Consider the following 257,882-nt stretch of genomic DNA (forward strand, 5'->3'; position numbering starts at 1 on the left):
GGGAATATCACTAAGGGACAGGGGGCAAGGGAGAGCACTAAGGGACAGGAGGGGAGGAGAGAGCACTAAGAGACAGGAGGAGTGGTGTATCCTGGTTTTGTGCTGCCATAGGCATGACAAAACTCAGGCACACCCAGGGCCGGTGCAAGGATTTTTGCCGCCCTCGGCAAAAGTAAAGTTTGCCGCCCCTCCCCCCCCCCCATGTGACATCACAATGCCCCATTCATATGATCTGCCATGTTAACTAACGCCAGTGCTGCAGTGCCGCCGTGTTTACATTAAAAGGCCTGCAGGGACAGGCTATAGACACCAGAACCACTACATTAAGCTGAAGTGGTTCTGGGGACTATAGTGTTTCTTTAATGTGAGGTAAATTAGGGATTAGTGCCACGAATAATATGCTAGATTGCCTACTTACAACCAGATGAGGATGATGATGGGCTCTAGCTGCAGTCTGGCTCCACTGGTCTGGTGTAGAACAGGCTCTCTGGAGGCTGTTTGTAACTGTGGTCACAAAAATCAATGTTCTGGGAGAACGGGAAGCAGCTTCATTTTTTGGGGGCCCTTTACACAGCTCAAGGTCTGGGTCCCAGGGTCCACCTTCATGTTCACAGGGGGTGGAATGTGTAGGGGATGTCCTGATGTGTGTGTAAGGAATGCATTGTGTGAATCTGTGTTTGTATGTGTAAGGGCTGCAAGGTATGTTTCTTTGTATGTACGGGATGCAGTGTGTGCGTCTGTAAGGGGTGCATTGAGTGTGTGTAAGGAATGCATTGTGTGTTTCTGTGAGTGCAAGGGATGCATTGTGTGTAAGGGTTGCATTGCTTGTGTGTGTGTGTCTGTTTGTGTAATGCATTGTGTTTTTTTCTGTGTGTAACGGGTGCATTGTGTGTGTGTGTGTGTGTGATGGGTGTCAATCTCTCCCCCCTCCCTTGTCACTCTCTTCTCCCCCCCTCTTTTGTCACTCTCTTCTCCCCCCTTGTCCCTCTCTCCCCCCCTCCCTTGTCACTCTCTTCTCCCCTGCTTGTCCCTCTCTTCTCCCCCTTCCCTTGTCACTCTCTTCTCCCCCGTTGTCACTCTCTTCTCCCCTGTTTTCACTCTCTTCTCCCGTCCCCACTCTCATTCCCCCTCCCTGTCAATTTCTTCCTCCCCTCCCTGTCAATTTATTCCCCCCCTTTCAATGTATCCCCCTACCCTCCATGTCAATTTATCCCCTCACCCTCCCTGTCAATTTATTCCCCCCATCCCTTTTAATGTACCCCCCTCCCCTTTCAATTTATCCCCCCCTTTCAATTTCCCTCCCTTCCCTTTCAATTTATCCCCCTTTCAATTTATCCCCCCTTCAATTTATCCCCCCTTTCAATTTATCTCTCCCCTCCCTTTCAATTTATCTCCCCCCTTTCAATTTATCTTCCCGCCTTTCAATTTATCTTCCCTCCCTCCCTTTCAATTTATCTCCCCCCCTCCCTTTCAATTTATCTCCCCCCTTTCAATTTATCTCCCCCCTCCCTTTCAATTTATCTCCCCCCTCCCTTTCAATGTATCTCCCCCCCTTTCAATTTATCTCCCCCCTTTCTATTTATCTCCCCCCTCCCTTTCAATTTATCTCCCCCTCTCAATTTATCTCCCCCTCTTTCAATTTATCTCCCCCCCTTTCTATTTATCTCCCCTCCCTCCCTTTCAATTTATCTCCCCCCTTTCAACTTATCTCCCCCCCTCCCTTTCAATTTATCTCCCCCCCTTTCAATTTATCTCCCCCCTTTCAATTGATCTCCCCTCCCTCCCTTTCAATTTATCTCCCCCCTCCCTTTCAATTTATCTCCCCCCCTCCCTTTCAATTTATCTTCCCCTTTCTATTTAGCTCCCCCCCTTTCTATTTATCTCCCCTCCTTTCTATTCATCCCCCCCCTTTCTATTTATCTCTCCCCCTTTCTATTCATCTCTCCCCCCTTTCTATTTATCTCTCCCCCCTTCTATTTATCTCTCCCCCCCCTTTCTATGTATCTCTCCCCCCCTTTCTATTTACCTCTCCCCCCCCTTTCTATTTATCTCCCCCCCCCCCTTTCTATATATCTCCCCACCTGTGTTGTAGCGTGGCCGAGCTCTGTATGATCCGCGGGTACAGGGAACTTTTGTTTCCTGTACCCGGCCGGACTAAAAGGAAGTGCACACTCAGTGTGCACTTCCTGTTAGTCCGGCCGGGTACAGGAGACAGATGCTCCCTGTACCGGCGGACCACACAGCGCTCGGCCACGCTACAGTGAGGGAGTGACAGGAGGGAGCGCTGAGCGCTTCCCTCCTGTTAGTCCCTCTCCTCATGCTGCGCCCGGGTGGTGCGCCCTCATGGACGCACCAGCCCGGGCAAAGCTGCAGCCGCCTGAGGCTCTCTACAGAGCGCTTGGGCGGCTGCAGCATGAGGGGGGCCGGCGCTCCTGGGCACCTAGGCTGCCTAGTCCGCCTTACAGGTAGCGCCGGCCCTGGGCACATCCCCCCCCCCCCACCTTCTAAATACACATACACCCTCACTGACAGACACATATACACTCGGTGTCAGACACACACATTCACTGACAGACACATATGCACTAGCTAACAGACATACACACTCATTTTGATAAAGCCCCAGCAGTGAAACGCGTTAATGGTTATTTATATTGTGTTATTTATAAAATAAATGATTTTTGGTTAGATATTTGTACCACTATCATTTTTGCACACTATTATAATTATTACTATTTTAATTTTTTCCTGGTATTTTATACTACATATCCTGAAGTGGGGATTATACCACTAACGCTATTTCTAAAGTGCAGTGTGACCTGCACTTTACTTGTGAGTATATTTTATCTTATTTTATTCACTACCTCATACATATCATCAGAGAGCACTATCTGCTGTTTTTATCTCCTTCTTCTCCTGAGAGTTGGACAAACCCCCTGGAGGACAAGCACCAATACATCCTGTAAGCGGGGATTATTCCGCTATATGCCTACAAACCCTGAGCTGGCTATAGCTCATCCAAATGTGAGTGCAACATATATATTTGTAATACTGTTACATTAAGTGTATACGCTCCGCACGATTGGTCCTTTCTTCTTGTGTTTTCTATGTCTGTTAGTGAGTGTGTGTCTGTTAGTGACTGTGTGTGTCTGATAGTGAGAGTGTGTGTGTCTTTTAGTGTGTGTCTGTGTCTGTTAGTGAGTGTGTTAATATGTGTGTGTCTGTTAGTGTGTGTGTCTGTTAGTGAGTGTGTTAGTGTGTGTCTGTTAGTAAGTGTTTTAGTATGTGTGTCTGTTAGTGAGAGTGTATGCGTGTCTGTTAGTATTTTGTGAGTGTGTATGTTGTCTGTTAGGGAGTGTGTATGTGTGTCTGTCAGTGAGTGTGTATGTCTGTTAGCTAGTGAGGGTGTATGTGTATTTAGAAGGTGGGGGGGGGGGGGTGCCTGAGTTTTGTCATGCCGAGGGCAGCACAAAACCAGGATACACCACTCCTCCTGTCTCCTAGTGCTCTCTCCTCCCCTCCTGTCCCTTAGTGCTCTCCCTTGCCCCCTGTCCCTTAGTGATATTCCCTCCCCTCCAGTCCCTTAGTGATCTCCCCTATTCCTTAGTGATCTCCCCTACCCCTCTGTCCCTTAGTGCTCTCTCCTCCCCTCCCTTAGAGCTGTCCCCTCCGTGCGCTTCACTCCTACCGGTCACCCAAATCTGGTGCCCCCCCCCAGGCCGGTGCGCCCTGGGCGACTGCCTAAGTCCCCTATAGGATGCGCCAGCCCTGGTCCTTAGACGAATTTGGCAATTAGAACACCTACTTAACTTACGATTTTTTATCTTCCTGCAACACTTTGCTCCATAAAAGGTCTATTATGTTTTGATTTACTTATTTGTTACTTGTGGTTTTTTGTAGATATCATTATAAAAAAAAAAAACTGAAAATTTAAATCCAATGAATAATAATTTCTGCCTTATCTTGGGCTTTCCCCTTAAACAATCGCTCAAAATTCTCACCAGACATCTATGAAACCTCTCTTCTGACTAGCCTTCTGACTAGCCTAGCCTTTTCTGACTAGGACCATGTGGTCTGTTCCATAGATCTGCTTAGCAAAGGCGACATGACTTCTGGCATGCAAGGAGATAAAAGATTGATGGTGGCACCTGTGTTTTTCCTACCAGGTTTCATCCACCAGTGGACATATTGCTTGGTCTTGTCTTCACAATATATACACTATGTACAGAGACAGATTATAGTGCTGGTTTATTTAAATTTTAATTCAGCTTTCATATTTGATTTCTGTTGGTTGAAGGAACTTTTGGTTTTTTTTGCTCACCTTGCTTAGAAAAAACTCCTAGAAACACTGATATGAAAAAAAAATATTTAAGAATATTTGTATGTTTTCCATTTAAAGAAGCACTATACAAACATGTATTCCGGACCCCCCTCATGCCCTCCTAAATATAGTAAAATCGTATCTGTATTCAAGTCTGCAGCTGCTTGCTTTGTCACTGTTTCCTTTTGACCTGCCCACTACCTGCTGACGTTATCAGAAGTGGTAGCCTGATCCAATTACAATGCTTCCCCATAGGATTGGCTGAGACTGACAAAGAGGCAGATCAGAGGCAGAGCCAGCATGATTCAAACACAGCCCTGGCCAATCAGCATCTCCTCATAGAGATGAATTTAATCAATGAATCTCTATGATGATAGTTCAGTGTCTGCATTTTTTTTTGGATACATTTTAGGCAGCCATGATCCAGGAAGGATCTCTAACAGCCATCTGAGGAGTGGCCAGTGAAGTTATCACTAGGCTGTAATGTAAACACAGCATTTTCTCTGAAAAGACAGTGTTTACAGCAAAAAGCCTGAAGGCAATGATTCTACTCACCGTAACACATTAAATAAGCTGTAGTTGTTCTGGTGACTATGTGCCCCTTTAACTATTTAGACTGATTATAATTGTATCTTGTAATAGGTGACACACTGTTACATCTCATAACGGTGTTTTATTAACTTAGACTTTGACTGCAGATAAGCTTACCCTGTCTTACACTTATCAGATGTAAAATGAAATGCCCTATTTATGTTACGTTCAGTTTTGTTGCCACCTTTCATCTGAATCCACATTTATAATTGGTATATGCAACTTTAACATATGTACTTATCACTTTATAGATTACATAGCAGCAGATTGCAGATACAGCATGAGTTATGTAAATGTTATAACAGAGGTACAGGAGGTTCCTGACCTATCGGGTTTTTCGTCCCTGTGATAATACGAGATATACATAAACACTTAGGAGTAGCAGTTCTGAAAGTGATAGAAACACCATAAATCAATTTACTTTATTAACGTAGTGATGATGTTGTGTAAGACTGAGGCCTGGCGCACGTTGAGCAGCTATGGACAATCCAAAGATGGTGCACAAACGTAGAATGTGATCAATGCAGATACGGCCGTGGAAGCTACAGGTCTAACAAGACGCTTGATCTGGAGAGAAAGATGGGGTGTGCAGTCAGGTATGTCATTTAAAATGCCTTGGGATGGGTGATATGTTTCTATAGGAAAGACATCAGAAAATGGAATAGAACCGCTCGCTGTAGTGATTATGGTGCCCGGAGTGTCCTGTTACCCTTCATTGTAAGGTGTCAAACCAATTTAGAAACATTTGCCTTCTTAGCTAGGACCTGCCAGGAACAGCTCCCTGCCTCCACTACTCACAACAGAGAGCTTGAAGTTTTTTCCCTGAGTCTGGATAAGACAAGGTCAAGAGTGCAGAGTTAGTATATGAAAATGACGAAAATCTATGCATGCAGTAAATAGAGAAATTAAGGAACAAGTCAAAAGACACTTCTGTAGATAGTCTCTAATTTGAGGAACATGCAAGCATTTCAGTACATGTGCTTGCATGATGTGTGTTATTAAGCCTTAACCATTGCTCTAGATCTTTAGATAATACGTCCTCTCTTATCTAAGAAGACTGATAAGAAAATTGGTCTGTTTAATCCTATAGCACCCAACCCATTGGTTCCAAAATTAAAAAAGGGCTATTCTGACAAAATATTTGTAAAAAGGCAATCAACAGGAATGAACAGCAAAGTATTTAAGGGTGAAGGTGACTCACATATCACATACCTGAATGCTATAAAGAGGAGAAGTGTTAACTTTAGCAGATGTACTTATTATCTAGTATGTCATGTATTGAGTGCGCTTAACATTTATACTGTAAGTAATTAATAGGCATCCTGCCACGGCCATTATTCTAGTGTGTTTGAAAATGTCACTGAAGATAAAGTCCAAACACTGACAGTGCAGGGTAACAAATTACAGTGTAAACAAATAATAGTACGTAATAGTATAATAGTATTAATATCATAGTAACAAAACCACAGAATTTAAAGGCCGTTAAAAAATTGAATGTTAACGGAGACAGACGCAGTAGCTGGACACACTCGCAGTGCAAATGGCAAACTGGGGGCATTGTAGTGAAAAACAAGGGACTAAAACGTCTTTTAAAATCACTAAACATAACTATACAAAACCTTTCAAGCAGGGCCGGATTAAGAGCCTAATTGGCCTGGGGCTGACAGTTACAATGGGCTTAACTATTGAATCCTATAGATAGAAAACACTAAGACAGCCATAACTCCCGAAAGTCTTGTATCTTGTGGATTTGGTGCAAGAGGGACACTAGCAGGATGCTTTTTACTGCACATACATTATGTCAATGTCTCGTATCCATCTCTTAGCCAAGTTTGTCTGTCTGTCTATCTTTCTATCTATTTATCTTACAAACTCCACCGCTCTTTACTCCTCTCTCTCACTAATCACAAACTTCGAATCTTCTCTCCTCAGTTGTCCAACACTCTGCTTATCTTCTTACTAGCAGACACAATCTTGCTCCTGATATATAGCCAGAGATAGAGAAATAGGTACGTGACGTCCAACATTTCAAATGGACAAAGAAGCACACTCTAATTTTAGGGGAGTAAGTGGGAGTGTGGCAGTGGCGGATCCAGAGCCTGATCTCGGGAGGGGCACTTGTAGATTATTTAAAGAAATAATCCAGACACAATAACCACTACAGCTCAGTGTAGTGGTTATGGTGTCTATAGTGCCGGGACCCCCTCCCAGAGTAAGTAGTCAAACCGTTTAAGAACAGTCTGACAACTTACCTGAAGTCTGCTGGGAAATGGGGCTGTAGTAGTGCATAGGAGCAGTAGTGTGTGTGAGTGGTGCAATGTGTAAGGGGTGCAGTGTGTGTGTGAGGGGGACAGTGTGTGAGCGTGTGTGAGAGCGGCAGTGTATGTCAGGGATGCAGTGTATGTGTGGGACAGTATGTGTGTGTAACAGTTGCAGTGTGTGTGTGTGAGTATTGCAGTGTATGTGTGAGTGTGGGCAATGTGTGTATATGGGGCGGCAGTGTGTGTGTATGAGGGGGCAGTATGGGGGGCAGTACAGGTCTATGGGGGTCAGTGTGTGTGTATGAGGGGGCAGTATGGGGGCAGTACAGGTCTATGGGGGTCAGTGTGTGTGTATGGGGGCCAGTGTGTGTGTATGGGGGCAGTATGGGGGGCAGTGTGTGTGTATGGGGGGCAGTATGGGTGTATGGGGGGCAGTATGGGTGTATGGGGGGGCAGTATGGGTGTATGGGGGCAGTGTGGGTGTATGGGGGCAGTGTGGGTGTATGGGGGGCAGTGTGGGTGTATGGGGGCAGTGTGGGTGTATGGGGGCAGTATGGGGGGCAGTGTGTATGGGGGGCAGTATGGGTGTATGGGGGGCAGTATGGGTGTATGGGGGCAGTGTGGGTGTATGGGGGCAGTGTGGGTGTATGGGGGCAGTGTGGGTGTATGGGGGGCAGTGTGGGTGTATGGGGGGCAGTGTGGGTGTATGGGGGGCAGTGTGGGTGTATGGGGGCAGTGTGGGTGTATGGGGGCAGTATGGGGGGCAGTGTGTGTGTATGGGGGTCAGTGTGTGTGTATGGGGGGCAGTGTGTGTGTATGGGGGGCAGTGTGTGTGTATGGGGGCAGTATGGGGGCAGTGTGTGTGTATGGGGGTCAGTGTGTGTGTATGGGGGTCAGTGTGTGTGTATGTGGGTCAGTGTGTGTGTATGGGGGGCAGTGTGTGTGTATGGGGGGCAGTGTGGGTGTATGGGGGGCAGTATGTGTGTAATGGGGGCAGTGTGTGTGTAATGGGGGGCAGTGTGTGTGATATGAGGGTATGGGGTCTTTTTTTTTAATATATATATTTATTTTTTATTTAAATAAATATTCTATGTCCCCCCTCCCTTCTTACCTTTACTGGGGGAGGGGGGACATTTCCCTGGTGGTCCGGTGGGCGATTCATTGGTGGTCCCAGTGGGGAGAGTGAACTCTAGCCCACGCTCCCGGGCTAGAGTTCACTCTCGCGAGATTTGGAGCGTTGCCGTGGTAACCGCGGCAACGCTCCAAATCTCGCGAGAGGAGGACCCGGAGGAGCTGCAGCCTGACCTCCGGGTCCTCCCTCTAACTCCCTCTCTCCCCCGCCGGCCGCCAGCACAGTGCCTGCGGACCGGGGAGGGAGATCTGTGATCTCCCCTCCGGTCTGCACGCACATTTAAGGGCTGGCAGGGGAGGGGTAGGGGGAGGGAGAGGGAGACCGTCGGTATTCTCGGGGGGGGCAATTGTCCCGTTGCCCCCCCCTGGATCCGCCACTGGAGTGTGGCCAGGGGCAGGGTTGTTCTGAGAAATTTTAGGTGACTTACTAATAACAATTTATGCAACGAAATTTTTTTTACTAGAATAATAATAATAACAAAGTATTTAACCAGGAAAGGTACATTCAGATTATTCTGGATTCCAAGTATGTCCTGGGGAATAATGTATTTTATATTTATACACTCTGAATACATATTTTGAAGTTTAAATACACATTACTGTGAGTATTATAATTTTTTACATTTATATAATTTTTTTATTTTAGATCAATAGATCTATTTCATTGGGAGGGGCCTAGAGCTCCAGACTGGTTTTCTTGAAATCTTAATGACCATCGATAATAGATTTTTCTAATCAAATGCTGCAAAGGCTTTATGCAACTATGGAATGTCCTTCTGGTTTACCATTGGCAGCTCTCTAAGAACAGACCATTATAACATGAGAGACTGCCCTTGGCCCTAAAAGAGTTAAATTACTGCATTGTTCAAAGCTTGATAAAATAAATAATGGCTCTATAAATTGTTCTTGCCTAACGATATTGTGAAAATAATGTATGTGATTCCATCACTGGGGAATCACGCTCTGCTCTCTCCTGTGTCTTTTTTTTTATCTTTCATGAAAAGAGAGCATTCCAGGACAGATCAAAGAGAATACTGGGTGCAGCCAAGAACAAGGCAGAGCTTAAATTATTTGCAATTAAATATGCAGAAAACATGGGAGGGCTAACAAGGGTGTCTGGGGGCAAATGCCCCATGGGCCAACTGCATACAGAGGTTGTGGGCTGCAGCTTCACATCATTCTTCTGTGGATTAAATTAGCAGAAGGTCCATAGGGATGTCTGTTGGCACAGCGCTGCTGGTGTGCGAAGTTGGCAGGATTTGTGCCGCGTCTTTGCTAGCTTTCCACTTTGTGAGTTTATGCATGTTACTGCGGTTCAAAGATCTCCATACGTAGATTGGCTCAGTGGGATCCACCAGATACCAAGAAAGCTGACTTTACATCTACCTTCTCTACATAAGACAGTTTAGATGCTGCGGTAGTTCTGATTGTGCCTGAAGTTGACTACAGGTGTAAAATACTCATTGTAGTATTCTCCATACTTCTCCATATTTCTGTAAAAGACTCATTGTAGTCTTCTCCATACTTCTCCATACTTCTGCGTAAATCCTTTTGCTACTAAACTAGCTTTCTAATGAATTACATTTCTATCTGCATCCAGTTTTTTCTTGACTACACACTTGCAACCTATGACCTTCTTCCGTTTAGGTAAATTTGGAAGACATTTTTTGTGTAAAGATTTCGTTTTTTGGTGCTTTATTCTTCCACTTAGAGGCTTCTGTAGTAGGACGTTGATCAATATCACTCCAAGATGAGGGTTCATATGTTGACGCTGATGTTGTAAGGTAGGACAGGAACTGTTCTTTCTGGATGAGTGTCTATGTCAGGGGTCTAGTTAGGAAGGGGTGTTGACCAGTGAAGCAACCTCTATAGGATGTAACCCAACATGCAAATAAACCAATATACACACAAATCAAGGCAAAAAATAAGTATATTGATATTTACAAGAAAGACAGTTAAATAAAACATAAACACAGATAACTAAATGTAGCAGAAAGGCCTCTGGATACAGGGAACTCAGGGAAGGGCCTCTGTACACAGGGAACACAAGACAGGCCTATGGATACAGGGAACTCAGAGAAGGGCCTCTGGATACAGGTAACTCAGGGAAGGGCCTCTGGATACAGGGAAAGCAGGTAAGGCCTCTGGATACAGGGAACGCAGGTAAGGCCTCTGGATACAGGGAACGCAGGTAAGGCCTCTGGATACAGGTAACATCCCTTCCACTACAGCCTTTCTTACCCCATGTGCAGCCCATAACCACCTTTCCCCTATTCCCTTACTACAGTCCTTATCCCCCACTACAGTCCCATATCCTCCCCACTACAGCCCCTCTCTCCTGAATGCTGCCCATATCCCCCACACTACAGCCCCTTTCCCCAATTGCAGTCAACCTATTTTCAGCCCCTGCCCCCGACTGCATTTCATAACCCTCCAATTACAGCTCTTAACCCTCAACTACAGTCAGGGCCAGTGCAAGGATTTCTGCCGTTCTAGGCAAAGATCAATTTTGCCGCACTCTCATGTCACTCACTCACTGACAGACACACACTGGCAGACACACATTCACTTACAGACATACGCTCACTGACAGACATACACGCACTCACTGACAGACATGCCCTCACTCACTGACAGACATACACAGACAGACAGACAGACACTCACTGACATACATACACTCACTCACTGACAGACACTCACTGACATACATACACTCACTCACTGACAGACGCTCACATACATACACTCAATCACTGACAGACACACACACACAGGCAGACACTCACTGACAGACACACACACACTGACAGGTAAACACTCACACACTCACTGACAGACACACACAGGCAGACACTCACTGACATACATACATTCACTTACTGACAGACAGACACAAACACTCTCACTGACAATCAAACACTCACTGACACACAGACTCAGACATCCAGACTCCCTACCTCCCTGGGGTCCAGTGTGGGGCAGCTCCTCACTCCTCCAGCGTGCTATTTAGTATGCCAGGGCCGGAACTACATCATATTCCGGCTACCGGCATCACAGAGGACGCGCGAGGGAGGAGTGGGGAGCTGCAAGAAGAGCCTCCCTCGCCACCCACACTGCCGGCTGCCTCCTCTCCTCCACCGGCATTCATTGGTAGAGCAGGCACCTGCCACCAGGGTAAGCAGGTGCCTGCTCTGCTATACTGAAGTACAGCTTCGGGGGCGCCCTGAGGTGGCCAAATGGCCACCTCCTGGGCCCCCTGTGACAGGGCTTCTCTCTGCACCCCCATTTTCGGGCGCCTGGAGGATTGGCCCTGCGCTGAGCGAAGGGGGTGGCTCTAGAGCCGCTCGCTCAATGCTTTGGCCTAGGACAGGGCGAGCCCACCAGGAAATATCCCGGTGGGCGCCTCCAGCAGGCTTGCCCCCTAGGCGAATGCCTTGTTCGCCTAACAGTTGGCCCTGACTACAGCCCCTGTCCCCCCACTACATTCCCTGCCCCCCCGCCCCACTACAGCCCCTAGCCCCCTACTACAGCCCCTAACTCCTCAATCACAGCCCCTATCAGCCCACTACAACCCACTACCAGTCCCCCTCCTGAGATTAGGTTCTGGTTCTGTCCCTGCTCTGTATGTCTGTATAATGCAATTAAAGTGCTTTTATGACCTTTATGGTCTATGGTAGACTTTTTAAAAGCAGTTTCTAGCGAGATGAGATTTATCTTTACAAATAAAAAATTCTTTATTTTTGCCCTTTTGTGTGCAAACATATTGCCTTTGCTGCTGCGATAAATTGATTTGTTTCCTATGGTATGCTTCTTAGCCTTTTTGTATTGGAAATGATTGTGTTTCACCAGAGCATTTACAGCTCGCCAAACTGTAACAAATTTTACAGAGAGCGTTCTAGATTTCCGAAAAACTTGATAAAATTAGATTCACTTTGTCTTCATTAGATTTCATTTCAATAGAATCTACATGATCAATTAACTTTGACATTTGATTTGGATGTTTCTCTTGGTCTCCTCCCTCAGATAGCTTCACATTGAATCATTTTCTTTAAAAAGTCTCATATTGGGGTCAGAGCTAGCCACTGAATGAAGCCTCGACTAAGAATGCGCCTACCTACCAGTGAAGGCTCAAACCGATGGGCACTGGGACAAAAGCTGACAGTGCTACATGATGATAAGCGATTACAACGTACTCACATCTCAGAGGCAGAACAGCTCTTCGGGGCAATGGACTTACCCAACCCAGAGTACATTCTGCGGCCTGTGTCAGCTGCATTACAAGCATCCTCTACCCCATTATGGGACGTTAATGCTATCCAGCTTTACCCCAAACCACGGTGAGGAGCTGCAGCACAGCCAGCTACTAACACTTGAGGCACTCTGGAAGTAGCAGCGATCAATCGCCTGTTAGTACCACTTCACACAATGCCATATGTTCCTGGTTATGTTTGTTTTCTTTCCATATATACTTATTATTTCATGTTTTGTTTATTGTCTATTGACAATGTGAGTTAGATGACTTTATCTTACAGTTTAGGCTGATTCCAGTTTGTAATTTAGTCCTGATATAGTCTCTTGAGTCTTGATTAAGAGAGTCTACCGTGCTTCCTTTAATACAGTGCACATAATATTAGCCACAGTTGAGTTAGACAAGCCCAATGTACCTTTGTTGACTGACATATCCTTGTTGTAAATGTCTATGATTTCCTTTGCATGCACTCAAAATGTAACTTACTATGTGCTTACAACTGTGTTCGATAATGGAATGCTACAATAAAAAATATAATTTGTAGGCTACACTTAAATGGATCTCAAAGGAAAAAATGGCCGCATAGCAAGAGAGAGAGGTAGTGAGGCTAGACAAGATCATAACACCACCACTCTATCACCACAGAGACTATAGAGAGACTATAGAGCACCGACAGTCAAATGACCATCTCCACACAGATGTGGTCAACAGGCCTATTTATTTGTACCCACCCAATGCACAGACTTACCAGCATTCCCCTGGTGCAAATAAATATATAAATATAATGATGCAGTAATTGTGGCGGATACCACTAGCCCACTAAGGAACTATATATTATCAGGCACAAAAGCAAGATGATAGACTCTTATTCATATTTTTAGAGTGGGCATAATTATTCTTCCACTTTAAATGACTGTTCTCCTTCAACAAGAGAAGATAGTTCCTTCAATATGTGTCAATAGCTGCAATTACCTTTCTACTGAATCATGAAGTACACAGCCTGATATGGAACAATGAGATAATCAGAGCCACCATTGTGAAACTGAACAGCCATCCAACTCACAATATGGACTCACTGGAATTCTCATTAACTGACCCATACGTTCCTTCCCACAACCCAGGCTCACTGGGAATAGAAGTAGGAGTATGGCTTGATGAGTAATAATGACATTCTCGTTGGCTAGCATTAAGAGAAAGTCAAAGGATGCTTTTTACTGTCTGTGGCCAGTTGTTGGTGAGGAAAGGACAATGAGGGCCTATTCAAGACTATTTGGCACCCTAGGCAAGATCAGCTACTTGAAACCTCCCCTAAACAAAAATTGTCAATTTTGTGTGTCTCTTCCTCCCTTAGCCCCTTTTGTGTCTATTTTCCTCCTTCTCCTGCCACTCCGTGTGTCTCTTCCCTCCTCAGCACCTTTGGAGGTATCTTTCTTCCCCCTGCCAATTTTTGTGTCCCTCCCCCAGTCCCTTTCTCTTTCTCCCCCCCAAAACCTTTTTGTGTCTCTTCCCCAGCCCTTTTGCATGCCTCTCATTCCCAGCTCTTTGCATGTCTCTTTTTTCCCTTCTCCAGCCACTGTGTGTATTATTGTACCCTTCCCCAGCCCCTCTGTGTGCGTCACTGTCCCCTTCCCCAGCCCTTGTAATTGTCTTATTGTCCCCTTCCCCAGCCCACTTGTGTGTGTCATTGCCTATTTACCCAGCCCCTCTATTTGTGCCACTGTTCCCTTCTCCACCCCCTTTGAATGTCTCTTTGTACCCTTCCCCAGCCCCTCTGTGTGTAATCGTCCCTTTCCCCACCCCCTCTGTGTTGGTCATCTGCCATTGCCAACCGCCATTGCTGTATGCCAGCGATTCTGGACCAATCTTGACCATTGCTCTGGCCTACTGTAGCCAATCCATGTTCCCAAGGACGAACATGGGCCGCATGGAGCTGAGAGGCATGGGAGGCCTAACCTGAGTGTTGCTGCTGCTAAGCCTGACCTTCCCATCATACTGCGGTCACCAAGGCAAAAACTCAGTTGAAATTCCATGCCATCACGAAACCTTTGCAGATGAAGGGCCCCTCCACATGTGAGACACTATCCTACCAGACAGACCTCGAGATCCAAACATGAGGGCACCAACAGGCGGTTCTGTGGCGCTTTGTGGCCCTGGGCTCAAGAAATTGCCTTATCTGCTCCTGAGCACACATGGGCCAAGAGGAGAATCTTGAAGGTACAGCAACAAGTCATTACTGAGTCATTTATTAATATTAAAACTTTTCCAGTTTATCTGAATGCCATGCTAACAGTTCACGCTGTCTGTTATTACTAGGCTTGTACCTGCTGTTGTGGCAACACAAGCTTATTTGTTCTCATTTGGACAGCAAAAATAAAGAATTTAATATAACAAAATATTTAATTTTAAAAAAAGAAGTGCTAGAAATACTTTTTAGTCCAACATTTCTCATAGCGCCTAGCATCCATCAAAAAAGGGACCTTACAGGTTGGAATTGAGCACCTTCTCTATGTGTTATACAAATAATGTGTGCAAAATATAAGTTACATTTAAAAAAAAATATTTAGTAAAAATAGACCCTCACCATTGCAATGTCTGAATTTGCAGCAAATCTCCAGCATCATAGCAATAACATAATTAAAGTTCAGTAATTTGAACTCATCATGTGCAGTGATTTAAGGTAGCCACTAGGAGCAGAGAGTACAGGTATTGTATGAGCATATGCTAGCCCAGTGTTAAAGGGATTCTATAGTGCCAAGCCCTCCCGTGGTGTGAGGAAAGGGGGCACTGCAGGATCCTGAATCCAGCACCGATGACCCTTCACTGGGTCCGGCTCTACCCACACTGGTCCCCCACTGGCGTCAGCCGACGGGGGAGAACTAATGCGCATGCGCGGCAATGGCTGTGATTAAATTAGGATTTCCCCATAGTCAAGCATTAATCAATGCCTTTCCATGGGGATTCCGGTGACACTGGAAGTCCTCATGCATAGCGTGAGGACGTCCAGCATTGTTTAGATGACCAAAAGCCAGAGTTAACCCTGAGAGGTAGTTATTGCAGTTTCTCAGAAACTGCTATAATTACCACTGAAGGGTTCTGGGACATGGCACCAAGACCACTTCCATGAGCTGTCACTTTAAAGCTGCAGCTGTTTTTGCAAATCACTGTGAGAAAGGGGCAGGATTAAAGGGACACTTCAGATCCCTAAAGCACTCTAGCTTGCTTAAGTGCTTTAAGTGTAAAGGGTGTGTCCTTTTTTTTTTCATTTTATAAATAGTGCACATTTCAACGGATATTAATTTTTTTTATAAATGTACCTTGTTACATGCCCCCCCTGCCCCCCTCCCACCCCCTCGGTTCTAAATCAGATAACAGGTCCTGTTACTTCCTAGTTGTTTCGCTCAGTGGAAGTAAACTCAACAGCAATTGCGCAGAGCACCTGACTTCTCATTGAGCTGCATAGGCAAGTCTCTGTTTGGACAGACACAAAAATTCTGGGCGGGGTTAGAGAGGAGGGCTTCCAATGGCTTCAGATAAGGGATCTGCAGCTTTTACAAATTCACCCAATGACAGAAACTGCATAAGTAAATTAATGTATGTTTCACTTGGGGTATATCTAATAAAAATGTATTTTTTATATTTTTTTATGTTTTTGTAGCCCCATGTAGCTAGAGCGCAGCTAAGCGGAAAAAGGCCTTGACAGGGGTTAGGAGGCGGGCTTAGGAGGAAGTAAGCAAGGGTTGGAATTATGGGTAAGTAGGATTGGCTATTTAAATGAGCAGCCATTTTAGGTGAGTCATTCTAACTTTCTACCTGGTTGAGTTTGTGTTCACCTTGGTGTGCGCGGACTTTGCTTGGTCGGATTTCTTTTGTCTCCTCTGCAGGGCCAATGGACGACGTGGAGCGTTTGCTGGAGGGGATCAGGTCGGCAGCACGGCATCAGGGTGTGGACTGGCTACGGGCACAGCTAGGCCCTGCCCTGGCGGAGGCGGCGGATCGAGACGGCGATGGCGGGAGACCGGTCCGGGCCCGGAGGCCCCCGAGGAGGCTAAGCCCGGGCGCGGGGCCCGGTGAAGTTGTCCCCGGAAGCAGTGGAGTTTCGGTTGCGACCGGCAGCAGGCCCAGGAGCCGCGTGGTCGAGGCCTTGCCTCCCCGCGTGCGGCCGGAGCCTCGGATGAGCACTCGGCGGCAGAAGGATGTCGTGGACGGGGGCGCTGCTGCTTTCGGGTCGGAGGTGGCCGGGCGGCCCCCTGGTGGTGCGGGACCCACGGAGGGGAGGTCTAGGAGGGCTTCCCCCCCATCGGAGAGTGACGATGATGATGAGGCTGGATCCGGGAGACCGCATGGCCGGCCTGGGAGGCAACAGGCAAGTGCAGAAGGCTCCGGCCGGGGCCCTCTTGGCGGGAAGGTCGCTAGGGGGAGCTCTGCCACAGAGGGGGGCAGGAGTAGGCCGGTGGAGGGCGCCCGGGCCATAGTCGTAAGGGGGGAGGGTCCTGGGGCCCCTAAGCGTAAATGTGGTTCGAAAGGAGTGAGTTCCAAGGGCGGTGGGGGTTCTCGGGATGCGGCCAGGTCAGAGAGCGGGTCCCCCGAAGGGGTGGTGGGTAGGTCTGGGCCGACGGGGTCTGGTAAGCATGGGGGAAAAGGTAAGGGGGCAGTAGCGGTGGGTGCGGGAAAGGGGGTTCCGGAGGTAGTTAGGCAGAGGAGTAGGGGAGGCCGGGGGCTAGGATCCTCCGTAGTGGTTGGGCGGCGGGGGGGCCCGGGTTCTGGGAGTAGTAGCGGCAGTCCCTCGCCCGTTAGATCTCTGGGGTCCCAGGATGCGCGGGGGAGGTCGGGTCGGCACTGCTCCCCCTCGGACAGCTCGGCAGGGGAAGGTGCGGCAGCCCCTAGGTATGGTCGGCAGGGGCGGCCTGCTGGTAGAGACGGGAGGAGTCGTAGCCCCAGGGGTTCCCAGGTGCCACGTGGTGGTAGAGGTCAGCGGGAGGCTTCGGTGCAGAGCAGGCGCTCCCGGGGTCGTGACGGGAGGGGTATTGATGTCCGTTACACCCTACCCAGGACTTCTTCTCCTTGTCCTAGATCTCGGAGCCGTTCTGCCTCCTCGCAGGCTGGTCACCGGGTGGGCTCCCCGGTCGGCGAGACAGCGGCGGAAGTTCCTCTTCCTGGACGTCGGGCGATCTGCACTGCAGCCCCCACCGTTCCAGTGTCGGTGGGCTTGGCCGGTGAGTCCAGTGGGTCACTTCACTCTAGCGCTTTAGTTACCACACTTCAGGCACTACTCCACTCATTGGGGGCGGGCGGTGACACTAGCGGCATTAGTCAGGTGTGGGCTCCGGGTGCTGTGGCTACAGGCTCTCGGGTCGGGAATTCCACAGGGCCTAGTTCGGGCGGGGACATGGTGGTGCCGCAGGAAGTAGGGGAGGCTGGGAGTGAGCGGGCTGAGTTGACTGGGGGTATCCCTGACGCGGCTAGACAGCACGCGTATGTATCTTTTGCGGGCCCGCTGGGGGTTCATTTGAAACAGGACGTAAAGGATAAGATATGGAAGGGTGAGTTCTGTGAGATCTTCTCCCTCCTCCCATTAGAGGACTTTATAGACCTCAAAGAGGAGGATAAGAAGGACGAGAAAAAGGAGGAGGAGGAGAAGAGGAAGCGGTATCGCAAGATTCCGAAATCCTTTGGTAATTGGTTGAGGGCCTTTTGCGTGCTGGCTAGCGTGCTCGGCGAGAAATCGCCGGGGTTATGCTCGTCGCTGTTTTGCTATTTGGATGGCATTTGGGAAGCGTACCGGACTTACGGGGGGTTGGCGTGGTGGCGGTATGACGAGCAGTTTAGGCAGCGGCTGGCGGCTAACCCGGGTATGCGGTGGGACCAAATGGACCTGCCGCTCTGGATGAAGCTGATGATGGCGCAAAAGGCGCCGCCCTTTCAGACCTCGGCCGTCGCAAGGGGGCAGTCCGCCTCGTCGGCCACCTTACCAAAGGGCTTATGTTGGCTCTATAATGAGGGCCAATGCAAATGGGGGGCCACCTGTCGTTTCAAGCACGAGTGCTCCGGCTGCGGAGGCGCTCATGGGCTCAACCGCTGCTTCAAGAAGGGTAAGTCCGGTGGCGCCGGTGTGGCTGTCGCGGCCGGGGGAGGGGGTGCATCCGCTTCCCCTGGGCTTAACCCCAGTGAGGCTAAGCGCGATGGAGCCGTGGCTAAGCCGCTACGATAACAGGGCGGATGCTGCTGTGCTCCTGGCGGGTTTTGCGACGGGGTTTTTTATTCCGTTTCAGGAGCGGGAGGGGGGATCGGGGAGGCTGCGCAACCTGAAGTCTGTGGCTGACTTCCCGGACGTGGTGAGGGAGAAGCTGGGCAAAGAAGTCGGGCTGGGCCGCATGGCGGGCCCGTTCGCAGTGCCTCCGCTGGAAGGCCTGCGGATTTCCCCACTTGGGGTGGTTCCCAAGAAGGAGCCGGGTAAATTTAGACTCATTCACCATCTCTCGTACCCGAAAGGGGAGTCAGTGAATGACGGTATTCATAAGGACTTGTGCTCGGTGTCATATGCATCTTTCGACCGGGCGGTTGATCTGGTCAGGCGGGCCGGGCGTGGGGCTCTGATGGCGAAAGTGGACATTGAGGCTGCGTTTCGGCTGCTGCCGGTCCACCGGGACTGTCATCACCTACTGGGGTGTTTCTTCGAAGGGGCCTACTTCGTGGACTTGTGCCTGCCCATGGGTTGTTCCATTTCGTGCTCCTATTTTGAGAAATTTAGCACTTTTCTCGAATGGGTGGTACGGGTGGAAGCGGGGAATCGTTTTATTGTGCATTATCTGGATGATTTTCTGTGTGTGGGGCCGGCTGATTCCTTGGATTGCCTGCGCCTGCTGCGGACGGTTGAGTGGGTGGCGGGCCACTTCGGGGTTCCGCTGGCGGCGGATAAAACTGAAGGCCCGACCACGTGTCTGAGTTTCCTGGGTCTGGAGATTGACTCTGGGTTGGGCGAATGTCGGCTGCCCCGGGATAAGCTGGACAGGCTTCGAGGGGCGGTGGCTGCTGTGGCCGGGGCGCGCAAGGTTACTCTGCGGCAGCTCCAGTCGTTGATTGGGCTGCTCAATTTTGCGTGTCGGGTCATTCCAATGGGAAGGGTCTTCAGTCGCAGTTTGTCGCCCGCTACCGCGGGGGTTCGGTCCCCGCACCATTTCATCCGGGTGTCGGCGGCCATGAGAGCGGACTTGGGCATCTGGGATTCCTTCTTGCGGGACTTTAATTGGACGGTGTTGTTCCGGCAGGAGGGCCAGTCATCGGCCGAGCTTGAGCTTTTCACGGACGCATCGGGCAGTGTGGGCTTTGGGGCATATTTTGGTGGCTGCTGGTGTGCGGAGAAGTGGCCGGACTCTTGGGGTTCGAGCCCTCTTATGCGCAACTTGGCTTTCCTTGAGTTGTTCCCGTTGGTCGTTGCGATGGCACTGTGGGGCGACGGGCTGCGCGATCGGAAAGTGGTCTTTTTCTCGGATAACATGGCAGTGGTTCACGCGGTGAATCGTCAGTCTGCGGCCTCGAGGCCGGTGGTTAAGCTGCTTAGGCGACTGGTATTGCTGTGTATGTCTCGGAATGTTGTTTTTCAGGCGCCCCATGTTACCGGCTATTTGAATGAGGTGGCTGATGCTCTGTCTCGTTTTCAGTGGTCCCGATTCTGGCTGGTGGCGCCGGGGGCATCGAAGGAAGGGCAGGCTTGCCCGGACGAGATTTGGCAGCTGGGAGCATCCTGCTTGGAGGACTTGTAAAGGCTTCTCTGGCACCGGCCACTTGGGCCTCGTACAGTAAGGTTTGGGGCTTGTGGGAGCGGTCGCTGGACGGGTTGGCCATGGACGGCGGGGATGCCCTGCGGGATGCTTTCCTGTGGTACACCTGTCAGTTGCTGGCAAAAGGGGCGTCGCCTGCCATGGTGGACAGGTCCATGGCGGCGATGGCATTTTGGTTTAGGTGGCATGGGAAGGAGGACTTTACCAAGACCTTCGTCATCAGGCAAGCCCTGAAGGGTTATCGCAAGGGACGCAGGTCGCCAGATACCAGGCGCCTGGTGTCGGTTCAGCTACTGGGGGATTTGGTGGGTCTATTGCCTGAGATCTGTTTCGATGGGTTCGAGGCTTCGCTGTTCAAGGTGGCGTTTATTTTGGTGTTTTTTGGGGCATTCCGAATTGGGGAATTGGTGAGCGCTAATAAGATGGTGCAGGGGGGCCTGCAATTTTCGGGGGTTCGTGTCTTGGATGGGAAGGTGGTGGTGCACCTTGGCAGATCCAAAACGGACGTCCGCGGCGTGGGCCGGGACGTGACACTGGGGGCCTTGCCGGGCTCGGCTTTGTGCCTGCTGGCTGCTACGGCGGAGTACCTGGCGCGGAGGCCGGCGATGGGGGGTTCCTTGTTGGTGCATGCCGACGGATCGTCCCTTTCTCGGTTCCAGTTCACGAAAGTTTTTCGGTTGGGCTTGGGCAAGTTAGGGCTTCGTGCTGAACGATTTGGAACGCACTCGTTCCGTATTGGGGCGGCCACGGAGGCGGCTCGGTTGGGATTGGGGGACGAGGTGGTGAAGCGGATCGGGAGGTGGGAATCAGTAAGAGGAGGGCCGCAGCTCGAGCGCGAGGCCAGCAGCTGGGTTTTCCGAGAGGCCAGTTGGCAGTTCGTTGGTTTGGGTATCGGGGATTTTGCTAGGGGGGAGGTTTTTGGTACACTGTTTGGGATGCTGGCAGCAGGATACGCGCCAGACTTGCTGGTCCTACATATTGGGGGTAATGACCTGGGCCTTACGCCGCAACGCCGGCTGGTGAAGTGGATGAAGCAGGACATCAATAAGTTGAGGGGCCTGCTTCCGGGGGTCATGTTGGTCTGGTCGGAGATTGTCCCGCGGCGCCGGTGGCGGCACGCTCGGGATCCGGTGGCTATGGATAGGTGCAGAAAGAAAGTGAATAGCTTGATGGCAAGCTTTGTCCGGAAGGTAGGGGGTGTGGTGGTAAGGCACCTTGAGCTGGAGGAAGGGTTGCCAGGATACTACCGCTCGGATGGTGTTCACCTCTCGGATGTGGGTTTGGACCTGCTCAACTTGAGTTGGCAGGATGGTATGCGGATGGCTCTGTTTCTTCGGGGTGGCGGAGCTCAGACAGCTTAAGGGGTCAAGGTCTGAGCTTGTGGCGGGACGGGGAGCTGAAGGAGAGGAAATAGGCTCCCCTGGATGAACGTGAGGTGGAATAAACAGATTGTGGTCATCGGTGGTTGAGAGGTTTCGAGTCCTGGAGGTGGCTCAGAACCTGGTGGGGCAGGGGTATCCGGTATACCCCTCCCGTGGTTAATGGATGGTTGGCACTTTGGAATAATGTTGGTGTATGTTATAAATATGTATATGTGTTATTATATGGGGGTCATTGCCTTTTGTATGGTAGCCGAAGGAACAGGATGCGAGGGGGCGGAGTATGGGGGGCAATGACCCATGTTTTATCTGTTAATTTATTATTATTATTATTATTATTATTAATACTATTATTAATTATTGGTTAATAAAGCTGTGGACAAATTTCCCCATATTACTTAGTGTCTGTGTGTTATTGGGTTAGGATATGGGGGTGGTTTGTCCTGGATTCCGACTGCCCAAATGGCGACTATACACCTGTCATGTATTTGGGCAAAGGAGAGTCCCTTTAAGCATATGGTGACCTCAGGCAGTCACCTAGGGCCAAGGATATCTTATTCTTTCTCTGAGACAGGGCACAGGGTTCTCTCTGTCCATAAGCATTAAAGTGAAGCAAAGTTGTTATGGTGCTTAGAATAAGATACAGCCAGATACATCCGAATGCATGGCCATAGGTTTTACAATTCAAAATCTCTGCTACCCAGGTTCCACTTGTTGCTTCCTCCTCGTTTATTATGAGAACAGCCTTCAGCCTTCGACATTCACATCCTCTATTTACTCAATAAGCTATTGTATCCTTACCTATCCATAATATTTCCAAGTCACCCTTAATGCATTGACATTGGGTATTTCCATCCCCTGAACACCTCCTATTTCATGTCCATGTCCCCTCCTTTTCCCCAACTATGTTTCAGTCATCAAACCTTCTTTAGTATTTTTTCCAATCCCAAACCAAACCACGTTCCCATAGCTGTTCATGTGCCCAATGCCATGTCTCTATGATCCTTAGGCAAGCTCCTCCCTAGATGGGTCTTCTTTTAGATACATTTTTAACCCTCCCCAGTTGTATCGCTATCACTCCCACTCCAGGTATCTTTCTTTTAATATCCCCTTCCCCTGCCCCCTCCCCACAACTATATCAGAATTATCTTCTTTCAAAACTATGTCTATATAATTCTCTTCCAAATCATGTAAATTACTCCATTCATAGCCAAAGCCCTACTTCCCTTACCAGCTATATCCATATGTTCCTCATAGACACTCCTCAACCCTATCCGTATTACTCTCCCATTCCCTCCCGATATTGCCTTTTCAGAGCATCCCCAACCCTATCCATACTTTCCTATCATCCTTATCCTCCCAGACTTTCACCAACTCCTCCAAACTACCTTCCCAGGACAGCCACAGCCTTGTCAGTCCCAACACTACTCCAGCTATAATCATACATTCAAGAGAGATGTTTTGTGTCTAAAGATATGTTTACTATAATATTTTTAAGTTCAAATAACAGGGAATGATAAAACACAACAACCCCTTGAAGTAGGGCAGTCCTTATTCATTATAGCGTGTCGTTGCTTATTGTAGTAGACACAATCAGAGAGTGGCCGCAGAGCCACATATGATAGATTAGGAAAGTCACCTGCAGAGCCACCTACCCTGTAATTATAGAATGTTGTTCAAAGGGGTTTAAAGTGACAATAAAATGCTTAGTATAAAATTTTATAAATGGAAGTAAAAACATTAATTTTGCCAGAAGCATCTATTTGCTCTAATTCATGATATAATATCCAGACATATAAAATTATATTAATCAGAATCTTACCTAAAACCAAGATGGGCACAAATAAAACATGATCGAGCAGTTTTGGTATGTATCCCGTGGTTAGTAAGTTTGTGTACTTTCGTTAGATTTAAGCGTTGAATAATGGCTATGTATGTGGTTCTTATGTAACTGTATCTAGTGTGGCTAAGTCTCCTCTATGGCACAAGTACAAAACTAAATCTGTCTTGCCAAGTCTTGGGCCAGCAGCGTGCTGAGAGGTACTAAGGAGATAGAATGACGCACAGGGAGCTGACTGCCTGACTGCAAACCATCAAAGTAAACTATTTCAGTGCCTGCAAGTTTGGGCTTCCTTCGGGCAACTGCATATAAACCATTCCAATTTACCTTACCATCAGAATGTTTCTCTACTCAAACCTAACTTGTTTAACTCCTTCATCACAGGTGGACTGCCAAGACAGCTGTGATATAATGAGATTTTGTTAAACACTTGTCACGAAGGGGTTAATTGACCGTTCTCCATCCAACTTTGCAGTTATCCACGTTATAATCTTCTAATTCTGTCCATATTTATTTATAAAACGTTTAACCAGGAACGATGCATTGATATTTCTTAAAGAGACAAGGTAGTCACCAGAACAACTACAGCTTAAAGGGACACTCTGGACACCAAAACACGTTTATCTAAATTAAGTTATTATGGTGTTAAGAGGCCACTTGAGGCACCTGTGAGGGAGTGAAACTTAGTGGTTAATATGTTTGAGAACGGTTTAACCAGAGGCGTAACTAGAAACCACAGGGCCCCGGTGCGAAAACTACCCTGCCCCCTCCCCACCATGCGTCTACCATCCACCACCACTCCATACGTCTACCCTCTCCCTCCCATACTTTGTCTGCATGTGTGGGGGGGCAAACAGATTTACATGCAGACACACACATAGACACACACACATATACAGAGACACACACATACACACAGACAGACATACAGACACATACATACAAACACGCATACACACATATACAGACACACACACACATACACAGACACACAGACAGACATACACACACACACATACAGACACACACAAACATAGACATACAAACACACATACATACAGACACAGAGACACATACATACAGACACACAGAAAGACACACACACATACAAACACACACATATATACACACACATACATACAAACACACAGACAGACATACACACACAGACACACACATACAAACGCACATACATACAGACACACATACACAAACACATACACATACATGCATAAACACACACATACAGACACACAGACAGACATACACACAGACATACACACACACATACATACATACAAACACACATATATACAGACACACATACAGAAAAAAACATTCATGCAGACACATACACAAACACACACACATACACATCCAAAATGTTTTAGTCACCCTCCTGTTTCCTACCTATTAGGTGCAGGAGGGTGACTTTCCTTGGGGTCCAGTGGTGGCTCAGCCTGATGGGAGTCAGAGGTCCCACTCTGATTCCAATCCCTCCTCTTCCGCTTGCGCGGCTCCCGGTGTAAGCTGGGAGGAGTGACTGGGGCAGTCACTTCCTCCCACCTGTGATATCATCTTAATTTCTATCGGTTGGCCCTAAGAGCATGGGCCACCCAATGGACCCCTTAACGTGCGGCCCCGGCGGTTATACCGCGCGGGTCAGGGCCGCAACACATAGTGGTGGGCACCGCGGTCGCAAATTGAGTTGTTTTGGTGTCTGGAGTGTCCCTTTAATGTATTAGCCATAGTGTCTATATTGTGTCCCTGAAGGCATTTTAATGTAAACACTGCCTTTTCAGATAAAAGGCAGTGTTTACATTACTGCCTAGGAACACCTCTAGTGGCAGTTACTCAGACGGCCACTAGATGTGATTCCTGTGTCACTAGTGTTCATCTCCTCTACTAGAAGATGCTGATTGGCACAGTACAGTGTTTTCCTATGGCAAAGCATTGGATTGGCTGAAATAATCAAATTTGCTGATCTCAACCAAGGAGGCTGGGTGGGCCAACCATAACGAAACCAGTGCAGTGCTGGAAACAAGGTAAGTAAAATGCCTTTTCGAGACAGCTTTAAATAACCTTCTTACCTTGCTTCAGCTAATTAATGATGCATCAGTTATATGAATTTCTTTATCCGTCCAATGATGGACCATTTTTATTAGATGAGCAAATATTAATTCCATTGACTCTTTCCTTAACAGAAAGGTCTGCAGTGTTTTTTTTGGGTACTCACTAGGCCAGAACTGACCAGGGATTTGGGCATTTTAGGCCAATTTAGCCTCTGTGTGATTCCCACTTAAGTAAATAATCCTGTAGATATCACAAAGTTGAAAAGTTCCCCGCAGTTCCTCATCTTGCCTTTATGTGCCCATGTGACTGTCACCAAAATAGGGTACTGGTTATACACTACAGTCATCATTCTTAAACACATAATGCATTTGAGAACTAAAGGGACACTATAATGCCTGTAACACATTGTAGCAGTTATGGTGCTGTGTGTCAGGGTACCTGTGGTCTCTACCTCCAAAAGAGGTAGAGACTTAGCTGTTCCACCATCCAGACGGTCTGATGACTCCCTTCCCCGCGGTCTATCCGGTCATGCAAGGCCGGCCGCGAGGGAGTGACTGCCTTTTACACCATCTAGGCAGGAAGTCATCATCAGGACACTCCCCCGGATCGACCTGTCAGTCAATTGCTGCAGGACCAATCAGGACGTCTCGGAGGTGTGGTTACTGCTCTGAACAGGGTATTTAACAGAGCTTCTTTCATTAGCTCATTGCCCTGTCGTGGTTCTAGCTTGTTCTAGTCACTCAGTGCTTGTGTATTCTATTATCCCTTTTGGTTTTGACCCGGCTTGTTTACCCTACTCTGCTTATCTCTGTTACCCTTGATTCGGCTTGTCTCTCGCTTACCTGTCTTCTGTTACCCTCGACCTCGGCTTGTCTTTGACCATTCTATACTGTACTACTTACGTTAGTCCGGCCATTCTAAGGGCCGGTATACGTATCTGGCTACTGTTTGTACTCTGCGTGTTGGATCCCTGTCCCGATCCTGACATTACGACAGGGCCAATGGATCCTGCAAGTACAAACAGTCAGCTGGCTTCTCCTGATCCTAGGTTTGAAGCTATGGATCACAGAATGGATCAGATGGCGCTTGCGCTACAGGCTCTATTATCTCATGCCAATAACCCACCAGAGGAGATACGTAATACCCCTGTTTCTCCTGTCGGTTTAGGTCTAGAGGTAGCCACAGTGGGTGCTTCTTCTCGCATTACCCCCCCAGTACGCTATGGTGGGGCTCCTGAGAAGTGTCGTGGTTTTTTAAACCAAATTAGTATCCACTTTGAATTGCAACCCCGCTCTTATCCTACAGATAGGGCAAAGGTAGGATTTATTATCACCCTACTTATTGAGAAAGCTCTGAGATGGGCCAACCCACTATGGGAGAACGATAACCCATTAGTGTATAACTATAACGCATTTGTAGCTGCTTTTAGAAGAACATTTGATCCTCCAGGTAGAAAGGTTAATGCAGCCAGATTACTGTTGCGCCTAAGACAGGAGAACCGAACACTGGTGGATTATGCACTAGAGTTCAGGTCTCTGGCGTCAGAAGTCAAGTGGAATGAGCAGGCGTATATGGATGTATTTTTGAATGGCCTATCTGAAGTAATCCTTGATGAGGTTGCTACCAGAGAACTCCCTGAGAATTTAGAAGATTTAATTTCGTTCATCTCTCGTATAGATGAACGTTTAAGAGAGAGACAGAACACTCGAGAGAGGAACCGGAGACCTTCTTTTAGGTTAGCCCCCACTTTTCCAAGTCCTGACTCCATGGTATCTTTGCTTCCTGAACCTATGCAGATAGGTTATACCCGCCTCTCTGAGGAGGAAAGACAGTACAGGAGAAGAGAGGGTTTGTGTATGTATTGTGGAGCCAAGGGTCATTTACTCTCGAACTGTCCTAACCGTCCGGGAAACGCTCGCACCTAAGTCTCTCTAGAGGACAAGCCTTGGGTGTTTCTATTTTGTCCTCTACTCCTAATTATAAAGATCACATGCTTCTGCTACCAGTTTCCTTAACTTGGGAGAAGGAAGTAGTAAGGGCTATGGCATTGATAGATTCCGGTGCTGCTGAGAATTTTATCGACCAAGCCTTTGCTATTAAAAACAATTTCCCATCCCAGCTAAGGGAGACACCCTTGGCCGTTGAGGCCATAGATGGTAGACCACTACTAGACCCTGTTATCTTTCGTGAAACCATACCCATTAGTTTAAATGTTGGTATCCTACACGTGGAGAATTTATCTCTTTTGCTCATTTCATCCCCTTCCGTTCCCATAGTTCTGGGGTACCCATGGTTGAAGAAACATAACCCTATTATCGATTGGGAGTTAGGGGAGATACTCTCGTGGGGCCAGGGTTGCCAGGATAGGTGTTTATGCAAGGTTTCTCCTTTAGCTAATGTTAACATACCTGAGACTCCTATTCAGTCCACAGAAAGACAGATACCAGACCTTTACCTAGACTTAAAGGCAGTATTTGACAAGAAGAATGCCGATTCTTTGCCGCCACACAGGCCATTTGATTGTAAAATTAAGCTTCTACCTGGGACTATGCCTCCGAGGGGCCATGTATATCCTTTGTCTGTTCAGGAAAACTTGGTTCTAGAGGAGTATATTCGGGAGAATTTAGAAAAGGGATTCATTAGGAGGTCTTCTTCCCCGGCCGGGGCTGGGTTCTTTTTCGTTAAGAAAAAGGATGGCACGCTGAGACCTTGTATCGATTACCGAGGCTTGAATAAAATAACTGTCAGAAATGCCTATCCTATTCCACTTATTACCGAGTTATTTGATCGTCTTATGGGCTCCAAAATCTTCACCAAGTTAGATCTCAGAGGGGCATATAATTTGGTGAGAGTCCAGCAGGGACACGAGTGGATGACGGCGTTCAATACTCGGTACGGTCACTATGAATACACAGTTATGCCGTTTGGACTTTGCAATGCTCCTGCAGTATTTCAGGATCTGATTAATGAGGTACTTAGGGAGTTTCAACATGATTGTGTCATTGTCTACCTAGACGACATACTGATACACTCTAGGGAGATTGAAACTCACCATAGACAGGTCAGAGCGGTATTACAGAAACTTCTGCAACATGGTCTATACTGTAAATTGGAGAAATGCAGCTTTGATCAGTCTCAGATAGATTTTCTTGGTTACGTGATTTCTGGGGAAGGTTTTAAGATGGACCCTGACAAACTCCAGTCTATTTTAGATTGGCCATTACCTAAGGGACTCAAGGCTATTCCGAGGTTTATTGGTTTCTCCAATTATTATAGGCGCTTCATTAAGGGTTACTCGTCTATTATTGCGCCCATTACCAATATGACCAAACAGGGGGCAGAAACTAAGACGTGGTCTCCTGAAGCTCTCGCTGCTTTCAAGAGGCTCAAAGAACTTTTTGCTTCTGCTCCAATATAAGTCCATCCTGATACGACTTTGCCGTTTCTACTCGAGGTCGATGCCTCTGAGACAGGAGTAGGTGCGGTTCTGTCACAAAGATTAGGGGTAGATAAACCATTACACCCGTGTGGTTTTTTTTCCAGGAAACTTTCTGGGGCTGAGAGCAGATATGACATCGGAGACAGGGAACTGTTAGCAGTCATTAAAGCCTTAAAGGAGTGGAGACATTTGTTGGAGGGGACCCTACACCCTATTACGATTTTGACGGACCACAAAAACTTGTCATATATTGGGGAGGCTAAGCGCTTATCCTCTAGACAAGCTCGTTGGTCCTTATTCCTGACTCACTTCAATTATGTACTGACTTACAGACCTGGTTCTAAAAACTCTAAAGCCGATGCATTATCTCGCCAATATGAACCTTCTACTGTACCTGAACCAGTTCTTTCTTCTATAGTTCCGAAGTGCAATATCATTGCTAATACGAATCTCAGGATTCATTCTCCATTACTGGCCGAGATCATTAAGTTGCAACATCTCGCACCTAAACAGACCCCTGCGGGTCGTAATTTCGTTCCTCCTGCTTTTCAACTGGAACTTTTACAGTGTTTACATAATAGCAAGATGGCGGGACATCCTGGTATTCGCAAAACTTACGCCTTGATCTCTAAGGACTTCTGGTGGCCTACTTTACGGAGGGATGTTGAGGAGTTCATCGCTGCATGTGAAGTTTGTACTAAAACCAAACAACCCCATACGCTTCCATGTGGATTCCTGCAACCCTTGGAGGTTCCAGAGAAACCATGGTCCTGTTTGGCCATGGACTTTATTGTCGATCTACCTATCTCTAAAAGACAGACTGTTATCCTCACCGTGGTTGACAGGTTTACTAGGATGGCACACTTCATTCCCCTGCCTAAACTCCCGTCTTCTCCCGAATTGGCAGAGATATTCGCTAAGGAGATTTTTCGCCTACATGGGATACCCTCTCAAATTGTATCGGACAGAGGCTCCCAATTTGTTTCCCGCTTTTGGAGGTCCTTCTGCTCTCAACTTGGTATTAAATTAAACTTTTCTTCTGCCTATCATCCTCAGTCTAACGGAGCTGCTGAACGTACCAACCAGAAAATTGAACAATATTTACGATGCTTTGTTTCTGAACACCAGGATGATTGGGTCGGTTTGATTCCTTGGGCGGAGTTTGCACACAACAATCTCGTTTGCGATTCTACTCATTCAAGCCCCTTCTTCATGAATTATGGTTTTCATCCGTCTATTCTTCCTTCGGATTCTCCTTCCCAGGGGGTGCCGTCGGTTGATGTTCATGTTGCCAATTTGAGGAAGTTGTGGGATCAAACTCGACAAATTCTTGTGCACAACTCTATGTTGGTCAAGAAACACGCTGATAAACGTAGAAGGGCGGCTCAGGTCTTTGTTCCAGGTGATAGGGTATGGCTGAGCACGAGGAACATCCGTTTAAAAGTGCCCTCCATGAAGTTCGCTCCTCGTTATATTGGACCCTACAGGGTGCTGACCCGTATCAATCCGGTTGCGTATCGTTTAGCTCTTCCTAATACCTTACGCATTCCGAACTCGTTTCACGTTTCATTGCTGAAACCACTCATATGTAACAGATTTTCCTCCACAATAGCCCCTCCTCGCTCCGTTCAGGTGGAGGGTCAGGAGGAGTATGAGGTCAACTCTATTATTGATTCTCGAATCTCCCGGGGGAGAGTACAATATCTGGTTGATTGGAAGGGATATGGTCCTGAGGAGAGGAGTTGGGTACCTCAGGAGGATGTTCATGCTCCCCGTCTCCGCAGGGCGTATCACTCTCGCTTCCCATCTCGTCCCGGTTCATTCCGCCCGGTGGGCGTATCTGAGAGGGGGGGTACTGTCAGGGTACCTGTGGTCTCTACCTCCAAAAGAGGTAGAGACTTAGCTGTTCCACCATCCAGACGGTCTGATGACTCCCTTCCCCGCGGTCTATCCGGTCATGCAAGGCCGGCCGCGAGGGAGTGACTGCCTTTTACACCATCTAGGCAGGAAGTCATCATCAGGACACTCCCCCGGATCGACCTGTCAGTCAATTGCTGCAGGACCAATCAGGACGTCTCGGAGGTGTGGTTACTGCTCGGAACAGGGTATTTAACAGAGCTTCTTTCATTAGCTCATTGCCCTGTCGTGGTTCTAGCTTGTTCTAGTCACTCAGTGCTTGTGTATTCTATTATCCCTTTTGGTTTTGACCCGGCTTGTTTACCCTACTCATCTCTGTTACCCTTGATTCGGCTTGTCTCTCGCTTACCTGTCTTCTGTTACCCTCGACCTCGGCTTGTCTTTGACCATTCTATACTGTACTACTTACGTTAGTCCGGCCATTCTAAGGTCCGGTATACGTATCTGGCTACTGTTTGTACTCTGCGTGTTGGATCCCTGTCCCGATCCTGACACTGTGGGCGCTGTCCTATGCTTTTTTCCCCCAAATCATTTGATAGCAGTTTGTCAAAACTGGGGCTTTCACTGGCATGTAGAGACTCCCCCTCCCTGTTGCCACATTTGTAATGTGAAAACTACTCTTCCCTTTAATAAATATCTATTATGTCCAACCTGAAAGACAGCTGAAGGCTGTAAGTGCGAGGCTACCATCACTGTCCTTACAATGAATGGATTTTAATGTGGGTGCATGTAAGAGGTAAATGCATCCTGAAAAAGTCAAGTTGGCAGTATGTGGAGTACATTTTTGGAAACTATTAAAAGAACACAACGCCAATCCTCACACCATAACCACTATAGCGTACTGTAGTGGTTATGGTGCTTTGAGCTTTCCTTTAAGTGTTACTCTTGGCACCATCCCAGTCTGTGGAAGAGGAGTCACTAAACAGTCTGTGCAGGGTGTTGTTACAGAGAAAACACTTGCTTCAGTGATACTTTCTTTAGAATAGGATATTTTGGGTGGAATATGATTATGCGCGTACTTGAACCATTTTGCACTAATATTCACAATATATAAAATAGTGCATTGCACGTTATTTTCAGCACTCGGATTTTTGTATGTTTTTAGAGGCTTATTATATGAATAGATATTTATTTTACCCATTGCACTATTTGTTTCCGTTCTTTGCATATTCTTTTAGCATGTTATGCTGGTTCAACGATCCTCTCTGAAATGAGAAAAAGATTTCTTAACCCACGGGTACATCATTTATTTATGCTGCGCCATGAGAAGCACGGTTCAATATTAAATAAAATAACAGAAGTTTTTTGCCAGAGCTCATGTAAGTCAGCTGGGAAATGCATAAGATTTTGAATATAGCAGTTCCCTTAGGGACTAGTTTGGCAGCTACTGGGTTAATACATGCGGTCAATCATACCATAAAATAATGAATTAATAATAAAATAAAATGATATTTAAAATATTTAACATGTACAGCTTTTACTGCCTTTCAAATACATTCTAGATCTAGAGCATTGATATTTATTGAGTCTTATTCTCGCAAATTAAGGTTAATGTTATCAAGGTTTATACATTCATGTGCGTACAATACAACAATTTACTAACAAGTTTCCATACGAAAGTTTCACAAAATAAAAAACGTGCACATAATTACCGGTAAGAGAATATACAAATACAATACAAATTACTGTGGTATGGCTATACACTATATGTTAAGCAACACTGACGTGCCCTGCAGGTATCTTACTAAACACACACTCAGCTGTCAATGCACCATCAGATTTTCAATATGTAAATAGGAGATTGTTCAGATCGCACTCTAAGCCTGGTTACCTGGTTTGTCCCAAACAAACAGCAGCCAGGTAAATGTGTCCCTCCCCCCCCCAACTCTACCACTCCTTTCAGGTGTGCAAACTGCTTTAAAACTTGCATACAAGGGACGAGAGGACAGAAAAGAAGTGAAGGGAGCAGGAAGGTGGACACAGCTACAAATAAGGCTAAGAGAATGAGTGAGGTGTAGATGGGAAAGGGATTGGCATAAAATAAGAGCAATAAAAGCACAGAGAAAAAAGGAGGTATTCATGAAGCTGTAACCACCTATGACTACAAATGCCGGCTCCAGCTGTACAAACTGCGGCTCCACCAGGCCCTCCACGCCTGAGGTTGGATGAGAAGGTCCTTTCATTTGAATTCCTACTTCTGGACGTCCAGTTTAATGAGCTTGGTCAGTACCAGTTCATCCTGCGAGTGGAGAACCCATTACTCGACGGCTCAGTGGAGAATGTCCAACTTAGTGTCAACCATGGTGACCTAGTCCAGAGTAATCAGGCTGAGTCTGACATTGTAGAACAAACGGACCTGACAGAGACGCTCATCTTCCAAAAGAACACCTACCTCTTCATTCTCCCACAAGGTCAGTGAGAAATGTTGGATAGGCATTCATACCAAGCTTTGTAAACTACCCCATGGTTTGATATGGTGACAAATATTCTCATTTCTTCATATAATTGCTTTATTCTGCACTACTGGGGGTAAATAGATACCTCATTTCAGTTTAGTAAATTTCTAGTTGGTCTTTTGGGAATGAAGAAATACAACGGTGAATACGTGTTAATTTACAGTCCCTAAAATTATATCTTACACTTTCTTATTACCATTCATTATCTGCCACCATTTCTATGTTTTACCATTTCATTTTTGCTGTTTATTCTGTAACCGCTTTCGTCTTTCCTTACCCCAGGCCTCTGCAAGAATGATAAACACCATGATGTCCGGCTGAGTATTGATGTCTTAAAGGTTGGAGGTGGCAAGGGAAAAAAAGTAGGACAGGCCCTATTTGCCATCTATCCTCGAACCAACCAACCGCGTATTAATTTACGTGCTGCCCCCTTTGAACCTCTTTACAACTACCAGGGGATCTTGGCACTACTTCGCGTTGGAGGGAACTGGATGGCCATGCACTGTGGCCGATTGGCGTACAATGTCTGCTTTAGAGAATATAAGCCCCCCAAACCAAAAGATAATCTTAAATCCATTTCTCCCCGACCAGCCATCATGAGGACTGGAACTTCACATCCTGCGACCCCTAGAAATGACCCCAACCAACCAAGCACCTCTAAAAAATATTCTCCTAGGCCGGACTCTTTCACAACCCCCATTGCTCAGTCAAGCACCCCCAGACCAAACCCTAGTATGGCTGATACTTCAAAATCTGACACTCTACCTGCCAACAACACGTCTGAAGACCTCGATCTCAACACTGAACAAGAACACGGGCAGTCTCCTGATTCTGTTTCAAGAGAAGAACAGGTAACATTTGATTTATATAGATCAATGAGTTCAGTTAAAACAGCTTTCGCCTATAATTCCTAATAATTATTGTATATTTTCCATATACCTGGAAAACTCTGATGCATATTTAACATCCTATTAAAATAACTTGCCTGGCTTAATATGCATCCTCAAAAGTTGTCCATGCTATATTGGGGGCAGAAGAGAAAAAAGATGTGGGCTAGCTCCACCCCGCTGGTCTCCGGAACCTAATCCGTTTCCTATACTAGAACAAATAATTGGGAAAACTTTTTGAAAGGTAATATCGATTGCTCTAAACCATTATCTAGAATAGTAATTTTGAAACCAAGCCATCAAGTCACTCCAACCATCCTGGCTTTCAGCATTTTCTAATTATGTTTCTAAAGATATGAAGTAGTTTTCAGTCTTAAGGACCAAGAAGAGGTGATCTAGAAAATAAAGGAAGGAACATCTCTATGAAGTTCCCCTTTAACCTCTTTCTAGTGTTATCCAATGGCATAAATCTTTTGAAGGTAGAGTTCATCCAGATGAAAGTGAGTTTGACAGATCCAACACTGTTTCCTGGGACACACTCTTTCATACTGATGAACAACACATGCAAAGTGCTACCTACCTTGCAGAAACCATATGCTGCAGGAAGCAAATCCATAATTTAGTCAACGAACAGCCCTAAAAAAAACATTACTGTATGAAGTAACGGTTCTTTCTACTGCAGTTTATGTATAATAATAAATTCTACGTAGCAGCACTCTCCATCAGCACCATGAAGAATTGATGTATGTCCAGAAAAATATGACGATTATGGTAAACCTAGTGAATGGTAAAACTGACATTTCAAAACTGTATGTGAACCTTTTATGATAGTCAACAGTGGATTAAAAGAAACAGAAATACCTTGCCTATTAATCTATATTTGGAGCATCTCTTTTTAATTATAAATGTTTTGTTGATTGCGTTTATTCTAACAAACTGAACGTGAAACAGACTGGCCTGTGTTACACTAATTTGCGTTTGTGATTCAATTTGTTTCACGTCTGGACTTTGAGTCACCAGATTTCCCATATTTTCCTGGACATTTTGTCGTGCTGATGGCTAACATAAAAAGTGCTTCCCTGCATGTAGCAATTATTTGCTGCTGCATCCCTCCTCGATTAACTTGTTTTTTATTCACTAAACTTTAAATTGTTGTGAACTAAAATACGAATAAAAAAAATCAAGGCAAAAGTAGCTGGTTAGGCAATATTCTCCAATTTGGCTATAGTGACAGCTTGGCTATTGTAGCCTTAATATTTTCCATTTGGAAGTCAAGGAATCGCAGTATCATTCAGAACTCGACGGTAATAAAACACGTGTCATAAAAGAATATAGAAAGAACCCCTTTGTTGCCATGTGTCACATTTTGTCAACATATTTCTTTCTCAAATGATAACTACAGAAAAGCCTACATCCTAACATTGACTTTAAATGGCCGCACAGTAAAGTTAAACTCACATTAAAACTGTTCTGTTTATAAAGGGCATATGCAGCTATCGACTGCAACTCTCATTACCTTGGGTCAGGGTGATACAAATGGTTGCAATCTGTGGCATTTGGTGTACTCTTAATACATTTTGCTCTTACAGTTCACAACACGCAGTGCGCATTTCCCATTTTTCTGATGCAGCTAGCTGAGAATGATGGTAGTTATAGTCCATTGCAACTGGAGTGCACTGGCATGATTAATTATTGCACTTTGCATGATATGGGCTGCAACTTCCACGATTCTCAGCCAGGCTGGGATTTGTCTTTTTTTTTTTTTTTTTTTTTTTGAATTCTTTATTTTCTTGTGCATAAGAAAGTAACAGTTGTCTGTGAGGTACCCCAATGGTAGTCCTCCAGCCCAATACAAACATCTGAACAGTGGGGTACAGGGTAAATCCAGCACATTTTATACTACAATGGGGATAGTCTAGCTTGACATCGTTTAGTGTGACGTAACATATTTTACTCATATAGTTTGCATTTAACGCTTGCATAAAATGGTCGCACGGAACAGGTGCTTACATCAGTTGCATTAGGACGGTTGCATAGTTTAGTAACATAAAGAATAAAATAAAAGCAAATAACAATGACTATGAAAAAGGTATAAAAATCGAGTAGACCAAGCATACATAACATTTGTGTAGAGCAAGTGCATGGGAAGTGTTTAGTGAACTATGGAGCAGGTCAGTTGCTTGGGATGTTGCATAGAATATTTGCCTATAGTAGGTGTATGGCCCGTTAGCCTTTATCGTTGACCTGTAGTGGTGGCTCAGGCCGTTTGCTTGTGACAGTTGCCCTCTACTGAGTGCCGTGGTTTGGGTACAATCAGTTAGGGTTAGGCTGCCAGTAGTTAACCGAGCGGGAGCGAGAGTGTTTCGGGGGAGAACAACTGCAATTATAAAACGTGTGGCTTATATCAAAAGTGACCTACATGCCTAATGGTGAGCACGGCATGGTGTTGAGTCATTCTCAGCAGCTTCCTGTGTTATACAGTATAGTAGACGTTAGGTTAGAGGCTTTTGCGGCATATTAAAACAACGAAAGAGACATGAAACAAAACGAAACAAAACAACAAATTAAAGTCATAATCACAATGTTCGGTAGATTACTTGGCTGGGGAGCTCAGCATGCTTGTAGAGTCATGCGGAGGTAATCACGCTATTCTCATAGCTTGGCGAGAACTGTAGAATGTTACATTATACATCGAATAGCGCTGTTACATAGGGACCGTCTCCCAAGCCTGGGGGCGGTATACCGGTCTCAGTCCAGTGGTCACAGTAGGGTACTCAGTGTACTAGCCTCTCCTCCGTTAGGGTAGTCCATCACTTAGGTGGTTGCTAGGACATAAGATTCCGGTGTGGACGTTTGTGGTACAAATTCGGGGACACCCGCCGGATTCCATATGTGTCTCCGTCTGGGGGTATCCGTTGGGTGTTGGTGTGTCAGTGCGTCGGCTGGGAGGCCCAACTTCATTAGGAGTGCCCCGCTCTCATGAGGCTCCTGGATTACATGTGTTGAGTCCTTGTGAAAGACCGCCATGGCCCGGGATGAGCGCCACTGGTAACGGATATCATGATGTCGCAACAGAGTGGTAAGTGGTTTAAGTGTGCGCCTCCATGCTAGCGTGCTCCCGGACAGATCTGAATAGAAGGTCAAGTCCATCTCCTCGAAGCGGTAAGATGACTGATCCCTCATGGCGGACAAAACTGCGTGTTTGTCCATGGCGTTCTGAAATTGGATAATCAGATCTCTTGGGGCTGTGTCGGGTGCTTTGGCTGGCCTCGGCACTCGGAACATGCCAGCGAGAGTCGGTGTTTTGGCTCTCCTCTGCGTCAGCACGGCCGTGAGAAGGCGCCGGAGAAAGTGCGGCAGCTCGGCGTCCACAACAGACTCCAAGACCCCTCTTACTTTTAAGTTGTTACGCCGCTTGGCATCTTCTTGGGCTGCTAGACGGTGTTCGAAAGAGCGATTCTGCTGCTGTAGTTCTGTTACAGCTTGTTGCAGTGCGGTGATCTGCTGGGCGCCCGTGAGGGTGGTGTGTTCCAGCTTGGTGAGCCGGCCTGTCAGGCCCTGCAAGTCTCCCCGCAGCGCTGTCACATCGGCAGATATTTTTTTGTGATGGTCTGCGAGGAGATCCCGTAATACTGCCGTAGTCACCGGAGCGGTGTCAGGGTTCATCGGCTGGGTTGCCGGTTGGCTAGGTGAGGGTGGAATCAAGGCCGGTACTGTTCCCGTTTCTGCATCGTATGAGTAGTCATCCGAGAAATCGGAGCAATCTTCTGCAAGGGACGCCATTTTAGGTCCCTGAACGTGCTGGGCCCGCCGCCATAGGTCTCCAATTGTGAGCCCTTCCCTGGGTTGGACAGGCTTCGGCTTCTTCGTTTTGCGCCCCATGGGGTTTGTATAAGCCAGGGGTCCCCTCCGGGTACCGTCTATGCAGCGTTAGCGAGAGATTTCGGTCGGTAAAGGGCTGTATGGCTCGGAGCTCGGCAGACATGCGACCGGCTGCTTCTGTGGCTAGGCTCCGCCCCCGGGATTTGTCATTTTGGGTTAGGTTAGGCTTAAGGTTATGCTGTGTAAGACGAACAGTTGGGTTTTTTTTTCACTCCAAATGCTGTGATTGATAGTAGTGGCTTGGCTAGTGTACCCCACCCAGCTGAGCGTGATGGCTGTTGTAATGTTCAGCATCCCTAGTCACTCCTGTGTGCACACCTTTCACATGTAGTTAAATCAGTGAGTTCCTCAGAACACACTGGACTTAATCTCCCATTCAACTACAGTGGAACCTCGGAACTCGAATTTAATCCGTTCCCGAAGGCTGTTGGAGTCCTCCTGAAGTGTTCGAGAACCGAATCAGCATTTCCCATAAGAATTAATGTAAAATTGATTAATCCGTTCGAGATCACCAACATTACAGCATTTTACATTTTGTATGTATGCATTAAAAATGCAGAGATCACTCTAATAATAAGCACCTTAAATTTATTTGAGTGGTTCCTGCCTTACAAATTGCAAAAAATGTACTGTTGGCCATTATTACAATTATTTATAATAATTGTCTGACTTGAAAATGAGACATGGCTCTTTGTTATATATTCAGGTACCGAAGATCCTTTTCGTTTCGAGACATTTGGCTCTTTGTTGTTTGTTTGGGTACCGAAGATCGTTTGCATACCGAGCCATTTTATACTCATGGCTCTTTGTTGTTTGTTCGGGTACCAAAGATCGTTTGCGTACTGAGGCATTTTTTACTCATGGATCTTTGTTGTATGTTCGGGTACCGAAGATCGTTTGCGTACCGAGACATTTTTTACTCAAAATTTTTGTTTGACTTCCAAATTGTTCGAGAATAGAAACGTTTGAGTTCCGAGGTTCCACTCTATAGTCAGTTTGTCTTTTTCAGCCTGCATTTGGAAATTTGGTTTTCAATTCACTACAGTTTGGTGTTTAGTGAATATTCCCCAACAAATTATTCCCTGAACTGGAATATGTTGATTATCTACCAGTGAAATAAAGTTTTTAGCGCACCACCCCAGCAGCAGGGAGCAACAGAGCCCAGAAGAGACCCAGGCAAGAAGGCAAATTATTACTAAATGGTTTAGAGACTCATTACCAGGGAACCGTGCAAGAGTACTCCTGGCACCATAACCACTACAGCGGGCTGGAGTGACCCTTTAAGTAAAAAGGGTCTCTTGCAATAATAATTCCTGAAATGTAAGAAATATTTATGTTATCTCTAATCCATGAAACGGTCTGTGATTAATCAAAATGTCAGGAGCAAAACCATAGACTACCTACAATTAATTTATATCCAGTATAAGTGCATTTTATGAGATTTGTGAGTGCACTAATGAGGGCTAAAATCAATTTTCAATGCATGAAACTGCATATCTTTATTGAACAATGAAAACGACCACTGGGAGAGCATATGTTTTAATGTTGCTTGGCCACATGCATGCCTTTACCAAGGTGTGAGAACAATCATCAATTTAAAACCTGTCTCTCCAGCTGCCCCACTCTCCACCCCATATATCGAGTTCAGCGTGAGCCAATGAAGAACAAATTCACAGAACAGATACCTAGCCTGTACCTTTCTATTTATATTAACTTTAATTGGAATATAAATCATAAAAAAATCTATGTTGCTGGCACTCAGCTGTTCAAACGATTAGGGTGCAGGTATCATGGGCAACCCCTCAAGAGATATCCTTACATTATTAATAATATTTCAGTTCAAATGATACCGTACGCTTAATCTTGCATAAGTTGTCAAATGAGGATATGCAAAAAAGATGAGCATGGTAATTGCAGCAAAATAATCTAACATTTGCCTAAACATAGGGTGATATCAAAACAAGTCCTTATATGTAATCAATTATGTGATATAGCGAGGATATTACAGAATTTACAAAATGAAACATTTACATAGCTCTTTAACCCCTTAAGGACACAGCTTCAGAAGCTTGACTTACGCTTAATGACACAAGCATTTTTTGCATTTTCTTGCTGTTTGCGTTCAACTGCAATTTGCATCTCTCTCATTTATTGCACCGGCACATATTATATACTGTTTTTTAAAGGACAGAAAGGGCTTTAATTTGATATGACATATATATATATATATATAAATGCTTACTTATTATAAAAAAAATACAGAAAAATGCAAAAAAAATGAAAAATATTGGGTTTTTTTTACAGTTTTTGCAATCATAATGTGTGCATAATTAGTGCAGGTTAAGGAAAGTAATTAAAAATAAATTCATTTATTTGTTCTGATTTACAGAATACATAATGTGTCTGGGATTTTAAGTTTTTTTTGGTAGTTAACTTACAGGTCACAAAGCACAAGGAGTAAAATAAAATTTTAATGTGGAGCGATTTTAGAATTTGGTATGTTTGTCTTGTAAGCCTAATAGCCATAAAAGAAAACAAAATTGCCACACAAAAGTATATATTTATATAAAGTAGACACCACAGGCTATTTACCTAAGGTTGTTTTGACACTTTCTACGTAGCCATTTTACCGACAACCTCTGCTAAATATTGGAGTAAAATTGTGTTTTTTGGGGGTTTTCGCACACAAACTTATAACAAAGAACTTCTCATGTGTATTTTGTAAAGTTGGTGTGTGCTATTCCTGTACAAAATTTTATTATGTGTTCAGTTACTTCTGCTGAGTACAATGGTACCCCCATTGTATGTCTTTGGCACTATTTCGTGAAGTTACAGTGCCATATAGGAGACCTATCCATTTCAGTATTCACAGTAGAATTTTGAGAGACGGATTTAATGAGCCTATGTGTCCATTTGGGGTATTATAACAGTTTGACTGTTCAAAAAAAACCCACAAAGGCCTACCAATTGTAAAAGTAGACACTCCAGGGTATCTCATAAGGTGCATATTGTGCCTTAACATGCCCCCATTATTTCACCAATATATGCCAAAGTATGTGGTAAAAAATAATTTTGTGCGTTTTTTACATATGGATTGCATTTTTGCTAGGCATTGTGTATATTTCACATGTGCCACTAAGTTCAAATCCCCCAAATTATGCTCAGCTAAGTCTTCTGAGTAAAATGACACCCCCATTGTATGTCTTTGGCACTATTTCGTGAAGCTACAGTGCCATATAGGAGACCTATCCATTTCAGTATTTACAGTAGAATTTTGAGAGATGGATTTAATTGGCCTATGCTTCAATTTCGGATATTATAACAGTTTGACTGTTCAAAAAAAACCACAAAGGCCTACCATTTGTAAAAGTAGACACTCCAGGGTATATCATAAAGTGCATATTGTGCCTTAACATGCCCCCATTTTTTCACCAATATATGCCAAAGTATGTGGTAAAAAATAATTTTGTGCGTTTTTTACATATGGATTGCATTTTTGCTAGGCATTTTGTATATTTCACATGTGCCACTAAGTTTAAACCCCCCAAATTACGCTCAGCTAAGTCTTCTGAGTAAAATGACACCCCCATTGGATGTCTTTGGCACTATTTCGTGAAGTTACAGTGCCATTTAGGTGACCTGTCCTTTTCAGTATTCAAAGTAGAATTTTGAGAGACGGATTTAATGAGCCTATGTGTCCATTTGGGGTATTATAACAGTTTGACTGTTCAAAAAAACACCACAAAGGCCTACCATTTGTAAAAGTAGACACTCCAGGGTATCTCATAAAGTGCATATTGTGCCTTAACATGCCCCCATTTTTTCACCAATATATGCCAAAGTATGTGGTAAAAAATAATTTTGTGCGTTTTTTACATATGGATTGCATTTTTGCTAGGCATTTTGTATATTTCACATTTGCCACTAAGTTCAAACCCACCAAATTATGCTCAGCTAAGTCTTCTGAGTAAAATGACACCCCCATTGTATGTCTTTGGCACTATTTCGTGGAGTTACAGTGCCATTTAGGTGACCTGTCCTTTTCAGTATTCAAAGTAGAATTTTGAGAGACGGATTTAATGAGCCTATGTGTCCATTTGGGGTATTATAACAGTTTGACTGTTCAAAAAACCCCCACAAAGGCCTACCATTTGTAAAAGTAGACACTCCAGGGTATCTCATAAAGTGCATATTGTGCCTTAACATGCCCCCATTTTTTCACCAATATTTGCCAAAGTATGTGGTAAAAAATAATTTTGTGCGTTTTTTACATATGGATTGCATTTTTGCTAGGCATTTTGTATATTTCACATTTGCCACTAAGTTCAAACCCCCCAAATTATGCTCAGCTAAGTCTTCTGAGTAAAATGACACCCCCATTGTATGTCTTTGGCACTATTTCGTGGAGTTACAGTGCCATTTAGGTGACCTGTCCTTTTCAGTATTCAAAGTAGAATTTTGAGAGACGGATTTAATGAGCCTATGTGTCCATTTGGGGTATTATAACAGTTTGACTGTTCAAAACCCCCCCACAAAGGCCTACCATTTGTAAAAGTAGACACCCCAGGGTATTTCAAAAGGCATATTTTAAACCTTAGCGTAGGATCATTTTTTTGTTAGTTTGTACCAAGTCTAGTTACAATTAGCATTTTTTCTGCCTTTTTGACACACACTTGGAGATGTTACTGTATATTTTGTAATCCTTATGTGTGCTATGGCAGTAGAACACCTAATATGTTGCTCAGCTATGTCCTCTTAGTGCAGCAATACCCCCATGTGTACCCTTTTTGGGGATATGTGGATGTTGAAGGGGCACATTGGAGACCAAGCCATATCAGTTTTTACCGAACTTTGAATTTTGACGCTCGGCCCATGTGCAATTTCCAAGCATCTTAGCAGGTTTTAAGTTCAAACTACCCCACAAAGGCCTACCATTTCTTAAAGTAGACACCCCAGGGCATTTCAAAAGGCATATTTTAAACCTTAGCGTAGGATCATTTTTTTGTTAGTTTGTACCAAGTCTAGTTGCAATTAGCATTTTTTTCTGCCTTTTTGACACACACTTGGAGATGTTACTGTATATTTTGCAATCCTTATGTGTGCTATGGCAGTATAACACCTAATATGTTGCTCAGCTATGTCCTCTTAGTGCAACAATGTGTCACGGGCAACGCTGTCACGGATTCCAAAACACAGACAGACCACAAAGAGAGAGAACACAGAGAGAGAAACTTGTAATACCGGTCCTTAGAATGGCCGGGCTATACAAGCAGAGAATAGTCAAGGTACAAGCCGAAGTCAAAGGGGTAAAGAGAAACGGAACAACGATAGGACAAGCCGAGGTCAAGGATCAGAGAAGACAGGATAAACGGGAGACAAAGCCAAGATTTGGTAACCAGACAGTTGACTATTCGGCCTGGGTGTGCTTATTCGGCCTGGGTGTGGAAAACTTTAAAACAATGGCCAATACATAGGCCGGGCTGAGAGGGGCAATCAGGGCAGTAATAGCTGGTCTCAACTCTTACGCCCCTCTTGTAACACACCCTGCACCTTTTCTGGGGGTTTTGTTTTTTAGGGGTTGGTGGAATCTTAAAGCAGAAGTGACCTGCCTCCATTTTTCTGCTAGGCTCCACTGATGGTCCCCCTCTGTGGCACTCAAGTAACCCAGAAATGAGCTGAAATTGAAATGAAAGGAATGTGCATTTCAGCTCAGCATTTGCCTTTTTAAAAATAATAAAGGCATTGTGGACTGCCGTCTGCATTATATATATGCCCACTTTTTTGTACCATGCCCTGGTTTTGCGCATGATTAGATACGGCTGCATTAGTTGATCGGATAGATCAACTCCCCCCATGTGCCGATTATATTGCTGAATGCAGACTGGCACCCGTTTATGTTCCTCTCTGCCACAAACTGCGACCCTGCGAGTGTTTTCCCCATGGATCGTAGTTAGGATGAACACCTCCTTTTATCACGGTACTTGAGTGCCAGCAGTTCATTCTGGCAGAGAGCTGCTGTTTCCCCCTTTTTTAATTTTTTTTCTGCTAGAGCCTTTGGGAATCCTGTGCGACTCTTCCTGATAGTGCCACAGGCCACGGTCTCAAAACAGTACAGCATTTGTAAGAGTGGGATGCTGTTATAAAAGTTATCGATGTATAGATGATAACCTTTATTAAGTAGTGGCATTATTAAGTCCCAGACAATTTTCCCACTTGTCCCTACTGTATCTGGGCAACCTGGAGGATCAAGGTGGCTATCCCTTCCTTCGTATACACGGAAGGTGTATACATAGCCACTGCCACTTTCACATAATTTAGAAAATTTTATCCCATACCGGGATCTTTTGGATGGGATGTATTGTCTAAATCCCAGTCTTCCCTTATATTTCATGAGGGACTCATCAATTGAAATTAGTTTTTTGGGGGTGTAAATAGTGGCAAATTTTTCATTTAAGTGGGTAATTAGAGGGCGTATTTTATAAAGAATGTCATACTGCGGATGACCTTTTGGGGGGCACTTCATATTGTCATTAAAATGCATAAAACGCAGTATGTCCTCATATCTCTCCCTATGCATAGTCTGGGAAAAAATGGGGGTATTAAAAATAGGATTTTTAGTCCAGTACATTCTAATTGTGGGCTTTTTAACTACCCCCATTAACATGGTCAGTGCCCAGAATTGTTTGATTTCTGGCACACTGGTTGGGTACCATCTCTCTGTCCTGGCGATTCGGGAGTCTTGGTTGCGTGCAAGATATTGCTCCGCATACAGATTCGTCTGGGTAACTACCTCCCCAAAAAAATCATCCCCCAAAATCAGCTCCATACAATCCAGCGCATTATAGCCAGACAGGTCAGCCTGTATGCCAGGATTGGCAGTGAACACTGGGATGTCTGGCGAAAAATGATTAGGGGGTACCCAGTCACCTGCGCCATATTGAACATTAGGGGAATCAGCGATTTCCTCTGATGTTACTGCACTATCTGGCACATAGTCCCTGTCCCCTGCGTCACTCCCTGCGTCACTCTCTGAGGCAGTGTCGGTCGCCTCTGAGTCGGCGGCTAACAGGGCATAAGCCTCCTCTGCGCTATACTTTCGCAACATTTTTAATACAGTTAAGAAAACTTTACTAAATAACTAAACTTTTTTTTTTTTTTTTTTTAACCCCTAACTAAATTCCCCAAATTACCACTAAATTCCACCCACCAACTAACTAAATCACAAATTAATAAAATAAAAGAATACAATTTAACCCCTTAGGGTTACAAAAAAAATAAAATTTAACCCTTAAGTGTAAAAAAAAAATAGATCACAGTAAAGTACTGTGACCTGTATATAGATCACTGCTAGCAGTGATCAAGCAGCAGGGAAAGGGTTAATATTTTTTTTTAAAGGAAGGGGAAAGGGATTAGGAACCTTTTAAAGATATTCACTATTCTTCTGGGACACAATGTTGCAACGATCCGTCTCTCTCCACTTCACAAACCCACACGAGGTGGAGGGAGGCGGATCAGATATCCCAGCAGTATTGTGACCGCTGTGACTGGCTGTTACAGCGATCACATGTGCTGGGACATCGCGATTTGCTGTTGCTGGTCTGCCCCTGACTCAGAGGGACCCAGCAACAGCGTTAACCCCGCGATCGCCGGCACTGCGCGTTAATTTTACCGCGTGACGGACGAGGTCCGTCACCCGTCGTTAAGGGCATCCCCAGGATGACGGACCTTGTCCGTCACCCGTCGTGAAGGGGTTAATACAGTCGTACATTGCCCTGAGCAAATTTAGAAAGGAACAACAAGGTATCCTAATTAAACTAATTATTGCCCACATAAAGAAATTTGTCCTAATAACATGTAGCTTTCTCTAACAGAGCATATAATTATTGGGACTATCTTTTTTGTGCTCTAAGTGTAGCATTCTATTTAATTATTATGTTTTTGCTCAAATATTGCAAGTTTCACTCTGCATAAGTGAAATACTGTCTTGATACGTTCATAGCGACATTTAGGTGAGCTGCCCTTAAGAAGTTGGTACATTTAAAAGTTTGGATTGCAGGCGATTTAAAAAAAATAAAAAAAATTGTGTATACACAGAATTTATGATTTTTCCTTTTATGTTCTTTTTTATTAGGTTTTCATCCAGGTTAATTGTTCATATGGAGTAAAAAACGCGATTTCATTTTTTTCCGATCAGCCTTCTATTTAAAAAAATATTTTGTAAGCAACAAAAAAAAAAATTTGATTTTTTTACAACAAAGGATTACAGATATAGATTTATCTTGCTAGGGAAAATCTCTATTCATGTGCAATAAGTACTTTAATGATAACTTGTTATCCTTTTTTAATTGTGCTCAAGGGAATGTACTACTATATAGCGGGTGCCTGAATGACTGAATTTTTTGTTTTATTCTGTATTTTCTTTACGTAAGGCACTTGTTTTTATATCATCATATGTTCAGGCAAACGTTCAAAAAACTTTTTTGCAAATCCTCATTTGATAAACAACTTATGCAAGATTGGCTCTCTATATTTTTTGGGGGGATTTTGCATGTAAAAGTGCAGTATTATATGAATGTAAATATGAACATATAATATAGTTCATGACTGAGTGTAACATACAGAATAGTCCATGTTGCAATGCAGAGATGGCTTATCCATAGCTGGAAAGGAGATCATTAGATTTCCCTGCTTGGCTCTGCACCCCCTCGCCTAATCTCCATCGGGTGCAGATTACTCCTTCGTGACCCAGAGTGCCACAACCAATGCTCTGTGTTAATGACTGAGTGCTGGAACCACAAGGGAGCTTTAAAATGATCTGAAACGGATAGAGGTGCAGACCATAAGGCTTCCCCACTGAACCACCATGATCTGGGAACATTTCCCACAGCACCCACACACACAGATAACCTCTTTCACACACAACAGTCGGTCACACTCAGACCCCCCTCCACACACACATAACACTGGGACTGCTCCACACACAGAACACTCAACCACTACACACACTCTCACAGAAAAAAAAAACCCTGGGCTATAGGAGGGGGCCTTACCTAGAACCCTGGGTAATTTTAATCCGACTCTGTTGCATGCACTGTGTGGGTTATGTGTAAATAACAGTGTAATCCCTAAAACTATGCCTGATCCATTTGGTTAGAATATACTTTCATGCCAATAAGAGATGTTTAAGGTTTTAGGTATGAAGAAAAGAATATCATATTTGCATATCTTCAAGTGTTTATTATCGCACTGACAATACCACATAGGAACATGGCGTGTACCAAATACACTCTATGTTACTCTGTGTAACTCACCGTAATAGGCATGTTCAACAACATACATACACGGAACAATCTATTTTTATAGTTTTTGAAGGATCAGCAAACCTGAAACAAAAAACACATTTCTATTTAAATAACCAGCTAACTAGCCAGTTATGGCCCTTACTCGTAGTCTTTCAGTGAATTCATGTTGGAGGGATATACCTGCTAGATTGTCTTGTACTTGGTTTTAACCACACGTTCATCTTTTTATTTATCAAAACAAAATGTATCATCATAATTATTAATTCATTATTTATTATTTTTCACTTCTCTCCCAATTCCCTTCTAAGGATGAAGTCACAGACGGTTCGGATGGTACTCCATCTCCCACCCCAAGGCTTCAGGTGTCCACCAGATATCCTGATGATGCTCCTCTTCTTCTACCATCCCCGCCAAGGACATCAAGCCCTAGAAAAAGGATGCACGTGAGTACCCATTGCTCTCTAAGGGCTGGAGAACCATAAGTCTGATAATTGAATAGCATTTTCTCATTGGCATCTATGGAAAAATTGCTGCTCAATAACTAGATATATTTCTGTTTCTTATAATACGATCTAGATCTCAGTGAATGTGAAGTACCCTGCAATTGGTTTGCAGGATCTAATTCATATTCATTGTGCCCCTAGGCCGTCAATAATCAGGCCCTTGGTCCCCAATGGCTTCTCTCCGACCGTCAAACAGAAAGTCATGGTGCTCCTCAGTACATGTCCGTGAGGATGAGAATACGGAATTAACAAGTGCAGATTTTAATGGGGTGGTTTAATGGCAAGCAATAAAATGAAAATGGAAATGAAAAACGAGTAATATTTATATGCCAGCTTATTATCAGGCGAATAATGTATATGTTCTAATGGACATAAGAGCCTGTGTGAATGTTAGGATCAATTAAAGAATGGTAGAGTTGGCACCACTTCTTATCCCATTAAACTCTCCACGTGTTCCACCTCATATCGCTATGGATCATTTAATGCCGGCTCTTTCAGCATTCGAGTTTTGAAATACTGAAAATTCCATGAAGCAGTATGAGTGTTCTGGAGTGTGAACAGGTATAGCGAGAGTTCCATTTCACTAATATAGAAAATGTAGAGATTTAGAATCTTACAGGATTATTAACTAAAGTGAGAATTCAGGGTTAATTCAAAGTGAACTTCATGTTTAATGTCAAAATAGCCAAACAGGAAAATTTCTTTAAATCAGCTATGCTTTACATTCAGGTAACCTGTCCTTAACTTTGAATTCACCTTAAATTCTCAAAATAGTGAATACCCCTGTATATGTCACTTATGTGACATAAAGGTTCCGTTTATGCCTTTAACATTAACGTGGAGATCCAAATGGGAGATGGGCTTTTTTGGTCATATTTTAACCTAAGCTTAATTCAGAGGTAGGCAAATAGTTAACTAGCTGTGATAAAACTACAACTCCCATGATCCCTCAATGCTGGTTGGGATAGAACAAGTGGGAATAGAAGTTTTGGCCACTAGTCTTGATCTTCGATACTAAATAACAGCACTTATGTCATCCCCGTGTTGGTGTTGATGCAATATACTATAAAGTCTTGAGTTATATAAATGCGTGTAAGTGCAAGGATTATGTTAAAGGGACATTTCACTGCCAAAATACAAAATAAATCAAAAGCACTATTTAGTAGATATACCAAAAATGAAAACATGCATGCATTTCATTATGCATTATTCAATTGGTGGTACATCTGAAAACAGTTTGCAAAACCTGCAGTTCTCTTGTCTGCTGTCTTCGCAAGCCCTCCCCTTTTAACCCTGCCCACCCTTTCTATATCTGTCCAATCACAGACTTCCCAATGCAGCTCAATGAGAAGTCTTTGCAAGGCAGGTGCTCTGAGCATTTGCTGCCTCTTGAGTTTAGCTCCATTGAGCTAGCCAAACCAGGAAGTAACAGGATAGGTTGTCTGATTGAAAGCCAGGTGGATGTAACTAGGTCAATTTATAAAAGTGCCAGTTTCTATTGAAATCTGCACTTTTTTTCTAAATAAAACAAATAGGAAACACCCTTCTGATATAAAGTTTTTTATAAAACTAAAGTGTTATAGGGTCTGGCACAGGGCCGCCATCAGGGGGTGACAACCATGACAGTTGTCACAGGCCCGGCGGCTCTGGGGGGCCCGGCCGTGCGGGCCAAACGTGAAGCGGCGAAACTGCTGCAGGTGCATCTGCACCGGGGCCCATCAGGTGGCCCAAGCATTTAGGCCCTATATCTTAGCCCTATATCTTCAGGGGCCCGGTCAGCGCTGCGGCCGTGTAATTGCGGCACCGGGCCCCTTAAAAAAAAATAATGCGGTGTCTGTATGTATGTGTGTATGTATGTATGTATGTATGCCAGTATGCATGTATGTCTGTGTGTGTATGTCAGTATGTCTGTATGTATCTGTGTATGTATATATCTATCTGTGTGTCTGCGTATGTATGTACATCAGTATGTATGTGTATGTCTGCCATTATGTATGAATGTCAGTATGTATTTATGTGTATGTATGTCAGTTTGTATGTATGTCTGTTTGTCAGTATGTATGTATGTCTTTATGTATCTGTATGTGTCAGTATGTGAGTATGTATGTACGTCAGTGTGTGTGTCTGTATGTCAGTATGTGTGTGTGTATCTGTATCTGTGTATGTGTCTATATGTGTGTATGTCTGTTTCAGTATTTGTGTCTGTTAGTATGTGTGTATCTTTCTGTGTGTATGTGTCTGTGTCCTTTTTTGTCTGTGTGTGTGTATTCCTGTGGATTTGGAGGCGGGGCTTGGAGGCAGGCACCCGGGGGCCCAGACCTTGAGCTGTGTTAGGGGCCCCACAATTTCTGATGGCGGCCCTGGTCTGGCGTGTCCCTTTAATTACAGATTTGTAGGGGGCATAGGTTGAATTAATTAAATTGTGGCACCTGCAGACCTATTCCACTTAGAGTGCTTAGAGATAGCTACTGTTTAGAGCTGCGTGGATGTGTGTGTGTTCAGGAATAACATGCACTATTTGTATAGTTTGCAATAACCGTTTATAATCAAAGTTTCATTAGTAGATGTGTATGAAGTTAACATAAAAATAATTGAGACAGCAGGCGAGGAATTTCATGACAGCCGTTTGAGTAGGATCACAGCAGAAATAGCATTGTTGGCAACAGGATTTAGTGTAAAAGACACATGCAGCACAAGAATAGCATAGCACTGTCAGTAGAACAATGACAGAACGAGGAGAGAAAGTCAGTGGGATCTGATATGATTGTTCTGCTGTTGGTTTGATGGTGCTATGGGTGTAACTTGTTACTTCAAAGGATTTCATTGTCTTTAATCTGAAATCGGAATTATTTAGAATTACGTCTCAGTTTACTGGGATACTCTGTATCCGGTTCTTTATTGCCATGCTTATTCTAAGGGAATATCATAACAACTTATCTCCTATTGTCCTGTGTGTCTGTTAGGCTGTTTATCAAACCTGTTCCTCGGAAGACAAACTCACAGATACTGACAGCCTGTCTTTCTACTTCTGTACCTCCCAAACTACTTACTTGTAATTCTAAAGAATCCCTTTTACGGTCCATACTAAACCGACATACAGATATATACCTTCTATACATATTCCTTTCTTACTGCTACATGTTGTTTGTTATATAAGTTCACTTGTTATAAAATGCATATTGTATTTGATTGTGATGGTTCTGCAATTTAGGCTTTTGTAATTTTCTATCATTAAACCACCATGGTTTGTTTCTGAAATGGTTATTGCAAAGCTTCCTGCATATCGAGTCATACTTGACTGTCCAGAACAAGATATGATGTTGCATGAATCCTATTGGGAACCTCTTGATAGAGCTTGCTTATGGAAGATGGAAGACTAAACATGGGATACAGAGTCGAGCTCCCAGTCCCAGAAATACAAAACTCAAGTAACGTGTCAGAGATCTGGATTATTGCAATTAACGGGACATTATAGGCACCAAACCAACTTTAGCTTAATGAAGCAGTTTTGGTGTATAGATTATGCCCCTGCAGTCTCACTGCTCAATTCTCTGCCATTTAGGACTTAAATCACTTTGTTTATGCAACGCTAGTCACACCTCCCTGCATGCGACTTACACAGCCTTTTTAAACACTTCCTGTAAAGTGAGATCTAATGTTTAAACTTAATTTATTGCAAATTCTGTTTAACTTAGATGTATCATCTCTGCAGTCAATAGCCTTCTTAAACCTGCAGAAGCCTTCTGTGAGTGACTAAAGTTAAATTTATAGAGCAGGCGAGAGTAAGTTAAAAAGTATGAAAATTAAAAAGAAATTTAATGCAGGCTATGTGACCTTTCTCATGTCATTAACATAACGTGCAGTTTAGAAATACACTATTATTGTGCTTTGGGGTGCACCAATACAGCCATGTTGTTCGAGTCTTGCGTATCTTCTGGATATTGGGAGGTCACCTACTCTGTGCTGCTAAGCTAATGGCTTACAGTGTTTGCAGTACAAACCTTGTATCACTCAGCATATGATGTCATTTGTGTGAAGACATCAAACCATGCGTGTGACATTACGTTACACATATGAATGGGCACATGGTTGAAAATAAAGTTGCCTTTTGTGGTTTTGGTTCAAAAATCTATAATATTCAAAGTAAACACTAGACTGTTGTATTATACTTTAATGAAATATTAGCTTTTGTGAATGTTCTATGAACCCATCCGTGTGTTTATGTTTCAGGGAAATTGGTAGGTAGTTCTTTTTATTCAAACTGCAGACCAGATAAACTCTAACTAGTGTGTTGTTGGTAAGGATTGTCTCCAGGATGTTTAATTTGAGCCCTATAAAACTAAAGCTACCCCGTCACAATTCAGACAACATTTACAACATTTACTATTTCAGGGCATTGACGTAATCTTAGAACTTTATATACTCCTGCTTTAAATGTGGATGGTTCCAAAAAAATACGTCCCATGGGACGCGTCTTCTGTCTATATCTATTTTTCCCAAAAGCATGTGTTGTGTGTTCCTTATGATTATATGGCATCTTGTAGATATCTACATCAATTCATCCTATTCTAAAAATACAAAATTAAGTACTGCGTTGAAATATTCAGCTCTCTGCTAGAGAACAGAGAATGACAATGCCCCCCATACAGAAGTCTATTCACACAACGGTGAGATTTAAGGTCCAAGCTAGAAGGCTAGCTGCAGAGCCACATTGAATATACCGTCCGGCTGTAACTGAGTTAATTCTTTCTTCAATTCGTTGTTCAATGCCCTTTTTTGTAGACTTGAAGCTGAACTTAACGTGAACTTAATTACTTGTGTCACCAGTGCAGGGATATAGTTTGTAATATGCAGGGCTAGTAACAAGCAGTATCAGATCAATGCTTGCTTGATACGCACTGAATCTATGGTTTAATGGGCTGATCCGTCTAATTTAATTACTTATATCTTTGCCTTTTTCTATATCAAATTTACGATCAGACTCAGATTGTGTGAAAAAGAAATTGCAGATTTGTAGGTTTGTTCAGTTTGATATGTGTGTATTGGATAGTATCGGTCTATCTATCTATCTATCTATCTATCTATCTATCTATCTATCTATCTATCTATAAGACAACATTAAAACCACTGACATGTGACATGAATAACATTGATTATATCGTTACAATGGCATCTGTCAAGGGATGGGATATATTAGGAAGCACATTAACATTAAAGGACCCCTATAGACACCCAGACTACTTCAGCTCAATGAAGTGGTCTGGGTGCCAGGTCCCTCTAGTCTTAACCCTGCAGCTGAAAACATAGTGAAGTCCACAGCCAAAACACCTTCAATGTGGACATGAGCGTCAGAACTGAACGAAGGAGCAATGGAAGAGGATTGCCTGGTCTGGTGAATCCCATTTTCTGTTAGATCGTTTGGATTGTGCATGTGCTTTATTTCTATAAAAAGATGGCAGCAGGATGCTCTATGGGAAGATGGCAGGCCAGCAGAGTCAGTGTTCAGCTCTGAGCAATGCTCTGCTGAGAAACCTTGGGTCCTGGCATTCATGTGGATGTTCCTTTGATATGCACCACCTACCTAAAGATTGTTGCAGACAACATACAGCCTTTCATGGCAATGGTGTTTCCTGACAGTGAACATTTCAGGTACTTCTTGAAGTGGGATAATACACTCTGCAAAAATTGATTTGATGAATGATTTGAGGAACATTATTATTATTATTATAATTAGGATATTTATAGAGCGCCGTCAAATTCCGCAGCGCTGAGGGCGTTGAGGGCCCTGCTCAATGAGCTTACATGCTAGAGGGAGTGGGGTAAAATGACACAAAAGGTAAGGATAGTATTAGACTAGTGACAGTTGCAGAAGAGGAATCAGTTGGGAGCTATTAACAGTTTAATTGATACGCTTTTATGAAGAAGTGGGTTTTTTAACGATTTTTTGAAGGAGTGGAGACTGGGTGAGTATCTAACGGAGGAGTGAAAAGCGAGTTCCACAGGAACAGTGCAGCCCTCGAGAAATCTTGAAGACATGACAAAGAGTTCAAGGTATTGCTCTGGTCTCCAAATTCCCCAGATCTCAATCCGATTGAGAAATCATAGGATGTGCTGGAACAACAAATCCAATCAATGGAGGCTCCACCTCGCAACTTGCAGGACATAAAGGATCTGCTGCTAATGTCTTGGTGCCAGACCACAGGATACTTTCAGATATCTTGTGGAGTCCACGCCTCGATGCATCAGAACTCTTTTGGCAGCACAAGGAGGACCTACACAATAGTTGGTTTTAATGTTGTGGTTGATCAGTGTGTTTGTGTGTGTATGTTGGTATATCTATACATGTATATATATGCAGGTCTTCCATCTAGGAAGATGTAAATAGGGCTGGATTTGCCAGTATACACAGTAGGCAGCTGCTCACAGACACAATAAAACAAGGGAAGTGAATGGCGCTTACACAGTGAAAAACCAAAACACAGTACTGGAGTGAGAAAGGTGTTCCCCAACACCCTAAAGTCAAAATGTACAGAAGGTATTAGAAGCAACAAGTGCCAAAATACACACAACACTCCCTGTGTATAAACATATAAAACAATACTTATGCATGTACAGGTATATGTGAGGGATGTCCCATGTAGTCAGTACCTACAATAATAAAAAAGGTACATAGTATAGACCAGTGATGGCGAACCTATGGCACGCGTGCCACAGGTGGCACGCCGGGCCCTCTCTGTGGGCACGCGGCCATAGCTTTGCCATCACTGCAGAGTAGGCGCCTGCCTGCCCGAAACGGTAGGCGCCTACTCTGCTTCCGTGTCGGGAGGATCGGAAGCAGGGGGGAGGGATCGAGGAAGCAGCTCTCCTGTCCTCCCGTGAGCTGTGTGGAGCGTTGCCGCGCGTTACCATGGCAACGCTCCACACAGCATCGCGCGGGAGGACAGGAGAGCTGCAGGACCTGTCCTCCTGTCCTGCATACCACCACCGGACCACCAGGGATGGCTGTGTTCTCCCCCTCCCCTTCACCAAAGGTAACAAGAAGGGAAGGGGGGGGATACTGATGTAATAACCTACCCCCCTTACCCCCAGCACCCCTACCCCTACTCCCAGCACCCCTACTCCTTCTACTCCCCCTACCCCAGCACCCCTACTTCCCCTACCCCCAGCACCCCTACTCCCCCTACCCCCAGCACCCCTACTCCCACTATCCACAGCACCCCTACTCCCACTACCCACAGCACCCCTACTGCCAGCACCCCTACTCCCACTACCCACAGCACCACTACTCCCAGCACCCCTACTCCCAGCACCCCTACTCCCACTACCCACAGCACCCCTACTCCCACTACCCACAGCACCCCTACTCCCAGCACCCCTACTCCCACTACCCCCAGCACCCCTACTCCCAGCACCCCTACTCCCACTACCCCAGCACCCCTACTCCCACTACCCCCAGCACCCCTACTCCCAGCACCCCTACTCCCACTACCCCAGCACCCCTACTCCCACTACCCACAGCACCCCTACTCCCAGCACCCCTACTCCCACTACCCACAGCACCCCTACTCCCACTACCCACAGCACCCCTACTCCCAGCACCCCTACTCCCACTACCCCAGCACCCCTACTCCCACTACCCACAGCACCCCTACTCCCAGCACCCCTACTCCCAGCACCCCTACTCCCACTACCCCAGCACCCCTACTCCCACTACCCACAGCACCCCTACTCCCACTACCCACAGCACCCCTACCCCCAGCACCCCTACTCCCACTACCCCCAGCACCCCTACTCCCACTACCCCCAGCACCCCTACTCCCACTACCCCCAGCACCCCTACTCCCACTACCCCCAGCACCCCAACTCCCAGCACCCCTACTCCCACTACCCCCAGCACCCCTACTCCCACTACCCCCAGCACCCCTACTCTCCCTACCCCCAGCACCCCTACTCTCCCTACCCCCAGCACCCCTACTCCCACTACCCCCATCACCCCTACTCCCACTACCCCCAGCACCCCTACTCCCAGCACCCCTACTCTCCCTACCCCCAGCACCCCTACTCCCCCTACTCCCAGCACCCCTACCCCCAGCACCCCTACTCCCAGCACCCCTACCACCCTTACCCACAGCACCCCTACTCCCAGCACCCCTACCACCCCTACCCCCAGCACCCCTACCCCCAGCACCCCTACCCCCAGCACCCCTACTCCCCCTACCCCCAGCACCACTACCCCCAGCACCCCTACCCCCAGCACCCTTACCCACAGCACCCCTACCCCCAGCACCCCTACTCCCCCTACCCCCAGCACCCCTACTCCCACTACCCACAGCACCCCTACCCCCAGCACCCCTACCCCTGCACCCACAGCACCCCTACCCCCCTACACACAGGACCCCTACACACAGGACCCCTACCCACAGCAGCCCTACACACAGCACCCCTACCCACCTACACACAGCACCCCTACCCCCCCTACACACAGCACCCCTACCCCCCCTACACACAGCACCCCTACCCCCCTACACACAGCACCCCTACCCCCCTACACACAGCACCCCTACCCCCCTACACACAGCACCCCTACCCCCCTACACACAGCACCCCTACCCCCCCTACACACAGCACCCCTACCCCCCCTACACAGCACCCCTACCCCCCCTACACAGCACCCCTACCCCCCCACACACAGCACCCCTACCCCCCACACACAGCACCCCTACCCCCCCACACACAGCACCCCTACTCCCCCACACACAGCACCCCTACCCCCCCACACTCACAGCACCCTTTCACCCAAACACACACAGCACCCTACCCCCCACACACAGCACCCTACCCCCCACACACAGCACCCTACCCCCCCCCCACACAGCACCCTACCCCCCCCCCCCCACACACACAGCACCCTACCCCCCCACACACACAGCACCCTACCCCCCCACACACACAGCACCCTACCCCCCCACACAGCACCCTATCCCCCCACACACAGCACCCCAACCCCCCACACACAGCACCCCACCCCCCACACACAGCACCCCACCCCCCCACACACAACATTACACACAGACACATACACTGCACCCCTCAATGCAGTATATGTGTGTGTGTTCAGCAGTCTTTATGTATTCAGCAGTGTGTGTGTGTGTGTGTGTATTCAGCAGACTGCGTGCGTGTATTCAGCAGACTGCGTGCGTGTATTCAGCAGACTGCGTACTCAGCAGTGTGCGTGTATTTAGCGGACTGTGTGTGTATTTAGCAGTCTGTCTGTGTCTCGGTGTGTGTATGTATTAAGCAGTTGGTGTGTGAATGTGTTCAGCAGTCTGTGTGTATGTATTGCATTTGTTGGAGATACTAATATAAGCTTAATTTATATCATTATTTAAATTTTTTATAATTTAACTCTGTGTTGTGTTCTTCTTTTAAAACAAAAGTTGTTAACTGTACTAGTAGTTTTTTCTAAACGTAAACCTCAGTATTCAGGTTTAATTGCCATGTTGGCACTTTGAGGGAAAAAAAGTTGGCATGTATTGCGGTTTGGGCACTCGGGCTCAAAAAGGTTCGCCATCACTGGTATAGACTGTACATACAACGAGAGAAACAAATGCATGACTGTGATTTCGTGAGTCACCATATGGGACCTGCACAGTTATTATTTTAATTTATATTTACAATAAATCTACACTTTTTTATCATCACTCTGCTGCTGTTCCTTCTACTTCTGGGGGATACCATCCAGGATTCTCCAGCAAAGCCTTTTTGAGGCACCTTTGGGCACTAAATACAGAGCCTGGTACGGCTCTGGAATCCGTGAGTGTTTCCAATTACCTCCATATTTCTCTCGTTGTATGTACAGTCTATACTATGTACCTTTTTTATTATTGTAGGTACTGACTACATGGGACATCCCTCACATATACCTGTACATGCATAAGTATTGTTTTATATGTTTATACACGGGGAGTGTTGTGTGTATTTTGGCACTTGTTGCTTCTAATACCTTCTGTACAGCTGCTCACAGACCCCAGTCCACAAAGGTCACCTATCCTGAATACAACTGCTTTATATACTTTTAAATTTGGTATTAATTTGGAATTTGTGGTTTTTATACTTCCTGACTTCTTTGAGTTGCATTCTCTTGCAACTGTCATTAGTCTAATACTATCCTTACCTTTTGTGTCCCTTTACCCCACTCCCTCTAGCATGTAAGCTCATTGAGCAGGGCCCTCAACCCCTCTGTTTTTTCTGTGTGTCCAACTTGTCTGATTACAACTACATGTTTGTTCGTCCACCCACTGTAAAGCGCTGCGGAATTTGTTGGCGCTATATAAATAATAACATAATAATAAATCATTTAGCAGATAACAGGGAATTATCTAAGATGTAACTCTAACCCTGGGTGTATTATTAGTAGAGGTATTCGCATAATTCCTTGTGTAAAATAATGATGGAGAACAAATCTTCATGCATTCCTCAATTTCAACTTCCCATCATCCCTTTCTATTCCTTTGCCCTCTTATCTGGCTATTAGAATTCTCTCATATGAAGTCTTATCTTCCCTCAGGTTACAGAGAAACCTCTGACGCATAGTGAGCCCATGCATGGATCACATGGACAATCTAGCTTCCTGTCCCCACACGGGACAGAAACCATTGTTGTTACCCTGCACTCAGCCACTCATCTCCCGTCAACTACAGCTGGCTCCGCTCCTTGTCCTTTTGTCACTATGTGAGTATGAACTCAAAACTTAAAGGAACACTATAGCATTAGCAATACAAATATATAGGGAGAAAAAAAAGTAGATGTACTTACCCTTTATCCCTCGCAGCCATCTTTTTCGTGGCTCAAGTCGGCCTGCAGGTGTCAAGCAAAATAATAATTATTAACCCTTACACGACCGCTCATGGAATACAACAGAGTTGTCCATTCTAGTGCCCCTATCTGGCCAAAGAAGGATCTGTTTTTTATAAGCCTCTAGATTGCTTTTAGGGAATAACAAAATTTGTTTAGTTTTTCTTTTAAAAGCACAAATAATAGCTTAACGTGTCTTTTGGATCGTACACACTACATGTAACAGCTCCCTTTTAAGTGATTTCACACTGGGATCGTGTGTATTACACATACTGCTGATAAGCCCTGTGAGAGAATACAGGAATTATCAGCGTTCCAAACACCATGACAATCTGGCAACAACAGTCAGGACGAGGAAGATGGCCTTGGATTCTCGAGCTTATAAATCTGCTACAATGTAATAATCGTTCGCAGTCCTGCAGTCGTGTACTTCAACCCTTTTAACCTTCCACTAAACCACCTGGGCCAGTTTGTCACCCACCACCTTTCTCTGCCCTTTTGCCCCACTATTCTGCCTTCTATTTCTCTTATGTTATCTATCCTCTCATCTCCAATAGTCATTCTTCATATTCACGCCATCTTTCTGTCTTTTATATTATTTTAATTACTTCATTTTTTTTTATATTCCTTCCCCCTCCTCCTCTCCCCCACTCACAAGCTATCTTACTCAATGTGTCGTCTGCAGTTTAGAGAAGACCTTAGACCCTTGAGCATTAAACACTTGTGATGCAAGGAACATGAAAAAATCAACAATATGGAAATCAAGTGTGCAGGGGCACTAATGGGATTTTACTACTCCTAACCCATGTCCCATGGGGGTTGTTTGGCATTAATATTTCATTGACCCAAGTTCACCATTGACAGGTCACGTGCCATGGACCACCATGGCTGCCCCACCCCCTCTCTTGGCTCTCTTGTCCATCACAGCCTGTCATTGATTGATGGTGGGTCAGAAATAATGAGTTTAAGGAATCTGTTGCCGTACAAGCACGTTTCTGCTTCAAATCACCATGGTGTTATTCTCTTAACTCATTACATTCCAGAAAATGTAAGCACATTGTACCCCAGTTTAGCACAGGCCTATAGTCTAAATTGTAGCCAAGAAGTGACCCTCAACTCTGCAAGCCATAGGAACCATTCACTCTGTATAGCACGTCCGTATCATGCAATTTGTCTTTTTGTTTTATTGTTTTATTGGAGATGTTTAAACCAATATGTGTTACAGGATGAGCAGCTCAAATGACAGGGATGGAGTAAAGGCCCAGAGCATCTCGCATACAACCCAGGTCCCAACTCATGACCCAACCTGGGGGGAGACACTAACCATGACTGTGAGTGAGGAAGAGGCAGAGCAAGAAGGTAAATAAGGAGTTTAGCTCAGCTAGAATCTTACTTATATACCTGTCCATTCTATGCCTGGCCTTCCTGTTCTGTACAGATTCACATCTACACAAATCAGTAATGTTTTCATAATTTTAAATCAATATTGTAACAGATCCCCTATGCTCCGACTGAGTACCGGTATATCTGCTGTAGTTCTCCCAGATCCCAAGTGAAGCAGTGATTAAAGCTCTGAGCTATCCAAACATTAGACTAGACTTGATGAACGATACAACAGGAATAATTTATTCTGGTCAGATGGCCTGCTTTTATACACATCAGGGATACAGTCAAACACACCCATAACACTCCCACAACACGCCCAGAACACTCCCACAACACGCCCATGGATTTCTTAGTCAGTCAACTTTAGGGAGCTTCTGTGGCCGCAAAACGGGGTGCTCCGTCTGGCTCTTAGGTAGCGTTTGTTCTCCTTATCCTCAGGCACCTTCCCTCCAAAAAGCGCTCTCCTGGCGTATTTTAAAGTGGTTCAAAACTGCGAACCAAGTTGCCCGGGAACCGCACGGTCACCTCATCACAACCATGCATTTTTATTGTGATAAAAAATAATAATGTGTAACTTTACAGGTAAAATGTATAGTTTTTCTACATATATACATACTGGCAGCTAGTATACAAAGGTTGCCAATAATAGTTCATTTTTGAATATATATTTTATGTGTTTAATATATCTCCGTGTAGCATAGACATGCACAAATGTTGCTGGGTCAACATGTAAAAAACAACACAAAAGAAAAACTTATTTGTGTATAACCTTTGTGCCACAATTTATAGAATACACAGTGATTACATACTGTATCTGTGATCAGTCCTTAGTTACACTTCCGATGTTGGTCCCATAGTTCCATATTAAATCATCATCCAAATTCCCAAATAGACCGCCCTGTCAGAAAACCAAACAATTCCATTGAGGTGGATTCTCCAAAGTACTCCGTTTATTTGTGCAGTGTGCAACATGGTACAAAAGACAAAATAAACAGACCTCATACATGACATGGGATCCAGATAGACTCTGCATCAGATATACTACAAAAAAAAAGTTATACAATTCAAAATCCCTGAGCCTGTAAGAATGGATAAGGTGATGAAGACTAGGTATACAACTTAGAGCATTATGGCATAATTTGCAAACGAAATGAATTTGCAATAAACATTTAATTAGCAATTATGCCAATTGTTTATACACGACTGAGGGTTATGATTATATAGCCTTGCAGTCTTGTGTACATAAGTGCCGGTGTGTGTATTTCTGAGTGTACCTGGCATTGTCTACCTGTGTGTGACAGGGTATAGGGTGAGTGTTGCACAGTTGGCGGACAGGATTGTAAGGGTTTATGTGGTAGGGTGAGTGAGGCAGGGTGAAGGGGGTGAGTGGGACAGACTGATAGAGGATGAGTGTGACAGGGTTGGCGGGTGCAGGGCCATCTTTAATATTGATTGGGCCCTGGGCAAGCATTTGATGGGGCCCCTTGGCTCCCACTTTCTGACATGCAATCACGCTCTCTACTTCCCAACACAGAACCATTTTCCCATGCTTGCAGTGTTGTATTTAGCACTGAGCTGTGTTTGTGTATTTGAATGGTAGCATGTTTTTGTATGGAAGCATGTTTGTGTAAATGTAGGGGTGTGTTTGTATGGGGTGTTGGTGTTTGAATGCAAGCATGCATCTATGTGAAGTTTTTTTTTTTAATGCTGGGGTGGGCTTATATATATTTTTGTTTTTTAACACAAAGGTGTGTTTGTATGTATTGTTAACGTTTCAATGCAGGGGTGTACTTGTGTGTAGTGTTGATGATTTGAATGATGAAATGTATGCACATGTACACATACACTGCCACACACACACACACAGTGATACACATACACGCAGATACACACACACAAACACACACACACACAAACACACACTGAAACACATGCAGATACAGACACACAGATACACAACCTGACACACGTACAGAGACATATATACAAACACTGACACATATGGATACTCATACACACTGATGCATATACTGACACCCATGCAGATACACAAATAAAAACACTGACTATATACAGATGCACACACAGATACACATGCAGGTACACACACTGACAACATACAGATACACAAATACATACAATGATAACATACAGATACACACACTGACACACATACAGACACGCAGATACACAACCTGACACATGTGCAGATACACACAGACCACATAGATATACTAAATACAGATACACAGATATACATACTGACAACATAGAGATACACACTGACAGACATACTGACACACTGACATAGTGACACACACTGACAGACATATTGATACACACACAGACACCCTGACAGACATACGCACACACATACTAAGACACACACAGACATACTGTCACACAAATACTGACACACACACATACATACTGACACATGTGCAAAGTTTACATTTTTACACACTGACAGACATACTGACACATACACTGACAGACAAACTGAGACGCACACTGACAGACAAACTGACATGCATTGACAGACAAACTGACACACACACATACGCCCTGACAGACATAGTGACAGACATAGTGACACACACACATACGCCCTGACAGACATACTGACACACACAGAGACATACTGACACACACACAGACACCCTGACAGACATACTGACACACACAGACAGACAAACTGACATGCATTGACAGACAAACTGACACACACACATACGCCCTGACAGACATAGTGACAGACATAGTGACACACACACATACGCCCTGACAGACATACTGACACACACAGAGACATACTGACACACACACAGACACCCTGACAGACATACTGACACACACAGACAGACATACTGACACACACAGACACCCTGACATACTGCCACACTGACAAACATACTGACACACACAGACATACTGATACACAGACATACACACAGAAATAGTGACACACACACACACAGACACCCTGACAGACATACTCACACACATACACACATACTGCTTTACACAAATACTGACACACACACACACACACACACACACATGCATAATAACACACATGCAAAGTTTACATTTATAAAGCCACCCTCCAGCCCTACCTTATGGGTTCAGGAGGGTGGTTCCCTGGGGTCCAATGTCATGCTGAGGTAGTTGGGAGTGTGAGGCTCTGATAGCTCCCTCCTGACGGGCTTTTCCTCCATCCCACGTGGCTTCACTCTATCTGGGAGGAAGTGACTGCCGTGACAGGGGGTCATAAATACCTTTATAATAAACTGATTCCCTGGTGATCCGGTGGCCAGGCTGTATCCCTGGTGGTCTGGTGGGCTCCCTATCCAGTCTGCAGCTCCGCCGGGTACAGAGCTGAAGACCACGTGGTAAGTCTCGCAATCTCCAGTCAGAGCGTTGCCGTGGTAACCCGCGGCAATGCTCTGATTGGCTGAGAACGCAAGACAACTCAGTCTGCAGCTCTGCACCCGGCAGAGCTGCAGACTGGAGGTTGGCTCTCTTCCCGGGCAGGCGGTGTGGAGGGGGCTCACACCCAGCACCATAAAGGGCAAGCCACCGGGCCCCCTACTGTGTCACCCTGCCCTAAGGCAAATTAGGGCAATGCGAGGTCTTAGGTGGCCGCCTAAATTGCCTAATTATAGAGCCGCCTCTGATTGCAGCCAAAACGTTATACAGCGGCAGCATTTCTGGAATCCTATAGTAGTCAATCCAAAATACTAACATATACCTATAAAGCTCTTAACAGCTCTAGCCCCTGTTACATTTCTTTACTAATTCATAGGTATCTCCTGTCCTGTCCTTACGGCTAACTCACGCTTGCAGTACTTCTCTCGGGCGGCTCTTTTCCTTTGGAACAGCCTGTCTCACCTCCCTTCCCTTCCCCCCATTAGACTCTCCCCTAGTCTTCAATAATTTAAGAAGTCCCTCAAAACCCATCTTTTCAGAAAAGCTTATGGCTCCAAGAGTAACTTCTATCTCACAAACCTGTCAACTCAACGGTCACATTCCAGTTCTGCTACGTACCCACCTTGTTGTTTGGATGCTATCCCCCTCCTCTTGTGTTCCATACCCCACTTCCTCTAGATTGTAAACTCGTTTGTGCCAAAAATAATAATATTAATTAAAATTTGTTTTGCCACATGTATACTCTGTGCTCTTCTCTCTCTTAGAACTGCTGCTGACTGTGGCGGATTCTCCCTCTTTGGATGCGCTGCTTACATATCGTCTGCCTCTTAGAGTCCTGCGTCCCTTCCACACCTATCATCTCAGCATGGTGCAGGTATGACAAAGGGGGCAAGAAACAGGGGTTTAAAAATTCTCACAACTGTCAAAGTGACTGGTCCCACCGTTTCAAAGCATCAGTCAGAAAATTAGCGCTTGAAGTTGGGCAATTTTACCTTCAACTGGGTGCTCAGTCTAAAAGCCCCTCACAGAAAGCATAATGGACAAGAACTCCAAGGAGTTAGGCAAAAATTGTCCCCAAGATATAAGAGACTTACCTTTGCGGCCTACTAAGAAGTAGACTTGTGCATTTGGTTTCTAGCAAAGTTGGATGTGTCCGAATTTTGGGGTGATTGCTAGGTTGTCCGAATTCTGTGATTCCAAAGCGCCATATGGAAATATCACGAACCGGACAATGGATTAGCGTATTTACTAGTGAAATCATATGGATTTCTGTCCTTGGCAACTTAAAAAGGGAATATTAATGGAAAAATAGATGATTGGTGGTTAAGGGACTGCTACTAAATGTTAATTTTATTCACAGATCAAATGAGAAGTCACAAAGTCACTTTTTCTCACTTGATAATGAGTGAATTATGTACATATTGAGCAGTACACTGATCAGCCCATATTTGTGCCCTTTTTGCTTTTCTGAATATTTTTTCTAAATCACGTAGGCTGAACCGCCCTATGGATACATTTTAGACCACCCACATTTTTTTTTCTTTATGTACCATTGAGTTGGCTAAAACTAATTTTTCTGCTGTGCACAAGTCTGCTAAGATGCAATCTACTCATGAGCCATGTGTAGAAGCCCCTATAGAGGATAGTAGAAGAATACAAAATGTGTGGATCTGAGGGATATCGCTTGGCAAAGGTCCCGAGAAGTTTTGTCAGGAGACAGTTCTCTCACTTACTCCCACCAAAAACAGCCAAATCAGTTAACAGTGTCTTGAGGGTCCACCTGGTGGAGGTCTTCCATGGACACTGTAGACTACTTTCTGAGCAGACTAGCACAAACTGTCCTCCTGTGATCCTATTCCATACCCACTGAGTTCATTAATGTAAACTGCATAATAGTCATTAAAGGGGACACTACCTATCAGATAGCCAAGCCCACTGAGACTATTAGTTTTCTGGGTTGGCCCAATGTTTTGGATGAGTTCTGCTTGAGTATTTGTTTTCTCAGCTGGCCCCCTGTATTGGATGAGTTCTGCTTGAGTATTGACACACATGTTTGTAATACTATTTCATTCTTATTTCGTATTATAGTTTACGGTGACACTTACTCCCTACACAGAGTTAGATAAGCATTTCTCTTCAAATGACTCAGTAGACCTTGATATTCACAAGTCTGTGATTTCAATTGATTCAGTGTGATGTTTTTTTTTTAATTTTCTTTGAGATTTTCAGTAATGTCTGCAATGTATCCTTAAGTCAAGGATAATTAGGTTGTAGCTCTAATGATTATGGAAACTTCACAGCACAGTTTATTCACCTTAAAGTGGGCAGATCTGATATACCGGTACTTTCAGTATTGTCTATATATTACTCTAAAACAGGGCTGCCCAACAGGTAGATCCCCAGATGATGTGGAACTACAAATCCCACGATGCTTTGCATACCTTTAGAATGCATTTAGAATGACTAGGCATCATGGGAGTTGTAGTTCTACAACATATGGGGATTTACCTGTTGGGCAGCCCTGCTCTAAAACCTGCAGTCTTTGTTTTTTGCATGATATGTAATGTGATTAAACTGCACAATAAGAAAAAGACAATGCTAGTTTCACTACAACACTTGCTGAGACATTTGGAATCTTGGGAGTTGGAGAAGAGGACCAACTCTTCTTTTACCTTCTTTATTCTTTTTTTTATTTCTCTATTTCCACTGATTCTTGTTTGTTTACTTTTGTAAAATTTACAAAATTCGAGATTAAAAAAAGCATTCTCACTGTAGCTCGCATACAGTTACAATGCATTCATGCTCTACCTCTAAATCAAGTCACAGTAAATCATATGACAACCAAAAGACAACAACATTTCACTCTGCCAAACAGATAACAATTGTTAAATAAACAACCATGAATAAATAAATACACCTATAGAAACTCAAGATATGGCTCAGTGAATGCAAATGCCCAGACAGTTGGTAAAACTATCAACAAACAAACTGATTATTCGTTAAGTTTGGGCACACGCGAAAAATTTGAAAATAAATACATGTCGCAGCCTCAAATCAATGTTTCCCTTTTTTATTTGTGACCAATATTGTACTCCTGCAGGTTTTACACACACAACTTATTTTAATGCTACATAATATTTTTGGGTTATATGCACTTTATCAAATTGAACTGTTTCTGTGAAAACATAATATTCTATTGCGTTTGCATATGCACTTTGTTTCCAATTGCACCTTATATATTGTGATAAAAAGGCCAAAATTGGTGAATTCCTATTACATATTTGTAACTAAATAAGAACTTTATTTATATATTGTTTTACTTTTCTTCTGAAGCTCTCCACTTTTAAAGCTACTTACATATATTCACCTTTAAATGGGAATCTAAGAACAAATTCAAGTAAAGGCAATCTGTAATAAATACAGTTACTATAAAGGATCAGAATGGTAAAGCCCTCACTTACTCCACTCCGCACTACATTTCTTGTTTACTCAACAAATACACATCATTCACTTTGCTCTGCAAATGACCTTCTGCGGACATCCCCTCGTTCCCGCACTGTTCAGTCACATCTGCAGGATTCTTCAAGGGCCACCTAATTCCTTTGGAATTCACTACCCAATGCCATCAGACTCTCCCCTAGCCTCCAGTTCTTTAAGAAGACACTGATACGAGACTTCTTTAGGGAATCCTGCCATCTTCCTGGGCGATTTCTCTCATTTTACTGCCCTCATCAGTTCCCTTGCCTCCATAGCCCAGCTCACTCTCTCTCCTGCCACTTTCGGGTCATCCCACACAGTTTGTCAACAGGCATCTTATCCATCTATCCCTCCTTCCCTCTGACGTGTGATTATTTCTCTTGTGTGTCTTTTCCCGTTCCTCGTGGAGTGTAAGCTCGTTTGAGCAGGGCCTTCTTCACCTCTTGTCTTTATTACATTCTGTGTGTAAATTACTTGTTGTCAAATATCCCCATTTTATAATTATAAAGCACTACGGAATATGTTGGCGCTATATAAATACAAATAATAATAATCCTTAATACTACATTTTAATACTTACCACATAGACTTTCCCCATTAACAAAAAACAACAGCCTGTGTGACAGCTAGTGAATTCATGAATTCTTTGTCTCCCGTGTGTATCAGTCTCCTGATCAGGTTCCAGGAGGAAGCTGCCTGAATGTCACCATTCAACGAAAGAGCAGTGTCCTTAAGCAGCAGGATGGTTTTACGTACAGTGCCTTGCAGGTCAGTAGAGGGTCGGTGGGCATTAGATGATAATGTGTCCTCATACCTCTCTCACTAGCTACTCTGGTTTCTCCAATAGGTCTTGTTAGTGGGTGTGGAGACTCCTCTGGTTGGATCGGCACATCCAGTCGTTGCTGTGGCACGGATTGTACCCAACTATCTAGACTACAGGTACCCAATCTCGATTAGCTAGATACTGTGTATTTATGTTTACCATTTATAGGGTTCTACCTACTCAGCATATACAGAACAACATAGACAACTATTTTATAGAAGGTATAAGGTAATAATAATAATATGAAAAATAATCAGAGAACTCCAACCATTTGATAAAGAATATTGCTAAATTCATAGCAGTGTCACAAATATGTATTATGTTATATAAAGTATCACATGCCAAAATATCACAATAACATAATAACAGGCAACTAATCTTATTGTGAATAATAAGCTCACCAACTATAACTCAGTACGTATACATTTATTTCCATTTTTAAAATGTATTTATTTTTACAACTCCACTGTTCTGGTCCTGACCATTACTTACCTGCATCAGATATTATTTTTCCGCAGCACTGATGCTTCCTATTTTTAAGTGCAAATCTCTTGAATTTATCGATACATTAGTGACGCTCTTGTCTATGTGTATTTGTAAGTTTGAATTCTTTATTTATTCCACTTTTTTTTTTTTACCTATGTTTGCATAACAATTTTGCTTATATCCAACAGCAAGTGCCTGAAGCCTCCTGGGGCACGTGGGGTGCCACACACAACGCTCAATTTCCCCGATTCTGCCCTTTCCAGTTTTGAGATACCACAGACTGCCTCTGAGGGTCAGCCACAGGTGACACGAACACAAACCTTCTCCATAATACATGACATATGCTTCTACTTTACATATATTTACATAAATTATCTTGCCTTTTGTTTTCACCATTAATTTCTCCCTCTCCCCTTTCCATTCACTCACATTCTTTTCCTATGGATACACAACATTTAATTCATATACCCACTCTCCCCATCTGGTTTTCTTTTCATTCACTCACCCTATGTCTTATTTCTAATGTTTACCCACACACTGTCTATGTGCCATTTTTTTTCTCTTTTCTTTTAACGCAAGCGTCAATGGATAATCCTTTGCCTACTCTCATCCATTCCTTCACTGTATCCACTTCATTCACCTAGCCATTTCTTTTTCTATTTTGCATTAAATCATTATTCTCAGGCCTTTCTACTACACTTTTCTTCCTTTATCCTAATTTGCTCCATTTTTTTGTTTTGTCTTATTTTTTTATCCTGAAGGTCTCCGGTCTTGGACTTCCAAATTCTCAGCCTATTTGGAATTCCTCCTACTTGTTTCAGGGGCGAGATGGAGTTACCCTTTTTAGTGAAGGGGCAGCATTGATCCTGGAGTATTACACAGTCACAAATGGTAACTTCTGGTGTTTTTCTATTTGGTGTTTCAACATAGGCTCTTCATGAATATTTTACGATACATTACCTCTCGGTCAGCGGTTCCTAACTCTTAGTGCAGTTTCTAAAGACATCCCTATTTCAGCACAGTTGGATTCACCAATTATTCAGTCATTTTGGTTGGCTGGCTAATGCTCAAGAAGCAATATATTTCATCATGCAGCTCCCTCTGGCATTCAAATGGCAAATAATCTAACATCTCATAGAGATCAAAGGAAAATCCACTGACCAGCTTGAGGGGTTGTTTTGGGATTTCAACAATAATCAATAGAAATTTTAGAAGTACCATGCTTTGTAATTTGTGAGATTTTTTTTATTTATGTTTTAGCATGTAGACCTTTAACCCAGAATTGTTTGTTTACATGTAAAACAAATATTTCTAATTTTGACATCGATTTAATATTTTTTGATAAGCTTTTCAAATTATCAACAAAACCTTTTTTTTTTCAAAATATACAGATATAAAAAAAAAGAACTGGCCTAAAAATATAATGCAAAATATCGACATATTAAAATATTTTTCTAAATATTGAATAGTTCAAAACTGTTTATCCAATAATATTAAATCATTTGAATAGCTTATCCACAAATATAATTAAATTAGAAACATGTGTTTTATATATAAAGAACAAATCGGGGCCAAAGGTCTACATGTTAAATATTATGTTGACGCATTTGTTGCCATGGAGATTGCTCCATTTTTAGAATTTTTGGCTACACATTTAACCATATGGCTATTATGCGTTCTCTGAACATTTCCACAGTTGACATATTACACACACTGGATCTATGATAAGAAGAACTTGCTAGTGTTTGTTACATGACGGCAAGGACTTGTAGACATCAGAAATGCTGTTTTGCAATACATCATCCTAAAATGTATTAACCCCTTAAGGACACATGACATGTGTGACATGTCATGATTCCTTTTTATTCCAGACGTTTGGTCCTTAAGGGGTTAAAGGGAACACTTTCGCAATGATATTGTCAACAAAATGCATTAAAGCTATAATGCAAACAGCACACAGCATACAGTAAACAAAATCCCTGAATTCTAATAGATGCCGCATTCTGTTTAAAACCTGCGCTGACATTTTGACTTGTTTCTTTGTATAATTTGTTTCTTCAGTTTCTAGGCACGTCCCCTGGAACCTGTCGGAATATTGTGGGTTCTCCGTTGTCCCCTTGGACATGGACGTCTACCATGAACTGATGTCCGACAGTAACAGCAAAGGAAAGACATTTACTGGGGTAACCATACAGGTACGTTTAAAGGTGGTAGGTTGGCTTGGAAACTGGGTGATTGGAATGTTGGACCAGTAAACTATGTTAATGTATTACTCCTTGTAAATTCTGTTTCAACAGGATTCGGGTCTTAAAACCGCTTCTGGAGAACTACCGTCTGTGCTTCTAAAACTGCTACTTCTGAGAACGGAGGTGAGATCCCCCCTGAGCACTTTACACTTAAACTTCTTCACTTACATCCTGCTGTTTCCATTTTATTTCTCTGGTGAGTGGTACCCGTTGGTTGCCATGGTAGCAGCAATGTGTATGTATATATTCCATATCCAGAAAATATAATAATGGAACATTGGAAATTCTACCATATGGGAACAGTGCAGCATCGTACCTGTCTTTCTGCCTTCCAATACTATTATTATAGCACTAGCCTGTTCTGGGGCACTGTACTAAACAACATCTTTCAAACTCCTAAGCTCTCTCCATCATCTCTCTTGTCTAATTTATAATCTTTACTAACAAGCTGTCGATACATTTTCATATGAACCCCTCAGGGTGGGTATAGAGGAGAGAGGAGTAGAAGCTTTGCCTAATTTCCCCCATGAGACGCAGCAGAAATGGTGAGGAGGAGGGGGCTCCTTTTGAATAATTCAGGGGGTCTCTCACCCTTCAGCTGCAATAAATAACCTCCCCCTCCTTTAATGTTAGGCACTGAATTAATTCAGAGACACACAGCTTAAAGCAATTCTCTGCACTGGAGAATGAGTGAAATATTCGATTTTAGACTAGTGTTTTTATTCTATTGTGCCTTACAACAAGTGTTTCATCTATAGGTTAGGAAAGTTCCCCATATCGGACCAGATACTCCAGATCCACACAATTCCGTTTTGTTCATTGAAGACCCTCTCCAATGGGAGCATTGGAAAACAGGAAAAAGACCAAAAAGAACATATAACTGTAGAAAGTTTAAAATATTCAATCAAAGCAATGTCTATGGCACACCATTGGCATTCTGAGGGTTAAAACATTTGGGGACACATATAACAGTCTGGTTATAATATAAAAGTTGGGTGGCAGAAGGGGAGATGGGCCTTTAAGCCTAGAAGGCAATTAATTACCTAAGTTCAAAAACACAGCAATAAAAAAGACTCTGCGATACCGCTGATACTGATTCACGTACATCATAATATGTATATTTAAAGGAAAATTCCTGGCACCATAACAACGCCATTTTTATTAAGTTGTTATGGTACCTAAATTGGTCCTTGAATATATAATACTTTGCTCTCTTCCTAAAACATGACTGTTAAGAAAATGATGCTGTCATGTTCCTACTTCTTACTACTGTCAAACACCAATGTCAAGCTAATGCACTGCGAAGATTGACCCTCTGTAAAATTATTAAAATAATTTTTTTATTTTTTTTTAAATGGTAATGTAGTTTATTCATTGCACTGGGAGTCAATATGCGATTTGAAGTAAAAAAAAAAAAAAGCTTAACTGGAAAAAATATGAGAATGGGACCCTAAAATTTACAATTTCTTCATCAATTCTACAAAATTCCTGGTTTAGCGAATAAGCTACCAATATTGATTTGAAAAAGAAGGAATGGAAGCTTTGTTAGTATCTCTAAACATTTGGTATCTACCAAACTATTGCACTTGTTTTCTCCCTGCTGTTCATTTCTTCCATGTGTTAGACAATGTAATGAGAGGGGCGCATGCAGACACACGCAGAGGATTGCTCAATAGCAGACAAACCCCATCCTTCGTCATTAACATCCATTACCAACTAATGGTCCAATTTTTAAAAAGTGCATGGATGAGCAAGGGAGAGAGATTAGCCATTTCAGTTATTGATACTCACAAGCACATGCAAAGGTGATCTGAACACAATTTATTATAATGTTTTGTGCGAAGACAAATGGCGCAGTGCAAATTAACACACATTTGTGATGGTTTACTCACACACAGGGCTTGCAGGGCCCTACCTCTCTGCTCAGATACACAGCCAGAAGGTATCAGGCTGTCAACACGTAAATTTAACACGTGCTTTGCAAATACGCAAACATAAAGGGCCTTTTTTACTAAACAGATTTTTGTGAATTATACATCTATTTGGAAAATTCAGGCTATAACGGTCGAGCTGTGACTGTAGTTTAATTGGAAACGTTGAGTTGAAAATTGCAGATGAGTTTTCACTTTTACATGCACTACAATTTACTGTTTAGTGAATAAGCCCTCAAGTATGGCACCCTATGGAAAAGTAACACTGTTTCAAATTAATATCTAATATACTGTACGATTCGTCTTTAAAGGAACAGTCTAACATTAAAAATGTATATATTTATTTTTAGCGCTGGAGTGTTCCTTTCTTAGATTAGATGACCAGTGACTTATCTTCTTTAAAACAAAAAATTTAATTACAAGTTGTTTAGCTTACTTGTATTTCACCTCTAGAACACTTTCCTCTTTGAAGAAACCATCACTCATGATATATCTATTGTTTAATAGAATGTTTCTTGTGTAAAAGCATTGGGGACACAAGCAAAACAATTGCTACGCTCTGCCAATCCACTAGTTCTCGTAGAGAACCCCTAAATCCAGTGTTTCTCTGTGTCAAGCATTGGACATGTATGGTGTCATCACCTCGAAAAGTGAAGACCTTTGAAAACCTAAGGTCTTCAACAAAGAAGCTGCTGCCAGATCCATTATTTAGGAAACATGTAGACATTAGACATGTGCATTGATTTACGTACGAATAAGATTTCGTCCGAAATTCGTATTTTTTCGTATTTATTTTTTAAAATGTAAACGAAAGCCCAACATACGAAATATAAATGAAACAAAAGGGAAAATGCAGAGTGCATTACTTTTTGTTTCGTTTGTTTAATAGACTCCGTGCTGCAGGGGAATTAACCCCCACAGCACGGAGAAATACCCCCCCACATTAAAACCTATGGGGGTCACTATGACCCCCATATTAATAAAAGGGAGGTTAAATGCTCTTGCATGCCTCTACTCATGGCATGCCGTGAGTAGGGGCATGTCGTCTAAACAGCGAACAGCCAGTGGCTGCTCACTGTCATTTAAAACTACTAGTGACTGTGCAGTGATTGCTGCCCAGTCACTAAAACTACTAGTGACTAGTGATTGCTGCCCAGTCACTAAAACTACTAGTGACTAGTGATTGCTGCCCAGTCACTAAAACTACTAGTGACTAGTGATTGCTGCCCAGTCACTAAAACTACTAGTGACTAGTGATTGCTGCCCAGTCGATAGTGCAATAAGGGGGGACCTGGCATAGGTCCCCCATTCCCCTATAGTGGGGAACACAAATAATTAAAATGGGGGGGAACACAGGTGGACCCACAGGTGGGGGCTATTTATATAAACTGGGAGACCTAATGTCATAGGTGGGGACCCTGATTAAAGGAGGGGCCTAATGACATTCGGTCCCCCCTATAATTAATAAGGGTCCCCATCAGCCGCTCATGGGTGGGGACCTGGGGGGGACATTAGGTCCTCCCCATTATTTATTTAATTAGGGTCTCCAACCACCACTCATGGATGGGGAACAGGTGGATATTAGGTCCCCCCATTTATATTAATAGCCCCCACCCACGGGTCACGGGTAAGGGTGCGGGGAGGCACTATGTTCCTCCCCATTTAAGTTATTTGTGTTCCCCACCATGGTGGAACAGTGGGACCTGTGCTCGGTCCCCCCTTATTGCACTAGCGACTGGGCAGCAGTAGCTGCCCAGTCACTAGTAGTTTTGACAGAGAGAAGCCATACTGATTTATATTTAGTTTTTAATGACAGCTAGCAGCCACTGGCTGCTCACTGTTTAGGCTACATGCCCCTACCCGTGGCATGCGAGAGCATTTAACCTCCCTTTTATTAATATGGGGGTCATAGTGACCCCTATAGGTTTTAATGCAGGGGGGGTAGGAATAGTTATTTATTACAAGGAGGAAGCTGGTAGCGCTGCCGACTCCCTCCATGCTTTTTTTTGTACATGCTCAGTGCTGTTTTCGTAGGACGAAAACTAATTATTTTATAACGAATTTTGTTCGAAAACAAATGGACGAAATTCGGGATTGACAAATGAAATTTTTATTTAGTACAAAATAATTTGTGCGAAACGTAAATTTCACTGGTGCACATGTCTAGTAGACATTGAAATTTTTTTAGAAACTTTACTGTTTTGTATTACCAGAGTAAAAGGAGAGTGTCTATGCACTAAAACTACTACATTATGTTGAATTGGATTTGGTGCATAGAGAAACATAGAATGTGACGGCAGATAAGAACCATTCGGCCCATCTAATCTGCCCAATTTTCTAAATACTTTCATTAGTCCCTGGCCTTATCTTATAGTTAGGGTAGCCATATGCCTATCCCACACATGCTTAAACTCCTTTACTGTGTTAACCTCTACCACTTCAGCTGGAAGGCTATTCCATGCATTAAAGTAATACTTCCTGATAGAGTGTTCTTTTAATCTCATTGTGTTTATCTATATTTTCTAAATCAAATTATCTAATCTCATCTATTCCCAGCGTCCAGAGTTCTTTCTGAGCCCACTGGAGGTTCAGACCCGCCATGCTGTGCCTCCCCCCACACATGAAGGAACAGAAACCAGAGACAGTGAAGAGGTAGGTGAAAGAAAGACAACAACATGGTTAAAGTTCCTATTTTTATGGCTGGATTGCTTTCCAAAGATTAAACATTCATCACAAGATGTTTCATGATCATTTGCTGCTCATTTTAACATAATTTAAAATAATCTATATTCTGACATCTGTTAAATGCATCCCCGATTGAGTCACCGTCATGCAGCAATTTCACTGAGGCTTAATGGAACACTATAACTATAACATAGTGTTACACCACCTATTTGGATTATTAAGCACCAGAAATAGAAGTAATTTTTTTTAAAGATTTATTTACCTTCACTCCCCCGCCCACCTCCCTAGCTGAGATAATCAATCCTGATGATCTCAGCCAATACAATGCTTCCTTATAGAGAAGAATTAAGAGGCTAGGCGCATGCAGAGCATAGAGATGCTGAGCGTCGATCCTGCAATCTTTGCAGGACTGAACCCAGGAAATCCTTCTAGGGGCTGTCAGAGTGACAGCCAACAAAGGTGGCTTTACGCTCCAGTGTAAACACTAATCAGCTTACAGGGACAGGTCTATAGTGTCCCTTTAAAGGAGAACTGTCACACCAGAATATTTAATATGATGTTTACTTATGCCATATATTTTACAAATATGTGTTTCTGAGATGTTAAAAATAAAATTTAATGAATACTTCAAGCAGCATCAACACTGCAGTGTGCTCTTGTGGTCTGCAACTCCCCATCTCCACTACTCAGGCCCGGACTGGGAAAAAAATTCAGCCCGGGCATTTTTGAATCACAGTGGACCAGACAGAGGGGGCAGGGCCAGAGAGGTGGTGTTTTGTAATCACCAATGATAAACACGCCCCCTCTCAAAGCATGTTGGTTAAATATTCTTTTCTGGAGCAGCCCATGCGCAGAGCTCTGCTGAAGAGCTCTAGCATGGGGAGAAAGGCCCTGTATGTGTTCTGTCTCTGGTGTCTCCATAAGTGGGATACCAGAGGACAAAATGGCAAGGAAAGTGAAATGTGCATGTGTTTGGAGGCTGCTTGTGGGATTGCGTGTTTATAGAGTGAACTGATTGTAGTGTGTAGTGTTTTGTGTAAATTGGTCAGTTTTAGTTGTGATGTGTTTGTGGTGTTATATGTGTGGCTAGGGACAGAGGAGTGTGAGAGAGTGTGTGTATAGGGGATGTAATGAGTGTGTAAAAAGGGACTGTAGTATATGTGTGTGTGTAGGTGATGTAGTGTGTGTATGAATTGTAGAGAGTGTGTGTTTAGGGAATGTAGTGTGCATGTTTGAGTATAGAGCATCTAGTCTGTGCATAGGGGATCAAGATGTGGTGAAGTGTGTGTCTATAAGGGAACTCTTGTGTGTGTGTAAAGGATCCAGAGTGTGTGTAGGGGATTCAGAGTGTTTACAAGGGATGTAGTGTTTGTAAGTGGTGTAGTGTGTATAAGGCATGTTGTGTGTGTGTGTGGAGTGCACTGTGTGTGTGAGGGGTGCAGTGTGTGTGAGGGGTGCACAGTGTGTCTGTAGGGGTTCTTTTGTATGTGTAGATAATTCAGAGTGTGTATAGGGGCTCAAGTGTGTGTGTAGAGCATCCAGAGTGTTTACAAGGAATATAGTGTGTGTAAGTTGTGTAGTGTGTATAAGGCATAATGTGTGTTTGTGAGCGGTGCAGTGTGTGTGTGTGACGGGTACTGTGTGTGGTGAGCACTGTGTAAGAGGGGTGCAGTGTGTGTGAAGGATGCACTACTGTTTTGTGTGTGGTGCAGTGTGTGTCTGTGTGTGTGATGGGTGCAGTGTGTATGAAGGATGCACTGTGTTTATGTGGTGTGGGTTTGTGTGTGTGTGTGTGTGTGTGTGGTGTAGTGTGTGTGTGAAGGGTGCAGTGTGTGTATTACAGCATGTGTGTGTGTGAAAGGTGCACTATGTGTGTCTGTGGTGCAGTGTGTGTGGTGCAGCATGTGTGTGAAGGGTGCACTGTGTGTGTCTGTGGTGCACTGTGTGTCTCTGTGGTGCAGTGTGTGTATGTGAGGGTGCAAATATAGGCAAATATGTATATTCCTTTTTTACATTTTTTTAAAATAAATAAACCATGTATTTAAATACATAGTTACATAGTTACATAGCTGAAAAGAGACTTGCGTCCATCAAGTTCAGCCTTCCTCACATTTGTTTTTTGCTATTGATCCAAGAGAAGGCAAAAAAAAACCCAGTTTGAAGCACAATTTTGCAACAAGCTAGGAAAAAAATTCCTTCTTAACCCCAGAATGGCAGTCAGATTTATCCTTGGATCAAGCAGTTATTACCCTACATTGAAAGATTATATCCTTGAATATTCTGTTTTTGCAAGTATGCATCTAGTAGCTGTTTGAACATCTGTATGGACTCTGATAAAACCACTTCTTCAGGCAGAGAATTCCACATCCTGATTGTTCTTACAGTAAAAAAAACCTTTCCTTTGCCTTAGACGAGGCACACAAATACATGGCTACTTATGTGCATTTTAATTTATTTCTTTTAGTTATATTCCCCCCTCCCTTCTTACCTTTGCCCAGGGAGGGGGGAGATTGCACCCCTGTGTTCCGGTGGAGAAGCCCTGGTGGTTCTGTGGTGAATTTACTCTCGCGAGATCCGGACCGTTGCCATGGTAACTGCGGCAATGCTCCAACCTCGCAAGAGGAAGGACCTGGAGGAGCTGCTAGATAGAGCTCCCGGGTCCTCTCTCTCCTCCCTCCTACCTCCCGGCTGCCCACTAAAGTGCCTGTGGGACGGTGAGGGAGATCCTTGATCTCCCTACCGGCCCATGAAGACACACAGCAGGGCCGGCACTCGGATAGCGCTGGCCCTGCAAGGGGTTGATCTGGGAGATCATGTGATCTTCCCTGCCGGCCTCAGCCCCATGGACATCGCAGCCCACAGGGCATTTGCCTGGTTTGCCCGATGGCCAGTCCGGGCCTGCAACTACTTCAGACACAGAGAAAAGAAGTCAAATCATTCAAAAAACATTGCACTCCTGCCACCATAACCACTACAGAACGTTGTAGTAACTAAAGTGATTGTACTATTTCTTTAATTGAATAAATCCACACTGCTCTATCCTGTGCCATCATCTTCACTCATTGTCAGAAGTTGCTATAAGCTCAGCCCTTTTCAACTCTGAATCAGCATAGAGAGATGCTGTGTGTGAGAGCATAGAGATGCAATGTGTACCGTGGCGGTGCCAGGACTGAACAGAATTGTGATGTCATTTGCTGATCTTTTTTATATATATATATATATTTAGTATATATATATTTTTGTAATTGAGCTACACATAAAAAGAAAAGGTTAACAAACGTCAAAGAGGATTTTCAATGTTTTATTCTATATTTATTTCCAATGATGTGACGGTTCCAGTTCAAACAAGATCACTAAAAAACTAATTTGGAAAAAATTGAACATGGTCTTGTCCGGGTGGATCAGGGAAGTGGTCTAGTTGGCAGTGTCTCTGTGTAGAAGCAAGGTTGGGTATTCTGGTGCAGTCTTCATATGAACAGCCACCCTTGTGTGCAGGTTAAGTCCTTGGACTTTAACTGTTACTGGGATCTTGATGAGATTTTGATGGCAATCACAGGACCAGCATAAATAGCAGATAATATAGGAGGCTGTACTGGCAGCCACACAGTATATCTCACTGTAACTTGAGATGCAAATGTGTAATACACAACCACAAAGTGCTACAGGCCAAATCAGTTACAGGGGTAAGGCAAGGCAGTGGTTAAATGGGCTACCATTGATAGCCATACGAGAAAAGGATGAGATCAGTTATGACATCTAGTCAGGGCCGGATTAACATAGGGGCTGATGGAGCTGCAGCTCCAGGCCCAGGCCCAGGCCCATGGTATAGGCTCATTGATTTAAAAAAAAAAAAAAGTTTTATTTTTTTTACACACTACTCTTAGGGTTGCCAGGTAGTTCTCATGTATTTCTTATGGTTGCCAGGTATTTCTCAGGTATTTGAGGCTGTCTAGCCGGTGCCGGTATTGCAGTAATACCGGCAATATAAATTGCTGCAATACCAGCGTCAACCAGTAGGTGTCGCTGTTTGTGTGGAGAGAGGCAGGGATAAGAAGTTACAGCATCTCCCTCCCTGCCTCTCTCTACTCAATGATCTGAGGGGGAGCAGCTCTGCACAGAGAGTCCAGACAGCAGCTCCGAGCCTGCAAGACATGGGGACGGTGAGAGATTTGGGGACACTGAGAAATTGGGACACTGGGAGGCATAGGGACACTGGGGAACACTAGGGACACAATGGCCCCATATCTCCCAGTGGCCCCTAGCATCTCAGTGTCCCCATGTCTCCCAGCCAGTATCCCTAGTGTCTCATGTCCCCATGTTTCCCAGTGCCCCCATGTCTCTCAGTGTCCCCATGTCTCTCAGTGTCTCCCAGTTTACCAAGAGTCTCAGTGTCCCTAGTGTCTGTGTTCCCTAGTCTCTCAGTGTCCCCTAGTCTCTCAGTGTCCCCATGTCTCTCCGTGTCCCCATGTCTCTCCCAGTGTCTCAGTGTCCCCATGTCTCACAGTGTCCCAATGTCTCTAAGTGTCCCCTAGTGTCTTAGTGACATCGGGACACTTGGAGACATGGGGACACAGACTTTAAGGGATACTGGGAGACATGGGGATACAAGCACTAGGGGACACTGGGCGACACTGAGACACTAGGGGGCACTGAGAGACATGGGGACACTGGGCGACTTTGAGACCTGGGAGACATGGCACACTTCCAGTGTCCCCATGTCTCCCAGCCAGTCACTCACTGTGATAGATAGATTTAAGCAGGTTTATTGGACACCACAATGTTTTGACCTGTACCCAGGTCTTTATCAAGTCTCCAGTGTCCCCTATATATCACAGTGTCCCCTATGCATCACAGTGTCTCAGTGCCCCATGTCTTCCAGTGTACCCTTGTGTCTCAAAGTCACCCAGTGTCCCCATGTCTCCCAGTTTACCCAAGAGTCTCAGTTTCCCCAGGTCTCCCAGTTTTCCCTAGTAACTCAGTGTCCCTATATCTCCCAGTGTCCCAATGTCCCTTAGTGTCCTAGTGACATGGGGACACAGACACTAAGGGACTGGGAGACATGGGGACACAGACATGCCCCCTTTTTCTGTATATTCGACCGTTCTGGTTATGTGATTTGTGTCAGTGGCCTACCCTTTTACCCTATCCATAGACTTCCTGCTTTACTAGACACTGCTGTTAGTTGGTATGGGTTTACTTGAAAGATGAAAGTGTGAGATTAGCATAGAGTATGTGTTTTCTCATAGCTGCATCCCATGAGTTTCCCTCCAGCACCACCTCCATCAGATACATGACGCTTAGGAGGTAGGACTGTTTTAGTGTTTTTGGTCAATAAGATTTTGTAATTAGGCCCATCATAATTGTCAGCACCAGGCCCTCTGGGCTCTTAATCTGGCCCTGCATCTAGTGCTATAAAGTGAGGTATAGCTGTGACACCTAGTGCCGTATATTGAGAGTTAGCTGTATACCTCCCAAGTGTCCCTATTTAGGAGGAACAGTCCCTATTTTAAGCCCAAACCCCCCTGTTCCTCTTTCTATCCTAATGTCTCCCTCTTTTCTAGGAGCTTCATATTGTTGGCGTGTCTGAGTTTGTAACAGAGCTCCACACACATAGCAATAATACATCCAAGAATGTGTCTTTAAACTACAATAACTGTGTTTAGAAATCAGTCTGTGTAGATAAGATACATTGTTCTTGTCCCAAATTACATTTTAGTTGCTTAAATTGCTATTAGTATTCAGGGCTGACATCAGAAATCTCAGGGCCCCTTAAAAAAACATTGGCCGGGCCCACTCACCTAGATTCACGCTCCTTACCACACACACACAGACATACACACATAAAAGGTCATACGCATACACACTCAGAATACACGCGTACACATTGTCACACAAATGCATGGTCACATACAAAATGTTGGAAACACACAGATTCCTGCTGTCAGAAGCACATGTCATGCACACAGATGTTCACACACAGTGTCAAACAGACACACAGCTGGACATGAACATACAGTCAAACATACTCACACTAGAAGACACACATACACAGCCAGAGACTCATGTACATTTAGTCAAGCAGAAACACAGCTAGAGCTAGATGTACAAACTCACACAAACACAGATGCACACACACTGTCAAACAGACACACATCCAGAGTAACTGAAAGTGTCTCTCTCTGTCCATTTGAAATGTTGAAGGTATACAGCTGTGACTGAGTGATAGCTGTGACGTCTAGAGCTATATACTGAGGGACGAGTGACACCAAGTGCTGTATATTAAGAGTTGACCGTGATACTTAGTGCTGTATACTGAATACTGAGGGATAGCTGTGACACTTTGTGTATGCTGAGTTGTTTTCTCTATCTGATTTCCAATGACAAAGACAAATAGTGCAGGAAATTGTGTTACTGAACCAGTGAAATAGTTGAATTTTTATGGAGTGATGTGCGTAAGCTAAGAAGAAGAAAGTCGGACAAGGAAATTAAGTACAGAAGAGAAGGGACAGGGAGGGGGGGCACATGGGGATGAGCAAAAGATTTAGTACACTTTTTGCTCTGTTCTCTCATCCTTGGGGGGCGCGTATCCGCTGTTGGATTATTCGACAAAGAGACGGATGAAAGCAAGGGATGAAAGGACGGACAGAGCAGCAGTTTTGCTTATCGCAGGCTTCCAGAGTGTAAACTGCATGTGAGCAGAGACCGCTGAGACCTCTCATCTAGCGCTGTGCCTTTGTGGCTAAGCCCTCTCATTTAGTCTGTTTAGCTGTCTGTACTATATGATTTTATTTATATACATTATAACATGACCAAACATCCCCAATTCCAGCCAATAACTCAACGTTGGTCATCTGCCCCAGGAAGAATCGCTGAATCAGTCTAAATCTTTGTGGAATATTAAATTAGCGGAGAATTATGGGAAATCTAACTCACTTGTTGTGGCTTATATTTTGCGATTTGCTTTCCAATATACCCTAACTCAATTTTTTTTAATAATCCCTTTAGAGGGGAATTATAAATCTCTGCACCAACCACATTTTTTCCCCCGGATTCTTTTTGTGTATGATTTATTGTTTTTAAAGTACTTTAAAAGTATTTTTGTCAAACGCAAGTTTTTTAATGAAAGTACATGGGAGTGTACTATATATAAAACACAACAAGTTATTATAAAGGCAATAAGCACAATATTTACTATATTCAACAAGCATATTTGTTGCCAGAGTATTTTTAATGAGTTTAAACAAAACTTATGCAATCTCCAGAACCATAGTCCCACCCTTTATCTTGCGATATAATAAATACAGCTCCCTTCTTCGTTTTCTGTATTGTGTGAGTACATTTAGCAGGTGTGCACACTGTGCATTGAGAAAACCTTATGGCTGAATTGTTACCATCTGTAACAGATCCCTCCCAACCTCTGGTGGATGTGAAACAAACAAGGGAATTACAACTTACACATCCATTCGTTTCATTCCTCTGTTCGTCTGGTTCCGTGCGAATTTCGCGTGTAATACAGAGGTGGCCGCCATTTCGGGACTTTGCACGTGTTCGCGGCCATCTTGTGTGCGAACAGCGGTGTTTGCCTGTAACCGCATGGAACTGAAAACGGATACGCAAACAGGCGAACACCGCTGAGTCCTCCAGACCTCCATAAGTTCGTACGGAAACTACCGAACGTCCCCTCGTTCGGTAGTTATATGCAATCATCTATGGGGATTCCAGCGAACCCCGCGATTCGCATGGATGGCAAGAATATCATACCTTTTTATCGTGCGAACGGAGACCGACCGCAAGGCCAAAACTCATGGAACTAATTTCGGCTAGTTGGTCTGTGCGGTCGGTCAAAACTTTGGAACGTTGTATCTCCCGAACTATACATCCGAATGGGGTGATTTTTGGATATATTGTCCCCCTGAAGGAGAGCTATCCAGCGCTACCGGATTTAACGCTGTACCCCCTGTTTTTGGGGTACATCCAGAACTGGTGGAAAAATTTGGACATTTTAATTGGGTTATGTAGTTATCTGAGGGGAGGAGACGTGGGGGTGTTACCATCTGTATTATTGGTTGTTTTCTTCCTCCCCCTGGGAGTGTTCTGTGTGTATCTATTTCTAATAAAAAGCAGGCTGGGTGTTCCAGTCCTCAGTTCATCTTGACCCTTCAAAACGTAGCCTCGTCTCGTTCTTGGAAGGGGATTATTTGGGAATATTATTCTGCTCCTGTTTACAGCTGAACCTGCTTCTCACTCTGGATATCGTGGATGGGATTACATCAGCCTACTGCTCCACAGCAGCTTGCAGGGAAAAAGGACGTCTTCAACGGCAGAAACCCTCTCTCTATCTGGGTAGCCGTTGCATTGGTGGCAGCGGTGGGATGGTTCTTTTTGCCCAAGGAGCAAGTGCTGAATGGAGTCTCAGTATGCCAAGCTGAAAAGACCCACACTGAAAGATCTATTGGAGAATCGTGGTAGGAGTGCCAGTAACAGACCAAGGAGAGAGCTGATAGCTGACCTACTGGAGCTGGACGAAATGGATAGATCCATGGAGGTAACTGAACCTATTGCACCGGTCAGCGAGAACGATGTACTCACTGCTATTGTACAGCGAAGATTAGCATTATATCCAGAAAAGACCACGGAGCTAATAGACAGACTGTTCAAGAACGCAAAAGAGGAGATCGAGACTAAGAGGAGGCAAGACACGGAACATGTATTGGCGCAACAAGCTAGTACACATATAGTTCCTACTCCTCCTCCCGTTGCTGCAGGGAAGAAAATACCATTTACTGCATTTAAAGCGTTTGCAGAAAATGAGGAAGAAATTGATGGATATTTGGCAGATTTTGAGCGGCAGTGCTCACTGCACCAGATACCCCCAGACCAATGGGTTACTATTCTGGCTGGAAAACTTTCAGGAAAAGCAAATGAAGCTTTTCGGGCACTCACGGCCGAAGATATCACACAATATCAGCGGGTGAAAGCCGCACTACTCACCCGATACGCAGTCACCCCAGAGGCGTATCGCCGTCGCTTCCGGGAGTCCAAAAAGAAGGCAGCGGACTCCCACATGGAATGGGCAAACAAGCTACAAAGGGTGGCATCACATTGGATGCAAGGGTGCAATGCTAACACCGGAGAAGAAGTGCTACAATTGTTCTTGATGGAACATTTCTTCCAAGATTTGGCGGCGGATACACAGGATTGGGTGAGAGATCGCCGCCCAGCCAACTTAAATGAGGCAGCACGACTAGCGGACGAATATGTGGAAACGAGAAAAGTGAGCCAAGGTACTACACGACCAGCACCTAGAACAGAGGCCCGCACCCCAACCTACGCTGCACGCACAGAATTCCGGGCCCCAGTACCCCCAGGACCTCCACGTCCTCAAGGGTCTAACAACCAGCCCCGGGAATCCTACAAAGTGACGTGTCATCGCTGCGGCAACCTGGGACATATTGCCCGTGTTTGCCCGTTGGGATCAGCCAATAATAACTGGAGGCGCACATCTAACACCGAAAGCCCATCTTCACGCCCCGCTGCTGCTCACTGCCTGGAAATTGAAGGGAGTCCTGAGGAATGCCTGGGAATATTATATGAGGCCAACCCCATACAAGCAGCTTCCCCAGATAATCGCCAGCACCACCGTCAGGAGGTGCGTGTAAATGGACAGATAGCACAAGGCCTAAGGGACACTGGCGCTACCATCACTTTAATACAAAAGCATCTGGTGAAACCAGAACTTGTGTCTAACCGTACTGTTGCTGTTCGGGTCGCAGGGGGGGCTGTCTTTCGCTTACCCACCGCCCGGGTACACTTGGATTGGGGAGTCGGGTCAGGAAAGACCACGGTGGGCATTATGGACAACCTACCCGCTGAGGTCGTGTTGGGCAATGATATTGGCCCTCTAGCCTCGGCCTTTTTACCCACTACTGCTGCGGCTTGCCCCGTGACCACCCGCTCACAGACCCGTATCGAGGACGATCTGCCAACAGGTCGGGAGACCCAGGTAAGCCACCGACAGACACCTAGCAATGACACTACAGAGAGACCGCTAGCTTGGGACACCCCAGAGGAGTTTGGGAGGGAAACTAGACAGGACCCCACCCTCCGAAAGTACCGAGAACTAGCTGACAATAGAGGGGATGAGCGGGAACGTTTTATATGGGAGGGGGACCGATTATACAGATTAACCGAAGGCAGGAAGAGAGGCTGTGCTCCTTCGCAGAAGCGCCAATTAGTGGTACCTAGAAAGTACCGATTGGAGCTTCTCCGAATTGGCCACGACATTCCGTTAGCAGGACATCTAGGGGGTAACCGCACAACCTACAGAATCACTCAGACCTTCTTTTGGCCAGGAATCTCGAAGGACGTGCGCCGTTACTGTAGCACGTGTGATGTATGCCAGAGGGTGGGGAAGAGAGGGGATCATCCGAAAGCTCGACTGTCCCCTATGCCTGTGATCGAGGAACCATTTAGCAGGGTGGCAGTCGATCTAGTAGGACCCCTACCTAACCCCAGTCCCTCTGGTAAGAAATACATTCTTACCGTGGTGGACTATGCCACCCGCTACCCAGAAGCCGTCGCTCTGACGAATATCCAGGCTGACACTGTCGCCAGTGCGCTAGTCGGGATATTCACCAGAGTAGGATTTCCCCAGGAAATCTTGTCGGACAGAGGGACCCAGTTTACCGCAGACTTAACCCAGCAGTTGTGGAAGGTCTGTGGTATTAAGCCCCTGCTTAGTTCACCGTACCACCCCCAGACTAACGGTCTCTGTGAACGTTTTAATGGTACCCTAAAGCAATTGCTACGGACCTTTACGGCGGAATACAGAGACTGGGAGCGATTTTTGCCACACCTCCTGTTTGCTTACCGGGAGGTACCGCAGGAGTCCACTGGGTTCTCTCCCTTTGAACTGCTCTATGGACGGAGGGTGCGAGGCCCCCTCGACCTCATCCGAGAGCACTGGGAGGGAGAGACGGAACACGAAGGTGTCCCCATCGTACCATATGTGCTAGAAATGCGGGACCGTATGGAACAGTTAGCCCGGATGGCCCGGGATCATCTCCATGCGGCCCAGGGTCGGCAGAAACATTGGTACGATCGGAACGCTAGGCTGAGAACATTCCAGGTAGGACAGAAAGTTCTAGTACTTAAACCCGTTCGAGGAAATAAATTGCAGACCTCCTGGCAAGGCCCCTACAAAGTAGTAGCCCAGGTCTGTGACACCACCTATATCATTGCCAGTAGCAAGGACGAAAAGATACAGAAGTCCTTTCATATAAACCTATTGAAGGAATACCAAGAACGACCCGAAGACATAGCCGCCATATGCATCCCCGCCACTGAGGACCCTGACAGTCTCCCCATCCCTGATCTATTAGCCAACCCCGAGTCCAAAACTCTGCTTAATACAGTACAGCTAGGGGAGCGATTAACTCCCACAGAACGAGAACAACTCCAGCAACTACTAGTTGAAAAGAGATTAACCTTTTCCCAGGAGCCAGGTTACACACCTGTAGCGACCCATTACGTAGAAACCCCAGGACAAGCCCCGCTCCGACAAACTCCCTATAGAATTCCCGAGGCTGTAAAAGAAGAGATGAGGAAGGAGATTCAGGAGATGTTAAAACTAGGGGTTATAGAGCCATCCGACAGTCCCTGGGCATCTCCCGTCGTCCTAGTCCCCAAAAAGGACGGGACGACCCGGTTCTGTGTCGATTACCGACGCCTCAACGACCGAACTGTGACAGACGCATACCCCATGCCCCGAGTAGACGAGCTATTGGATCGCATTGCCAGGGGACGCTATCTGACCACCATTGACTTGTGCAAGGGGTACTGGCAGATTCCCCTGGCCAAGGACGCGATCCCTAAGTCGGCGTTTGTCACCCCGTTTGGCCTGTACCAGTTTAAGGTCATGCCCTTCGGGATGAAAAACGCCCCAGCTACTTTTCAGCGCTTAGTGGACCGCCTCCTTGATGGCTTCCAGGACTTCGCTTGCGCATACCTGGATGACATTGCGATCTATAGCGAGACTTGGGGGGAACACCTACAACACATAGAGACTGTGTTGGATCAGATTAGGGCCGCCGGCCTAACTCTGAAGCCGGAGAAGTGTAACTTTGGCATGGCTGAAGTCCAGTATTTGGGACACAGGGTGGGGTGTGGGAAACAACGACCAGAACCCGCTAAGGTAGAGGCCGTAGCCAATTGGCCCACACCCCACACTAAGACACAAGTGTTAGCATTTTTAGGGACAGCAGGATACTACAGGAGATTTGTCCCTGACTACAGCGCCATCGCCAAACCCTTGACAGATTTAACAAAGAAGAATTTACCTAGGGTAGTCCTGTGGTCTCCCTCCTGTGAAACAGCATTCCAAACCTTGAAACAAGCCTTAATCAATGCACCTGTCTTGTCTGCCCCCGTCCCTAACAAAAGATTTGTCGTCCACACAGATGCGTCCATGTACGGACTGGGGGCAGTGCTAAGCCAGGTCGGCGAAGACGGGGGCGAACACCCTGTCGCGTATCTCAGCAGAAAACTGTTACCTAGAGAAGTGAGTTACGCGGCAGTGGAAAAAGAGTGCTTAGCCCTGGTCTGGGCCCTAAAGAAATTGACCCCATATCTGTATGGTCAAGAATTCACCTTAATTACTGATCATAACCCCCTTGTATGGCTGAACAGAGTAGCTGGAGATAATGGACGCTTACTGAGATGGAGTCTCGCACTACAGCCATACAATTTCTCCATCCAATACCGCCCTGGCAAGTTTAATGGGAACGCGGACGGTCTGTCCAGACAAACAGAACTATTGCCCTAACAAAGGACCGGACAGCCCCAAGTTGACCCGAAAAGGATCAATCCGGGTCTGCCGGAGTGTTCCACAAAAGGGGAGCAGTGTAACAGATCCCTCCCAACCTCTGGTGGATGTGAAACAAACAAGGGAATTACAACTTACACATCCATTCGTTTCATTCCTCTGTTCGTCTGGTTCCGTGCGAATTTCGCGTGTAATACAGAGGTGGCCGCCATTTCGGGACTTTGCACGTGTTCGCGGCCATCTTGTGTGCGAACAGCGGTGTTTGCCTGTAACCGCATGGAACTGAAAACGGATACGCAAACAGGCGAACACCGCTGAGTCCTCCAGACCTCCATAAGTTCGTACGGAAACTACCGAACGTCCCCTCGTTCGGTAGTTATATGCAATCATCTATGGGGATTCCAGCGAACCCCGCGATTCGCATGGATGGCAAGAATATCATACCTTTTTATCGTGCGAACGGAGACCGACCGCAAGGCCAAAACTCATGGAACTAATTTCGGCTAGTTGGTCTGTGCGGTCGGTCAAAACTTTGGAACGTTGTATCTCCCGAACTATACATCCGAATGGGGTGATTTTTGGATATATTGTCCCCCTGAAGGAGAGCTATCCAGCGCTACCGGATTTAACGCTGTACCCCCTGTTTTTGGGGTACATCCAGAACTGGTGGAAAAATGTGGACATTTTAATTGGGTTATGTAGTTATCTGAGGGGAGGAGACGTGGGGGTGTTACCATCTGTATTATTGGTTGTTTTCTTCCTCCCCCTGGGAGTGTTCTGTGTGTATCTATTTCTAATAAAAAGCAGGCTGGGTGTTCCAGTCCTCAGTTCATCTTGACCCTTCAAAACGTAGCCTCGTCTCGTTCTTGGAAGGGGATTATTTGGGAATATTATTCTGCTCCTGTTTACAGCTGAACCTGCTTCTCACTCTGGATATCGTGGATGGGATTACATCAGCCTACTGCTCCACAGCAGCTTGCAGGGAAAAAGGACGTCTTCAACGGCAGAAACCCTCTCTCTATCTGGGTAGCCGTTACACCATCCCTTTACAAACTTCCAAATTAAAACACTCCTCACTGCACATCGTAAACAGTTGATGTGGGTTCAAAATGTACATGAACTTGGAACGATGAAGAGGAAGTAAGATTCTCTCATTGTGACAGGTTAAGGGACAGGCTATGTTGCATTCCATTTTTGAACAGCTAGACTTTTTACTTGGGGTCCAAAGAGTGCTGCTTCTTTGCTTCTTCGTTTCCAATGCTACCACAGGAGAGCTGGTATGAACTCCGTGAGGTCTCCTGAGCTAAGCTCTGCACATATGAGTTACAGTGGTTATGGTGCTTGAGGGGATCCTTTAACCTTGACACTAACCTAACACACTACACTACACTTTAACCTCTACATTACCATAAATACACTACACTTCACATTTACCTAACACACTACACTAAATATTTACCCCTCCACTTCACTTATTACTTACACTACACTAAACAGTATCTTCTATACTATACTTCACTAATCATTAACCACTGCACTACCTTAACACTCAATCCTACGGTCACTGACGCCTGGGTGCAATAATATTTTTGGTGCCCTGGGGTGGGCATACCTATATTGCTAACTTTACTACCATAACATTTATAACCACACCCATTTTCTATGGAAACAACTTCAACTCTTTGAGCCCCCCAACTTCACCAGGTAACATGTTACCCAATTCCTACAGTGCCAGTTTTGCCCCTAGAGAGCTTATTAGTGCCATTTTTGTCCCCAGCTTCCCAGTGTCATCTCTGTCCCAAAATATCTAATCAGTACCCTCTTCGTCTCAAAATAACTAATCAGTTCAATCTTTGTGCCCAAATAGCTTATCCGTGATATTTTTGTCCCAAAATGGCTAATCAGTGCCATCCTAATGCCAAAAGATGTCATAATCGGTGCCACCCAGCTATGACGCCCGGCTCCGATCGTTAGGGGCAGATCCTAACACAAGGTGTGGGGCCTAAGACAAACGGTGGTATTGTTCCAGTAGGTCTGTTGTAATTGTCCTATTTATTATCAAATCTCCCCCTCTTATAATTTCGTAAAATGCTAAGAATTTGTTGGCGCTATATAAATGCCAATAATTATAATAATGTTGCACTCTCCACCGATGTGATGCGCCTTTATCTACAGAACGCATGGGCGCTGTCAGGGCAGCAATCAGGGCAGACCATGCATAAAATGCTGCTGAAGTACTATCTGTATATTCCTAGTGTTCTAACACCATTCAGCACAACAAAAGTGCATCTAATGACGAACTGAAGTTGCACTTGTAGGGGTGGGTTTCGTAATGTGTCCACATGCAGGACCCAAGGAACCAATTAAGGATGGAGGAACAGGAGATTGAAATTAGGAATAACCTAACAATATTGTGTAATACAAAATATACATAACAGTGAAGTGTGTGTGTAAGGGATCAGGAGATATTTATAATCCTGTAGTCTCATGCTTCAATATAACGTCTCTAGAATCCCTTGTTGGCTTAATTTCTAAATTGTGTATTATAAGAAATTCTGTATCTCTCTCGAACTCTATCTACCTATGTATTTATCTCTATCTTACACTTAAGCTCACAGATGTAAGCAGTCAAAATGCTGGGAAGAATGTCTCTGCTTCGTATGGCTTATCGTATATGTAGAAATACTTTTCAGCGTATGTAAGCCTGATTATCTTCAGAGCAGATTTATGGCCCAATAGGGGGGATCTAATTAAAAGCTATGTTAGTAAACACAGAACAGAATAATGAGATAGAGATTTATAGTGACTGGAGAAGGGAGGGGTCGGGTGAAGAGCAAGAAGTCAATAGTGAATAGATAATTAGAGAGAGGGCCTGGAACAAAGAGTCAGCCTTGGAGAGAGACATCAACCAAGAAACCAGAATGTTGAAACAGCAGAGAGAGAATGATGGGAATGGACTCACTATTGAGACAGGAGAACGAAAACAAAAGTACATAGACAAGTGAATGGACATAACAGGATAGAAAGAGATGTATGGAACTAGACAAATAGGCCGCAATTGGGAGATGGCAATAGAGATACAGACTAGTAGGTGAATTTATATACATATATGTACTCGTGGAGTGATGAGAATAGATATATAGACTGGTAGAAGGATTAGAATAGATATAAGGACTGGTAGAAGGACAGGAAGCAATATATATATATTTGTGCTCGGAATCTCTATTATGTTAATGGAATGTAGAGGAGGAGCAAAGTTGGTTGAGGTGTGCCGAAACCAACGTACAAGTAGGCCTGTAAAAAAGAGGGCCCACAAAGAGAAATGTGTAAAGGAGGGTGTAGGTGGGTGGGGTCAAAACAGCTTGAACGGCAAAGGTAAGTAGGTGGGTAGGGTTTATATAGGGTCATAACTCCTCCCACAAATTCAGGCCAATTGGCCTTCCAACTTGTGCTCGGAATCTCTATTATGTTAATAAAGACTGGTAGAAGGGATGAAACTAAAATGAAAATAAAAGTGAATGGGAGTATAGAGAAAAAGACTGGGTGAAGTCAGGAACAGAGGAACAGAGATTGGAGAGATAAAGTGATGGACAGAAATTAAGAACCGGTGTCACACCCTGCTGCACCAGTCCAGCATCTTGTCTCCAGGGCTTCACTCTTCATGGTCATGTTCATAGAAACATAGAAACATATAATGTGACGGCAAATAAGAACCAATCGGCCCATCTAGTCTGCCCATGTTCCATGGTTCCCATAAAGTCTCAAAGTCCAGTCCTACTAGGTCTCAGTAGGCTGTGGCCTTTCCTGGCCGCCACTCTTATTGGTGCCGTGACATTGCTACTGCCACTGACTGTACACACATAGAACAGAGTTTTCCAAAGCACTGCCAATGTTAAACTCAATGCCCTATTGTCATCCTTGCAAAATGGTCTTTTTTTTTTTAGTTGTCATCATTCGATTTACCCTTCCCTTCATTGATAGGAAAAATATATGTCGATAAGCAATAAATTCTGCTGCAAAAAATAGATTTCAGATGAGCTTCAAGAAACGAATTGAATTTAAAATGTCCTGTGGGAAATACCCTTGATAAATTGGAAACATAGAGCAGGCGATTTAATGAATGAGATTTGATTCAGGGGATGCAGCAAGGTTCTGATGCCTAGTGGAAAAAGAGGTTGGTAAGATTGGTTACACGTAGCGGAATGACCTCAAGAAGACAAAAATGTGAGATACAAAGAAAACAGAACACAGGTGGTAGAACACAGGGGAAATATATGACATTCAATACCGGAATTCAAATAAATATAATAAGATGATCATGAAATACAATGAAGAAACAGCATGAAACCGAGACAACATGTTAATATCAAATGCATGTGCAGAATTTTGATGCTTTCCTGTATAACATCAGTGGGAATGGAGAGGGAACCAGGCCTTTTCAGATTATCCTTCATTTTTCATCTGTTGAAGAGGCATTCTTCATGTGACGGGTTCCGAGACAGGGTGGCAAGTTTCAGTGCAGAATGGCTAACACCTTGTCCTGAGAATAGGGCACCTTAAAGAGTTATTCCAAGCATCAGTGGTCGTTATGATTGTAGGAGTACCCTGGTTTATCCCCGGTAATGGGACAAACTGTTTTGCAATATGTGCCTTTTTACCTGGGTGTCCACCGTCGAGTATAATCGAATTAGGAATATGAGAGACTGTGGCACCCTCAGATCTGTATAAAATATCCATGGGAATGGAGGAACAATTGTTAGACTGACCCAGTTACATAAACAGATACGGTTCTAGATTCCTTTGGTTTGGATAACTGTCACCCTTTCTTCCACCGATGAGCTCCTTCACGCAATGTCCTACAGAGCATGCAGAGAATTCCTTCATAGCATCCATTGTTCTTTGCAATGGGTGTCTTAAGAAATTTGGATTTCAGATGATTTACATGTGTTTTTACAAGCAAAGTCTTTTTTTATAACCCGAAAAGATATTGTTTCTTATAACATTTATATTTTCATATTCAACACATATTATTTTCTTGAGTAGAACCTGCCCTTGTTGTTTTAATGATGTAACGGCCACACAATGGTTAACCTATAACCTGACAGTGTTGCTCTGGTGAGCTGAGTGGAAAGTTTTGTTTCATATTCCCAGGATTTATCACAGTATTTACGTATACCCTGCATTTAAACAATATGTGTTTGTGATGTGTGAAAAATAAAATGAAATGCAGAAATACACAACACTCTATCCTGGAACTCGGCGCCTCCATCTTGATTCCCTGTCAATTGGTTTTATAAGTGCTGCACATTGCACCTGGCAATCATCATAGTCAGATCATAGTGAGAGTACTCAATGTGTGCCCTGAAATAAACTGGATTGTGATGTAAACTGCTACAATTTTAGCATATATTTAAAGAAAAGGTGTTCTACAGAAGAATTCTGATTACTGACATTGAGTTCTTAAAGGCACACTATAGGTATCCAGACCACTTCAGCTCATTGAAGTGGTCTGGGTTCATAACCCCAGGTCCATTTACCCTAGAACAGTAATTATTGTAGTTTTGAATTAACTGCAATAATTACCTTTATGGGTTAACTCCACCACTAGTGGCTGTCTACTAGACAGCCACTAGAGGGACATCTGGGTCATTAGGCGTCACGCTATGCATGAGGACATCCAGTGTCACCCGAATCCCCATAGGGCTGTTCTAATGCGAGTGCGGCCATTGCCGCACATGCGCATTAGATCTACCCCACAGCTGACATCGGCGGGGAAGAGCAAAGGCAGACCGTGAGCCAGCGCCGAGGGACATCGGAACTGTAACAAGGTAAGTGCGCCATAGGGAGGAAGGGGGGGCACTACAGGGAACTATAGTGCGAGGAATCAACTTTGTTTTCTGGCAATATAGTTTCACTTTAACTGTAGGTATAGGGGCCTTTTATGCCAACTCAATAATAGTAAAAATGGTGTCAACAATTATCGAAACTGTTAGATGGTGACCACTTCAATCATCATCTGCCATTAACATGTCAATAGATATCTGATATAAAATTATAAGATATGTAACGTAGGGTACAGATAACACCCTACATTCCTGAGGGTAAAACCCTTATCGAACCCAGAGAATCAAATGCAGTTTATCAGATTTTATTTCACATTTTGAGCCTAATACCTATTAATCCAATCCACACAGATAATCAGAATTACTCAATTTATCCAGAAATTGCGAAGAGCTGACAAAGTAATAGCAAAAGTTTATCTCAAAATAGCAACAACATAAATCGCAACTAAACTATTTATCCAGCTATTCTGACCACTCATTTACCAAAGTTCCTGGTTTACAAAAAACATCACTCTAATATGGCAAAAGTTTCAGACCTGCAGATTTATTAAAATGTATTCAAATAAAAAATTGTGAAGAACTATCGAGTTTGAAAGATGTGTTAAGGAATGCATAATTTCACCAACTCCTGTAGGTTTGAACTTATTAGTGTTTTTAGACACCATTTATATCATGGGTATTGGCATCCACAACAGTAGGAGTGTTAGACATGCCCACAACCTGTTGTATACAAAAAAAGGGAATTAATTATTAATCTATAACCATTATCCTTCCTCCGTCTCTAAAACTGGAGGTGTCTGAATGAAAAGTGTATTGCCCCGAGGTTAGTGAATTTACATTGTGTGCCATGTTATGGCACTTGGGAGTTAGAGTAGCCAGTCTTGTGCTTTTTGTGATAACAATATTCAATACATTGCCAGCTCATTATTATGTTATGTGATCTTTGTTGTGACAGGAAAAGGTCATTCTAAATTGCCATCTTGGGAGATATATTACCAATATGTAACTATGTGGAGACAGATGGGAATGTGGTCTAAGGCAAGATCGTGTCTCTGAAATAAAACATGCCAACTAACTAATAAGAAACATGGGGGTATTAATGAAGTGCAAAAACTAAAGGAACCATGTACTAATAATGTTTAGTGTAAGCATATAATAATTACTGTTTAACACAGATGATCAGCTATGTTTGTTATCTTGATTTTGAATGGGTTAAGGTGTAAATACTGAAATTTAGATGTAACGTTCGTTGTGACTTTTTAATTTTTCTTTTTTTTTTTTTTTAATGGTCAGATTTTTAATTGTGTCTGATTGGTATATCCCCCATAATGTTAACAAATAATTAAATGTTTTTGCATTTCGCCAAGAATTAATTTATTATCACATAGAGAAATGTTATTAATGTCACTCACAAATATACAGAAAATATTTAGACCAGAGGCAGTTTACACTTAAAAAATACCACTCACTGTGTTTTTAACACACTGTTTCTTGATAAAGATATTTTTGCAAGCGCATTTTCCATCGGTATTTGTCAAAGTGACACAATTATATTTGCCGTATTGATTTTTTTTACATTGAAAGCGCAAACGGAAAAATTGACTGGGCAATCGTTATTACAACTTTTCTTTTTTGTGGCGAAAGTAACCTCGCCACTGGTTTTTGGAGGGGCCTGTTTGCCAGACTCCTGCCCTGCGACTATGGCCCTGGGATGTATTGCCCTTCTAGGAACTGATTTGGGCATAATTGATTCTTATATTGCTGTTTCTGGCCCTTTAATTCCCAGAGAAAGGATCTGTACTTTTAAACTGGCACTTCGGATGCAGTCGAAGTGCCGAAGTCGTCGAAGTGGCCGCCATTCAAAAACCGAACACGTGGCGGCGGCCATTTTAACTAATTCGAATGCGGTCAGCGGTGTGTGCAGCCAAATCTATGGAACTGTTTTCAGCTACCCAATTGCACGAACACCACTGACCTGTACCTTCTACTCCACTTCGACACTGCGGCTGGAGACTAAGTCCCGTTCGAAGATTCGAACGCTTGTTCGAATGGGACTTAGTCATTTTCTCAGTGTAAAATAGACCGACCGCACAGCCCAAATCCATGGAACTGTTTTAGGCATGAAAATGTGCTTGTACACAGTAAGAAGCTCAATTATCTCCCAAGCAGAGGGGAGGGAATCTGTGGGTTGTAACCATTGTTTGATTGGCTAATGTATAATTGTCTGTGGGCGTCTCCCTTGCATGGGAGAATTGCATAAAAGCAGAGTGTGTGTCATTAAACCAGAGTTCTTCTTCACCTTCAATCTAGAGTCCTGTCTCTTATTGGGGGAATTGCTATGTCACTACAAGGGATTGCTATGCTCTGCATACTCCCTTAGCTAATCACTACTAAGCTCTTTTAAGAGCTTGTTCCTGCTTCACTCTCTTGGAGGAGAGGTTCACCCACTGGAACCTGGAGCCTTGTCGTAGGTCCAGGGTGGGTAGGAGACGGCGAGACCCCAACCAAGCTGCGGCAGTTCGTTGGGTCTGTGGTGGTTGTGGTGTCTGCGGAGCGCTTGGAGCCCTCTGTAAGTGCTAGGAGCATCCTTCAACGGAGGTATCCAGTCGGGGTGCCAGGTGATCCGTTACACTTTTCACCCACCATTCTTTGTTGCAGTTATGTTTTTCAGTTATGGCTGGTTGGCATATATAACCCCAAAAATATTAAGCTCGGAAGATCTTACATATGATTTATAAATAGGAGGATATGCTCTTATTAATAATGGCCATTTTTTGCATAAACAAATACAGACTAGTTTCCAACCTACAAGCACATGTTTTGCAGCCTACCACTACCATTGCTAATGTCCGCCGCAAGAGATACTCTCCACATTGTATCGTTCAACTATTAGCGACTCGAACGAAAAGCACTGAAAGGACCATTGTCATAGTGACCACAACTTCAAATCTGTGTCAGACAGAAGACAGCAGTTTGAGTTATTGAGATTTTCTAGTATAGGAGCAGCTTCTAGACGCTAATGTTAGCGATACCCTTTATAACAATCAACGACTTGTCAGCAAAACTTAACAACCCCAATGGAAACAGATCCTTAATGTCTGCAGAAAAAGACACAAAGATTGTGCAAAAAAAAAAAATAGTGCATCAGCATTGTGTGCGCTTTTTGTGAAAAATTGTATTTTGATTTCTTCAGCTGAGTTTTCATGGATTTTCGTGCCCCTTCAACCCCTTATCTAAAATTACTACAAACACTAAAACATGAAATAATGCGGGAAGGTCAGTCGATAATGATTTGCCCCAATTACCGAGTCCCGATAAAAGGGGTTATGTGTAAAAGTATATCCCCTTATATCGAGTAGTGGGTGGGTGGAGGAATTATCACATACACATTATACTCACAACCAAATAGCTAAACAAAAGTTAGCTACTACTGGTTGGGTTAAAGGACCACTCTAGTGCCAGGAAAACATACTCGTTTTCCTGGCACTAGAGTGCCCTGAGGGTGCCCCCACCCTCAGGGACCCCCTCCCGCCCGGCTCTGGAAAGGGGAAAGGGGTAAAAACTTACCTTTTTCCAGCGCTGGGCGGGGAGCTCTCCTCCTCCTCTCCGCCTCCGTTCCTCCCCGTCGGCTGAATGCGCACGCGCGGCAAGAGCTGCGCGCGCATTCAGCCGGTCACATAGGAAAGCATTCATAATGCTTTCCTATGGACGCTTGCGTGCTCTCACTGTGATTTTCACAGTGAGAATCACGCAAGCGCCTCTAGCGGCTGTCAGTGAGACAGCCACTAGAGGAAATAGGGGAAGGCTTAACTAATTGATAAACATAGCAGTTTCTCTGAAACTGCTATGTTTATAAAAAAATGAGTTAACCCTAGAAGGACCTGGCACCCAGACCACTTCATTAAGCTGAAGTGGTCTGGGTGCCTAGAGTGGTCCTTTAAACGTTTTACAAAATAGTTTTTCTTTCTAGATAGTAGCTATCATAATTTACCAATGAAAGTTTGTAAATTTTACCAGGAAAAATTTGTAAATTAGTTAGATCTCACAGTGCTGTTTGCATTGTTCATTATGCATATCCATATAACCTCTCTCTATAACTCCTCCTATTACTCCATATAACCTCTCTATAACTCCTCCTATTACTCCATATAACCTCTCCCTATAACTCCTCCTATTACTCCATATAACCTCTCCCTATAACTCCTCCTATTACTCCATATAACCTCTCCCTATAACTCCTCCTATTACTCCATATAACCTCTCTATAACTCCTCCTATTACTCCATATAACCTCTCCCTATAACTCCTCCTATTACTCCATATAACCTCTCCCTATAACTCCTCCTATTACTCCATATAACCTCTCCATATAACTCCTCCTATTACTCCATATAACCTCTCTATAACTCCTCCTATTACTCCATATAACCTCTCTCTATAACTCCTCCTATTACTCCATATAACCTCTCCCTATAACTCCTCCTATTACTCTATATAACCTCTCTCTATAACTCCTCCTATTACTGCATATAACCTCTCCCTATAACTCCTTCTATTACTCCATATAACCTCTCTATAACTCCTCCTATTACTCCATATAACCTCTCCCTATAACTCCTCCTATTACTCTATATAACCTCTCTCTATAACTCCTCCTATTACTCCATATAACCTCTCCCTATAACTCCTCCTATTACTCTATATAACCTCTCCCTATAGCTCCTCCTATTACTCCATATAACCTCTCTCTATAACTCCTCCTATTACTCCATATAACCTCTCCCTATAACTCCTCCTATTACTCCATATGACCTCTCTCTATAACTCCTCCTATTACTCCATATAACCTCTCCCTATATATCCTCCTATTACTCCATATAACCTCTCTCTATAACTCCTCCTATTACTCCATATAACCTCTCCCTATAACTCCTCCTATTACTCCATATAACCTCTCCCTATAACTCCTCCCATTACTCCATATAACCTCTATCTATAACGCCTCCTATTACTCCATATAACCTCTCCCTATATATCCTCCTATTACTCCATATAACCTCTCTCTATAACTCCTCCTATTACTCCCTATAACCTCTCCCTATAACTCCTCCTATTACTCCATATAACCTCTCTCTAACTCCTCCTATTACTCCATATAGCCTCTCCATATAACTCCTCCTATTACTCCATATAACCTCTCCCTATAATAATAATAATAGTAATTATGATATATATTGTAATTAATGTAGCTCAGCGATACATTCCATTCCACTCAGTCTCGTCCCAGGTGTCACTCAGTCTGTGCTGCTGTTACTGTTTGTCCCTCTCCCAATTCTCTCTGGAGTGTGACACACCCTCTCTCTGTCTCTCTCTCTTAGTGATAGTTTCCAAGGGGATTTTGTGTTGTAGCAACTTGTCCACTTCCTCGGGTCCTATAAGACAGGAAGCAAGACAAGTGCAAAAAGAAACAAAATATTAGAAATGGCAGTTCTGGGTAACTCCAGTAACTCATTCTTCATATAGCACTGAGGGGAGGGGGTGACTGTCATATTGGGGGAGAGATCCTGACCACCTTTTGCTCTGGACATTGTAAGCGAGAAACCAGGAAACGGAGAGGAAAGGGTTACAGCCCCGGCTGGAGATTTAAGGAAATAGGTGTGGGGGAGGAGAGCCGTGAACCCAATTAACCTGCAGATCCTAACCTGCACCTTGTACCCATGCTGGCTGCCTTCCCAAAGGTGAGTATGTGGTGAGTGAGGAGTGACCACTGGTTACTATTTGATGAAGGCTGAGGGGGTGTGGTGTGTGTGTTTGGGATGGGAGTGTAACTGAAACACTTAACTCACTAGGATACTGTCCATGGCTTGGGGGACAGTGATTATTCACTAGGATACGGTGTAAGGATCAGATCATAGATAATAGACAGGAATCACTACTTCCCAACACTGCTTCAGTATCGCTCACATAGGACAGAGCGCAGGTTTATTCAGGTTTATAGAAATATCTTACCAGGACTGTGGGTACAGAGCAGTCTATTACTAGGTCAGTTCATAGTTGTGGGAACAGAGCAGTCTCTTACTAGGTGAGTAGATAGTTGTCGGTACACAGCAGTCTTTTACTAGGTCAGTCTATAGTTGTGGGAACCCAACAGTCTCGTTCTAGGAGTCGCCATAGTTACACTTATTATTTAAATAGACATTTTCTGCAGCAGTCTCTTTTTTGGACTCTCCTTATTTGTGGGTACGTAGCAGTCTGTCACTGGGACAGCGCGGAGACCTGGCAGTGCAGATACCTTTTAATGGATGGATCATTTTTACAGACCATACTCGTCTTCTGTAAGTACAAGATTTTTAAGCAATGTGACACCCAGAATGGCAAATGTACAAATGACTTTTTTCATTTTAGATAACTTGAGAGGGTTTGAACGCTGTCCTCAATAAATGTTTAAAATGCTGGACCTCATGGATCCCTATTTTTTTTTTTTTAAAGCTGCAAAAAGATGGACCTTTGTTCCCACCTCACAATGCTCTGTCTGACATCCTTCCCAACCCATGGTCACATCCAACACTTGTTGATCCAAAGCCTACAGAACCCGGAAGCGAACATGGACCTACCAACCCATCTCCCCGACACATAAGGTGAGTCTCTACCCAGTATCTGTCAAGATCTTTTTTATAGGCGTGCGCAGCCTATTGCATTAGGGTGTGCACCCTAAAGCACAAACACACACGCCACGTATATATGAATGTGTATATATATATATATATATATAAACACACATACACTGCTGTGTGTGTGTGTGTTAGGGTGCTGTTAGTGTGTGTGTGTGTGTGTGCTGCCATGCCTGATCCCTGGTGGTCCTAGTGTGACCTTGCGAGAGGAACCCAGGGAACTGCTGGCTAGAGCTCCCCTGGTCCTCTCCTGCCTGTGGGCCGGTGAGCAGGGCTGGACTGGGACAAAAAGTCAGCCCAGACAGAGCAGCCCACTAGGAAAGGTGGGCCAGAAATGTGGCGCGTTATATCAGCCACCAAGACAAGCACCCCCTGCCCTCTCAATTGTTATGTTAGTGTGATACCCCACCAGAGCATTCAGTGCTGTCTGATGGAAAAAAAAGTCCAAGTGGCTTGTCTCTGATGTCCCCAGTAGTGGGTACTGGAGAACACAAGTGGAAAGGGATTGTTAAAGTGTGTTTTGCACGTGTGGGAATGCTCCCTGCTGTGTTATATATGTTTGGATGTTTTTTATGTGATTGCATGTGTGTAGAGGAGACCGGTTATGCTGTAGAGTGTAAAGGGGTCTGTTTGTGGTGTATAATATGTAGCTGGGGCCTGTAGTGTATAGGTGTGTTTTGGGGCTGTATATTATATATATGTGTGTGTTTGTGTGTGTGTTTATAGGGCCTTTAGAGAGTGTTTGTGCCTAGCGGTGTGTTGCGTTTGCATGTAAGGACTGTATTTCTTGTATCTAGGAATTGCAGGGGGTGCCATTGTGTGTATGTGTATAGGTGTTGTGCACATGTGTGTATTGGTGTGGTAATAATAGGGGGTGTAGTGTGTGTTTAGGGGAGTTGTGTGTGCATAGGGGCACAGTGGGTGCACAGGAGGTGTATAGAGGGGTATAGAGTGTGTAGTGCTTTTGTGTGTGTATGCAGTGTAATACGTGTGTTTATAGGGAGTATAGAGTGTGTATAGTGATTGAGTGCAGTGTATAGAGTGTGTGTGAGTGCAGAGGGTGTAGTGTGTATATAGGGGGTATAGTGTGTAGTGTGTATAGGTCCGGTGGGTGTAGTCTGTATGTATCGGGGGTACAGTGTGTAGGTGCTGGCGGTGTAGTGTGTATGCATAGGGGGTATAGTGTGTAGGTGCAGGGGGTTTAGTGTGTATGTATAGGGGGTATAGTGTGTAGGTGCAGGGGGTTTAGTGTGTATGTATAGGGGGTATAGTGTGTAGGTGCAGGGGGTGTAGTGTGTATGTATAGGGGGTATAGTGTGTAGGTGCAGGGGGTGTAGTGTGTATGTATAGGGGGTATAGTGTGTAGGTGCAGGGGGTGTAGTGTGTATGTATAGGGGGTATAGTGTGTAGGTGCAGGGGGTGTAGTGTGTATGTATAGGGGGTGTAGTGTGTAGGTGCAGGGGGTGTAGTGCGTATGTATAGGGTTATAGTGTGTAGGTGTAGGGGGTGTACTGTGTATGTATAGGGGGTGTAGTGTGTAGGTGCAGGGGTTGTAGTGTGTATGTATAGGGGGTATAGTGTGTAGGTGCAGGGGTTGTAGTGTGTATGTATAGGGGGTATAGTGTGTAGGTGCAGGGGGTGTAGTGTGTAGGTGCAGGGGGTGTAGTGCGTATGTATAGGGTTATAGTGTGTAGGTGTAGGGGGTGTACTGTGTATGTATAGGGGTTGTAGTGTGTAGGTGCAGGGGTTGTAGTGTGTATGTATAGGGGGTATAGTGTGTAGGTGCAGGGGTTTTAGTGTGTATGTATAGGGGGTATAGTGTGTAGGTGCAGGGGGTGTAGTGTGTATGTATAGGGGTATAGTGTGTAGGTGCAGGGGGTGTAGTGTGTATGCATAGGGGGTATAGTGTGTAGGTGCAGGGGTGTAGTGTGTATGTATAAGGGGGTATAGTGTGTAGGTGCAGGGGGTGTAGTGTGTATGTATAGGGGGTATAGTGTGTAGGTGCAGGGGGTATAGTGTGTAGGTGCAGGGGGTATAGTGTGTAGGTGCAGGGGGTGTAGTGTGTAGGTGCAGGGGGTGTAGTGTGTAGGTGCAGGGGGTGTGGTGTGTAGGTGCAGGGGGTGTGGTGTGGAGGTGCAGGGGGTGTGGTGTGTAGGTGCAGGGGGTGTGGTGTGGATGTATAGGGAGTATAGTTTGTAGGTGCAGGGGGTGTAGTGGGTATAGTGTGTAGGTGCAGGGGGTGTATATAAGGTGTATAGTGTGTGTAAGTGCAGTGTGTATATAGGGTGTAGTGAGTAAGTGGTGGGGTATAGATTATATACCGGTACTTAATTATATAATTAATATAATTAATTTTGATTGTTTCAGAATTTAAATTTAAAAAAAAAACGACACATTTTCTCCCCTTTCCCCTTCATACCTTACTTTGCAGGGGGGAAGAGGGAGCAAGCTGCTGATCATCCCTGGTGATCCAGTGGGCTAGTGATGTGGTCTGTACCTCCGCAGGGTACAGACCATGCCTTCCTCTCGCGATCTCCGATATTTTCAGAGCGTTGCCACGGCAACGCTCTGAAAATATCGGAGATCGCGAGAGGGCTGCCCTGCGTGCAGCATGGAGGCGCTTTGCTCCGTATCCAAAACGGAACGCTAATCTGTTGTGCTTGAGCCGGCAGGGGAGATATTTTGATCTTCCCTGCCGGCCTCGATCCATGCGCGGCGCACGGGGATTAGGGTGTGCCCAGGCACACCCCGTGCGCACGCCTATGATCATTTTTCCCCTCCTCGCTCACTATGCAAAACTCCCATTAGTGTCACTTTACTATACCACTCACTGCTAATATTTATATTTTTGAAAACCTTCATAGCTGCTATTAAATTTTGTTTTCTTTTTTTATTTTCCCTTGACCACCAGCAATAAAGACATGGACTTACCTGCAGACCCTGTGATGGAGCACCAAGAACAGGTGAGTGGTCCAATATCATATACAAGATAGTCACATATCACTCTGTTTGCATTCGTGTATACCTGTGTGTGTGGAATACATGATGTATTCAAGAATGGCATCATCCCTGTGAATTATGCTCCAGAATTTGTAATGATGACATCATTCTTGTGAATTATTTTCCAGAATTCATGAAGATGACATTATACCTGTGAATTATGGGTCTATCTGGCTATCCCCACTGTTTGTGCTAAATGCTCTGAATATGGTTTGCACAACTCAATTATAATAAACTGCTGAACATACTGGGGACTTGATCTCTGGTGTCCCCAAAAGTGGGAGTCAGAATTCAGGACTGTCTTGCGTGAAATTGGATGGTTGGCAGATATACATCCAACGTTGTTATTGGTTTTTTTTTGTTGTTGTTGTTGCGTGCATGCAGATTCCATAATACTAAACAATGAAAGGATACAAACAATCTGTAAATTTAAAGGGACACAATAGTCAACATATAAAAGCAAGAAAGACAGGTCCCCCAGCCTTCTTTCTTGCTTTTATATGAACTTGCCATAAAAAAAAAAAAAAAATAAATCCGAGTAAGTTTTAATAATAAAACTTACCTCCGTTCCAGCGCTGAGCTCCCCGCTAGGCCACGCCCCCTTTTCCGTCAAAATGAATGCGCGTTCGCGAGCTGAGCGGTCTACAGCTCAGCTCACTTTCTATAACCGCCCCCCTTACCAAGCTGTGTTTGCATAGAAACACTATATATAGAGATCTCTCTATATATAGTGTTTCTATGCAAACACACAAGTAGTAAAAAATTAGACATATACACACACACACACACACACACACTCTTCCTCCATCCATATCCATCCATATCCATCCATCCCCATCATCCATATCCATCCATTCCCATCATCCATATCCATTCCCATCATCCATATCCATCCAGTCACCCACTCACCCTCAGTCACCCACCCACACTCACTAAATGAGTTTACTTACAGTTTGAATCCTCCCCTCCTCCTCGGTCTCCGGTCTTCAGCTTGTCCGCTCAAGCCACTCCCACGCAGACAGGATGCTTGTGCACAGTGTTGCACAGAGCTGCCCGATGTCTGCTGACCGCAGATCTGAGTGGATTGAGGCGTTTTATGCTTCAATCAACTCGGAAGTCCCTCTGGTGGCAGTTTGAGTGACTGTAACTGGAGGTGTTCCTAGCTTTCAATGCAAACACTGTATTTTCTCAGAAAATACAGTGTTTACAAGAGAGGGGCTGCAGGGAGCTATAGTTCTCACGTGAACAACCTCATTAAGCTGAAGTTGTTCAGGTGACTATAGTGTCCCTTTAACATAACTTACACCTAGCAACATACTAACACATAAGGATAGAAGGCCCTGCTCTTGCAAGCACACAGCCTATTTGGAGGTGGATACATAAACAATGTAATGCAAAAGTGCAGTGTTATTTATGGCGCCAAATTTCTATTTAGTTTCAGTCATAGTCTTTTGACTAAAAAAGCCATTTTAGTTTTAGTAATATTTTAGTAATTTGAATTGTTTTAGTTTTAGTCTAGCTTTATTCGAACAAATCTCCAGTAGATTTTACTCAACACCACTAAAATCTAATGTTTTTAGTTAAAGCCTCTACCTGTATGTTTAACTCTTTTCCCAGCCCCTCTGTGTCTCCTTGTGTCCTGCCAGCCCCTCTAGGTGTCTCTCTCCCAAGCCCTGGTCTGTCTCTTTTGTCCCTTCCCCAGCCCATCTAGGTGTTTCTCTCCCAAGTACTGCTCTGTTTCTTTTGCCCCTTCCACAGCCCCTCTAGGTGTCTCTCTCCCAAGCCCTGGTCTGTCTCTTTTGCTCCTTCCACAGCCCCTCTAGGTGTCTCTCTCCCAAGCCCTGGTCTGTCTCTTTTGCTCCTTCCACAGCCCCTCTAGGTGTCTCTCTCCCAAGCCCTGGTCTGTCTCTTTTGCCCCGTCCACAGCCCCTCTAGGTGTCTCTCTCCTAAGCCCTGGTCTGTCTCTTTTGTCCCTTCCCCAGCCCCTCTAGGTGTTTCTCTCCCAAGTACTGCTCTGTTTCTTTTTCCCCTTCCACAGCCCCTCTGTGCAGTGTTAATTTTGGCAGCAAATTTCTATTTAGTTTTAGTCATTGTCTTTTGATTAAAAAGCCATTTTAGTTATACCGGTAGTCGTAATTTAGTCATCTGAGTTGTTTGTCGGCTAAAATTGTTAGCCAACAAAATTAACATTGCAAAAGTGTGAGTGTGAGGTGTAAATAATGATAGGTATTGGGGAATGGGTAAAAGAATCTGAATCCATCCAATAATTCCGGGCACTATTTACTCGCTGGCAGTGGTTGCTCACTGTCAAAAAAACAACTGCTATTGCACCAGGTGGGATCATGGGGGTGAGACTAGTGCTAGGTTCCCCCACACCATGCCATGTTTCAAACTACCCTATAGTTAGATGGGGTCTAATTGACCCCTATAGGCTTTATTTTGAATTATTTTTGAAAACCTTTTAATATGGCGGCTGGCCAACATGGTTAATACTCGCTCCACCAAGGATTTTTAACTATTTGGCTGCTAACGTTGCAAATAGTTCAGATTTTCTAAAAGGCTTCTTTGGAGCCACTCGTGCAAGATCCAGACATTGGTAAATACTGTGTGAACAATGTCTTTTGATTTCCAAATGATCCCTTACGTAGCCGGATGGTTGTGCCCCATTCGGTACAGGACTTTAGTGAACAAGTCTGAGTAAGACTAGTAAAATATGACCACAGGAAAGTTTATGCAAGACATGGAGTTTGCAGCCCCCGTGTGGTGAACAGCTAGAATAGCACCATAGATCTCTTGTAACTAGGCATTTCCGTACATTTTCCAAGGATCTCCAGCTGCCTTTTCGTCCTCACTTTTCGGGAAATAATTTGTGGCCTGTATGACACATTCCTAGGTAACTCTGATGTCAACTGCGCATCATGTGAGAAGCTCTAAAAAAAGCTATGCATCTATTTTAACAGGACCATGTTTAGAGTTGCAGCTCATCATATTAGTTGTCTGTAATATATTTTGGGGGCTAAATGGACGGCAGGGCAGGATCCGTTCACAACATACAATGTACTTTGGTAAATTTAAATGACACCGAGTATACACGGTGACATCATACGAGTCTCCCTGATAAAACTGCCAGGTGTACGTTAAAAATACAGAAAGCTAAATCAATGGTATTTATGCAAACAATTTGAAAATATAAACGAAAATGTTCTCAAAATGTGCAAAGGTGTGATTTCAAGTCACCAATCATAAAGAAGTATATGATAGCCTGTCGTATCAATCCATTAGAAATTATTATTCAATGGCATAGCTGGCTATCTGTGTGTGTTCAAAGATAAGCAGGATCCATCATTCTAAGTTCCAAAAATACAGCAGATTTTTGTTCATAATTGTTGCCTTAATGCCCTTGATTTAGTAAATAAATTAATTATTTATAATTGAATAAGTCTTTTTTTTTTAAAAAATACAGGAAATAATCTCAGTATTGAACCATTGAAGTCCAGATATCTGCAGTATTGAGCAATTACCAGGCCTTAGCCCTTCAGAGGCATGCAGATAATTAGGTTCTTAATGTATGTTTTTTTCCAGAGATTTCCAATTACACTGTTTAATGGAATTAAATGTTTTCACTAACTCTTCTTTAAACCTTTTCTCTTCTAGGAAATAGCGAATTATCGGCTTGCTATGCAACGCATGGCGGATGACATCATTAGCCTGCGCCGTCAGATGAGTGGATTAGAAACTGAAAACAGCCGACTGCGAAGTGAACGTAGCATGTTACAGGATGCAGGGCAGAGTCTCCTTAGTGATGCTGATATTGACGTTATGACCAAGGCGGAGCTCGCTGATCGACTTGGTAATGGGAATGGGGTTTAAATGATTCATATCAGTGTTCCTCTAATAATGATTGTCCATTCTGTCTGGGAACTCCTAGCATTACGATACTATTGGCTTCTTTAAAATATTTTCCAGTCTCACATACTCTAGATGATGGTGTCTTTAAAGTATGTTGACTGTCAAAATGGTGTGATATTGACAAAGTTGAAAAGGCTGATGATGATTACAATATTGTCGCTGAATTCTCGTTTACAGTAACTCTCAAATACAAGTTGGCCAGTGAAACATCAGACCTCCGGGGAATGAGAGACAGAGTTCAGCAGCTACAAAACGAATTGGTCAGGGTAAGTACAATCAAAATACAAAAGTGAGGTTTACGCACTGAACTTGAAATTGAGGAAAATTTGCAGTCAAATTGCAAATTATTTGCCAAAATAGCCACTTTAAAAAAAAAAAAAAAAAAAGGCAATTTTTTTTTTAACTCTGCTATTTTGGCCTACAATTTGCATTTCCCCTTGTCAAAACTCATTATTTTAATGTATAACCCAAAGTATCCTTCCTAAGTCTGCAACTGCAAATGTCGGAAGAGTCACAAACTTGAGAGGGATTAAAATAACATTCAAAATATTTACATTCGTAATGGGAGGGTTAAAAAAAAAAATGGATATTCTCTAAAAAAAAAGAAAAACAACCAATGAGGATAATAATGTCAGGGGACACACTAAAATACTGGAGTTGGTAAGCATCGGGGTACTGACAGTAAGAGGTGTGGGGGGCCTAACAAAATGGCACAATATTAAAGGAGAGAATTTAAAGATGAGTTAAGTAAATAGAAAAGTGAGACTAGGAGAAAGTTAAGAGGCGTTTGGGAAACTGAAAAATACAACAAGAGAAGAAGGGAAAACCGTGAGATGATGAGTGTGATAAGAAACATGTAACAGCGCTACGGAATTTGCTGGCGCTATATTACTTAGTTACATAGCTGAAAAGAGACTTTCGTCCATCAAGTTCGGCCTTCCTCACATTTGTTTTTGCTGTTGATCCAAAAGAAGGCAAAAAAACCCAGTCCGAAGCGCTTCCAATTTTGCAACAAACTAGGAAAAAATTCCTTCTTGACCCCAAAATAGCAGTCAGATGTCTCCTGGATCAAGCAGCCATTACCCCACTAATTAGAAATGTTATCCCTGTATGTTATGTTTTTGCAAGTATGTATGAATAATAAATATATAAATAATAATGTAAGATACCATAGTGAGACAGGGGGTGAGATAATAAATGTGAATAGACTGGAGAGTAATTAGCTGCTAGACAGAAGGGGTCAGAAGGATAAGGGAACAATGGCACAGAGACTGGGCAAGACATAGTAAGTGAAGACTTCAAGAGGGGAAAAAAGAGATGGAAATAAGACTGGGAAAAAAAGAGAAGTGAAAACAAACAAAAAGGCTAGAGAAGCTTAAGGGGGGCCTGGTCTGTGGTTTCAAAGAGATCTTGAGGTTTCTAATGGTAGCCGTTAATGTAAAAGCAGATTGTTTGTTTGTTTGCACTATTTTGCTTTGTCTTCGCTAACAGTTTACCCATTCCTATCTCACAACTTATTTTATTAGAGGCATTGCTCAAATCACACTGTGAATTAGCCAATATAGCAGTATTGCAATATTTATCTCTCGTGTCTAATTGAATGCTCTGAACATCGGAGCTTACCTTGGATCCCCTCAATGTTATAATGCTATTACAGAGAAATGATCGCGAGAAGGAGCTTTTGCTTATAAAGAGAGCACACCAGCAACAGCAGGTCGTACTACAGCAGTACCACCAGAAGGCGAGCCGGAGCAGGACCTTACAAGACACGGTGCGCAAGCAGGAGAAGGTGAGGTCTAATAATGGGTAAAAAAAAAACCTGTTTGTTTCATGATATCGATGGGGAGGACAATGGGGGGGTATGATAGAAGGTGGAGGGTGCATTCTTTAACTGCACATATAATGATGGCAATAAGGCACCTGGACCATGCCAATAACAAACACACTGCTCCACAACAAGACACATGTTGGGTTTGTTCTTCCTATTCAGGTTATCGAGAAGATGGAGAAACTATTGGATGATAAATTGCGAGAGGAAAAAAGAAAACGAGTGCCAGGAGGAGAGAAAGGTGACCAATAACAGAGCGGGAAGCGACACTTATTGAATTTCAAATCACGGCCCAAATACATGGCCAGGCTGAAACACATCCTTTATGGCTAAAGTTCACATACCGTGGCCGATAACTGCAAACTTTAAATTCACTTTTATTCCTGACCATTGGCACTGTAGTGAATAACCATCGCAGTGGACGTCCCATTTACAAAATAAGAGAAATTAAAAAGAGGGACATTCATTTGAATAGTGATGACACTTTTTTTTTTTTTAACCAGTTTTTCTCCAGAGCACCTGAGAGACACTAATTGAAAGGATAGTTAGATGTGATAAATGAGACGTGTCAATGGTAATATTTGATCCATCAGAGTTATTCACTAAACTCTGATTTGTAGTGAAAATACAAAGTACAGTCTGAAAGCATTGACTATAATAGCTCAGTTGGAGAATGTTTACAATTCACATTTTAATTCACTACAATTCACAGTTTATAACAACACTTTCTGTTATGGAGCAATTTTAATGAGAGAGAACAGGCTTGGAAGGTGACACTTGAGTATAGAATTTCTCAATCTCCAGGAGTGATTTATACTCCAGAAGGATCAGAATAAATTCATTAGAACATGCGTAATATACCAACCGTGACACAAAGGAATTCAAGCCAAAACCTGTACGATTGTATTCCTAAAATTTGAATATTGACAAAGTGTTAATGAAAGAGAAAGTGATACTACAGAAAACAACACAAATACCATTTTGTTTTATATAATTCCATTTATATAACATAAATCAATTTATTCTATTCTGTCCCCCATTCTCATTCTATTCTATTTCTCTCAGATGGCCGGGTAGACTTTCTGCAGAATGAGATCTATGCTACGTTACTAGGCGAGAACTCACGTCTGAGAGAGGAGCTTGAGGGTGCAAGACAACCACTGATAACCGTGCAACAGAATGTCCCAGTGAGTGATTGGCTACAGATTACACGTGTTCTAATAGGATGCTAGGCAATAATTGCAACCAAATGGCAGTGGACACCCAACTTGGAGTTATAGGGAGAGCTTACATGGAGTAATAGGAGGAGTTATAGGAAGAGTTATAGGGAGAGCTTACATGGAGTAATAGAAGGAGTTATAGGGAGAGGTTATATGGAGTAATAGGAGGAGTTATAGGAAGAGTTATAGGGAGAGGTTATATGGAGTAATAGGAGGAGTTATAGGGAGAGGTTATAAGGAGTAATAGGAGGAGTTATAGGGAGAGGTTATACGGAGTAATAGGAGGAGTTATAGAGAGAGGTTATATGGAGTAATAGGAGGAGTTATAGGGAGAGGTTCTATGGAGTAATAGGATGAGTTATAGGGAGAGGTTATATGGAGTAATAGGAGGAGTTATAGGGAGAGGTTATATGGATTAATGGGAGGAGTTATAGGGAGAGGTTATATGGAGTAATAGGAGGAGTTATAGGGAGAGGTTATAAGGAGTAATAGGAGGAGTTATAGAGAGACGTTATATGGAGTAATAGGATGAGTTATAGGGAGAGGTTCTATGGAGTAATAAGAGGAGTTATAGAGAGAGGCTATATGGAGTAATAGAGAGAGGAGTTATAGAGAGAGGTTATATGGAGTAATAGAGAGAGGAGTTATAGAGAGAGGTTCTATGGAGTAATAGGATGAGTTATAGGGAGAGGTTATATGGAGTAATAGGAGGAGTTATAGGGAGAGGTTATATGGATTAATGGGAGGAGTTATAGGGAGAGGTTATATGGAGTAATAGGAGGAGTTATAGGGAGAGGTTATAAGGAGTAATAGGAGGAGTTATAGAGAGACGTTATATGGAGTAATAGGATGAGTTATAGGGAGAGGCTATATGGAGTAATAAGAGGAGTTATAGAGAGAGGCTATATGGAGTAATAGAGAGAGGAGTTATAGAGAGAGGTTATATGGAGTTATAGGAGGAGTTATAGAGAGAGGTTCTATGGAGTAATAGGAGTTATAGGGAGAGGTTCTATGGAGTAATAGGAGGAGTTATAGGGAGAGGTTATATGGATTAATGGGAGGAGTTATAGGGAGAGGTTATATGGAGTAATAGGAGGAGTTATAGAGAGAGGTTATATGGAGTAATAGGAGGAGTTATAGAGAGAGGTTCTATGGAGTAATAGGAGTTATAGGGAGAGGTTCTATGGAGTAATAGGAGGAGTTATAGGGAGAGGTTATATGGAGTAATAGGAGGAGTTATAGAGAGAGGTTATATGGAGTAATAGGAGGAGTTATAGAGAGAGGTTATATGGAGTTATAGGAGGAGTTATAGAGAGAGGTTCTATGGAGTAATAGGAGTTATAGGGAGAGGTTATATGGAGTAATAGGGGGAGTTATAGAGAGGTTATATGGAGTAATATGAGGAGTTATAGAGAGAGGCTATATGGAGTAATAAGAGGAGTTATAGAGAGAGGCTATATGGAGTAATAGGAAGAGTTATAGAGAGAGGCTATATGGAGTAATAGGAGGAGTTATAGGGAGAGGTTCTATGGAGTAATAGGATGAGTTATAGGGAGAGGCTATATGGAGTAATAAGAGGAGTTATAGAGAGAGGCTATATGGAGTAATAGGAGGAGTTATAGGGAGAGGTTCTATGGAGTAATAGGAGGAGTTATAGGGAGAGGTTATATGGATTAATGGGAGGAGTTATAGGGAGAGGTTCTATGGAGTAATAGGAGTTATAGAGAGAGGTTATATGGAGTAATAGGAGGAGTTATAGAGAGAGGTTATATGGAGTTATAGGAGGAGTTATAGAGAGAGGTTCTATGGAGTAATAGGAGTTATAGAGAGGTTATATGGAGTAATAGGAGGAGTTATAGAGAGAGGTTCTATGGAGTTATAGGAGGAGTTATAGAGAGAGGTTCTATGGAGTAATAGGAGTTATAGGGAGAGGTTCTATGGAGTAATAGGAGGAGTTATAGGGAGAGGTTATATGGATTAATGGGAGGAGTTATAGGGAGAGGTTATATGGAGTAATAGGAGGAAATTTTTTTATTAAATTTTCTAACAACAAATTACAAAACAATGTTCAGTGTATCAAAAACATATGCAAAAATACAATTAAAAACAGAATGTCATATCTATATTTTTCCAATAATCTGTAGTTTGTTCTTTTACATATACATCTTTTATGTCTTTGATTATCCGATTAATCACAGAATCTGTTGTTACAATTATTTGTTTGGATGATTTTAGACACCTCGCTTGCCATAAATGATATATTACAATACAATTAATTACATATAAAGTGCATTTGTTAATCTTATCTGCCCATTTGAAGGCTCCATATACTAATTCAGCATATGACTGTCCTTTAAAGTGGGATATTTTAAGAAGTATAGACATTTCTTTCCATATTGCTAAACTGAAGGGACAGTCACACAGAAAATGAGACATTGTTTCTAATATCCCTGAACATTCTTCTCTCGGACAATTTCGTTCCTCTAGTTTTTTAAATTTCAAATTAGATCGAACGTATAATTTTCCTTGAAAACTAAGCCAAGTAACATCTCTCAATTTAACTGGTATTCTCGTGCTAGTAACATTCTGAATGGCTTTTTTCATTAAGGTATTAGAGCAGTCTTTTAAAACCAGCTGGGCACTATAGTACTTATTTAACAGAACATGATATAATTGTTTTCTATCTAGCCCAGTAATATCTTCATATGAAATTTGCCATCTCAGCAACAACTTTATACATTGCTGAGCATATAGAGAGCAATGTTTAACTTTACCAGACAACCTTTTGATCTTTACACCTCTTGCCCAAACTCTAACAAAGTGATTAATCTGGTTTTTATACAAGACTCCCCATAAATCTGTCCTACCAGATTTAAAAAAACTTAAATTCTTGGTTATAAACAAGAGATTGTAAAAAAGTTCAGGACACAACATGCCTAATCCTCCATCTTTCCTATGGAGATATGAAATGTTACGTTTAACAATATTTAAACGGTTTCCCCATATTAGCTGGAACAACAAACCGGTTATCTTAACCACTAAATTATCAGGTAATGGAAAGACAAAACTAGTATAAATAAAAATGGGAAATAAAAATCGTTTGATAGCTTGAATTTTCTTTTGGTAAGACCATTTCCAATTTTTCCATTTGTGTATTTTATCTGAGAATATTTTTAATTTATCATCCCAGTTTCTCTGGGCAATGTCTTCTACACATCCAAATGTAATACCCAACACTTTGATTGTTTCATCTTTTCTTTTAAAAGGGATTTGAAAAGCTTCTACATTATCCCCCAGCCACAATGCTTCACTTTTCTCCATATTAACCATAGAGTTTGAAATTTGAGAGTAACTTTTAAGTTCTCTTTGTAACAATTGGTTATCTACTTCTGATTTAAAAAAAAACAGAAATATCATCTGCATAAGCACAAACTTTGACCCTCTCGGAAACACCTTCTACTTTCACTTCCAAACCTTCAAAATTATGGTTTCCTTTTATTTTTCTTAATAGAGGGTCAATGCTAAAAACATAAAGCAAAGGACTTATGGGACAACCCTGACGAACTCCAGACTCAACCTGAAAAGGGTCTCCCAAACTACCATTAATTAAAGGGAAACATATTGCTTCTTTATAGAGTATTTTCAACCATTTAGTAAAAGTATCAGGAATGCCATATCTCCGTAAAGTCTCAAATAAAAATTCATGGTGTACTCGGTCAAATGCTTTGGTTTGGTCTAGCCCTACCAAATAAATACCTTCTCTCTGCTGCTTAGCGTATTCTACCACCTCTCTTATTAGCAACAGTGTATCTTGTATGCTACGATTCTTAACTGCACACGACTGACATGGACTTACCAAAATTTCAGCCACCGCACTAAGCCTTATAAACATGACTTTTGCAAGAATTTTGTAATCGGTATTCAATAATGATAACGGACGCCAGTTCTTTAGCTCATTTAAATTACCACTTTTAAATAAAAGTACCAAGACTGAGGCATACTGTGAGGATGGCAACTGTCCCAGAGTTAGCACTTCGTTATATAGCACTACAAGGTCCGTTACCAAAAGATCTAAAAACACTTTATAAAACTCTGCAGTTATCCCATCCAATCCTGGACTTTTCTTCCCAACTAATGATTGAATGCTATTTCTAACTTCTTCCTCTGTTATAGGTTTAACCATGATCTCAGCATCCACTGCATTTAATACCGGATTATCAACATCTTGCAAATATTTTAAAATATTTTCATTTGCGATGGGCTGTCTTGCAAACAATTGCTTATAGTATTTTGGGACAATATTTAAAATGTCCTTACTTTCTGTTTGTGTTTCACCATCTTGATCTACCAGTCCTGCCATGGCTTTCTTACATACTCTTTCCTTACACGCTTGAAAAGGATCTGGGGCTGTGAAACCCCAACTATCAAATTCATTTTCAGCTTTTAGAGAGATCATACGGTCATATTGGAGTTTTTTCATTTTATCCTTAACTTGATCAATGCTATTTGAATTCACAGTCTCACCATTATTGACCAAGGAATATAATCTACTAAGTCTAAGTCTTAGGGCAAGATATTGCATATATTGGCGATTTCCTTCTTTTCTAGCTTTTGATTTAAAAAAACTTTTAATATCTTTTTTTATTTGTTCCCACCAACTCGACATCGTGTCGTATAAGCACTGCGTGGTTTTTCGATCTTCATAAAAAGCAATGAATTCATGCTTTACATTTTCATTATCAAGTATTGTTGAGTTTAGTTTCCAGATACCTTTCCCATATGTTATTCCTTCCTTTACCTTTAAGGACAGACTAATCATATCATGATCTGAAAATTCTACCAAGACTAGATTATATCTAAAAGATGAAGTTTGATTTTTTACATAAAGTCTATCTATACGACTTGCCCACCTCCCTTTATGATATGTAAATCCTCGCTGTGTAGGATAATTGTATTTAAAAGTATCAATCAGACCAGCTTGACTGATCAGATTTTTTAGAAAATTTTCATCATATTTTAAATTTTTATAATTACTATTTCGATCTTCATTATTTACCACACAGTTAAAATCACCCCCCATAATTAACACTTTGGATGTGAAACAATATGGTTTTACACTTAAAAACACTTTCTTCCTACCTGCTATTATCTGAGGAGCATATATATTAATTATTCGATATCTCACATCATTAAGTGTAAAATCTAACAAAAGGCATCTACCTGCAACAATTTCCACTATCCGATCAATTTTAAAATCACAATTCTTAAACAGAATACCCACACCATCATAACTTTCCAGTCCAAATGACCAATAAGATGGGCCCATTGTCCATTCTCTTTTAGCACAAAAAACCTGACTATTATTTCTTAAACTTGTCTCCTGTAATAAACACACATCAAATGATTGTTCTTTCAGAAAAGTATAGAGTAAGTCTCTTCTCTCTTTTAATCTCAAACTGTTAACATTAAGCGAGCATATATGTAAAGTCATGAAATCCAAGGAGACTCAGCGCTTCTTTTTTACTGCTCCTATATTGTCACCCTGAGATCCCCATCGCTTTATTGAAACAGAGGCAGTTGCTTCTTCTTCACACATCAACTGCAATTCCTCTGTGGATCGCCTTTTCCAGAGAGATCCTTCACTCTGTTTAAACTCCATGGCATCTTCACTAGGTTCGTCCAGGATAGCATAGCAACCAGCAGTTATTTCAAATGATGAAAGCATCGGAGGAGGTTTTTGTGACTCACAAGAACCTGGATATTTTAATTTCTTCTTGCGCTTTCCTTGCACCAACTGAAATTCTTCATTGTTTTTTTCTGATACTGGACCCTTTTCAACATTTAATGGAGATTGTATTTCCTTTACGTCTTTCCTTAAGATGTTTTCTGGCTCAGTAATGTCATCTTTCTGTGGCTCATTTGCATCTTGTTTCTCGGTTGTATTGGACTCTTCCATTGCTTCAGCAAGTATGCTTTCCAAATCTAGCACACAGTCGTTTAGCTTATTATGGTGTGCTTCTGGGCACTCTCTAAAGGTGTGACCTTGTACAGAACATAAGTTGCATATTACGTCCTGCTTGCATTCTGATCTCATATGGCCCAGACAGTTACATTGAGAGCACTTTATTTTATCACAGCAATAGGCCAAATGCCTTATTGACCCACATTTATAACAGCTTCTAGGCTGTCCTGGATAATAGCAGATGCCTCTATCCGCACCAATAAAAAAACTGTGTGGTAAATGGTGAGTAACGCCCCCCGTCTGCCATAGTTTAACTTGCAGTTTCCATCCACCATTCCATAGCCCAATCTCATCATAAATCTTTTGTGGGTCACTCACAACTGTACAGTGTCTCTTTATCCAATACATTATGTCATTTAAAGCCACTACTTCTGTCTGGAACTGGAGATTGATGGACACTGTAGCCTGTTTTGTGAGTGGGATAGCTTTCATGTTTTTCCAGATACCATCTGATTTTGTCCTATGGAAAATCTCCCAAAACATATCCAAGTTCTGCATCAGTTTAAAACTAATGTCAAATTGTCTTGATCCTGGAAAGTGAATAAATGCAAATATTTCACTTGCAGAAAAACCCATGAATTCCATTAAGAGTTTGCGACCAATGAATATTCTGTCTGGAATGTCAGGTTCTGGTCCAGTGAACAACAGGCGCACTGCATTCTTCCGCTTAGATACATCTCCCCTTGATCTTGCTACATTTGAAAACAAATTCCCGCTTGCTGCAGGTTGCTGTACATTTACCTGGGAGCTGCTCTGTATGCTGGTTCCTATTCCCATTTTAGTACTTGAATCTGGGCCATGTTTTAGTCCTACTGCATTGCTAGAGCCAGTTCCAGATTGCAGATGACTATCTGGTGATTCCTCCAGATTCAGCTTTGCTGTGGAATTCCTGCTTTGTGTAGTATCTCCTGCAATGCTTATACCAAGAGGTTTTTGCAAATCACTTTCTTTCTCTTGATCTGTTTCTTTCTCAATAAGCTTTTCCACAACACGCTTTATGCTCCTAGATCTCAGCTTATGGACAGTTATTTCATTTGAACATTCAGGTATGGCAATGCTGAGAGCTGCTGGTTTAATGCACCCAGGTGAACTCTCAGGTTTACATTCAGCAGCAGCCTCTCCTGTTTGAGCAGGTAAAGTCACTGGGCACATTTTATCACTTAATTTCTTTATCATTACCCCTACTTGCTTGTCTTTAAGGGGTTGTGCTGGTACCTTCTTAATCCTTAATGGGTTTAACTTTTGCATTTTATAAAATTTTCTTTCCTCACCTTTTATTGCACTTTTCAGTTTTTCAATGTTTTCCTCTTTTACATCCATTGCCGTTTGTAGGGAGTTGATCTCCTCCTGGATCTGATCAATCTGCTGCAGTAAACCTGTTCTCTCAGATTCCTGGGTTACTTCATCCACTTTCTTCACCAAATCTTGCTTCTGCTTGTGCAAATCATCATACATTGCACATAAAGTCTGATAATTAGCAGAAGCATCTCCCAGTCTTTTGTCCAAAACCGTCAAAGCTTTACTAATTAAACTTTCCTTAAAATGTCTGCTTTCATTTGTTTGGGCTTCTTGGCCTTCCAACACCTCCAGGCCTGGGACTAGAGCAGGACTAGTATCCAGTTCACCAACACTCCCCCCTGGGTCTGAGGCCATCCTCAGTCCCCCTACAGGAGCTCCTACACATAGGAGTTATAGGGAGAGGTTATATGGAGTAATAAGAGGAGTTATAGGGAGAGGTTCTATGGAGTAATAGGATGAGTTATAGGGAGAGGCTATATGGAGTAATAAGAGGAGTTATAGAGAGAGGCTATATGGAGTAATAGGAGGAGTTATAGAGAGAGGTTATATGGAGTAATAGGAGGAGTTATAGAGAGAGGTTATATGGAGTAATAGGAGGAGTTATAGAGAGAGGTTATATGGAGTTATAGGAGGAGTTATAGAGAGAGGTTCTATGGAGTAATAGGAGTTATAGGGAGAGGTTCTATGGAGTAATAGGAGGAGTTATAGGGAGAGGTTATATGGATTAATGGGAGGAGTTATAGAGAGAGGTTATATGGAGTAATAGGAGGAGTTATAGAGAGAGGTTATATGGAGTTATAGGAGGAGTTATAGAGAGAGGTTCTATGGAGTAATAGGAGTTATAGGGAGAGGTTATATGGAGTAATAGGGGGAGTTATAGAGAGGTTATATGGAGTAATATGAGGAGTTATAGAGAGAGGCTATATGGAGTAATAGGAGGAGTTATAGAGAGAGGTTATATGGAGTAATAGGAGGAGTTATAGGGAGAGGCTATATGGAGTAATAAGAGGAGTTATAGAGAGAGGCTATATGGAGTAATAGGAGGAGTTATAGAGAGAGGCTATATGGAGTAATAGGAGGAGTTATAGGGAGAGGTTCTATGGAGTAATAGGATGAGTTATAGGGAGAGGCTATATGGAGTAATAAGAGGAGTTATAGAGAGAGGCTATATGGAGTTATAGGAGGAGTTATAGAGAGAGGTTCTATGGAGTAATAGGAGTTATAGGGAGAGGTTCTATGGAGTAATGGGAGGAGTTATAGGGAGAGGTTATATGGATTAATGGGAGGAGTTATAGGGAGAGGTTATATGGAGTAATAGGAGGAGTTATAAAGAGAGGTTATATGGAGTAATAGGAGGAGTTATAGAGAGAGGTTATATGGAGTTATAGGAGGAGTTATAGAGAGAGGTTATATGGAGTAATAGGAGGAGTTATAGAGAGAGGTTATATGGAGTTATAGGAGGAGTTATAGAGAGAGAGGTTCTATGGAGTAATAGGAGTTATAGGGAGAGGTTCTATGGAGTAATAGGAGGAGTTATAGGGAGAGGTTATATGGAGTAATGGGAGGAGTTATAGGGAGAGGTTATATGGAGTAATAGGAGGAGTTATAGAGAGAGGTTATATGGAGTTATAGGAGGAGTTATAGAGAGAGGTTCTATGGAGTAATAGGAGTTATAGGGAGAGGTTATATGGAGTAATAGGGGGAGTTATAGAGAGGTTATATGGAGTAATATGAGGAGTTATAGAGAGAGGCTATATGGAGTAATAGGAGGAGTTATAGAGAGAGGTTATATGGAGTAATAGGAGGAGTTATAGAGAGAGGTTATATGGAGTAATAGGAGGAGTTATAGAGAGAGGTTATATGGAGTAATAGGAGGAGTTATAGAGAGAGGTTATAGGGAGAGGTTCTATGGAGTAATAGGAGGAGTTATAGGGAGAGGCTATATGGAGTAATAGGAGGAGTTATAGGGAGAGGCTATATGGAGTAATAGGAAGAGTTATAGAGAGAGGTTATATGGAGTAATAGGAGGAGTTATAGAGAGAGGTTATATGGAGTAATAGAAGGAGTAATAGGAGGAGTTATAGGGAGAGGTTATATGGAGTAATAGGAGGAGTTATAGGGAGAGGTTATATGGATTAATAGGAGGAGTTATAGAGAGAGGATATAGTGAATAATAGGAGGAGTTATATGGAGTAATAGAAGGAGTTATATGGAGAGGTTATATAGAGTAATAGGAGGAGCTATATGGAGTAATAGGAGGAGTTATAGGGAGAGGTTATATGGAGCAATAGGAGGAGTTATAGAGAGAGGTTATATGGAGTAATAGGAGGAGCTATATGGAGTAATAGGAGGAGTTATAGGGAGAGGTTATATGTAGTAATAGACGGAGTTATTGAGAGAGGTTATATGGAGTAATAGGAGGAGTTATATGGAGTAATAGGAGGAGTTATAGGGAAAGGATATATGGAGTAATAGGAGGAGTTATAGAGAGAGGTTATATGGAGTAATAGGAGGAGTTATAGGGAGAGGTTATATGGAGTAATAGGAGGAGTTATAGGGAGAGCTTACATGGAGTAATAGAAGGAGTTATAGGGAGTAATAGGAGGAGTTATAGGGAGAGGTTATGTGGAGTAATAGAAGGAGTTATAGGGAGAGGTTATATGGAGTAATAAAATATTTAAATCAATACAGTAAGGAATTGAGAGCTAATAGAAATTTTAATTATTAGGAGGGGCAGGCCTGAACTGGCCATTGGGCAAACCGTCAAATGCCCGGTGGTCTGCGATAGCCATGGGCGAGACTGACAGGGAATCTCGCCTGCCAGCCCACACAGAGCAGCACTGGCCCTTCATGGGCTGGAGGGGAAGTTAGGTTGGGGCAGCATGCAGGGCAGTCGTTGGTACAGACCATAATAACAAAGTAATAAGAGGGAATAAATGTTTTATTTTTTCAATTTTTTCATTATTTCATTATTTAAACCTATATACACACGTTACACCCCTTACACTCACACACAAACACCCTACGCACAATCTGTAACCCCCTATGAGCAAACATTACACCCCCTGCACTGACACACAAACACACTTCATACACCCTATAAACACCGACTACACCCCCTGCACTTACACACAAACACCCTACACATACTCTATACCCCCTATAAACACATACATTCCTCGATTTTCCCAATAAATACTCACTGTACCTCTAAACACACACTATACCACTATACACACACTACACGCCTTTTACACACCCTACACCCCCGATACACACATGCACACCAAACCCCCTATACGCACCTCTACACACATGTACACTACAGCTTCTAGATACACACACAGTGCAACCCCTGTAATCCCGAGAGGCATCACACTAACAAATGTTTGTTTTTATGGGTGTCATGCTTGCCATTGGAGATGACATAACATGCACCCTTTCTGGCCTTGCCCCTCCTAGAAGGCTTCTCTGCTTTTAACTGCCCAGGCTGAATTGTTGTCCCAGTCCATCCTTGCTGAGGGATAATCGGATGGAGCAAAATCAATCCAACAGTGATGGAAACTTACATGATTGCAGAAAATAAAACCATGTTTGCAATAATTGATACAGAGGACAATATGTATTCTATTTTTTTTTTTTTCAGTCTCAGGAAACATTTTCTGCCGCAGAGAAATTTTCCCTTCTCAGTAAACTGGAGAAATCTCATGCTAGAGTGCAGAGCTTGGAACGAGAGGTGAGGGACAGCATATGTTACTTGTGGTGTGCACTGTTCACACAATATGGCTCTCTGGAATAATTTTTCTCATACTACGATTGGTCCTCCTTGTTAGCTGGAAGAGGCTGCACGGCGATGGGGTCGTGAGAAGCAGGACCTCCTGACTCGGCTCTCTGAACAGGAGATGGGATTCAGCCGCACTCAAACCACAATCCTGCACCATTTTCCAACGGTAAGTATTGTACTATGTGCTTAACTAATCATCTTGCATACAGTATGTTACAGGGAAACACAGAAAGTGCAGCATCCACATCATAAACAAAGTAGAAGTTGACTAATTCGTTGTTTTTGCTTGCACGTCCATAAACACAGAGTTATATATGAAGTTTTAAAATATATACCAATAGTTTTGTTTTCCTAAAGTTTTGGAGTCATATTTCACAATGCCAATTTCTAAATTCTTAGGGTAACTTTATTTATTCTATTTTATTTTTCACATTTAATTTTCTATTTTTTTTTACAATATTTATTTGTATTTTCATAATAAGTATTTGCATTTCTGTGTACAAACTCAGACAATTAAGCAGACACTTAACATATTGCAATACATGTTGGCAGTCACACTCAATATTATAACGTATGGGGTTAACAAACAAAATTTGTAGCAGTAAATTAGTACTACCATCCAATAAGAGGCCTTAATATGTCTCCGGACACCAATCCAGTATCCTTCACATTTCATTTGAATCAATGACAATCAATGAATTATAGATTCCTACATTGGTGTTGTAGAAGACATTATAAAGGAGTGCAATAGTACACAAGTCAGACTGGACAATTAGTATAAAAAAATAGAATGAGAGCCTCATTATTCAATTAGCCATTAAACCTGTTTTGCCATGGATTGTCATCAAAACATTTAGTAACATAATTGGTGAAAAGAAAAACTTTTTTTTTTTTTTTTTTTATTTGCCATAAGTGTAATTGCTGTCAGGTGAGAACTTGCCTCCTATTAAAGGTTTCAAGCTCTATCAAACTCTTCCTCAGAAGATAACGCAGCATTCCTTTTTATATTCCACATTGCCTCCGTCAATTTACAGCACTTTGACTGTTGCCAAGTATAGATACATGTGCGTTGTAAATTCAGCCAAGCACAAGATCGGGGGTTAAAATACTGACCTTATGACAATTGTGGTCTAGTCAATTATGTTCGAGGTCTATTCAGCAGAACATTGACTCCACTTGAGCGCGTTTTAGATTTTTGGATTTGGTGGCCACTCATGTGAAAGAGAAATTACTAGCCGGTACATGTGGGAAAAGATCGGCTAGAGCTGTTCCAAAACATGGGTCCAAGGACAACATGGTGCCCCCACAGACCCAATATTATCTCATCTCTTGAAACCAACAACACATCTCCCACACCAACTACATTAAAACATAAAAGAAATGTGTGTATAATTTTGTTGCATTAAAAATACCACCACGTCAAAAGAATTTTTTTTTTTGGTATTATTATTGTTTATAATGAATAAAGTCATTACAATCTGAGTACCCTATCGTGTCTTGCCCTGTAATCGGGTGGGTTACAATAGTGTATTCTGTGCAGTGGGTTTGGGGTTATTTAGGGTTTGAGTGGATTAGGGATAGGGCGAGATGGGTTTTAGGGATTTGAGAGGCTAAGAGTTAGAGGGACTCGGCTTTAAGGGGGGTTTTGTTATAAGTGGACATCTGCTGTGGACTGTAATTCCCATAACTCACAGCCAGGTAAAGGCTCTATCCTTGAGCTGCCTAATCCGGTCCACCCCTAATGTTACAGACTCACTCTAACCACCCAATTAACTTATAACTTACGCTTGAGTCATCATTAAAAAAAACGTGCCTTTGTTAAAACAATGTTTACCCTGTGTTTGCGGTCACAATGCCCACTAAAAAATCTTCACAAAATAACTAAACTTCACACACAAAAACAATACAGTTGATGGTAAAAATCAAGGGGTGTTACCACGGGTTTTAATTCCACATACTAAATCTGGGCCTTGGTAATTGCTCCACTTGTCATCAAACAGGTTGACTGGTTTGTGTGGGGGGTTTCTGTTGTATTCATATTTCTATCTGATATATATTAATTTTCTTTTCCTTATGCATTTCATGATTATCTTTAAATCAGTTTACCTGGTAATAAGATATATATATTGCCTGAAAATGTCCACTGGAACCACGCATAATATATATTTCCAAAGAACACGTTGCTTTTCTTACAGACCAGGTTGAAACCGTGCTGATTCATTATATCGATAATTCTCTTAAGGTTCATGAAATGTCATTACTTTTCCTGCAAAATAATAAAGTATTGCAGTTTATTTTAATACTTTTTTTATTGGTAGTGGAGAGCTTTGGCGAGTTCCAGGGAGGAACTCCCAAAGGCTTGTTGCCACGAATTTCTGTTAGATAAAAGGTATTAAAAGAATCTGCAATATATCATTAGTTTGCATCTATATTACTGAACTGATGCAGCAACTCAAATATAATTTTTGTTTTTATTTTGCAGAAGGACCCGGACCTACCTTCCAAGAGGCCTTCTAAGCTGCATCCTTTAGTCTGACATAGATGGTGCATAAAGACAAAATTGGAAATAGAACATAACGTTTCAAATAACACAGACCTCGTGATGATGCCATAGAACATTTTATGCAAACAGTGAATGTCTTGACGTTTCATTTTATTTAATAATCAAGCTGCATATATATATATATATGCCTTAAAAAGAAAATACCGTACTGCTAAGGAAACTTGGTCACGAAGAATGATTTTAGCTTACAAATCCACTTCCAGCTTTTGCTCCAATTGTCACTACATGGTACCTTATGATACAAACACCGCACTGGAAAAAGTTTATGGGAGATGCACATTAACTTCCAAGATGTTGTAAAATGTATATTCATTGGATCATACTATTTCTGGACGCACAGAATAATTTCTTGATGTAAAAATAATGCGATTAAATAATTATATTTTTATCTTACAGGTTCACTTTTTTATTAATTTTTTTTTAAAGGAATTGTGGAATGCTTCCGAATAACCATGTTAAAGAAATTAATATAACTTAAAAATAGTGCTGTGAAAGCATTATGTAGTAATTCCAGCACTTCTTTAATGTCACTACACATTTAAAACATCACAAAGGCGTTTATACTTTAAAGGGACACTATAGTGTTAGTAATACAAACATGTATTTCGAACGTTATAATGTTACCCATCTATTTAGCAGTGGAGGCTCGTTGATGGGGCAGCGCCCCCACCAATTATTATTGCAATAAAATAAATAAAATATATAATTTTTTATTTTCTGTCAGGGTTTTTAATTTATATTTCTGTAAATATACACCTTTTTAATATGTGTCTGTTTGATCAATCATGAGTGGTTAATGTCCTTTTAATTATTAGTACTGCAGTTTTCCTCCACCCTTGTTATCCTCCTATATTGTTGCTAGGGGTAGGGGGGGGGGGGGGGGGGGAATAGCAAGACTAGGTTTCAAATCCTATAAGTTGTCTGACTTACCCTTATTGGCCCTCTGATCGCAACCTATTGGACATATTTTTTTCAATTCTTTATTTTATTCGTGTATATGGAGAACAGACATGTCTGCACTGCCACGATAGCTGGTGCAGACAGATGTGGAGGCATATAATAACACTGGTGTGACATGAAAAAAAACCATTGCACATTTTTAGTTTTTCCTGTGAAAATCAATACATGTAACAAAATGGAATGTAGGGTATGTGTAACAATGCGACTACCTGGTAGCGTTTTTAATGCTTGTGTGGTAGGTTGCTAAAGTCATAGAAAGGGTTGATGCGTCCTAGTGAAATTCGTGTTGTGAGGGCTTGCTGGCCATGTAGGGTACGTCTGAATGTGCTGGTGTGTCTAAGTTCGAGGTGCATAGTCTCGTGTGATTCCGCTGTCTGTGTCACGATTAGGGGAACCCAACACGCTAACACACACACACACACACACAGAAAATGTGCAGTACCGGACCTTAGAGTGGCCGGGCTAAGCACACACAGAATAGTCAGGAAACAAGCCGAGTAAGGGGAACCAGAAGACAGAATAACGAGAAACAAGCCGAGGTCAAAGGGTAGGAGAAAGTCACAAGTCAGTTTAACAAGCCAGAGAGTACGTAACCAGAAACACAAGTTCAGTATCAATACTAGTAAGCAAAGACCACAACAGGGCACTGAGAGACAGGAAAGGTAAGTATTTAAATCCTTGCCTTAATCCTGATTGGATAACTTCCAATCAGTATTAACAAACACACGTGGGGGATATCTATACCCCCCACTGTGATTGTTGCGCTGTAGCTTTAACGCCGGGTCACGTGAGTGACCCCGGCGTTCTGATATTAGTGCCGGCTCCCAGCGTGCAGCGTTAGACATGCTGCCGCTGGGAGGAGGAGAGGAGGACGCGAGCGGCGTGTCAAGGGGAGAGGACGCCGCTCGCTGACCAGTAAGGGGAGGGGGGACCGCGAGTGACCGAGGGTGAGTGCTGCGAGAGGATTGCAGCCTCCCCTCACAGCCGCCCGCGGAGCCCTGACAGTCTGAGAGCGTATGTGTCATATTTGTGACTTTTAACAAGAAAGAGAATGCACACCAAAAAAAGCCACAATAGTCACTTAACCTGGTTTAATAAGCCAATATCAAATACAGGCAAAAACAAACAATTATAATTAAAGTGACAAAATTAGGCACAAAAAATAAATCAAAAAAATTCAGGCACCTCCTGGTTGCCTTTATCAAGGGAACATTATCAATTAATGTTCCCTTGATAAAGGCAACAGGAGGTGCCGAAACGTTGGGGGGTTACTTTTTGTGTCCTGTTTCTGCCCTATTAGGCTTGTGAAAACTTTTGGTAATTATCATTGAATTTTTTTGATTTATTTTTTGTGCCTAATTTTGTTACTTTAATTATAATTGTTTGTTTTTGCCTGTATTTGATATTGGCTTATTAAACCAGGTTAAGTGACTATTCTGGCTTTTTTTGGTGTGCATTCTCTTTCTTGTTAGATTACTATTTATATGGGTATTTGAGGGAATACCAGTGAGGATTAGCACCCAGATGGTTATGCTTTCTGTTAATTAGTCTCTCCATACTTTGTTTATTGTATATTTGTGACTTTTAACATTTCTAACAATGAGAGCTGGTGTCAGTGTAATATATTAATTTGCGGTTGCCTTATAGGCGGCCGTAGGCCCAAAGGGGGTAGCTCAGCGTCCCCATTAAATGAGGATGGTGGCAGCTGCTACGGTTTATTGCCTCTTAATACATATAATACATATAATAAGTAACAGTGAACTAGTGATTTGGAATGAACTATAGGTAAAACTTTGCCTGTATATAGTAGTGGATGGGTAACAGTCCTCTTGTAGGTTCCTGTGTGAGTTGTCATCCCACGCTCCGGAGTGGTCACCAGGTTACCCGGGTTGCTCAGGTACAGTTCGGGTGGTGGCCGCTGTGTCTGAGGCTTGCCTTTGCCCCTGGGGGATAAATGGTTTTAGGGTAGCAGAGTTCCACTTTTGGGGGGCTCGTCCCGCCAGTTCCTGCCCGTTGGCGGCCAGCGAGTCCGGTGGTAGGCCCAGCGTGACTAGCAGCCCTACTGCCTCTTAGATATTGTGAATGTCTTGTGTGACATTGTCCTTGATGACCTGGAGCGTGTGCGCCAACCGCCAGCAGTACTGGATCTTGTGGTGTCTGATCAGGGCGGTTAAGGGTGCCAGGGATCTGTGCCATGCTAATGTATGTCCCGATAGATCTGTGTAAAAAGTGAGGTGCATGTCTTCGAAGTCATATGGCGTGCAGTCCCTGGTTGCGGTTAGAATTGCTGCTATGTCCTTCCCGGTCATTAGGCGGACCACCAGGTCCCTGGGGTCCCCTTCGGAGCCTTGGGCGACTTGGGGATGGGGCAGAATTCCTCCAGACCCAACGCTCTCCCTTGTCTCGGGGGCAGCAGTTCTGTGAATAGTCGCCGTCGGAGGTGAGGCAGTTCCTCGTCAGGTACATCCTCCGTGATGCCCCTTATTTTGACGTTTAGTTTGCGCCTAGTATCTTCTATAATGGCAAAGCGTTGGTCATAGGTTTTGTGTTGTTGTCGCATCTGAGCAATCTCCCGTTGGAGTGAGGCAATTTGTGTAGCATGTTCCCCGGTGGTGCCCTCCAGGGTGCCCAGCCTGCCCGACAGGCCCCTTATTTCCTTGCGGATCTTTGCCGTGTCCGCCAGGATGGTGTTCTGGAGGGTCGTCAGCAATGTCGTGAGGATCTCGGTGGTAACCGGAGAGGAGTCAGGCTCTTTAGGGGCCGGTTTAGCAGTCTGTGCCACAGGGGTTTCGTCCTCATCCTCCTCCTGATAGAAGTCATCGGATATGTCCGAGAAGTTCTCGGGGTAGGTGGCCATCTTGGGCCTTGCCACGTTGCTGGCCTGGCGCAGGAGGTCGCCGATATGCAGGCACTGGCGTGGATTGTCCGGCTTTAGTTTCTTGGTTTTTCGTCCCATTGCTATGGGTGAGTGTCAGGGGGTATGTTTGAGCAGATGTGGAGGGATTTCGTGTCCCAAATCAGGTAGAAATAGCGTCGGTAGTTAGGAGCTCTCATGAAGCGTGTCTGCTCGGCTCGGTAGCTAGGTGATTGGACATATTTTAAGGCTGCAATAGGCTGTTCTGTTGGCAGAACTCTACTTCCCCTGATGCAGCCTTAATTGAAGTATTGTGGCTGTAATATATAACAAACTCACTGTGGCTTGCCTCCCTCTCTTACCTCCGAGTGCTAGCTGTACTGCTGTGTAGTAGGTTCCCGGCTACACCCAGTTCCATTTTGAGTTCCTAACAATAGTGCTGGGCATTGCTTTAACATTAGGTGCCTGCCACGGTGTCTTAGTGGCGCCCCACTCCCCAGGTTCCTCCGCCACTCTGCCGTGCAGGTAAAGTGTGTGCAGGTAAAGTGACATGCATCATTTTCAGACAACTATCCCATTCAAAAATGTTTGCTTTGAATAAGACAGTTGCCTCACTCTGCAGGCAAAAAATGAGGTAAATATGATTCTTCTGCTTTCCACACTCACACTCCAAGGGGGCAGCCTAAGTTGGGGAGTAGAGGGAGTCTGATCAGTGTGGTTGACGCAGATCAGGCTCTGGTGCCAGGTTTCTCACTCCTGCTGCTGCAGAATGATGCCCTGTTTTTGTCATTAGTGGATGGGTCTGAAACTGAGATGGGAAAGTAAGAGGGGTGGGGGAAGAAACTCCCCTAGCTGAGAGGCGTGCCCAACAATACAATATGACCAAGTTTATAGTAAGTTTATAAATGTTTATTATTTAGTTTTCAAAGTTTTCTTGCTTTATTTTGGCTTGTATATTTGTTTAACCCCTTAAGGATTTTATTCCAGAAGTTTGGTCCTTAAGGGGTTAAAAGTGTTTGCTTGCTAGTTTAAAAAAACAATTGTCAGGTGATGTCTGTCATTTTAGGGTAGATACCATAGCATTCTTTACTCCCAGATACTTCCTATGCCTACACAAATAGAAACAGAATTTGATGGCCGATAAGAACCATTCGGACAATCTAGTCTGCCCAATATTCTAAATACTTTCATTAGTCCCTGGCCTTATCTTAAGTCTAGGATAGCCTGATGCCTATCCCATGCATGCTTAAACTCCTTTACTGTGTTAACCTCTACCACTTAAGCTGAAAGGCTATTCCATGCATCCACTATCCTCTCAGTAAAATAATACTTCCTGATATTTTTCAACCTTTGTCCCTCTAATTTAAGACTATGTCCTCTTGTTGTGGTAGTTTTTTTCTTTTAAATATAGTCTCCTCCTTTACTGTGTTGATTCCCTTTATGTATTTAAATGTTTCTATCATATCTCCCCTGTCTCGTCTTTCCTACAAGCTATACATGTTAAGATCCATTAACCTTTGCTTGTAAATGTAGATCTATTAAGTCTGGCACCGGTTCCACCATTGAGTGCATGCATTATTATGATTAAAAGAGGGCTACCAGACCCTACCTGTGGCAAGCACTGCTCTAACATTAGGTGCCTACCGTCTTATAGCTCCACTGCAACCTGGCCCCTGAGCTCCCATTCAGGAGTATGAGGAGGAGCAGGGGAACAGTGGATTAACATGAACATATCAAATGCAAGTGTGCCATTTGTTCCTGAACTCCTTTAACCCCTTAAGGACCAAACTTTTGGAATAAAAGGGAATCATGACATGTCACACATGTCATGTGTCCTTAAGGGGTTAAGCTGCTTAGTTTCATTTATTAAGTAATTTTTTATTATTTATTTTTATATGAGATCTATCTATCTGTTTCCCCCAGATATATTGTATAAACAGCATGTGACTCAAAAAATGAAAAAGTCATCCCTTAGCGGCATCTATAGTCTTAACTCTTTATTACACCTATTGCAGCTGTAGTAGAGAATGTAGACACAAAATCAATCCTGAATAGGAATAAAAGTCTATATGGGTTTATTTCCTTTCAAATATTGGAACCGTCCACATACTTTGAAGGTAATAGTGCCATAAATACATATTCCTATTCATGAGTAAAAACACTTATTTAACAGAGAGTACTGAGTAAATCCAAGTTTCAAGTCTGGAACCTCAACAGCTTAAAATGTAACCAGCCATGACTGCTATTTATAACCCCCCCCCCCCCCCCCCCTTAAGTGATGGTAAATGAAGGGAAAGGAATTGCACTTACAATTTTCTGGAGCCTATACTCAGCTCCAGATATGTGCGCCTGGACGGTACAATCCCCGCCTATGGATATGTAGATGGTCCTTGGATGTCCTCAAAAAAGGGGGTCTCCAGCGGTGGTAGGGTATATCTCCTTTCCAATAGCAGTAGGCCGGTATTCGAATAATTTGTGATATATAAAAGGGATAAAAACACAAAACAGTGCTCTCTGGATAATACAAAATAAAATGATAAAAAAATGGAGGTATACTCACAAGTGAACAAGAGGTGGCTGCACTTCTCCATTCCTCTCGCCCCACCACTTGCCCACTTGATCCTGTCCCATCTCACCTCATCAGATCTCTCTCCCCTTGTCTTGTGCCTATCCTAACACACATCTTTAACTGCTCTCTCTCTTCTGGCACTGTTCCTGCTGACCTTAAACATGCCACTGTAATACCTATCCTGAAAAAACCATCTCTTGACCCGTCCTCCCCCTCTAACTATCGTCCCATATCCCTGCTCCCTTACTCATCAAAGCTTTTGGAAAGACTTGTCTTTACCCGTGTGTCTCACTTCCTTAATTCCAACTCTCTCCTTGACCCTCTTCAGTCTGGCTTCCGCCCTCTCCACTCTACTGAGACCGCTCTTATCAAAGTGACTAATGACCTAATCTCCGCTAAATCCAAAGGTCACTACTCCATATTAATTCTCCTTGACCTCTCTGCTGCCTTTGACACAGTTGATCATTCTCTCCTCCTTCAAACTCTTCAATCACTCGGTCTCTGTGACTCTGTCCTCTCTTGGTTTTCCTCCTATCTCTCCCAACGCTCATTTAGTGTCTCCTTTTCCAAGGATACCTCCTCCCCTCGCCCTGTCTCGGTTGGAGTTCCCCAAGGCTCTGTCCTTGGTCCCCTTCTATTTTCTCTTTATACTGCCTCTCTTGGAAAACTTGTTGCCTCTTTTGGATTCAACTACCACCTGTACGCTGATGACACTCAGATATACCTCTCCTCACCGGACCTCTCCCCGGCCGTCCTGCTACGTGTCACTGCTTGCCTCTCTTCCATCTCTGACTGGATGTCGTCACGCTTTCTCAAACTTAACCTCTCTAAAACTGAACTCCTTGTCTTTCCTCCTTCTAATACTGATCCTCCTCTCTCACTCTCCCTTCAAGTCAGTGATATCCACATAAGTCCATCCCTACAAGCGCGCTGTCTTGGCGTCATACTTGACTCTGGTCTCACCTTTGAGTCTCACATCCAGTTTGTTGCCAAGTCCTGTAGGTTCCAACTCAAAAACATAGCCCGCATCCGCCCCTTTCTTACGCAAGATGCTACCAAGGAGCTTGTCCATGCTCTAGTAATTTCCCGCATGGATTACTGTAACCCTCTCCTGATTGGTCTCCCCAAAAGCCGTACTGCCCCGCTACAGTCTGTAATGAATGCTGCAGCTAGACTGATTTTCCTATCCAGTCGGTCCTCTCACACCTCGCCCCTCTGCCAGTCCTTACATTGGCTCCCTGTATCCTATAGGAGTCAATTCAAAGTGCTAACCCATACATTTAAAGCACTGAACAATTCCAGCCCCTCTTATATCTCTTCACTGATCCAGAGGTATGCCCCTCCTCGTACCCTCCGCTCTGCCCGCGACCACCTCCTGACCGCTGCTCGCACCCGTACGGCCAACTCACGCTTGCAGGACTTCTCACGGGCGGCTCCTCTCCTATGGAATAACTTGCCTACTGCCATCAGACTCTCCCCTAGTCTTCAATCATTTAAGAAGGGCCTTAAATCCCATCTCTTCAGGAAAGCGTATGGCCTCCCAGAGTAATCTCTCCCTTACATACCTGTCCCTATGGGATAGTGCTTTGCTCTCTCCTCCAGCTCTGCTTCACTCCTACTTGATATTTCCTATCCTAATGTTTCTAATACCCCACCTCCTATAGACTGTAAGCTCATTTGAGCAGGGTCCTCTTCAACCTATTATTCCTGTAAGTTTTCTTGTAATTGTCTTATTTATTGCTACATCCCCCCCTCTCAAAATATTGTAAAGCGCTACGGAATCTGTTGGCGCTATATAAATGGCAATAATAATAATAATAATAATAAATAGGATATTGCTCAATATATGTAGGCGTAGGTGGTATGATCCCCACCAAGGATATCACTCCTCGAGTCCTCCAGTGGGGGTGTTAGAGAGAGTAAAAGGAATTATATTATAAAATAAAATAAAATAGAGTAAAAAGGATAGGCTTGGAGGCTCCAATAGCATAAATGAGCTATCTTTATTGTAGATAAAAAAAAAAATAGTAACATAAAACAGCTTTAAAAAACGCCTTTCTCCTGCAAAGAGGCTTTATCAAAGTGTTACAGCATCAGATGCCTATCCTGTTTAAATAGCAGATACAATTGATTACATCATCACAATTAGTGACATCATCAATCATGTGATACAGAAAACATATTAAAATGTATTAAAACAAACAATAATACAGTGCAGATGGGAGGGGGACATAAAATAAGTATAAATTATCAAATGGATAAACATAAATCTTAAAATTGAGGAAGATAAAAGAAGAGTTTGTGGTAGTTTTAAGAAGGGCACCAAGATGGATGCCAAATTATGTTAATGGGGGACACCAACATGGCTGCCGCTGGTTAATTTTCCCTATATCAAAAGTGTGGATAGAATACCTAAATCCCTAGTATAGGCGATGGGGAGATGGAAGAGATGTCTCCCTGCTTAAAACGATTATTTTTAGGCAAGAGAAAGTAAAGGAAGAGGGAATTTTTTTTTCTTCCAGCTTTATCAAAAAAAATCAGAAAGAACAAACAAACAAAATGGTGACCCCAACCCAAACCAACATGATCAACTGGGGAAGCATCGCCATGGAGACCATCCTTACACAGTCTTGTAGTGCAGGGGGTAAGGGAGGGCTGGCCTTATGGTGGGAATGACAGACATGTCCTATGTCACATGACTGACCGGGTTACGTTGTCATGGAGATAGGAAACAATACCTAAACTGAGATGAAACAGGGGGAGGAGGCTGGCAAGAGGAAAGGACAACATGAGTCTCCTTCTACCCCATAGAATTATGGGGAATGTAGTAAAAGGAAGAAATACATGCCTAAAAGAAACTAGAAAAGGAATATAACTAAAACACAAAATAACAGTAAAAGGAGAATGGAACTTAGCAACATTTAAAAATACAGAATAAAAACTCTGGGCAAATGTAAAAAAGGTGTGATTAAAAGTCCGTATAAGAGAAAAAGGATCAGATAAAATAAATGTGAGAGACCTTGGGACATGAGATCATAAAAGGAGTCATACATTGTTTATAAAAACACAATAAACACTGTAGTACCTATGGAAAATGTAAAAGGGGTGTGGTAACATTAACAATATTAGTTACAAAAAGCTATACAAATCAAAATCTACGTTTAACCCTTGGGGTACCAAAGTGTCTAGTGTGAATACCCAATTCATCTCTTTTTTCCCTAAAAGTTTTGGGAGGTTACTTTTTCTATGGCACAAAATTTGAAAAACTTGGGGTCTTTCTTGTGGATTAAAAAATGTTTTGACACGGAATGGTTAATGTAACCTTTTTTTATGTTTCTACAATGCTCGGCTATGCGGGTTTTTAAGCATCTTGTAGTCATGCCAACATATTGCAGTTTGCTCGGGCCTTCTAATAAATAAATTACATTCTTGGAATTGCATGTAATAAAATCATTTATTTTGTGTTCATAAGGGGAGTATTTTAAATGTAAAAGTTGTAAGTTTGATGTGTTTGTTGTTTGTACTCCTGCATGCCAAGCATTTTTTGCATTTGTAGAACCCTTTATGTTAGTTAAAGAAAGAAGGGGTATGGGAATTGTTTTTTTTTGTATAGTTTTTGGTGAGGCAGGTTTTTAGGTTGGGCCCCCCCTAAACACGATATATGGTTTTTCTGGTAGATGTTTATTTAAAATGTCATCCTCTTTCAGAATATTCCAATGTTTTTTAATTATTTTTTTTTATGTAAAACTTTTATTATTGTAGTCTAAAACGATAGGGAGAGTAACCTCTTTGTGTGTTTTTCGAATTGTTGTATTGTAATAACTGTCTTCTATCTGCTTGATTTATTTCAGCAATTAAAGTGTCTATATATTTTTCATTATAGTTTTTCTCTTTTAATTTTTCCTTGAGATCTTTGGCTTGTTCATTAAAAACCTGATTATCATTACAATTACGTTTTAATCGTATAAGTTGGCTCTTTGGGACGCTGCGGAGCCACGGGGGATAATAGCAGCTGCTGAAGTCTATGAAAGTATTGGTGTGCACTTTTTAAAAAAAATGTTTTGGTGTGCAATTTGCCGTTGTCTATATAGATTTCTAGGTCTAACAATTGTACCTTAGTGGTGCTTATTTCAGTGCTAAGCTTAATACCCCTATCATTGTTGTTTAAAAATTTTTTAAAGTCATGTAGATCATTTGTTGTGCCTTCCCAAATAAAAAAAACATATCGTCAATATATCTACGGTATAAAATAATATTAGATTTCCATTGTATGTTAGACCAAATATAGTTGTCTTCCCAATCGGCCATGAACATATTGGCATAGCTTGGTGCTACCTTCGTCCCCATAGCTGTGCCTTGTTGTTGCATATAAAATGAGTCCTAAACCCAAAAATAATTATAGTTAAGAATGATGTCCAGGCCCTCTAAAATAAAATTAGTTAGAGTTCTGTCACGATACCTTACCTGTCATCCTCGGACCCACGCAGTACAGCATCCTCCTTCACTGAGCGGCACGGCACCTCTGACGCCGGCCGCTCACTCAGAGCGGAATTTCTAAGTTCGGCGCATGCGCGCCACTGCCGTCGGCTGGAAGCCGACAAGATCATGACGCAACCACGCACCCGGACCTTTTGGGGGCGTGGTTTTAAAGCAAAACACACCACACTATAAAAGGGCTGTCTTGACAGCAGTAAGACGCCCTAGTGTGGTTCTTGCTGGTTCCCATAGTGCTCTTTATGTAATATTGGTATTCTCTCCTGGTATTTGACTTTTGGCTACTCTCTTTGACTATTCTACTCTCTGGTTCCCTGTACTTTGGCTTGTTAATCGTTATTCCGTCTTCTGTTATCCCTTGACCTCTGGCTATCCCATTTGACTACTCCAACGTGAGCCCGGCCATTCTAAGGTCCGGTATACGTTCTATAGTTAGGTTGCACTCTGCGTGAAGGGGTCACTGTCGTGACATTACACTAGGGCCATGGACCCTGCAGGTGTTAACCCTCTTGGGCTTGGTGCGGACAATAGGTTTGAGGAGCTGGACCATCGTATGGACCAGATCGCCCTCGCCGTACAGACATTAATCAACCGCACTGCTTATCTCCAGCCGGAGGAGCAGACTCCTAGTCTGAGACCCCAAGAACATCCCATGGAAGTGCTACCTACAGGCACTTCCAATCAGGCTACAGCACCTCTCAGGTATGGGGGTGATCCTAACGGATGCAGGGGGTTCCTAAATCAGATAAGCATATATTTTGAACTCCATCCTAGAGCTTACCCTACCGATAGAGCTAAGATTGGGTATATTATCACCCTGTTAGTAGATAAGGCTTTAACCTGGGCTAATCCCTTGTGGGAGAATGACAACCCCATAGTCTTTAATTACACTAACTTTGTTGCAGCTTTCAGGAGAACTTTTGATACCCCAGGCAGAAAGACTAACGCTGCCAAATCCTTATTGCGTCTAAGACAAAATACCCGTTCTCTAGTAGATTATGCCTTGGAATTCCGTACTTTAGCTGCAGAAGTCAGATGGAACGAACAAGCATTCGTAGATGTGTTCCTGAATGGAGTGTCTGATAGAATCCTAGATGAAGTGGCCACAAGAGATTTACCAGATACTCTAGAGGAGCTAATAACATATTTAGCTCATATTGATGAACGTCTTAGGTATAGGCAGAATACCAGAGAGAGACCTAGGAGAGTACCGGAACGTCTTGCTCTAACCTATCCCTCGTCCGAAACCCCTCCAGAACCCATGCAATTAGGGGCTACAAGATTGTCTGAGACAGAGAGACAATACCGTAGGAGGGAAGGTTTATGTTTGTATTGTGGCAGGAAGGGACATACACGAGTGAATTGTCCTAACCGGCCGGAAAACTCTCGCACCTAAGTTCACAAGGGGGACAGGCCTTGGGTGTTATGTGTATGTCCTCCTTCAATGATAAAAAAGATCTCCGGCTTCTTCTACCTATTACTTTAGAATGGGAGGGAAAGAAAATATCCACCCTTGCTTTAATTGATTCTGGGGCTGCTGAGAATTTTGTAGATCTCTCATTCGGGCAGAAAAATACCCTTCCATTCCAAAAAAGATCGGCACCCTTGGCCGTTGAGGCCATAGATGGTAGACCATTATCGATACCTCTTATTACCCAGGAGACCATTCCTCTAGTATTATCTACAGGTCTTCTTCATAGGGAGGTTATCATTCTGCAACAGATAACATCTCCTATTTTTCCTGTAATACTTGGGTTTCCTTGGTTAGTCCAGCATAATCCGTCGATTGACTGGGAAAAGAAGGAGATCATTAAGTGGGGAGATTCTTGTCACAGTAAATGCATTACTCCGATTAAACCAGTAGGCTTATTCAATATACCTACTATGGAACCATTGACCACCCAAATACCCAACCAATATATTGATCTTAAAGATGTCTTTGAACCTAAAGAGGCAGAAAAATTACCTCCCCATCGTCCCTATGATTGTCCTATTGAATTGTTGCCTGGTACTATGCCTCCACGAGGTACGGTTTATCCCCTGTCGATGGCCGAGAATAAAGTATTAGAGGAGTACATTGCCGAGAATTTAAAGAAAGGGTTTATCACTAAATCTTCATCGCCCGCGGGTGCTGGGTTTTTCTTTGTATCTAAGAAAGAAGGGGATTTAAGACCCTGTATTGATTACAGAGGTTTGAATAAGATTACTATCCGTAATGCTTATCCTATTCCCTTAGTGACTGAACTATTTGACAGGTTAAAAGGAGCTACTGTCTTTTCTAAACTAGATTTGCGGGGAGCATATAATTTAATCAGAATAAAAGAAGGGCATGAATGGAAGACTGCTTTTAATACTCGTTATGGTCATTATGAGTATCGCGTTATGCCCTTCGGCTTATGCAACGCCCCAGCAGTCTTTCAGGACTTCATTAATGATGTGTTGCGAGACTTTTTACAAATGTTTGTAATCGTATATTTGGATGATATCCTGATATACTCTAAAAACATGAACGAACACTATGAACATGTCAGATTGGTTCTTTCAAGGTTATTAGAGAATGGTCTCTATTGTAAATTGGAGAAATGTTTGTTCCACAAGGAAGAAGTGCATTTCCTGGGATATATCATTTCTAGTACGGGTTTCCAAATGGAGCCGAAAAAGTTAGAAGCCATTCAGCAATGGCCCTTACCAGTTGGACTTAAAGCAATCCAACGCCTCTTGGGGTTTGCCAATTACTATAGAAAATTCATAAAAGGATTCTCTTCAATAACAGCCCCTATTACTGCTATGACTAAGAAGGGAAGAAATCACAGGGAATGGTGTACTGAAGCTAAAAGAGCTTTTGATTTATTGAAAGAAGCCTTTTCCTCAGCACCAGTATTAAGACACCCTGATCCTTCTCGTCCTTTCATACTGGAAGTAGATGCATCCGAGTCAGGGATAGGAGCAATACTATCTCAAAGACCTTCGGATGATCAACCATTGCATCCTTGTGGGTTTTTTTCTAAAAAATTAACGGAAACTGAGAAGAGATACAATATAGGGGAGAGAGAGTTGTTGGCAATTATTTCTGCCCTTAAAGAATGGCGATACTTGCTTGAAGGGTCACCCATCCCTGTTACCATTTTTACAGATCATAAAAACCTCTCTTACTTCAGTGAAGCCAAGAAAATGTCTGACAGACAAGTACGTTGGTCTTTATACCTCAATCGTTTCAATTATGTTGTTACATACAGGCCAGGGTCAAAAAATACTAAGGCTGATGCTCTATCCCGCCAATATGAACCTGTTACTTCCTCCAATGAAGTTATGTCCTCTTTAATCCCTCATAATCGTATTGTAGCAACTGTCTATGCAAAAGTCTCATCGGGATTAATAGAGGAGATCTCTACATTCCAAGATCGTACTACCTTGACTGTTCCACAAGGAAAACTATATGTGCCATTGACCTATCGGAATAGAGTACTATCCCTCATGCATGACTCCAAAATGGCAGGGCATCAAGGGATACATAAAACCACATCATTGCTGGCGGAACGGTTCTGGTGGCCTTCCTACAAGAAGGATGTGCGTGAGTTTGTCCTTGCTTGTAATATTTGTTCCACTACAAAATCGCCTAAGGGTCGTCCTATAGGACTCCTCATGCCCTTACCTATTCCAGAGACTCCATGGTCAAGTATTGCTATGGATTTCGTAGTAGACCTACCCCCTTCTAAGAACTACACTGTCGTATTAACGATAATTGACAGATTCTCCAAGATGTCTCATTTGGTTCCTCTTTATAAATTACCTACATCATCGGAACTGGCGTATATATTTATAAGAGAAGTGATCCGTTTACATGGGGTACCCCATGATATTGTCTCTGATAGAGGGCCTCAATTTATTTCTCGTTTCTGGAAATCATTTTGTGGACAGTTAGGTATCAACCTTAACCTTTCCTCTTCTTATCATCCCCAATCTAATGGGGTTACAGAAAGGATGAACCAATGCCTGGAACAATACATCCGTTGTTTTACTTCGGTTCATCAAGATGACTGGGCGGACTTGTTACCATGGGCAGAATTTGCTCACAATCATCATGTCCATGAATCCACTTTACACAGCCCGTTCTTTATAAATTATGGGTTTAATCCTACAACTTTACCGAGTTCCATTCATTCTACCGGAGTGCCAAGTGTAGATGACACCGTTAGGAACATGAGGGAGACTTGGTTAGGGGTTAAACAAATATTGACTCAAAGGGCTAGTGTGTACAAAGCCAATGCAGATAAGCATCGGAAACCTGCTCCCACGTTCATGATCGGGGATAAAGTGTGGTTAAGTACCCGTAACATTAGACTTAAGGTCCCATCTATGAAATTCGCTCCCAGATTCATTGGTCCATTTCAGGTTCTCAAGCGTATCAACCCTGTTTGTTACAGTCTTCGTTTGCCCTCTAATATGAAAATACCGAATTCGTTCCATGTCTCACTTCTCAAACCATTAATTTGTAATCGGTTTACTCGTAATACCCCTCCTCCTCTTCCTGAAGTTGTGGAGGGACAAAACGAATATGAGGTGAGGTCTATTTTGGATTCTCGTTTTTCTAGGGGTAAACTTCAATACCTTTTAGACTGGAAGGGTTATGGTCCTGAGGATCGTTCGTGGGTGGACGCTTCTGATGTGCACGCCCCCCGCCTGATTCGTTTATTTGATAGGAGGCGTTCTAACCGCCCTGGGGGCGGTCCTTGTGGGGGGGGGTACTGTCACGATACCTTACCTGTCATCCTCGGACCCACGCAGTACAGCATCCTCCTTCACTGAGCGGCACGGCACCTCTGACGCCGGCCGCTCACTCAGAGCGGAATTTCTAAGTTCGGCGCATGCGCGCCACTGCCGTCGGCTGGAAGCCGACAAGATCATGACGCAACCACGCACCCGGACCTTTTGGGGGCGTGGTTTTAAAGCAAAACACACCACACTATAAAAGGGCTGTCTTGACAGCAGTAAGACGCCCTAGTGTGGTTCTTGCTGGTTCCCATAGTGCTCTTTATGTAATATTGGTATTCTCTCCTGGTATTTGACTTTTGGCTACTCTCTTTGACTATTCTACTCTCTGGTTCCCTGTACTTTGGCTTGTTAATCGTTATTCCGTCTTCTGTTATCCCTTGACCTCTGGCTATCCCATTTGACTACTCCAACGTGAGCCCGGCCATTCTAAGGTCCGGTATACGTTCTATAGTTAGGTTGCACTCTGCGTGAAGGGGTCACTGTCGTGACAAGTTGAGGGTGTATCTCTATCTCTCTCTAAGATATGTTTTATAGCAGCGCATCCGAGGTGATGAGGTATAATGGTATAGAGGGACTGGACATCACTGGTAACTAAGATGTAATTTGGCCTCCACTTAAAATCATTTAAAATCTGTAGGAGACTCATACTATCTTTCAAGTATGATTTCATATTGGAGACGTGGGGTTGGAGGCTGGTGTCCAAATATTCTGATAGGTTGGATAGGACAGAGTTGATGCCTGAAACTATAGGGCGGCCTGGAGTTTTTTTTCATTTTTATGAATCTTGGGTAGGAAATAGATGACTGGTATAGTTGGATGGGTTATATTTATATAAGTGTATTCATTTCTGTTAATAGTCTGCTGGTCTAGTCCTTTATTTAAAAGAATGGTTAAAACGTTTTTGATATTGGGGGTAGGGTCAGATAAAAGCTTCTTATATACCGTGGTGTCATTTAGTTGGGAGAGAGCTTCCTTCATGTACATGTCTGTAGGGAGAATAACTAACCCCTTGTCTGCTGGTTTTATGACGATATTCTTATCATTTTTTAGAGTTTCTAGAGCCATTTTTTCTTTTCTTGTTAGATTTGATTTGTCAAATTTGCTGGTAGTAATTTTTTTAAGGTCTCTGGTGACTAGCTTTTCGAAAGTATCTAGGCTACTGGATTTGAAATATGAAGGGTAGAAGGTGGAAGTCGGTTTTAGTTTAGTGTATATATTCTCTGTTGTGTTTGGGGGAGGTATCAGGTCACTGGTGGTATTATCATTGTTTTTGCCTATGTAGAATCTTTTTAATGTGGCTTTTCTCACAAATTTATTCACATCAATGAATGCAGAAAACGGGTTAAATTTACGGGTAGTGGCGTATTTGAGGCCTTTATTTAGTACTGCTAGCTCAACAGCAGTTAGAGCTCTGTTAGACAGATTAAATATGCCGGCCCCAGAATCTGTACTTGTATTGTTTTTGGTTATTTTAAGTTTGTTATTCTCTCTTTCCTTTTTTGTATCCTTCTCCCACTCCTTCGTCCTCTGGTGTGAGACTTCTCTTTTTCCTCTTTTATTCTAGAGGCGGTTGTGATATGTGCTGCATGGAACCTATTTCTAAAAAATGGTCCTCTGTGTCAGTGTAGTCTGATGAGAGTGTGTAGACCCTATTTCTTTTGATGAGTTCATTGGGAGATATGGGTGCTTTGAGAACGTGTCTGTTGGGTGTTCTTGGTTTCAGAAAGTGAGTGGTGGTAGTCTTTGTCTTTTGGGGTGAAGTGTAATTAGTGCTGAGTTGAGTGCTGTGATCACGGTGTCTGGTGTGATATGCTGGAGATTTGGGAGAATAGTATGTGTGAGAGATGTGAGGTGGTGTGTTTTTTTTTTTTGAAGATAGGACGATATTGGTGCATGGGTTGATAGGACCTGGGTCTCTTTGGGGATGGTGAGTTGAATCTGGTGTTGTATGTTGGTGCTTTTCTATCTTTGATGTACAGACGTGTACCAGACGTGGAGTGTTGGTACCAATGATTCTTTGAGTAGTCTTTTGTTTTTAAGAATTTTCATTAATCCCAGGGAGCAGGTTTCTAGTTGTTCAAAACACTCCTCCATGAAATCTTGGTCATCTTGATCGGAGGTGGGCAGTTTGAAAAACCTAAGGCCCCTGGAGAAATATTTTCTTCTATATATTTTTTTAAAGGTATTCGCCATTTTAATTTTATCTCTTTACTCATAGCCCTTTCTAGTTTAGTAAAGAGTCTTTGTGATTCTCTCTGGGGGATTTGATTGGGGTGTTCCATAATATTACTTTCATCAAAAACATTTAGGTCAACATTTAGGTCAATACTAAAGTTGTTTCTATATATTCAAAAACAGACATCATATTGCACAATAGAGAGAAATATACACAGTAGGGTATGTGATACAATAAATATTGAGAGTATAGTACATATGAGTAACTGCTTTGATAAGAGCGTATTGAAAAAAATCTTAACCTGAAGCTAAAAGAAGCAAGGTGAATTGTTAGTGAAGGACTCACCTAAGAGTTTTTGCCTTGACCTGGCAGGTGAGCCTACACTTAAATGGCCATTGGAGAGATACTAAAAAATATGAGTAATTTCTGCTTTGATAAGATTGTATTGAAAATGCTGCACAGCCTGAATTTTGGCAGGAAAAGCAGGAATTCTTTTTTTTTATTTGCACATTTTAATGCAATTTGTATATGATAATTTTTTTAAAAGATGGGTTCAACTCCAGGGAATGTCCCTTTAAATGTAACAGTTTAGTTTAGTAGGCAGACTGTTAAATCGTTTGCCATGAAAAGATAAAAAGAAAACAGAAGTTAAGAAAAAACGTTATTTGAGCCGTATCCCAAATCCCTATGCACATTTAAATAACTGGATGCCTACCCCATGTGCTGCCGCCCACCCCATGTGTTCCCTATAAAAAGTTAATAACTGTGTATAAAAATACCCCTCTCTGTCTCATTGCAGATTGTTTACCTGAAGCTAAAAGAAGCAAGGTGAATTGTTAGCGTAGGACTCACCAAGAGGTTTGCCTTGACCTGGCAGGTGAGCTTACACTTAAATGGCCATTGGAGAGATACTAAAAAAAAAATCCAGTTATTTAAATGTGCATAGGGATTTTGGATAGTGTGAAAGCAACCTTTTTCTTTGGTTTCTATTGTATGTATCGGGACTGATGTGTACTATAGTCACGGCTGCCGGCCAGGAGTAGTGGGAGTTTAAGCGCAAGGCTAAATTTTGTATGTAAATGAAAAAAAGGAAGCCTAATTTTCTTATTCACTCTGGTTATAAAGTGTGAAATAACTAAAATTCTAAGTACTTTTCGAATTGTGTGGTAAAATAACCAACTTTAGTCAGCTATGGTTTCACACTATTACTATTTCCTGTTAGATTAAATATTATTATTATTGCTGTCTCAAAGGGACTTTAGCCCATATGTTGCTAAAAATTGGCCCAAACATAAAGTTTGGCTTATTTTTTTTGTATACTCATAATAAACATGCATAATTACTCCCGGGGTAAAGTGTTCAAAGGGTTCACTTGTGATAAATCATCATTAAAGTTCCTTTAACACGTAGTTCACTAGCAGAATACACATTGCTTTTTTATCAGAATGTCCAGCTCTCAGCATTTTCTCCATTGTTACTCTTCAAGGAAGTGGAATGTCTGCAGAATAGCGAGAAATGCAATCCATTCTATATCATAATGAACTGTCCTTAAAAAGGTGTCCAGCAAATGTACATATAAATGAGCAGACATGGGTGAAGGCAACAGAAGAAGGTCTCAAAATATTTCCCTCCACATTTTCAGTTGAGAGGTTTTAGAGTCAGGTGGATGGGTTTTGATGGGAAAATAATGAGATTAAAAGTTGTCCCCACTTCAGACATGCGATTTGTCTCTACCTTAAAATTTTCCAGAATCTGGGGGGGGGGGGAGAGAAAATAAAAATTAGGTCAATAATAATGTCAAGCTGTGCATTACATGTTGGGTAAATCGTCAAAGATATGGCCAACCTAAGTTTTTATATGGTCTCATTCTGCATTTATTCCTGCAAATAACTAATCTTTTTTAAACCAATGTTCACTGATTCTTCTCCCTTACAGGCATTGCATCCCACTCCCTCTCTCCCACTATGTATCTGTCCCACCTCCCTTTTTTTGGCCTCAGTATAAGCTCTGAGATGGCTAAATGGACAAATCACAGGCTTCTCTATGAGGAGCCTGTAAGATGTCTGCCCAAGGCCCCAGTGATGTCGTGGGATGATGAAAATGTGGGCGCTGGATTGCAGGTGAGTAAAATCCTTTTATTGCAGGTGGCAGGGCAAATGGAGGGGGTGGGAGGGGGCTTCTCCATAGTGCCCAATATTACACCGAGAAGGCACCCCCCTCCAAAAAGATTGGAGTAACCCTTTAAGGTAGTAAAAATCAATTTATTGGTAAATACGTTTAATAAGCTGCATGGAGCTTAGAAAGACCACTATAAGTTACTAGGAGAGGAAAATGGCTGCAAGAACAACACTTCTACCCTATCCTATGGAAAGTATATACTAAGCTGTATTTAGTATTTACGTATTGTTTTGTTTTGTTTTAAAGCCATCTTATCTGCTACATTTATTTTACATTATAGCACTTCAATGGAATTTTTTTTATATATATTTGTTTTAACAAATCATTAGAGGTTTACCTTAAAACAGTTTGCAAAAGTTGCAGCCGTCTTGTTGGCTGCCTTAACAAATCCTACTCTTTTAACCCGCCCCCAGACCTTAAGTGGCTATTTCAATAGAAAATCTGCACTTTTGTAAAACGAAAAAAAGAGGACACACTCTTCACACATAAAGCACATCAGCAAAGTTCAGAAATACTTGTAAATACTCCGCATACAGTGATTGATCAACAATCTCCAGCACGTACAAAATAAATAAATAAACAAACACACAACTACAGCTAAAAAGCAGCGGACTGGGGTCGAGTAGCTTGTTTTCTTCTTCCCGGTCTGATAGGAGGTGCGTGCACTGCGTGTGCAGAACTTCCTGTCATACCGGGGAAAGGGAAAAAAGAGCCTCTACCCCAGCCATGGTACACAAGAGGAGGGAGGTAAGCGAACACAGATTGGGATAGAGGGGAGGAAATTAGACATGTAGGGTGCTGGGGGAATAAGACACCTGGAGGGGGCTAGGGTATTGAGGCACATGGTGGTCTAGGGGATTGAGACTCATGGGAGGTGGGGGAATGAGACATGGGGAACTGGGGGATTGAAACACATGGAGGGGGGCAGGGGTAATAAGATACATGGGCGGTGCTGGGGACTCAGACACATGAGTTGCTGGGGGACTTAGACACATGAAGGGGCTGGGGCAAGGAGACACATTGGGGAAATGGGGGAAAGGGACATATGAGGGGGACTGGAACACATGAGTGGCTGGGGGACTGAGACACATGGAGTGGCAAGGGGATTGAGACACATGGGGGGGTTTAGGGATTTAGACACATGGAGGGGCTGGGAGATTGAGACACATGGAGGGACTGGTGGAATGAGACACATTGGGGAGCTGGGGGAAACGGACACATGAGGGGGACTGGAACACATGAGGATCTGAGAGATTGAGATACATGGAGGTCTGGGGGATTTAGACACATGGAGAACTAAGGGGTGGGTATGAGACACATTTGGGGCCTGGGAAGAAGAGATAGAGACACACAAAAAGCCTGGGGGAGGGAATTGGACACACAGAGGGGCTGGTAGGGGAAGAAAGAGACACACACAGCAGCTCGGCCACTCTACACAGCAGGAGGGAGATAAGCGGACACAGACTGTGATAGAGGGGAGGAAATTAGACACATGGGTACTGGGTGATTGTGAAACATGGGGGGAGTGCAGGGGGATTGTAACACATGGAGGGGTGCTGAGGGACTGAGACACATGGAAGGGCTAAGGGATTGAGGCACATGGAGGGGTTGGGAAATTGATGCACATAGAGGGGTTAGGGGGAATGAGACACATGGAGGGGCTGGGGGACTGAGACACATGGTGGGCTGGGGGATCAAGACATGGGGGCTGGGGGAATGAGGCACATGAGAAGGATAGGGACACATGGTAAGCTGAGAGATTGAGACATATGGGGGCTGGGGGGAATTGAAACACATGGAGGGGCTGGGGGATTGAGACACATGGGGAGCTGGGGGGATTAAGACACATGGGTGGGCTGGCTGACTGAGACACATGGGTTGGCTTGGGGAGTGAGACACACTCGAGGCGGGGGGAGGGAATGAGACACAGAGGGGCTGGGAAGGGGAGAAAGACACACAAAAAGGCTGGGGGAGAAAGAGACACACAAAGGAGCTTGGGGGAGAAAGAGACATACAAAGAGACTTGGGAGAGAAAAAGACACACAGAGAGACTGATGTAGAAAGAGACAAACAAAGGCGCTGAGTGAAGTAACAGACACGCAAAGGGGCTGGAGGGGAGTAAGAGACACACAAAAAGGGGAAAAATGGGGGAGGGCTGCAAAATGCATCTTTGCCTGTGTATCCAAAAATCCTTGCTCCGGCCCTTCTCACATGTATATGTCTTCCCAGTTTGGGTGCAATTTATAAAGTCACATTAGAGACGTGCAACTCTGGTTATCTACGTTCTGCGCTCACGTACATGAATGAGAAACAGATGCATTTCCATCTCTGCAATTCTGCGTCCTAAACACTGCCGCGGCCCAAAACCGAAGCCCAGCCCTTTGAAATGTTTAGACATATTTCCCAGCCATCGCTGTGGGGAAAACCGCTCCGGAGACTGGAAAACCTCTGGGTTCCGACCCATGGCATACAGCGCCACTTGGACCAGTGTCTAGATGGGGAGAATATTTGGATAGAAGTAACATGCATAATAATAAATAAAACCAAAAACATAGCTCTTCGTGCCTTTTAAAGGCAAATAAATCATTATCATTTTAAATATATACTCTAACAACCGCAGACGCAGTCAGCATTAGTGCCTGATGCATAACACAATATGCATAATAGGAATCTCGTGTCCCATAGTTTATCCCCCTTTTAATTTTAGCAACTAGAGGGCTTCAAGGATTGAAACAGACCGTTGGTACGCAATCTGAAAACTATGCATTTAGCCATAGGGGTACAGTATGTCTAAAAGCAGCTTCCTATTCTAACCCACCCAGACTTTCAGTAAGGATCCCACAAATAAAAGTCTTAAAAAATGAAATCAATTTATTAACCCCCCCCCCCCAAAAAAAACATGTAAAATAATTAGTCCGATTGAAAAAGCCACTCAGCCACTCAGTAGGACTTCTCACTTTTTTAATTGTTTTAATTTTATAGCTTGTTTTTGTAGGTTTTAATAAATTGATTTCATTTTCACAGATAGGTTGTCTATTCTGGTTTCTATATAAAAATGACTATTAAACCCACCATAGATTATCATTTTAATATAGTCTACTAGTATAATATCCTAAAGCGCATTCGTGTCTTATTCTTACCCCTTGTGGTATGTTGTAATTCCGAAGCACTGTGTCCTTCTGAGTGTATCGCTGCAGAGTGATCGCAACTGGATGTAACCTAAAAAGAGATGGGCAACTGTCAGGAATAGGCACACTCAGAACGCTCAAGAGACTTTCTGAAGCCTAATGGATAGACAGAGTCTATATACCCACTTGGTGGCGCTGTTAGACTATTAATTAATGCATATAAAAATAAACTATTGCAGTATTACATTATGGAGTTTCAAAAAAAAAAAAGAAAATTAAAATAAATTACAGAAAGTTAGTTGGATGAAACGCATCTTTCATCACATTATCCTGCTGAATACTTCTCTGTAATCTCAACCACAATTCTCTTTAGTCCCCATCGCCTACACTAGGCTTGGCTATTGCTAATAACAAATTTCTTTAGAGGCTCCTACATCCCTATCTGTCCTTATATATTACTACAGAATCACCTGCCTTTTCTGGTCCTTCATATCTTCAGCCCTTAAAGGGATACTATAGTGCCAGGAATACAAAGCTGTATTCCTGGCTCTATCGTTCCCCCTGCCTCCCTTGTACGCCCCCACCCCCAGTGAATAAAGGGTTAAAAAGCCTCTATTTACTTACCCTATCGATGCTGGGTCCAGGTCCACCTCCTCTGACGTCCCTCGATGAGCGGGCGGTAATGCGCATGCTCAGCAAAAGCCTCGGGCACATTAAACCCCCCCATTGAATCAATGCTTTCCTATGGGGAAAAATCTGATGTTGGATGTCCTCTTGCAGAGCGTGAAAACGTCCTGCATCAATTATCAGACCAAAGATCTGTTAGGATCCAGGAAGCTCCTCCAGTGGCTGTCTTGCAGTGCATAGACACCTCTTGTAGACAGCCACTGGAGGCAGACTTAGGGCTGCAATGTAAACATTGCAGTTTCTCTGGAACGGCAAAATCTTTAACATTGCAGCACTAAGTGCAAAAGGGACACTGCACTCAGACCACTTCAATGAGCTGAAATAGTGCCTACAGTGTCCCTTTAAATCACTCCCTAATGACGTTAGTCCTACCTAGATGCACTCAGTTTAGTCCTACACAACTGAAGCAAACTCCCTCTTCGCATCCTCTTCGCAAGACTTGTGACAGCGTTCATGACTTTTAGGAAACTCCCGAAAACCCATCTATTCCTTACTTGCTTCTCTTTAAAAGACAGAAAAATCTTCTCGCTCAGCAATTCCACTCAGAGGTTTATTAACTAAGGAGTGAATTGTATTAAATAAAAAAATAAAAATTTATGCTGATTTGGAAAGATTCCCCAACTCACCTACAGTTACAGCTTGGCTTTTCCAAGATATACTTTATAGTCCATGTGTCCCACTCACTGAAATCACATCTTCACGTATAATTTTATTTTTACTTGGCTTACTGTACCCATCAACCCAATATCCATCATCTATGTGACTTTCTACCTGTTGTCGTTATTAGGCTAGTTCCCTGATTTGACTGATTTCTGTAAAATAAACTTACAAATACACTCCATGCATTGTAACTGCTTCATCTCATTGTAGTTATAGTGCCTGTAGTCGCCTGGCTGGCTGGAGTCACCCCATTTAAATGTTTTTGTATATTTTAATGCTAAATTATAGTCCCCAGCAGCCCATTCCCTCTAGAGAGGCATTAGCAAGAGCAACACTGGGCGTCGCGGTTATTGCCCGAGAGTGTCAGCTGTCTGCTTGTAGCCTATCACAGCCACTCATTACTGGTATGAATTGGTATGGCTAGAAGGAAGTGTGTAATCTCCAGTGGGAGCCAGGTGTGAGCGACTGGGACCCTTATTCAGTGTTAAACGGCTTGAAAATGATGTAACACTGAATGGAAGGACAGCAACATTGGAGTTCAGGCCCTATAACCAATTCAGTGAGATGAAATTATAATAGTTTCTAGTAGTGTCCCTTCACAATATGTATTTAATAAACTATGTGGCGACCGGGGTAGGAATTGCAAATAAAACCAGCATGTGAATAAAACCGTTTCACTTGATTCTTTCCCTACATGCGGTAATTGGGTAAAAGTAATAAACTTCAAAACCTGCAAGTACATTTTTTTTAATAATTTTGGATATGTGCAAGAAAATAACCTCTGTGTAGATGAAACCTGCTGTATGCACAGAAGAATATAATAATTTTGGATAATGTAACCCTTCATGGGTCAGTGACTGAAAGCCTCTATTACCTATGTAATTCCATAATGGTATTCACACAAGGTTCATGATACAGTCTCTAGTACCTAAAAAGTGTATTCCAGCATGGATTGTCATGCTTATTGAGAATCGGTAGCTCTATGACATCCTGCTGTCCTTACTTGAGTAAGATATTCCATTTTAGTATAGGATCTATAGACTAGACCGGAGTAGGCAACCTTTTAGTAGTACTGTGCTAAATCAATAGCTTGAAGTCCCTTGGTGTGCCTGTCCTATTTATTTATTTTTTTAAATTGAGGTGCGTATGCTGCTGTATTCTGCTTGTTATGGGTGCTGCAGTTACTTTGTAATGTATTTGTGTGTATGTGGGCGGTCATATTGTACATGTTCATGAGTAGTTTGTGGCAATGTGTATGACACCTATGACTGTGGGCTGTGTATGTGGACTGCTTTTGGAATAGTGTGTGTGGACTTCACATTGTGTGTTTGGTGATATGTGTATGTGTGGGCTGCTTTTGGAATTGTGTGTCTGGACGTCACATTCAGGGCCGGTGCTAGGATTTTTAGTTACACAGGCGAAGATGCATTTTGGCGCCCCCAACCCTCATTAAAAAAAAAAAAATGCATCTTCACCTGTGTGTCTTTCCTCCCAAGCCACAGGCACACAGGCATCATTTTTCAGTCACACAGTCAAAGTCATACAGGTACACTGTCATACAAAGACAGAAATAATCATACAGAGACATACAGACACATACAGTCAGAGACATACAAGCAGAGATAGACATGCAGGCATATAAAGACATACATGCATACAGAGGCATACCGTCATACAGACACATACATACAGACAGGCATACAGAAACATACATACAAAGACATTCAGGCACATACATACAGACATACAGGCATAAAGAAACATACATACAGAGACATACAGGCATGCAGACACATACATACATACATACATACATACAGAGGCATACCGTCATACAGACACATACAGATGCATACCGTCATACAGACACATACATACATACAGAAACATGCATACAAAGACATACAGGCATACAGAGACACACACATACGTACATACAGAGACATAAAGGCATACAGTTACATACATGCATACAGAGACATATATACAGACATTCAGAGACAAACATACATCCAGTTACATACATACATGCATACAGAGACATACAGAAACATACGTACAAGACATACAGACACATACATACATACAGAGGCATACCGTCATACAGATACATACATACAGACAGGCTTACAGAAAAATACATACTCACACACACACACAAACTCACAGACACATACTCGAACACACACACACACTGACAGACACACATACACACACACACACTGACAGACACACACACACACACTGACAGACACACACACACACTCACTGACAGACAGACATACAGACACACACACACACTGACAGACAGACACACACACACACTGACAGACACACACACACACACACTGACAGACACACACACTCACTGACAGACACACACACTCACTGACAGACACACACACACACACACACTCACTGACAGACACACACACTCACTCACACACACTGACAGACACACTCACACTCACATGCACACACACATACACACACAGTAATTAATTATCTAAATTAAAATAAAAAATTCCCACCCAGCCTCCCTACCTGGAGTGCTGGCGTGGGTCTTTCATTGGTGGTCCAGTGGGGCTGCTGGGAGGCGTGCGGCTGCAGTTGATTAGGAGGAGGCGGCGAGGGAGCTCTCTGATCTCTCTGACCGGCTCCCTCGCAGGCTGTTTTCTGATGCCGCGGGAGCCGGAATATGACGTCATATTCCGGCTCCCGCGGCATCAGCAAAAGGCGCGCGAGGGAGCCGGTCAGAGAGATCAGAGAGCTCCCTCGCCGCCTCCTCCTAATCAACTGCAGCCGCACGCCTCCCAGCAGCTCCAGGGATCCAGGAGGTGACCAGGCAGGAGGGAGCACTTCCCTCCTGCCGGTCACTGGAATTTTGCGCCCCCAGAGCCGGTGCGCCCTAAGGCGGCCGCCTGTGCCGCCTTATGGACGCGCCGGCCCTGGTCACATTGTGTGTTTGGTGGTGTGTGTATGTGTGGGGTTGCTTCTGGTTTTGCATGTGAACGGCTGCTTATGAGGTTGTGTGCATGTATGTGGATTGTCAGTGGGGTTGTGTTTGTGGGGACTGTGTGTGTGGACTATTTGTATTACTTGTATAAAGTCGAGGCTTATCCTGCAGCTCTGTGTGTATTTAGCAGTGTGGGTCCAGTGGGGTTTGGGATGGCCAGGTACAGGTCAAGGGCAGGAGCTGCGATGAGCTGCTCTAGTCCAGTGCGGATTCCCATTCACAAGTGCTGGGAGGAAGTGATCTGAGATCACTTCCTCTAAATGGTGCAATGTGGAAATTGAGGATTGTCCCTCACTACCTGCAGTCACCATTCGGGTTGCACAAGCAGATAATTGAAGTCCTACTTGCACTCCTGGTGGGCATAGACACCTCATGGATTGCTGACCCTTGGACTAGAACAAAGCTGGCAAACAAGACATCCCCTTGTAATACTTACACTGCCAGGGTTCATTGCCAGCTTTCAAGTTGCGGTTCTACAGCATCTGCCAAGCCCTAGACTAGCTTAGAACACTGTGCACTTTTTGTTTACATATTAACCATGCCCAGAATCACAAATACCTCTTTCACATAGTCCAACAAATTAATGATTCTTCATCATGCTGAAAAAACAAGTGTATCTGGTAACTCCTGCACATGCAGTTGCTTCATGTTCCACATGCTTATTGAATTGCAGTTAACTGAACTCTGTATGGCAATAAATAATCAGGCTAAATAGCGAAGCGGTGAATATGGATGAGTTGGAGAATTTTTCCAAAACAAAGGTTTGCGCCTAAATTTTGGAATTCTGTTTTGAATTCACATCAGTTTGATGTTTAGTTATGAGACCCCCATGTATGGTGTAATCAGTCAGTAATCACATCCACGTCCGTTAGGGAGGTTTGCAGTGATTGAGGAAATAATCTCTTTCAGCAGTCATGCTGTACAGAGAGGCGGGCTTTGCCTGCTTTCGCAGACCTGTGATTCCTGCCCGTATCTTTGTATCTGGCAGCGTAAATTCCAGGAGTTGAGGTACAGATACAAGAAGATTTTTATTAATGTGGATTCCTTCCTATTCAATCTGCTGTCAGTGCTGGGACCACCTCATGCATAGGTACTTAGGCCAACATATTTTCCCAATTTGTCAACTTGAGTTAAAGTTAGGAATACAAACACATATTCCAAACGCTATAGAGTCTTACTTACCTATTTAGTTCACCCCCCCCCCCCCCATTTGACCTCTAAAAATTGTAAAAAGAGGTTTTATTTACTTTTTTTTCAGTCCAGTGCTGCTGCCTGCTCATCCTCCCAAGACATCATCCTGGAGACATCACTTCCATGGTGACCTTCTAATTCAATTCTTCTCATAGAGAACCATTGGGGAGAAGTTGTGCATGCGCAGCTAGCGCCATGCATGCATCCAATCAAGTGCTTCTCATAGGGAAGAATTGAATCCAGTGCTTCCCTATAAGCTGCATTTTCTGACATTTGACGTCCTCATGCAATACGTTAAAGGACCACTATAGTGCCAGGAAAACATACTCATTTTCCTGGCACTATAGTGCCCTGAGGGTGCCCCCACCCTCAGGGTCCCCCTCCCGCCGGGCTCTGGGGGGAGGAAGGGGTTAAACTTACCTCTTTCTCCAGCGCCGGGCGGGGAGCTCTCCTCCTCCTCTCCTCCCTCTTCTTCCGTCACCTGCTGAATGTGCATGCGCGGCAAGAGCCACGCGCGCATTCAGCCAGTCCATAGGAAAGCATTCACAATGCTTTCCTATGGACGCTGGCGTCTTCTCAATGTGAAAATCACAGTGAAAAGCGCGGAAGCTCTCTAGCGGTTGTCAATGAGACTGCCACTAGAGGCTGGATTAACCCATTTATAAACATAGTAGTTTCTCTGAAACTGCTATGTTTACAGCAGAAAAGGGTTAAACCTAGCTGGACCTGGCACCCAGACCACTCCATTAAGCTGAAGTGGTCTGGGTGCCTATAGTGGTCCTTTAAACTCAGTTAATGCAGAAGCACCTCTAGTGGCTGTCAGGAAGGCGTTTTAGATTGAAGTGCTAAAATGAACAAGGCACTGTACCCAGACCACATCGTTGAGATTAAGTGCTCTGCATTTAGTGATCTTATATACTTTAAAAAAAATAAAAAGATCTAGACGAGTTTCCAGATGTGTTTTAAACTTGCATTCCTTGAATAATCCATTTAACCTTGTGTTCTACATGCTCTGGGATTAATATATTTAAGGAACTAATAGGGTTACATGTAACTGAGCCATACGTCATTTCTAGGCTAAGATTCTTGTTAAAATATATCAACATGAAATGAAGACATCATGCCAGACCACAGAACAAATAAATATATGAATAACTTACATTCTGGCCTGTTAACGTGCATTGTAATTCAATGTTCCTAAACCGTTTCCTAAATCAATAAAACTAGATTTTCCATTCAATGTCCTAAACATTTCCTCTAAAATTCTATTAACATGTCAAGCTTAAGTGGTGCTGTAGGTATCCCCTGGACCCATCAGAATTACATCTGTAACACAGGTTGAGAAACTGGGTCTAACGTTTGCAAGAATTGTAGATTATACTAGCTTTAGTGTAACTATAATCTTAATTTTATTAATGACAGGAGGCGAATATTTGCTTAAGTCTCTCTTTACTAGAACTCCACAGCAGCACATTAACAGAGAGATAAACACCAAAGACAAAAACATAAGGTATCTATATAAGGCTCCTCCTAAGCCACCATTTCCTCTTTCACGCTGCGACAACATAACGTACACAAGAATGACAAAAACTAAATAAAGAAAAATTCATAACATAACAATGAATGTCATCTGGAAAAACTTCGGATAATGGATGAACTTGATCTTCATCCCGCCAAACAGCCGATTCTATGAACTGAAGTCGAACCATTAAACTGAAACGAAATAAACAGAATCGAAAACACTGATTAGTGAACGAAATGTACTGATAAAATATAAATCCCACGATCCAGTACTGATAGAATAAAGACATGAAATCCATCACTAATGACCGACAATACAATAAACATGCACTTCCCACAACATCAACCCAGACCACCAAATCTAGCCCAGATAAACAGACAAAACAACAAAAATACAATCAACGCAAACCATCCAAAACAAGGGGGGAAGAAACCAAACTGGGTGGGAAATATTCGCCTCCTGTCATTAATAAAATTAAGATTATAGTTACACTAAAGCTAGTATAATCTACAATTTTATAGCATGACAGGAGGCTTCATATTTGCTGTTTTAACGCTCCGACAGCAAAGCAAAAGAAACATAGTCCGACGGTCCAAAATAAACTGGCGCAAACTCCACACGGGACCGGACCGCCACCTACAAGAAACGTCCCGAGGAGAAACTTCCATCAAGGAAAAACCCGGAAGCAGTAGCGCCGCTAACCGAATGTACTCCAAGAGTCGCATTCACCCCTGCCAGTGTCAATAACCATCTCCTCCATCGATATTGGACATGGGCGAAGGATCGGACATCAGAAACACGTCTGAACGAAAAGAGGGCAAACACAATAGAAAAAACTGGCGAAGGGAAAAAACAAGGAACTCCGGCCGAATCCCGAAGAAAAAACGCTAAAACCCTACTTACCTCCCAGAGGGAAGGGCATTTAGGCGCCGGAGGACGTGTCAGCCTCATCCCACGTAGAAATCTGCAGACCAGCGGGTTCTGACCGATGGGAAAAAACCTCCACACGGGACACGCGCCACCTAAACAAAAGATTAACCACAAGAACCAGACGGCACAACCGTCCCAAAACATCGAGGAGAGACAAGACACTCAGCAAGTAGGTCACCGGCCGGAAAAGGGTTCAGCATCCTGTCCTAAGCACCAACGACACTAAGAAGTCCATGTTGAAAGGAAAAACATCTCCTCGTCCCGGGAGCTCAGGGATCCCAGCGAAGGTCCCTGGCCGATAGTGACGACGCCTCGACATACCAGGCACTCCCGAAAGAGTCCAAGGGGAGTATTCGAGAGGACGGTAACAGAAGAAGACCCATACTGGAAAAATCCAGAAGCTCTGTGAACCTGACCGATCACGCCATAGAGGAGTAAACAACACTAAGGAGACACGTCGCCCACAAACTAGAAGCAACACCCGGGGAATAGAGGCGAGTGGAGGAAAACACCTATGCTACCTGAGAAAACAACCGCACCTGCCGAAGCGCGACCACCACCGCGCACGCTGGATCTGAGAACCAACCAAAGCACGTCCGATGGTCGTCCCAGAGGCGAATAGACCCACCATGAACAAAGCCTAGCAACGCACGAGTACGATGAATATGGGTCGAGAGAGTGCCCAGTCGCTGGCATTTTTCCAATGTCTGGAGAACCAATCCGTCGTCAGGTTTGACTCCCACGGCAGAAAAGAAAGAAAATGTGATTGACTGGGAAAGAGTGTGATGTGGGAGTCTAAGAGGCTTGTAGTCGATTCCAGGATGAAATCCGGGTTGGTCCGAATACCGCCTAGCCGCTCCATGCGGCCATGCGCAGAAGCCACCAGCGCTGTCCGGCCTTCACGTCCGGGAACAGAGAAAACCATCCAGTCTGAGGGAGGTCACATGCGTAGGACAGAGGTCTTCAGCCGTTGCATGGTCCTGTAATGTAGTGTAGCGGGCCCGGGTACATCGCCTGTATCGAGGCTGAGGGTAAGGCCCACCACGCGAGCAAACAATTGAAGGGGAATCCGAACTTGCCTCAATATCCTTCTCATCACCTCCCGGGCGGATGCCACCGGTGCCAAAGGTAAACGGGGAACGCCTGCCGTCGCATTGACCACGGCACCAAAGAACTCCACCGTCTAGGAAGGTCCCAAAGCTGATTTCTTCAGACGAGCTACGAATCCCAGGAGCTCCAAGAAGGAGATCGCCGAACGTGTGTGACATCTGAGTCTGGAGGGGTCTTCACAGAGGACCAGCAAATCCTTCAGAAACAACAGGAAACGGACTCCCTCCGACCCGAATCGGACGATCACAGGCGTCAGCAGCTCGGTGAAACACCAAGGGGCCGAGCTGAGACCGAAACTGGAGGCATGTGAATTAGCGAGGGGTGTCATTCCAGGTGAAGCGAGGCAATCCGCGACCACTCTTGTCCACCAGGACGGAGGGGTAAGCATCCTACAGGTCCAGTCATATGAACAAACCCCCGTCTGGGGAAAGTCCCGAAGGAGATGAGTGCCCCCCAGCTCGAAGAGGTTGCAGACAACGAAGGTGTCCAATTCCCGAAAATCGACCACCGGGCGGAGCTCCCCTGCCTTCATCTGTACTAGAAAAAACAAGCTGAGGAAGCCCCCCCAAATCCGGGGCTCGTTACGTAGCGCCAGGGGCGAGCAGGGTCCGAACCTCCGAAGCTACCCAGGAACGTTGAACTCTCGCGATGAAAGAGCCGCTCGGAGGATCAACCTGCGTCGGCGGGGAGGCGAACTCCATGATATAACCTCGTGCCGACCGATGGCCCAAGCATATGAAAACACCTTCTGCCCCCTGTCTCTGCAGTGAAACAATCTGTCTGTATGCAATAGAGGGGGATTGACAATAGCAGGAGATGTACACACCCGTAGGAAGTCTTGCTCGTCCTCTGGTATGGTCACCACGACCTTTACCCGCCCTTCGGCTGCAGGGAGGTCTGGGCTGGTATGGAGGAAAAAAGGAAGGGCCACGAGATCTGCGGGGACCGAAGACCAGCCGGGATAACAGTGAGCGAAACGCCTTTCGTATAGAGGACTGTGCTTCCTCCAGGGAAGCAAAGAAATTGATGCGTTTCTGCAGCTCTCTAAAGAAAGGTTCCCGGAACAGTAGGACTTAGTGCCAGGGGGGCCAAATTCTACGGATCCTAGTTCCGATAGCTTGGTGTCCATACGGAACAGAGCCGTGTACCTGCGTATAGTGCAGAACCACATTAGCATCGCCAAGAAGGCAACTGGGGCGAAGTGTCCAATTCCGCATGATGGCCGGGTCTAGGCTCGTACCATCTGTGTGGGCCACGTCCGTCAGGGCCAACATCCTGCACAAAGGACCCAGCCTATCCGGCTGTTCATGTTGCGCCGGGTAAGGCGACGCTCGCCCCCTACCTGGGGTCCCGAGCCGTACGATTCAAGTACGAGGCTACCTGGGGATCAAAATCCGGGTCCCCCGCCACCTTGTCCGGCAGGACGTCAGGGGCATCCTGCCCGAAGTTACTCGCGGGCCTCCCTTTCCAGGGGTCTACGGACCCAGTAGCGCACGAATTGTGCTAAGTGGTCGGGCCGCAACCAACATGAGGACCAGAGGTTTACCTTTAGCATCTAGAAAAATGTCGTCACCCGGCAACACCCTCTGTGCCCGGCGCGTCCTCATCCTCCTAGCGCCAACCTGGGTCAACACCACGGTCCTTGTCCCAAACATCTTCAGCCATCGAAGGGAGTTGGTCTGCCCGCCACTCATCCAGTACGGCCATGGTATGGGGGGGGCAATGAGGCCTCCTCCCCTGCGCCCGATAGACGGTGGCGCCGGGCCGGCGAGGTAGACAACCTCGAACTCTGTCGCTTCGCCGGAGTCTTGCCTTCCGGGAGCGTGGACCAGGGCCTTCACCCTTCCAATAGCGCAAATGCGCACTTGCCTGCTCTCTCCCATGAGAGTCTGACTCAGCCGAGTCGCCTGCCAAGCGGGGGTCCCTCTTGCACCCCTGTCCGGAGGGCCCTCGCCAGGGCTGTCTCCACAGAGGCGGACCCTGCCGCATCCATTAATGCCTGCAAACTCTGCTCCTGTGCAGAGGCCTCCATAACGTCCGAGATGATGATACGTGCTACCAAAGGAGATAGAGAATGGGTAGCACTAGCAGGCAGTAGGGGCAGCACCCCTACATTTGGCAAAGGCAAGTAGTAAACGCATGCCGGCTCCTCAAACAGGGGTCCCGGTAATGGAGCCGCCGGCCCAATAGCATGCGTAATATGGCACTGACAGCACAGGCCAAATCATGGGGCACAGACAAAGCTGGCCAATCAAGGGGCACTGACAGAGCAGGCCAATCATAGGGGCACGGACGGAGCCGGCCAATATATGGGCACAGGTAGCACCGGCCCAGTGGTATATGGAGGCAAAGCGTAAATCCGTAGAGGTGACAGGCAAGCAAATCTCGGCACAGAGGCACGTTGGAAAGCTGTACCAAGGTCCCCAGGTCAGGCCCAGGGCAGTGTAAGGGATAGCGACCCAGCAGGGTCTCCTGTCGGAAACATGCAGATGTAATGCAGTAACCAATCCATAAATAGTCCAGGCAGCATGTATAGTATAAGCAGTAAGGGCACAGAACCCCTGCACAAAGAGTAACTGCAAACCGTAGTGTACAACGCAAACATGCAATGCACTGCTACCTGTAGTGAGACAGGGGGACACGCTCCAAAGAAACAACCTCAAATCACCTTTGAGAGGTATATATATACCTAGGGGGCAGAACATAGAAAATATGGAACCGAAAACCAGAAATGTAAGCCCCAAAAATATAAGGGGGTCTGCCGGGAACAGACGTTCAGTATGTAATTGCAAAATGGCAATGAAGCACAGCATAGCGTAGCATGCGTCACAGGCCCAGATATAGGACATAGCCGACACTGTTAAAGGTGGAAACCAGAAAGTGTTTGCTTACAGTATATATAGTACATTGTGTCCTGTCTAGACCACAATGCACCTAAAGGAGACATTGTGCCCTGTCTAAATATCGTAAGCAATATAAGTAGTTTACAAAATCTACAGAGCCAAAGTCAAGCATTTACCCCACTATACGTTCCTGAATAAATCAGGTGTGAGAGGTGAAACAAGCACCTATGGAGATACAGTAGTGTGACACAAAGAAAACCCCGAATTGTACAGGAGGGGCAGAAAAAATAAAAAGTGTGAGAAATAAAGCAAAAACAGCTTTAATATTATCTCCATTAATGAGCAAACCACCTTCAATAGGAGAAAACATTGCACATACCAGAAAAAAATAAAAGTGTCCTGCGCCTTTAAGTGAAGGGCGCACACGCGGCAAGCACCTAGAAAGCCGCGCACCCCCGGACCCGGCCACGTGGTCACGGAAGGCGAGGGCTCATGGAAGCCGCAGCCCGCGGCAATACAGAAGCTCCCAGCATCCTCCCCACGCTGCCCGAGCATAGCCGGAGAGTGTGCGCGGCGTGGAGGGGGAGGACCGGGGAGCAGGCAGGGGACGAAGCCGGCGGGCGGGAATCAGTACACGACGCTCGAGGGACCGCTGGAGTCTTTCTCCGCGGTCCCGACGGTCGGCACGGGAGGCGGTCGGAAGACCGCTTCACGGCGACCGTAAAGGCAACAGGCACACATAAAAACAGAAAGCATAAAAACGGAACGAAAACAGTCAAAGCAAGACTAAGAAGAAAGAAGTAAAATTACAAAATACCAATAAGTAGAATGAGAGAAAAAAGTAAGAATTAAACAGTTTGTAAAACAAAAGGGGTATAAATACAATATTTATTGGAAAAACCAGGAGGCAGTGGTACTCTGACCTGTACTGTTCTGCGGAGCAGCAAAGAAAGAGGAAATGGTGGCTTAGGAGGAGCCTTATATAGATACCTTATGTTTTTGTCTTTGGTGTTTATCTCTCTGTTAATGTGCTGCTGTGGAGTTCTAGTAAAGAGAGACTTAAGCAAATATGAAGCCTCCTGTCATGCTATAAAATTAGAAGACTCTTCATGCAGAATATTTTGTAGACCTATCTTCTCACCACACAAGTATACTGTGCATAATAAGAATGTGCATGCGCGGTATATACAATGACACAATAGATACAGTGCATTAAAAGAGGCATGTGGGGGATTAGAGATACTGAAGGTACAAAAAATATGCTTTTAGAAAGACTTGTAGAAGTTAGAGAGACGGCATGTTTATAGACTCTTTGGGTGGTCTATAGACAAACAGGGATTTATGAGGGGTGGCCTCAAGCCACCTGAAAGCATGCCACGAACACTTTGACGTTAATGCCGTAATGGGTTGCATTCGGTTTTTAATATAATTTTTTTTTAGTTTCAGCATTAAAATCGGGATTCCCATCTAGCAATTAATTAAAAAGGATACCGCATGTTTTGCTTTTGTTTCTCTCTCTATTTTTGATGTGGTATAAATTCTGATGTTGTATACTCTTTATTAATTAACCTTATACATATGATCACTGCAATTGATTTCGTACTGAAAATGTGAATACGACCATGTCTGCAAAGTAGCCGATTTTAGAACTAAGAAATATTATAGATACTTTATTTATTGTTTTGTGTCACTGTGAGGTGTTTATGAGTTTTTTTTGTTTAATTAATTATTTAAGGTGGATTCTGATCAGAAGTCTCTGTCTTGCTGATGTGCCTGCTGTCCTAGTTGTGTGATTCACGGCTTACTTTGGAGTACTTTGGAAGGGCAAGAGTTAACTTGCAGCCGTCTTGATCTGAGTGGTATCTCTGTTCCTTTAAAAGGTGTGTTAGTTAAGGTTGATATATACCTATAATTATGTGCTTTGAGACGCACATAATATGGTAAGTGAGGTAAGTCTTCCTGTTTCTATATATATTGAGTCAAACTACATTAATTTTAATGACAAGCTGCACACGCAAATTTTTTTTTTTTTTTACTTTGCCATCATTATTAATGCTGACCACAGTTGGCTGTGACTACAGTACTGTGCTACATTTCTTGAGGACTCAACAAGTGAATGCCATGGGGTGATTCTCTGCTTTTATGTCCATCAGACCATATGAGTTCCACTTTCATTTTTTTTTTAATATTTTGACTTTATGCCTCAATCCCTTACAGAGTACACCTTCCTATCAGACACCTTTTCATGAGTGATCTTAAATGATAGCTGGAGTAAGTCTTTTTTGGGTGGAACCCTCCTTGCCCCACAATTTCATTAATGATAATGTCATATATACATACTAATAGTTTTAATGTAGTATTACGGATTGTTTGGGAGCATAAATATTAAGAATGCTGCAATCTTAGATAGTAATGGGCAACCCATGGACTTCGGGATAATTATTTTAAAAGTCTCAACAAATGTGTGCCATAGACCACCTGCATCTGGCCATCTCCAACATAAAGATGTACAACCCTATTTTATGTGGGCTAGTCTAAATAGAACCATGTACCATCTATAAAGAATCTTCAGTATCTGTTACAGATGGGAAGTACCATAAGTATGTAATCTCAGAATTGAAGATCCAGGTGCTAGACTGGACCAAGGGCCAGCCCCAGCCCAAGGGAGTAGATATCAATGGTAGAAAGAGGAACCTCCTTCAACTACTGATATCTCAGAATTAGTGATGTACCGAACTGTCCGCCGGCGAACAGTTCCTGGCGAACTTAGCGTGTTCGCGTTCGCCGCGGCGGGCGGACACATGCGCAGTTCGATCCGCCCCCTATTCGTCATCATTGGGCAAACTTTGACCCTGTGCCTCTCGGTCAGCAGACACATTCCAGCCAATCAGCAGCACTCCCTCCCTTCCACACCCTCCAACCTCCCTCCCAGCATCCATTTTCGATTAATTCTGAAGCTGCATGCTTAGTGAGAGGAGGGAAAGTTTAGCTGCTGCTGATTAGATAGGGAAATTGATAGCTAGGCTAGGGTATTCAGTGTCCACTACAATCCTGAAGGACTCATCTGATCTCTGCTGTAAGGACAGCACCCCAAAAAGCCATTTTTAGGGCTAGAACATCAGGCTGCTTTTTTTTTTTTTTTCCCTGTGTAATGTAATTGCAGGTGCCTGCCTGCCAGCTTCTGTGTGAGGTTCACATTGGATACTGTGCCCACTTGCCCAGTGCCACCACTCATATCTGGGGTCACAATAGGTTAAGCTTTAGATTTAAAAGAAATAATTTTTTTTCACTGTAATAGAAGAGCAGTTGCCTGCCTGCCAGCTTCTGTGTCAGCCTGGATGCCTTGCCCATTTGCACAGTCAGTGCCACCACTCATATCTGGGGTCACAATAGGTTAAGCTTTAGATTTAAAATAAATAATTTTTTTTCACTGTAATAGAAGAGCAGTTGCCTGCCTGCCAGCTTCTGTGTCAGGTTGGATGCCTTGCCCATTTGCACAGTCAGTGCCACCACTCATATCTGTTTTTACAATAGGTTAAGCTTTATATTTAAAATAAATATTTTTTTTCACTGTAATAGAAGAGCAGTTGCCTGCCTGCCAGCTTCTGTGTCAGGTCACCTTGGCCTAAAAAGGGGAGGTGATTCAACAATTAAAAATCTCTGCCATTTACACGTCCACTGATAGGAGACGCGGAAGGTATTAAACTGATATGAACAATACTAAACTCACCACTCCTATCTGGTGGCACATTAGCTTGCCCGCGCAGTGCCCCAAATTTCAAGTAAGAGGACCGACCACGCATCTTCTTCCATCTCCCTGTTACATAAATCAATGCCATATCCATAGAAATTGTAGAGAATATCCAGGATAGTTTTACAGGGCCAAATCATGTCGCCTGTTGAAAGAGGTGACCTTGCTCAGGTCCCAGGTGTGCGGTTCCTAAAATGGCTGCCATATACATGTCCTCTGATAGGAGACGCGGAAGGTATTAAACTGATATGAACAATACTAAACTCACCACTCCTATCTGGTGGCACATTAGCTTGCCCGCGCAGTGCCCCAAATTTCAAGTAAGAGGACTGACCACGCATCTTCTTCCATCTCCCTGTTACATAAATCAATGCCATATCCATAGAAATTGTAGAGAATATCCAGGATAGTTTTACAGGGCCAAATCATGTCGCCTGTTGAAAGAGGTGACCTTGCTCAGGTCCCAGGTGTGCGGTTCCTAAAATGGCTGCCATATACATGTCCACTGATAGGAGACGCGGAAGGTATTAAACTGATATGAACATTTACTAAACTCACCACTCAGAGTGCTGTTATTTATTTAATTTTTTTGTGGTGAGGCTTTACAGGACAGAGTGCTTCTCCACGGGACATGTTAACTCACGGGCAGCTGGCTCATCAAGGAACCAGAGCAGCTTGAACGAGGTGACCTTGCTCGGGTCCCAGGTGTGCGGTTCCTAAAATGGCTGCCATATACACGTCCACTGATAGGAGACGCGGAAGGTATTAAACTGATATGAACAATACTCCACTCCTATCAGTAGGTCCGTCCCATTGTGATTTATGCCCCCCACCCACCGCGCAGGGATGGGGGCCGGGGAGGAAAGTAGGCCCCCCCCCCATTGTGATTTATGGCCCCCACCCACCGCGCAGGGGTGGGGGCCGAGGGGGGGAGGACAGTAGGTCCCCCCATTGTGATTTATGGCCCCCACCCACCGCGCAGGGGTTGGGGAGGACAGTAGCTCCCCCCAGTGTGTATCATGGGCTTTGAGGACAGGTGTCAATCCATACCTGCCAAGTGACCCTATGTAGGGGGGACAGTCCCTATTCTGCTCTGTGTCAGTGTGTATCATGGTCTCTGTGGACGGGGAACAGTCTCTATTCTGCTCTATGTCAGTGTGTATCATGGTCTCTGTGGACGGGGAACAGTCTCTATTCTGCTCTGTGTCAGTGTGTATCATGGTCTCTGTGGACAGGGAACAGTCTCTATTCTGCTCTGTGTCAGTGTGTATCAGGGGCTTTGAGGACAGGTGTCAATCCATACCTGCCAAGTGACCCTATGTAGGGGGAACAGTCTCTATTCTGCTCTGTGTCAGTGTGTATCATGGTCTCTGTGGACAGGGAACAGTCTCTATTCTGCTCTGTGTCAGTGTGTATCAGGGGTTTTGAGGACAGGTGTCAATCCATATCTGCCAAGTGACCCTATGTAGGGGGAACAGTCCCTATTCTGCTCTGTGTCAGTGTGTATCAGGGGTTTTGAGGACAGGTGTCAATCCATATCTGCCAAGTGACCCTATGTAGGAGGAACAGTCCCTATTCTGCTCTGTGTCAGTGTGTATCATTGGTTTTGAGGACAGGTGTCAATCCATATCTGCCAAGTGACCCTATGTAGGGGGAACAGTCCGTATTCTGCTCTGTGTTAGTGTGTATCAGGGGCTCTGAGGACAGGTGTCAATCCATGTCTGCCAAGTGACCCTATGTAGGGGGAACAGTCCCTATTTTGCTCTGTGTCAGTGTGTATCATGGTCTCTGTGGACGGGGAACAGTCTCTATTCTGCTCTGTGTCAGTGTGTATCATGGTCTCTGTGGACGGGGAACAGTATCTATTCTGCTCTGTGTCAGTGTGTATCATGGTCTCTGTGGACAGGGAACAGTCTCTATTCTGCTCTGTGTCAGTGTGTATCAGGGGCTTTGAAGACAGGTGTCAATCCATACCTGCCAAGTGACCCTATGTAGGGGTAACAGTCTCTATTTTGCTCTGTGTCAGTGTGTATCATGGTCTCTGAGGACGGGGAACAGTCTCTATTCTGCTCTGTGTCAGTGTGTATCAGGGGCTTTGAGGACAGGTGTCAATGTTAGTTGATTTCTGCCCTTTATGGATTAAAAGCAGACTCTGCATCAACTGTGTAATTTTCCATGGGAGTTTTGCCATGGATCCCCCTCCGGCATGTCACAGTCCAGGTGTTAGTCCCCTTGAAACAACTTTTCCATCACTTTTGTGGCCAGAAAGAGTCCCTGTTGGTTTTAAAATTCGCCTGCCCATTGAAGTCAATGGCGGTTCGCGAACATTTGCGGAAGTTCGCGTTCGCCGTTCGCGAACCGAAAATTTCGGGTTCGCGACAACACTACTCAGAATTGTGAGACCCATCATCAAATGTTGGATAGTTGATACAAAGTTATAAAACAGGCATATTACAAAGGTCTAGCTTCTTAACAATGATTTGACAAAATGGAGGAATACCACTCAATGAACTGTAATTGTTGCGGTGTTTAGAGTACCCCTTAAGAACCACTGCTTTAAACCTTAACACCATTCCTTGTATGTACCATGAAGTCAATTTAACAGCATACACATACGTACAGTAATTTTCGTTATATTTTCTGTATGGGATAAATAGTTGAATTGACATGTGGGTTTAGCTTAACTATAGTGTGCAACAGCTGAAACCCATATGTATATAAACTAAATATATTATTGGCTACTTCTATATAGAGTTTAGGGGAGGAATGGAAAGTAAATGAGTGCTTTAAGCCTCTTGAGATTTTGTTATTAATTGAATGACCCATATGGTTTTAATTTGAAGTAATTTTCTGTTTATGTTGCCCCTTCTTAGGGCCTGTGAGTCAATGACATGAAATGTTCAGACCCTTGCGTTGATTGTCATGATGGGACTTAAAATGTCTTCCAGCTGGACTTTCTATTTTAGTTCCAATGGCACTGAGAGCTCCCAGGACTCTTTTCTCTCTCTATCAGGCTTATAGCTCTAAGCGGACATGTCATACATAAATAACTCCCTTGGTAAGAGAATTGGCAATATCATGACTGGGTTCGCTGAAGTGAAGGATAACACTGCCAAAGGAAATATCTTTTAATTTGATATCCTACATTACTAGGATTCTAATGTCATTTTTATATGTTTGCATTTTTTTTTAATGTGAAATGTTTTTAACCCCTTAAGGACCAAACTTCGGGAATAAAAGGGAATCATGATATGTCACACATGTCATGTGTCCTTAAGGGGTTAAACATCTTTACAGCAAAAAACACCAAGGCCAAGCAATAAAGTAAGGACATATAATAAGGTTTGGTAATCCTTAAATGAAACGTGACATATTTTAAAATTTATTTAAACTAAAAACTTACGTGTATTGTTGTCTGCATCTCCCGGCTTACCCTTGCTTTGTGGGGGCATATATCTTTAAATCCTCTTTGGTCAGATGACCATTCAGGTAAATAAGAGCCAGTATTTCTTAAATTCTGATGTGATGCACAAGTGCTAAGCATTTAAAAAAATGTGCACTGAGCTGTTTTCAAACATTCAACTTAGGCAGGATCTAGTAGATATGCTACTTCTGACCAAAGATTATTTAAAGATGGCTCCACCCATGCACTAACATAAAGTGGGTGAGATAAAAAAGAACAGTTTGGAACGTTGGGGGAATTAAGTTTATCTCGTATATCTTATATAAAGTAGCATCCTTTATGAACAGGTACCTCTTAACATAATAATTCTGCTATCTTTTATAGTTATGTGTATGATGTGTATTTATTAACATGTTTTTTTGTGGTTATTTTTGCATACTCACTCAGATTATCTATTTATTTGTCATGGCTACATCAGAAATGACAAGGGATCATTCCAGTCAATTTTGTGACCATTTAGTTTAGGACAAATTCAATTAATATATATAATATTATTGGAAATAGTGGCTTAAACTTCCCGAAACTGTACTATCAAGTATTTCAACTAATATAGCGTTAAAGACATCAGAACAATCACAGTGACATTTTTCAGACAAAGCTGCATCATCTAATCTCTTATCATCTAAATTTTAAATATGAAGTGGAGGTTTATATTCTTTTTTTTTTTTTTTTTTACCTCAGTGTTTCTTTTATGGTCGCTTTGACCAATGGAATATTCTGAAGAAGTTCTGCAAGATCATTGCCACATTTCCTCCTGGCTGAAATAACCTCTGACCTCAACTTCTCCTGAACGCCAGGACTTCGCGCCAGCTCGTACAAAGCCCATTGTATAGTCATTGACGTCTGCGAGGAAAACAAAGATGGCGGGTCGGGGTTAATATAGAGTTTCTGAAAACTTTAAAATGAAATATGTATACTTGGTATAAGATATGGCTGCTGGGAAGAGTAAATTGTACACAAACTTAATTTGCTGTCACGGAATAAGTAACCGTTTGAGAAGAGTGGATGGGCTTAGTTTAGGTATGATGTGGACAACCTTCAAATTCAGTAATAACACTTTTATTTGAAGGTTATTTTAATGTTTTTTTTGTTGGGGGGGTGAGGAGTGAGTGTAAGGGTTCTTTAGGTTGTTCAAATATATTTATTCAAGTGGCATACCTACATTTAAATACAATACCAATTACAATGAATGGGTGGTTGGTTTTATATATGGCTGCTATGACTAGTTGCAAACGGCATCCAGGTGTTCAGCCCAGAAACACAAATTTAAGTTTTGCGTTCAGGTCCACCATGAAGTCCCTTAGGTAACGAAACAATGGGATATGGAAAGGACAGAAAAGTGTAAACATTCTCACTTACCGTGTCCACACCACCAGCCATTAGCTCGGTCACACTGGCCTTAATATCCTCCAAAGGCAAGTGGTCCTGGAGAAGAAGACTGTGCAGTACCCCGGCATATGCATCGTTTGTGCGGTGCCGCATGGAGCTGTATATACTTTGTATGCATCGATCGGCTGAGGGGTGACAAGAGACTATATCTTATGGGTACAGGCAAGGCATAGACACTGGTGTAATAGTAAGAGTTATGACAGCTATCACAGCAAGTAGGGTCCAAATAGCTGCACCAGCTAAGATACCTTCTAAAATCTAAACACTAGTGTCTAGAGGTGGAGTGCGAGAGCTTTGCAATGGTTACACGGATCTCTCTCACACCTTATTGTAGCTACAATGACATTTCCCAGAAAGAGCTGTACGTAAACTAAAAGTCTGGAAATCTGTAGGTACGGAAATCTCATTTGCTGCCACCAGAATAACAAATTCAGTTCACTTTGCATTACTAATCAAAAGGGACAGATAAATCAGATATGGTGAAAGTGATACATAGAAAGAAGGGCTGGCTATAATTAGCCTTGGGGGGGGGGGGGGGGGGGAGACGGGAGGGGTGCAACTACAAACAAATAGTCAAATTTGATGGCAAATTAGAACATTGTTTCATCACATTCCACTCTCATACTCCTTTCTTAATTATATATTAAATGTTTAATAGTAATGCTGCAATAACTTGAATTCAATAATAATAAAAATAATATAATTGCATGATACAGTTAGTGCTATGCTGCAGGGCAGTAGTCCCACACCTCTCTATATTAATAGCCCTGGGGAAAATGTCCCTGTGCCCTCCTTGCTAGCACTCCCCTTCGGTACATACCTACAGAAACTGGTAATATCTGCGCAAAACCCAAGCAAATAAAATTGCATGCAATGCATCTTAAACAGATATATTAATAATAATTCACAATAACCACAACTAAATCAGGATATGTGTGGGAAGCCTTCTTCTCACACACAGGTGAGTGGGCAGGCAATATTGAAGGCTGGAGTCAAATTCTATTTCCCCACTTGTTTCTGCTTAAGCCAGCCATAGCCTCCCACACCAATATTAAAAGGTAACTAAAATATATAACTGAAGAGGCACATTAAAATTGCCAAGATGGGCATCAGATGGAGAGTTCCTCCTGAAGGCAGGTACCTGCTTAGTTACCTTACATACTGACAATTCTGGTCATTTTGACGTGAGCAACATTGTCCTACAACTGTTCTGATTCAACTTACCATGGTTAAAGACGGCATCCCATGCCTTTACGTGATCTGTCCATATGGAGGAGTTAATGCTCCTGAGCAAACGCGGAGGGATATACATCATGGGTGCAGTGGTGTGAAACATAAGAGACACTGAGTCAATAAATTTCTGAGATTCAGGGTCAATGTAATCCTGGAGAAGGCCAAGTCGCTGACCATACAGCACATAGCATACCGCTGTTGAAATATTTAGATTCAGTGAAAATTACACAATATAGGTTAATCTAATATAGGTTAATCTAATTAGAATTAAACTGGCATGTGTTATGTAAAGAGGTGGTCTTCTGAGCGTGTCCCTGACATTCAAGTCCTCTACGTCCATTATTGTGGGAATGTTTAAGCTAGAGAATTTGCATATATTTGCATATATTGTTTTTGTTGTGTCACTATAAGTTAAGTGTTGGGCTGTTGGAGGCTAGTCTTTGTATTCCCTTTGTACTCCACCGAACAGGAGTCTTGTCTCTGTTATTTGGGGTGTTTTTCTAAAGATGGTGTTGGGAACAGACATAGGAATTAATTGCAGGCTAGAGGAAGGATTGGGAAGAAGAGTTAATTTTTGCCTGTACAGTAGTTTGAGGGCAGACCATGCCCAGAAGAAACACTGTGGTGGCTTCTGGTGCCAAAGGAGAAGGGACAGACGATGTAGTATGACAGGTCTGGATCCCAAACCAGGGACCAGCCACCTCTGTTCAGGTCACATGTTATTTTACATCACCCTCCCCTGCTTGTCACCCAGACACTGGGTTTTTGTGCACAGTGTGACCATGTGGATATATACAATCATGGTTCCTCACTAAACCAGGCATTTTATGGCAGGACAGGAGGCTTCATATTTGCTTTACCTTCTTTACTGAAACCTCCAGCAGCAAAGAAACAGTTAACAGAACTTTTCAAAACAACCAATCAGAACAAAGCAACAGTAGTATAAAACCCCTAAGCAGGCTCTTCCACTTCCTCTTTCTTTGATGCTGCCTCCAGGTGAGCACTCACCAACTCAGAGTTGTCTCTGCTCTGGGTTGATTTTTATCCTGCATGCTGCTTGTTTATTTAATCAGTCTATTTACTAGGTTTGTTTAGGCAGCTTAATTGCTGGATTTATTTAGGCAGGGTTCTTGCTGGATTTGTTTTAACAGTTTGTCTGCTGTGTTTATCTAGGCAGTCTATTGCTGGGTTTAGCTAGGCAGTTTATTGCTGGGTTTATCTAGGCAGTCTATTGCTGGGTTTATCTAGGCAGTCTATTGCTGGGTTTATCTAGGCAGTCTATTGCTGGGTTTATCTAGGCAGTCTATTGCTGGGTTTAGCTAGGCAGTTTATTCTGTGTTATTTCCTATACCACTTCATGCTATGTAGCTGCTGTACCACTTGTTTACATCTGTTGCTGTATTTAGGCTACTTATATGATAGATTCTGGATACTGCTCATTGATTTATTGTTATTCTTATACTTTATGCAGTTTTTCTCACTCTGCTGTATGGGAAATGGGTGTCCCTGCTATGATGCTTTGGCTCTGCCTGTAATCTGTTTCCCCTCCCTGGGTTCCCCCTCTGGGCTCTGTCACCCATACCCTTTCTCCCTTATTCCCCACCTGCTCCCCGCGGCCCCTGGCCGCTTGCTGAGCAGCTTTTTCAACCGTGGCAGTGCTGCGCGATCACCACGCAGTAGGCCGCGCTAGTTTTTTGCGGCGGCCATTTTGTTGGAGCCGCGGCAGCCATTTTGTTGGAGCCGCATGGGCTCCATGCGTTGCGAACAGCCCGGTCTCACCCACCGATCTGCCCTGCTGGCCATGTGGCCAGCCTCCCCTCTGATGTCTGATGCAATGTTCCCTATCTTGGCAGTAGACTTGTCACTTTTTTTACTAATTAAATGTGAATCTCAGATTTAACCTCCCTGGCGGTATGATTATGTCAGGAATTTTGTACCAAAAGCGGTACCATTTTTTTGCATTTGAATTACCCGCCTAGTTCCGCCCCCATGAGCCTCTGCGGCTCACAGAGACGGAACCAGGAAGTCAGATGGAGGCATCCGCCGGGGCTCTCACCAGCAATCACAGCGCGGGGACATCGCTGGATCGCAAGGAGACGTTAACCCCTTCAGGACGGAGTCAATAGTGCACGTTCTGATCAAAACAAAACGTAAACAAAAACTGGAATTTGCGCTATATGTCTGTTCACCCGTAGTTCCCCTCTTTCAAATTATATGCACCCACACTTATTATATATCATTTTGTTCAGGAGAAACAGGGCTTTAATCTATCATTAACTATTCATATATGGAACATCATTTATTATGAATAAAAGTAAAAAAAATGTGAGAAAATAAGATTTTTTTTTAAATTTGCATTTCCGTCTGACATTTTAACTGTGAATGTCATAATACTGTTAGGTTTTACTGCAAAAAAATGCACATATTTGTAATCAGCGATGTCTCACGAGTACAACAGTACCCCCATTAACCCCATTAACAGGTTTTATGTTGTTTTGTAAAGTTACAGGGTCAAATATAGAACATTTCAAATTGAAATTTGCCAGATTGGTAATGTTACCTTTGAGACGGTGTGGTAGCCCAGGAATGAGAATTACCCCCATAATGGCATACCATTTGAAAAAGTAGACAAGCCAAGGTATTGAAAGTGGGGTATGTTTAGTCTTTTTTAGTAGCCACTTAGTCACAAACACTGGCCAAAGTTAGCGTTCATATTTGTTTTTGTGCGACAAAAGCAAAAAACGAATATTTGGCCAGTGTTTGTGACTAAGTGGCTACTAAGAAAGACTGGACATACCCCACTTGCAATACCTCGGGTTGTCTACTTTTGCAAATGGTTTTAATAATTATTTTATTAGAAATAATTCCTCATTATACAACTGGTTCGTAGTATGATAACTGGTATGTTTACAACATATATCTTGTAATGGTTCTCATTTTAGCATAGCAAATACAATATTAGTAAGTTTTGTACATATCAGCCTCTGTGGGGGGGCTGCGGTCGTTGCTTGCTGTCGGGGGCTTGTATTCACATGGTAGCCTTAGTGTGTCAGTTAGATTGTCATCTTGTGTGTCGTTAGTGTGTTTGTGTGTCCTAGTCTTATCTGTTAGTGCTGTTAGGGATTAGTTGCTCGGCACAGTGTTGCCGTCGCCTAAGTGTGTGCAGGAGCTATCTGTCCAGGTCGTCTCTGTCATGGATGTGGAGTAGTTCGTGTCCCTGTGTCCTTTGGCATACGGGTAGTTCCCGACTCTTTTGAGTTGGTAGTTCCGAGGTTCAGCTTCTGCAAGAAGACTCTTGGATCATCTGCTGGGGTTAGTATGAAAGTCTCGGGTCCCCGTGGTACTATCAGCGATCCGTCGTCTCCCCAACGGTACCGGATCATGGCGTCTCTCAGTTGCCTTGCAGTGGGGGCTAGGTGTCTTTTTGCTGCCAACACTCCAAATGGTAAGTCTCCATATATGGACACCGCTCCGCCTTCATAGGTGACTGTTCCAAGGGTTCTAGACCTAGACATGATAGCGGTTCTCACCGTGATGTCTCTGGTGGTGGCTATAACATCTCTCGGTGCTTGGGAGGGGGCAGTCGCGGCTTTACGGATCCTGAAGGCCGTTGTTATCAGGTCCTTGGTGTCGTTTCTGGCGAGGAGTGAAGCTACTACCCCCCGTATATATGGGAGCAGGGCCTCCTCCCCAACACCTTCTGGCACCCCTCTTACCCGTATGTTCCTCCTTCTGTGTCTCGTCTCTAAGGTGGTCACTGATCGTGAGAGGTCCCTGACTTGCTGTGCCAGGTCCTCCACTTGTTTCTGAGTTGTTGTTATTTGCTTTTCACGGGTGCAGTCTTTCTGTTGTACTTCCACGATTTTGTGCCTGAGTTCCCCTATTTCAGTTTGAGCCTCTTTGAGGTCTGCTTTCCAGACTCTGCGTATCTCCTGTATTAGGTCCTTCATGTCTCCCTTGGTGACTGGGGCAGAATCATCCTCAGACTCCACTTCTGGAGTGCGATCATCCGACTCTGGGGATGTGAGCTGCTCCCTATCTTCTTGGGATGCCTCAGAGTCATCTTCCGCACAGTTTGCTGCGGGCGCCATCTTGGTTTGGGCCGCAGCCGCTGGCCTCTCGAATGATAGCCTGATATCAGGCTGTTTTTGAGCCTCTGGAGGGCGAAAACGTTTGTTCTTGCGCCCCATATTTGTCTCTGGTGGGGGTTCTGGCCTGCTTGGGCTGTTTGGATTCCGAACCGGGAATTGTTGGTTGATTCTGCCTGTTCGGGCCCGGAGCTCCTGAGACACGCGTCTGCTCTCTCGTGCTGCCGGCCACGCCCCCCTACTTTTGCAAATGGTATGCCATCATGGGGGTAATTCTCATTCCTGGGCTATCATACGCTCTCAAAGGCAACATAACCAATCTGGCAAATTTCAATGTGAAAAAAATGAAATGCAAGCCTTATATGTGACTCTCTAACTTTCCAAAACACCATAAAACCTGTACATGGGGGGTACTGTTATTCTCGGGAGACTTCACTAAACACAAATATTAGTGTTTTAAAACAGTAAAACCTATTACAACAATAATATAGACCATAAAAGTGCAGTTCGCTTGTAAAAAATGCAAAAAACGTCACTTTTACTTAAAATATCATCGTTGTAAGACAATTTACCAGTTTGAAACACGAATATTTGAGTTCAGCGAAGTCTCCCGAGTAAAACAGTACCCCCTATGTACAGGTTTTATGGTGTCTTGGAGAGTTACAGGGTCAAATATAGTGCTTGCGAATTAAATTCTCTGCACTTTCTCCCTGTGTTGTCAGGCATGTCAATCAAATTTTAATTAATCAAATCACATAATTACGTTAAAAGATTATTTAAATATACATGTAGAATTTTAATATATATGCATTTATAGGTATTTAAATTCTACGTGTATACTAATGTAATCTTTTATGTAATTATATGTATTTATCTATATATATATATATATTTGCGGTTATTTGTATTTTATATATATATAGATATATATAGAATGTCATTCTAAGTGTATTTTGTTACCGATATATATATATATATATATATATATATTAATAACAAAATACAGTTAGAGCGAAATTACATATGCATATAATTTATATTAAATTTTGTTTCAATATTTTATTTTATTATTTTATTATTTTAATTATACGTATTTATATATAATATATATATATATATGTACATCTATTATATATATAATATATATACATATTATATATATATATATATATATATATATATATAAAAATATATTTAATTTATTTTTACACTTGTCGTTTATTTTTTTTTTATACTTCCCACCAGCAGGGGGACTGTCTGATATTTCAAACAGTCCCCCTGCTGGCAGATCCAGAGCCAGCTATAGAGGGCCATGTGATCGCTCTTTGAGAGCGATCACATGGCCCCCGGGGGCCTGATTTGCCGTGGGAGGGCTGCCTGGGCTGTGAGGCAGTCCTCCCGAAGCGGATCGCAGCGGAGGTAAGTACATCTTACCTCCGGGGGTTGGAAGCTGCCAGCTCTGTTATCTACCCCGAGCGTGACTCGGGGTTACTGCTTCTGGCAGCGAAAATTAACCCCGAGTCACGCTCGGGAATACCGCTAGCCTCAGGGCCGTCTATAATATGAATAGGACCCTGGGCAAAGAATTTTGTTGGGCCCCCTCGGCCCTGCGACCCTCTCAATCCACCAACCCCCCAATTACGCCCAACCCCCAATCACACTGACATATTGACACATACACACACACAGACAGACATATTAAAACATTCACAGATACATACTGACACACACATACACTGACACACAAATATATACTGGCAGACATATTGACACACATTCAGACATACTGACACACACATACATACACACAGACACATACACTCACAGATATACTGACACACATACAGACACATACACTGACAGACATATTGACACGCACAGACATGCTGATACACACAGGCATACTGACATAAACACTGACACACAGGCATACTGACATACAGACAGACATACTAACACACACACATACACAGACACATACACTGACAGAAATACTGACACACACACACAGACATACTGACACACACACAGACATACTGACACACACACAGACAGAAATACTGACACACACACACAGACATACTGACACACACACACACAAACATACTGACACACACAGACAGAAATGCTGACACACACACACACAGACATACTGACACACACACTGACAGAAGTATTGACACACACACAGACATGCTGACACACACAGGCATACTGACACACACAGACAGACATACTGACACACACACTGACAGACATACTGACACACACACTGACAGACATACTGACACACACACTGACAGACATACTGACACACACACTGACAGACATACTGACACACACACTGACAGACATACTGACACACACACACACACATACTGACACACACACAGACAGACATACTGACACACACACAGACAGACATACTGACACACACACAGACATACTGACACACACACAGACATACTGACACACACACAGACATACTGACACACACACAGACATACTGACACACACACTGACAGAAGTATTGACACACACACAGACATACTGACACACACAGGCATACTGATATACACACACAGATACACTGAAACACAGACAGACATACACACACAAACATACTGACATACATTTAGCCACCCTCCAACCACCCTTACCTTTTCTGGAGGGTGGTTTCCCTGGGGAACAGTGGCAGGCTGAGGCAGTTGGGAGTTCTCCTCTGAAACTCCCCTCCTCCCTGCCTTTCTCCTCCTGTGCGGCTCTGATCTCCGGTGGGAGGAAGTGACGCGCGGCACTCACTTCCTCCCAGCCGGCTGACGAACAGGAAGGGGCCCGGTCGCGCTCTTTAAGCGTAACAGCGCCCGACCGGGCCCCTGCTGACACATGCCCACCGGGTGGCCCTTAGTGCATGGGCCACCTGGGGGCCCTCTTTAGCATGCGGGATGGTGCGGCTCTGTGCAGCCGCACCACCGGGTCCAAGGGGGGCTGCCCAAATCGCGGGGCCCACGGAGCAGCTGCTCTGGGCCCCCCAGGAGCAACTGGGCCCGGGGCAGCTGCCCCGTTTGCCCCGCGCTAAAGACGGCCCTGGCTAGCCTGGTTAAAGGGGCATGTTACTGCTCAAATAAAAATCATTGTTTAAAAAAATCATTGTTTAACAAGACTATGCCACATGTGATATATGCTAATCAAGTCTTTCTCTTAAGGTTCAGTCTTTTCTCATAAAAATTAAATGGCCTGTTTTTCAGCACCTAGCTCCCCTGCCTAGGATTTGCTGCCCTTCCTGCAAGGGACTTCAATTTTTCCACTATACATATACCTCGAAAGTGTATCCAAATATAATACCTGAGTGGTCTGTAGATGTGAGTCAGCTTCTAGCTATATGGACCCTTCTACCCCTCAGGGGGGCTAACTGGCCCCACATACAGCCCTGTTATTACAGGGGGGTGACCACCCCCCCACCCCCGTCCATATTTCTGGGGCTCTACCCGCTACTGGACCATAATAATGGATGTATGACACCATTGTGGGCTGGGTGACCCCCTCCCTCTGGCAACATGGCTACCAATGAGTATCCTGCTGGCTCTACAGTGTCCTGTAGGATTAATGCTGAGGGTGACCCCCTCCTGCTTCCTACACTAATGCTCCGGCAATGTCCTGTTGTTATCATACCGAGGGGGAACCCCTCCCACAGTCTGCACTGCTGGACCTGCAGCGTCCGGGTATAACCGTAAAAGAGGGTACCCCTCCCACTGATTGAGCTACTGTTCTTACGGTGCCCTGCTATACGCAGATACTGAGGGTAACCCCCTCCTGTGGACTACTCTGCTGGACCTACAGGGTCCTGTTAAAACCATAATGAGGGTGACCCCCTCTCGCTGACTGCACTACTGGGTGTACAGACCTCTGATACCACACTGATGGTGACCCCATCTTACCTACAGCACTGCTGGATCTGCAATGCCCGGTTATGGTTATATGAGGGTGACCCCCTCCTGCCGACTGCACTGCTGGACTGGCAATGTCTGGTTACTTTATTATACGGCTAGCCACTGCAGCACTACTGTACCTACAGTGTCAGATTATGTTCAGACTGAGGGTGACCCCCTCCCCTGCTGGCCTATACTGCATGGTATGCTTGTGCTTGTTGGGTGACCCCCTCTTGCACGCTGGCTGACCCCCAGCTGGCCGCACCAGGTATCATTCCGACAGTGTTACCTCTATGGCGGTTATGCAATCACGACCGAAGGTCACTTGGCCTGTCCTCATGCCACCCCGCTGACCTCACTGCCAGAAACCATCAGTACCCTACAGGGGACACTCCACCAGCCATCCTAGACGCTGCACCAAGCACCCCTGGTAAGCGTTGGCTAACGGATGGATTCATCAAGAGGATCAGTCTTCATGACGGAGTCCGGAAAGGACCCCGCAAACACCTGATACAGGGTTTGCACTCTATCTGGGACTAACCACTGGATGTCGATGACACGCGGACACAAATGTTTCCTCGGGACAAACAGCGCGTTACAGCTTGGAAAGCAGAGAAGACTAAATTCCCTTTGGGAATGGACCGATATGACTTGTAGGTATCGCCTAGTTGGTTTCTACCCCTGAGAACCGCGAAACGGCCCCTGTCCAAGCTGGACGTCAAACTGGCGGATTTGGCATCCAAGTGCTGGGTCTGCTCTCCGGAGTTACTCTCACGTACAAATTGAGCTGACACGCCTCTATTCATAGGGTTTCCCTTAACTAGCCCCAGAGGTCTCTCGGACCGTGCCCGGACTCAGGATCAAGGTTGCGGAACCTTGGACCGTTCCATGAGCGATACGCATGACCAAAGAGGCGTCCATTCCAAAGTTGCCATGCTGGGCGAAGAGTGTGGTTTAGTGAACTTCCCCCCCACCCCCACGCTACATGCTCCCAATGCACATGTCGCCTGTGGACACTTCGAGACGGAGGGCACTCATCCCTTCAGAGAGCTGCTCGGCGTGGACGATTGGTTCTCTCCCTCAACTAGACATGAGAGAAACCTGCATGGATTTCGCCATCAACATGGACATATTGAATCTGACTCACTCCCAGGCAACCCAGTTTCTGGTCTTTAATAGAATATTCGGTCCAGGCGGTGCTCCGCCTCCTGAGGACCAAGATGTCCATCTTCAAGGAAAATACCAGGCATATGCTCCGCAACCCGCAGGTCACACTTAGGGGCCCAACCCGGTCGATTGACCGGTTGTTATTCGCCATTGAGGCCATACCTCCAGGATCCGGTACTATCAGCCGCTCCAACATGACGCTTTCTCGGGTCTTTGGCCTGGTACGACCGAATCATGTGACCTCGGATGAAGCTCATCTAAAACTTAATTGATGACTCCGACATAGGGGGACCTGGCCTACCTAGGCGTTTCGGATCCCAACCAACTTCGGCCTGGACTCTGGAGTCCGGAGGAGGGACCTCTTCGTGCCAACTGCATGGAACTACCTGCAGCTTTCCCAGGGGAAGTAGTACTGCTCGCTACCTTCCGGCGTGGACTTATCACTGGTTGCCCACTACGGACTGCAGTCGGATCTCACATAGGATCGCTATCTATAGCGTCTGGACAAGTATTCGTAATTTGTGACAGAATGTCTGCGGGACAATGATTGGTTGCCTCACCCTCCGGAGTCTTGAGTACTGGCATGATTTAAATTCGGTGCGAACCGCCATACGGAGCGGTTCTCCAGCTGGCTGCCGAACCCTCAGTGAGGCGAGGGACGCGTTTTCCAAGCTTGGTCTTCTTCGGGGCGTACGCGTCCTGTTTACCTCCAGGATACTTCGGGCTTTGCTTCAGACCGAATTCCTGGGAGTGTTGTTTTGCCTGGCCACACCACTTCGGAGGAGTCCTCCGTGCTTTCCCGTTTTTGCTGGAGTTTGCCTTTGGAAAGCAATCTACAACTCCCTGTCTCTTAATGTCCTGTGTGGGTTCCACAGGGGTAGCCTGCCACGACTGGTGTCTGGAGAGATGTTTGGGTCCCTATGACGGTCCTTATTATGGCTGTCCCCATTGTCTGGCTGAGTTGCCCTCTCAGGGTAGGATTGTATGGGGCCATTCACGTCCTATGTCAGCTAGTGGGCGACTCATGTGCGTTTTCTCAAGATTCTGGTATTGGTAAGGATCTCTTGGTCTGCAGTATACCAAGAGGTGTATACCATACGGGAGCATATCTCTCGCTATTCCTCAATTCTAGTGGTATCGTGTGTTCTGCATTTCCTTGAGGAATGACCCGATGACAAGGTCTTGCCTTGCACCAGTTTTTTCCGCTTACGGTTTTCCCCAGTACATCTTGTATTTCATGGCGTTCTGACTTCATGGTATCGATGTAGTATCTTCTTCCTTCTTGCCATTCAGTACATCGGCTTCTGCTCCACACATTTCATTTCTATTCGTCCTCTGTGTTGTACCCCTATTCTCCGGATAGGCCACAGTTCTGACAGGTTGTACACGACCATGTAGATCCAGGATCTGGTTCTTTCGTCCGTCTACTCATGGACAGCTGTTGATTTCTGCGTACAGCCGTTTTGGACTGTTTCTGCATCTTTGTTTGCCCGTTGGATTTGGTGGATCCTCTCATTGGCTGACCTTGAGAGTTCTTCTGGGACACTTTTTGGTTCGGGGTGCTGTCACCTCAACAACTTTAGAAGCCGTTGGGTCCCTTCTGCATTTTCTCTACACCGCTGCTTGGTTTAGGGAATGGGTTTTTCCATTCTCCTTTTATTTCAGTCCTCTGTCTCATATTGCTTCTGGTTCTACTATTTGGGCGTTAAAATTGCAAATATGAAGCCTCCTGTCCTGCCATAAAATTAGGGATTATTCTAGGGGAATAATCTAGAGGGAATAATCTAAATTTTATTAAAGACAGGAGGCGAATATTTCCCCCCCTTTTTTTTACGTTCCCTCCCTGGATTTGGGTCTTATTCTATTATAATTAATTGGGAATATTTGTTATGTTTTGTGAATGCATGGTTTTACATAATAAAGGTTATTTCTATTATTCAGTGATGATTGTCCGTGTGCATTTTATTCATCATGTTTGTGTTGTAATTATGTTTCGTGAATGCCTTTTAGTTTAGGTACATATTAGGTCTTCATAAGATCTGTAGACTTTGTTTATTCATCAGGTATTATGATGTGCAAGTGATATTGTATGGATATGACATCTTTCCTTGACAGTTTACTTTCACAATGTGTTCCTTTTTCTTGCAGTGTAATCTGTTTTCTGTCTGGGCTTGACGATTGTTTCTCTGGATGTGTCTGCTACAAGGTGGATTCGTTGGTTTCCTTGCTCTCCTGCTCGACCTCATCAAAGAAAGAGGAAGTGGAAGAGCCTGCTTAGGGGTTTTATACTACTGTTGCTTTGTTCTGATTGGTTGTTTTGAAAAGTTCTGTTAACTGTTTCTTTGCTGCTGGAGGTTTCAGTAAAGAAGGTAAAGCAAATATTCGCCTCCTGTCTTTAATAAAATGTAGATTATTCCCTCACCGAGGCTAGAATAATCCCTAATTTTTGTGAACTGAGTAGGGAATTTAAAATTATAGACCAATATATATCTGGCAAATAGAGTGGGCATTTTGGCATAAAATTTGAAGTCCCCCAAATAAATGATTATTAAAACTACACGACTGAAAGAAAACTAACTTTAAAGTACTTCACATCTCCACATGTATCCTGTTATGTAAATGGTTTATTTTTTTATTTTTTCATTTTCTGTTTAAATAAATGAATGTTGTAAATCCTGTTTGGGTCTTAGCACAATAATCCCACATCCATATGCATATGATTATTCTTATAAGCAGCTGCAATGGCTTAATTATACAAACTATTATTTGTATATCCAACTAAATTAACTCCTTCACCAAGTTATATTTCCTTAAAAAAAATATCAATAACATTAGTTTGTAAAACAAAGCTACCATATTACAGCAATGTTATGTTTTGTTCTTTCAGCTAGTACCCAAAGAGAGGTACGTATATTTTATAGTTTCCTAGCAAGAGGTGGGTTAATTGAATTGAGCAGTGGGATCAAAATATGTCCATTTAAAAATACTGGGACTGGGGTTTTCATCTTTTACTGGAATTAAGATGGTATGTTAAAATATGGACTTAGCTAGGGTCCTTTATGGTTGGACCAGGGGATCCTGTTGTCTCTAGTTGAGTCCTCTGCATAAAAATGGCCAACATTAGGCCTTCAAGTGGAATAGTTGTTAGAGGACCAGAGACAAGTTCACGATTCATCAACTCAAGGAAGGCAGGGCACACAAGACCATGGCGAGAGCTAGGAAGAAGGCAGAACATAAAGGCTGCCCCTGAAACAAGGATCATTCAAACTCCACTATACAGTGCCCTCATAAATTATGAGTGAAGATATCTTGATATCTGCCATTTGGAACTTTGGAAATTACGCAAGACTGGGCAACCGCAAGACTGCCATAAGCAGAACAAGACTAAAGATGGAACAAGGCTAAAGATTATCCTCCACTGCCTGTGTCAGGTGTTTGTAAGTGTAATAATACTAGACACACTGTTTAAAAATAATAATAAAAAAAAAAAATAGTGTCATCACATATGTACCTGATACAGTACAAAAAAATATACCTGCCATGACCTTGCAATTACTATTATTGATATCATCACACATAGTCACCAAACTGCTAACCCTTCCCCCCAGCCTTACATTCAAGGGCGAAACGAAAAAGCTCCTCAGTCAGATCTGCTGTCCACGTCCCACGACCGCTTCTTTCCACCTGAGCGTAAGCTCTCTTGACAAAGTCCTGTCCAACACTGTCCAACAAGGGCAGAAAGCGTGCCATACCTGCGACAGAGAGCACCTCACGATTCAGAGTCAGTCGATGAGAGCGCCATTCCTCCCCACTCCTGAAAGAGAAGAAAAAATAATGGTTGTATATATATGGTAATAACATACCTTCCATGTGTCCCTATTTAGCAGGAACAGTTCTTTATATGAGCGCACCTTATTGTGGTATAATGGCAATCTTTTCAAGAAACTCTAAATACATTTGCCGTGTGTAACTCACAGTAGTATTTAATGTATAATATATGTGTTTATTAACAAAATATTTACTTTCCCAGTTACACAAATGGCTATTAGCAGATTATAAATTCACCTAAATTGTCCTAAGGCATTCCACTCCTGACTACACCATGAGCCAGATGCCATAAAATTTGTGTCACTTTACGTCATTTGCAATGTTTGAAGGCATTAAAGGAAACTCACTATCCCCTGTCTGCCCCAAGGTGCATTTATACGGCTGATGGCTTCATTTTTAAAAATCTATTTCTTTTCGAAACTTGAAGAAATGGTTATTATATTAAAAATAATTTGAAAGCGACATTTCTCAGTTAAGTATTAATATAGGAGTTATTGTCTGAAACAATCATTTTGTAGATACTCGAATATATTGTCCACCTCAACTACTTTTTCAGCAGGGCTTTTCTGTCCTAAATCTTGCAATCCCCGTCAATATATCATGTGAATAAACCATGTGTTATATTAAAACAAGTTTTTAAAGGAATAGTCACTTCACAGGATTTTTATTTTTATGTTTAGTCATCTGGCATACGTAAAGTGATTCACTATATATATATATATATATATATATATATATATATATATATAACATGCATTTGTTAAGGGTAAAAAAAATAAATTGGGGGGGCGGAGCCTGAACGCTGAAGCGAGTGGTCGCACGAGCCTGTAGCTCCGAGCTTCACACAGTGAAATCAATGATTGAATCGGACCATTTTACCCCCCAACCGACCGGTGGGACCCCTGAAGCCACATGGGACAAAAAAAAAAAAACCGGTACCAGGCAAGCCCACCCCGGGGCTGATGATCAGGGATATGTGAAAGCAAGCACGCGGCGCCAGCGGGCCCAGCATGGCGGCTCTTCATGGCGGCTGCTCAGACTTCTCCAACAAGCTCTCTGGGGACTCAGATGAAGAATACTTACCTACTCCTGCCTCAACACAGATGGCAAAACACTGCAAGACTGGTGCAGACTCCGAACCAGTAACCACAGTGTTCTTAAAAGCGTTATTGGCAGACCTGCAAAAAAAACATCCTCGCGGATGTCACAGCGCTACGAGGCGAATTACAAGGCCTGACAGGCCGCATTGGCACACTAGAGGGATCCTCTCAAGCTAACATCCAGAGCATTGCCACGCTCCAGCAGGCCATCCACGATCTGCAGCTGCAGACCCAGCAGTATGAATGCCGCTTTGCGGCTCAGGAGGACTCACAGCGGAGACACAATCTAAAGGTCAGAGGGGTCCCAGAAGCAGTGCCAGAAGCTGAGCTACCACATGTCATGGGGTGCCGTTTATCAGCCATATTGCCACCCAGGCAAGCCATAGCAATTACTCCTGAATACCTCTTTTGGGTCCCCAAACCTGTAAGAGCACCAGCTACGACCACAAGGGACGTCATAGTCACCTTCCGCAATAGAAAAGACAAGGCAACAGCCAACAGTCCTCAGTGCCCTACGGGGAAAAACACCTTTCCACTTCGAGACCATGGTGCTGCCCTTCTTCGCAGACTTGTCCAGTGGAACTCTAGCTTGGCACAGATCACTTCGCCCACTCACATCCCTGCTTCAACTTCACAACTCACAAGATGAATTACCGCTGGCGGTTCTCCCGAACATTAACAGTACAACAAGGGATGGAATCACACCAAATCCAATTCCCATGCAGTGGTCACCACTTAAACAGAAACTATGGACGACTCACATGGTGTCAGGGTACCTGTAGTCTCTACCCCTGATAAGGGGAGAGACTTAGACGTTTATCCTTCCAGAAGCGTTGGTTCTTCCGTTCCTCGCGGTCCTCTCGGCCATTTACACGCCGGCCGCGAGGGATCCACTTCCTTTTATGACGCGACACTCAGTAGACGACGTCATGACGCCAATCCAGCTCGACATGTCAGTCAAGTCCAAAGCACTAATCAGGACTCGTCGGGGGCGTGATTACCCTCTAGAACCAGGGTATAAATTAGGGCTTTAGACATTTGTTCATTGCCCTGTCGTGGTTCTAGCCTGTATAGTCACTCAGTGCTCCTGTATTCTAGTTATCTCTTTGGTTCTGACCCGGCTTGTTTGTTCTACTCTGTTGTTCTCTGTTACCCTTTGACTCGGCTTGTCTCTCGCTTACCTGTCCTCTCGTTCCCTCGACCTCGGCTTGTCTCTGACCATTCTCTGCTTACTCTTTACGTTAGTCCGGCCATTCTAAGGTCCGGTATACGTACCTAACACCTGTTTGTACTCTGCGTGTTGGATCCCTGTCCCGATCCTGACATTACGACAGGGCCAATGGATCCTGCAGGTACAAACACTCAGGTTGGTCCCTCCGACCCTAGGCTTGACGCCATGGATCACAGAATGGACCAGATAGCTCTAGCGCTACAGGCGCTATTATCTCGTGCTAATAATCCACCAGAAGAGATGCGTACTACTTCTACCTCCCCTGTGCCTTCAGGCCTAGAGGTAGCCACTGTAGGTGCTTCTTCCCGTATTACCCCACCTGTACGTTATGGTGGTTCTCCTGAGAAGTGTCGTGGTTTTTTAAACCAAATAAGTATCCACTTCGAATTACAACCCCGCTCCTACCCTACAGATAGGGCGAAGGTTGGATTTATTATCACCTTACTCGTTGAGAAAGCTCTGAGATGGGCCAATCCATTATGGGAAAATGATAATCCGTTAGTATATAATTATAATGCCTTTGTAGCTGCTTTTAGAAGAACTTTCGACCCACCTGGTAGAAAGGTCAATGCAGCCAGATTACTGTTGCGCCTTAGACAAGATAACCGAACACTTGTGGATTATGCACTAGAGTTCAGGTCCTTGGCGGCAGAAGTTAAGTGGAATGAACAGGCTTATATAGATGTATTTCTAAACGGGTTATCAGATGTAATACTTGACGAGGTTGCTACTAGAGAGCTTCCTGAGAATTTGGAGGATTTCATTTCTTTTATTTCTCGCATTGATGAACGTTTAAGAGAGAGGCAGAACACTCGAGAGAGAACCTGTAGACCTCCCTTTAAACTAGCTCCCTCATTTCAAAGTCCTGAAACCACAACCTTACTTTTTCCAGAACCTATGCAGATAGGCAGTACTCGCCTCTCAGAAGAAGAGAAACAGTACAGGAGAAGGGAGGGGTTGTGTATGTACTGTGGAGTCAGAGGTCACTTACGCCTAAATTGTCCTAATCGCTCGGGAAACGCTCGCACCTAAGTTTCTCTAGAGGACAGGCCTTGGGTGTTTCTATTTTGTCCTCTACTCATAATTATAAAGATCACAGGATTCTGCTACCCGTTTCTTTAACTTGGGAGAAGGGAGTAATAGAAACTATGGCTTTGATAGATTCCGGAGCTGCTGAGAACTTTATCGACCAAGTTTTTGTCACCAAACACGCTATTTCATCCCAGTTAAGGGAGACGCCCTTGGCCGTTGAGGCCATAGATGGTAGACCCTTAGTTGAGCCTGTTATTTTTCGTGAAACCATACCCGTTAACTTAACTGTTGGTATCTTACACGAGGAAGACATATCTCTATTACTTATTTCATCTCCTTCTGTTCCCATAGTCCTGGGGTATTCTTGGTTAAAGAAACATAACCCTATTATCGATTGGGAACTAGGGGAAATAGTCTCATGGGGTCAGAGTTGTCAAGAGAGGTGTGTACGGAAAGTGTCACCGCTATGCGTAGTTAACACACCGACTGATTCTATCGACTCCACAGATATACAAATACCGTCACTGTACCTGGATTTAAAGGCAGTATTTGACAAAAAGAATGCTGATACTTTACCTCCACACAGGTCCTTTGATTGTAAGATTAATCTACTTCCTGGTACTATGCCTCCCAGGGGCAACGTATATCCTTTATCTACTAAAGAGAACCTAGTCCTAGAGGAGTATATGCGTGAAAACCTAGACAAGGGATTCATTAGGAGATCCTCCTCCCCTGCCGGGGCTGTTTTTTTTTTTTGTAAAAAAGAAGGATGGTACGCTAAGACCTTGCATTGATTACCGAGGTTTGAACAAGATAACCATTAGAAATGCCTACCCGATTCCTTTGATTACCGAGCTCTTTGATCGTCTTAAAGGCTCCAAGATTTTCACCAAGTTAGATCTCAGAGGGGCGTATAACTTGGTGAGAATTCAGCAGGGACACGAGTGGATGACGGCGTTCAATACTCGATATGGTCACTATGAATACACTGTAATGCCTTTTGGTCTTTGTAATGCACCGGCAGTATTTCAGGACCTGATCAATGAAGTTCTTAGGGAGTTTCAACATGACTGTGTTATTGTGTACCTGGATGATATACTTATACATTCTAGAGAAATTGAGACTCACCACAGACAAGTCAGAAGGGTATTGCGCAAACTCCTTCAACATGGCCTGTACTGCAAATTGGAGAAATGTAGCTTTGACCAATCCCAGATAAACTTTCTTGGTTATGTGATCTCTGGGGAAGGGTTTAAGATGGATCCGGATAAACTCCAGTCCATCTTGGATTGGCCTTTACCTAAGGGACTCAAGGCCATTCAGAGGTTTATTGGATTCTCCAATTATTATAGGCGCTTTATTAAGGGGTACTCTTAAATTATTGCTCCTATCACCAATATGACCAGACAGGGGGCTGACACTAAGAATTGGTCTACTGAAGCTCTTCTTGCTTTCAAAAGTCTCAAGGAACTTTTTGCCTCTGCACCAATTTTAGTTCACCCTGACACCACTCTGCCTTTCCTACTCGAGGTAGACGCTTCGGAGACGGGTATAGGTGCTATCCTGTCCCAAAGGTTAGGTGTGGATAAACCATTACATCCATGTGGTTTTTTTTCCAAGAAATTATCAGGCCCTGAGAGCAGATATGACATTGGTGACAGGGAACTACTAGCGGTTATCATGGCTTTAAAGGAATGGAGACATTTATTGGAAGGGACCTTACATCCTGTTACTATTTTGACGGACCACAAGAACTTGTCCTATATTGGGGAAGCTAAGCGACTGTCCTCCAGGCAAGCTCGTTGGTCTTTATTCCTCACTCATTTCAATTACGTGCTCACTTATAGACCGGGTTCTAAGAATTCTAAAGCCGATGCCTTGTCCCGCCAATATGAACCTTCTGCGATAGCCGAGCCGGTTTTGTCTTCTATAGTACCCAAGTGCAATATTATCGCCAACACAACCCTCAAAATTCATTCTCCGTTGCTTGCCCAGATCATGAAGTTACAGCATATGGCACCTAGACAGACTCCTGTGGCAAGACATTTCATCCCACCTGAACTCCAACTGGAGCTATTACAATGTTTTCACAACACTAAGGCGGCGGGGCATCCTGGCATTCGCAAGACATATTCCCTGATCTCTAAAGATTTCTGGTGGCCTTCTTTACGGAAGGATATTAAGGATTTCATCGGAGCGTGTGAGGTTTGTACAAAGACCAAGCAACCTCATACGCTTCCATGTGGCTTGTTACATCCCTTGCACATTCCAGAGAGACCATGGTCCTGTTTGGCTATGGACTTCATTGTGGATTTGCCTGTTTCTAAAAGACAGACTGTTATTCTCACGGTAGTTGATAGGTTTACTAAGATGGCTCATTTCGTGCCCTTACCTAAACTACCGACTTCTCCTGAATTGGCGGAAATATTTGCGAGAGAGATTTTTCGCTTACATGGGATACCTTCCGAGATTGTTTCTGATAGAGGCTCCCAATTTGTTTCACGTTTTTGGAGATCCTTCTGTTCTCAACTAGGCATTAAATTGAATTTTTCATCTGCCTATCACCCTCAGTCTAACGGAGCTGCTGAACGTACCAATCAAAAAATTTAACAATATTTGCGTTGTTTTGTTTCCGAACACCAGGACGATTGGGTCGGTTTGATTCCTTGGGCGGAGTTTGCACCCAATAATCTCGTTTGTGATTCTACTCGTTCTAGCCCCTTTCTCATGAATTATGGCTTTCATCCTTCCATTCTTCCTTCGGTCTCTCCTTCCCAAGGGGTACCGTCGGTTGATATTCATGTTGCCAATCTGAGGAAGCTGTGGGATCAGACTCGACAAATTCTCCTACATAATTCCATGTTGTCCAAGAAACAGGCTGATAAGCGCAGAAGGGCGGCTCCAGTTTTTGTTCCTGGGGATAGGGTATGGTTGAGTACAAGAAACATACGTTTAAAGGTTCCTTCTATGAAATTCGCTCCTCGTTACATTGGTCCTTACAGGGTTCTGACTCGAATTAACCCAGTTGCGTATCGCCTAGCTCTTCCATCTGCCTTACGCATCCCTAACTCCTTTCATGTCTCCTTGCTGAAACCGCTAGTTTGCAACAGATTTTCCTCCACTGTTTCCTCTCCTTCCCCTGTTCAGGTTGAGGGTCAGGAGGAGTATGAGATCAACTCCATCATCGATTCTCGAATCTCCCGGGGGAAGGTACAATATCTGGTTGACTGGAAGGGATATGGTCCTGAAGAGAGGACTTGGGTACCTCAGGAGGATGTACATGCTCCTCGTCTCCGCAGGGCTTTTCACTCCCGCTTTCCATCTCGTCCCGGTTCCTTCCGCCCGGTGGGCGTTTCTGAGAGGGGGGGTACTGTCAGGGTACCTGTAGTCTCTACCCCTGATAAGGGGAGAGACTTAGACGTTTATCCTTCCAGAAGCGTTGGTTCTTCCGTTCCTCGCGGTCCTCTCGGCCATTTACACGCCGGCCGCGAGGGATCCACTTCCTTTTATGACGCGACACTCAGTAGACGACGTCATGACGCCAATCCAGCTCGACATGTCAGTCAAGTCCAAAGCACTAATCAGGACTCGTCGGGGGCGTGATTACCCTCTAGAACCAGGGTATAAATTAGGGCTTTAGACATTTGTTCATTGCCCTGTCGTGGTTCTAGCCTGTATAGTCACTCAGTGCTCCTGTATTCTAGTTATCTCTTTGGTTCTGACCCGGCTTGTTTGTTCTACTCTGTTGTTCTCTGTTACCCTTTGACTCGGCTTGTCTCTCGCTTACCTGTCCTCTCGTTCCCTCGACCTCGGCTTGTCTCTGACCATTCTCTGCTTACTCCTTACGTTAGTCCGGCCATTCTAAGGTCCGGTATACGTACCTAACACCTGTTTGTACTCTGCGTGTTGGATCCCTGTCCCGATCCTGACACATGGTTCTATAATGCGTCCTAGGGTGCCCCTTTTAGTTAGGGTGTTTAACCCCAGTTTATAGGTCTGACCAAAGCAGGACAGGTCAGACAGCTGCTGCAAAAATTTAATATGCCCTACCCAAGGTCTTTAAATAAATAGGATCTACTCTGTTTCTAATGTTTACCTTAAACTTACTTTTTACTACTTAGGGACATTAATCACCTCTCACACCTTCCACAATGTAGGTCCTCGAGACGACAACCTGAACCTTCCACATGTCAGTTAAAGGAAATCAATATGAAGCTAGCACTACCAGTGGTTTCACCCTTAATAGCTTGGCCAGCGGGTAATCCAGCGACTTACTAAAGATATAAGTTACCCTCAGAATGACACAGCCTGCACAACATCAGAGGCGCAAACCTAAACCTGTTCCCTAACTCACATAAGTTGCATATCGTCCAGCCCTATTCATACATGCATAGACTGATAGGCTTCTGCTTAAAGTGGCCCTCGTGTCGCTCCATTGTTTTTGTTTATTTTAGACGCTGTGACAAAATGGCTTTTGTCACTGGGTCTGCATGTGACAAACTGCCCTGCCCCCCTATCTCTTGGAGGAGCCGGATTGCTAGCCTCTTACCCTGGGATGCTGGCCCGTTAAGTCATGGGGTCTTAAGGCACATAGGACAGAGCCCTCTGTCTCTGGATCACATCATTTGCCTTACTTGCTTGGATTGTACATTTCCCCTGTTACACTCGTATGTGGGTTTGTGCAGTTTAACTTCCATTACAGCTGGTGAACTTAAACTTTACTTGACGTTATTGAGAACTGTGTTCGTGGGATCTGAGCGCTATTCGCCTATAATATGCACTCAGATCCAAGCTATCTGGGGGTGTGTGGAACATGGGGACTTCGTTCAGCGAAACATGAGTTATTGATTTTAATACAGTTTTGTTAAAAGGTAAAAAGCACATGTTTCTCTCTGCCCGGAGATAATTAGGTTCTCTGCAACCATTTAAGTTAATTATCTCCAGGATAAAGAGGAGGGGTAAGTTAATTATCTCCAGGATACAGAGGAGGGGTTACACTCTTCCTGTGGGTGTGTATAAGAATTGTACTGTATACTGATTGGTTCTGCATATTTTGTTACAGTCTTCCACAAGGTCCCATGTGGGAGTTCCCTTGCTGGGAGACCATCATAAAAGGGCTGAGTTTGGCCATCAATAAACACATTCGTTTTACCCCTTCATGAAGTCTCGACTCATGTTTGGGGAATTGGGAGCTATAATCACTACTTCACTCTTTTCAGCTTGGATTTCGGGAGACGCTACAAGGATCAGCGCTGCACAGATAGCAGGATCCTTTACAGACGCGTTGCCTTATGCATTTGTTTACCCCCTTGCCAGGGCCATAGATAATTAATTATTATTGAGACGCACAGCTCCTGTGGGAACAAGCATGCAATTATACAAAGTAGCTAACCCTATTATTAATTACAAGTAAACCAGGGAGTTAAGTACATCATCTTCCTCTGTTATGCCTCATACGCCCCACCTCAGCATAGGCATTCACTCTGACCACGCATTCATGTCAATAACCCTGATATTGTCAGTTAACGTCCTTATGCAATAGCCTGCTATCTCTTTAAGGATTACTGACACGTGCCTTACCTTATGCTCTCTTGCCTATATACAAACATTGTGCTTACATCTCAATTGTCTCACAGTTATGACTATGATTTGTGTTTTCCATTTTTTGAACTTGCACCAGCTGTTGGGGCGATGCAAGACAAGACAAAAATAAAGAATATAAAAAAATATAAATTTAATTAAATGTATTAAATCAACACTTCTTTATCCTGTAACTGGCCGTCTCCATCTTCATTCCCTGTCAATTATTGTTCTAAGTTCTGTCCTGAGCATCTCCTGGATCTCCTGGGCTCTGATGACCCTTCGTTATCATATGGACCTTTATGTAGGGCCATTATTTTAAATGGGGATCAGGAGATCCCCGAGCGCTTTACACGCACAGGCTATTATTTGTCATAATGGGGCCCGTGATATGTGGCATTTTATGGATCCCTTTTATATTTCTCTAGACCCCCACAGCCCATAGGGTGGAAAAAGATTAGAGGCCACTCGTCAGGTCTATCCAGTTATTTTGGGTGGGTGGGGGTTCCTGGGAGAACCCACCTTTTATGATTTATTTATTAATGTGTTCATTGGTTTAATGCACTGGTGTAAAATTGTGTTTAAATCACAGCAACAAGGATACTCAAGTTCTCGAGCAGTGTTTGAAATGTTGGTGTTCTGCCTTCTTAACTATTGCAAAAATGAATCATGAGTTTGGTCTGATTAGACAAATGAGATCATTATTCAGGGAATAGAGAATTATTTTAAAACCAGTGTTTGAGTAGCCAAAAGCCAGGCCCTATATGTTGGATGGGAATGAAAGTTGAGCAAACCACAAAATTGGACAAAAATTAGATAAAGTCAGGCCAAACGCAACATATTAGAAGATGAGAAGAATGTGAGCTATGCAGTAAAATTGGGCAGGGACAACTTTTTGGAAGTGAATATACCTCTTTTTTTCTGAATATTTGGCAAATATGTTAATTACCATGCTCTAAAACATTAACTGGTTATGACAATGACAAAGGTATAGGAGCATGTTAGAGATTCACCTTCATTTTACTATACTAATACAATGTGCAGGCAGATAAGATTCTCCTTGATAAACCAGATGGTGTTTTTCCTATTTAGTCACACACAATTTCAGTCGTGGTAACATGAAATTAAATCATGCGAATGAACACAAGATTTACATACAGTGAATTGCTGGTAACTCAAATCAAATTTTAAATTTTGTTGTCCCAATTTTCAGTTTTGTCCAATGTGGACACCATTGCTCGGTTGACAGCTCTAACACACATTCAGCTCTCTCAGCCAATCATCGCCTTCCAGGATGGACAAAATTGATACCAATACTGACAAAGTGTTAATTTGGCATTATCAATGTGTCCATGAAGTTAGAGGACTCCGGACACCGAGAAGAGTCTTGGTTTATGTCAAACCATTCCTAAAGATTTTGACATCATACCAGAAGATAGCAACGTATGCAACGCAAGCATATGTTGGACCTCACAGAGCTTCCTGTTGGAGAGGAGCCTCAGAAGAAGCAAGTATTGGGAAAGGAATGGAGAGAAGATGAGAAGTCTTCATGTATAGTATAAGTGGGTCATGATGGTACAAAATTCTTGACTTTCATTGTCGAGTGAGACTTTTCATTTTAACAACTACAGGACCTTATTCTAGAAGGTAACAGCCAGCATATAGTAGCTGGTAATCTGGATGTTAACCATAACCAAAAACAATTTAGCACGAACAGCCAGGGCCGGCGCCACCTGTAAGGTGACCTAAGCAGCCGCCTAGGGCGCAACTTAGCAGGGGACGCTGGATCCCTGTCCCCGCTGCACCTCCTCATGCTGCGCCACCTGAGCGCTTTTACAAGCCTCAGGCGGCGCAGCACTGCTGCATGGAGGGCGGCCGGGTTTTAGTGACCGTCAGGAGGGAAGCGCAGAGCGCTCCCTCCTGCCGGTCTCTCCATGTAGCGTGTCCGGGCGGCGCGGAACGCAGGACAGGAACCTCTGTTTCCTGTACCCGGCCGCCGGCGGAATGACAGGAAGTGCTCAATCAGTGTCAGGACCACTGGGGGAGGGGGGTGAAGGAACACAGGGGGAACGGGGTGGGGAGGTCCACTAGGGGTTTGGGAGAGGGAGGACCACTAAGGGGGGGAAGGACCACCAAAGGGGGGTAAGGAGGGAGGACTACTAAGGAGAGGGGAGGAGGGTAAGGACCACTAAGGGGGGAGATTACCACTAAGGGGGTGGGGGGAGTAGAGGAAGGTCTACTAAGGGGTTTGGGAGAGGGAGGACCACTAAGGGGTTTGGGAGAGGGAGGACCACTAAGGGGGGGAGGGGGGAGTGAGAAGACCACCAAGGGGGTACTGCAGAGGGACAGGGGGCCAAGGGAGAGCACTAAGTGACAGAAGGGGAGAACACGGAGGGACAGAAGGGAAGGGGAAATCAATAATTGACCGGAGGGGAGAGCACTATGATTTTTTTTTTTTTTAAATAAAGAGCTGTTCCCCTCTCAGTCCCTATCCTACCCCACAAACCCTCTCTTTTACACTACAAACATACACAATGCATCCCCCCCACACACACACACAGAAACATACAATGCATTCCTACTCACACACAGACACACCCGAAACACACAATGCATCCCTTACGTTCTCTTACATAATTAATGCACCCCTTACAGACACACACTGCATTCAATTACATACACAGAAACAAACCTTGCACCCCTTACACACACACACACACAGAAACATACAATGCATTCCTTACACGCAAACACACACTACATCCCTTACACAAATTGCACACATAAAACATCCCCAACTTATGGATGGGCCATGTAGGTGGATTTATGGGTGGGCATTGTAGGCGTATGCCCCCTGGGGGCCCAGACCTTGAGCTATGTAAGGGGCCCTAAAAAATGGAGCTGCTTCCTGTTCGTTAATTGCTGTGAGCACTGTTAAAAACAGTCTCCAGAGAGCCTCTTCTACACCAGACCTGTGGAGCCAGACTGAGCCCATCATCAGCCTCTTGTCCTCATCTGGTGGTAAGTAGGCAATCCAATATATTATTAGTGGCACTAATTTTTTAATTTACCTCACATTAAATGGATACTATAGTCACCAGAAGCACTACAGCATAATGTAGTGGTTCTGGTGTCTATAGCCTGTGCCTGTAGGCTTTTTAATGTAAACACACTGTCTTTTCAGATAAAAGACCCTTTGTGAAGACTGGCGTTGGCCCATATGGCAGAACATATGGGCGGGGCATTGTGATGTCATATGGTGGGCAGGACATATGGGGGGGCGGCAAAAATTTTTTTGCCTAGGGCGGCAAAAATCCTTGCACCGGCCCTGCGAACAGCATTGTGTTAAATAACTACATAGGACATAGATTGTGCCATCTTTCCATATTGGTAAAGAGGTCTTTAACCCCTTAAGGACCAAACTTCTGGAATAAAAGGGAATCATGACATGTCACACATGTCATGTGTCCTTAAGGGGTTAAGGATATAATTCTTAGGATGACATGGTCTTTAAAGGGTTATGTTGGATTAAAACATAGATGTGAAACCTCTGACACCCATTTTACCTGCTGACGGCTTCCAGACTGAGGCTAAAGAATCAACATATAGTAGAATGAATTGTCAAGTATATAGATGTACATTATTCACATTGCATAAGGCAAAACAATTACCTTAGACACATTAATTTGTATTGACCGTGTTTCTACAACTCTCCAAGAATGCCATGCAAAATATGTAAATAAACGCATTTAAATTTTTTTTGTCAGAATTCAATTGTTCGTTTGTAGGCTGCCTTCAAACCCCCTTCAGTTTTTTATACCAATGCACAGGTTGAATTCTGAATTATTCAATGCCAAGATTGAGACACTAAGCCTTTTTTAGCTCTTAAGTGATGTGACATGCAGGAAACACAGAGATATTCCTCCCCCCCTCAATTTAAATTGACTTACTTTAGCAGCACTCCATATCGCTTGTTGCGATAGTCACGATATTCATACCATGGCTGGATTCTGAAACGCTCAGGATAGGGACCTTCCACCTGAAAGAGAGCTGCTGCATCCTCCGGCCTCTGAACATAAACACTGTCATAGTTCCCCAGCATTTCCCTGTAGGAAGGATAGCACGTCTATCAGCCAGCAATCACAAAATGTACAGCTGTCACTTAATGTTTAAACCATACAAAAATATCTGCTAAAGGGACCCTCAAAGCACCATAATCATGGTGTGCATTCGGTGTGTATATATTGTCCCTTTTGCCATTCTTGAGAAACGTCTATGTTTAGATTTGGCCTTCAGTGGTGGTGAGGATGACCGCCAATACAGGCTCTTCCTCATGAAAACCTTTGGGAATCGAATTTCTTCAAGTTCAGCATCATCACACCCAGCATGATGATACTGGATGCGTCTCATTGGATTCAATAATTTTTGAAGATAAACATTTGATTGGTGGAACACAGCAATTGCCACATATGACCCCTACGTCCCCAATGCTTCTCATTGAGAATTATTGAATTGCCAATGACTTCACAAGGGATGGAGCAGGATCTCTATGGAGACTGTATAAATGCTCAAATAATGGTTACTTTTAGAGTGATTTCATTTTTTTTTTTATCAAATCAGGGGGGCCACACATGTTAGAATGTTTCCTAACACAGCTATCTCACAGCTTAAAACATACATGACTACTGTGTTTTATGATACAGCTATCTGTCAATGTATAACAGGTACACCTATTTTTTTGATGATAACACAGTTTACACTGTTATTCAGTAAATTAAACATCTCACTGTTGCTCAGTTTTCTTACTTTGAAGGAGAGTATGAAAAAAATTAAATATGGCAAAATAATTCTTATCTGATTTTAAAATGTCTTACAGAAATCTTTCTATGAAAGAAAAACTTCAAGTACACTGCAGTGGTTATGGTACTAGGAGAACTTAAAGGAGCACTATAGTCTACATATATAAGCAAGAAAGACAGGTCCCCTAACATTCTTTCTTGCTTTTATATTAACTTCCCCTTATTCAAAATTACAAGATCAAACTTACCTCCGTTCCAGCGCCGAGATCCTCTGCAGGCCGCGCCCCCTTTTCCGTCAAAATGACGAAGTAGCAGGGCTCAATCAGACGCTTCTCTTAGAGAAGCATCATAGCGATGTTTACCAATCGCGTTCTTCATAGAGCGGCATTGAATGCTGCCCTATGAATGAACTCAGCACTCTACAGCGCATGTGTGTGGTATGTGCGTTTGTGAGCTGAGCTGACTGACAGCTTAGCTTGCTGTCTATGCCCGCCATCCTCCTACGACAACCCTCCTCAGCCCAAACTGTGTGTGTTTGCATAGAAACACTATATATAGAAATATCTCTATATATAGTGTTTGTATACAAACACACACTTAGTAAATATTTTAAACATACACACACTCTCTCTCCATCCATCCCTCCCTATCCATCCATCCATCCCTTCATCCATCTATCCCATCCACCCCATCCATCCATCCATCCCTATCCCTATCCATCCCTCCATCCATTCATCCCTCCCAATCCATCCATCCCTCCCCATCCATCCATCCCTCCCCATCCATCCATCTCTACCCATTCATCCATATCCATCCATCCATCCCTCTCTATCCATCCCTATACATCCATCCATCCCCATTCATCCCTATCCATCCATGCCTCTCTATCCATCCATCCCTATCCATCCATCCATTCCTCTCTATCCATCCATCCATCTCTATCCATCCATCCCTCCCTCTTTATCCATCCATCCCCATATCCATGGATGGATGGATAGAGAGGGATGGATGGATAGAGAGGGAGGGATGGATAGAGAGGGATGGATGGATAGAGAGGGATGGATGGATAGAGAGGGATGGATGGAGGGATAGATGGATAGAGAGGGATGGATGAATGGATGGATGGAGAGGGATGGATAGAGAGCGATGGATAGATGGATGGATAGAGAGGGATGGATGGAGATGGAGGGATGGATGGATAGAGAGGGATGGATGGAGGGATAGATGGATAGAGATGGATGGATGGATGGAGCGGGATGGATATAGAGAGATGGATAGATGGATGACGAGGGACGGATGGATAGAGATGGATGAATAGAGAGGGATGGATGGATAGAGAGGGATGGATGGATGGAGAGGGATGGATAGAGAGGGATGGTTGATGGATGGATAGAGAGGGATGGATGGATGGATGGATGCATGGATAGAGATGGATTGGTGGATAGAGAGGGATGGATTGATAGATGAATAGAGAGGGATGGATGGATAGAGAGGGATGGATGGATGGAGAGAGATGGATGGATAGAGAGGGGTGGATAGAGAGGGATGGATGGATGGAGAGGAAAGGATGGATGGATGGATGGAGAGGAATGGATGGATAGAGAGGGGTGGATGGAGAGGGATGAATGGATGGATGGATGGATGGATAGAGAGGGATGAATGGAGAGATGGATGGATAGATGGATAGAGAGGGATGGATGGATGGATAGAGAGGGATGGATGGATGGATGGAGAGGAAAGGATGGATGGATGGAGAGGGATGGATGGATAGAGAGGGGTGAATGGAGAGGGATGGATGGATGGATAGAGAGGGATGGATGGATAGAGAGGGATGGATGGGTGGATATGGATGGATGGATGGATAGAGAGGGATGGATGGATGGATGGGTGGATGGATGGAGAGGGATGGATGGCTAGAGTGGGATGGATGGGTGGGGAGGAAAGGATGGGTGGATGGATGGATGGAGAGGAAAGGATGGATGGAGAGGGATGGATGGATGTATAGAGAGGGGTGGATGGAGAGGGATGAATGGATGGATGGAGAGGGATGGATGGATGTATAGAGAGGGGTGGATGGAGAGGGATGAATGGATGGATGGAGAGGGATGGATGGATGCATGGATAGATGGATAGAGAGGGATGGATAGATAGAGAGGAATGGATGGATAGAGAGGGATGGATGGAGAGGGATAAATGGATGGAGAGGGGTGGATAGAGAGGGATGGATGGATGGATGGATAGGAAAGGATGGATGGATGGAGAGGGATGGATGGATAGAGAGGGATTGATGGATAGAGAGGGATGGATGGATGGAGAGGAAAGGATGGATGGATGGAGAGGGATGGATGGATAGAGAGGGATGGATGGATGGATAGAGAGGGAAGGATGGATGGATGGAGAGGGGTGGATGGATAGAGAGGGATGGATAGGTGGATATGGATGGATTGAGAGGGATGGATGGATGGATGGGTGGATGGATAGAGTGGGATGGATGGGTGGGGAGGAAAGGATGGGTGGATGGATGGATGGAGAGGGATGAATGGATGGATGGAAAGGGATGGATGGATGGATGGATGCATGGATAGATGGATAGAGAGGGATGGATAGAGAGGGGTGGATGGATGCAGGGGGATGGTTGATGGATGGATAGAGATGGATGGATGGATGGATAGAGAGGGAAGGATGGATAGAGAGGGATGGAGAGGGATACATGGATGGATGGAGAGGCATGGATGGATGCAGAGGGATGGTTGATGGATGGATAGAGATGGATAGAGAGGGATGGATGGATAGGTGGATATGGATGATAGAGAGGGATAGATGGATGGATGGATGGATAGAGAGGGATGGGTGGATGGATAGAGAGGGATGGGTGGATGGATAGAGAGGGATGGGTGGATGGATAGAGAGGGATAGATGGATAGAGAGGGATGGATGGATGGATAGATGGATAGAGAGGGATGGATGATAGATGAATAGAGAGGAATGGATGGATAGAGAGGGATGGATGGAGAGGGATAAATGGATGGATGGAGAGGCATGGATGGATGCAGAGGGATGGTTGATGGATGGATAGAGATGGATAGAGAGGGATGGATGGATAGGTGGATATGGATGATAGAGAGGGATAGATGGATGGATAGAGAGGGATGGGTGGATGGATAGAGAGGGATGGGTGGATGGATAGAGAGGGATGGGTGGATGGATAGAGAGGGATGGATGGATAGATGGATAGAGAGGGATGGGTGGATGGATAGATGGATAGAGAGGGATGGATAGATAGATGAATAGAGAGGGATGAATGGATCCCCTATTCCCCCACTACAGCCCCAAATGAAACACACAAGCATCTACCCCTAGACATGCAACCCCACAACCAGCATTGCTACAAACAAACAATGCCACAAGCATACATCAAACACATACAAAGGTTCTCTCCCAGCGCTGTCCCACTTATCATTCCACCACCAACCTAGTTACATTTGCCAATCAATTATACCCCAAACAAGTTGTATAAATGCACGCAATCGAATACTCCAAACTTTGTGTGTGTGTGTGTGTGTGTATATATATATATATATATATACAAATATAGATCAAAAGTCATTGAGGATACTGACCTTGGACCTTGCCCTGGCTATGTCCCTCCTTTTTTTTATCCTAATTTCCTTCTAATCTTTTCTAGGAAATCAATATTGCTGGTGTGTCTGAGTGTTTACAAAACTTCACAGCAATAACACTTGTGGTAATGTGCCTTTAACCCCTTAAGGACCACACTTCTGGAATAAAAGGGAATCATGACATGTCACACATGTCATGTGTCCTTAAGGGGTTAAACTATAATAAATGTGTTTAGAAAAGAGTCTGTGTAAATAAGATACAATGTTCTTTTCTAAATTGCATTTTTGTTGTATAATCTGTTATTTGTAACTTTAAAGGGACAATATAGGTCCACAGACCACTTCAGCTCATTGAAGTGGTCTTGGTGCAGTGCCCCTATTGACCTTAGTGCTGCAATGTAAAACACTGCCGTTCCAGAGAAACTGCAATGTCTACATTGCATCACTAAGTCCAGTGGCAGTAACCCTTTATGTACCGTAGTGGGGTGGGGGGGAGGGCACAAGGGAGCGGGGTAGACAGAGGTAGCTATAGTGCAAGGAATACAGCTTTATATTCCTGGCACTTTAGGATCCCTTTAATGCATTTGCCATATTTTGGGCTAATTAATATACTATATTTTATTTATTTATTTTGCACACTCAGACCTTTCATAACCTACTTAGCCATGCCCCCACACTTTAGAAAAATATTTCCTTATTAAATTTATATACACAGCTAAGCAGGGGTATCAATAGTGGAAGGGATTGTGGGGGGCTATAGCCCAGGATGTGGGGCCGCCGCCTTAGGGACCGGGATTTTTGTTTGCAAGTTTGCTCAACTGCTCCCCGTGCCTCCTATACTAAGCTAGGAGTCCACTCAGCCATGAGTGGAAGCAGCTTAGTAATCGAGATACAGGGAATATAACACTCTATCATATTCTCTGTTCCTCTATTACTATGTAATATTATCTAATTCAGGGAATCAGGCACAGATAGTGGAGAGCAGCCAGGCCAAGGGGACAGGTGACATGAGAAATTAAATGCAGGCAAATTACTGCCTGCTATTCCTACAGGAGGCTTGCTACTGCCGACCCTGAAACTGACACTGGGTTTGCCTCTTGCTCCTGGTGACATCTGTCCTTTAAGATGCAGATGTAGCAATGTAAATACCATCTCACGTATACAAGATGTTCCGTGATTAGTACATTGACAGCGCATGTAGTAACAAGAGCTAACAAAGAGTGTTTGCATGGAGTGTTGGAGAGTTACTGGATGAAGATGCAATACTCCAACTCATCATCCTCAGCTGGAGAGTGATGGGAGTTTTGGTACAAAAAAAGTGAAAATCCGACATAATACACAGTCCTCTTGTTGGTAATGTAGTCATTATTCATCACACACTGCATATTATTAGCCTACAGATCATGACAATCACATTTACAAGCTAATAGCACCTATTCAAAGCACATTCCTCCACCTGTAGCTCTTTACTCCTAGCAGAGAGCAGTGCTTCTGAATTTCTTTAGCAAATTATTCTTATTAAACATTTTTAAACACAATCTTTAAACAGACAATAAATAAGGAAACGGATGAGAATAAGAAGGGAAGGGGGGGGAGAACATTTCCTCTACAATAAAAATACACATGAAAATTAGGAAATTGTGAAGCAAAAATGTAAATGTGTGCATAGCAAACTGATAGAGTTATTTACAAAATCATGAACTGCCAAGAATATAAAGTGAATTCAAAGTGAATTTTAAATTTAAGGCCTAAGTCGTCAAATTTAAAATATAACTTTTATGGCCTAAAATCTGACATTTTAATTCATTCTGAATTCCTGACAATTCACATTTCAGTGAATAACCCTGCAAGCATTACTTAGTACGAAAGTACCTACAACGTTAACCACTTTTCCTAAAAAAAAAAAACCCCATAAAAAACCAACATTGTAGCAGTTCTCATTCCCAACATAATATCTCTAACTTCTGAAATTAAACAAGTTCTTGGCTACCCTCTTGGCCCTGTACGATGGGCCCCATTAGGTTGAGAACCCTTTATATGTTGAGAACCCCTCTGATGGATATTTCTCTCCCTTTGCCAGTCCACAAAGCAGGGTCTCACAGATACACATTGGCCCCCCTTCCTGCAGATTATCTCACTGCCCCAATAAGGCAACCAAATAAATAAATAATGTGCCATTCCTGCCTGTATATTGGCCCATATCGCTGGCAATTCTCCTTTAAGTGATGGTGGATGTTGTGGAATCCATCCTTCCTCCAGAAGCGATACAGTCCACGCCAGTTTTTCTTCCATTCACCAGGTAGCTGGTCATAGGATAAAGGGGTTGTACGTGAAGGTATAGTGACAGACGCAGGGGGTTCGCCCACCAGTGAGTGAATGCTCTGCAACCCAGAGGCAGAGTGACGTGCAGACATACGACGGAGAAGCAACATAGTGTCTGTTGGTCAGAGGATACCGGGGGTCTTCTTATAGAGCTAGAGAAAACATGAAGGACAATGGGAGGGGGGAGAGGAACATGGCCATGAACAGAGAGAGATTTCAGGGTTACAGCTGCAAGTAAGGAGAGGGGGAGAGGGCTGTCAATTTAAAGGAAGTTCAGGGAAAATGCTTATGGATAACAGAGATACTGAATAAAGAAATACAGCACAAATAATATTTAACTTCATTCATTAGAGAATCAAGAGAATTATATGAAGACGTTATGTGGAGTAATAGGAGGAGTTATAGAGAGAGGTTATATGGAGTAATAGGAGGAGTTATAGAGAGAGGTTATATGGAGTAATAGGAGCAGTTATAGAGAGGTTATATGGAGTAATAGGAGGAGTTATAGGGAGAGGTTATATGGAGTAATAGGAGGAGTTATAGAGAGAGGTTATATGGAGTAATAGGAGGAGTTATAGAGAGGTTATATGGAGTAATAGGAGGAGTTATAGAGAGAGGTTATATGGAGTAATAGGAGGAGTTATAGAGAGGTTATATGGAGTAATAGTGAGAGGATATATGGAGTATTAGGAATTATAGGGAGAGGTTATATGGAGTAATAGGAGGAGTTATAGGGAGAGGTTATATGGAGTAATAGGAGGAGTTATAGGGAGAGGTTAAATGGAGTAATAGGATGAGTTATAGGGAGAGGTTAAATGGAGTAATAGGAGGAGTTATAGGGAGAGGTTATATGGAGTAATAGGAGGAGTTATAGAGAGAGGTTATATGGAGTAATAGGAGGAGTTATAGGGAGAGGTTATATGGAATAATAGGAGGAGTTATAGGGAGAGGTTATATGGAGTAATAGGAGGAGTTATAGGGAGAGGTTAAATGGAGTAATAGGAGGAGTTATAGGGAGAGGTTATATGGAGTAATAGGAGGAGTTATAGAGAGAGGTTATATGGAGTAATAGGAGGAGTTATAGGGAGAGGTTATATGGAGTAATAGGAGGAGTTATAGGGAGAGGTTATATGGAATAATAGGAGGAGTTATAGGGAGAGGTTATATGGAGTAATAGGAGGAGTTATAGGGAGAGGTTATATGGAGTAATAGGAGGAATTATAGGGAGAGGTTATATGGAGTAATAGGAGGAGTTATAGGGAGATGTTATATGGAGTAATAGGAGGAGTTATAGGGAGAGGCTATATGGAGTAATAGGAGGAGTTATAGAGAGGTTATATGGAGTAATAGTGAGAGGATATATGGAGTATTAGGAATTATAGCGAGAGGTTATATGGAGTAATAGGAGGAGTTATAGGGAGAGGTTATATAGATTAATAGGAGGAGTTATAGGGAGAGGTTATATGGAGTAATAGGAGGAGTTATAGGGAGAGGTTATATGGAGTAATAGGAGGAGTTATAGAGAGAGGTTATATGGAGTAATAACATTTTCATTACAAGTTAACAGAAGCACTGTATTAGAAAGATGATCATAAAACTGGCAGAAATAGTCACCAAAGCAGGAATGTAATAGACAATGGAATTTCAACATTTAGGTTTCTAGTCATTTAGGTTTTGTGAATAACCAAAAATAGCCAGTAGAGTAGAATTTAGGTTTTTAGCTACGTTAGATCCCCAGTACACTATCTGACCTGCTCAGGACTATCATACACACAGCTTTAATTTGCCTAAAAAAAACATACATACATGTACATACAAACACCTTTAATTAGCCCGACTCACAATTAGTCACACTGAATTGGTCACAATCTGTGGCTCATAATCCCCTTTTTACTCCATTTGCAGTATGTCTTAATTTATGGCAAGGAGAAAGGCTCCAGACACAGATATTGGCTGCAGAGCTGTCCTGTGTGCCTATGGAAGCAGGGATTTATACTCTCTAATGCACCGAATCCTTTCAGGGTTGCATTCTGACATTCCCTGTCTGCTTTCCTGCTACTACATAATATGCTCAAGCAGTGTTCTAAACCAGGGGTGTCCAACCCACGGCCCATGGGCCACATTTGGCCTGGGACCACTAGCAGTGCGGCCCTGTTGCCGTCCGCGCTGCCGGAACACCAGGCAGCTAGGGAGGCAGGGAGCCCACTACATATTGTGCTCCTCCTGTACAGCTCCCTCTTGCGCCCTGGAGTGAGTCAGCTGCTGGGATATGACGTCATCCCGGCATCGCCATTACTGCTGGGTGTGTGAGGGACCTGTTCAGGAAGAGCACAGAGGTCCCAGCCCAGCAGCAACCACTGGCCACCAGGGACAGAGGATCCATTCCAGCCCTCCCAGAGCAAGGTAGGGTGGCTGGGTGGACCTCTTTAGTACTAAATTTGTGTGTAGGTGATTTTTGTGTATGTTTTCTCAGTGACTCTGTGTGTGTGTGGTGGGGGTCTGTAAATATGTCTGTGATTGTGTGTGTGTGTGTATATATATCTGTGATTGTGTGTTTGCATGTCTGTGATTATGTGTGTGTATGTATGTGATAGTAAGTAGAGGGGTGTGATTTTATGTGCGTGTATGTATGTGATTGTGTGTATAAGTATGTGATTGTATGTGTAGGTTTGTCTGATTGTATGTGTGTGTATGTATTTGATTGTGTGTATAGGTCTGTGATTGTGTGTGTATGTGTGTGATTGTTTGTATATGTCTGTGATTTTATGTGTGCATTGATCTGTGACTGTGTGTGTAAAGGTGTGTGATGTGTGTGTGTCTGTACTTATACACAATCACATACATACACGCACATAAAATCACACCCCTCTACACACTATCACATACATACACATAATCACACACCTATACACACACACAAACATATATACACACACAATCACAGATATACACACACACCCACTCACAAAATTATACACACAATCCCAGACATATCCACTGACCCCCACCAAACACACACATATGCACACAAACGCACACAAACACACACACACACACAAAGTCACTGACAAAACATACACAAAAATCAACTACACACACATTTAGTACTAAAGAGGTCCATCCAGCCTCCCTATCTTTCTCTGGGAGGGCTGGAATGGATCATTTGTCCCTGGTGGTGGCCAGTGGTTGCTACTGGGCTGGGACCTCTGTGATCTTCCTGCACAGGTCCCACATGCGCCCAGCAGTAGGAGCATGGAATGTAGTGGGCTCCCTGCCTCCCTAGCCGCCCAGTGTACTGGCAGCACGGACAGCAATCGGGCCGCAGTGCTAGTGGTCCCAGGCTGCCTGCGGCCCGTGGGCTGGACACCCCTGGTCTACATGAACATGTTAACAGAGTTATTCACTAGATATAGGATTGTATGGAATTTTTAAAACAATTCTGCAATTTGTACCCTTTACAGTGTTATTTACTAAAGTGAGAATTTAAGGTGAATCAAGAACCAGAGTGGCTGGTTGTAGCATTTTATTCCAGCTATTTTGACCTCAAACATTTACTCCAGGCCCCATTACCTCATCTTAAACTTGTGAATTTGTGCTAGGGACTTGATGCACACCCCGCACGCATGATTTAGGTAGTGTAGAACTCTGCTCTTTGCTGTAAATTCTGTGTACAAATTTCCTCTGTCGTTAGCGCGCATTGCGTGCTGGTGACAGAGGTATTCAGCTTCGCTTGCAGTAAAAGTTGGGAGTTCACCCACAGGAAGAAGCCTCTCTTGCTGCTTGTGAGCTCCCTGTACACCAACCCATGCCTTCCTTTATTTTGATTTGTGTTTTTTTTCTGACCCCATCGCTCTGTCCATCCCATTCCCTCCTCTCCTCGGCTCAGAGCGTGTGCAGGCACTCTGAGCCTGGCAATTGGTCCAATCAAATGCTTCTTCAAGATAAGGATTTGATTGGTCCACGGAGAGAGAAGGAGTGACATCAGATAGGGTGTGGAAGGCAGTGAGGGGAGCTTTACCCGGCTCCAGGTAAGTTAATGATTATATATTAGAGTTTTTAAGAAATATAAGGAAGGGAGAAAACCAAAGTAATAATGCCCAAAATGCATTCTAAAAAAACAAACAAAAAAAAACTGTTAGAAAGGGTTGGAGTAACCTTTTAAATGTACACTACCATCAAAGAACTGAAACATTTGATGTTAGTGATATATTTCACCAATGTATATATGTATTCTGTTTTTCTTCATGTATGTGTAGCCTCTCCCATTTTTCCTGTTGCACCACTGGGGACATACTAAAAGGAATGACAGATTGCAATGCCCATAGTCTTTAACAAGGCAGTGGAATGCCCATAGACACTAATGGAAGTGAAGCAGAGCTGTGAAGCAGTGTGAATCCAATGTGAGCTGCCAGCTGCACCCTGATCCAGTGACAGAGCTGTGAAGCAGTGTGAATCCAGTGTGAGCTGCCAGCTGCACCCTGATCCAGTGACAGAGCTGTGAATCCAGTGTGAGCTGCCAGCTGCACTCTGATCCAGTGACAGAGCTGTGAATCCAGTGTGAGCTGCCAGCTGCACTCTGATCCAGTGACAGAGCTGTGAATCCAGTGTGAGCTGCCAGCTTCACCCTGATCCAGTGACAGAGCTGTGAATCCAGTGTGAGCTGCCAGCTTCACCCTGATCCAGTGACAGAGCTGTGAAGCAGTGTGAATCCAGTGTGAGCTGCCAGCTGCACCCTGACCCAGTGACAGAGCTGTGAATCCAGTGTGAGCTGCCAGCTTCACCCTGATCCAGTGACAGAGCTGTGAATCCAGTGTGAGCTGCCAGCTTCACCCTGATCCAGTGACAGAGCTGTGAAGCAGTGTGAATCCAGTGTGAGCTGCCAGCTGCACCCTGACCCAGTGACAGAGCTGTGAATCCAGTGTGAGCTGCCAGCTGCACCCTGACCCAGTGACAGAGCTGTGAATCCAGTGTGAGCTGCCAGCTTCACCCTGATCCAGTGACAGAGCTGTGGAGCAGGATCCAGACACAGAACATGACTGCCCGGCCATAGACATTCGCTCTGGCCCTGTGTAACTGAATAGTGGTAAGGAGTATCCTATCCCCATAGGCGTGCGCACGGGGTGTGCCGGGTGTGCCTGGGCACACCCTAATCCCCGTGCGCCGCGCATGGATCGAGGCCGGCAGGGAAGATCAAAATATCTCCCCTGCCGGCTCAAGCACAACAGATTAGCCGGAGAGAGGCTCTGAAGTGCTCCGTTCCGTTTTGGATACGGAGCAAAGCGCCTCCATGCTGCACGCAGGGCAGCCCTCTCGCGATCTCCGATATTTTCAGAGCGTTGCCGTGGCAACGCTCTGAAAATATCGGAGATCGCGAGAGGAAGGCATGGTCTGTACCCTGCGGAGGTACAGACCACATCACTAGCCCACTGGATCACCAGGGATGATCAGCAGCTTGCTCCCTCTTCCCCCCTGCAAAGTAAGGTAGTAAGGGGAAAGGGGAGAAAATGTGTAGTTTTTTTTTTTTTTTTTATTTAAATTATGAAACCATCAAAATTAATTATGTAATTATATTACATAAACTATACCCCACCACTTACTCACTACACCCTATATACACACTGCACTTACACACACTATACACCTTATATACACCCCCTGCACCTACACACTATACCCACTACACCCCCTGCACCTACAAACTATACCCCCTATACATCCACACTACACCCCCTGCACCTACGCACTACATAGTTAGATAGCTGAAAAGAGACTTGCGTCCATCAAGTTCAGCCTTCCTCACACCTGTTTTTTGCTGTTGATCCAAAAGAGAAGAAGAAAAAAAAAAAAAAACCCCAGTTTGAAGCACAATTTTGCAACAAGCTAGGACAAAAAATTCCTTATTGACCCCAGAATGGCAGTCAGATTTATCCTTGAATCAAGCAGTTATTACCCTACATTGAAAGATTATATCCTTGAATATTCTGTCTTTGCAAGTATGCATCTAGTAGCTGTTTGAACATCTGTATGGACTCTGATAAAACCACTTCTTCAGGCAGAGAATTCCACATCCTGATTGTTCTTACAGTAAAAAAACCTTTCCTTTGCCTTAGACGAAATCTTCTTTCTTCCAGTCTAAACGCATGGCCTCGTGTCCTATGTAAAGTCCGGTTTGTGAATAGATTTCCACACAATGGTTTGTATTGGCCCCGAATATATTTGTATAATGTTATCATATCCCCTCTCAGGCGACGTTTTTCTAAACTAAATAGGTTTAAATTTGTTAACCTTTCTTCATAGCTGATATGTTCCATTCCTTTTATTAATTTTGTAGCCCGCCTCTGCACTTTTTCTAGTGCCATGATATCCTTCTTTAGAACAGGTGCCCAAAATTGCACAGCATATTCAATATGTGGTCTTACCACTACACCCCCTGCACCTACAAACTATACCCCCTATACATCCACACTACACCCCCTGCACCTACACACTATACCCCCTATACATACACACTACAACCCCTGCACCTACACACTATAACCCTATACATACACAGTACACCCCCTACACCTACACACTATAACCCTATACATACACACTACACCCCCTGCACCTACACACTATACCCCCTATGCATACACACAACACCCCCTGCACCTACACACTATACCCCCTATGCATACACACTACACCCCCTGCACCTACACACTATACCCCCTATGCCTACACACTACACCCCCTGCACCTACACACTATACCCCCTATACATACACACTACACCCCCTGCACCTACACACTATACCCCCTATACATACACACTACAACCCCTGCACCTACACACTACACCCCCTATACATACACAGTACACCCCCTACACCTACACACTGTAACCCTATACATACACACTACACCCCCTGCACCTACACACTATACCCCCTATGCATACACACTACACCCCCTGCACCTACACACTATACCCCCTATGCATACACACTACACCCCCTGCACCTACACACTATACCCCCTATGCACACACACTACACCCCTGCACCTACACACTATACCCCCTATACATACACACTACAACCCCTGCACCTATACACACTACACACTATACCCCCTATATACACACTACACCCTCTGCACTCACACACACTCTATACCCCCTATACACTGCACTCAATCACTATACACATTCTATACTCCCTATAAACACACTTATTACACTGCATACACACACAAAAGCACTACACACTCTATACCCCTATAAACACCGTACCACTGCATTCATACTATGCCGTTATACACCTCCTGTGCACCCACTGTGCCCCTATGTACACACAACTCCCCTAAACACACACTGCACCCCCTATTATTACCACACCAATACACACATGTGCACAACACCTATACGCATACACACAATGGCACCCCCTGTAATTCCTAGATACATGAAATACAGTCCTTACATGCAAACGCAACATACCACTAGGCACACACACTCTAAAGGCCCTATAAACACACACACAAACACACACACACATATAATATACAGCCCAAAAACACACCTATACACTACAGGCCCCAGCTACATATTATCCACCACAAACAGCCCCCTTTACACTCTACAGCATAACCGGCCTCCTCTACACACATGCAATCACATAAAAAACATCCAAACATATATAACACCGCAGGGAGCATTCCCACACGTGCAAAACACACTTTAACAATCCCTTTCCACTTGTGTTCTCCAGTACCCACTACTGGGGACATCAGAGACAAGTCACTTGGACTTTTTTTCCATCAGACAGCACTGAATGCTCTGGTGGGGTATCACACTAACATAACAATTGAGAGGGCGGGGGGTGCTTGTCTTAGTGGCTGATATAACGCGCCACATTTCTGACCCACCCTTCCTAGTGGGCTGCTCTGTCTGGGCTGACTTTTTGTCCCAGTCCAGCCCTGCTCACCGGCCCACAGGCAGGAGAGGACCCGGGGAGCTCTAGCCAGCAGTTCCGCTGGGTTCCTCTCGCGAGGTCACACTAGGACCACCAGGGATCAGGCATGGCAGCACAGACACACACACTAACAGCACCCTCACACACACACAGCAGTGTATGTGTGTATATATATATATATATATATATAAATATATATATATAATATATATATATATACATACATATATACGCGGCGTGTGTGTTTGTGCTTTAGGGTGCACACCCTAATGCAATAGGCTGCGCACGCCTATGCCTATCCCCCTGTCACGGGTCATTCTATCTCTCACATAAAGTAATAAAGAGTTACACAGACCCCCATGGCATTGCAGTAACAGCCTTCCTGTGATTTACAATTGCTTTAATCTTGTGAATTACCTTAAAGGGCCCCAACACTTTAGTGCATCAACTGGTACCCATCAGACATTAATGTGAAATCTTGTGGCAAAAGTCTGTTACATATGTTTTATTAAAAAACCAAACAAATATTACTCTACACATGTCACTGTGTGCATCCATTTTGTGTTGTAAACTACCACCTCTCGGTGTATTAACAGCATGTGTTCCTCACTGTGGGGCTTTGGGCATACAATGCAGTCTATAAGTCAGATTTCCAGAAATACGACTTACAGACTTGAAAGTGTTTGGGAGGTGATGGTCCCATTTTATTAAAGGACCACTATAGTGCCAGGAAAACATACTCATGCTCTGTACTCTCTCTAAAGCCGGTATGTCCAGCCCGCTGGCCACATGCGGCCCGAAACTGCAGGCAATGCGGCCCGCCGACTGCGGAACTAAACAAAGTTGATTCAGGGACCCGGTCACGCTATTTCAGCACCGTGGTGTCTGACTGGGTCCCTGCTTTGCTTTGCCGCAGTGCCAGGAGGAAGTGATTGCAAGTCACTTCCTCCTGGCGTATGAAGAAGCCGTGCGGGAGATATTAGATAGGAGCCAACGGAGACTCCTATCACAACCAGCCAGACGCCACAGAAAACACAGGGAATCCACCTCCCTGCACCAAAAATGTAGGTAGCAGATATTGTAAATTGGGATCTTTTGTGTAGATTTGAGTATGTGTTATAACTGGGTTTTTTTTCATCAGTGTGTGTGTGTGTGTTACCAGAGTGTGTTGTTAGTGAGTGTGTGTGTTACCAGAGACAATGTTCAGGGCAACTTCAATATATATGTATCAATATATATATACTGCGAAGAACAGGTCCAGTCCAGGAACCTAGGGGTAAAAGGATGCTAGCAGGTCTGAGGCGTGCCACTGGTATGCCAAGTGTAAACATTTAGAATGTATGGAAAGGAGTGTAACAGCGAAACTGTAGCGTAAGAACCAGTGTAAGCTGAGGGACCTGAACGTTGGTCCAAATATTTTGAGACAAGCCCCTGAATTCCCACAAATGTGCATTACTTGTGAAAGATACAAAGGCAAAGTGAGGCCTTAGAAGGAACGTAATCGTAGTGAGTAAGATTAATGATACCTGATACTGAAACGTCGGGGACCAGGTAGCCTGTTTGTTTGTTGATGGCATAGTGAATCTGCGACATGGTGCAGGTCTAAGTAATGATATGTAGAAATGATAAACAAACTTAAGACATTAATATAATAGTAACGGGGCAGAGCCTGGCACTGAACCGGACCGGACGCCATTTCTCCCAGCTCCGTTAATTTCAAACTAAATCTAAGTCTAATCTTGGCAACTATCTACCATCCGACCCTGAAAACACCAGATACTGCCGGGAGATACCCCACAGAATCCCCTGATGCCCTTCCAATACTCCCCGAAACACCTTAAGGCGAAACGCAAGACCAGGACCTATTGCAGGCCCACAGACCGCGGCCTCGAGTACCTCTGGAGTGGGGATCTTGGAGCTGGAGACGCAGTGGAGTGGTGGTCGCCACATACAGCACCTGCCTCTACACCCATGGGGCGCAGGAACCAGAAACCTACACCAGGTAATGCTCCAGAACAGAGGGATATCGGAGCCATGCTCCAGCGGCACACTCCAGCCAAGATGGCGGCCGCCGAAAATCAAACCCCACACAGCTGCACCTATCACACCTCAGACTCAGAGCCCACCAGAGGACATGCAGCAACAGCCCACAACTTCAGCAGGTACTACTGAGCCTGCAACCAAACAGGACCTCCAAATCCTATACACAATGCTGCAGGATATTCAAAACCTCCTTACTACTGACCTGCCCATTCTAAAAACGTCTATACAACAACTGACAGTCAGAATAGAGACAACTGAAGCAGGTATTAAAGAGCTCCGCCAAGACACCTCTACCATGCAAGCATCTATACTCCACCTACAAGCAGCCCAACAGGCGCTCTCACTACAAGTAGCGGCGCAGGAAGACAGATACCGCTGCAACCACATAAAGATAAGGGGCATACCGACCACCGTCTCCCAGGAGGAACTACCACATTATGTGAGAAGGCTGCTGGCCTCGGTGCTGCCACCCGCTACCGCGAAAAAAATCACCATTGCTGGGCTACACCGCCTACCGACGCCCACCACAACCACTTCTACAACGCCCGGCGACGTCATACTCCGCTGCGCACTGCCACAAGATAAGGGCCAAATAATGACAGCGGTAAGGAATAAGACCCCACTTGCATTTGAAGACGCGCAATTGTCCTTCTACCAGGACTTATCCAAAGCCACACTTCAATGGCGAAATCCATGAACCCGGTCACCACCTGATTACGGGCAGCAGGAGTACACTACAGGTGGGGAACGCCACAAATCCTTTTCGTCTCACACAAAGGGACCGTACAAAAACTGACCACTGGGACTGATATTCCTGCATTCCTCGCAACACTGAACATATCGAATGCGACGACAGCCCCAGCGGGATTAAACCGTGTCCACGGATGGGACCCATCACGCGTGGTACCATTTGTACCAAGGACTGCAGCCGACCATCCGCCTGACACCTGACTGGCAGGGAAGCCACCAGCTCCAACCCAAACCCATTGGAGAGACTCACCGATCCAGCGGCCTTAGGCTGCAAAGTTGTTAAGTTGTAACATTTTGATTTTGGTTCACAGTTATTGCCTTATTTTTTTGTTTATTAACGTAGACTCACTCATACGAGGACACAAACAATGACCTGGGTCTCCTAGGAATAGAGAGACCAGGCTCACTATAACATGACCAGGCACCCTCGAAGCAATACCACATAAGGCCCTAGTCCGGTTCCATAAAGCCACGTATAACTCGCTACTGCACCGCAAACACCCCCCCAGCTACCCCCTTGGTTAGGGGCAACACCTCCACCACACGGCTAAGCCATGCAGGAAGGTAGCCAAAGGTAGTCACCCCCACCATAATGGAGGGCAGCACACACTATATCGGCACCCAAGTGCAGGAAACCACACGATTTAACCCTAAACCCGTGCATGTTTCCAAACTTGCTCACACATGAGCGAACATGACCAACTTGTAAACCCCTACATTGCCTTAGGAACATGCACCTCATGCACCACCCTCCCGGGGCTTGAACAGACAACACCAATATACCATGTACCATGCTCGCTAATAGCCCACTAGGGATCCACCCATGCTAAACATAAACAAAAATGTGCATAATTACGATCACTATATATGTGTAACAAGTACAATATCACACTGTTTACTTTGCCAAAAATGTCAATTATACATCTCTGTAATGCAATGCACAACAAAAAAATAAAGAATTGAAAAAAAATATATATAATAGTAACATGGAGGGTGAGGCATCTTTAGACCTGGTGTGTTTGAAGTTAGAACCCACTGTGGGAGGTGGGAGTGGATAGTAAAAAAGGCCTCAGGAGAAACGTAAAAATGTTAACCTTTTTCGACTTGATACCGTGAGACGGGATACTGGAACCACCTCCTGGATTTTTCTTGAAGAAGAGTAGTAGAGCCTAAAACACGTTCATTATTTAAAAATAAGGAACCAGAGTATAGTGTTTTTAGTATAAAAAGAGATTTTAGAAATAAGAGCTAATGGACAAATTGAGCGTGGAGCTGGATAAATTTAAGCGGTTTGATGGGCTTGACCTATTGACATCAAAAAGCGTAAGGGGGACTACTGTGTCTTTCAGAGAATGCCCCTGGAAATTTATGCATAATTAAAAGTGACTTTGGGTGATGAATAGTGACACTCTGATTTAAGGAAAACGTAGGGAGAACTGTGTACATATGTTTTTTAAAAGGAACAAATTTGAGGAACATACTTAAAATTATACAAATAACTGCATAAAACCTCATGCGTACAGTTAATGAAAGTGCAAGAGGGATATAACAGGACCGCATGTAATAGAGTAGGAAAAACTAAAAGCTAGTAAAACAGCCGTTTTTACGTGTTTCGGCTAATGAACGTATGTAAGAAACAGGCGAACGTAGGTGAGTATAAGCGGTCGGTATTTAATACTAACGAAAGAAAAATGAAAGAGTGTGTACTCTGCGGTCGGCTAATAGCCGCATGAACGCAGAAGTACACAAACAGCAGAATTATACGAACGGGTAAGTAATATAGGGAGCCTATCCCCGCGTTTTTAGGCCCGAACGAGGGGAAATAGCCAAATGCTATTTCCCGCGTTGATGCTTACGTGTGCGTGCCGGTCCCGTGACCGTAAGCAAGAAGCCGGGTAACGAGTAAGGAATACAGCGGGGCAGCCGGTGGACGAGCCCAGAGATCGCCGGCAGGAGCTGCTGAAGACAGAGTGTTTGTTCGAGGCAGGACTGGCGGGAACAACGACCGGAAGTGCAGGTAACTATGGAGACAAACAGCTTGCACGACAAAGGTAAATAGGGGGGGTAGGGTTTATATAGGATCATAACTCCTCCCACAAATTCAGGCCAAATGGCCTTCCAACTTATGTGTGTGTATGTGTCAGTGCGTGTTTTAGTGTGCATGTGCGGGGCAGTGTATGTGTGAAAATCAGCTCTACATACAAACATATTACAAACACTAACACTAATCATATCTACAACACAAACACTATATACAAGTACACCACTACTTTTAAATAGCAACAGTACATTTAAACATGCAACTGCATTCAAATGCCAACACTTCACACAAATTCATACATACATTAAAACACACAAAACATGTTTACACGCAAACACAAACTCCGCTCACAAATGCAGTTCTGGAAGGATAGCTACATGGTAGATCCCCACCAGGAAAAGCATTGTGGGATTTGTATAAGAAATGGGGATCTATCTGCCTTTTGGCCATGCCTGCGCTAAGGGGGCCCAAAGAAAATTCTTGAACTAAGGCCCTCTCGTCATTAGTTCTGCCACTGGATCCCATCAATAATTATTATTTTGCGTTTGTGACTCAATTGCGCGGTGCTCAAGCGCGGACTGCATAGGACAGGTATAAACAATGAAATGCTGTGTAGGGAAGGGGGTAGTGCGTCGGGAGGGGACAGTGCAGTGCTAACACCGCAACCTGCTGCACATGTCAGCTTGTGGCAATTTGCCACAATATATAATATTTGAACCTACCTAAACGTGTTCGGTGATTAAAAGGCGTTTATTATTATTATTAGCCATGTAAGTTTCTTTTTTTTGTTTTGTTTTTTGGTTATTAAACTTTGCTTTGTTTGTTTGCCTACCTAACAATTTATGACAGGCTTGCTTAAGGCTCTTCTAAAAATAAATCCTTATTTCTTAATACATTGATTCCAGCATGGCTTCAACCTCGTTTCATCAAAAAACAGAACCCAAAAAAGAAAACAAAAAGAGAAAAATTGCGGATGAAAGAAGAGTATTCAACGAAAAATGGACGGATGATGAATACTTTTTTGTCGAGACAAATACTAAGGCACTATGTTTAATTTGTAGGGAAAATGTGTCTGTTTTCAAACAATATAATTTGAAGAGGCATTATACAGAAAAACATGCTGCAAAATTCGAAGCTTATCAAGGAATGTGTCGTAAAGACAAATTAGCGGAATTGAAAAAAAGTCTGGCATCCTAACAAGTTTTTTTTTTGTTTTTTTTAAAGTTACAATTCAAAATGACTCTATTATGAAAGCTAGTTATGTGGTAGCAAATCTGATTGCCAAATAATCGAAACCTTTTACCGATGGTGAGTTTGTTAAGGAATGTATGGAAAGCGTGGCAGATATTATTTGCCCTGATAAAAAAAAAAGATTTTTCAAAAATCAGTTTCTCTCACCAGACTATAGCCAGGCGAATTGAAGAGATAGGAAAATCTATTGAAAGAGATTTGAAGACTACAGCTGCAGATTTTAAATTTTATGCTTTGCTGATAGATGAAAGTACTGATGCTATAGATACAGCTCAAATTGCCGTTTTTATGAGAGGTATTGATAACGAATATAATGTCACTGAAGAAATGGCTTCTTTGGTGCCATTAAAAGACACAACTAAATCTCTTGATTTGTACGAAGCGGTAAAAGTGACATTAAACCGTTTTCGGTAACCCTTGTCAACATATCCGGTATATTTACTGATGGTGCCCCGGTGATGGTTGGTAAAAGTGAGGGACTATGATGCAATTGCTGAGGGCAACTCACATTTGATGAAGTATCAATGCATTGTCCATCAAGAAAATGTATGTGCAAAGGCATTAAAAATGGATAATGTCATGAAAATTGTCATCAAAACAGTGAATTTCATAAGAGCCAAGGGATTGAATAATCGCCAATTCCAGGAGTTCCTTAAAAGTATGGATGCGGATTATGGGGACATCATTTATTTTTCTGAAGTAAGCTGGCTAAGTCGGGGTAAAATGCTAAAAAGATTTTATGATTTGCAAACTGAAATCAAGTCATTTATGGATTCAAAAAAGAAAATTGTGCCAGAACTCGAAGATGAACAATGGCTCACAGAATTAGCATTTTTGGTGGATTTGACCGCTCATTTAAATGAGTTAAACATGCGTCTTCAAGGTGAAAACCAATTACTGCAATGTTTCAAACCATAACAGCCTTTGAAATGAAACTTAAAGTATGGCAAGCTCAAGCTCTGGAAAATAATTGTATACATTTCAATACGTTGGCTAAACACAGTCCTGTGAACAGCAAGAAGTATGCATCCTTGCTTTTCGATTTGATACAGGAATTTGAGAACAGGTTCCAAGGTTTCAGAAAAAATCTGCAATATTTTGCTATATTTTCGACTCCATTTTCAGTTGACATAACTGCATTGCCTCCAAATTTTCTAATGGAATGCTTAGAGTTGCAGTCAGACATTCAACTCAAAGAAAAATCTGATCATGTCTCTCTGCTGGACTTTTATAAGGCCTATCTCGCTTCACAATCACGCCTTATTTATGACATCTCTTTTTGGCAGCACGTACATTTGTGAGCAACTATTTTCAAGGATGAAGCACACAAAGGCAGGGGCGGACTGACAGGTCGGGCAGATCGGTCATGGACCGAGGGCCCGAGGCAGTCAGGGGCCCGGCAGCACAGCCATGCTCTGGCTGAGGAGATCAAAGATCTCCTCAGCCAGAACAACATGATTTCTCTGTTATTCCAGTGATATGCTGCAGGACCCCTGCAGCATATCACTCTGTAGTTAACCCCCTCCCCCCCTCACCCATTTCCCCTTTCTCAGGGAGACCTGGCAGTGAGTATTCAGTTCTTGCTGCCAGGTCTCCAGCGCGGTGCTGTGTGTGAGGAGGAAGAGGCGGACCAGGAAGTGACATCACGTCCTGCCCTGCCTGAAGAGCAGCTGGAAGATATGGAGCTGCAGCAGCCTGGCAGACAGCACAGGTAAGCTAATTTTCATTCAGCTTGGCACCACCTGTCTCCCTGTACCCACCTCAGCCCCCACTGTACCCACCTCAGCCCCCACTGTACCCATCTCAGCCCCCACTGTACCTACCTCAGCCCCCAGTACCCACCTCAGCCCCCACTGTACCCACCTCAGCCCCCACTGTACCCACCTCAGCCCCCACTGTACCCACCTCAGCCCCCACTGTACCTACCTCAGCCCCCAGTACCTACCTCAGCCCCCAGTACCTACCTCAGCCCCCAGTACCCACCTCAGCCCCCACTGTACCTACCACAGCCCCCTGTACCCACCTCAGCCCCCTGTACCCACCTCAGCCCCCAGTACCCACCTCAGCCCCCGTACCCACCTCAGCCCCCACTGTACCCACCACAGCCCCCACTGTACCTACCACAGCCCCCCTGTACCCACCTCAGCCCCCAGTACCCACCTCAGCCCCCACTGTACCTACCACAGCCCCCACTGTACCTACCTCAGCCCCCAGTACCCACCTCAGCCCCCACTGTACCTACCACAGCCCCCACTGTACCCACCTCAGCCCCCACTGTACCCACCTCAGCCCCCACTGTACCCATCTCAGCCCCCACTGTACCTACCTCAGCCCCCAGTACCCACCTCAGCCCCCAGTACCCACCTCAGCCCCCACTGTACCCACCTCAGCCCCCACTGTAACCACCTCAGCCCCCACTGTACCTACCTCAGCCCCCAGTACCTACCTCAGCCCCCAGTACCCACCTCAGCCCCCACTGTACCTACCACAGCCCCCTGTACCCACCTCAGCCCCCTGTACCCACCTCAGCCCCCAGTACCCACCTCAGCCCCCAGTACCCACCTCAGCCCCCACTGTACCCACCACAGCCCCCACTGTACCCACCACAGCCCCCAGTACCCACCTCAGACCCCCAGTACCCACCTCAGACCCCCAGTACCTACCAAAGCCCCCCTGTACCCACCTCAGCCCCCCCTGTACCCACCTCAGCCCCACCCCTGTACCCACCTCAGCCCCCCTGTACCCACCTCAGCCCCCCTGTACCCACCTCAGCCCCCCCTGTACCCACCTCAGCCCCCCTGTACCCACCTCAGCCCCCCAGTACCCACCTCAGCCCCCCAGTACCCACCTCTGCCCCCTGTACCCACCTCTAGCCTCCTGTACCTACCTCAGCCCCCCCAGTGCCCACCTCAGCCCCCTGTACCCACCTCAGCCCCCTGTACCCACCTCTGCAGCTGCAGCAGCCTGGCAGACAGCACAGGTAAGCTAATTTTCATTCAGCTTAGCACCACCTGTCTCCCTGTACCCACCTCAGCCCCCTGTACCCACCTCAGCCCCCACTGTACCTACCACAGCCCCCCTGTACCCACCTCAGCCCCCCTGTACCCACCTCAGCCCCCCAGTACCCACCTCAGCCCCCCCTGTACCTACCTCAGCCCCCCCAGTGTCCACCTCAGCCCCCCCAGTGTCCACCTCAGCCCCCCCAGTGCCCACCTCAGCCCCCTGTATCCACCTCAGCCCCCTGTACCCACCTCAGCCCCCTGTACCCACCTCAGCCCCCACTGTACCTACCACAGCCCCCACTGTACCTACCACAGCCCCCACTGTACCTACCACAGCCCCCCAGTACCCACCTCAGCCCCCCAGTACCCACCTCAGCCCCCCAGTACCCACCTCTGCCCCCCTGTACCCACCTCTGCCCCCTGTACCCACCTCTGCCCCCCCTGTACCCACCTCTAGCCTCCTGTACCTACCTCTGCCCCCCCAGTGTCCACCTCAGCCCCCCCAGTGTCCACCTCAGCCCCCCAGTGCCCACCTCAGCCCCCTGTACCCACCTCAGCCCCACTGTACCCACCTCAGCCCCACTGTACCCACCTCAGCCCCACTGTACTAACCACAGCTCCACCTGCACCCACCTCAGCCCCCCTGTACTAACCACAGCTCCCCCTGCACCTGCCTCAGTTCCCCTGCACCTACCTCAGCCACCATTCCTCCTTACACTCACCCCAGCATCTACCTATCCCTGTACCCACCTAATCCCCTATGCACCAACCACAGCCCCTATGCCACCTCCACCTACCATAGCTCCTATGCCTTCCAGTACCCACCACAGCCACTATGTCCCATCCTGTGCCCACAACAGCCCCTTGTCTATCCGCACCCACCACAGCTCCTTCTTCACACACCAGATCTCCCCCTGCAACCACCTCAGCTCTCCCTGCACCCACCTCGGCCCCGTCTGCATACTGTACTCCCTGTACCCACCTTAGCCTCCTGTCTCCCTGCACCAACCACAGCTCCCCCTGCACCCACCTCGGCCCCGTCTGCATCCACCACAGCTGCTCCTGCACCCACCTCAGCCACCATTCCTCCCAACACTCACCCCAGGATATATCTATCTATCCATGTTTCCACCCAAGCCCCTATACTCCCACCACATCCCTTATGCCACCTTCAACTACCATAGCCCCTATCCCTTTCAGCACCCACCACAGCTCCTATGTCCCCTCCTGTGCTCACCACAACATCTATGTCCCACCTCATACTCTGTCCAGTCCCACCCCCACTTCAGTCCCTGTGCCCCCACGCGCCCACCTCAGTCCCCGCGCCTCACAGTGCCCACCACAACCCCTGTGCCTCCCTGCACCTATTTCAGCATTTATCCCCCTACACACACACACTACAGCCACTATCCAACCTATACACAGTAGAGCCTCTATTATCCAAACACGCACACACTACATCCCCAATAACCACCAGATGGCTACTACAGATTCTATCCCACACACACTGCAACACAGCCAGCCCTCTCTACTCACATAATTCACTGCAAATAGCCCCATTCACACATACAAAAACCCACAAGGAGCCTCACTGTATAGACACACCACAAGCAGCGTCTCCACACATACAAAATTACATGCAGCCTCCCTTCACATACACATCACAAACAGCATACTCACCATTGCAATACTGCACACAGCCTCCACACACACAACTTTTACAATCACTTATATAGCGCCAACATATTCTGCAGCGCTGTACAATAGGTAAAACAAGAGAGAGGATTAATCTAACACAACACTTTGACATACAGGGACATAACATCACTAGCAACATCCCCACACACGCAACCCCACAAGTAGACTCTAAACACATGTGGCTACTTGTAAGGTTGTACATGTGGGGGATGCTACTTGTGATGTCCTAAGCAAAATCAGTGGAAGTGTGTAATTAAATTTGCTTTATTTTAATTGCTGGGAGGCACGCCAGCAAGGGTTACTCCATCTAAACACAGTGTTTATTAAAACACTGGTTTTGGTTGGATTAACCCCTTAAAAGTAAATCTGGCCATTTTGGGGGGCACTCAGGGATGTGGGAGTCAGGGATGTGTGGCTCTCACACATCCATTCTGTGTGCTGGGCAGCCTACACATAATATATGTGTAAAAGCAGCAGAAAGAAGGGGGAGAAGAATAGCAGGGGACCAGAAAACCTTGTACCAGGACCAGGAGGGCGGGCCCTTGATCACCCACTGCCCGAGGGCCCTGTGAGGTGTCAGTCCGCCCCTGCACAAAGGGTAAAATTAGAAGTAACATTTCTGACGAGCACCTTGAAAACTCACTAAGAATTGCAACCACCTTCATCGAACCAGATATTGATGCATTAGTTTATCAAAAACAAAGTCAAATATCCCACTAGTTTGTCCCGCTCTATAATTCTTCCTGTGGATCCACCTCACTCCTACACCCCCCTACCCTCCACTCTGGACCATCGGTGGTTATCCCGGTGCCCACTGGGCTACCAAGCACAACTCTTTTTGCCACTTCGCACTTATTCTACTTACTGAGGAGACGTTACTACCCTACATAAAATAGCATAAGCAAATAATACTGGGCCATGGAGCCTGACGCAACATGGCTCAGAACAGCAAGACTGCGCCAGTAGCTCCCTGACAAGGCTAGACGCACTATTTGAGCGATTCTTGGCCCAGTTGAAGGAGGGGTGTGCAGCAACACTCTCCACAGAGTCAGTGTGAACAGAAGTCAGGAGAGTCTTCTACAGGCAAATCACCCTTACTTTGTTTCTGTTTATGCAGCGCTAGCCACACCTCCCCTGGCTATGATTGACAGAGCCTGCATGAAAAAAAAAACTGGTTTCACTTTCAAACAGATGTAATTTACCTTAAATAATTGTATCTCAATCTCTAAATTGAACTTTATTCACATACAGGAGGCTCTTGCAGGGTCTAGCAAGCTATTAACATAGCAGGGGATAAGAAAATCTTAATTAAACAGAACTTGCAATAAAGAAAGCCTAAATAGGGCTCTCTTTACAGGAAGTGTTTATGGAAGGCTGTGCAAGTCACATGCAGGGAGGTGTGACTAGGGTTCATAAACAAAGGGATTTAACTCCTAAATGGCTGAGGATTGAGCAGTGAGGCTGAGGGGGCATGTTCTATACGCCAAAACTGCTTCATTAAGCTAAAGATGTTCAGGTGACTATAGTGTCCCTTTAAAGAGAATGGGTCCAAGTACAGATCCCTGAGGTACCCCACTGGTGACAAACCCATGCTTCGAGTGTGCTCCATTGACTACAACACTCTGTTGCCTGTCACTCCGCCACTGCCTAACCCATTCAACAATATTGGAATCCAAACATAAAGATTGCAGTTTATTGATAAGCCTTCTATGTGCAACAGTGTCAAAAGCCTTACTGAAATCTAGGTAAGCAATGTCTACTGCAGGGGCGGGCTGGGAAGGGGGGCAGGGAGGCAATTGCCCCCCAGGCCACCCTAAACCCAGGGGCCAGGGCCGCCCACACCCAGCAAAAAAAGGAAAATCTGAATCCCCTGCCTCTGGCTGAGGACTCAGATTTTTCACCTTACCTCATTCTTCCTGCAGTCTGCAGCCAGTGGAGTGGGCCGGCCTCTGATGATGATGTCAGGAGGAGGGGGCGTGACTTCCACTGCTCTTCTCACAGGACCGCTGGGGAGTCTGGGAGAAGAGCAGAGGAAGCCACGCCCCCCCCCCTCCTGACATCAGGAAAGGCCGACTTCACTGGCTGCTGCTCCTGGTTGCTGCTCCTGTTGGCTGCTGTCCACCCCTCCCTGGCCTAAGGCAAGACTCAGGGAGGGGGGGAAATACACTTTAGTGTTATTTTTTATTCCCCTCCTCAGCCCTGTCCCCTCCTCAGTCCCTGTCCCCCCCTCCCCAGCCCTGCCCTCTCCTCATACACTGAGAAATACTGACACACATACTGTCACCCTTCCTCAGCCCCTGTCACCCCTCCTCAGCCCCTGTCCCCTTAGTCAGCCCCTGCCCCCCCCTCCTCAGCCCTGCCCCCTCCTCAGCCCTGCCCCCTCCTCAGCCCATGTCCCCTCCTCAGCCCCTGTCCCCTCCTCAGCCCCTGTCCCCTCCTCAGCCACTGTCCCCACCTCAGCCCTGCCCCCTCCTCAGCCCTGCCCCCTCCTCAGCCCATGTCCCCTCCTCAGCCCCTGTCCCTACCTCAGCCCCTGTCCCCACCTCAGCCCCTACCCCCTCCTCAGCCCCTGTCCCCACCTCAGCCCCTGTCCCCTCCTCAGCCCCTGTCCCCTCCTCAGCCCCTGTCCCCTCCTCAGCCCCTGTCCCCACCTCAGCCCCTGTCCCCACCTCAGCCTTAGTCAGCCCCTGTCCCCACCTCAGCCTTAGTCAGCCCCTGTCCCCACCTCAGCCCCTGTCCCCACCTCCCCTTCGTCAGCCCCTGTCCCCTTAGTCAGCTCCTACCTCAGCCCCTGTCCCCTACCTCAGCCCCTGTACCCCCTCCTCAGCCCCTGTCCCCTACCTCAGCCGCTGTCCCCCCTCCTCAGCACCTGTCCCCCTAGTCAGCCCCTGTCCCCTTAGTCAGCCCCTGTCCCCCCTCCCCAGCCCTGCCCTCTCCTCATACACTGAGAAATACTGACACACATACTGTCACCCCTCCTCAGCCCCTGTCAACCCTCCTCAGCCCCTGTCCCCTTAGTCAGCCCCTGCCCCCCCTCCTCAGCCCTTCCCCCTCCTCAGCCCTGCCCCCTCCTCAGCCCTGCCCTCTCCTCAGCCCATGTCCCCTCCTCAGCCCCTGTCCCCTCCTCAGCCCCTGTCCCCACCTCAGCCCCTGTCCCCTCCTCAGCCCCTGTCCCCTCCTCAGCCCCTGTCCCCTCCTCAGCCCCTGTCCCCACCTCAGCCCCTGTCCCCTCCTCAGCCCCTGTCCCCACCTCAGCCCCTGTCCCCTCCTCAGCCCCTGTCCCCTCCTCAGCCCCTGTCCCCACCTCAGCCCCTGTCCCCACCTCAGCCTTAGTCAGCCCCTGTCCCCACCTCAGCCCCTGTCCCCACCTCCCCTTCGTCAGCCCCTGTCCCCTTAGTCAGCTCCTACCTCAGCCCCTGTCCCCTACCTCAGCCCCTGTCCCCCCTCCTCAGCCCCTGTCCCCCCTCCTCAGCCCCTGTCCCCTACCTCAGCCCCTGTCCCCTACCTCAGCCCCTGTCCCCCCTCCTCAGCCCCTGTCCCCTTAGTCAGCCCATGTCCCCTACCTCAGACCCTGTCCCCTTGGTCAGCCCCTGTCCCACCCTTTCCCTGCTCCTTTCCCCCCTCTCAGCTCCTGCCCCCTTCCTCAGCCCCATGCCCCCCACCACAGCCCCATAACATCTCCACTACAGCTCCTCTCCCCCAATTGCAACCCACATTACCCACACCACAGCCCCTTTCCCAAATTGTAGCCATCAACTTGCTTCAGCCCCTATCCCCCCGTACATTTCCTAAACCCCCAATTACAGCTTATACCCTCCACTACCACCCCCTGTCCCCCATTACAGCCCTGTCCCCTTACTCAGCCCCTGTCCACTGGTTTTAAAAGTGTAAAGTTTGAGTGTGTGTGTATGAGTATGTCTGTGTGTGTCAGTATGTCTGTGTGTGTCAGTATGTCAGTATGTCAGTGTGTGTGTGCGCGTCAGTATGTCTGTGTGTGTGCGCATCATTATGTCTGTGTGTGTGCATCAGTATGTCTGTCTATGTGTGTGCCAGTATGTCTGTCTGTGTGTATGTCAGTATGTCTGTCTATGTGTGTGCAAGTATGTCTCTGTGTGTGTGCCAGTTTGTCTGTGTGTGTCAGCCAGTATGCCTGTGTGTGTGTCAGTATGTCTGTGTGAGTACCAGTATGCCTGTAACAGTGTGTCTTTCTGTGTGAGTAACAGTATGTATCTCTGTGTGTGTGTCAGTATGTCTGTGTGCAAGTATGTCTCTGTGTGTGTGCCAATTTGTCTGTGTCAGCCAGTATGCCTGTGTATGTCAGTATGTCTGTCTGTGTGAGTCAGTATGCCTGTAACAATGTGTCTTTCTGTGTGTGTCTGTGTGCCTGTCAGTGAGTGTGTGCGTTTGCCTGTCAGTGAGTGTGTGCCAAATCAGCAAGTGTGTGTGCCTGTCATTGATGGTCTGTTTAGGTGACGGCTCCCCCCCCCCCCCCACACACACACTTTCAATCACATGGGAAAGGTGTTTTTACTCTCCTCTTGGTGCAATGGGCCACTTGACTGGATTTGCCCCCCAGGCCTAAGGCTGCCAGCCCTCCCCTGGTCTACTGCACCACCCTGATCTATCATTTTAGTTACCCAATCAAAAAAATCAATAAGATTAGTTTGGCATGATCTCCCTGAAGTAAACCCATGTTGTCTCTGATCTTGAAATCCATGTGTTTTTAGATGTTCAACAATCCTATCCCTTAACATGGTTTCCATCACTTTCCCCACTACTGAAGTAAGGCTTACTGAAGCCTGAGGATTAAGAAAACTAATTGCATTTACTAGCACAATGTATCAACACTTACTTGTAAAACGTGGAAATATCACTGTCTTAATCAATCCAGGCCAATCTCCTCGCTCTTCCAGAAGGCTGTAGTTTCTGTGTTGGAAGGCAGGTAAAAAAACAGTGTACCTAGCCCTGCCCTCTAGTGATACACAGGAGCTGGTAAGATAACAGGGGTGTATGACACGGCACAGCTGTAAAGTGAGACTTGCCCTAGGATTTTGGAGAATGTTGCATCATGGGAGAAATCCACAAATTTGATGCAGGAGATAAACACCTAACTTTTACCTTTTTTATGCAATGAATTCAAAGAAAAAAGTTGCATGTGTTTTATAATGTGTTTTTTTTTTGTAATGCACAAGTAATCTAGTTACGGCTTGTGTTAGTTGTTGTGTCCCTTTAAATGTGTAATTCACCTTGAATTTTCCCTTGAGTAGAATACATTTACATACATTACATTTCCAAAGTGATTTTTTTTTTTTTTAGCTAATAGCATTGTAAAACGAAGGCCAAAGTAGCTGAATTGGAAAAATTTGTCAACTCAGCTATAACTGCAGATTGCTTTTGCGTTGAGCCCCGTGCCCTGTCCCCCAGCTTTATATGCCCCTTTGGAGGTGACCACAGTAAAGTATAAATTCTAGGAGGTTTTTGGATAGCAATGCCACTTTAATATTAATTTTCACCTGATATAGAAAATATATATGATATGCATTGTAAGTGTATACATCAAAGCACTATCACTTTAATTGTTTAGTTTTGAATTGTGTTTTTTATCACATTACTTTTGCATTATACAGTTGTGCTCAAAAGTTTGCATACCCTTGGAGAATTGGTAATATAGGTACCATTTTTAAAGAAAACATGAGTGAGCAGGCAAAACACATTTCTTTTATTTCTTATGGGATTCATATTTAACTGTAGGTTATAGCAGAATGGCACAATCATAAAACAAAACATGACCACAAAGAAAAAATGAAATGACCCCTGCTCAAAAGTCTTCATACCCTTAGTTCTTAAAGGGACTCTCCAGTGCCAGGAAAACATATCCGTTTTCCTGGCACTGCAGGTTCCTGGAGTGCCCCTCTCCCTCCCACCCCCCATTCCATGTTGCAGAAGGGGTTAAAACCCCTTCAGTGACTTACCTGAATCCAGCTCCGATGTCCCTCGGCGCTGGGTCAGGCTCTGCCCACGTTCCCATGTGCGAGCGCATTAGACCTCCCCATTGGAAAGCATTATTCAATACTTTCCCATGGGGATTCCGGTGACGCTGGCGGTCCTCATGCATAGCGTGAGGACATCCAGCAACGTTTAAATCACTTTTCGGGTTTTAAGAACCAGTAAGTCCTTCTAGTGGCTATCTGATCTGAGAAGGACTTAACCCTGCAAGGTCCTACCTAGAAAATATTACTAATTGTATATCGATACATTGTATATAACTTGCCAGTGACATTTAGAACTGGGCAGGCTAACATAACTTGTTTATCAAACAAAGATCTTGTTTTTAATTATCACTTTGAGCACAAAAGTACAATTATAATCAAACATACTCTATTTTCCCTTGTAGATTTAGTTTTATTGTGAATCAACAAAAGTTATGTTTGAACTTTAATTAGGGCACTCAATCCTCGTTTTTCCATTGCAACTTTCTCAGTTACCTGGGTTATCTCCAGAAAGAGTGTATTCCCTATTTTTAGGCTTCCACACATTTTTTTTCTAACCTTGATACCTGTGGGTTTTTCTTTGTATCCCGAACAATTCTGGCAGCAGTGTCTGAAATCTTTCTTGGTCTACCTGAACTTGGCTTGGTATCAAGAGATCCCCAAATTTTCCACTTCTTAATAAGTGATAGAACAGTAGTGACTGGCATTTTCAAGGCTTTGGATATCTTTTTATGTCATTTTCCATCTTTAAAAACCTCCATTACCTTGTTACGCATTTTTTTTTTGGCAGTTCTTTTCTGCTCCCCATGGCTCAGTATCTAGCCTGCTTAGTGCATCCACGTGAGAGCTAACAAACACATTGACTATATATACACAGACACTAATTGCAATTAAAAAAAAAAAAAAAACAGGTGTGGGAAATTAACCTTTAATTGCCATTTTAACCTGTGTGTGTCACCTTTTGTGTACTTACTCAAACATTCAAGGGTATGTAAACTTTTGATCAGGGTCATTAAGTGAATTCAGTTATCATTATAATTTAAAAAGGAACCAAACAACTATGTGATAATAAATTGCTTTATTTGATCACTATCACTATCACTATGCATTTTTTGCATGACCAGTCATGTTTTCGAAATCAATGCTAAAATTTTACAATTTCTGACAGGGTATGCAAACTTTTGAGCACAACTGTATATATTCACAACTCTCTTAATTAAATACTCTTTAGTTAATTTAACACTAGCGTTATTTAATTTGTCTCCCACGTTAAAACCAGTGTCGAACTTACCGATATTGGGATACTGTGACGTAGTGATGGGCTTAACACAATATGGCCATATGGTGTAACTCAATCCCCATATTTGTTTGCTGAGATAGGGGATTTTAAAGGGACACTATAGTCACCCAGACCACTTCAGCTCAATGAAGTGGTCTGGGTGTCAGGTCCCTCTAGGGTTAACCCTGCCTGATGTAAACATAGCAGTTTCTGAGAAACTGCTATGTTTACATCTGGGGTTAAGTCAGCCTCTAGTGGCTGTCTTCTGGACAGCCACTAGAGGCGCATCGGCAATGATTGAGGCATATTATGCAGACAAAGGATGCTGACGTCCGCGGGGGAGGAGAGGTAAGGGAGCCCGGCGGGGAAAAAGGGTGAGTAGCTGAAGGGGTTTAAGCATGTTCCGAGTGTGCCCCTAATTCCCTTTTATAATTTTTTTTACCAATATATTATAATCATCTCATGCTTGAATTAAAAAGAGTATTTTGTATTATAGTTTCTGTTCTGAGCAACTTTTTATCTACCCTCCAAGGTTTTCTACTGATTAATGTGACATGTCCGTGAAAGAGCAAAGTTTTCAATGTTTATTTATTTTTTTTTTAATATGAAATTCTGGGAAGTATTACATTAAAGGGAAGCTTATAACTATATGAACTAACTCTGCTGTGAATATTTAGCCTTTTTTGATAATGCTCTGCTGCAACTCCTATATTGCTTATCCATCCGGAAATCATGCCTTGTTTATTTACAGTTTTTGATGTTTTGCTATAATAAATAAATTAACAACAAATCATATAAAAATAGGATATTCAGCAACACTTTCAGTACAGAACTAATATATGCATTAAATCTCCCTTGTGCTCCTAGTGACAAGACGGGATGTGATACGAGACGCAATTTATCAGTGCACCTATTAGATTAGCCCCTCTACCAACTAGGGTCTGATGCTATGTTGATAATTTTTTTAATTTTATTTATACTCTTCAAGCGCAAATACACTGAACAAAATTATAAATGCAACAATTTAGTTTTTGCCTCCATTTTTGATGAGCTTAACTCATGTACACAAAAGGCCGATTTCTCTCAAATATTGTTGACAAATCTGTCTAAATCTGTGTTAGTGAGCACTTCTCCTTTGCTGAGATAATCCATCCACCTCACAGGTGTGGCATATCAAGATGCTGATTACACAGCATGATTATTGCAAAGGTGTGCCTTAGGCTGGCCACAATAAAAGGCCACTCTAAAATGTGCAGTTTTATCACACAGCACGATGCCACAGATGTCACAAGTTTTGAGGGAGCGTGCAATTGGCATCTGACTGCAGGAATGTCCACCTGAGCTGTTGCCCGTGAATTGAATGTTAATTTCTCTACCATAAGCCGTCTCCAAAGGCATTTCAGAGAATTTGGCAGTACATCCAAACGGGTTCACAACCGCAGACCATGTGTAACCACACCAGCCCAGGACCTCCACATCCAGCATCTTCACCTCCAAGATCGTCTGAGACCAGCCACCCGGATAGCTACTGCAACAATCGGTTTGCATAACCAAAGAATTTCTGCACAAACTGTCAGAAACCATCTCAGGGAAGCTCATCTGCATGCTCGTCGTCCTCATCGGGGTCTCGTCTTGACTGCAGTTCGTCGTCGTAACCGACTTGAGTGGGCAAATGCTCACATCTCATGGCGTCTGGCACTTTAGAGAGGTGTTCTCTTCACGGATGAATCCCGGGTTTTCACTGTACAGGGCAGATGGCAGACGATGTGTATGGCGTCGTGTGGGTGATCAGTTTGCTGATGTCAACGTTGTGGATCGAGTGGCCCATAGTGGCGGTGAGATTATGGTATGGGCAGGCGTATGTTATGGACAACGAACACAGGTGCATTTTATTGATGGCATTTTGAATGGACAGAGATACCGTGACGAGATCCTGAGGCCCATTGTTGTGCCATTCATCCACAACCTGCACCTCATGTTGCAGCATGATAATGCACGGCCCCGGTTAAAAGAATCTGTTCAAAATTCCTGGAAGCTGAAAACAGCCCAGTTCTTGCAAGGCCCGCATACTCACCGGACATGTCACCCACTGAGCATGTTTGGGATGCTCTGTATGGGCGTACACGACAGCGTGTTCCAGGTCCTGCCAATATCCAGCAACTTCGGACAGCCATTGAAGAGGAGTGAACCACAATCAACAACCTGATGAATTCTATGCGAAGCAGATGTGTTGCACTGCATGAGGCAAATTGACTAGTTTTCGAACCCCCACTACCACCCACCCACCCCTCCATTCCATTAAAACTGCACATTTTAGAGTGACCTTTTATTGTGGCCAGCCTAACGCACACCTGTGCAAAAATCATGCTGTCTAATCAGCATCTTGATATGCCACACCTGTGAGGTGGATGGATTATCTCGACAAAGGAGAAGTGCTCTCTAACACAGATTTAGACAGATTTGTGAACAATATTTGAGAGAAATGGGCCTTTTGTGTACATATAAAAGGTCTTAGATCTTTGTGTTAAGCTCATGAAAAATGGGGGCTAAAACAAAAGTGTTGTGCTTATAATTTTGTTCGGTATTATCACAAAATGAGTACCTTAAATCAGAAGATTTTATATAAAAACATGCCAAATATAAATCAGGCCATTGAAATATGGGGTTTCTTTGTTAGTGAGAGATTTTAATTGAAGTATAAAAATAACCCAGTGTGAAACAGAGGATCACGTGGCATAGATGTGGTGTTCAACCAATTGAAGAGCATTCATGGCACTCAGCTGCCCAAACATTCAGTCCTATATCCAATACCTTTGTACTGCTGATGTGAGGTCGATGGTATGTTGGCACAGCAGAAGAGGACAGAGAGAGGACCTCTGGATGCCACGGTTTACTGGTCGATGTCTTATGGAGGTATTGGTGGTGCGGAGAGGTTGCCCTGTATCTAGATTTTATAGACTGCTCCTACTGGATTCAGCATGCTTTCTGGTTAAAACAATAAGGTATGTTTTATTTTGCGTTGAATAACTCCTTCATCATAGTCTGGTATTTGAACACTAAGTCAGCAGATTTTCCAGAGCAGCCTGTTTGCAGACTGATTACTTGTGTAGTCACATCAGTTGATCAAACAGACGTAGACAACTTATCGGGAAAAGGCTCAAATTGATGCACTTTTTGACCATGGGCAGATTTTCCAAATGAACTGCTGATAAAGAAGCAGTCACTTATTTTATTTAAATTCTTAGATAAGAGAAAACACATCGTACATCAAAAATATGCATAACAAAGCAGGATCAGCAAATGTTCCAGTTTCAAAAGCATCATTTTCATCATATTATAAATGTATCAAATAAATTGAAGAAAACTAGAACAAATAAAACACCATAGAACATTCTACGAATCATTATGACTGCAACCAGTCCGATGTGAAAATCATAAAAACTCAAATCCATAAATATCAAGAAAGGAGAATATTAAGTACGACTCGAGACTTCACGTGGGCCATGCAGCAGACATGTCTGCCATTTTCCCCTCAATCGAGGAAAGCATTTAGGAACCTTGTATTATAAGAGATCAGAAAAGTCTACTTCTACAGAGAGAGGTATTTTGGATACGTAATCTAGATACAGCATGGCCTAAGGGCCTTAATGAAAAAGTATAATTTTCAATGTTTCTTTAAATATTTAGGTCTTTAGAGAATGCCTGTCTATACGTGTAAATTTCCAGTTCTAATGTTAGATTCATTTCTGGGTTTTGCTAGAATATGCTATGCATAATTATTATTTTTTGAGGATGCACTCCTATCATGTCTCCTATACATGATATGCATACCTATATTTGGCTTTATCTACTCAATGGATCTTTTCTAGCATTCATCATATATGGGGCTACTTTTTAAAGGATCACTATAGGGTCAGGAACACAAACATGTATTCCTGATCCTATAGTGTTAACACCACCATCTAGCCCCACTGGGCCCCTCATGACTCCATAAATATAGCAAAATCTTGCTGTATTCAAGCCTGAAGCTGTAACTCTGCATGCTGCTAGACTCAGAAAAACAAGCAGTCTGCTGACATCATCAGAAGTGGTAGCCTGATCCAATCACAATGCTTCCCATAGGATTGGCTGAGACTGACAAAGAGGCAGATCAGGCACAGAGCCAGCATGATTCAAACACAGCCCTGGCCAATCAGCATCTCCTCATAGAGATGAATTGAATCGATGAATCTCTATGAGGAAAGTTCAGTGTCTGCATGCAGACGAAGGAGACACTGAATGTTTGGATGCATTTTAGGCAGCCATGACCCAGGAAGGATCTCTAACAGCCATCTGAGGAGTTGCCAGTGAAGTTATCACTAGGCTGTAATGTAAACACTGCATTTTCTTTGAAAAGACAGTGTTTACAGCAAAAAGCCTGGAGGTAATGATTCTACTCAACAGAACAAATTCAATAAGCTGTAGTTGTTCTGGTGACTATAGTGTCCCTTTAAGTAGATTATACATGACACATATTCTCTCTATAAGTATTCTTTGTCAGCCATTCTATAATTTTAACCCCTTAAGGACTGGACTTTTTTTGCGATGTTGTACATTTGCGACCAGGCATCTTTTTGACACTTTTGTGGTGTTTGTGTTTAACTGTAATTTTCCGCTCTCTCATTTACTGTTCCCATACAAATTATATATTGTTTTTTTCAGGACAAAAGGGGCTTTCTTTACATACCATTATTTATATAATCTCATCTAATTTAATTTAAAAAAAATGAAAAAATATAATGAAAAATTGAAAAAAATACACGTTTTTTGAATTTTATGTGAAAAATCTTTTACTCATCTACAAAAGCGAATGAAAAAAACTGCTAAATAGATTCAAAATGTTGTCCTGAGTTCAAAAATACCCAGTGTTTACATGCTTTTTGCTTTTTTTTTGCATGTTATAGGGCTATAAGTACAAGTAGGATATTGCGGTTTCAAAACATACATTTTTAAAATGTATCAATAGTGACATTGTAACACTGTTATCTGTCATAAATTGCTAAATAACACCCCACATGTACATATTTTTTTAAAAGTAGACAACCCAGGGTATTCAATATGGGGTATGTCCAGACTTTTTTAGTAGCCACTTAGTCGCAAACACTGGCCAAAGTTAGCGTTCATATTTGTTTGTGTGTGAAAAAAGTAAAAAACTAAATTGAACGCTAATTTTGGCCAGTGTTTGTGACTAAGTGGTTACTAAAAACGGCTGGACTTACCCCATTTGCAATACCTTGGGTTGTCTTCTTTTGCAAATGGTATGCCATCATGGGGTAATTCTCATTCCTGGGCTACCATATGCTCTCAAAGGCAACGTAACCAACCTGGCCATTTTCAATGTAAAAATATTTGACCTATATATTTGACCCTGTAACTTTCAAAAACGCTATAAAACCTGTACATGGGGGGTCCTGTTCTACTCAGGAGACTTTGCTAAACACAAATATTAGTGTTTCAAAACTGGAAAATGTATCACAACAATTATATCATCAGTAAAAGTGCTGTTTGTGTGTGAAAAATGCAAAAAAAGTCACTTTCACTGACAATATCATCGCTGTGATATGTTTTACTGTTTTGAATCACTAATATTTGTGTTCAGCGAAGTCTCCCGAGTAAAACAGTACCCCCCATGTACATGTTTTAGGGTGTCGTAGAACGTTACAGGGTAAAATACAGTGATAGCAAATTAAATTCTCTGGTCTTTCGGCCTGGGTTGGCAGGCAGGTCCCTTAAATTGCAATCAATAAAATAACTTAATTATGTCAAAATATTACCTAAATACGCACGTAGAATTTAAATATATATGCATATTTATATATTTGAAGTCTACGTGTATATTTATATAATTATTTATGTAATTTTGTATATCGACATATGAATAGTTCGCATTCTTTTTATTTATTTAAATATACATAGATATATATACAATTTCATTCTAAGTGTATTTTGATATAAATATATATATATTAATATCAAAATACAGTTAGAATAAAATTTCGTATAGATATATAATTTTTTTTCAATTTTTTATTATTATTTTTAATTTTTTTAATTTAATTTAAATTATTTATTATTCGTATTTTATAATAATATATATATACAATATATATAGTTATTATATATATTATATATATACGTGTGCAAATTAATTATAAGTGTATTTTTATATTAATATATGTACATATTAATATAAAAATACACTTAGCATGACATTATATATATGATATATAGACATATATTATATAGGTATAATATATGTCTATATATCATATATATACACATATATAATAATATATTTTTTTTTATTAACTATAACTTTACATTTTTTTATGATTTTACAGCAGCAGGGAGACTGCCTGTCAGCACAGACAGTCCCCCTGCAGGCAGAGTCTAGGACACCTATTGTGACCATGTGGTCGCCCTGTTGGGCGATCACATGGCCCCAGGGGTCCTAAACCGCCATGGGGAGACTGTCTGGGCTGCAGGCAGTCTCCCCACACCGGGAGCACCGCCGATCGCCGCCGGGGGAACGACGGCGATCGGGTAAGTACATTTTAAATTTAGGACGGTTCAGGACCGTCGTCGGTCGGCAACGCAAAAATGCCGATGACGGTCCTGAACCGTCCTGCGTCCTCAAGGGGTTAAAGCCACCCCTCTCCTATTCCCTCTCAACACTGGGACTTTTGTATTTCTGCCTTATCAGAAAGCTAGATTGAATACATTTTATACTAACCACTTTAATTATTCACACAATGTTGCTACTTTCAAGATATATACATTGTAATATATTTATAAACAGAAAAATATCTGCTACATTTGTTCCAAAGCTAAGTGGTTTACTGATGCTTATCAGAATTGTAACCCTGTTTGTCCGTAGTATGATTATTTTTTGTAAAAAATAGTTTCTAGCTTAAGACCTTTTCGGTATTTTTAACTTGTCCTCACCTTATATTCATGTGTAACACTAGTTGCAGTTAGTATTTTCCAGCCACAGTACAAGGTGGTGGCTGAGGGTGATTGCTCCGGCAATCCTAAACCACACGATCAACCGATCGGCATGATCGCTGTGTGTTCCAGCCATTGCCTAGCAACGGTGGAACGCAGACAGCGTGGGAACCGATCTTACTATTGGCAGGTCGGGCTGATCGTCAATCTCCTCGTACATAGTGGCGGTTACTGCACAAGACACACATGATAGCATTTAATTATTTTGGATATATACATTGCTTTTCTATATTTGCCATCCTGAAGAAGGCTCCTGATGTGAGCCGAAATGTTGATGTGTATGCTTTTATTTTTGATATGAATTAAAAGTTATATTTTATTTACATTATCAAAGACCCTGGAGTGCATTCCATTTTCTTGGATATCTCTCTCTCTCTATATATATATCTATATATATATATATATATATATATATATATATGTACTACAGCACCCTCACACAAACACTGCACCCCTCACACACATACTGCATCCCCTATACACACACTCTCTACAGCCCCTAGCCACACATGCATTACATTACAGCACAAACACAACATGACTAAAACCGACCTTATTACACAATACCACACCACAATCAGCTCACTGTACACACGCAATCCCACAAGCAGGCTCCAAACACATGCACAATACTCTTTCCTGGCCCTTTTGTCTCCTGGTATCCCATTTATAGAGACACCAGAGACAAGTTGCAAGGACACACAGTGCAAGCATGTTATTAAATTTGCTTGCGCTGTGCAGAACAAATACAGGGCTTTTTTCTCATGCTAGAGCTCTTTAGCAGAGCTCTGCGCATGGTCTGCCCTGGAAGAGCATTGAACCAACATGCTCACTTTGAGAGGGGGCGTGCGTCCAGTTTGGCCCTGGATTTATGGTTTAAATGGTATGCATAATGTCATTCTAGAAAGGAAACATTTATTTAACTGGAAAATCTGTAGGGAAATAATAGAAAAGCATTTTAATACTTAATCTGAGAAAAATGTACATTGGTGTAAATAGCGTAAAAAGGGATCAGAATTCACAAAACAAAACATCCTCACTTAGTGATGTTTGAAGAACAAATTCAGAATATTCCCGTTGTGGAAGCTTTAGGTTAGAGTCAGACTAATATAAGTGCCCCGTGATGTTCTGTTCAAATTTAGCCTCTTTACTATAAAACTTTGAGTTAGTTTTGCAACACACAGCAAATATTGTTAAAAAAATAAATAAAAATAGTTTTCCTCGTTTCTCCCGTTCTAATCCTCGCCTGGATATATATCAAGGCAACTATATTGTGTGTAAAATACCACATGTTGACAGACATTAGATTGGTTTCCATGGTGATCATCCCATTATTTGCACCTATTTTGCCTTGCTAAATCTTCACTCTCGCTGAGAAAATGGGTACATGTTTAAATATATCTCAGGGATTATTTATGATACAACAAATCCCCTTGTATTTAAAATGTTTGGTATTTGATACATTTCAATAAAATGTCTACCAACATGATCTAACTACTATTGCAAGCTTGTTATTAGAAGCATCCACAAGTCCACTAAAATATACCTTGGCTATGTGTACCGCGCGATGGACCACTTTTCTTTCTATATGCTCATTTTGACTGTAAATCCAGGATCATTGTCGTGCTGAATATTGCTGTACTTAAAGGGTGACTCTAACGCTTTTGTGAGGCACCTTTTCTGTGTGAAATGCCCTGTGGGGCACTTTGGAGGAGATGTGCACCTGAATTTACGGTAAAACCTGCAAAATAAAGTTTTTTACTCACATGCGCAACATGGGTTGGAGGGGATATCAATCTTCTGATTATTATGTCACTCTGCATTGTGAAGTGGGCTGCCAATGTCATGTGTGCAGTGGGTGCAGCTAGCCCGCATCACACAATTACCAAAATCTTAGTATGTGCAGTATTTCAAGCTGAAACACTATACATACTGACTTCTACCACTATGACCATCTCAAATCACTGAAGTAGTCATGGTGGTTGGAGTAAGTCATTGCATTTAGACTCATTACTGTTAATGCATGCCCAGAGTGTCTCTTAGTTGCCTACTCTGTATCTTACTTGCCTGCTACACACACCCACACAGTTACCCTCACAGCTACCCGCACTGTACACAAACACACACTGTTACACACACAATAACTGCTATCAACAGTATTACACACACCCTCATTACTAATACACAGGCTGTTATTCATACCCAGACTGTTAGACACACTACTACCCACACCAACACTGATGCAAACACACCCTGCTGCACAGACACAGACCTAACCAGGCATATACACTCACACACAATCTGCACACAGACATATGCATACACTCACTCAGACACATACACTTTATATGTGTGTGTTTTTGTGAATGCAGCCTCTTTTTATCATTCTCACAGACCACCTGGTCACCCAGGAATTGTACCTGGTGTGTAGCCCTCCACTTCACCCAAAAGAGCCATAATTACAGTTACTTTACCTCCCAGCCGTGCCAACCTACAGCACTCTTCCAAGCAGCCCTTGAGAGCATCATACAGCCACAGAAAGGCACCTGACCGAGAGCAACCTTCAATCGCTCTGGAACATGGATCAGCCGTGGTCTGCTAAAACATTAACCAGCGTTTTCTCGGCCCTACCACCTAGCAGGACGCTTTTTGGAGGGATGGTAGGGGAGAGGGGATGTGGCATCGAATGATACCCTGGACTTGGAGTAATAACATGGATACATGGAAAGCACTGCTGTTTTAGGTGACCTGGAATTTCCACCCAGTGCCATGGAACTCAGCGTCTAAATGGAGGCCAACCGTGACCAGCTAAAACTTTGACTTCCACCTAAATAGGATACCCATGTCCGAGCCGGGCGCATTTTGGACAAAGTGGGCGCTCTGACACCAGCTTCCTGAGGACACTGGTTCTGTTGGAATCTGGGCATGGGAACCACAGTTATTACCTGTTTTGTTACCTCGGTGCCAAGGTGTCTGGCTACTAATTAAATTATTTGTTTAGGCATAGGCAACAAGGCATTGGGGATGTTGCAAATTCCTTTGTTCTCCCTGGGGACTTCCTGTTGAGACCCCAGGTATAAAAGTGTGACCTGTGTGACAATAAACCAATTCTACCTCCCGCATTAAGACTAACCTAATGCATGGGGGCAACATGCTCTATCTGGAAGCTATAATCACTGAATGCCACACTAGGAGCTATAAAGGGAATCGTTGGCAGCAATATCCTAGTGGTCTACCATAATCATATGTAAACAATCATGTTTTTTCGTCATATTTTTTAAGGGGTTGATTTTTCCTTTGGAGGAGTGGGGGGTTGGGTGCTTGAGAATTTTGTTCTTAGAGGTGCCCTTGATATAAATCTAGTGCTGGCTGATAGGCTGTATGTGGTGTTCTGTTTGTGAAGAGTCAGTTGAGTAGACCCAAGAGACCCCTGACCTAAGGGAATAATGAGCTCTCAGCCTTAATTGCTGGTGGTGCTTCAGGTCTAGCAGTAAGTCACAAATAATGAAATTCAGAACTCTATAGCATCACATATGGTATAGAAGCAACTCAGACAGCTGTTTAGAGCGCCAGCAAGCCCTTGTCTCTAGATTAGATTTGATTCCTGGATTGTTTGTTTATGGAAGATTTAATATGAATGTTTTGTATAACTATCTCATAGCACAAAGTAAATATCATGGATAACACAGTCACTCAATACATTTGTTTATGGTTAAATTGCAGAACAGCCCCCACCCCTTGTACTACAACAAGAGATTTAACGCATTGACGAACAGTGGAAATTCAAAGATGAAAATCTCCATTGCATCATTGTTAATGGAATGCCGATTCTGTTATGAAGATTAGCATGCATCTAAAGGGAAAAACTGAGTGGGGAATTTAAGATTTCTTTTTAAACATTTTTAACCTTTATTTATTTAATATTTCTTTTATTCAACTATTTGTAACACTGCAACAGCCATGAGCCTCAATCAGCCACCGTTGGGTGCCGTATTTCCCAAATGGCAGGAAGTATGAGAAAGTCTAGCAGTGAGCCGCTAGATGAGTTTCCTGAAAATATAACTTGTTCATTTCTTCTTCTCTTTCTATTATTCAGTCATCTGGTGTCACGACATTTAAAGAGACGAGGACCTACAATGCTTACTATGCAAAACTAACTATAAGGACCAATACCGTGACGGTAGTCACCATCACCCGGGGCTTCATACAGACTTTTTATGTAGGGCCCTACACTATTCCTGTGTTTAAGTCACTCCGTGGCCATTGTGTGTGTAATGTGTTTGTTTGGAGTTAAATGTTAGTGTGCTCTCCTGTCTTGCTAATGCTTGCAATCAACTAGGTGGATTTGGGTGTGGAGCCTGTACAGCGCCACCTGCTGGTTGCAGGGTCCTAGCAGCTGCTGTATGCACTACCTAAATAGCAAGGATAGTTCATTTGCATATTCAGGTAGATTTGCATATTGCTGTTTCTGCAGGCAGGAGAGATGTTTTGTGTTTAATATTGTCTTCCCCACCCCTTTATAAAAATGTTGTAATGTTATTATAATTCCCTGTATGTTATCTGACATGTTTTGGTTATTTGTATTTTATTGTGTTTGTTACAGCAATGTTTATGCATTGATCATACGGGACAGTCCAAGCATGTCAAACTCTCGGCCTGTGGGCCGCATGAAAGGACATCTGTGCGGCCTGGTGAGCGGCGAGTACATGCTCGGTGTTATAGCAGAGTAGCACCTGCTTTCCCCACATTGCAGGTGCCTACTCTGCTAAAACGTACCCAGCCGGAGAGAAGGGCCAGCGAGGGAGCTCAGTGTTCCTGCTCCTTCGCGCGCACAATCTGTAGTGAAGTCTGTAGTGAAGCTGCTCTTCACTGCTCCTTCGCGCACGCAGTCTGTAGTGAAGCAAAAGGCAGAGGGGACGATACCTGCCTGGAAGGAGAGCTACAGCCTGGTCGCGTGGAAGAGCTCCAGAAGCACCCTAGTCAAGCTGCGGTGACTGGAGCACAAGCGCTTTAGGTTTCCCAGTTCCAACTAGGGAGCTTGGCAGAGGTACCCAGCCAGGGTACAGGGAGCTCTGTCACAAATACTATTATCATTGTCCACAAAATTCAGTCTGAATTCAGATGTTACATGTCAATCAGGGACGCAATTCTCATAAGGGACTGAAATAAATATTGATATTCACCTATAACCTTTTTTTTAATTAAAATATATATAATTTTATAGCATGACAGGAGGCTTCATATTTGCTTAAGTCTCTCTTTACTAGAACTCCACAGCAGCACATTAACAGAGAGATAAACACCAAAGACAAAAACATAAGGTATCTATATAAGGCTCCTCCTAAGCCACCATTTCCTCTTTCTTTGCTGCTCCGCAGAACAGTACAGGTCAGAGTACCACTGCCTCCTGTTTTTACTTGGGTGGCTGTGCGCTGTGTGTTTATTACATATTTATTTGGGCTACTTATTGCTGTGTATTTATTGCAATTCTTCTATTTTCTTCCATTATTTATACAGTTTTTCTGTTTCTCAGTTCCCTTCTTTCTACCGTTTTTTCCCACCCCCTTTTCTTCGGGTGTCCGTGTTTTATGTTTCCTCACTATATGTTTTCTCCTGTTCCCTTTATTTTCCGTATGTGTTTTTTCCCTTCTTTGATTTGTTTTCTTTTTTGTGGCTGGTCGCCGGGAAGCGGTCATCCGACCACCTCCCGTGCCGACCGCCGGGGCCGCGGAGAAAGACTCCTGCGGCCCCACGTGTGGATTCCCGCCCGCCGGTTTTTGCCGCCGAGCGGGACTCATCTCCTGCCTCCCTGTCCTGCTCGCGTCGCCGCTCGCATTGTGCTCTCCAGCGGCCGGCGTGGAGCGGGTACAGGGAGCCTCATGTTCCCAGAGAGCTTCTGCTAGCGAGCGCTTTTTCCCCGCGACCACGTGGTCGGAGCCGGGGCGCACGGCTCTGGGCTGGGCATGCCGCGGGATTTCTCAGCGCTTAAAGGCGCTTATCCCCTTCTGTGGTTCCTGTTGTGCTGGCATAGAGCAAAATATTCAGATGGCTTGCAGGTTGAATAGGTAGTTTATGGATAGGCTTAAAGGCGCTTATCCCCCTGTTTGTCCCTTGATTTGGTCTGCCCAATCCTTTGCCCCATCCCCCGGTTGGGGGTATATATTTCAGTTTTTCTTTTCCACAAGGTTTTCTCAGCGCTTTAAGACGCATATCCGCCGGGTTTTCTCAGCGCTTAAAGGCGCATACCCCCCTGTTTTTCCCATGGTTTGGGCTGCCCATTCCTTTGCCTCATCCCCTTGGTGGGGGTATATATCTCATTTTTATTTTTGCTCAGTGGGGGGATAGCTCAGTGGTGACGGTATCAGGTTACCCCACATGGTGGTTTCCCATGGGGTCCCTGGTTTCAGATCAGGGTACCATTTCTGTTTTTTGTGCAGGTTTCTCCTATTCCAGCGCATACTGCACTGTACTATAAATTATCCATGCTCTACTACATGCCGCCTTGAAGGCTCTAGGACTGCTTGCTGCAGTGACTTTGCATGCACCCTTCATGGGCCCCGTTGTAATTACCCTACACCACACCGACCTGGGACTTATCTGGGGACCCTGTTTCAGCTGTACCCTACACAACCTAGTGGCCAGGTTATTTCTGCATGCCTCCTAGAAGGATTTCCTGCCTCCATGTACCACTGGGCCGGTGCCTCCCGTGCCCATATATTGGCTGGCTTTGTCCGTGCCCCTATGATTGGCCTGCTCTGTCAGTGCCCCTTGATTGGCCAGCCTTGTCTGTGCCCCATGATTTGGCCTGCGTTGTCTGTGCCATATTACGCATGCTACTGGCCTGGCGGCTCCATTCCTGGACCCCTGTTATTGAGCCGGCATGCGTTAAGACTTGCCTCTGCCAATTATAGGGGTGCGGCCCCTACTGCCTGCTGGGGATACCTGTTATCTATCTCCTTAGGTATCACCTACAATCATCTCAGACATTATGGAGGCCTTCTGCGCAGGAGCAGAAGTTGCAGGCATTGATTAATGCGGCGGTGTCCGCCACTGTGGAGACAGCCCTGGCTAGGGCCCTCCCGCAATCATAACCGGACAGGGGTGCGAGAGGATCCCCCTGCTTGGCAGACGACTCGGCTGAGTCAGACTCTCACGAAAGAGAGCAGGCAAGTGCGCACATGCGCTATTGGAAGGGTGAAGGCCCTGAACCACGCTCCCGGAAGGACAAGGCTCCGGCGAAGCGACATGCTTCGAGGTTGTTGAACCTCACCGGCCAGGCGCCCCCGCCTTTCGGGCGCAGGGGAGGTGGCCTCCTTACCCCCCCCTACATTGGCCTGCTGGAGGAGTGGCGGGCAGACCATGATTGGGATAAGGACCGTGGGGAGGGTCCCGGTTGGCGCTGGGTGGATGAAGACGCGCCGGCGACAGAGGCCTCCACGGCGATGCTGGGAGACGATGTCTATTGGACGCTACAGGAGTACATCTGTTTAACCCTCGGTCTATCAGACACCACAGACCCTCGGAATGGTCACTGCCCGGCCACTCGGCACATTTCGTGCACTACTGGATCCGCAGATCCCTTAAGGGGAGGCCCGCGAGAAGCTGCGGGTGGACTACCCCAGGCCCATCCTGCCGGACGAGGTGGCAGCGGCCCCGGATTTTGACCCCTGGTGGCCTCGTACTTGACTCCTATGGGTCGGGAACCCAGGAAAGCCTCCGCTAAGCGCAGGATAGACAACGGGATATGCTGGGTCCCTTGCGCAGGACGTTGGTCCTGGCGGATGAGGTCTACATGGTAGGTACGAACCTGGACCCAGCCATCATGCGAGATTAGGCACTATGCCCCATGTGCCTTCTAGGCGATGCTAATGCGGTGCTGCACCGTACGCAGGTAAACGACTCTGTTCCGTATGGACGCCAAACTATCGGAGCTAGAATCTAAAGAATTGGGCCCTCTGGCAATAGGACCTATTGTTCAGGGCTCCTGTCATTATGGAGCTACAGGAACACATCAATTTTGCTTCCCTGGATAAAGCACAGTCCTCTATAAGGAAGGTGTTTCACTCACTGTTATCCCGGCTGGTATTCGGGCCCCACGGATCCCGTGGCCCATCTTTTTCTCCCACCTTACCAGCCCAGACCTCCCTACACTCGGGGAACGGGGGCAGGTCATGGAGACTGTGCTAGGGGACGGGGTACATCCCCTGCCGCTTTCGGCTCACCCCCTATTACATACAGGCGGATTGTTTCCCTGCAGAGACAGATGGCAGGAAGTGTCTTCAAATGCATGGATCCGTCAGACGGTACGGGGTTAGGCCATGGACTTCCCCTCCCCACCGACGCAGGTGCGGACTCTGCTCGCCCCTGGCGCTATCCAGCGAGCCCAGGATTTGGGGGGCTTTTTTACCAACTCGTTTTTTATAGTAAAGATGAAGTCGGGGGAGTTCCGCCCGGTGGTCAATTTTCGGGACTGGAACACCTTTGTTGTCTGCACCCACTTCAAGTTGGAGGGCATTCATCTGGCCAGAGGGCATCCATTTCCTATTATTTCTGGATGATTTGCCAGGTCCTATGCGAAGATCCATCCAGGTTCAGATCTTACGCGCGTTCGGCGACATCCCTGTTGGAGATCCTGGCATTCGCAGTTCATCTGAGGAAACCGGTTTTGGTACCTTCCCAGGCGGTGGAGTTTTCTTGGGTGTCGTAGTCAATGCGACGGATTGCGTTCTCCATCTACCTTTAACACTGATGGCATCCGCCCAGGAGGTGATGAGAAGGATATTACGGCAAGTCCGGATTCCCCGTCATATGCTTGCTCGTACGGTGGGACTTCTCTCAGCCTCGATACAGGCGATATAGCCGGGCCCGCTACACCACGGGACCATGCAACGGCTGAAAACCCCTGTTCTACGCATGTGACCCTCTTCAGACTGGAGGGTTTCCCTGTTCCCGGACGTGAAGGCCGGACTGAGCTGGTGGCTTCTGCACATGGCCGCATGGCACGGCAAGACAATGTTCAGACCGACCCCGGATTTCATTCTGGAATCGACTGCAAGCCTTGGGGTTGGGGTGCCACGTACACGTCCGGGTCCGCGGGTGGCCTGTAGCCGGACAAGGAATCGGAATCCCACGTCAATTGCCTGGATTGATTGCGGGTTCGTTGGCAGTTCGGAGCCTGGCAAGTCACCTGTCGGGCTGTTGAGATCTCGGCGGTGCAATATACCGACCGCTGGGAGGCGCTCGGTCTCGCACACTGGTGGTGACGAAGGAGATTTTCCGGCTTATGCTTCCAGCGCAACTCCGCATTACAGGCAGAGTATCTACCGTGTGAGTCGAACCTGACGGCGGATTCGTTCTCCAGACTTTGGAAGGATGCCAGCGACTGGGAACTCTCTCGACCCATCTTCATCGTTCTCAGGCGTCGCTCGGGTTTGTTCATGGCGGGTCTATTCGCCTCCGGGACGACCATCGGATTCAGACGTGCTTTGGTTGGCTCCCGGATCCAGCGTGCGCGGTGGTGGTCGTGCTTCGACAGGTGCGGTTGTTTTTTCTCAGGAAGCATGGGTGTTCTCTCCGTTCGCCTCTATTCCCCGGGTGTTACTTCTAGTTTGTGGTCGACGGGTGTCCTTAAGTGTTGCTGACTCCGCTATGGCGAGATCGGTCGGGTTCACAGAGTTTCTGGATTTTTCCCGTCGGGATCCTCTTCTCTTACCGTCCTCTCGAATACTCCTCTTGGACTCTTTCGGGAGTGCCTGGTATGTCGAGGCATCGTCACTATCGGCCAGGGACCTTCTCCCTGAGCTCCCGGGACGAGGTGATGTTTACCTCTTGGCATGGATTTCATAGTGTCGTTGGTGCTTAGGACAGGATGCTGAACCCTTTTTTCCAGCCCGTGACCAACTTGCTGAGTGTCTTGTCCCTCCTCGATGATTTGGGACGGTTGTGTCGTCTGGTTCTTGTAATTAGTCATTTATTTAGGCGGCACGTGTTCCGTTTGGAGGTTTTGTTTTTCCCATCGGTCAGGACCCGCTGGTCTGCAGATTTCTACGTGGGATGAGGCTGGCACGTCCTCCGGCGCCTAAATACTCTTCCCTCTGGGAGGTAAGTATGGTTTTAGCGTTTTTTCTTCGGGATTCGGCCGGAGTTCCTTGTTTTTTCCCTTCGCCAGTTTTCTACTGTATTTGCAGTAGAACTTGTTGTGTCTGGTTTCGTTCAGACGTGTTTCTGACGTCCGCTCCTTCGCCCCTGTCCAATCTCGATGGATTAGTTGATTATTGACACTGGCAGGGGTGAATGCGACTCTTGGAGTGCATTCGGTTAGCGGCGCTACTGCTTCCAAGTTTTTCCTTGATGGGCGTTTCTCCTCGGGACGTTTTTGTATGTGGCGGTCCGGGCCCGTGGGAAGTTTTTGCGTCAGTTTATTTTGGACCGTCGGGCTATGTTTCTTTTGCTTTGCTGTCGGAGCGTTAAAACAGCAAATATGAAGCCTCCTGTCATGCTATAAAATTGTAGATTATACTAGCTTTAGTGTAACTATAATCTTAATTTTATTAATGACAGGAGGCGAATATTTCCCACCCAGTTTGGTTTCACCCCCCCTGTTTTGGATGGATTGCATTGATTGTATTTCTGTTGATTTGTCTGATTATCTGGGCTAGGTTGGGTAGTCTGGGGTGATGTTGTGGGAAGTGCATGTTATATTGTTTTGACGGTCGTTAGTGATGGATTTCATGTCTTTATTCTATCAGTACTGGATCGTGGGATTTATGTTTTATCAGTACATTTCGTTCACTAATCAGTGTTTTCGACTCTGTTTATTTCGTTTCAGTTTAATGGTTCGACGTCAGTTCATAGAATCGGCATGTTTGCAGGATGAAGATCAAGTTCATCCATTATCCGAAGTTTTTCCAGATGGCATTCATTGTTATGTTAACCCCTTAAGGACAGAGCTTCAGAAGCTTGACTTACGCTTAATGACACAAGCAATTTTTGCATTTTCTTGCTGTTTGCGTTCAACTGCTATTTGCATCTCTCTCATTTATTGCACCGACACATATTATATACTGTTTTTTAAAGGACAGAAAGGGCTTTAATTTGATATAACATATAAATATATAAATGCTTACTTATTATAAAAAAAATACAGAAAAATGCAAAAAAAATGAAAAATATTGTTTTTTTTTACAGTTTTTGCAATCATAATGTGTGCATAATTAGTGCAGGTTAAGGAAAGTAATTAAAAATAAATTCATTTATTTGTTCTGATTTACAGAATATATAATGTGTCTGGGATTTTAAGTTTTTTTTGGTAGTTACAGGTCACAAAGCACAAGGAGTAAAATAAAATTTTAATATGGAGCGATTTTAGAATTTGGTATGTTTGTCTTGTAAGCCTAATAGCCATAAAATAAAACAAAATTGCCACACAAAAGTATATATTTATATAAAGTAGACATCACAGGCTATTTACCTAAGGTTGTTTTGACACTTTCTACGTAGCCATTTTACCGCCAACCTCTGCTAAATATTGGAGTAAAATTGTGTTTTTGGGGGGTTTTCGCACACAAACGTATAACAAAGAACTTCTCATGTGTATTTTGTAAAGTTGTTGTGTGATATTCCTGTACAAAGTTTTATTATGTGTTCAGTTACTTCTGCTGAGTACAACGGTACCCCCATTGTATGTCTTTGGCACTATTTTGTGAAGCTACAGTGCCATATAGGAGACCTGTCCTTTTCAGTATTCACAGTAGAATTTTGAGAGACGGATATAATGAGCCTATGCTTCCATTTGGGGTATTATAACAGTTTGACTGTTCAAAAACTCCCACAAAGGCCTACCATTTGTAAAAGTAGACACTCCAGGGTATCTCATAAGGTGCATATTGTGCCTTAACATGCCCCCATTTTTTTACCATTACATGCCAAAGTATGTGGTAAAAAATAATTGTGTGCATTTTTTACATACGGATTGCATTTTTGCTGGGCATTTTGTATATTTCATATGTGCCACTAAGTTCAAACCCCCCAAATTATGCTCAGCTAAGTCTTCTGAGTAAAAGGACACCCCCATTGTATGTCTATGGCACTATTTCGTGAAGCTACAGTGCCATACAGGAGACCTGTCCTTTTCAGTATTCACAGTAGAATTTTGAGAGACGGATTTAATGAGCCTATGCTTCCATTTGGGGTATTATAACAGTTTTACTGTTCAAAAACCCCCACAAAGGCCTACCATTTGTAAAAGTAGACACTCCAGGGTATCTCATAAGGTGCATATTGTGCCTTAACATGCCCCCATTTTTTTTACCATTACATGCCAAAGTATGTGGTAAAAAATAATTTTGTGCATTTTTTACATACGGATTGCATTTTTGCTGGGCATTTTGTATATTTCATATGTGCCACTAAGTTCAAAACCTTCAAATTATGCTCAGCTAAGTCTTCTGAGTAAAAAGACATCCCCAATGAATGTCTTTGGCACTATTTTGTGAAGCTACAGTGGCATATTGGAGACCAAGCCATATCAGTTTTTACAGAACTTTGAATTTTGACGCTGGACCTATGTGCAATTTCCAAGCATCTTCGTAAGTTTTAAATTCAAACTACCCCACAAAGGCCTACCATTTCTTAAAGTAGACACCCCAGGGTATTTCAAAAGGCATATTTTGAACCTTAGCGTGGGATAATTTTTCCGCTACCTTGTACCAGGTGTAGTGGTAATAAGCGTTTTTTCTGCCTTTTTGACACACAAAGTGAGTTTGCACAGTATATTTTGCAAACCTTATGTGTACCACCACTCTATAATACTTTATATGTTGCTCAGCTATGTCGGCTGAGTACAAAAATACCCCCGTATGTACCTTTGCCAGGTATATGTGGACATCGGAGGGGCACATTTGGGACACAGCCATTCCATTTTTTTTCAAACTTTACATTTTTACGCTGTGCCCATGTCCCATTTTAGAGTATTTTACCAGGCTATATAATCCAAATACCCCATAAAGCCATACCATTTCTTAAAGAAGACATCCCAGGGTATTTCAAAAGGCATATTTTGAAAATTAGTGTGGGATAATTTTTCCGCTAGCTTGTACCAGGTGTAGTGGTAATAAGCGTTTTTTCTGCCTTTTTGACACACAAAGTGAGTTTGCACAGTATATTTTGCAAACATTTTGTGTACCACCACTCTATAATACTTTATATGTTGCTCAGCTATGTCGGCTGAGTACAAAAATACCCCCGTATGTACCTTTGCCAGGTATATGTGGACATCGGAAGGGCACATTTGGGACACAGCCATTCCATTTTTTTCAAACTTTACATTTTTACGCTGTGCCCATGTCCCATTTTAGAGTATTTTACCAGGCTATATAATCCAAATACCCCATAAAGCCATACCATTTCTTAAAGAAGACATCCCAGGGTATTTCAAAAGGCATATTTTGAACCTTAGCGTGGGATCATTTTTCCGCTAGCTTGTACCAGGTGTAGTGGTAATGAGCGTTATTAAATGTATTTTTTTACTTTTAAAAACTTTTTTTACTTTTTAAAACTATTTTTTAAACTTTTGTTTTGCTTATTCATTTTTTTAAAGTTTCCTAAACTTTCGTAAAACTTTTTTTTACAGATTTAACATTTTTCTAAGCTTTTTCTTTTACCGTTAACCCCTAACTAGCAGTAAGCAGCACTAACAGTAAATTCCCCATTTTCCCATAACTCCCACCCACCCCAGCTAGCAAAATATTTAATTATACAATATTTAAATTAGTTAATTAAATTAATTTAACCCCTGAGGGTTAAAAAATAAATAAAAGTTAATCGTCAGGGGTTAAAAAAAATGAGATCACAGTATAATACTGTGATCTGTATTTTGATCACTGTAGGCAGTGATAGACTGGCAGGCAAGGGGTTAATTTTTATTTGGACTGGGTAAAGGGTTTATTTTTTTTTATTTTTTACTTAAACGTTATTAAAACTTTTTTTTTACTTAATTTTTTAACTTTTTAAAGCTTATTTTAAAACTTTTTTTAACGTTAACCCCTAGTTAGCCTAACACTAAATCCCCCAATTCCCCACTAACTTCCACCCTCCCCAGCTAGCTAAATTTATAATTTTAAAATATTTAAATTAATTAATAAAATAAATTTAACCCCTGAGGGTTAAAAAAAAAAAGAATTAACCCTCAGGGGTTAAAAAAAAAATCAGATCATATTAAAATGTAATCCCTGCCAATTGATCACTGTAGTCAGTGATCAATTGGCAGGGAAGGGGTTAATTTTTTATTAATATGGGTAAAGGGGGGGTGGGATTTTAATTTAACTTATTTTTTTAACACCAGGGGGCAGGATCACTGCAGATCCGTCTCCCTGCACTTCACACAGAACCTGGAAGTGCAGGGAGGCGGAGGTGAGTATAGAGAGCACATGTGCCCGCTCTGACATGCTCTCAGAGCGGGCACATGTACTCTGACAGCCCGATCCGGTGCTCCCGGTCTGCCTCTAATGCAGAGGCAGACCGGAGCACCATTAACCCCACGATCGCCGCGATTGCGGCGATCTGGGGTTAATTTTACCGCGTGACGGACGAGGTCCGTCACCCGTCGTTAAGGGCATCCCCAGGATGACGGACCTCGTCCGTCACCCGTCGTGAAGGGGTTAAAAAATGTTTTCTTTATTTAGTTATTGTTATTGTTGTGTTACTTTGTCGCAGCGTGAAAGAGGAAATGGTGGCTTAGGAGGAGCCTTATATAGATACCTTATGTTTTTGTCTTTGGTGTTTATCTCTCTGTTAATGTGCTGCTGTGGAGTTCTAGTAAAGAGAGACTTAAGCAAATATTCGCCTCCTGTCATTAATAAAATTAAGATTATAGTTACACTAAAGCTAGTATAATCTACAATTAAAGATTTATCAAGTGACATCACAATCCAGCTCAGTCCAATAATCATGGGGAAAGTTGAACTGGGCACATATAGATGGTGTTTAGGCAGATTTTATTGTAAAACCATTCAACACTAAGGCTTGCTCCTGTGTGAATCAAAGCATTGTATGGGTTTCCAATAACATCTGCCTGAGCACCATCTATATATGCCTGGTCCGACTCTCTTCATGATTATTGATGTTGGGAATAGTCCATACTGGGCTGCAAGCACGACGGATGGACATTTTAGTAAGTGCCACTCCACTTTATACGTATTAAATCTGGCTCAGTCCAGGCACAACCAGTGCACAAACTGCAAACAGAGAAGCTGAACAGAAACATTGTTTAGCCCGTTACTTTGTTGTTAGCCATGTTGCATCTCATCTGTTTTGTCAACTTATTTTGTACACGTCCCACCAATATTTAAATAATAGGCATCTGCATTCTGGGTTTTTTCTTATGGATTCCCCGAGTGAGTTTTTATAGCAATGTTTTAATGAGAAGAATCAATCTTGTATTTTAACTACCTTTACGGTTGAGGTACTTTTATTTAATTTTTTCACACATTCAGCATAAACATTGCTTACGTTGAGCTGCCTCAGAGGAGGAAACTGAACCATGGTCTCTAGTTTTTTTCCTGTACATTTCCAATTCATTTTACTATGCCATTTTGCAATTTAGCTGGCCAGCTCCTTCTTACTCCCTCCACTGTTTGCAACAATTGTCTTGCTTGTTCGAGTAAAACAAAGCAGCCATGAACACAATATGTTATTGGTAGATGGAGCTACACATGGTCAAGTGGCATTGTCACCCTGACAAATATTAAAAGTAAAGTGGCTTCTTGAGTTTCTATGCCCATGAAGGACCTGACAAAGTCCAACTTGATATAAGCAGGTGTTGCATAGCAGACATTTATGTGTATTTGCGCTATGTGGAGTTGTATCGTGTTTTGTCTCACTACAATCTTTTTGGTGCCTTCTCATAGCATCGACATACAGGTACTATTAAAATAAACAGGAATGGGGCGGGGCCTGACCGCGGAATGGAGCGGACGCAAGCTGCAACAGCTCCTGCAATTAACCGCTAATCCTACCGAACTTTCACGGAGCAGAGCCCGCAAACCAGCACAAACTTACCTACTCATGAAAGGGGACTCTCTGCCCTTCAAGCTGATACCACACAAGTGTACTTCCTAGCCAGCTCCGAGCAGACAAACCTCACAGCCTAGCAGCTCTCCGGTTGCTCTCCCACCGCCACAGCTCACTGCAGACCCCGGATTGGGCTCCTGTTCTCCCCCTTATGGACCGGCGGGGGTCATCCCGGTCCCCACCGACCCGGCACACACAAAATCTCAGGCTCCTACGGCCTGGTGTGACGCAGGCTCCGAATACACCGGGCCACACAAAATGGCAGACACTAGCCGCCCATCAAGGCCTGTGCCCACGCAGTCTCTGCTCACACGACTGGACGCAATATTCACCCTATTCTGGGAGAAACTGGAGGAGCGCTCCAACACCCTATTGTCTCCCGAATGGGGAAAGAAAGGAGAGGGACCGGAGACAAAGAGGCGGCATGGCCCTGTCTCGGGCACAGCACTTTGCCCAGTATATGACCCACGCACCAAAAGCCCACCCGGGCTGAGGGTCAACCGGAGTCCCCCTCAGCGGCACCACCCGAACCGCCGGATGGCCGCCCGCCGCAGGTGGCGGAAGAAGATCAGGGCCCCCTGCGGCGCCAACCCAGGGAGAGACCCAGTCCCGCGGAGTTCCCGAATCTGCCGGATACTAATGCCAGCATCATACCAGGCCTGGGGCTGGAGAGGGGCCTCCTTCTGCCCTCAACCTACCATCACACTCCAAGACTTTCCAGCACCAGCTTCCCGCTTGCCAAGCCCGGGGATCGGCTAACAGCATGGTCAGGGGACAGGATCCGGTCTGCCATTCAAGGAGAACTTTCCTCGGTTCCACATTACCCCACTCAGGCAGACTGTGACTCATTGCTCTCCCTAGCACCCCACCTCCATTATGCCTCTCCAGCCCGACTATTTTATTTCACCCGTATTGCATGACACCATAACCACTTTACTAACAGCACAGGCTGCCAACGACCATAATGCCCACAAAGTGAGCCAGGCCCCAAGTTGCCCAAATTTTAACTGAGGAAATCACTATGCCACTTTGGCAACCTTGTATAGGAGTCATGCCACACTTCATTAAGCGCTAGCCAATCAGGTGGTTCCAAACACAGCTACATGGGCCTACTCATGTCCTCTCTCAACATGACCAACTACTGTAAAGATACACAGTCTCTCTTAGCATATTATCCCACACACAGTTCACCCAATGTATCTTATACTAAGCATGCTTCATTTTACCTATCTCACGAAAATCTAGGTTAACGCACGACTTTGGCGAGTAAACTCATACATAGGTAATCAATCAATCACTAACTCAGTCTATCAGCATATCGAATCGCACAAGCTTGTTTAACCTTTAACATGTTTCCTGTTCTGATTATAAAAAATGTGCAATGTTTTTCAATGCCATGCTAACGATATATGTATACATATTCGCTAGCACCAGCTATTGTGGCAGTGCAAATTTGGCTGTTCACACTTTGCACGAATAAAATAAAGAATTGAAAAAATAAACAGGAACTATAAATATTTTTGTGCCAATTAGCATTCACATGGTCTGGTGCTGTTGATTCCTAAACAGGACAAACATTTGTCTAATTCTGTTTTGGTTTTGGGAATTTTACTTGTGTTTTTTTAAATAAATGTTAATGCCATTTCTTTAAATTATCTTCTATCAAAATATGAGAAATGGGAAATATTGTCTTCATTAAAGTTGAAAACAAAATTGTCAGGAGTTGGTGTCCATGTACCGGAGTTAAGAAGACAAGTGATAAACCGCATTCATGGTCAAAGAAACAAAATAATATTCGGATCGCCAAAAAAAATCTATCAGAAATTATTAGAAATGGCTATTTACACAGTAACCCAAGGGAGAAGAATTAGTTATTGTGACGGCGCGGGGGGGATCTGTATCGACGCGGTCGCACCTGATCAGTGTGGCCGCGCCAATACTTCATATAAAAGTATATCCCTGATCGGCGCAGTCACGCTGAAAAGGAAAAAAAATTACTTACCTGGATCGCGGCGGAGTGCCGTCCTATCCTCCAAGAAGACAGGTCCCAGCTGGTGCTGTGTTCTAAAGGGTGCCGGCCGGCCGCTCCAGTCCTGTTCTTACTGTTAAAGGGCGCCCTGGCCACATTAAAGATGGTGCCGACGTGTGTTTGATGTCACGTTATCGACGCACACGCATGTTTTGGGGTCAAAGGCCATGTACTAACCAATCACAACACTGAGTGGCATATTTAAACCCTGTAATGCCTTTTCTCAGTGCCCTGTTGTGGTTTCCACTTGTGGTTGTCAGAGAGCACGTTCTTGGTATATTTTTCTAATGTTTTTGACTTTCCCTTCTTCTGGTATCCTGACCCTCGGCTAGTTATTCGTATTGTCTCATTCTGTATCCCCGACCATGGCTTGTTCTTTTACGTTAAGTCCAGCCATTCTAAGGTCCAGTATACGTTGTTTGTGTTAATATAGTTCTGTGTGTTGGGTCACATTGTAATCAGTTACCAGATGATTAATCCAACAGGTGTTGCAATGGATCTGGTTTTGCTAATAAATAATATAGAAGGAATACCCTGGTACAGCAGGGTATGGAAGATGCTAGAGTTTAAATCCCTACGGAGACAACTACAGTGGTGTTTGTTGATTTTTTTTATTTGTAATTATGACAACATTATCAAAAAATTTACAAAAAGGCTATATTCCATATAATCTTTTATTCAAATAATAATGATACATTGATGACAGTTTTTCCTTAAGGAGGTAAGTTATGCACAAATGTAGCCATCATTTCTCTATTAAACACCCCTCAGGACATTGCGTGAGAATGTTTGATTTTCCTCAGGAACTATGGAATAGTTCTATTCCCACAAGTGATGACACAATGTTGCCGTATATTTCTATAACATTGTAATCAGACCTATCTGAAGTTTATCATTACACAGGAAGGTTAGATGTCACCTGTTGATAATTGATCAAATTTTCCTTCTCCAGAAGTTAACACCTTTTAAAAAAAAAATTATAAAATAATTACTGGCAATATTGACATTCAATGGTTCACCCACCATCTCATGTTGCAAAAGAACGTTCAACATCCAAAATTGCTGAGCTTAATGGGAGTTGAGCACTAACAACAGATGGTGGTCTACAAGCAGAATTTACAGTCTCATAATGAAGTAGAAGATGACTCATACACGATACACGTAAACAGTCTTTGACTTGTAATGCCACCTCCTCTGGACCCCCAGCTCTGGCTGTGCCTCTCTCGGTGACCCTGCTTTTCTCCTCCTCTTGGCTCTGTGACATCTTTTAAACACATAATTGGAATTCCGCTCTGCTACACACCTCCCTTCTTCTATTTTCCATTCCTACAGACCCTTTTTTTTAACATAACGCCTCAAAAACAAAATATGTTCTGACCAGAGAGGCATGTTGCAACCAGAGGTTTCTTCACAAAAGAGTTGCACAGATTTTGTAGATGACTTGCACAGTGTCTCTGAAATAGATTATACCCAAGCGATTAAAGGCAAGTTGATTGCTTTGTTCAGTTTGGTTAAAATGAGGTCCAGCTATAAGAATAGGTCCTCTGCTATTACGCTATAGCAAGTCGATCACTTATAAACCCAAAAAAACAAGGCTGTCTTGAAAGCTGAACCTAAGCAAAACCAATGGTGTAGTCTTAGTCCCAAATGCATAATGAAAATTTGCCAATGGGTCCCCTACACAGCCTATCCATGAGGTTAGGAGTTAACAATTAGGGCTATGAGAAATGGAACACAATTTGTTGAAGGGAGGACCTTTCCTGTGGTTCTCCCTATGCCCCTCACCCATCAATAGAGGGTGTGTGGTTAAGAAAACTTGATTTGGTAGGCAGTCCACGCCACTCCATCCCCTGGGGTTTGAGGCGAAGAATGCAATCTGTTAATTAGTTATAGGAACATTCCCAGCCACATAGCAACTTAAGCTTATTTAAAATTGTTATGGATGCAGGATTGCCTGGAATGGGTGCTCTTCAGGGCTTAATTGGTTTTCCAGTGGTTCAATACCAAAGGGACACTGTTGGCACCCAGACTACTTCAGCTCATCAAAGTGGTCTGGGTGCAAACTCCCATCACCATTAACCCTGCAGTGGTAAATATTGCAGTTTTTATAAACTGCAATAATTACCTCTGAGGGTTAATCCCTCATCTAGTGGCTGTCTACCAGACAGCCACTAGAGGGACTTCCGGAATTAAAACTGACTTTTGGTCCGTTATCTGACGCTGGACGTCCTCACACTCTGCATGAGGACCTCCAGCATCTGATTTTCCCATAGGAAAGCGTTGATCTTCCTATGGGGAGATCCTAATGTGAGAGCAGCCATTGCTGCGCATGCGCATTAAGTTTCCCCTGCCGATGTCTGCGGAGCTGAGTCAGTGCCAAGGTAAATTGGCGCTGGACCCAGGTAAGTGACTGAAGGGGTGACTGAAGGGGTTATTAACTACCTTTACGGTTGAGGTACTTTTATTTATTTGAGGTAAGTGCCGCCCGCGGAAGGGGGCCTTGACAGAGGGGAAATCTATAGTGTCAGGAAAACTAGTTTGTTTTTCTGGCACTATAGTTCCCCTTTAACTATCTTCCTCTATCCCTGCTGGTGTATGAGGAAGGTTTTGCTGTTGATGGGCTGAAAGCATGTACTATTTCTCTTAATGAATATACGTATATAAAATGCAGACTTTTTCACTAAACTCAAAAAGTTAAAAATGAAAACGCAAACATTTAACCCCAAATAGTTGATTTGAAAAAAATCTCCAACTCAGCTACAGTTTTTATTAAAATAATTCAGAGTGTAGAGAGCAAAAAAAAATGGGTCGCAAGAGTATACTGAGAACAGGCAGCAGCTGAAATAGCCTGCCCTTCGGTGGGTCCCCGCTCAGATCTCAAGCTGTTTTTTGCTCATCTTGTGCCATTACAGAGAGAACATCTCTGAAACATATCAGACTGGTCCAACCCATACAGGCAGTCCAGATCCGAAATGCCAGCAAGTTCCCTCTGCACGAGAGACACAGCAACCCCAGACGATCGTTTCAGCCTTGTTAGGCATCATCAGTGAGGCATAGCTGATATCTCCCTAGGCACCGTGAGCAAGGGGTCCACGTCTGGATTATCCCTTTAAACTTGTGGAGAGCAAAAAAAAATGGGTCGCAAGAGAATACTGAGAACGGGCAGCAGCTGAAATAGCCTGCCCTTCGGTGGGTCCCCGCTCAGATCTCAAGCTGTTTTTTGCTCATCTTGTGCAAAAATTCAGAGTGTAGAGAATTAATATGCCTGCCTCCAGTCAGATGTCAAACTCCAGCCCTATAATGTATCCAATGTGGAGAGCACTCATAGAACTCAACAATAAGCTAAATGTAGTTATTTTAAGCAGCAAGCATAAGCCATAAAGTTTCAAGTCAATACCTGACTTTTCACAAAATGTCAAGATAATGGAAATTAAATATTGAATATATTCTATTGCACCTCTGCTTAAAATAAAATGTTCTTATATTGTTAAAGAAACACGCCACTAAACACATCTTTTTCATTGGGGTATATCAATAAACAGCTTGCAAAAGCTTTAATCTGTTGCCTCTGAAAGTCACCCCCTTCTTACCCAGCCCAAACTTTCTATGGCTGTCCAATCACAGACTCCCCACAGACTCCCCAAGACAGGTGCTCTGGACAAATGCCGACTCTTGAGTTTGGCTCCACTGAACTATATTACAAAGAAGTAACAGGACCTCTTGTCTGGTTGACATCCACAAGGGTGTAGCAAGGTTTATTTATAAAAGTGCCAATTTCTGTTGAAATCTGCACTTTCTTTATAATGTAAAAAAAAAAGGAGGACGCACTCTTCATGCATTTTAATTGTATAATTTATATTGAGATTTTCAACAAAATACAGACCTGGTACATATTTGATGTTGAGCATGTAGAAACAAAGAAAAAAACATTATACATGTACAGTTGTGCTGAAAAATGTGCATACCCATGGAGAATTGGTAATATATGTACCATTTCTAAAGAAAACATGAGCGAGCAGGTGAAAAAACATTTCTTTAATTTCGTATGGGATTCATATTCAACTGTAAGTTATAACAGAATGTCACAATCATAAAACAAAACATGGCAACAAGAAAAAAATGAAATGACCCCCATATCTGCACACTCTTAGTTCTTAATACTGTGTATTATCCCCTTTAGTATCAATGACAGCATGCAGTATTTTGTAATAGTTGTCAATGAGGCCCCTAATTCTTGCAGGTGGTATAGCTGCCACTCGTCTTGGCAAAATGTCTCCAGGTCATGCAAAGTCTTTGGTCGTCTTGCTTGAACCGCACGTTTGAGATCTCCCCAGAGTGGCGTGGTGATATTAAGGTCAGGAGACTGTGATGGCCACTCCAGAAACTTCACCTTTTTCTGCTGTAACGATTGGAGGGTCATCTTGGCCTTGTGCTTAGGGTCATTGTCATGCTGGAAAGTCCAAGAGCATCCCATGTGCAGCCTTCGTGCAGAAGAATGCAAATTGTCTGCCAGTAATTTCTGATAACATGCTGCATTCAACTTGCCATCAATTTTCACAAGATTCCCTGTGTCTTTCGAGCTCACACGGTCCCAACACATCAGTCAGTCATCACTCTGCTTCACAGTGGGGATGGTATTCTTTTCACTATAGGCCTTGTTAAGCACTCTCAAAACATAGCACATTGAGAATGCTTTCCTATGGACTGGCTGAATGCGCACGCGGCTCTTGCCGCGCATGTGCATTCAGCCGATGACGGCGAAAAGGAGGAGGAGAATTCTCCGCACTAAGGGAGCCCGGTGGGGGAAAACAGGTA

The 257,882-nt window shown here is 43.9% G+C and overlaps 2 protein-coding genes across 2 annotated transcripts; one reads left to right on the plus strand and one right to left on the minus strand.

Annotated features, from left to right (window-relative positions):
- The first annotated feature begins 32,934 nt into the window (after window positions 1-32,934).
- On the plus strand, window positions 32,935-124,314 carry CCDC33 (coiled-coil domain containing 33). The gene is made up of 23 exons (XM_063449349.1): window positions 32,935-33,393; window positions 33,721-34,289; window positions 47,818-47,952; window positions 58,580-58,743; window positions 60,092-60,225; window positions 64,446-64,555; window positions 67,825-67,926; window positions 68,006-68,097; window positions 68,656-68,770; window positions 69,229-69,358; window positions 70,529-70,662; window positions 70,765-70,836; window positions 75,201-75,296; window positions 100,485-100,633; window positions 103,578-103,629; window positions 107,321-107,516; window positions 107,753-107,841; window positions 109,233-109,364; window positions 109,566-109,644; window positions 110,469-110,590; window positions 121,591-121,680; window positions 121,778-121,894; window positions 124,211-124,314. The coding sequence occupies exons 1-23, from the start codon at window positions 33,090-33,092 to the stop codon at window positions 124,262-124,264; spliced, it is 3,237 nt and encodes a 1,078-aa protein (XP_063305419.1). The 5' UTR covers window positions 32,935-33,089; the 3' UTR covers window positions 124,265-124,314.
- Window positions 124,315-143,038: 18,724 nt separating this feature from the next.
- LOC134603414 (cholesterol side-chain cleavage enzyme, mitochondrial) lies at window positions 143,039-202,057 on the minus strand. The gene is made up of 9 exons (XM_063449351.1): window positions 201,777-202,057; window positions 195,124-195,279; window positions 182,017-182,216; window positions 169,210-169,413; window positions 167,956-168,110; window positions 167,273-167,439; window positions 147,436-147,514; window positions 146,595-146,786; window positions 143,039-143,869 (listed from the first exon to the last, which is right to left on the minus strand). Exons 1-9 carry the CDS (start codon window positions 202,022-202,024, stop codon window positions 143,756-143,758), a joined length of 1,515 nt encoding a protein of 504 aa, XP_063305421.1. The 5' UTR covers window positions 202,025-202,057; the 3' UTR covers window positions 143,039-143,755.
- Window positions 202,058-257,882: the final 55,825 nt, after the last annotated feature.

The sequence above is a fragment of the Pelobates fuscus genome, chromosome 3 (genome assembly GCF_036172605.1).
Source record: "Pelobates fuscus isolate aPelFus1 chromosome 3, aPelFus1.pri, whole genome shotgun sequence".
In the NCBI taxonomy this organism is placed as follows: Eukaryota; Metazoa; Chordata; class Amphibia; order Anura; family Pelobatidae; genus Pelobates; species Pelobates fuscus.

Excerpts from the sequence above, each read along its gene's own strand:
- CCDC33 (XM_063449349.1), top strand. The coding sequence starts at position 33,090 with ATGCCGGCTCCAGCTGTACAAACTGCGGCTCCACCAGGCCCTCCACGC. Across the intron at positions 47,953-58,579 it reads GCCCTAGAAAAAGGATGCAC|GTTACAGAGAAACCTCTGAC; the intron begins GTGAGTACCCAT and ends ATCTTCCCTCAG. Across the intron at positions 107,517-107,752 it reads GGAGCTCGCTGATCGACTTG|TAACTCTCAAATACAAGTTG; the intron begins GTAATGGGAATG and ends TCTCGTTTACAG.
- LOC134603414 (XM_063449351.1), bottom strand. The coding sequence starts at position 202,024 with ATGTTGCTTCTCCGTCGTATGTCTGCACGTCACTCTGCCTCTGGGTTG. Across the intron at positions 168,111-169,209 it reads GGATGCCGTCTTTAACCATG|CCGATCGATGCATACAAAGT; the intron begins GTAAGTTGAATC and ends GTCACCCCTCAG. Across the intron at positions 143,870-146,594 it reads TGCATCTGTTTCTCATTCAT|ATTCTGGAAAATTTTAAGGT; the intron begins GTACGTGAGCGC and ends CCCCCCCCCCAG.